This window comes from Cydia strobilella, chromosome 21 (genome assembly GCF_947568885.1).
Source record: "Cydia strobilella chromosome 21, ilCydStro3.1, whole genome shotgun sequence".
Classification (NCBI taxonomy): Eukaryota; Metazoa; Arthropoda; class Insecta; order Lepidoptera; family Tortricidae; genus Cydia; species Cydia strobilella.
This window is the reverse complement of record NC_086061.1, coordinates 12,448,847-12,737,204: the sequence shown is the minus strand read 5'-3', so window position 1 is coordinate 12,737,204 and position 288,358 is coordinate 12,448,847. Positions and strand designations below refer to the sequence as shown.

General features: G+C 39.8%; 11 protein-coding genes across 14 annotated transcripts; 5 read left to right on the top strand and 6 right to left on the bottom strand.

The window, feature by feature from the left end:
* Positions 1-5,991: 5,991 nt before the first annotated feature.
* Positions 5,992-64,328, bottom strand: LOC134751299 (uncharacterized). The gene is made up of 17 exons (XM_063686685.1): positions 64,288-64,328; positions 57,341-57,444; positions 57,120-57,267; positions 56,016-56,182; positions 48,597-48,723; positions 47,977-48,107; positions 30,489-30,577; positions 28,447-28,594; positions 27,433-27,954; positions 27,131-27,334; positions 26,679-27,032; positions 26,377-26,580; positions 25,925-26,278; positions 25,381-25,826; positions 8,517-8,669; positions 7,237-7,328; positions 5,992-6,322 (listed from the first exon to the last, which is right to left on the bottom strand). The coding sequence occupies exons 1-17, from the start codon at positions 64,314-64,316 to the stop codon at positions 5,992-5,994; spliced, it is 3,603 nt and encodes a 1,200-aa protein (XP_063542755.1). The 5' UTR covers positions 64,317-64,328.
* An 8,077-nt stretch (positions 64,329-72,405) lies between these two features.
* Positions 72,406-94,329, bottom strand: LOC134751165 (isoleucine--tRNA ligase, mitochondrial). The gene is made up of 14 exons (XM_063686538.1): positions 94,107-94,329; positions 93,845-93,967; positions 92,079-92,377; positions 90,959-91,069; positions 90,053-90,166; positions 86,982-87,181; positions 86,198-86,364; positions 85,384-85,504; positions 84,186-84,295; positions 83,162-83,328; positions 82,359-82,494; positions 81,668-81,927; positions 77,790-77,924; positions 72,406-73,674 (listed from the first exon to the last, which is right to left on the bottom strand). Exons 1-14 carry the CDS (start codon positions 94,299-94,301, stop codon positions 72,831-72,833), a joined length of 2,982 nt encoding a protein of 993 aa, XP_063542608.1. The 5' UTR covers positions 94,302-94,329; the 3' UTR covers positions 72,406-72,830.
* A 276-nt stretch (positions 94,330-94,605) lies between these two features.
* LOC134751162 (protein LTV1 homolog) lies at positions 94,606-110,740 on the top strand. Of its 4 annotated transcripts, none has more exons than XM_063686534.1 (11): positions 94,606-94,728; positions 94,811-94,966; positions 95,867-95,986; positions 98,102-98,255; positions 101,673-101,795; positions 102,308-102,402; positions 103,281-103,424; positions 104,532-104,689; positions 106,742-106,889; positions 109,195-109,376; positions 110,518-110,740. In XM_063686534.1, the coding sequence occupies exons 1-11, from the start codon at positions 94,726-94,728 to the stop codon at positions 110,693-110,695; spliced, it is 1,461 nt and encodes a 486-aa protein (XP_063542604.1). In that variant the 5' UTR covers positions 94,606-94,725; the 3' UTR covers positions 110,696-110,740. The 4 variants fall into 4 exon arrangements, with proteins under 4 accessions (XP_063542604.1, XP_063542603.1, XP_063542601.1 ...); XM_063686533.1 differs by having other exon boundaries at positions 103,278-103,424; XM_063686531.1 differs by having other exon boundaries at positions 102,302-102,402.
* A 10,303-nt stretch (positions 110,741-121,043) lies between these two features.
* On the top strand, positions 121,044-135,848 carry LOC134751298 (myrosinase 1-like). Its single transcript, XM_063686684.1, has 11 exons — positions 121,044-121,155; positions 122,604-122,751; positions 123,539-123,705; positions 125,640-125,766; positions 126,212-126,342; positions 128,284-128,372; positions 128,902-129,049; positions 131,437-131,600; positions 133,991-134,143; positions 134,790-134,881; positions 135,704-135,848. Exons 1-11 carry the CDS (start codon positions 121,044-121,046, stop codon positions 135,846-135,848), a joined length of 1,476 nt encoding a protein of 491 aa, XP_063542754.1.
* A 1,093-nt stretch (positions 135,849-136,941) lies between these two features.
* Positions 136,942-162,997, bottom strand: LOC134751161 (myrosinase 1-like). The gene is made up of 12 exons (XM_063686529.1): positions 162,921-162,997; positions 159,646-159,761; positions 157,219-157,366; positions 156,180-156,346; positions 151,368-151,525; positions 150,835-150,934; positions 148,589-148,677; positions 145,530-145,677; positions 144,318-144,481; positions 142,011-142,160; positions 139,995-140,083; positions 136,942-137,740 (listed from the first exon to the last, which is right to left on the bottom strand). The coding sequence occupies exons 1-12, from the start codon at positions 162,941-162,943 to the stop codon at positions 137,608-137,610; spliced, it is 1,485 nt and encodes a 494-aa protein (XP_063542599.1). The 5' UTR covers positions 162,944-162,997; the 3' UTR covers positions 136,942-137,607.
* A 1,396-nt stretch (positions 162,998-164,393) lies between these two features.
* Positions 164,394-185,815, bottom strand: LOC134751166 (vacuolar protein sorting-associated protein 35). Its single transcript, XM_063686539.1, has 18 exons — positions 185,633-185,815; positions 185,473-185,553; positions 184,450-184,570; positions 183,687-183,880; positions 182,847-182,975; positions 182,562-182,647; positions 182,158-182,350; positions 181,496-181,624; positions 179,788-179,889; positions 178,614-178,762; positions 177,358-177,577; positions 175,708-175,814; positions 173,608-173,776; positions 171,531-171,628; positions 170,598-170,776; positions 169,406-169,539; positions 168,390-168,563; positions 164,394-167,422 (listed from the first exon to the last, which is right to left on the bottom strand). Exons 1-18 carry the CDS (start codon positions 185,672-185,674, stop codon positions 167,276-167,278), a joined length of 2,454 nt encoding a protein of 817 aa, XP_063542609.1. The 5' UTR covers positions 185,675-185,815; the 3' UTR covers positions 164,394-167,275.
* Positions 185,816-186,288: 473 nt separating this feature from the next.
* LOC134751073 (trafficking protein particle complex subunit 12) lies at positions 186,289-206,907 on the top strand. Its single transcript, XM_063686414.1, has 12 exons — positions 186,289-186,455; positions 186,721-186,971; positions 188,073-188,153; positions 192,790-192,870; positions 193,941-194,118; positions 195,038-195,201; positions 195,837-195,980; positions 196,585-196,731; positions 197,690-197,856; positions 199,123-199,246; positions 200,117-205,802; positions 206,371-206,907. The coding sequence occupies exons 1-11, from the start codon at positions 186,326-186,328 to the stop codon at positions 200,363-200,365; spliced, it is 1,716 nt and encodes a 571-aa protein (XP_063542484.1). The 5' UTR covers positions 186,289-186,325; the 3' UTR covers positions 200,366-205,802; positions 206,371-206,907.
* Positions 206,908-215,893: 8,986 nt separating this feature from the next.
* Positions 215,894-219,825, bottom strand: LOC134751158 (histone-arginine methyltransferase CARMER). The gene has a single exon (XM_063686525.1). It carries the CDS (start codon positions 219,661-219,663, stop codon positions 218,080-218,082), a length of 1,584 nt encoding a protein of 527 aa, XP_063542595.1. The 5' UTR covers positions 219,664-219,825; the 3' UTR covers positions 215,894-218,079.
* Positions 219,826-220,139: 314 nt separating this feature from the next.
* On the top strand, positions 220,140-241,559 carry LOC134750828 (ATP-dependent RNA helicase DDX24). The gene is made up of 14 exons (XM_063686059.1): positions 220,140-220,356; positions 220,685-221,051; positions 223,162-223,692; positions 226,803-226,955; positions 229,992-230,145; positions 230,909-231,086; positions 231,614-231,743; positions 232,621-232,753; positions 233,566-233,655; positions 234,628-234,739; positions 235,808-235,925; positions 239,034-239,211; positions 239,694-239,859; positions 241,446-241,559. Exons 1-14 carry the CDS (start codon positions 220,210-220,212, stop codon positions 241,545-241,547), a joined length of 2,559 nt encoding a protein of 852 aa, XP_063542129.1. The 5' UTR covers positions 220,140-220,209; the 3' UTR covers positions 241,548-241,559.
* Positions 241,560-260,947: 19,388 nt separating this feature from the next.
* Positions 260,948-284,772, bottom strand: LOC134751297 (uncharacterized). Its single transcript, XM_063686682.1, has 10 exons — positions 284,674-284,772; positions 283,872-283,978; positions 282,996-283,115; positions 279,836-279,910; positions 278,802-278,912; positions 275,015-275,089; positions 273,623-273,733; positions 266,421-266,962; positions 265,746-265,900; positions 260,948-261,001 (listed from the first exon to the last, which is right to left on the bottom strand). The coding sequence occupies exons 1-10, from the start codon at positions 284,770-284,772 to the stop codon at positions 260,948-260,950; spliced, it is 1,449 nt and encodes a 482-aa protein (XP_063542752.1).
* On the top strand, positions 269,241-270,316 carry LOC134751222 (uncharacterized). Its single transcript, XM_063686606.1, has one exon. The coding sequence runs from the start codon at positions 269,261-269,263 to the stop codon at positions 270,314-270,316; it is 1,056 nt and encodes a 351-aa protein (XP_063542676.1). The 5' UTR covers positions 269,241-269,260.
* Positions 284,773-288,358: the final 3,586 nt, after the last annotated feature.

Below are 288,358 nucleotides of genomic sequence, written 5' to 3'. Positions count from 1 at the left end.
CTACGAAGTTAACAATTGTGTTCCAAGCATTTCCCTCTATAACTTTTTTTGACATTCATTCATTTCAACGACAGCTAAAGCAGTGGCTAATAGATCATGTTTTTTATGATTTGAATGAGTATTTTTCATTTAAAACTGTATAATTGTAGATGTACTTATTATAAATATAGGTATAAGTGATGATGTATATGTATGTAATTATGTAAAATATTGTATACCCGAAAAGGGTAGCCGTTGGTACTATGTACTATGTATCATTTTAACATCATGTTTGACACGGTAAACAATAAACTTATTCTTATTCTTATTCTTGAGCATTCATTTCCTGGCCTACATAGCAGAAAATACAGCAGTGTTTAACACTGTCAAACGCCTTACTGTAATCCATAAATGCAGGGTAGAGAGGTATTTTGATTTCATTGGAGTTCTCTATTATCTGATCGATGTTGTGCAGGCGGTCTATTGTCGAGAAGCTGGGTCGCTGGTCCATAGTATAAACAGGGCAAAGTATGTTATCTTCATACAACGCACCGCGCGCGACTTGTATGTGCGCGCCATAGTATCTATGCGTCGCCGCACGCACACTCAAACAAAATCTCGACCCGTTTCTCAGTGCGCCAGTAGAGATTTTGTTTGAGTGTGCGTGCGGCGAGGCATAGATATTTATGGCGCACACATACAAGTCGCGCGCGGTGCGTTTGTATGAAGATAGTTTGCCCTGTTTATACTATGGCTGGTCGCTGGGAAGCTAGGTGGGATATTTTTTATTGTTCGCTAAATTAAAAAAATAAATTTGTGTTTCAGTGTGTTCGTACGGCAGCGCCACGCGCGCTCGCGCCAGGGAACAGCTCGCGATGGCTTGTTCCGTGGTGCTCGAGCGCCTCCGCGACGACGCGACTGTTCACAGTAGAGGCAAACCATACGCCTGCGAACACTGTAGCAAATTTTTCAAAAACAAGTGTATTTTAAGGAAACACATTCAGCACACGCACTTGTCGACCGGGCCAAAACAATTTACTTGTGATTTTTGTAGTTTTACATTTGAAACAGAATCGCTTGTTTTAGAGCATGAAAAAATCGAACATGGTGTTACAAATTTCATTTGTGCTCATTGTGAGTATACAACGATATACAAGAGAAGTTTGCAAGCTCATTTGAAAACTCACAATGTAGACAACCTTTTTAATTGTACTCACTGCAGTTACAAAAGTCCGAAAAATGATTTACACGAACACCAAGCGATACACACTGGTGACAAGGAGACACACAAACGAGCACACCTAAGAATACACACCAGAGAAAAGCCTTATAAGTGTAGTCATTGCGACTACAAGTGCCGTGATAGGTCAGACTTACAAACACACCAAAGAATACACACCGGAGAAAAGCCTTACAAATGTAGTAATTGTGACTACAAATGTAGTGATAGGTCGTCCTTACAAAGACATCAAAGAATACACACCGGAGAAAAGCCTTACAAATGTAGTAATTGTGACTACAAATCTAGTGATAGGTCGTCCTTACAAAGACATCAAAGAATACACACCGGAGAAAAGCCTTACAAATGTAGTAATTGTGACTACAAATGTAGTGATAGGTCGTCCTTACAAAGACATCAAAGAATACACACTAAAGAAAAGCCTTACAAATGTAGTCAATGTGACTACAAGTGCAGTGATACTTCATCCTTACGAATACACCAAAGAATACACACCAGAGAAAAGCCTTACAAATGTAGTCATTGTGACTACAAATGTAGTGATAGGTCGACCTTACAAAGACATCAAAGAATACACACCGGACAAAAGCCTTACAAATGTAGTCATTGTGACTACAAGTGCAGTGATAGGTCAGGCTTACAAAAACACCAAAGAATACACACCAGAGAAAAGCCTTACAAATGTAGTAATTGTGGCTACAAATGTAGTGATAGGTGGTCCTTACAAAAACATCAAAGAATACACACCGGAGAAAAGCCTTACAAATGTAGTCATTGTGACTACAAGTGCAGTGATAGGTCAGGCTTACAAAAACACCAAAGAATACACACCGGAGAAAAGCCTTACAAATGTAGTCATTGTGACTACAAGTGCAGTGATAGGTCACGCTTACAAACACACCAAAGAATACACACCGGAGAAAAGCCTTACAAATGTAGTCATTGTGACTACAAGTGCAGTGATTCTTCATCCTTACGAATACACAAAAAAATACACACCGGAGAAAAGCCTTACAAATGTAGTCATTGTGACTACAAGTGCAGTAATAGGTCAGGCTTACAAAAACACCAAAGAATACACACCGGAGAAAAGCCTTACAAATGTAGTCATTGTGACTACAAATGCCGTGATAAATCCAACCTACGACGTCACCAGAAGACGCATACTGGGACGAAGCCTAAAGAGTAAAGACGTAGCAATAGCGACTACAAGTGCAGCCTGAAACAGTGCCTCCGGAGACACCAGATGATACACACTATTATTACAATCAAGTGTTCATTGAAAATATACATATCCATAAATAAAAAGTGCTATTTATTTTATAATACTCGCCCATCCTTCTCTGACCATTCCTATACACTCGCTGACGTATGGCACCCTCTCTATTGCAGGTACACTCACCTGCGAAATCGCATGGAGAAATTATGAATTAATTCATTGATAAATTGCCATGCAATCTCGCAAGTGACTATACTATAGTCCAACATGCATGACATTCCAAAACCTCCCAATACTCTACATCATTACTACCCACGGGTAGTTTAATTTATAGGGGTCCAGGCAGGAGGAGTGAGGCAAACAGCGGTCAGTCATGTAATGAATATTTATTGTAATAAATTGTCGCCTTATATAGTATTTCCATACTTTATTAAAAACAGAAAGATAGGTATCCTAGAACTGTAGAATTTAATCTACCCTTTTACGTAAATCGCGCCACTAACGATAGCGATGGCATGTCTTCTATCCCGCTCTCGATCGCCGGATACATGAAGTGGGTAGTGGAAAATACCTATACAGTAATTCAGGATTACCCTTCCGCGGAGCATCTCACTATGTTGCTGTTGAGAGTAGCATGCCCTCTATTTTGTTTACGTTAATACGATGTTATAACAGAAAACTGGAAGTTATGTATTTTTACGTGTCGGAGTCGGTGAGAAAATTTTTGTTGACAATGTTGACATTTCTGACGATGCGTTTTGAAATTGCATCGACTCAACTTGTGCGTTCAAAATTACATTCGACATCATTTAAAAAAACAAATGTTTCTTATGGAATTTAAGGTTTATGACTTAAAATAATTAAATAAAGCTAAATTTGGTATTTTTTATTAAATTCTCAAACCATTTATTTAATGATAATTAATATCGAACGAACCATTATTATGAGCGTTTTACGTTTTGTTATCTGTCAAAAGCTACTTAAACACGCTCTATCCAAGGTCAAATTACTTTCCCCACTAGTGGATAAAATGCGTTTTTCCCCGCTTGTTTTAAAGGATAAAAGACGGCTTTCCGAGCTAGTGAGGGGAAAAAAACTATACTCGTCATTTTCTTTTGGGTGCTGGTACTAGTGTAAGACAAATATAATATGATTCTCTCTGTCTATGTTTGAAATGAGACAGTCCTTTGACAAACTATAGTCTAGCCATACATTCTATTACTAAGATAATGATACATAAAAACTATCTATAAAATAAAAGATATTGATAAAAAATATACATAAACAACAGAGATACCGAAATTGAATACCGGTTAATTTGTATGAATAATATATCCCTGATTGTGAGATTATTAGGGTTCCGTACCTAAAAAGGAAATAACGGAACCCTTATAGGATCACTCATGCGTCTGTCCGTCTGTCACAGCCTATTTTCTCCGAAACCTGGACTAATTAAGTTGAAATTTGGTATATATATGTAAGTTTGTGACCCAAAGACGGACATGTAAGGTAAATAAGTGAATTTTTCACCATGGGGCCTCTTTTGGGGAGTAAATGAGAAAAAAAAAGTTTTTCAAACTATATCATGTTATTCGTGTTACATATCAAATAAAAGAGCTCATTCTGAGAATCTTAAATATATATTTTTTATAATTTTAGGATAGGCGGTTTAGAAGTTATTCAAGAAAATATGCAAAAACGACCATTCCCCCCCCCACACCCCCCTTATCTCCGAAACTACTGGGTCTAATTTTTTGAAAAAAAAATACACAAAATTGTTCTTTACCTATAGATTACAGGAAAACCTATTAGAAATGTGCAGTCAAGCGTAAGTCGGACTTAATTACTTAGTTTTTGATGTGACCCCTACGGGTCTTTTAAAGACATTTCACTCACGTTTCACATAAAAAATACAGAGTTTAAATTGTGTAATGTACAGAACCCTTAGAACGCGAGTCAGGCTCGCATTTGGCCGGTTTTTTTATTACATGAAATTAGAATTATTTTTAATTGCAAACATTAATAACTTAACTTAACGAATATACGATCAAAAATGAGTCCATTTTAGAACGATTCGTAACACTCTCTACGAGTGTACAGTATTCGTGTTAGGGCCACCAGGGGCGTAGCTAGAGGAAATGGCGCCCGGGGCAGGCACCAAATTTGCGCCCCCCCCCCCCCCCCCCTCCAAGCCTGTAGGCTACGAAACATAAAAATAGGGTCTACAGACCCCCGTTCGACGCGGCGGTAACAATCAATGTTTTTGAAAATAATTTTATAATTTTCGCCCGTTTTGGCGCCCCCCCCCCCCCCTTGGACGGCGCCCAAAGCACGTGCCCCCCCCCCCAAGCCCCCCCTAGTTACGCCACTGAGGGCCACCCCACACTAATAGCGTCTCCGGAATGTAGGCGCTAGGCGGCTAGTCAACTCTATGGCTGCTGCTTGACGCACTTGACGCCACGATGGCGCAACTGCGCAGCGACGCCGTTTTCCATAGCAGAATATCAGTGCTTCCCCCATAGAGTGAAGCGTAATACTGAGCCAGAAAGAACCCTTTTGTTTTGCTGCGACGCACACGGCATTTTTATATCAATACAATAATAATATGAAATAAAGCTATGAAAACGGATTATATCGCGTATGTTGAATTTATAATAAATCCCGACGTTTCGAACCCTTTACAGCGTTCGTGGTCAACGGGTGACGGGTGGATAGTTTTATTTCATGAGTAACTATCGCGGTAACCGAAGACAATATTACAATAATAATATGTTTATATTTTTCTATATCTTAATTATTTTTTCTGAGATGTTTCCCATAGGTCAATTGAATTTGAGTAATTGTATTTTAATTTTAATCTTAATTTTTAATTTTTATGTTTCACAGCTTTTATGAGCCATGTTGCTTGATAATTAAAATATATAATAAATTATCTATGGAACGGTTTTTCAACGTATTTTTTTTCTTACAATTTCAATTTTGTTAAAAAATTTGTTTCTCATTTTTTCACTTGTATTTTCTGTGTGTATTGTGGCAAATAAATAAACGGATTATCTATCTATCTTATCATAGCCCTGACTAGAGTAGACCCAAAACAAACGGACGACCGGAGTCGTAAAACTTCTCATTCACGCTCGTGTGGTCGAAGGTAGGGCTAGGGTGAGAGAGATAGAGATATGACCCCGGTCGTCCGTTTGCTTTGGGTCTACTATAGATGCCGACGCTCAAAAAATGCTAGCGTGGGGTGGCTCTTACAGTATCAGTTTTTAGGGTTCCGTACCCAAAGGATAAAAACGGGACCCTATTACTAAGACTCCGCTGTCCGTCTGTCACCAGGCTGTATCTCATGAACCGTGATAGCTAGACAGTTGAAATTTTCACAGATGATGTATTTCTGTTGCCGCTATAACAACAAATACTAAAAAGTACGGAACCCTCGGTGCGCGAGTCGGACTCTCACTTGGCCGGTTTTTTTTTGTAAATTAACCAGCGCCATCTTGTCTACAACTCGGCCATCTTGGCACTGGCAGTAGACAACGAATAGTTACTTACTTTAAATTAAATTATGTCTAGTAGGTAACAGTAACACCACAAAAAAAAAACTGGGGCGCCACTGAGGCACCCAAAACTGGGAGCCGGCGGAGGCTTGCGCCGCCCCCCGCAGCCCGCCGCCCCGCGCCGCGGCCCCCTCGGCCCCCGCGGCCCCCTCGGCCCCCTCGACCCCCTCGGCCCGCGGGTACACGCGCCCCTGCATCTTGTCGAACTGGTATTCCGCGTCGACGTCCTTGGTGCGCGCGACGGCCGCGTAGTACTTGGCCGAGCGCCGCGCTGTGCGCGTGCGCGCGGGCGACGTGAAGTCCACGTGGTGCAGCCCGAAGCGAGACCTGCCACGATGAGACCGTTAAGATGCCGATTAAAACTTACACCTGACACCAAAAATATATCTTTTTAGGGTTCCGGACCTCAAAAGGAAAAAACGGAACCCTTATAGGATTGTAGTGTGTACTATGTCTCACCCCCACATGTACGTAGCTGTAGTATATAATTCTGTTATATATATTTTGTATTAATTGAAATGTTTAATTTGTTAAATAGGTAATTGAAATTGATTTTATTAATAATTCTGTATTTTCTAAGTATGTAAATTGTAATGTATGATGTGATTTGTGATTATTTGGATGAATGTTTAATTTTAATTTTGTACAACTGTACTTTTTTGACTTTCATAGGTGCATTATGTTAATGACTAAATTGAAATAAAGAAAATTGAATTGAATTGAATTGAATTATATAAGAGCATGTACGCGTTATTTGAACCGAATGTATTCGTATTTAGACACCGACAGTTGTATGATTGACGCCACACCTTGCACACCTTGCACACCTTGCACACCTTGCACACCTTGCCTGCCGGTGCGGCCGGGCGCCGAACGGGAACACATTTAGAGTCAAGTAAGACGCGCGGCGCACGTTACGCTGGCGCGGGTCGAAATTTCCAAGTCGAGGGCGCGCCACAGGCCTTCGGGAAATTGTCATATACTTGGAAATTTCGACCCGTGCCAGCGGTGGCATTGACCGGTAACGGGACCGGATAGCCGAGCGGTTCAGGCACCTGTCCGGTAAACGGGGGACGCCGGTTCGATTCCAGCTCTGCACACTGTGGAGGCTTTGGTAATTTTTTCCTTCTTCCTTTGGTAATATATGTAACAATATTTTGCATAATGTCAATATTCAGAGAGGAAAATGGGGACTACGTTTGTATGGAGAGGCGGCGTCCCCTTTCCTCTTAAGTACTTACTGGTATCCGTCCATCCACTCGAAGTTGTCCATGAGCGACCACGCGGTGTAACCCACCACGCTCACTCCGTCCTCTTCCATGGCCAGCAGCACCTGCACGCGTTCCGAATTATAAGATAAGATAGGATGATCTTTGTTGGTACAATACAGGTACACAACAAACGTGTTATTTTTGCCGTTTTTTGCGTAATGGTACGGAACCCTTCGTCCGCGAATCCGACTCGCACTTGGCCGGTTTTTTCATACTATACTGAACTGTCAGACTAATCACCCTATACATGAGAATAACAGCGCCCTCTTGACAATGATCATATAAAAAGTTGGTCCCATAGTAAAAGTTGCTCAGTATAATCCCAAAACCTCCCTGGCAACGAGAATGCACATATTTTATGGCCACCCTGTATATATCATAAGTAAACATACAAATTACTTAAATAAACCTAAGAAATCAATATTAATAAATAAATAAATAACAAATACAATATTAGACATCTCTCGAGATATGGACCGTGATTACCTTTTGTATTATTTAATGAGCTCCCGATATTTCGACGCAGTTACATGCATCATGTTCACGGGTGACTGAGGATAGCGGGTGGGTGTCAAAGTTGTGTAGACAGCGCTCGGTCTACCCTCATTCTTGTGATTCTTGGAAATATCGGGAGCTCATAAATAATACAAAAGGTAATCACGGTCTATATCCCGGTCAATATAAGTCTAGTGAAACTAACCGTGAATCATTCAAAACTCTAAATACATTATTACCCCCACTTTGATAATGCCGGGCCAATAATACTGGCGGCATTACCTCGCTGAATGGCCAGTGAGATCTGTTGGACATGGAAAGAACCAGAGCGAGGGTATTTTGTACCTTTTTTTGCATTTACGCATCTCACCCCCGGGCCAGGGAAGCCCATAAGGGGGGTATGTGGGACTCGCTCCTGCAACTCCATCTGTTAGTCAGGGGGAGGGGAGGAGAATACCCACTAACATCCCCTGCGGCGATTCTCCGCACTGCCGCTTATGGGGGCGCCATGGGGTCGCAAGCGTTTTACCACCACGTCCCCCGGCTGCCTTGTTTCACCCAGAGGCTTCCGCGCCGAAGGAGGGAAGGATTGGAATGCGCTACAAACCCTCCTCCAGACGTGTGGAGTCTTCCATTGTGGGCCCCTTACCCACGGACTCCACTAGGGGTATTGACGGGCAGAAAAATGCGCCCGTCTCCTACCTCTACGTCTGCGCCGGATCGGGAGCGCATCAGCTGTTTAGGGTATTTTGTACCTGCTCCAAGTAGTCCCTATAGTAGTCAACCCGGGGCTGGTCGTCCAGCTCCGTCCCGGCGTCGGACAGCCCATTCTCCATGATGAAGATACCCACGTCTCCGTACTGCTGCTTCATGTAGGAGAGCAGGGCGCGGAAACCCGGGGGGTGCACCTGGATAAACAAATATGGCGATCAACAACTTATTGGTATTTTCTATGGGTTCATCCATATATTACGTCACAGCAACAGGGTAGTCACAGTGGAGGGGGGTCATTCCAAATGTGACAGTACTGTAATGAATGGATGACCCCTATGACCTATGACATTAAAAAAAAGGCGTGAGCATGACCCCCAGCTTTTTAACTCTCGAAGGAATACTTGCAGTTTGTGAAGAAAAGCCAAAAAAATTAAATAAATATATCTTTATTTCAGACCCATAAGTCCATATGTGACGTTGTCAACCAAAAGGTACCACATTGTCGCTTGTCGATAAGGTTGATTTCTAATTGAAGCTATATAGAAATAGCGCCTTACTGACAAGCGACAATAAGTACCCTTTTGGTTGAAAATGGCACATATGGTTAGTTATATTAACTTAAAAGCTATAACAAAATATTTTCAAAGCGTACTATATATCTCGGGTTTAATCCCCGGCTCGTAACGTAATGAGATTTTCGGAACTTACGAGTATGTACGATATATCATTAGAGTTAGATTAAGCTAAGTTGGCAGTGATTTTGATAGCCCAGACTTGCAAGTGTTATTTTAAACGTCAAACTTCTATGAAATTATGACGTATAAATAACACTTGCGTCACAGAAGTACTTGCGCAATCTGTGCTGTCAAAATTGCTGCCAACTTAGCTTGGTCTTACTTTAGATATTTTTTAATACAGTTGCTCAAAAAGTGCTACTTTACGTAGCTGTTTAGCGTGCGGAAAGTTGGTTTTCGCGAACTAGTGTTTTTTTTACTTTTCCAATTTTTTTAAATTTATTCTTGTTCCAATTCATGACTACTTATTGATGAGTGTTAATATTAGTTTCCTTTAAACGTCGTAATCAACATAAAAACCTACTATTCTATTATCAAAATTGCGGCGGACTTAGATCGAAACTTATAGAAGTACGCTTAAACATACTACAGTGTAACTATGATATCATTGTGTTGACTGAAACGTGGCTGAGGCCCGGAATCAATGACTCTGAATTGTTTGATAATTCATACAATGTTTTTCGGCGCGATAGGGATTTAGCGGGTACGGCGAAAAAGGACGGGGGAGGTGTGCTCATAGCTACCAAGAAATACCTAAGGGTAAACCGTAGACTAGATTTGGAATCAGTGTATGTGGAAGGTATTTTTCCCCTCACTAGCTCAGAAAGCCGTCTTTTATCCTTTAAAACAAGCGGGGAAAAACGCATTTTATCCACTAGTGGGGAAAGTAATTTGACCTTGGATGGAGCGTGTTTAAGTAGCTTGACAGATAACAAAACGTAAAACGCTCATAATAATGGTTCGTTCGATATTAATTATCATTAAATAAATTATTTGAGAATCTAATAAAAAATACCAGATTTAGCTTTATTTAATGATTTTAAGTCATAAACCTTAAAATTCCATAATAAACGTTTGTTTTTTAATAATTATGTTAAATATAATTCTGAACGTACAAGTTAAGTCGATGCAATTTCAAAACGCATCATTGACATTTCATACGTCAGAAATGTCAACATTGTCAACAAAATTTTTACTTAAAAACTTCTCACGTAAAAGTACAGAATTTCCAGTTTTTTGTTATAATATCGTAAAAAAATGAGTGATTCCATTTGATGAAGATGATCTAACGCCTGTGGATTTTGCACTTTCCTTGCTACAGTGAGGGGAAAAGTTTTGTGTTACACACGGGTGCAAATGTATTTTACTTCTCGTGTGTTAAAACACTCGCTACGCTCAGGATTCTATTTTATAACCACTCGCTTCGCTCGTGGTTCAACTATAGAATCCTTTCGCTTACTCGTGTTTTAATTCCACACTCGCGGGTAAAATACAACTTTGCACCCTTGTATAACAAATAACTATTTATATAAATATTGACAGCTACGCGAAAACTTGTAGTAAACTTGTAGTGTACATTCCTCCTAAATCTAAGAACTCTATTTATAATTCGTATGTTAGTAAAATTGAGGAGTCTAATTTTATGAACTATGATTGTGATATTTGCATAGTCGGTGACTTTAATCTGCCAGACATTTGCTGGACTCATTCTACGGGTGGGTCTGACATAATGTTAGCCAGCGACAACTTGGGCCAAAGCGAGAAAGCGGTATTAGATACCACTAAATTTCTAGGATTAAATCAATACAACATGCTCAAAAACGCGAATGAAAAAATTCTGGATCTGTTATTCTGTAATATTCATTGCAAGATTACTCAACCTGAGATTGAGCTTTCTAATGTCGACAGGCACCACCCTCCTATTCAATTTTCAATAGACTTTTCGACATCAAGTGCATTCCCAATTTTGCAAGTACCAAAATATAATTATCACAAGGCTAATTATACAAACATATCCGATGAACTCAACAAAATAGATTGGTGTTGGCGATGCGCTCTTTATATCTGTAGCTAGTTATGTTTTACTTATAAAAATCATTGTCGTGTTAAATTAGACTTTAATAGTTTAGACTTAAGGCTGAAAATTGTTTGTATCATATCTAATGCAACTCGTTGCTATGTGCCGCCAGGGAGTCCGCTGCTGGCCGCGAGCCTATGCACATACGCTCTCGTGACATTTTTTGTAATTGTGTGTTTTACATAATACATCTTCGTGTTAGAAATCGGCCTTTTCTTCATACGAACCCCATACAGTTAACAAAGTGGTCCTTCGAACCGGATCCATGCACCGCACTCCGACTACGATTGAAACGCGGCGGTCAAAAGCGCGTCGTGCAGAACAATTAAAGAGGCTTCTAGAAGAAGAACAAAGAATGTCTGAAAAGGGCGAGACGTGTGAAGCACCTTATGGTCAAAGTTCTACAGCCAGGTTGAAAGAAATTAAGCCACTTTCAAGTATTACGAAAGATTTGGTTATCATAAAACCAACGGAGGGTAGCGTGAAGTCTGAACCAACCGCGGTAGAATTAATAAAGAAAAAAATAATTCATACTTCTGCTTCGTATGTTAATGCCAGCAAAGCTAGCAGCAAGGGCTCAAGAACTTCATCGGCTTCTAGAACAGCAAAGAAGAAGCAACTTTTGTTAGAAGCCGCAAAACAAAAAGCTGTCATACAGATGGAGATCATCGATAAGACTCTGGATGCTCAATTAGCAGAGCTGGACGACGAGGAACAAGTGTACGGTTCACAAGTAAGTCGAAGGAGCTATTCTCGAAGTCGCGTTGAAAATTGGGTGGAAAATCAGAGCAACTTGGAATCGCAAGACGATTTGCAGCCAGCCCCCGATAATGGCATAATTAACATGGGCGAGTTGCATCAGCAAGTGTCACATGTACCGCCCGAGCCCGGTCCAGCGCCACGCGCCGCCACGCCCGCGCCAGCCCAGGCGCCCGTGCCGGCCGCTCCGCTGCCGCCGCCCGACGGCACCGTCATGGCACTCAACAATGCGATACAAGTTATGGCCGATGCTGTGAAGAATATCTCCACTGCCAGCGCACCGAATACCAGCCTACTCAGTCGACTCAGCACGCCAAAAGATCTCCCCGAGTTCTCTGGCGATTATTTAGAATGGTTGCAGTTTAAACAAGCATATAACGAGTCTACTGAGTTATGTAAATTCACCGATAAGGAGAACCTTTGGAGGCTTAGAAAATGTTTGCGCGGAGCCGCTAAGGATGCAGTCAACGCTTTGTTCATAAGTGCCACGTCACCTGAGAAAGTCATGTCGGCGTTGGAACTACGATATGGTAACTCCGAGTGCATCATTTCCCGCATATTGTACGACATTAAAAAGCTTCAACCATTGCACCAAGATTACCACAAAGATATTATAACGTTCTCGTTAAAAGTTCAGAACTACGTGGAAGCAGTACGAGCGGTCGGTCAAGAGGAGCACCTACAGGGGGTAAACATAGTTTCCATAATTTTATCTAAGCTGCCGACCGTACTAATATCGAAGTGGTCAGATTATAGCTTCAATTTAATCAAAGATGGTAAAAAACCTAGATTGGTCATCATGTCTGACTTTCTTAACGAGGAGGCAGTCAAGATTTCAACCACTGCAAGTACCTATATGGCCACTAAAAGTGAGAGTTACAAACATAAAACCTCAGACACTAACAACGCACGTAACCATACAATATTAGTGCACGGCGAAGGAAGCGATAAAAAATGCCTATTTTGCCGAACATCTGTTCACAAGATAACCGATTGTAAACAGTTTAAACGAGCGCTGCGCAAAGTCAGGTGGCAATTCGTTAGAAAAAACGGCTTATGTTATAAATGCCTATTATCGAAACACGAACGAGAATCGTGCCGTGCGCCTGCTTGCGATAAGGACGATTGTGGCGAAGCACATCATCGACTCCTACACTACACGGTAAATAAGATGGAGGTACCGCTTGCGTCATCATCATCATCGGGCCCTTCGAGTTCTACAACATGTCCTACTACGAGTGCGTCAACGCAGCAAGACCTCGAATCCAAATCTGTTCCTGAGACTTTGACGCATATTAACGTAAGTGATAAAACGGTGTTGCTGAAAGTAGTACGTATCAATGTTCACGGACCTACCGGTGTATTTTCAACTACGGCCTTATTGGACGATGGTTCTTCGATTAGTTTAATAAGTTCGAAATTAGCGCGGCGCGCGGGATTAAGTGGACGTACTAGCACGTTTTGCACACAAGGTGCATTTCTCGGCAGCGAATTAGTGCGCGATTCTACCATTGTGAATGTGAACATTACGGGTATAGACAATAAGGTGCATAATTTAAGAGTGCGTAGTGTCGACGATTTGAGTGTACCGTTGCAAAGTTTATCAGTTTTAAAATGTACTAACTGTACTCATTTAAAAGATATTAGAGATAAATTATGTACTTCCGATTCAAAACCTGAGATGTTAATAGGTCAAGATAATTATCATTTAATGTTGCCTTTACAAATTAGAGAAGGTAAAAATAACGAGGGGTATGCTAGCCTCACTCCCCTGGGTTGGTGCGCTCATGGGAAGATGTACGTGCCGCAGGGCGTCCGCCCGCCCACGCAGGTCGAGTCTAACCTTTTTATTTCAGATATGGAGGACACGACGGATACCTCAGAGGGTCTCGATCTGTTAAGGCAGATCCATGAGGAGGTCCGCCTGTCATTCAAAGTGGACACGATGGGCGTGACATGCGCGCCGCGGCAGAACGCGCAGGACGCGCGCGCGGTGGCGCAGCTGCAGCAGTCAGCGGAGCTGCGCGCCGGCCGCTGGCATGTCGGCCTGCCGTGGAAGGAGGACCACCCATCCATGCCTGACTCGTATCCTAGCGCTCTTAAAAGGATGAAAGGTATAGAAAATAAAATGATAAAAGACTCTGGTTTTGCTGAAAGGTATCGGGAGCGTGTGACGCATTTACTTCAAAATGATTACGCATCTCAGCTGTCAGATACTCAGGTGAGGCCCAAAACATGGTATCTCGCTCATTTCGGAGTAGATAACGTCAACAAAAAGCGTCTGCGTTTGGTCTTCGACTCAGCAAATAAGGTAAATGGCTTATGTTTAAACGATTTCTTATTAACAGGTCCCGATTTGCTGTCGTCACTATTTGGTATTATGTTACGCTTTAGGGAAAACAAGATTGGAGTAACTGGCGACATCAAGGATATGTTTTTAAGGATCAAGATTCGAGTCGAAGATCAACACGCTTTAAGGTTCCTATGGAGGGACAACCCTACTGACGCACTAAAACGTATGTTATGACATCACTTCCGTTTGGGGCTAATTGCAGTCCTTTTGTTAGTCAGTTTATCAAAAACTTGAACGCGCGACGGTTCGAGTCAACTATGCCGGACGCTGTCGATGCGATATGTAACTCGCATTACGTAGATGACTACATAGACAGTTTTGCAGACGAAACCGCGGCCATCAAAATGGTAAGAAATATAAATTTAATTCACAGTGCCGGCGGTTTCGAGATGAGAAACTGGACTAGCAACAGTGTCTCGGTTTTAAACAGTCTGCCAAATCAAACCTTAGGTACAGCGGCCGTAAGGTTTAAAGTCGATCAGCAGCAACAAGGTGAGCGTACTCTCGGCCTAATATGGTATCCGGCCGATGATAAGTTGACATTCGACTTATCATTAAAACGGATTCCCGAAAGTATTGTCAACGGTGATGAGCGTCCTACAAAGCGTCTTATGCTCAGGGTAATAATGTCGATTTTCGATATTTTAGGATTATTATCTCCTTTCACCATTCAGGGTCGTATTATGCTGCAGGATACCTGGCGGTTAAATATAGACTGGAATGATTACATTCCGGATGTTATTTACAACAAGTGGCGAAAATGGATTGACCTACTTAAGGTAATTAGCGACATACGTATACCAAGGTGCTATCAATCAGCTGTTCGCAATCACAACCACGGAGATGACGAGTCTCCACCTGTGCGAGTAAGCGAGACGGCAGATCACCTGAGCGGAGCATCTGCTGGTACCCCGAGCGCGACGTTGCCGCTATCGACGTTTGCGCCTGGCAACGTTGCGCCTACGTCATGCGCTACGAAGGTCTACGAATCCGTAGCAGAACCTACAAGCGCTACGCGTACGGCAAAGGTAGGTTATAATAACTTACAATTGCATGTGTTTTGTGATAGTAGTACTCGGGCTATGTGTACTGTTGCTTATTGGCGTTGGGAGATAAATGGTCGTATTAAAGTTGCCTTTATTGCCAGTAAATGTAAAGTTATGCCTGTAAAACCATTGACAGTACCTAAGGCCGAGTTACAAGCTGCACTATTAGCCGCAAGGCTGGCTAATACAATAGGTAAGGAGCACAAGATAGTTCCCGAGCGGCGTTACTTTTGGTGCGACAGTTCAACTGTGTTGCATTGGGTGCGTAACAATACGCGCTCATATAAAACGTTCGAAGCGAACCGGTTGGGCGAAATTGATGAGTTATCCCGCGTAGACGAGTGGAATTATATACCTACAAAGCTAAATGTAGCGGATTTAGCTACGCGGGAGACTTTCGATTGCGCTCAACTAGATAAATGGTTCGCGGGTCCGAATTTTTTATATGAAGACGTATCCTTGTGGCCAAAAGATGTTATTTTGTCACAGTCAGACGCCGCGTCGCCTGAATGTGTTGCTGTCGTACATGAGGGTTCAATTGGATTGGCTGTACCGGACCCATTGCGGTTTTCTTCTTGGTTACGCTTGAAGCGGGCCACGGCTACGGTACTAGCGTTTATCGACAGATGCAAAGGTCTTCAAGGACAAGTTGATTGCGGTACTATGGAACGAGCTGAAAGATTGCTTATACAGCACGCACAGGCGGAGTCCTTCGGCGAAGATATCGTCACTATTAAAAATGGTAAGCCGTTGCACCGCACCAGTAGATTGGTCTCTCTGTCACCGGTGTTTGACGAACATAGTCTGCTGCGAGTGAGCGGCCGCATAGATGCTGTAACAGACGTACCTATTGATGTTAAAAGGCCGGTAATACTCGATGGTCGGCATCAGGTGAGTAAGTTGATCGTCCGAGATTATCACGTGAAGCTGGCGCACGGGAACCAAGAAACCATAGTTAATGAGGTAAAACAACGGTTCTGGATCTTACGTCTAAGACCAACCGTTAAGTTCATAGCTTCATCCTGTATGCTGTGCAGAATCCGTAAGTGTCAACCGCGTATTCCGCGAATGGGGGACTTACCAAGTGCACGAATGGCACATCATCAGCGTGCATTCTCATACTGCGGTTTAGACCTGTTCGGACCGATGGAGGTCGTCGTGGGACGACGCCGTGAGAAAAGGTATGGAGTTTTGTATACTTGCCTGACGGTGCGCGCGATCCACATTGAGCTAGTCTCCTCTCTGACTTCGGACTCGCTGATAATGTCGCTGCATCGGATGGCGGCTAGGCGTGGCTGGCCATCACACCTGTTCTCCGATAATGGGACGAACCTGCGTGGCGCCTGTACTGAGTTGCAGCGATCGATGCAGGAACTGAACGCCGAAGAGCTGAAAAGCTACGGTGCCAACAAAGGTATGGAGTGGACTTTTATCCCTCCCGCTAGCCCCCATTGGGGTGGGGCGTGGGAGAGGCTAATTCGTAGCGTAAAAACGTCTCTCAAAGTAATTTTAAATGAGCGTGCACCACGGGACGAAGTTTTAAGCACGCTTATGGCGGAAGTCGAGAATATAGTGAACTGTCGTCCCCTGATTCACGTCTCTGTAGAAAATGGAGGTGTGGAATCACTCACACCGAACCATTTCCTTCTTGGCACGTCGTCAAATCTGCCTACTATCGGTTCTTTTGACGGCTCTGATCTGTACCTGCGGAAACACTGGCGTACAGCTCAGCGGCTAACCGATATGTTCTGGCAGAGATGGTTGAAGGAGATCCTACCCGACCTCATACCAAGAAGGAAATGGCACGAGGAAAGGAAGCCGCTGCAAGTCGGCGACCTCGTCCTTGTTGTGGACCCGAACTCTCCCCGCAACATGTGGCCAAAAGGTTTGGTCACTCAAGTGTTTGCCGGTAAGGACGGGCGCATAAGGCTGGTGGAGGTAAAGACTTGGCGTCGGTCTGCGGCACGCATCGCACCTATCTCTTTAGTTGATTAGTGCTGAGGCAGCACTAGGGTGGGGAGTGTTGGCGATGCGCTCTTTATATCTGTAGCTAGTTATGTTTTACTTATAAAAATCATTGTCGTGTTAAATTAGACTTTAATAGTTTAGACTTAAGGCTGAAAATTGTTTGTATCATATCTAATGCAACTCGTTGCTATGTGCCGCCAGGGAGTCCGCTGCTGGCCGCGAGCCTATGCACATACGCTCTCGTGACATTTTTTGTAATTGTGTGTTTTACATAATACATCTTCGTGTTAGAAATCGGCCTTTTCTTCATACGAACCCCATACAGTTAACAATTGGGAACTTGAACTTTCTCATCTAAGCCCGGATGACGCTGTTGATCGTTTTTACATTCTCTTATTCGACATAATTGACAACAACGTATCGTTAGTAAATAATAAGTCATCTAAATACCCTACATGGTTTTCTCCAGCATTAAAAAATACCCTTAAAAGAAAAATAAAAATATGGCACCGTTGAAAAGTTTATGGCTCCTTAGCTGTTTATTCTGAATATTCTCTTCTCAGAGCTCGGTGTAAAAAACTGATATCGAATTGCTTTAATATTTATGTTTCTAATACCGAGAAGTCTTTACGTAATAACATAAAACCGTTTTGGTCATACATAAAATCATTAAAAAGTCAGTCATCTGAGTACCCACCCCAGATGCTCCATAATGACAAGTTATCGGATTCTCCGGAAGAAATGGTGGAAATGTTTTCGGACTTCTTTAAATCGGTGTTCGAACCATGTCTCCCAATTGATTACAACGACCTTGAAAAAGTACCCTGCTCTGAATCGGCCGCAAAAGTAGCCGATTGTAGCGCCAGCTAGCTCGGGGTTCGATGACGAGGCTATATTTTAAAGTGAAAAGACACACATATCAGATTAAAAGTGTATTCTGCTAAGTATTGCACTGGTAGAGTACACAATTGGATAACTTAAGAGTTAAACACTGATTACTTTTATGAATTAACAAAATATTAGATAGAGGTGTATCAATTGTACCGCGTCGGTTGCCGGACTGCGCGGGAGCGGCGGGAACGTATCTGTATACGGTCGCTCACGCGCAGCGCGTTGCGATTCGGAGCCGTGATTGGCTCATCGGGTGCAGCAATGAAGTCGTCCAATACGCGAGCTTGGCTTGACGTTTGTGGTTGGCGCGTTATACACTCCCCCTCCAAGTTCCCAGAACGACCCGTTGGGGACTTGGTAACATTATCATCTCGCGCTAAGTTACGAGGGCGACCACGTAGTCGCCGTGGTTGGACAGGCACCGAAGGAATACCTTGACCTGGTGTGAATGGTGTCAAGTCAGAACTATGGTATTTACCCAGGTCGGTATTGGTTTGTATGTCAGCTACAACATAAGAAGTTGGACTAATTACTTTACTAATACGATAGGGACCATCCCGTTTTGGCATGAATTTCTTTGTTAAACCTTTAGAAGCGTTACTAAGCAAATGAGTGTCTACCAGAACTAGGTCATTAACGCAAAACAAAGGTGACTGCCGTCGGTGCTGGTCAGCGTCGCTTTTCTTGTTGCGTTGACATTCTTCACATTGTTTTAGATATTCCGTGATGTATTTGCGCATTCCTGTGAAGTAATACTTGTGACAAATGCGTGCGAGAGTCCTTTCTACGCCCTGATGACCAGCTGTTGGGGCGTCGTGGTACTCTTTTAAGACGGCCTCCTTCATAGAGTTGGGTACTACCAGCTGAGCTTCCTCCGACTCTAGAGTTGGGATTGTAATAGTAGAGGACCTCTTGGGCCATGACATATCCTCTCTCTAGCCATCTGGTTGCGTTAATGGGATCAGAGTCTTCCAGGTCTTGAACAATCTTGGCGACTTCTGGATCATTGAGCTGAGCAGTTCGTAGTTCCGTCGCGTTAACTTGTGGAATATCAATAATAATAGAGCAGACTCCACATTCTTCTTTGGAGTTTTCATCGCAGACCGGTCGACTCAATGTGTCTGCTATGACATTGGCCTTTCCAGGTGTATATTCATATTTGATGTCAAAACCTTGCAGTTTAAGTGCCCACCGGATAAGGCGACCACTTGGTGACTTGTGAGTCAACAGCCATTTCAACGGCTGATGATCCGTCTTCACTAAAACTGTATGACCATCAATATAGGGCCGGTACTTCTCAACAGCCCAGATCACAGCCAAACACTCTCTTTCAGTTGTACTGTAACGGCGTTCTGCCGGAGTGAGCAGCCTGCTGGCATACTCAATGGGACGCTCATCATGGCCTTCGCCTTGCATAAGGCAAGCTCCAAGAGCATAGTTGCTTGAGTCAGTCCGTAGAATAAAATGTTTGCTGTAATCCGCTTGCACCAGGATTGGAGCAGAAGTTAATCTGGTTTTGAGCTCCGCAAAGGCCTGTTGTTGCTCGTCATGCCATTTCCATGGTTCATTTTTCTTGGTAAGCTTGGTGAGCGGCTGAGCTACCGCTGAGAAATTTGGAACAAATTTTCTGAACCAAGCGCAGGTCTGGAGAAATGTCCGAAGATGCTTGAGGTTATTAGGCTCCTTCATGGCTAAGATAGCTTCAACTTTCCCATTATCTGGCTTTATACCGTCAGGGGTGATGAGGTGTCCAAGGTACTTGACCTCTTTGCAGGCAAAAACACATTTCTCTCGGTTTGCTCTTAAGCCAAACTGACGTAGTCGGTCGAACACAAGTTGCAGGTCTTGCAGGTGTTTCTCGAAACTGTTAGATATCACCAGGAGATCGTCCAGGTAAGCTAGAACTGTAGTATTTTGCAAGCTGGCACCGGATTTGAATTTATCCATCAACCGCTGAAAGGTTGCAGGTGCATTCTTTAAACCGAATGGCATCCGTACAAAACGGTAGGTACCGAATGGTGTGATCACCGAGGTCTTATCTCGATCAGCTGGATTCACACTTACTTGCCAGTATCCGGATCTCAGATCTATGGTACTTATGTAGCAATGTCTTCCGGTTGACTGCAGCAGCTCATCAATTAAGGGTAAGGGATAGTTATCTGTCTTTGTGATGCTATTCAGCTTTCTATAATCAGCACAGAATCTGACAGTATTATTCTTCTTAGGAACAAGAACTGCCGGTGAGGTCCAAGCAGATTCACATTCCTCTATTATCCCTTCCCGGAGCATCTTCTCAATCTCCGCTTTCATTATTTCCTTCTTTGCAGGTGTGAGCCGATATGGAGGTACAGATATAGGTGCATGGTCTCCAGTGTCAATATGATGTTCAACAATTGGAGTGGGCGCTCCCCCTAGACTGAAGACTGCACTATTTCTCTCTAACACTTCGGCTAATTTAATCTTTTTTTTTTTTTTTTTTTTTTTTTTTTTTTTTTACGTGCCCGTAACGTTTACAATACCCGCACTTCTTACTATACGACTTTTTCGCGGCGGACGCGTTATTGTTATTATCACTGTTATCATCTGAACGACGCGGCGGAGGCGCGCGGGGCTCGCGGGGCGGCGGCGCGGCGCTCGCGGTAGCGCGCGGCGGCTTTGACACGGCGACGGGACGACTCGGCGAGGCGTGGCTCACGTTCTTGGAAGCGGCGGCCTTTGTATCGTTCGTACTCTCGTTCAACGATTCTTCGACAGCGCGCGCCTTTTGTAACAATATCTTAAACGTTGCGCACTCTTCCCTCTTAACACGTTTACGTATTCGTTTGTGTAGAAGTCCGTACACCATGTCCAACTGTATTTTCTCAGTTAACTCGTTGCGCGGCAATTTTGAAAACAGCGCTCGACACTTCGCGACGTAAATATGAGTGTTTTCGTCGCCTTGAGGTGTAGCAAATAAGTCGCGGTAAATGCGCGGCGGAGCTCGATTGTCGCCGTAGGTATGGCGCAAGCTGTCAATTACTTCGGCCCATGAAGTTGTCTCAGGTTTTATGCCCTGCCACCAATCTGCGGCTGAATGCGTTAATAGCATAGATAACCCTCGAATGGCGTTATCGTCCGAGATATTTGCACAATCTTTGTAGGCTTCAATGGCGTCAATAAAACCTTCGATGGACTCCTCTGAATTTCCAGCGAATCGAGCTTTGCAGCGAGAGAAATTTCCTCCTTCTACTGAAAGTGGAAACGGTGTCGATGTAGTAGACGACGACGGGTGCCTAGAGGTTGTGATGACGCTTTCCAGCAGTTCCCTGAAGGCGTTGGTTTGCGACCGTTGTAACGACTCCACTAGCGTCGCGACGTCATCTCTGGTGAAAGAACCTTCTCGAGCGGGCTCGAGGTCATCTCGCGTCGGCGTCGACACACGTCGATTTCTCCTTGCTTTAGGCGGCATTTTATTACACTATATTGTTTATTTTAACGAATCACGGCACAAATGTCCACTTTTTCACTATAGCCTCACACTTGGGCAGCCATTTTGTAGCGCCAGCTAGCTCGGGGTTCGATGACGAGGCTATATTTTAAAGTGAAAAGACACACATATCAGATTAAAAGTGTATTCTGCTAAGTATTGCACTGGTAGAGTACACAATTGGATAACTTAAGAGTTAAACACTGATTACTTTTATGAATTAACAAAATATTAGATAGAGGTGTATCAATTGTACCGCGTCGGTTGCCGGACTGCGCGGGAGCGGCGGGAACGTATCTGTATACGGTCGCTCACGCGCAGCGCGTTGCGATTCGGAGCCGTGATTGGCTCATCGGGTGCAGCAATGAAGTCGTCCAATACGCGAGCTTGGCTTGACGTTTGTGGTTGGCGCGTTATACGATGTAATATTAACTAAATCTAATATCCTTAAAAAGATCAAAACTATTGACGCCAACAAGGGCGCTGGGCCAGACAGAATCCATCCTTATTTTATAAAAAATACGGCTCACGCTTTACTTAGCCCGTTACACATAGTTTTTAACAAATGTCTGTTGGCGGGCACGTTTCCGCAACGTTGGAAAGTTTCTTATGTGACTCCCATACATAAATCGGGTTCTAAAATACAGGTTTCAAATTATAGACCTATCTCGGTTCAATCTTGTATCCCTAAACTTTTCGAGGGTCTCGTACATGATATTGTTTACCCTTCCGTTGAAAGTACTCTTCTACCTGAGCAACATGGATTCATGAAAAAAAAGTCGACTGTCACAAATTTGCTGCTTTACAGTAATTACTTGTTCAAGTCCATGGATACGAGGGAGCAAGTGGATGTCATATATACCGATTTTCGCAAAGCTTTTGACAAAGTTGACCATCTGCTCCTACTCAAAAAACTTGCCTTCAATGGTATTCGTGGTAATCTCCTCCGTTGGTTCATATCCTACCTATCCAATAGAACTCAAATCATTGTCGTTAATGGCTTCAAGTCGAGGGAAACCGATGTCACATCCGGCGTAATTCAGGGATCGATATTAGGACCACTGTTATATGTTATTTTTATTAATGATATCTCGCTTTGCTTCCAGAATAGTAGCTTTGTTTTGTTTGCTGATGACCTCAAGATTTACAAAGCCATCAAAAATGAAAATGATTCCACAATGCTCCAAAGTGATTTAAATTCGTTTCTCAACTATTGTCAGCGTAACAAACTGCAACTTGCTGCAGACAAATGTATGCAAATTACCTTTACTAAGAACCGCAAAAACATTGTCAAGTCCGAGTATAGTATTGGGAACACAACAATAAAGAAGGTAAATCAGTGTCGTGACCTGGGCGTATTATATGATGATAAGCTGCATTTTAATGTTCATGTTGATAATATTGTCTCCAAAGCTATGCAAATGTTAGGATTTGTATTACGTTCAACAAAACCTTTTAAGACTGCTTCGTCTTATCTCAAGCTTTATAAGGCACTCGTAAGGCCATATCTCGAGTACGCTTCCGTAATTTGGAACCCCAAATATAATAAATATTCCAATGCTATTGAAATGGTGCAAAAGCGGTTCCTGAGGTCAATGCACCGTAGACTGACAGGTAAAAAAATGTCCTACATTGCTCTTCTTAAAAAATATAACCTTCCAACTCTTGAAGCTCGACGTAAACTGGCTGACGCGACAACGCTATTTAATATTTGTACGGGCTGTTATAAAAGCTCCGAACTTCTTGAGCAACTTCACTTTAGAGTCCCTACACGCAGTGCGCGCTCACTACGATCCCTCGCCTCTTTTGCCGTCCCGCTATCCTCAAGCCACGCTGGCGCTCGCGCACCTTTGCACCGTATTTGTGATGAGTACAATAAGTTCTGGGTTTCAGTCGATATCTTTTAATAACAGTAAACTGCAATTCAAGAAAAAAGTACTGAAATTGGCAATGTATAGTTAATAAGAGATCATAGGCATAATACCTACATAGTAGCTATTATTGTGAAATAGTATTGTTAGTCGTTACTGCTTTGTTTATTTTTGTTTTTGTTTTTTTTTTCTTTACTTTGGCTCTTTCTCCCTTAGTAGTCATAATTTTGTTTGATGAGCTTGCACCTAGTGTTAGTAAATTGGTAACTGTATTTAGTACCCTAAGAGTAGTTTAAGTGTAGTATATTTCCATTACATGTTTTAGTGAGTACTGTTAAGGGAATAAGTGAATGTCCTTAATGTGTATTTGTAAACTCATCTCCTGCTCACTTATTTCTGTTTGCTTTCCAAATAAATAAAATAAAATAAAAAATATTACATATTTTATTACTTACCTCTTCATCATTATAACACGTCTATTTTTTATATATATTGAATATTGAAAAACCGTTCTTAATAAATTGTCTGAACTGAATGGAACGGAACGCCTGTCAAAGAAGAGGCGTTTTTTCTTTCTGCTTTAAGTTTCCAAAGGCAACATTCGATATTGTTTTTATAAATGTATGATACACAAATAATCGTAATTAACGATATTTGGGTAATAATAGTACAATGTTTTATATTTACAATTGTTTCTGTCTTATAGAACATGCATTAAAAAAAAAACTTTCATTGAAGTGGGTTCAATAATAATAACACCCAGCTAAAAAACACCTCTTCATAATGTCAATGTCAATGATGCCACAGAATTAATAATATAAAAGTTTCGAATTCCTTACTTGTTGTTTTTCTTATTTTTTCGCAACTGTATTAAAAAACGTCGTTCGATACACGTGCGGAAATGTCATTCTTTCCGCACTAGCATCGAAATGTACTATACCAGTCGCTTTTCGGTAAAGATAAAGATCGCGTGAAACCGGTCTAATCCCAATAAGCTAGTTTCCCCTCTGGATGATAATCGTTTTCGTAAAAAAAACTAGTACTTTGGCCTTTGGGGGACTAGTTGCCAAGCGGACCTCAGGCTCCCATGAACCGTGTCAAATAGACATGGGGAAAAGCGTTACATTTTGATATCAGTGACTGACGATCCCGTCCAAAAAAAGTCACAGTGAAAAGTCACCGTGCTATGTCACGTCTGTTACCCGTGTCACTGCATGACATTTTGTGGTATCGCTTCAGGCGTCATCCGATGTTCGCCACTTCCGAACACAGCCGAGACAGTCACAGCGTCAGTAGCGTCACGCTCCGCGTTTGTCGTGATTTGAGTAACAGAAACTGCGGTAGGAACAGTAGAAACTTATGTGATTTTGTAGCGTTGTTCTTTTGTGAAAAGTCACAGTGACACATTTTGAAAGAAAGAAAGAAAAAGACATTTATTGTAAAAACCTTCTACAAACAGTGCCACATCAGTTACAAAAAAAGAACTTACTCACTAAACACTTAAAGCTAGGTACATGGTAGTTATAGAAAAAGGAGTAAGGTAAGGGTTAAGGAATTACAACATAAATTTTCGCGCCGCTATAGTGGCTACAAGAGGACGCCACTCAGCATATGCTCTGGTATAAATAAATACCACAGCGCTGGTTTTCTGTGGCACCCCGGGCCGGAGGGTAGCTTAGAACTATTTGATAAATATAAAAATACAGATAATATAAATACTTACTATAAAGATACAGATAGGTTATAGATTCATGTTGGGTAAAATGTTATGATGGTAAGGGTAGGTAGATAGAGAAATCCATTTTGACGGCGAGTCACGGTGACTTTATCACCGTGACGTTATTTATCCCCCGTCTAGTGTCAAAAGCCAGGACAACGAGAGGATAATGACGGGCTTACCATGAACCAGTGAGACATGGTGGGGGGCCACTCCGGCCTGGCGCCGAGCGCGACGCCGAGCTCCTCGAACCCCTCGAACAGATAAGTGCCGACCTCCTCGCCCGCGGCGGCGCGGCGCACCGTGCGCGTCGTGTAGTACAACGTGCTCACCATGAACCAGTGAGACATGGTGGGGGGCCACTCCGGCCTGGCGCCGAGCGCGACGCCGAGCTCCTCGAACCCCTCGAACAGATAAGTGCCGACCTCCTCGCCCGCGGCGGCGCGGCGCACCGTGCGCGTCGTGTAGTACAACGTGCTCACCATGAACCAGTGAGACATGGTGGGGGGCCACTCCGGCCTGGCGCCGAGCGCGACGCCGAGCTCCTCGAACCCCTCGAACAGATAAGTGCCGACCTCCTCGCCCGCGGCGGCGGCGGCGCACCGTGCGCGTCGTGTAGTACAACGTGCTCACCATAAACCAGTGAGACATGGTGGGGGGCCACTCCGGCCTGGCGCCGAGCGCGACGCCGAGCTCCTCGAACCCCTCGAATAGATAAGTGCCGACCTCCTCGCCCGCGGCGGCGGCGGCGCACCGTGCGCGTCGTGTAGTACAACGTGCTCACCATGAACCAGTGAGACATGGTGGGGGGCCACTCCGGCCTGGCGCCGAGCGCGACGCCGAGCTCCTCGAACCCCTCGAACAGATAAGTGCCGACCTCCTCGCCCGCGGCGGCGCGGCGCACCGTGCGCGTCGTGTAGTACAACGTGCTCACCATGAACCAGTGAAACATGGTGGGGGGCCACTCCGGCCTGGCGCCGAGCGCGACGCCGAGCTCCTCGAACCCCTCGAACAGATAAGTGCCGACCTCCTCGCCCGCGGCGGCGGCGGCGCACCGTGCGCGTCGTGTAGTACAACGTGCTCACCATGAACCAGTGAGACATGGTGGGGGGCCACTCCAGCCTGGCGCCGAGCGCGACGCCGAGCTCCTCGAACCCCTCGAACAGATAAGTGCCGACCTCCTCGCCCGCGGCGGCGGCGGCGCACCGTGCGCGTCGTGTAGTACAACGTGCTCACCATGAACCAGTGAGACATGGTGGGGGGCCACTCCGGCCTGGCGCCGAGCGCGACGCCGAGCTCCTCGAACCCCTCGAACAGATAAGTGCCGACCTCCTCGCCCGCGGCGGCGGCGGCGCACCGTGCGCGTCGTGTAGTACAACGTGCTCACCATGAACCAGTGAGACATGGTGGGGGGCCACTCCGGCCTGGCGCCGAGCGCGACGCCGAGCTCCTCGAACCCCTCGAATAGATAAGTGCCGACCTCCTCGCCCGCGGCGGCGGCGGCGCACCGTGCGCGTCGTGTAGTACAACGTGCTCACCATGAACCAGTGAGACATGGTGGGGGGCCACTCCGGCCTGGCGCCGAGCGCGACGCCGAGCTCCTCGAACCCCTCGAACAGATAAGTGCCGACCTCCTCGCCCGCGGCGGCGCGGCGCACCGTGCGCGTCGTGTAGTACAACGTGCTCACCATGAACCAGTGAAACATGGTGGGGGGCCACTCCGGCCTGGCGCCGAGCGCGACGCCGAGCTCCTCGAACCCCTCGAACAGATAAGTGCCGACCTCCTCGCCCGCGGCGGCGGCGGCGCACCGTGCGCGTCGTGTAGTACAACGTGCTCACCATGAACCAGTGAGACATGGTGGGGGGCCACTCCAGCCTGGCGCCGAGCGCGACGCCGAGCTCCTCGAACCCCTCGAACAGATAAGTGCCGACCTCCTCGCCCGCGGCGGCGGCGGCGCACCGTGCGCGTCGTGTAGTACAACGTGCTCACCATGAACCAGTGAGACATGGTGGGGGGCCACTCCGGCCTGGCGCCGAGCGCGACGCCGAGCTCCTCGAACCCCTCGAACAGATAAGTGCCGACCTCCTCGCCCGCGGCGGCGGCGGCGCACCGTGCGCGTCGTGTAGTACAACGTGCTCACCATGAACCAGTGAGACATGGTGGGGGGCCACTCCGGCCTGGCGCCGAGCGCGACGCCGAGCTCCTCGAACCCCTCGAATAGATAAGTGCCGACCTCCTCGCCCGCGGCGGCGGCGGCGCACCGTGCGCGTCGTGTAGTACAACGTGCTCACCATGAACCAGTGAGACATGGTGGGGGGCCACTCCGGCCTGGCGCCGAGCGCGACGCCGAGCTCCTCGAACCCCTCGAACAGATAAGTGCCGACCTCCTCGCCCGCGGCGGCGCGGCGCACCGTGCGCGTCGTGTAGTACAACGTGCTCACCATGAACCAGTGAGACATGGTGGGGGGCCACTCCGGCCTGGCGCCGAGCGCGACGCCGAGCTCCTCGAACCCCTCGAACAGATAAGTGCCGACCTCCTCGCCCGCGGCGGCGCGGCGCACCGTGCGCGTCGTGTAGTACAACGTGCTCACCATGAACCAGTGAGACATGGTGGGGGGCCACTCCGGCCTGGCGCCGAGCGCGACGCCGAGCTCCTCGAACCCCTCGAACAGATAAGTGCCGACCTCCTCGCCCGCGGCGGCGCGCCGCACCGTGCGCGTCGTGTAGTGATTCAGACCGAGGTAATCGTATGATCCTGTCACGTACGAAATTCGAATACTTTATTATTTATTACTATCATAGAGTAACTTATACTAGAGCGGTACTGTCATAGTAAATTTTGTAACCACAGTAAATTCACTGCCATCTATCGACACACTTTAAAACTAAAAATGAAGATTTATAAAAATACGATAAAATGTATTTAAAAATGGATAAATGATTTTTTTTATTTGCATTAATTATTTTTATGATTTTGACCCATGTTATTGTTGTTGATGTTATTTCACTGGTATGCGTAAAAATTGTTAAATAACAAACGAAACCGTCAACGCCATCTATACGACAGTAGGCCAAAGCTAGTGGCGCCCTCTGATCGAGAGTCAAATTTTCTTGATTTTCGAGGCACGTTTTTCCTTAGACTGTATCCATCTATTACGGAGTTATATCTATCTTTGGTAATATCTAGTTTCTGTGTTTTCATTGCATTGGCCTGGACGGCATCCGACATCTGGACGGCAATACTTACCCCTAACCAGCTGGATCTCCTCCTGCGTGAAGGCGGGCAGCCTGGAGCGCGGCTCGCCTTCTTGTGCGCTCTTCTGCGCCATGTAGCGCTCCAGCGCCGGCGGCCAGCCCCCCGACAACGAGAAGATGGGGTAACAGTACCGATCGATCTAAGATAAATGTGGTAATTTATATAAAAAGGGACCTTATTGTCGACGGCGCTTACGCCATTATAAACGATGCTCCGATATAAATACAATGCCGCGCGACGCTGTGCGGCGTAAGCGCCATCGACAATAAGGTTCCTTTTCAAAGAAAATGCCCCAAATACAAACGAACTAAAATAATTATTCCTAGTCTGATTAGAGCTCATAAATGTATTAATGCCATATGTATTAATTAAAGAATAATGGCCCGTGGGGTCCGAACGCGTCTTCATTATTTAAGGAATTGGCTAAAAGAATAATAGACGTCACCGGTGATAGTAGAGCTGGCAGCTTCCTCGCACAAAGAGTAAGCATTGCGATACAGCGAGGAAATGCTGCCAGCATCTACGGCACCATGCCGCAGGGGAATAGTTTTTAGTTAGTTTTAAGATTAGTTTTATTTATTTTTAGTTTTAGTTTTTAAGTTTTATAAGTTAGTTATTTCAGACCTAGATATACCTCATGCCATTTAAGTATTTATTAAGTTTAATAAATCACATTTAAAAGTTAATTAAATAATTATGTGATATACTAGCTTTTGCTTGCGACTTCGTCTGCGTGGAATTCGTTCCAGCAGTTAAAGTAAGTAAAGCGCCTGGATAAAATCTAATGGCAATACTGTAATAGATGTCATATATTAAAGAAAAAACCGGCCAAGTGCGAGTCGGACTCGCGCACGAAGGGTTCCGTACCATTACGGAAAAAAACAGCAAAAAAAATCACTTTTGTTGTATGGGAGCCCCATTTAAATATTTATATTATGCTGTTTTTAGTATTTGTTGTTATAGCGGCAACAGAAATACATCATCTGTGAAAATTTCAACTGTCTAGCTATCACGGTTCATGAGATACAGCCTGGTGACAGACAGACAGACAGACGGACGGACAGCGGAGTCTTAGTAATAGGGTCCCGTTTTTACCCTTTGGGTACGGAACCCTAAAAAGTGACGAAGCCCTCCAGCGGTGAAGGCCGGATTCGAACCGGCGTCTTTAGCTATCGCGGCTAACGCCATGAACCCCTAGGCCACCTCGCCACGGCGGTACCCGTTACAATTTCTCGACTATATGCCATCTTAGAAAGACTAGGCGTCTTTGACCAGCTCTAAGGGCAAGCAGGTCGCGCTTGCACCTCCTAAACGAATTCCTTAATTACGTTATAGCGAGATAGACTGGTGCTATGCGTTGATTAGCGAACTAGAGCGGTGGCGTCGTTGATCGGGTCGCCACTTTCCCGAATGAAGGTTGAGGGAAACGACGGCTGAGATACGCGTCATACTCGTGAACGGGTGCTGTTTGTGGAGACCGGTCTGTTTAAGTTTACACAGGCTTCATGTTACGTCCTATGTAACTTTACTTTTGAGTGGCATTAACGTGAGACACTTCATTCGGTTCTTGTCTGTCTGATTTAATTTCTTGTCTTATAATTACTTATATAACAATTCAAGTCTTGGAGACCCTTTACAGCTCTAAGGATAATTTGATGATCGTCTTTTTTTTAATTTTATTATACATATTTTATCTCTGACACCTAGAGACTTTTACATCTCTAAACAATTTTAGTAATTGTCTGTTGTTTGTATATTTTTTATTAGTTTTTTTTTGTGTAATTCGACATTTAGACTGGATACATCTCTGTCAAAGTATCTAATATTTTATTGATTCCATATTTGTAATTGTTTTTTGTAAATTTTGGTTTTGTATTGCGTGTAAAAATTGACATGTAAAAGTGCCCCTGTGGCCTATTTGCTGAATAAATGTTTGATGTTTGAGACCACACTCGCGTTCGCGGCTCCGCGCCGCGATTCGAGCACGAGTGTGGAGGGGGCTTTAGGTGCACTTCGAGCGTTCTTCCCCTTACCGAAATGGCTTTAACGAGTTCCGTGAGCTCGGTGTCCGCTTCCGTCTCAGGCTCGAACCACATCATGTGGTTGGTCAGCGACACCTGCCCTGTTAATAAATAGTAGATTGTTGTGATTTTTTATTCAAAATTTAAATACTTGAGAGATAAGTATGTCCCTCATAAGTTAATTACCGTAAGTTCATACCCAGCATGGTACTCATCCTCGCTTAAGAAGGCTATTAAAGAAAAATACAAATATCGTCGCAGATATAAACTATATGGTAATAAGTGCGATTTGCTTGCTTTTGAGTATCAGAGGGACAGAGTTAAACGTATGGAAAGGCAATGTTTCATAAATTACACTATAACGGTTGAAAATAATATTAGTAAAAATCCTAAGCAATTCTGGTCTTTTATAAAATCTCGATCTAAATCTTTTGGCATTCCTAGTAGTGTACGTTATGGTGATACTACTGTGAACTCAGGGGTTGACATTTGCAATGCGTTTTGTGATTACTTTAAAACAAGTTTTTTGGATCCTGAATCGCATAACTCTTCGAATAGTGGTACTCTCCATGTATGTGCTGATTCTATTGGTGATATAGCTAGTATTTCGGTTGATAATGATTTGGTTACTAAACTCTTACTGAGCCTCGATCCAAGTAAGTCAGCGGGTCCCGATCAAGTGCCAGCCTTGTATTATATTAACTGTGCTAAAACCCTAACCAAACCTGTTTCCTTATTGTTCCGCCGTTCGTTTGCCGAATGTACCGTTCCCGCGATCTGGAAATCGGCTTTTTATTACTCCTGTTATAAAGAAAGGTCCTAAAACGGATGTGACTAATTATAGGCCCATTTCCAAATTGTGTATTATAGCTAAATTATTAGAAAAAATAGTCCACATACAGGTTTCATCTGTACTCAAAAATTCCATAGATAACTCTCAACACGGGTTTGTCCAACGTAGGTCAACTGTGTCTAATCTTGCTTTACTTAATGACTTTGTCTCAGAGGCAATGGACAATGGCCGTCAAGTGGATGTAATCTATACTGATTATAGTAAAGCTTTTGATCGAATTGATCATGATATTCTAATATCTAAGCTTTACTTAATTGGTATAAGGGGTGATCTTTTAAGATGGTTCATATCTTATATAAAAAATCGATGCCAGTCGGTGGTGATCAATAATTATATGTCAAGCTGGGTAGCTATACCAAGCGGAGTGCCCCAAGGCTCTTTATTAGGTCCACTTCTATTTAACATATTTATAAATGACATTAGTACCTGTTTCCAGTTTTCAAAATTACTTAGTTTTGCTGATGATATGAAAATTTTTGCTAAAATTGATTTATAATGCGTAGTTCAGCTTGTTTTACTCGTCCTAAGACCCTTAAAATCCTGTATTGTGCTTATGTAAGGAGCAAGCTGGAATATGCATCTCAGATTTGGAATCCTCAATATCAAATTTATGTTGATAGGATTGAGCGATTACAAACTAAATTCATAAAATTCCTCTGCTTTAAAATGCATGTAAATTATAATTCTGCTAATTATTTTAGGCTGTGTAAAAAACATCACTTAATCCCACTTGTTAAACGCCGGGAAATTGCGGATATTTTGTATTTAATAAACATTATTAAAAGCCATGTTGATTGTCCTAGTTTACTTAGTAAAATCTCTTTCACTGTTCCATCGAGAAGGTTAAGGCACTTACGTCCCATTAGTACTAACGAGGCTTCCACTAAATATAGAAAAAACAGTTTTTTGTGCAGGGCAGGCAAGACTTTAAATAAAGTTTTGCTTAATTTAGACTTCGATATATTCAATGATAGCATATCTGTAATAAGAAAGAAATTAATTGCATTTTATATGGGTGATACTTCTAGCGCAGGTTCGGGCTCGGCTTACTAAAGTTGTCCTTTATAGGTGTATTTGCTTTTTGTTTTTTTTTATTTATTTTTTGTTTAATCTTTAAAGTTTTGTGCAGTCAGCGGTTGAAGTGCATGGTTACTTTCTGAATGAATTCCATTCCTGTTGTGTCTATGCGGTTTTGCAGCTGGCAGTACACACTAACCTTGGCTTGTGCTGTCGGTACTTGTGTGTTGAACTGAATTTTAGTTATATTTGATTTTTGTATATTTAATTTTTATAAGTGAGAACCTGTAATTGGCTCTGTAATTCTATTGTAGCTTTAAAAATGTTTATAGCTGTTGGTTTTCCATGTATGAAATAAAAAAAAGATTGTTAACTGAGGGATGAAAGGGAGGTAGTTTGGCGCTCGAACGCAGTGGGACCGTCAATAGTCCGAGGCTGAAATGATGCCCGAGTTAAACACATTTCGAATACGAGGAAAGTAAAATGCATATGACTAAGTATACATTTTTATAGTATTTCTTGAGGGTACGTTCAATTAACAATTCAGGCAAAAGTATCGTTTTTTATGAAATGAAGAGTCAAATATCAGAATGGAAATTGTATAACAAATCCATTTTAACTCAAACTTCAATTGCTTATCGTATAAAAATTTAAAAAATCGTACTTCGAACGTAAAATGCTCTAGTACAGATACGTATCATTTCCTGCACACCTTTTAGAACAACAATGACCCTCTTTCAGAGCATGAGAAATGAGTTTGGTTATATCCTCCTAGTACAGTCGCCATCAGATATATCGGAGCGCCCGAGGTGCTCACAAATATCTGAACACGCCTCTATTGTCAAGGCGTTTGAGTGCGTGTTCTGATATTGTGAACACCTCGGCCGCTCCGATGTATCTGATGGCGACTGTACAACTAATGAGTGATAAAGGGCTTTCCACCCTTTCCGCAACCACCCACGGGGACGCTACCCTTTCGCATTTGAAAACTTGTATTGTCCATTTTTAGGTTTCCGTACCCAAAGGGTAAAAACGGGACCCTATTACTAAGACTTCGCTGTCTGTCTGTCTGTCTGTCACCAGGCTGAAGTTAGGCTAGTTGAAATTTTCATCAGACGATGTATTTCTGTTGCCGCTATAACAACAAATACTAAAAACAGAATAAAATAAATATTTAAGTGGGGCTCCCATACAACAAACGTGACTTTTTTGCCGTTTTTTGTGTACGGAACCGTTCGTGCTCGAGTCCGGGTCGCACTTGGCTTTGAATATCCCGACATTCGATCAATATTTTTTCTTATTTATTATATCTGATCATGATATTATCTCAGATGATCAAGTGTTGTCAAAATATGTTACATAACATAACACATGTCAGATAAGAATGTGTAAACGAAATCGTTTGAGAAATCGATTCATAAAAGCATAGAGTAACTTATACTAGAGCGGTACTGTCATAGTAAATTTTGTAACCCCAGTAAATTCACTGCCATCTGTCGACACACTTTAAAACTAAAAATGAAGATTTATAAAAATACGATAAAATGTATTTAAATATGGATAAATGATTTTTTTTATTTGCATTAATTATTTTTATGATTTTGACCCATGTTATTTCACTGATATGCGTTAAAATTGTTAAATAACAAACGAAACCGTCAACGCCATCTATACGACAGTAGGCCAAAGCTAGTAGCGCCGTCTGATCGAGAATCAAATTTTCGTGATTTTCGAGGCACGTTTTTTCCTTAGACTGTATCCATCTATTACGGAGTTATATCTATCTTTGATAAAAGGATAAGTAATCAGCTTTCACAGGTTGACGTGGACGTGGACCACACACCACTACACAGTATCCAATAATCATAATCAATCATAATCGTAGCGAGCGACGACCACTTGACAAAATGAAAACTTTACTACATTTAATAATAATAATTAAAAAAAAAAAAAAAAAAATGACGCTGTCAACTTCAAACGTGTTTTTCTAATTTCTCTTAAATTATTTTCTATATTTTGTATTTACGTGTTGATTTTTAAGTTACTTTTATGGGAAATGGTACCCTAGACATGTCTACATACGATCAAGTATATATCGGGTATAAGCTACCATAAATATGTTCGACATGTACTACAAGATACATACGTCAAAGGAATGATAACGAGAAGCAAAACACGCAGTCAATCAGCGTCTCTACAATGCGCACGTTCACCACCCTCGCCCGCTTCGTCCGTCTCCTCGCAATCGTCGTCGGGCGATGAATTCGCCACTGCGCCCGACACCAGCGAGTCGAGCGACGAGTGCGGGCCGCCGCCGCCACGACCACCTGCGCGACGAGGGCGGCCACCGCTGCCGGCACGCTTGCGGCCTGCGGGACATCCTGCCCCGCCCACGGCTCCCGCTGCCGGTGGTGTAGTGCGTCGCATGCGATGGTCTCAATCCATGAATGAGAACGTCATGCGCGCCTACTATGGGGCTACAGAGGGGGGAACTAATCTATCCGCGTATCGTTTGTCCGGATGCATCCTCTGTTTCAGGCCCTTGAACCGACCATCGACGTCACTGCGCAACGACTATCGGATCAGGTGCGTGTCATTCAGCGGCTAAAGCGGTTGGATGACTCGACACTTGATCGGCTTCGCCTGGAGGCTCTCTCTGCTCGCGCGGCCTCCACCTCGGCGCGAGACCCGCCCGCCACGTTGCCGGATCCGGTGCCGGCACCCGACCAGGCACCGGGGGCGCCGCGGGTGGATCTCAGTGCCGACGAGGAGGAGTTCGCGCAGAGTGTGAGTAGCACAGCCAATGAGCAACTGAGGAGGACTCTGGAAGAGGCAATTACACAGTATCGCTCCGCACCCGACACTAGGCCACGATTACCACGTTTGCCTATGAATAGACGCAATCTAGCGATAATGGGAGCCCTAAACGCTTTGCTAGAGCCATATCTGCGGACTAGTAAAGATTTAGAAGATACGCACTCGATCATGTACTGCGGTGCCATCGCGGCGTGCCGTGTTGCTCGAGTCAAGTTTCCGGACGCTGAACGTGCACCTAGGACCGCCGGAGGTGTCCCTGCATGGCAAGCGCGGATCGAGCGACGTATCAGCTCGTTTAGGACTCTCATTGCAAAGCTGATCTGCTTTAGGGGGGGCAATAATCGCCCCCGAGTAATGCGCTTTGTGAACCAGGCGTTCGCGGGGACGGATATCAGGCCCCGCGACTACATGGCCAATGTTACAGAGCGCGTCGACTTTCTAAAGCAGAAAGTCTATGCATGGGCAAACCGTATTCGCCGCTACAGAGAGCGTGTGGATCGATTCCAACAGAATCGTCTTTTCCAGAGTGACCAAAGGAAGGTGTACCGAAGGTGGGAGGAAACCAACCTTCGCGCGTCCGACACGCAGACGCCGGATGCTACTGTCATGACTGACTTCTGGCGTAGCATCTGGTCGGTGCCTGTCGGACACACCGAGGGGAGTTGGATGAGTGTTGTTGAGCATGAGTGCGAGTCCATCGAACCTATGGGGGCAGTCACCATCAGCCCCGATGACATAAGTTGTGCCATCCGCACGGCCCAGAACTGGAAAAGTCCTGGGCCGGATGGATTGCACAACTTCTGGCTAAAATGGTTCCGATGCTCGCACTCCTGCTTGGCAGCATTTCAACAAGCCCTCGAGCTTGGTTCTCTCCCACCTTCCTTCACCAGCAGCTTGCTCTTCTATATGGCCTTGTGGACCGCGAAGTACCGTACTACAAGTATTTACCTGTGCCAGTTCTCGAGAATGGTCGTGCCACGCTCTATTGGGATCGGTCTATCATCACTGACAGGACTATTGTAGCCAATAAGCCTGACATCGTGCTCATAGATCGAACGCAGCGCCGGGCTGTGCTCGTCGACGTCACCATCCCCCATGATGAGAATCTCGTGAAAGCCGAGAAGGACAAGTCCAGCAAGTACCTAGACTTGGCTCACGAGATAACCGCCATGTGGAATGTTGACTCGACGATCATTGTTCCTATAGTCGTGTCAGCGAACGGTCTCATTGCGAAGAGTCTCGACCAACACCTAGAGAGACTCTCGCTGGGTGGTTGGATCAAGGGTCAGATGCAGAAGGCGGTGATCTTGGACACGGCGCGGATAGTCCGCCGGTTCCTCTCTCTGCGGCCCTGACCACCGGCAGCTTGGGCCCTGCCTCGCTGCTGGCGGCACCCTAGGTTAGGTTTTTTATAATGTGTTTATATGTATGTTATGTTAGTGTTTTATATTTTACTTTTATATACATATTATAAAAATCCTAACTTAAGAAAAAAGATTAATAAAGAGAAATAATAATAATAATAATAAGCCCCCAGGGCAGCTTGTGGCGAGCTGAATGGGAAGTGACGTCCCTTGGGTCCCATACCCCAGAGAGTCGGTCAGGCCCCTCCCTCCGGCTTGCCTTCATTGGCCGGCTGGAGTGAACACTGAGCAGGGGCCGCAGGACTCTCACCTCTGGCTTGCCTTTACCGGCCGTCCAGAGTGGGGTGTCAGAGCTATATGCTCGCAGGGTGGAAGTGAAATATGCATAAGACGCGAGTTGGCACAGTGGCTGTGAGTGTTTACAGCCACTGGGTAGAAAGCGGTGCACACCTCTCCACACCCTGAGCCACTCACGCGATGTTGTCCCCTTGTCGCTCCGTGAGAGCGGCCGTTTTCGGGGACCCCTATTGTGAGTTGGCGAGTCACCACCTGTCCATTTTTTTCGTGTTTTTAAACATAGATTGGGGCAGGTGCCATAGTATTTCCATAGACCCGGTAACCAGTACACTAACATCTCAACACAATAGTCTAGTTTATTTTGTTTCTTATCATTGCAATAGTCCTGCACTAACCGGGGCTTGTCCTTGGGTGCACTACTATAGTGCATACAGGGATAATCGTCGGTTGGTGTCACATCACCTTTTAGAGTAAATTGTCTTTTTACAAGGGGCCTCTGCGTGTTGGCTTCGGCCCCACGCACGCCTTCCAAATGTCCGGGACCCCATGGTCCCGAGATTATGTAAAGGACGAACATAATAATAATAATAATAATAATAGGCACTTGAACCTACCATCACCGTATCGGAGCAGCGACTATCGGACCAGGTGCGTGTCATTCAACGGTTAAAGCGGTTGGATGACGCGACACTTGATCAGCTTCGCCAGGAGGCTCTCTCTGCTCGCGCGGACTCCACCTCGGTACGAGATCTGCCCGCCACATCGCCGGATCCGGTGCCCGCACCCGACCTGGCACCGGGGGCGCCGCGGGTTGATTTTAATACCGACGATGGGGACTGTGCGAGTGTGAGTACTTCTGCTAATGAGCAAGTGAGGAGGACTTTGGAAGAGGCGATTACGCAGTATCGCGCCACAACCATCTCTAGGCCACGACTACCACGTCTGCCTATGAATAGACGCAATCTAGCGCAAGTGGGAGCCCTAAACGCTTTACTTGAGCCACATTTACGGACTAGTAAAGATTTAGAAGATACGCACTCGATCATGTACTGCGGAGCCATCGCGGCGTGCCGTGTTGCTCGAGTCAAGTTACCGGACGCTGAACGTGCACCTAGGACCGCCGGAGGTGTCCCTGCATGGCAAGCGCGGATCGAGCGACGTATCAGCTCGTTTAGGACTCTCATTGCAAAGTTGATCTGCTTTAGGGGGGGCAACAATCGCCCCCGAGTAATGCGCTTTGTGAACCAGGCGTTCGCGGGGACGGATGTCAGGCCCCGCGACTACATGGCCAATGTCACAGAGCGCATCGACTTTCTAAAGCAGAAAGTCTATGCATGGGCAAACCGTATTCGCCGCTACAGAGAGCGTGTGGATCGATTCCAGCAGAATCGTCTCTTTCAAAGTGACCAAAGGAAGGTATACCGAAGGTGGGAGGAAGCCGATCCTCGTGTGTCCGACATGCGGTTGCCGGATGCTACTGCCATGACTGATTTCTGGCGTAGCATCTGGTCAGTGCCTGTTGAACACACGGAGGGCCGTTGGATAGACGTTGTCGAACGTGAGTGCGAGAACATCGAACCTATGGGTGCTATTACCATCAGCCCCGACGATGTAAGTTGTGCCATCCGTACGGCCCAGAACTGGAAAAGTCCTGGACCGGACGGATTTCACAACTTCTGGCTAAAATGGTTTCGATGCTCGCACGAACGGTTGGCAACGCAGTTCCAACAAGCCCTAGAGCTCGGTTCCCTCCCACCTTCCCTAACAACTGGTGTGACCTTCCTGCTCTACAAGTCCGGTAGTACCACGGAAGCGAAGAACTACAGACCCATCACGTGCTTGCCTACACTCTACAAGCTCCTTACATCCATTTTGAGAGCAAAAATCAACGCGCACATTGTCGCTAACAACATTTTGGCGTCCGCTCAAAATGGATGTAGGGTTGGGTCCCGTGGTACTAAAGAGCTCCTCCTCATAGACATGACCATATGCCAGCAAGTTCGGCGGAACAGGGGGGGCCTCTCGGCCGCCTGGATTGACTATAAGAAGGCCTATGATTCGGTGCCTCACTCATGGCTGAGAAGGGTATTGGAGCTGTATAAACTTGATGCAGCTTTAATATCCTTCCTAAGTGCGTGTATGAGGCAGTGGATCACAGTCCTTCGTCAACCAGGAGGTGGAGATGACCGCCCTGGCCCGCAGGACTTTATAAGGATCGAGCGAGGAATATTTCAGGGTGACAGTCTGAGTCCCCTGTGGTTCTGCCTAGCTCTGAATCCCCTCAGCACCCTGCTGAAGGATTCAGGGTTAGGTTGCCAGCTTCGGAGAGAGGGTGAAGTCATTTCTCACCTTCTGTACATGGATGACCTCAAGCTATTTGCGCCAAATAACCAAGACTTGATGGTGCTATTGAAAACCACAGAAGTTTTCAGTACCGCCATCAGAATGGAGTTTGGTGTCGATAAGTGTGCGGTTATGCATGTACAGCTGGGGGAGGTTGTAAATTCAACAAATTTACAACTTTCTGAGACAATGTCTTTCAGATCTATCTCTGAATCAGAAACCTATAAATACCTTGGTATGTCACAGTCGTTGGGTATTGAGGGCGAGGGTATTAGACGGTCGGTGAAGGAGCGCTTTTTCAGTCGGCTCACAAAAGTCCTTAACAGTCTTTTGTCAGGAGGCAATAAAGTGCGCGCCTTCAACGCCTGGGTAATGCCCATACTCATATACTCCTTTGGCATACTAAGGTGGACTCAGACCGAGCTGGACGCCCTGGATCGGAGGGTCCGTCTACTACTCACCACACACCGTATGCTACACCCACGCTCGTCAGTTATGAGATTGTACATCTCACGGAAATGTGGAGGTCGAGGCTTCCTTAACGCCAAAGATCTCCACAACCGCGAGGTGTGCAATCTCAGGAATTATTTCCTTAACAACGAGTGTGGGATGCATCGTGATGTGGTGGCAGTGGACAGGCACTTCACGCCGCTCTCCTTGGCAAACGAGAACTGGCACAAACCTGTGGTACAAAGTGCTGCGGGCCGCAAGGCGGTATGGGAGAGTAAGGTGCTACACGGGCGGTTCTACAAGGCCCTCACGGGACCCGATGTAGACCTGCTCGCGTCGGTGAACTGGTTACGATTCGGGGACCTCTTCGGAGAAACCGAGGGTTTTGCCTGTGCAATTGCGGACGAAGTTATGATGACGAACAACTATCGGAAATATATCCTGAAGGACGGTACGGTCGACATTTGTCGGGCATGCCGCCGTCCCGGAGAGTCACTCAGGCATATCATTTCCGGTTGTTCTCATCTTGCTAACGGCGAGTACTTGCACAGACATAATCTCGTAGCCAGGATTATTCACCAGCAGCTTGCTCTTCTATACGGCCTTGTGGACTGCGAAGTACCGTACTACAAGTATTTACCTGTGCCAGTTCTCGAGAATGGTCGTGCCACGCTCTATTGGGATCGATCTATCATCACTGACAGGACTATTGTAGCCAATAAGCCTGACATTGTGATAATAGATCGATCGCAGCGCCGGGCCGTGCTCGTCGACATCACCATCCCCCATGATGAGAATCTCGTGAAAGCCGAGAAGGACAAGTCCAGTAAGTACCTAGACTTGGCTCACGAGATAACCGCCATGTGGGATGTTGATTCGACGATCATTGTCCCGATAGTCGTTTCAGCGAACGGTCTCATAGCGAAGAGTCTCGACCAACACCTTGAGAGACTCTCGCTAGGTGGTTGGATCAAGGGTCAGATGCAGAAGGCGGTTATCTTGGACACGGCGCGGATAGTCCGCCGGTTCCTCTCTCTGCGGCCCTGACCACCGGCAGCTTGGGCCTTGCCCCGCTGCCGGCGGTACCCTAGGTTAGGTTTTTTATAATGTGTTTATATATTTTTTGTAATGTTTTATAAGTGTTTTTGTATTTTACTTTTATATCCATATTATAAAAACCTAGCCTAAGATGAAAGATAAATAAAGAGAATAATAATAATAGCCTTTTATTTCATGCAATTTAACATAACAATACTTTTTTTTTTACATTTAACTGCATAGCAGGTACAGGTAACATAACATGCAAATAGTATCTACTTATGTATTTATAAAAAATTTTTTTTTTATAAGTAGTAAATTTACATTTACAGCTATCTATAGTAATAACTTTTAAATTTTAATTATTTATAATATTTTTCCATTTTAATTATGATTAAAATAATGAATTAGATATGAATTATATACATTAATTAATTGCATGGCGCTTTGCGCGCAAAGGCCTCCCCCAAACGTTCCCATTTTTTTCTGTCTTGAGCTGATCTCCACCAGTGTCTGTCATAACTCTTCAGATCGTCTCTCCATCTAAGTTTAGGTCTATGATTTTTCCTTTTTCTATATCTGGGCACCCACTCTGTTGTTATTTTTGCCCATCTATTACTTGGCATTCTACATACATGACCTGCCCATGACCATTTAGTTTTTTTGGCTGCGTGGATGACATCTTCTATGCCTGTTTTTTTCCTTATAGCTGTGTTTCTTATTCTATCTTGCCTGGTTATTTTTAGCATCGACCTCTCCATCGCCCTCTGGCATACTCTAAGCTTTTCCGTTTGTTCTTTCGTCAGGCTCCATGTTTGAGACCCATATGTCAGTGTAGGAAGAATAGCCGTATTGAAGGTTGCTCGCTTTATTTTTATGGATAGGTCGCTTTTCATAATAAATTTTAATGCCCAGTACTTTTTCCAGGCTTTACTTATTCTGTTTTCTATCTCTTTGTCTTGTTTGTTGTCGAATGAAACCAGTTGTCCAAGATAAGTAAAATTTTCGACGTACTGCATCTCTTTTTGTCCGAGTTTAATTGGCGTCTCTTGTCCATTAGTCATAACTTTGCATTTGTTTTGGTTCATCACTAGTCCTGCTTCTTTGCACACATAATTCAATTCTGTTAGCATCATTTCTAGTGACGCTGGGTCTTTAGCAAAAATAATAACGTCGTCGGCAAATCTCAGGTTGCTTAGGAATTTCCCGTTTATTTTTAAGCCTTCTGTATCCCAAGGTAGGTTTCTAAATATTGCCTCAAGACTAGCATTAAATAGTATTGGTGAGATTGGATCGCCTTGTTTTACACCTTTTTGTAGTGCGAAGGATTCTCCTTGTATGTCAGTTTTGATTAAGGCTTTGCTGGTTTGGTATATGTATTTTAATATATTTATATATTTTTGGTCTACATTTTGAGCTTCTAGGGTCTTGAAGAGAAAAGTGTGCTCAAGCGAATCAAAGGCCTTAGAAAAGTCAATAAATGCTATGTAAATTTTGTGATTGTATTCTATACATTTTTCTATAATTTGGTTCAAGCTGTGGAGGTGATCGATTGTGCTAAATGAAGATCTAAATCCAGCTTGTTCCACCGGCTGTTGTTCTTCTAAGGTTCTTTCTATTCTTCGTCTTAATATTGTCATAAACAGTTTGTACATACAAGATGATATACTGATGGGCCTGTAGTTGTCCAAATTATCTTTATTTCCCTTTTTATGCAGTATGGTAATTTTAGAGATGTTCCATTGTTCAGGTGTAATTTCTTCTTCTAATATTTTATTGAAAACTAAAGTAATAGCCTTGCGTAGTTCGTAACTCGAATATTTTAATATCTCGTTGTTTATTCCGTCTGGTCCCATTGCCTTTTCAGATTTCAATTTCGCGATAGCTGAGGAAATTTCATCAATAAGGAACGGTTTCGGTGTTTCACAGTCTTTTCTGTTGTATATGGTGGAATCAAAGTTTTTTGTAGAATAAAGGTGTTTAAAAAACTTGGTTGCTGTAGTAACTATGTCCTGTCTGCTCTCTATTTTGCCCGTCGTATTTGTTAAATTCGGTATCATTTCTTTTCCAATAGACATAATTCTCTCCGCCCTCCTTATTCCACAAACATTGGTAAGCACTTTCTCTATTTCTTCCATCTTTTGATGTTCTAGGTCTCTTTTGATTAGTTTTCTGATTCGTTTATTTATAGCCTTCAATCTGTTTTTTTCAGCTCTTGATTTATTTTGTTTTTGTCGTAATTGCAACTTTAGTTCTATAAATCTATTTGTCTCGTTCGAGTATTTATGTCTCCGTTCCTGTTTCGTTTCAGTACGTATTTCTTTTATAGCTTCTTGTATAGTTTTTTCTAAAATATTATATTTATTTTGAACTGTGTCCTGACCTTTGAATTGTAAGCCTTTTAGTAGTCTGTTAGTGACCTCGTTCACTTGGGTCGCAGAGTTCTTTGTAATTTTCGTCAATTTGCTTGCTGTATTAATTCTTCTTTGTACATTTCCTATTATCATTTCTACGGGTCGATGATCAGACGTAAAATGAAGTTTTCTTATTACTGATATGTTAAAGATGTTAGTTATGTTTTGTATAAGAATGAAGTCTATCTGAGCTTTATTTAACTGGTTCGGGTGTTCCCATGTCCATCTTCGGTTTATTCGGTTTTTGAAATAAGTATTGCCAATTTTTAGGTTAAGTGTCCGTGCCAGATTTATCAATCCATCTCCTCTGTAGTTTCTGTTACCGTAGTTGTATGGACCTACCGTGTCTTCCTCTCCGGGTATTCTTTTGCCAATATGACTGTTAAAGTCTCCCATAATAAATTTGTTATTAGACTTGCTTCTCCAGTAGGTTGATTCTATATCTAGTATGAAAGATTCTACCTCCAAGTCAGGTGCGTCACTAGTAGGAGCGTAGACTTGTATACAAGTATAAGTATTACGTTTTATTTTCATATCTAGACTTATAACTCTTGCTGAGGTGTAAGATATTTTGGTCACATAAGTTAAAAACTGTAATAGATGTCATATATTAAAGAAAAAGTGACGAAGCCCTCCAGTGGTGAAGGCCGGATTCGAACCGGCGTCTTTAGCTATCGCGGCTAACGCCATGAACCCCTAGGCCACCCCGCCACGGCGGTGCCCGTCCGAATTTCTCGACTATATGCCATCTTCGTAAGACTAGGCGTCTTTGACCAGCTCTAAGGGCAAGCAGTGCGCGCTTGCACCTCCTAAACGAACTCCTTACGGATTTACGTTGTAGCGAGAGAGACTGGTGCTGCCATCTATGAACAAGTTTGGGAACAAATCAAATTATTTTATTAAATATTTTGATTTGTGTTTTTTAAAGTAGTCACACTACTATATATAAATTAAAAACTGTAATAGATGTCATATATTAAAGAAAAAGAGCTGTTGTTGTTGTTGTTTGTGCTTAGAGCTGGTCAAAGACGCCTAGTCTTACTAAGATGGCATATAGTCGAGAAATTCGGACGGGCACCGCCGTGGCGGGGTGGCCTAGGGGTTCATGGCGTTAGCCGCGATAGCTAAAGACGCCGGTTCGAATCCGGCCTTCACCACTGGAGGGCTTCGTCACTTTTTCTTTAATATATGACATCTATTACAGTTTTTAATTTATATATAGTAGTGTGACTACTTTAAAAAACACAAATCAAAATATTTAATAAAATAATTTGATTTGTTCCCAAACTTGTTCATAGATGGCAGCACCAGTCTCTCTCGCTACAACGTAAATCCGTAAGGAGTTCGTTTAGGAGGTGCAAGCGCGCACTGCTTGCCCTTAGAGCTGGTCAAAGACGCCTAGTCTTACTAAGATGGCATATAGTCGAGAAATTCGGACGGGCACCGCCGTGGCGGGGTGGCCTAGGGGTTCATGGCGTTAGCCGCGATAGCTAAAGACGCCGGTTCGAATCCGGCCTTCACCACTGGAGGGCTTCGTCACTTTTTCTTTAATATATGACATCTATTACAGTTTTTAATTTATATATAGTAGTGTGACTACTTTAAAAAACACAAATCAAAATATTTAATAAAATAATTTGATTTGTTCCCAAACTTGTTCATAGATGGCAGCACCAGTCTCTCTCGCTACAACGTAAATCCGTAAGGAGTTCGTTTAGGAGGTGCAAGCGCGCACTGCTTGCCCTTAGAGCTGGTCAAAGACGCCTAGTCTTACTAAGATGGCATATAGTCGAGAAATTCGGACGGGCACCGCCGTGGCGGGGTGGCCTAGGGGTTCATGGCGTTAGCCGCGATAGCTAAAGACGCCGGTTCGAATCCGGCCTTCACCACTGGAGGGCTTCGTCACTTTTTCTTTAATATATGACATCTATTACAGTTTTTAATTTATATATAGTAGTGTGACTACTTTAAAAAACACAAATCAAAATATTTAATAAAATAATTTGATTTGTTCCCAAACTTGGTCACATAAGATTTAATTTCTTTGTTTATTAGGAATCCAACTCCATGTCTTCCTTTTTGTGTTCCATAGTAGTAAAACAGGTTTCCGGATTTAAGTTCAATTAGATTTTCTCCTTCTCTTCTTACCTCACTCAATCCAATGACGTGCCATTTATGGTTTTCTAAGCTGAGCTCTAGTTCTTGTAGTCTGTCGTTACTCATGAGGGTACAGACGTTGAACGTCCATATGTGTATTTTTTCTTTACCATCAGTTTTCTTCGTTGGGGGGTAGTGGTCTTTGTTAGTCCCCAGACTGACCAGGATACCTGAGGACTCTTTGTTGGTATGTGTTGATAATTCTTGTTTGCTTGATAGTGTTAGAACACTGTCATTAGCAACCTAGGAGGATATAACCAAACGTAGCCATTAAGGCCGTTCCATCGGTTTGTCACATTTCGCAAGAAAGAACGGGATAGATCATGTGCGCCAAGTGTCAATTTTGATCGAATTTTGTCGATTTTTATTTATTTTAAAAACGTTACCTTACAATATCGAAATTCGAAAGCTATGAAATTACTATTTAAGTTAAGATTGTTTTTTATTCTTTTTCTGTTTATAGTATCACATAATAAATAACCGAGTAAAGTTGGATTAAAAGTTCGAGTTAGAGGTTACTTTGGGAATTAATTGTATCGAGCGAAGTGTCATAATTCGTGTATCGGAAGCTATGATATTAAAGATAATATAGTCAAGAACTACATATATTTTTTCCATGTCTACGAATATCAACGCCTCTTAGAAAAACATGATCATATAAGGAGATTTTTCGCCTTCTGGCTCAGGGAACCGCCTTAACAGGCGTTCCCCTCTGTCGAAAATAGTCGGCCAATGGTCATACACAATGTACGGACTGACGTTTATCTGACATTACATTTTATTTTATTTTAAACTCATCTTGAGTATTTACGTTGGTGCCGTGGAAATTAGCGACGTCACGACGTGCGTTGACACCCTTGCACAGTCCCATGCACATCGGGGCGAACCGCATCCAGGCTGGCGCTGCGGCTGAACAGGCCGCGTAGCCAACACGCCAATAGCTAGCCATACACGCATGGATGAGCCCGTCGGATCTGCCTGAAAGATTTGTCTGGCGGACACATCCGTCAATGTGTGGCGAGAAATAGACACAGAGATGGGCAGCGGACGGGCATCCGGCGGACAAATCTGTGTCTATTTCTCGCCACACATTGACGGATGTGTCCGCCACACATCTTTCTGGCAGATCCGACGGGCAAATCCGCGCGTGTATGGCTAGCTAATCGCTAACGCTCGGTAGCGATCGAAACGCAACTGTCACTGTCGCACTAATATGGAAGAGTGATAGAGGGACACAAAGCGTTTCGTTGTCGACGCGATAGCGATTGTCACCTTGGCTAGGCCGGCAGGCCCAGATTCTCAAGCGCCGCTAATACTTGACCATACCACAGTTAACGACTATGAGTTTGCGGCGCTCGCAGTAGAGACTCTAGGTTTTTGGTCATCTGACATGAAGAAATTTATGAGAGCTTTGTCGGCGGCTGGTTGATCCCACAGGGGACCGTAGGGCCGGTGCGTGCCTCTCTTTTGGATAAAAGAATATCGTACCCCATTAAAATAAAGCGCATCAATCGGTTCTCCTGACGATTCTGAACAGTTTTTAGGTTTTCAGTGAGTCATGAAACACCGTGTATATGTAGTTTAAATTAAATTTCCTTATGAATTGATTTGCTTTTAGAACGCATAAGTAGAGTAGGTACGCCTTAAAGAATTGCGTTCTGGTTAGAACTATACATTTGGACTCCGTCACTATGCAGTTTGGGTACAAGATCCTTCTTCATTCGCCGGTACCCCATTACCGAGGCCACACTGGCAGGATCGCCATGTGGGGTGTGGCGTCAATTGAGACAACTAGTAGGTTGGAACTTTGGAAGTATAGTTTAATAATGAAATATGAGCCTTAACCTACGGAATATATAGAGATACAGTATGAAGGTGTGTGTAACGCACGTAGCGCACACTACAAAGACATCGTGACCACTTGGTTTGGCAGTTCGGTGATTTGTCTCCATGGGTCTCGATCTAGTAGCCATCACTGCTTTATAGTTTGCCTTAGGCCTTCTTGACTTGGTCAGAATATCTACTTGGTGTTCTGGAGCGGTATTTGACATGCGTTAAGTGACGTTTCGTGTTGAACTTCAGTTGAATGGAAGAAATCGTGTGTTGTCGAATAGGTAAATTTGACATTAGCAATACACAGTTAGGTGACAACGAAACCAAACCGAACCACGCCGAGTTCAGAGCCATTTTAAACCGTATAGTAGTAAGAAAACAAAGTTGATTTTTGTTGCATAATTTTTTCAATGAATGAGTTTTGGTTGTACCAAATGATACTTTCCACAGTTGATGAACAAATGATTCATTCCACTGTTGAACTGATGTTGAAGCCGAAACTGACAGTTGTGCATCTCGAATAGGGCCCCTGGGATCTTTCGCCTTCCACTTTTCCGAGCACGATCACTTTTTACAAGCTTTTTATTAACTTGCAATGTGCCTATGTAAGTATGTAATAATTGTATGTAACATATGTTTGTAAGGGTCAAAACTCAAAACTTGCAAGTTAAATTTGACCCACTTCCCGGTTTCCGAGCTGATCTGATGATGGAGACAGGAGGTGGCCATAGGAACTCTGTGATAAAACAACGCAACCTAATTTTGTTTGGGGTTTTTAGAATTGTCTCGATGAGTATTAGTTGTTCGTCGAAAGAAAAGTACAGTCAGCGATAAAAGCTTGTACCAAAAATGAAATTTTTGCCAAAAACTTATTCTACGCTTGATATATGTACAGTAAAGCTACTGTGGCTACATACCTTGATATTTAGGCTTGAACTCTTTCTCGTATAGCCTGTAGGCCTTCGCGTGCGCGAGCAGCACATGCTTCGTGCACAGATACGACCCGCGCCCCTCGGACTCCAGCCCTGGAGCAAGGTAGCCAGTGTACCTAGAAAATATATACAGTCAGCAGCAGAAGTTGCTAAGCGGGCGAGGTGTTCAAAATGACCTTGTCACGCTTTTATTCTCTTAACAATAAGAGCGTTTTCAAATTGTCCGATCCGATATCGGATGTCGGAAGATAATAAAATGTAAGATGTGTTTCTCTGTATTTATTTATGCATTAAATAAATCATTATTAGATAATAATTATAAATAATGCAAAAAAGGCGAACTTAATGTCAATGACAGCACTCTCCTGCAGCTGTTTTTGTCATAGGCGCCTTCCGACATCCGATATCGGAAAGGCGCTTCCGATTCGATCAGAAAAAATCTGGACATGAGAAAATTCTCATGCTAGTTTTCACTTAGAAAGTTCCCGTTCAGATTAAGGATTATTTTACTAGTTAATGTTCTTAAGAGGGTATCGTCCGTCCAGTGGCGCCCTAGTAGTAGCCAGTCGGTTCAGACTGGATATATTATACTGTTAAACCTGTACCCAATGTCGCAGATGACTGTGGGCTCGTTGATGGTGACCCAGGTCCTGACGCGGTCCCCGTACAGGTCGTAGATCACACGGGCGTAGTCCGCGAACCACTCCGAGATCAGCGGGTTGGTCCAGCCTCCTGGAAATTACATTTCATTAGTAGCTCTAGGCGATGGTTCCTTATTTCGTGTCTAATTTAAGTTTAGATATAATCCTGATAATTTAAAAATGGGCTCCCTTTGTTTGACATAATTATTAAAAGTCATAATGTAATCTTCTTCCTCTTCCTAGCCTTATCCCTTTATTTGGGGTCGGCTCTCCTCGTCCTTAGGTGCCAGGATCGCCTGTCCTAGGTTGTTTGCGTTTCAAGCTGAGCCCGTTCCAGGTCTTTGGATACGGTTTTCCACCACGTAGCTAGGGGCGCCCTCCGCCTTTTCTCTTTTCCGGGATTGCTAAAGCCTTTTTAACTGGGTACTCTTCATCCCTTCTCATCACGTGCCCGAACCAGCGCATTCGCCTCTCTACCATCTTAATGAAAGTCATAATGTAATGATTGTCATATTATCATTAGTCATAATTCTGACACCGTTAACTTTTCAGGATTTTTCTCGGGTTATCCTATAGATAGGTTAGATTAAGTTTGTTTTATGGCAATCCTGAAAAGTTACTAGTTAGTTTCTAAGAAAAACTTATGACTAATGATAATATGACAATCATTTCACTTTCAATAATTATGTCAAATAACCCTAACAACCATTTTCGGTCGCCGTTACGACACGGTGTAGACACATCTTGCGTCGACACCGTCTTTTCCGGTCACAAAACGGTCGCAGTGTGGTCGCCGTTACGTCGTCGTTACCGAAATGGGGAAGGCTCGACACAGACACATTTCAGTCACAAAGTGTCGTCGCCGTGTGCACACATTGTTACCAGTTTGCGACTAGTTATCCCAAAATCATTCGTTCATTTTGTTCGTTTCAAATGGGAACTGTCAGATGGAAATATACTTAAAAATAAACAAGTGACAAACGCCATCGCTAAGAAGGATTTACAAGACGTAAGTATTTATTGTTTGCATTTATATTACACTATGGCTTTAAATACTATGGGAAATTAAACTGCTCGAGTGATTTGATTAACTAGGTGTAATTTTATCAACGCGCCACCTCATTATTTTAGTTTAGCCAGAAATGAAATTATTTACTTCTCAGTGCATGTGTTCATAACTACATTATTTGATGCAATTTAAGTGCTCTGATGCATATACTATACCTAAATAATAAAAATAACGCTTTACATACTACTAAACTTGGTAATTATGATGTAAAAATATGGTTTAAGGCTGAGAAAAATTCCAGTCACAAAGTAGTCGCAATGTTACGACTCTGTGTAGACTCTGTGTAGACACTGTGTAGACATATGTCAAAAGTAGTAACAAAGTTACTGGATTTGCAAAATGGCTCCTTGTACTCATTTGTTTTCAGATCAGTGTTGCCAGATCGTACCTTTTAGTACGATTTTACGTACTTTTTGAATAGCAGACGTACTTAAAACGTACCCCGCCCAAAACCGTACTAAAATCTTACTTTTTGGCTAAACCGCACATTTTAGTACGATTTTACGTACTTTTCGTATGAGCGGTTCAAAAATATGCTATAATGGCGTAGAAATAATAGTGACAGACCAAAAAAGTACGATTTATTTGCGTAAAAAATTGTGACTTTTTTGTTTTGGTATTTCTGTGCCTTACTATTTTGCATATTAATACTGTTCCTTTTGCCCCGAGAAAAACAAACTAAACATAGTTTTTTGCCCAACGTGACCGCAAGTTATCTTTATTTTCAGATCTAACCAATTGCTACAGAATACAAATGACAAAGAAAAGAAGCAAGAAGGAAATAAAACAAACAAAAATACAAATGATTCCTCGACGCAATCGGGTGATTCTTAAATTGTATCCAGATTTTTTGTTTTTGTCATAAAAGTTTTTATAAGAGTTTTGAATGATTCACGGCTAGTTTCACTACCTATATAGACCGTGATTACCTTTTGTATTGTTTTCGAGCTCCCGATATTTCGACGCAGTTACATGCATCTTATTCACGGGTGACTGAAGATAGCGGGTGGGTGTCAAAGTTGTGTAGACTGCGCTCTGTCTACCCTCATTATATCATATCGGGAGCTCAAAAACAATACAAAAGGTAATCACGGTCTATATCCCGGTCTATATAAGTCTAGTGAAAAGTCATTTTAGATCATTTAAAGCTTTTTTTATTTTTATTTTTCCATACAAAACATGGTACTATATTGGTGATTTTTGAATTGTGTCCAGAAGTTTTTTTGGCATAATAGTTTATTTTTCACATATTGTTACATATAAAGTACATACAAAAAGTGAGCGTTCCGTGACATTTCTTGCATTTTTTAAATATGTATTCTTTATCTATGAGGATCTCACTAGAATACCTAATATAATTAAGTCGTTAATTTTTAATTACCCTGTATAATGATCTCGGCAAGTCGTTTTAGTAGTTTAAGTTTTAAATAAGTATTAAATAAGTACAAACGGATGGTTGTGATATACCTATAATATATAGACTGCGAGCCACGAACCGATTTTAATGACCAATAGCCTCCCGGGCGAAAACTCGTAAAGTGGAATACCTAATATAATTAAGTCGTCAATTTTCAATTATTATTTATAATGATCTCAGCAAGTCGTTTTAGTTTAGTAAGAGCCTGTTATCGATTTTAGTCGCAAAAATGTAAAATTGTTAGATTAAGTCGCAGAAATTGTACACCTTTTGATACGTACTTAATGGAAATAACAAGTACTGGTTTCTATTAGCACGTCTTCTCATCTTGCAGTTTTACAGTTAAATTTTTTGAAAACAGACTCTAGATTAGTAATGTTTTTTTTTCTGATGGACGTTTAGCGCGCGTAATGCACTGATTTTGTCGCTCATATTTATTTGTAAACTTCGTAAAGTTTGGACTGCTAATAGTAATTTTGTATTACACATATCCTGACCTTTTACAGACTAAATTTTTATTATTATGACTGAAGTAGTGTAAGTTAGACGAAATCAATTTCTAGTATATTGTTCTTGAAATCATTTTAGATCATTTAAAGCTTTTTTTTCATACAAAACATGGTGATTCTTAAATTGTGTCCAAAGTTTTTTTTTTCATAAGTTTTTATTTTTCACACATTGTTACATATAAAGTACATACAAAAAGTGAGCGTTCCGTGACATTTCTTGCATTTTTTTAAATATGTTTTCTTTATCTATGAGGATCTCACTAGAATACCTAATATAATTAAGTCGTTAATTTTTAATTATCCTGTATAATTATCTCAGCAATTCGTTTTAGTAGTTTAAGTTTTAAATAAGTATTAAGTAAGTACAAACGGATGGTTGTGATATAATATATAGACTGCGAGCCACGAACCGATTTTAATGACCAATAGCCTCCCGGGCGAAAACTCGTAAAGTGGAAAAACCCTGGTTTTTTTCTTGTTGTTTTTTAATAGTTTAGTATGGTCAACCACTGAACAAATATTAAAATTTAAAATATTTTGAGCCTTGCCAAGATAAGGGTTAAAAAAAGTATGCTTAGAGAATGTTAATAATTAATGTTTATTTATCGAAGCGTTGACAATATTGGAAAGAATACCATTTCGGTATTGCAATCCATAGCAAAAACTTTGCATTCAATGTCGTCTAAATTATATTATAATTAGATGTAAGATGTGTAGAAATAAGTAACAAAAAATTGTGACCTGTAATACCTTATTACCAATAAATTATGTCTATTCTCTCAATTGTTCAGTTTCATAAATGAGCGCTGTGGAATATATGTTTATGTTTGATGATTTAAATGGCAACTCAAAAAAATTATATTTGTTTTTTATATTCCCGCCGAAGACTTTTATTTTTCCTTCTACACAAGTAGCGTATTGCATTTCTGTTAAATTTTTGTCAGTAGTTAGAAACCACTTGTCCTTATTGTTTTTAGATATCGAGTATTTTTTACTAATTCTGACTGTCTTAAAAGCTTTTTCACCAGTTTCCAGTAAAATTTCGTTTTTAGGGCGGGATCTGATTTTTTGCAAGTAGTCTCTATATTCTATAATACTGTATTTGACATGTAAAACTATGTTTTATAAAGGAATAAATGAATGAATTCAATTTCGACAGTTCTTGTATGCGATTCGCTACTTGCGCCAATGGTTGGTCCCCTTTTCGTAACAGGTTTTTAATACTGTAAAGCATACCTCAAAAGGATAGGCGCTAAGAGAAGGTAGAGACCCGAACTTCATAACGTCAATCATTGACAACATGGCATAAAATCTTTTATACTGGACGCTCGATGCCCAAAAGGGACGGTAGTTCGGAAGGGACGACAAAGGGACGGTGTGGCATTAAAAAGGACGGAAAATCGTCCTATTTGGGACGATCTGGCAACACTGCTATTAATGGGCAGTTTGACAAACCTTGGTTTTCAAGAGGTATTTTATATTGTCATTTGCGGTCACAATGTTTCGAAACATTTCAGTAACCGTTACGACACATTGTGTAGAGATTTGGTCACAAACTGAACGCAAAGTGTACACAATGTGTCGACACCTTGTTACCGAAAAGTGTACATACGGCGACGACACTTAGTTACTGAAACAATTCTGGTGACATTGTGTGCACACGGCGACCACACTAAGTTACCAAAACTGAACACAGTCGCAAATTGTAGTAACGGTTACGACACCGTTTCGACACATCTGACATTTAGTTACTACTTTGATGATTCTGCGACCGGAATGGTTATATGTTCTAGAAAAGATCCAAAAGGCGTTCCTGAGATTTTTATTTAAAAAAATCTATGGGTACTATCCCTTCCTTTACCCAACAAAATATTTGATTGGAACTCTGGGTTTTAACTCCCTGGAAGTGAGGCGTAATTATGCACTCATGACCGGGGCGTGCAGAATATTGCGTGGGGACACAGACTGCCCTCAGCTGGTCTCGCAGCTGTTGCGCCTCCGCGTCCCTTCTCTGTCTCAGGCAAAGTTTAATTTTAGACCTCGTCATCGCGACTTACTTGCTGCACCTAAAGCGCGCACTGCGGCGTACAGGCAATCACCACGGCTTCGCGCTTTGCACTACATCAACGCACTTCTCAAGTCGGCTCCGGACTGTGACGTTTTTGCCGGTAGTTGGAGGCTAATTTGTGAGGAATGCAAAAACCTTTGTGAGGCAATGGATGACCGTCCGTCCTCAGTTAGTTATTAATATTTCTTTGTATATTGTTTTATTTTGTGTATATACCTCGTTTCTTTGAATTTGTGTAAAAAAAAAAAATGTCATACCTACCTAGTCCCAGATTGTATACTGTACCTTGTTTGTATGTATTACTTTCTGTCCTAAATTTCGCAGTGCATTAGTACCTACTGTAATGCTGTGTAATTTTTTTAATCAATAAAATAAATAAATAAATATGGGAATAGAGACCCTTTAAAAATATGTTTAGTATTAAGAAGGCCAAAGATTTGGTTGACCCAGCAACAGCCTGCTGACGAGTACCGCCTACTTGTGCCCCCCGAGCCGGTCGCGCCCGTTTCCGATCGTACAGCACCAGCAGAGCATGTGGACACCGCTAGCAGCATCATGTAGTTGGAGAATTGCTGGCACAAATTTTTGAAGAAAGAAGCCAACATGACCCTGGTCACCGGAGCTGTGCAGCCGCGAGAAGTCAAAAAGCCAGCACCGACCGAGCCCCATTTTAAACGTGATAAAAACGATGACAAAAGTCGTTATACGCACCACGTACTTGCTACCAGTACACACGAACAGATCATATTTCGTGCTCATTTTGTAAGAAAGGCGAACGTTCACTACCGTTCACTCGCGTGTTTAAACGTGCGATGCGCAGAGATAAATGGAAATTTGTTAAAACACAGAGATTGTGTTTCAAATGTTTAATCGCACCCCACGATCTGACTGCGACATAGAGGAATGCGGACTTAACCGCCGCTTACTTCATTGGAAACAAGCTACATCTTCTAGCAACGAGCAACTGAGCACGCCGCTCCCGCCGCTTGCTCAACCACGCCGCGCTGCCAGTGACGCCGTGGCTACGATCGCTCACGATCACGATAACTATAACGATCGTGACGTCACGTAACGATGAGACGGACGATTCGAACGGAAACACATTAATAGTATTAATTATGATCCAAATGTGCTAAGTTTACCATTATATATTTGGCGATACGCGTCGCGTATATAATGCAAGGTCACAGGCACACGTGGCCTGATTTATATAACTCGCTTTTAGGTATAATGTTGAGATTACGCGAGAAGTTTATCATTATTGGTGATATTAAGAGCATGTTTTTATACGCATTAAAATTAGTCCAGAAGATCAACATGTTTTTCTATTTCTATGGCAAGCGTCAGCCACTGAGCCGATTAAAACATGTGATGCAAAGCCTTATTTTCGGTGCAAATTGCGCGCCTTTTATCGCGCAACATATAAAAAATAAGAACGCACTTAAATACGAAGACCAGTCCAGTATCTCGAAGATGTTCAAGTGATTATAAATTCGCATTATATGGACGATTGTTATTATTCCGCAGATAGTGAGGAAAATGCTATTCACTGATTTAAACTTTCACGATTTTTACTCATTTAGATTTTTTTTTTATTTTTACTCATTCAGATCGTGGGTTTTATAGTAGAAAAATCCGTGAAGCCATTGAAATCAAGAAACATAGAAATTTCAATCGAGACGAAGGTTTTAAGATCTCATCCACATGGAACCCAGTCATTAGTAAGTGTAAGCGAAACCAAATATCGAAAGTTGAAAAATCGAATATTGTGAGTGTTGTGTGTCGACCCGGTGACATCCCTAGAGCGCAAAACGTTCAAGTTAATAAACAAGACCAAGTGCGGGTAGTTCGAAAAACTCACGCGCCTAGAAGATGTTGATGTCAACTTTAGCCAGTCTTCTCCGAGACCACGGGGACAACGCCGTCCTCGAAACGTCGGAGGTAAATTTAAAACTTATTTTACGCGATTAAGTCCCGTCGTTGTAAATGCTATTCAGTTAAAGATACCTATTACGTACATACATAGCATGGGCGGCTTCGAGATACGTAGTTGGTATAGCAACAGCAAAACGGTTTTGAACGCGTTACCGGCCACGGCGCTGGCTCAGTCAGCTGTTCAGTTCAAGGACGGAGCTACGAATATGGCTGAGCGCGCTCTGGTTTTAATGTGGCATCCTGCTGACGATAACTTTAGCGTAAAGGTTTGGATCGACCTCGACGAGTTGACACAGCTGGAGTCGCTGCGTATACCGCGCTGGCAAGGTCCCTATTGTCATGTTTTTGAGATCTTAAAAAAAGAAAAGCTTTTCTTTGCTCTTACCCAAGTCCTGGAGAGGTTGAGGCAGATCCCAGTGATATAAGGTCACCATGGGCTCAATGCCTTTCTCCAGCAGTCCGTCGATCAGGTCGCCGTAGTACCGCGCGCCGTCCTCGCTCACGCGGTTCGGGAAACCGGTCGGCAGCACCCGCGACCAGGATATCGAGAATCTGAGGATGTTCGACAAATAGGAGACAAAAACTTTGGTTATTTTTATAGGTTCTTCAAGGAAGAAGTGTTTTAAAGGGTCGGCGTATGCGCAATTGCACATACAACACCGTCATCACCGTTGGGAGTTTCAAGCGCTAACACTTAAAAAGCCTGATTGTATTCATGATGCCGTTTAATATCATGCCTTTATCATGTTTATATTTTTTATAGTACCTAAGTAATTAAGTATTTAAACGTTTACGTTTACTATCAACCGGATCATGATAATTTTCCGTTCTGTCGTGACAAACTCTCAAGACCCTCGGGATGAATGAGGGCTATCGTTTTTTTGCTCACCAGTTGGCGCCTCTGTTGATCTTCTTCTTCTTTTAAAATTATGGCTTCAGCCCAGTGGGACTATTTTGCCAGTATCAAGGTATTAAGAGGTTTAAAAACGACAAAAATTGTACGGTTGTACAAGACAGCGTACGGTGATTTGTTAGCTCTTGTAAATCGATAGCTAGACTTTACAAGAAGCACGTGGACTACCGGCCGTTGACTCTAAGATGGTGGTTAAACGCGCTTCAAAATTAATTCTCCATTCACTGCACACTACCACATTAGTTTACTGTATAATAAGCTATCGATATTACACTTTAAACAATATTAATGAGCAAAAAACAAAGTAATTAATCACGATGCTAACTATCAAGATGGCGCTCGAACCGGAAGTCCGCCTCTGTTGATGGTGGTCCAAAAGACTAAAGAACAGCTGTCAGTCATTGAAGTGACAAGTGACATTTGACATTTCGAAATATGGAAAGACCACCATCTACACTAGCGCCCCTAGCGGCGAATTCATACGCGTTAACCCTCATTGCACTTTTGTTCACATACACAATTTCTCAGTTCTCTGTCAAATTCATGACAAAAAATTCATAATAAAATTTTATTTACCTGTAGAAGTCTACATTAAGGTCCTCGAGCAGCTGAATATCATCCCTCCACTTGTGGTAGGAGTCGCAGGCCACGTCGCCGTTGCTCCGGTCGCCGATGGCCTCGGGCCTGGAGTGCACGAACCGGTCCCAGATGCTCTCGCCCTTGTCTGGAAGAACGCTTGCGATTATTGATCGAGCATTAAATATTTCTCATGAGGAAAAACCTCAAAATTCACTTACCGCTGGCGTTCCACCCGCCCTCAATCTGGTAGGAGGAGGTGGCGATGCCGAACTTGAAGCCGTCGGGAAAGCGCCGCTCCGCCGCCGCGACACACAGCACCGCACTGTACATAAGTTACTAATGTTACTATTGTCATCGTGAGGCCTTTGTCATGTTGTCAACTTGTCACACGAGTCCGGACGAGTGGCACAGCATACGATCTCCTTTAATCCAAACGAGACCTCGGGTTCTGTCTTTAGGAATTTCGTACTTAGGATATTTGATTTTAGAAATTAAGAGTTTTGAATTTAAGGTTAATTTCACTAGACTTATATTGACCGGGATATAGACCGTGATTACCTTTTGTGTACCGTGATCACGTGTTTGTTTTTTAGAAATTATGCTATGTATCCAAATTAGACATGTTTTCGCGATTTAAGCTAAGCGAGAGCGAGAGCGACAGACAACACATCTGTATACGTCCGTCCCGCGAATTAAATTATAAAGCGGTAGAAAAAGCTAACTAAAATCAAGAAAAAGTATAATCAGTGAAAGTGAAGTGTGTAATAGTTAAGAAAACACAAAAACCCTGCCTCAATATGTAATATCAGTGCGAAAATTACTGTCTAAAGTGTTTCAACGGTTGCGACAATCTTAGAAATTAACAAACGCATAAACCAATCACCTGCATCCGCCTCGCCATTGGTGAATGGCTATATCTAACCTGCTCCCACTACAAGGAAAAGTAGCTACTGACCTCTTCCCACCTTCGCGCGGATTGGCTGAGGGCTTGCACAAGTACACAGGTAAACTACCAAAAAAACAAACGGCAAAATGAAGTGTTTGGTTTGCGATCTCCGAATTAAATACGAAAGCGAGAAGCTAACATGCACAGCATGCGGAAAGCATTGTCACCAATCCTGCATAAATATGACCTCTGCATTCTATATGGCCAATCACTTTCATCTAGATAAACACTGGCTATGTGAATTATGCCGCAACGTCACCAGGCGGCCTAAGAATGACAACACACCAATTAGGAATACAGTTCAACTAAATCTAAATGAAACTACAATGTCGATCGATGACTTAACACATGATCGCACAGATAACAGCCCCCCGAGGCCCCAGGGCCCCCAGGACCCTACGCAAACTCCACCTAACGTTTATTCCAGCACAGCAAATACAACAAGTTCCGTAACCCTAGACAGCATTAGTCAATTACTAGACTATAAACTTAAGGAGAACAATGAATCGATACTTAACGACCTAAAAATCACAGTTCAATTGGAGATAAACAGAACGATAGCTAACTTAAGAAATGACATAACAGCCCATACAGACAAGATAACCACGGAGCAAATCACAATAAAGAGCAGCATTACAAGTCTAGAAAATAAAATAAAGGCCCTAGAAGGGGAAAACACTAAACTTCAACACGAATTAAACCGCCTAAATGAAAAAACCACCCAAAAACCGCAAGAGACCTATGAAGACAACACGAAAATACTAGTTATACACGGTCTGCCCGAGTACCGGAACGAACAAGAGAATGAACTTGAAAACCGGATAGTATATTTATTCCATGACATCCTAGGCGTTGAGCTTACTGGCTATATAGAAGATATTTCAAGAATAGGAAGAATTAGTAGGAACCCTAGACCGCTAAAGGTTGAATTAATAAGTAAGCGAATGGCCAAATATATCCTTAAAAACTCATGGCTCTTTAAAAATACCGGCATATCAATCTCCGAGTACCTAAACGAAAAGGCGCTTAAACAAAGGAAGCTATTACTATCAAATTTAAGACTAGCCCGACAAAGCGGCCATCACGCCGTTATCCGCGAGAATAACCTTATAGTGAACGGGAAGATTATCAATTTAGAACCACAACATAATGAACAGGACTACATACCGGAATCTGCATCAGCTCCTGAGCTTCCTGACACTAATACATCCACACTGCGATTCGACTCAACCACATCATCCACCAATACGTCCACCACTCCTAGTACCTCACACCTACAAGGCACTACGAGAGAGCACGAGCAAACTGGCAGCGGCGGCGGCGCCGGCGCATCAACTAATAACTCAACGAATAGCTTGACGACACCACAAAATAAGACTTTTTTTCTATAGCAACTATGTACAAAATACTACCACACATACCAAAAAACAGATCTTAAATACTGAATTTAAAATAATGTATCAAAACATGCAAAGTCTCTTTAACAAACGGACAATCTTAGACGCATTTTTGAGTGAGAACCCCAATAAATATAATGTACTATGTCTCACAGAGACGTGGTTGTCTAAAGAAAAGCAAGAATTAATTCACATTAACAATTACGTCATCGCGTCGTCGTTCAATAGGACTAACTACACGGGAGGTGGCTGTTGCATATTATTGCGTGATCAACTAGTGTTTACCGAACGTAAGGACATCGTGGACATGTCCATCGAATATGTTATTGAAATCTCAGCTATAGAATTAAGTAAACTAAACATTTTGATAATTGTTATTTACTGGAATAGTAGAGAGACCGAAATTTTCTTTAAACAGCTGTCACGAGTTTTAGATCTCGTATCAAAAAAAGACCGCGGCAAAAAAATTATAATTGGAGGCGACTTTAACTTAGATATAATGCAAAATAATAATCAATCTAGATGCTTTATCGATCAAATGCTAGAATACCATTTTACTCAGCATATTAAAGTCCCGACCCGAGTCACGAACACCACGTCCACGTGCCTAGACCTGATTTTTACTAACTTCACTGATATCACACTGAAAACTGATGTAAGCGACCTTGGATTTTCTGATCACAAAAGTACCGAAATTAGCATCGATGTACATAGACAACATAGGTATAATAGTTCTCTCAAACTTAGTAAAAGACTATTTACTGAGGAAAACATACAAACTTTCAAAATAAAACTACAAGATATAGACTGGAACAGACTTATTAATTCGGACTTTGACATCAACCAAAACTATAAAACATTCAACGACACCCTAATAAATATTCTTAACAACTGCATTCCTATTAAACAAATCAAGGTCAACACACATACTAAAAAACCCTGGCTCACGAGGGGTATAAAAATCTCATGCCGAGCAAAAAGACATTTAAAAATCATAGTTACTCAAACAAAAAACGAGATACTAACTCGACACTATAAACAATATGAAAAGCTACTTAAAAGAGCCATAACCTCATCTAAAAAAATACAATACACCAAAAAAATACGAAAGTCCGACAACGTAGTAAAAGCCATGTGGCAACTAATAAAAGAGCGCACGAACAAAAATCAAATACGCACTCGACAAAACATAGAACTAGCGATCCATAATAAACTTACGTCCGATCCTAAAACTGTATCGAATAACTTCAACACATTTTTTGCGACCGTGGGCTCGGCCAGCTGCGGCAATCCACCGCGCGGCCGGCCTGTAATTCTACCCACCGTAAACACATTTTATTTGACCCCGGTATACCCCGAAGAAATTAAATCAATAATAATGAAACTTAAAAATAAAGTAAGTCATGGAATAGACGAGTTGCCACCAATTCTTTTCAAAAAATGTGTAGAAGAACTAACTTTTCCCTTATACCTTTTAATAAACCAATCCTTTAGCACAGGAACCTTCCCGGACCTTCTAAAAAAATCTTTAATCAAGCCAATACACAAAAAAGGATCCAAAACAGACCCTAATAATTACCGCCCAGTGGCTCTCTTGCCAACGACTTCCAAGATATTCGAATCCGCAATGAATAAACGCTTATACTCCTTTTGCGAAAAATATAGCATTTTTGACGACGCGCAAAACGGGTTCCGTAAAAACCGATCTACGACCTTAGCAGTATTCAAATACGTTCAAGATATATTGACTGCAATAAACGATAAAAAATACGCTATCGGAATACTGTTAGATATGTCCAAGGCCTACGACATGGTTCAACATGATATACTCTTAAATAAACTTTGGGGAATAGGGGTGAGGGGAATCACACACAAATGGTTTGCATCTTATCTAAAAAATAGAGAACAATACGTAGAAATTGAAAATGTCGACTTGACAACACGAGAAATTAAACGCGTTCGATCTGACGTACACAACATGACCCATTCCATCCCCCAGGGTGGAGTACTCGCATGCTTGTTATTTTTAATATATATTAACGACATTCCAAAACTTATAAAAAACGACTATTCTTGCGTTCTCTTCGCAGATGACATATCTCTCCTTACGTCATGCAAAGACAGTATGAGCATCAATAATGAAATAAACCTAGCACTAACTCCATTGATAGAATGGATGGAAGACCACAACCTAAAATTAAACATATCCAAAACCAAAATCATTCAATTTAGGCCGCATCAAAAAAACCCTCTAGACTTAAAAGTAACGTTTAACGGCATGGACTTGGAATGCGTAGGGACAGCAACACTGTTAGGGTTTGATATTGACACTAATATGAATGGAGTTGAAACTCTAGGTCCATGGGGTCCCAGCGCGCATAAGTTGTTTGCAGAAATCGCGAAGCGTCTGGTTGACGTAACTGGTGACCGAAGAGCTGGCGGCTTTCTCGCACAACGTATCAGCATTGCGATACAGCGGGGAAATGCCGCCAGCATCCTTGGTACAATGCCTCAAGGGCCTATTTTAGATTTAAGCTAGTTATTAATTTCGTTTACGTAGTACCACTGTATATATCTTGTATGTAAATAAATGTATTTATATGAATTGGAAAAAGCATATTGCCAAATTAAAAACAAAACTGTCATCTTTTCATGAATCTAGTATAACTGGATCGGTCATGAGGAGTGGGGGAAAATGACCGAACGGGATAGTCTTATGTATCTTTCAGTAGGAGTAGCAGAGAAAGCGCTGTTATTGTTTGTCCTTGTCATAGTTTCACTTTTCCACCGCTGCCACAACCGAGGTTGTGGCAAACAAATAAGTACGTGACATGTCATGTTTGTTCGTTGCTTGTTTAATTATCGTTGTTTTGTATGAAATTGTGCTTTCTCTTATGAAATATAGTGATGGTTAGCGTTTTGAATGCTTGAACTTTGATAAAATACTGGTGAATTGTTCTGTAATCGGCGGTAATAGCCGCTCTGAGCAAAAATATGAGATCATAACCTTTCACACGTAAGTACGGTATTTTACACCTTCCTCTTAACGCAATATGTGAGAATAACATCGTAAAATTACGTTACACTCAAAGCAATGTAGAATCAAACGATTTCAATAAAAATATCACAATTATTTACGCAAATTAACAAAACATTATTGTAAAATTATCCGCCCAAATTACGTAGGTAGGTAGGAGTCTGAGGTCAGCCATTTTTAAACTTCTTCTTAATTTAGCTGCATAACAATCATGTTAGGGATACCAGATGAAAATATCATAATTTTATGGGTAATTTTGACCTCAGTTTTTTCGTACTTCTGATTCCAAAAAATAAATAAACAAATGTTGTGAAGATTAAATGTGGTGTACATTAATTGGTGTGATTGCGATTTGTGATTTCTTTAAATTAAAACCCATAATACATTTTATTTTACGTTTTATTTACTAAACATGTTTAGTTTTGTACCACCTGCGCGAATTATAGGAGGTATTTCATTGTTTATACGCCTAAAAAGAACGGCCCATTGACATTTTATTTAACAATTTTTTAATACCATCAAACAAGCTAACTTTGCCTCCAGGGTAATCGCCCCAACGTGATATCAAATATTGGGGTAATTTTTACCAATATGGTATCCCCACGTTTATGACGTCATCTATGTCTATCCCTTACGGGCGCACGCGTATAGCTGGTCTATGTAATGCTAGGTCTATGCATCTTTTATTTATGCATTGAAAGAGCTTAAGAGAACGACAGATTTCCAATCTGCGCTTACCGCATACTATGCCTATGCCTACTCATGGCTTAAGTATGGTATAATACTATGGGGAAATAGTACGGATGTGAAAGACCTATTTATACTTCAAAAAAAATGCATAAGAATTTTAGCTAATATTTACTGCCCAGAAAGCTGTTTACAATATTTTAGGGAATATAAACTTCTTACGCTGACCTCTTTATACATCTTGGAAATGGGTAAATTTGTTAGGGAAAACCCAAACCTGTTTACCTATATCCGAGATCAGCCGCGACGATATGAATCCCGATTTAAAAATAACCTGGCAACAATAACAGGCTCTAATTTAAAATTATACAGCTCAAGTCCGTACGCCATGGCAATAAAAGTATACAACAAAATAGATAACACTATAAAAGCAGAACAATGTAACAAAACGTTCTTGACTACACTTAAAACTTACTTGATTGACAAATGCTACTACACTCTAGAAGATTTTTTTACAGATCCGTCTGATTAGTAACACCACTATTTTTGTACACTAATTTTAAATTTTAAATTTGGATAATATTGTAGATAAGGTTAAATTGAATCAAATTATTGACATATTGCACTCTAATATTAATTCTATTTCTAAAACATTTACATTCTTATTATTTTAATACTTATATAATTTGACATCACTTAATAATAATTATTTGCCCGTTTATTTCTGTATTTAATACACTGACAATTATCTGATTCAATTCGGCTTATATGTATAGAAACTACTAAATTGACCTACTTTTATATTATACACATAGATTTAAGATTAGATCCTAAGTATGCATGTAATATTGCTATGCCCCCACGGGGTCCATGTGGAACTACCAAGAATTTGTAATACCTATAAAACCATGGTTGCAATAAATAAATATGAAATATATGAAATATGAAATATATATATATTTTTTCTATCGAGAAAACTTTTCTGCTTTGACTTACGGTCGACTGGTAGTGGTAGAGAATGCCTCATGACATTAAGTTAGCCTATTGTACATTAAGTTATTATTTAATGCAATAAAATTAAAATAAATAAATACTTACCCGATAATTACCGCCTTCATGCAATCCATGTCTTCGACTGATCACCGCGAACTATTACGTGTTATCTTATAACGAAAACTAGCGATCCGCCCTAGCTCCGCACGTTGGCACGGGTTACACAAAATCTTAACTTTAGTAAATTATTTTTTAACAAGCAGAAACGAGCTAAGCTAGAAAGCCTGAAATATGTGTCTGGCGGACACATCCGTCAATGAGTGGCGAGAAATAGACACGGATTTGTCCGCCGGATGCCCGTCCGCTGCCCATCTGTGTCTATTTCTCGCCACACATTGACGGATGTGTCCGCCAGACACATCTTTCAGGCAGATCCGATGGGCAAATCCGTGCGTGTATGGCTAGCTAATAACGCGTTCCGGGTGCTGATGGGGCTGCTGCGACACTGTAGCGCGTCTGGCGTGTTTGCCGAAGCAAGGACAGACGGCTTTGCGGCCGTCATGAGGAATAGGTGTGCCTCGCTCATGTCCCGTCTGCGCGGCAGTCCCAAATGTCCCAATCGCATCTTTAGCGTGTTTGCTAACCGGTTGGCCCGGTGGACGTCCATGCATGTTGTCAAACAATGCTGACTGTTAAGTTGTAATAGTTATAAATTAATAATTAGTTTTTTAAGATTTACTAACAAAATTGTATGGGCCCTGTCTGAAATAAATGTTTTATTATTATTATTCCAGAGGCCGTGAGTTCAAGTCTCACCCAAGGCAGTAATTTTTCCCCTTTTAAATTTATTCTAAGCTCAATCTGTTAGTAGTTTTTAGGGTTCCTTACCCAAAGGGTAAAAATGGGACCCTATTACTAAGACTCCTCTGTCCGTCTGTCTGTCACCAGGCTGTATCTCATCAACCGTGATAGTTAGAAAGTGGACATTTTCACAGATGATGTATTTCGCACTTAAACTATTGTGAGACATATTTCAATAGTATTTTATACAATCGTGATATAATAGAGAGCTTTTCAGTCGAGTACCGTGTTTAAGCAACGAAGCTTGCTGAGTTGCTTAACTAAGGTACGAGATTGAAAAGCTTGATTATATCACTATTGTATACAATACTTTTTCTACGAGACAAAAAAATAATACTTTCAACTAGTAGAATCATACCACCAAACCAAACCAAAACCAAAAGTACCTATACAGTTAAGATACGCGAGCTGCCGCAGCCCGCGATACCTTCATACCGCGGCCGCCGCGGGCCCGGCGCCCCCGGTGGCTTGGTCAACGACACCTCCTCGTAACTCATGAGGCCCTGGTACCTGCTCCGCGCTAAATTCAATTTTAAGACAGTTTTTTTCTCGATTTTGGCCACCGTAGCCTATGGAGACTAACAAGCAACGCTAAGCGGTTTTCGTAGGGTATGAATGTTGCTATATAAAGGGTGTCACATGCACGTTTCTGACTTATGAAGCAATTGTTTCTACTACAACATAAAATAAAATGTTTTTGTTGGCCAACCAATCACAAAGCAGTGCGACGCAGCAGCGTGTTTAAGTAGGCTAATTTGCTTTGAATCGAGTCTCCTTAACCAAGAAATATTTTATCAAAATGTATGAAGTTCCATTTTCAAAATTTTTATTATTTTATACACACACATATATTATTTTTTTATAATTGACTAAACCGTATCGATAAAATTCTTATGCTTGAGTCGGAAGTGCCATAGACTATACAACGTTGAAAAGAGTAAGGTTGTAGTGTTGCGTGTGAAGTTGTAATACACAGATTATACTCGACGAGTAGAAAAAATATTTATCAGTACGGTTTTTACTCACTATTATTTTTAGTCGCTTTTGGCGACATGTTTCGGATTCTTTGGGAATCCATCCTCAGTGCACGACGTACAACCGCCGCGGACACTCGTGCCTGAGGATGGATTCCCAAAGAATCCGAAACATGTCGCCAAAAGCGACTAAAATTAATAGTGAGTAAAAACCGTACTGATAAATATTTATGATGTATTTCTGTTGCCGCTATAACAGCAAATACTAAAAAGTACGGAACCCTCGGTGTGCGAGTCCGACTCGCACTTGGTCGGTTTCTTTTTGAGTATATCGTGAACATACATGTTACATACAGAATACAGACAGACGCGAAGAGGGACTTTGTTTTATAAGGTGTAGTGATACGGCGACACGTGCGGAGATAACGTTTCGCCGATAATATATTCATATGTTCCATGAATTGAATGTAAATAAGTAGATACTTAATAAGATAGGTCATCCATTAATTACATCACACGTTTAGGGGGGGGGAGGGGGTCAAGAAAATGTGACATGTTGTGACAAGGGGGAGGGGGGAGTCATAAACTTTGTGACGTCACATTAACTTATTTAAATGATTTAATTCGCTGTACAGTTAAATAACAAGTTTTTGGTACAATAATCGTTTTTAAGACGATTCTCGCTGATTTGGCCTTGAGCGTCTCAGCGTCTCTGTACCCGCACCCCGCTCACTGCGATCGTACGTGAATTTCGTCTCGGTGCGGCGACTGCGGCGGAACGAGGTTCAAAGAATAACCTACAGCCCAGAGGCGCGCGGCATTTGGCGCTATACCTCGTATTTGTGTATCTTTTGCAGATATTTTGTTGTTTGAGTATGAGTAGATCATGCGTGTAGTGGAGGTCGTAAATTATAATAAAAATATATTCCCTTATGCATTATACTTTACAAGCCTCAATTAGTTAATTTGTGTTTTATCTGTTTCTTACAAATAAATACCTAAGTCAATTCGACGGGAATAAGATTTATAGCTAAAGCTTGGTATGTACTAAATTGAGGCGTACAGTGCGTTTATTTTATACAGTTTTTTTTTATCCGTAATAAATAAATTTAAATAATGCCATTAATAGTTAACTTATAAAATTAAAGTACCTACTAGCTTCATATACTACTACTATTTTTCGAAGTTCGAAGTTTTCTCAATCATTACGTGGGAATATCATCATTATTAGGGTTTCGTACCTCAAAAGGAAAAAACGGAACCCTTATAGGATCACTCGTGCGTCTGTCTGTCTGTCTGTCCGTCTGTCACAGCCTATTTTCTCGGAAACGACTGAACCAATTAAGTTGAAATTTGGTGTATATATGTAAGTTTGTGACCCAAAGACGGACATGTAACGTAAACAAATTAATTTTAAACACGGGGGCCACTTTTGGGGGGTAAAAGAGAAAATTAAAAAAAAAAAAGTTACAAACTATATCGTGTTACATATCAAATGAAAGAGCTCATTGTGAGAATCACAAATGTATATCTTTTATAATTTTAGGATAAACAGTCAATTCAATTCAATATATTCTTTATTCAAATAGGCCTAGCAACAAGCACTTTTAAATTGTTTAGAAGTTATTCACGAAAATAGGCAAAAAATGAGCATTCCCCCTTTATCTCCGAAACTACTGGGTACATACTACAATTACACTATTTAACACTAATTACTACTTAACTAAACCTACAATAAACTTAATAGTAAATTTTTCCGTAAATAAAAATACGATAGGCCGTTTTGCTAGTTCTTAATCGATTAAAATTATTTTTAAACTACAAAAACAATGTTTTTTAACAGGTACTATTCATACATACAACGTAATAGGTAATAGGTAGCTTATGTTAAATCAATTATTTATTGTTTCGAGATGGAATGGAACATTATTCAAAACGTAAAACTTGAATGACATTATAATAATATGTCGGTTAGAAAACATTTCTTTATTTATTTCAAATGATGTTTTCTCAAACATACGTATATTATAGTATAATATATACGGATATTATCATTACATTCATTGTAATAGACCGCAAAATACCGTGTTGCGCTCGCTAATGCGCGTCGCAACCAAATCAGCGCTCTGCAGTTATTTATTCTTTGGCCACAATAACTCCGATATTATAGCACTTTGCTTGTGCATAAGCGAACATAGTGCAAGGAAGGCACGGAGCGACGAGCGACACAGCCTCCTCGTCTCAAAGCTGGCACACGACTGCTGGCCACGCCATTTTCAGGCTGCATACGCATGAAATGTGGAAAACCGTTCGATTTCTTAAGAAAATATTTTTTGATTAAGAAAAGCTATGTTGCATTTGTAGAACCTGTTAAAACATTTTTGTTAGTTTAAAAATAATTTTAATCGATTAAGCTGTTTAGAAGTTATAAGCAAAGTTCGCCGCAAAACGGCCTGTCGTGTTATTTTTTTTTCGGTGAAACTACAAATTTCAGGAAAAAAGTCAAATGTTGCGATTGTTGTCCATAGAGTGAAGATGCATATATATTTTTTTCATAATTTTTGGTTGACTCATTTAGAAGTTATAAGCTCTAAAAAGTAACAGTTTTTGGCCAAAAACTGCGCGAAGCGCCTTAATCGTTTAATTTTCTTACCTAATCTGTTTTGGGTTATAAAATTAAAATTACTAATATTTCTTTTGTCAAAAATATTTTGATAAAATATTACTTAATTCGATTTGCCGATGTATTGAAATGTGACGTTACACCAGAAGGGGAGGGGTTTGCCAAATGTGGCCAAGTGTGACAAGGAAGGGGAGGGGTCAAAAAATCTCGAAATTCGCGTGACGTAATTAATGGATGAACCCATATGACAAAATAAATAGTTATTTGTTACACAAGGGTGCAAAGTTGTATTTTACCCGCGAGTGTAGAATTGAAACATGAGCAAGCGAAAGGATTCTATAGTTGAAACACGAGCAAAGCGAGTGGTTCTAAAATAGAATCCTGAGCGTAGCGAGTGTTTCATCACACGAGAAGTAAAATACATTTGCACCCGTGTGTAACACAAAACTTTTCACCTCACTATAGCGAGGAAAGTGCAACATCCACAGGCGTTAGATCATCTTCATCACTGGAATCACTAATTTTTTTACGATATTATAACAGAAAACTCTGAAGTTGTGTATTTTTACGCGAGTCGGTGAGAAAAGTTTTTAAGTAAAAAATTTGTTGACAATGTTGGCATTTCTGACGTATGAAATGTCAACGATGCGTTTTAAAACTGCATCGACTAAACTTGTGCGTTCAGAATTATATTTAACATCATTATAAAAAAAAACACGTTTCTTATGGAATTTTAAGGTGTATGACTTAAAATCATTAAATAAAGCTAAATTTGGTATTTTTTATTAGATTCTCAAACCATTTATTTAATGATAATTAATATCGAACGAACCATTATCATGAGCGTTTTACGTTTTGTTATCTGTCAAGCTACTTAAACACGCTCCATCCAAGGTCAAATTACTTTCCCCACTAGTGGATAAAACGCGTTTTTCCCCGCTTGTTTTGAAGGATAAAAGACAACTTTCCGAGCTAGTGAGGGGAAATATAATAGGTAGTTAGGTTAGGTTAGGAAGTCTCTGGAGGAGGCCTTTACCCTCTGCTAAGAGGGGTTATCGTTTGACATTGCTATTTATACTTTATTATTATATTACTATTGAGTCTATTGACATTTAAATTACTATCTGCATTTTGTTGACTCTATTATTTTATTATTTCCTTGTACATTTTGATTGAATTATCTTTGAAATGAAAAACATGAAAATATTCAATTTAATTAAGCCTGCGTTGCTGATCATGAATTATGTATATTTGCTTTAATAATTTTCTTTAAATTAAAAAAATGAAATGTAATAAACTTAATTGAAATTGAAAATATTTATTTCAGGCACAGATCCCATAGTGTTAGTACAAAAATTATTATTTAGCTACCTATATTTATGTTAGTGTGTATAAAAAATACCTAAAACTAATTTTTTCTACTCGTCGAGTATAATCTGTGTATTACGACTTCACATGCAACACTACAACCTTACTCTTTTCAACGTTGGATAGTCTATGGCACTTCCGACTCAAGCATAAGAATTTTATCGATACGGTTTAGTCAATTATAAAAATTTTGAAAATAGAACTTCATACATTTTAGTAAAATATTTCTTGTTTAAGGAGACTCGATTCAATGCAAATTAGTCTACTTAAACACGCTGCAGCGTCGTATCTGCTTTGTGATTGGTAGGCCAACAATTGCTTCATAAGTCATAAAGGCGCATGTGACACCCTTCATATAGCAAGATCCATATCCTACGAAAACCGCTTAGCGTAGTCTCCATAGGCTACGGTGGCCAAAATCGAGAAAAAAACTGTCTTAAAATTGAATTTAGCGCGGAGCAGGTACCAGGGCCTCATGAGCTACGAGGAGATGTCGTTGACCAACCCGCCGGGGGCGCCGGGCCCGGCGGCCGGGGCGCGTACGAGTATGAAGGTATCGCGGGTCGCGGCAGCTCGCGTATCTTAGCTGTATACTTTTGGTTTGTTTACTTAAGTATATGATTCTACTAGTTGAAAGTATTTTTTTTTGTCTCGTAGAAAAAGTATTGTATACAATAGTGATATAATCAAGCTTTTCAATCTCGTACCTTAACTTAAGCAACTCAGCAAGCTTCGTTGCTTAAACACGGTACTCGACTGAAAAGCTCTCTATTATATCACGATTGTATAAAATACTAAATACTAATTATTTTTATAATGCGTTTGGGTTCATGCAATTTAGTGAGTAATAAATGCCTACTAAGGAATTTATCAAAAATTGCATGAGGGAATAGCGACATATAGAAATGTATGTGACTTTTTACGAAACATATCTTTTTCTGTGACTATTAATTTAATTTTATGTGATTGTATTTTATATTTGCGAGAAATAAAAGGCTTTTTTTGTATATGTATATACAAGAATTGCTCGTTTAAAGGTATATGATTAATTTAGCCCAGGTAGTAAAGTGACGTCAGCGACGTCATAATGACATCATTATGACGTCGCTGACGTCATAATGACGTATAAATGCTACCTGGGAGGATTTGTTACGAAATATCATTTGATATTTACCATTCGCTTAACGGTGAAAGGTGAGACGGCACTTGGCAGTCGCCTTCGTAAAAAGTAGTGCCTACGCCAATTCTTGGGACTAGTTGTCAAGCGGACCCCAGGCACCCAGGAGCCGTGAGGAACGCGAGGAAGATGATGAGTAATACTAGTGTCATACGCACAATACTTTAGTGAACATACCGGTATAACTTAAAATCAAAATATCACGTACCATTCGAATGTCAGCGGCATTAAAGCCTATCTAATGCGGCGTCAGTTGCGATGGTGCGGTCATGTCTCCCATATGTCCAATGGCAGAGTTGCTAAGCGCATCTTTTACTCAGAGTTGCAGAGTGGGAAGCGAAAACAGGGCGGCCAACTTTTGCGATACAAAGATGTACTGAAGCGCCACATGCGGAGATGTGAAATTGAACCATTGCACTTGCCACAAGATCGACCGAAGTGGAGGCATACAGTGAGTACAAAAGTGCAGGCCTTCGAAGAGCAGACGGGTGGAACTCGACGCGAAGCGTGACGAGTTAAAGGCTCGACCACCTGCGGTCATCAACTACAATTTTGTCGGAGGGGTGCTGACCTGCGGTGAGTGTGGCCGTACATTCACTGCAAAAATAGGCTATATCGCTAATATCGCTCTCACTAGCCAGTACAAACCCAGTCGCCGTGGCCGAAACCGGCCAGGATGGATGGATGGATGGAGGTAAGGACAATGAGCTATCAGATCACCTTAATGAAATGGAAAAATATACATAAACAACCGAGATACCGAAATTGAATACCGGTTAATATGTATGAAAAATATACCGGTATTCGATCCCTGGAACATACTCTTCAAGAATTAAAAGTGTATAATAAAAAGCAATTAACATTTTCAAAAACTTTCTTAATTAACACTGTCACAATATCTAAATTTTAACTACAACTAAAATAATCAGACGGTGAACTTTTCGTGGCAAACACGTGTGTTTGGGAAAATTAAACATCTATAAATCTACTGATTTAAACTAACACGATTTTCACTCATAATTTTAAAACTAACTCGGGACCTAATCGCGTACAAACTTACGTTTATTTATGGCCTGACGTAAGTTTGTATGCGATTGTGTCCCATGTTATGTTTTTTTTTATGTAATAGGAAGCAAATGAGCAGACGAGCCGCCTGATGGGAAGCAGTCATCGCTTATAAATAAACGTAAGTTTGTACGCGATTAAGTCTCGTATTAATTCTAAATTATGAGTGAAAATCGTGTTAGTTTAAATCAGTATATCTATAAATCAGTTATAAATAAGTCATTCATAGATAAATCAATAAAAGATGTGACTTCTACTTGCTGAAAATTACCGAAAAGTTAACAAGAATATAAATTCACGTATCGGTACATAATTTACTTTCATGTAAAAAAAGTTATTTATGCCATTTTCAACCAAAAGGGTACTTATTGTCGCTTGTCAGTAAGGCGCTATTTCCATATAGCTTCAATTAGAAATCAACCTTATCGACAAGCGACAATGTGGTACCTTTTGATTGAAAACGTCACATTTATTTATTTAATAATATTAAGAATATTATCTATCTATTACGTTATTTCATTGTCAATCACTTTTTTTGCCAGGAAAAAATGTCTGAAAATAATAAATTACTCTTAAGTTTCTACATCGACGCCATAGCAAGTTCACATCTCAAACACTTATCACTATTTACCTGCGCGTTATACTTGCGACACCTCAGACACTGCTCTCGGGCGCTCTCGCTGACACTCACCACCCATTTCTCGACACTCTCGACACTCAGACACACATTTGACACTTCTAAAATCTCATTTAACACACTTTCATTTGTTTCATCTAAATAATTTAAATCATTCAACATGGAATATAATGTAGGATTTAATTTAACATCAACAGATAATTTTTTCAAGTTTTCGTTTTTACCTAAAGCCGTTATATCTTTTTTTAGTTCTAAAATTAAATCCATTGTCGTCGTGTCTACGCTTTGATTATCTAAAACAGGTATATTTTGAGTGAAAAAGAACGGTCTTTCATATAATGGATGATATTTCCATACTTCTTCTATTAAATGCGGCATTATAGGTGCTATCGCCTTACACAGAGAGACTAGAATACTGTGAGCAACTAACTGAGCCCCTATCCTCCCTTCTGACTCCTTGGGAGCACAATATAATCTATCTTTAATACAATGACAATATAAACCTGATACCTTATTACTAATAAAATAGAGTATATTTTTGACTGCACTGTTGTACCTCAACTCTTTCATATTTTCGTGTACATCTTTTAAAAACTTGTACGTCTCTGCGACCATGTATTTGTCGAAGTAGTTCAACGGTGGGGGGTTGAGTGGGGGGAGGTCAATGACCCCTAGTAGATATTTCAAGATGGCGCGAATCCTGATGACCTCTGTTTGGCAGTCTTCTAGTAGTTTCCTACTGACGATGATTTGTGTGTGCTGTGTGCCGTGGCTGGCAACCCACCATCTGTATGAATATTAATATTAAGTAAATAAATGCGTGTGATAGTCAGCAAACGAGCAGTTAAGCAGTTATCGTCGCCCATGGACGTAAGCAACATCACAGGAGACCCTTGAGAACCCTAAATACCCAAAAATTTATTTAAAAGGCGATTTTTTTTGGATAGATAGACTACCATCAGGGCCGGATCTAGGGTAGAGCGAGTGGAGCGGCCGCTCTAGGCGCCGGATGGCAAGGGGGGGCGCCAAAATGGCAAATGAGAAAAAAAAAAACTTAAAAGACGCAAGTGTGTCGCGGGCCTAAAATACGGTTCGTTTTGCTTTTGGGTAAAAAGCTTCAACGAAGGGCGCCAAAACCCGATTTCACTCTACCCTGATCAAGGACTCGGGCCGGCACTGACTACCATCGCCTAGTGTTGGTTAATATTGAAAATGAAAAAAAAAATGAAAAAATGAAAAATATATTTATTTTGCACACAAAAATGGGAATTTGCAGATTTAGTATACATGAGGTCCAGGTTGCGCGCATACAGCGGTACATTTAAAACAGTATGAACAGGGGTCCCCAAACTAGGCATAGCCTGTATCTTGGGCGACCAGTTAGTGAATTAAAAACTAGATTGAAAAAAAAAAGAAAGTATGTCTAAAGATGAAGATAGGTGCTAGTGCTAATAACCTTAGCTACTAGGGATTTACGTTGGTCAGTCTGTCAGTCAAGTCTCTTACGGCTAAGTGTCTATACCTATAGGTATAGTACTTGAATCTTATATTAATATAAGATTCAAGTCCTCTGATTGCGAGCGGCACAGGATCGGTCGGAGTGGCGAGCCTTGGGGGAGGCCTATGTCCAGCAGTGGACGTCTATCGGCTGACATGATGATGATGATGAAGTCCTCTGAGTCCTCTGCTTTAGACTCAGTTTTTAAGACTAGTTATTACAAACTCTAGTAGAAACTTGAGTTCTTATTGTGACCTGAGTCTTTTGTAAAGACAAACGAAATGCACGGGCTCGGTACACTTCCTTCAATAACGCCTATTTTCCTAAGTGTTCATTTAGAAAAAAAAATTATGAAGTCTTTGTCCGAACGCACGAATCCTTTTAAGTTGCGTTTAAAAAACTCAATAAAGGACTCGACTCGGGACTAAAAAGACGCAGAGTCGCGTGAAAACGACTCAAGTTTTCAAATTTAGACTCAAAAAACTCAAGTTCCTACCAACACTACCTCGGTATCTCACCTCAAGGTGTCGATCCTGTAGGCGGGCTGCTTGCTCCCTCCGTTTATAATTTGCCCTGGCGCGATCACCAACATCATCTTCGACTTGGACATCTTCCGCTTCTGCCTCGTGTTGTGTCCATGTTACCTCAGTATCTTACCTCAATGTTACCGTCTCAACTTACCTCAACGTGTCGATGCCGTAGGCGGGCTGCTTGCTCCCTCCGTTTATGATCTGTTCTGGCGCGATCACGTTGCCGAGAGACTTGGACATCTTCCGCTTCTGCCTCACGTTGTGTCGATGTCACCTCAGTATCTTACCTCAATGTTACCGTCTCAACTTACCTCAACGTGTCGATGCCGTAGGCGGGCTGCTTGCTCCCTCCGTTTATGATCTGTTCTGGCGCGATCACGTTGCCGAGAGACTTGGACATCTTCCGCTTCTGCCTCACGTTGTGTCGATGTTGCTTCAGTATCTTACTTCAATGTTACTGTCTCAACTTACCTCAACGTGTCGATGCCGTAGGCGGGCTGCTTGCTCCTTCCGTTTATGATCTGTTCTGGCGCGATCACGTTGCCGAGAGACTTGGACATCTTCCGCTTCTGCCTCACGTTGTGTCGATGTTGCTTCAGTATCTTACTTCAATGTTACTGTCTCAACTTACCTCAACGTGTCGATGCCGTAGGCGGGCTGCTTGCTCCCTCCGTTTATGATCTGTTCTGGCGCGATCACCAACATCATCTTCGACTTGGACATCTTCCGCTTCTGCCTCGTGTTGTGTCCATGTTACCTCAGTATCTTACCTCAATGTTACCGTCTCAACTTACCTCAACGTGTCGATGCCGTAGGCGGGCTGCTTGCTCCCTCCGTTTATGATCTGTTCTGGCGCGATCACGTTGCCGAGAGACTTGGACATCTTCCGCTTCTGCCTCACGTTGTGTCGATGTCACCTCAGTATCTTACCTCAATGTTACCGTCTCAACTTACCTCAACGTGTCGATGCCGTAGGCGGGCTGCTTGCTCCCTCCGTTTATGATCTGTTCTGGCGCGATCACGTTGCCGAGAGACTTGGACATCTTCCGCTTCTGCCTCACGTTGTGTCGATGTTGCTTCAGTATCTTACTTCAATGTTACTGTCTCAACTTACCTCAACGTGTCGATGCCGTAGGCGGGCTGCTTGCTCCCTCCGTTTATGATCTGTTCTGGCGCGATCACGTTGCCGAGAGACTTGGACATCTTCCGCTTCTGCCTCACGTTGTGTCGATGTTGCTTCAGTATCTTACTTCAATGTTACTGTCTCAACTTACCTCAACGTGTCGATGCCGTAGGCGGGCTGCTTGCTCCTTCCGTTTATGATCTGTTCTGGCGCGATCACGTTGCCGAGAGACTTGGACATCTTCCGCTTCTGCCTCACGTTGTGTCGATGTTGCTTCAGTATCTTACTTCAATGTTACTGTCTCAACTTACCTCAACGTGTCGATGCCGTAGGCGGGCTGCTTGCTCCCTCCGTTTATGATCTGTTCTGGCGCGATCACGTTGCCGAGAGACTTGGACATCTTCCGCTTCTGCCTCACGTTGTGTCGATGTTGCTTCAGTATCTTACCTCAATGTTACTGTCTCAACTTACCTCAACGAGTCGATGCCGTAGGCGGGCTGCTTGCTCCCTCCGTTTATGATCTGTTCTGGCGCGATCACGTTGCCGAGAGACTTGGACATCTTCCGCTTCTGCCTCACGTTGTGTCGATGTCACCTCAGTATCTTACCTCAATGTTACCGTCTCAACTTACCTCAACGTGTCGATGCCGTAGGCGGGCTGCTTGCTCCCTCCGTTTATGATCTGTTCTGGCGCGATCACGTTGCCGAGAGACTTGGACATCTTCCGCTTCTGCCTCACGTTGTGTCGATGTCACCTCAGTATCTTACCTCAATGTTACCGTCTCAACTTACCTCAACGTGTCGATGCCGTAGGCGGGCTGCTTGCTCCCTCCGTTTATGATCTGTTCTGGCGCGATCACGTTGCCGAGAGACTTGGACATCTTCCGCTTCTGCCTCACGTTGTGTCGATGTCACCTCAGTATCTTACCTCAATGTTACCGTCTCAACTTACCTCAACGTGTCGATGCCGTAGGCGGGCTGCTTGCTCCCTCCGTTTATGATCTGTTCTGGCGCGATCACGTTGCCGAGAGACTTGGACATCTTCCGCTTCTGCCTCACGTTGTGTCGATGTCACCTCAGTATCTTACCTCAATGTTACCGTCTCAACTTACCTCAACGTGTCGATGCCGTAGGCGGGCTGCTTGCTCCCTCCGTTTATGATCTGTTCTGGCGCGATCACGTTGCCGAGAGACTTGGACATCTTCCGCTTCTGCCTCACGTTGTGTCGATGTCACCTCAGTATCTTACCTCAATGTTACCGTCTCAACTTACCTCAACGTGTCGATGCCGTAGGCGGGCTGCTTGCTCCCTCCGTTTATGATCTGTTCTGGCGCGATCACGTTGCCGAGAGACTTGGACATCTTCCGCTTCTGCCTTACGTTGTGTCGATGTCACCTCAGTATCTTACCTCAATGTTACCGTCTCAACTTACCTCAACGTGTCGATGCCGTAGGCGGGCTGCTTGCTCCCTCCGTTTATGATCTGTTCTGGCGCGATCACGTTGCCGAGAGACTTGGACATCTTCCGCTTCTGCCTCACGTTGTGTCGATGTCACCTCAGTATCTTACCTCAATGTTACCGTCTCAACTTACCTCAACGTGTCGATGCCGTAGGCGGGCTGCTTGCTCCCTCCGTTTATGATCTGTTCTGGCGCGATCACGTTGCCGAGAGACTTGGACATCTTCCGCTTCTGCCTCACGTTGTGTCGATGTCACCTCAGTATCTTACCTCAATGTTACCGTCTCAACTTACCTCAACGTGTCGATGCCGTAGGCGGGCTGCTTGCTCCCTCCGTTTATGATCTGTTCTGGCGCGATCACGTTGCCGAGAGACTTGGACATCTTCCGCTTCTCCGCGTCCACCACGAAACCGTGCACGAAAATGCATCTGCCAAAATATAGTATCTTTAAGAGGGGTATTATATGTTTGACGACAATATCTGTCTGTCTGTGGCACCGTAGCTCTCCAACGGATGGGCCGATTTCGATGCGGTTTTTTTTTACGTGAAAGTGGGTTTTCTTGCGGTGTTTTATCTATGTTTCATAGAAATCGATCCAGAGTTAACGAACTCGGTACTTGCGAAGATATACTTCATCATTAATGACAATAATGACAACGGAAGGTGAAAGAGACTGTGAAAGAGACTGCGAAACGGAGTATGAAACTGACTATGAAACGGAACAGGAAACGGAACATGATACCGAAGGTGAAACTCAATGTGAAACCGAAGAGTTTTTTCGTTCCCCAGCATAATATATTTCGTGTCTTCCACCAGAACATAGCTGGAATTCTCTCAAAAAAAGACGAAGTGGAAATCGCACTAGACGATTTCAAAAGCAAAAAAAATGCTATTTAGTGTTGTCTGTTTTAGTGAAACATTCTTATGTTCAGGGTCAGAAGACAATCTCTCTTTCAGAGACTTTGAAATGGGGTCGTATTTTTCTAGATCTAAAAAGCGAGGAGGGGTCTCAATATTGGTCAACAAAAGATTAAATTTTAATAACCTAAAGTCCATACAGAATCTTGCAATTGAGAAAGAATTCGAATGTTGTGGGGTCGAGATTGTCAACAGTAACATTATAGTAGTTTGTCTATATAGGACACCTGACGCGAATATAAACATATTATTCAATCAATTACACAAACTTCTTGGTTACTTGTACTCAAAAAGTAATAAGAAAATTATTGTCTGTGGCGATCTGAATATAAATACACTTGTTAATAATAAAATAACAATGGATTATATCAGCATCTTAGATAACTATGGCATGTTCAGACATATAAATAGCCCAACCCGTAAAAGTAACTGCATCGACCACATCTTTAGCAATGTCAGATCCGGTAAAGGTAAAACACAACAGCTAGGACTCTCAGACCACGATACCTGCCAGATAGCAACGTTTAAAATCAAAACAGACATTAAAAATAAGGAATGGTATATTGCAAGAAGGGATTATTGCAAAGAAAATATTACCAAATTTAAAGAATGTATTAATAATCTTTCATTTTCAGAAATATACGAAGAAAGTAGTTTGGATAGAGCATTTGGCTTATTCCATGATTCACTTATATTATTCCATAATTTATGTTCTCCGATTGTTAGAATAAAAGTTTCTAATAAGAAAAGCAGCACAAAATGGATAACTAAGTCCCTTAAACAATGCTGCAAGCAAAAAAGGAAATTGTACATTCAATACCTAAACTCGGGAAAATCTAGTGAAAATAAAATCAAACTAGTAAACTACTCCAGAACACTTAAAAAATGTATAGCAATCGCACAGAAAAAATATAATGCAAAATTTATCACTAATTCGCAAAATAAATGTCGTGCTGCATGGAATGTAGTTAAAAGTAATTTTAACCAAAGTAACAATAAAGAAATTGGCAGCATTAGAGACAAAAATAAAAATGAATTACATAGCTTGCCGAAGATAGCGGAAGTATTTAATGACTTTTTTAGTAATGCAGGCAATTCTCCCGAGGACACTTTTGAGAAATGTAAAATTACAAAATCAAGTAATTGTCAAGGTAGCATTTTCCTCTCACCAACGGACCCATACGAAATTAACAAAATAATAAAATCCCTCAAAAATACTCGCTCAACCGGGTATGATGAAATACCAGCTCTAATACTGAAAGAAATTTCATGCGTACTCTCTTACCACCTGTCTTACTTAATAAATATGTCCTTTGAACAAGGCATATTTCCAACGTCGCTAAAGAAATCAATAATGAAACCGATTTTTAAAAAGGGTGACAAATTAGACGTAAGTAATTACAGGCCTATAACACTTATTCCAGTTATATCAAAAATCTTTGAAAGGGCCATGTATAACCGGATAGAAAAATTCTTAAACAAAAACAATATTTTAAAACAAGAGCAGTATGGTTTCAGAAAAAATAAGTCTACAACTTTGGCAAATTTTCAATTAAACAATAAAATCACTGAATGCATTGACAGAGGTATTCCTGTGGGGGTACTGTTGCTTGATATGACAAAGGCCTTTGACACTGTGTGTCACCGAAAGTTGCTGCAAAAGCTGGAAAATACAGGAATCCGTGGTCTTTCCCACTCATGGCTCAAAAGCTATTTGACTGACAGAATACAATGCACACAGATAGGAAGAGTGGAAAACAATGAGCTTACAAATCAGAGTACAAACTAAATTCTTATGGCGTTCCTCAGGGGAGTATCCTGGGCCCTCTCCTATTTCTTGTTTACATTAACGATTTACCTGATACAACAAAGCATGAATGCATCCTTTTTGCTGATGATACGACTGTCATAATTAAGGGAACAAATATTAACAATTATGAACTAGATTTAAATCTTGCTTTAAAGGATATAGTTACATGGCTAAGTCAAAATAGTCTCAAAATAAATTTCAGTAAAACGAAACTTGTGCAATTCAAATCTTATAAAGCCATAAAACAAGATATAAAAGTTAGTCACGACAACACCGATATTGAAGAAGTTGATAGTACGCGATTTCTAGGAATAACTCTAGATACATATTGTAATTGGAAAGACCAGGTCGCCGTAGTATGTAAAAAAATTGACAAATTCTGTTTCGTGTTGTGGCGACTTAAACAAACAGTTTCCATGAAAACAGCTCTTATGGCTTACCATGGATACATTGCATCTGTACTAAGATACGGGATCATTATGTGGGGGAATTCCGTACATGCTGACCAAGCCTTTGTAGCACAAAAGAAATGTGTAAGGGCTATATGCAGTGCCCGCTACAGGGAATCCTGTCAACCCTTGTTTCCTAAGCTAAATATACTTACACTGCCCTGCCTTTACATATACGAGGTTTCACTATTTGTTAAGCAAAATCCAGACCTCTTTCCTACACCGGGGAACGTTTCCAACAGGTCCATAAGACAATACCAAATGCCAATACCGCCACACAGTCTAGCAGTCAGAAAAAAGAGTGCATACATTATGTGCATTAGAATCTTTAACAAAATTCCTGTGGCATTAAAAAAATTATCAACTCCGGAGTTCAAACGTAAACTCTATGAACTGTTATGTAAGTGTTGTTTTTATAATATTGATGACTTTCTTAATCATAAATTTTAATCTTATGTTAATTTCTAATGTTAATTCTTAAGCTTATGTATGTATGACATCCTTTCTAATTTTGTAATTACTTTGACTTTTATATTCGAAATGGCGTAACTTTATAACTGGACATTGTATAAACTGTATAAATTGAACTATGTTGTAAGATAATTATTATAATTAAGTAGTATTATTAATTTTCTGTGATTTGGCGAAATTCTACTACTGTTAGTAGCGAATCAAGCCAATATACAGTGCATGTACACCTGTATAGGTAGAATCTTGGTGAAACAAACTCAAAATATTGTACCCAACACCTACATATGTAACCCAATATTCATATGCAAATAAATCATTCATTCAAATCATTCATTCAATACCTACTCGGTGCCAACGACAGAAACGTTCTGACTACTGAACCTTCTTATAAAATTTCACGAGAATCAATAGAGAAATGCGATCTGTATAAAGAGCATCGGGACACACGAAAGTTTTTTAACCCAAGACGGTTAGTTGGGTGTATACCACTCGGGAGTGTTATTATGAGTGACATCATACATACTTGTACGGGGCGCGGCCGGTGATGGCTGCGCTCGTGAGCAGAGAGCTCTGGAACCATCCCGTCAGCTGATCCACGCCCTCGCTGTACAGGGAGGCCGGGGAGGCCGGGGAGGAGGCCGGGGAGGCCGGGGAGGCCGGGGAGGCCGGGGAGGCCGGGGAGGCCGGGGAGGCCGGGGAGGCCGGGGAGGCCGGGGAGGAGGCCGGGGAGGCCGGAAGAGTCCGCCACGATGACCCCGAGTCCAGCCAGATGTCCATTATGTCCTGAAACAGAGTTTTTAACGTCAACTTATCTACAAACAATACACAACAGACAAACAAATAACATAATACAAGTAAACGTATTGTCTTTCGATGGTTGCAATTTGATTTTACGTTAAAAAACCAGACAAGTGCAAGTTGGACTCGCCCACCGAGGGTTCCGTACTTTTTAGTATTTGTTGTTATAGTGGCAATAGAAATACATCATCTGTGAAAATTTCAACAGTCTAGCTATCACGGTTTATGAGATACAGCCTGGTAACAGACAGACGGACAGTGGAGTCTTAGTAATAGGGTCCCGTTTTTACCATTTGGATACGGAACCCTAAAAAAAGGACAAGTGAAACTTACTATGTCGATAAAATTGTGACGTAAGGTAGCAAAGATGGCACAGCCGGTCGATGACACTGTCCATATTATAATGAGACAAATACCTCTCCTTTGGAGACCTCTTCGACGTTAACCCCAAGTTCCTCGGCCAAGTCTGGTGGCAGCAAGTCAGACACCGGCGCTGTCCACCACACGTCGGGCTCGTGCTCCAGAAGATGGCAAAGCCGGTCGATGACACGTCTGTTAAATAAATATAATAGTACTAGCGACCCGCCCCGGCTTCGCACGGGTTACACGAAACTTTAACAAATTACACAACTAAACCTTCCTCGAGAATCACTATTGATAGGTGAAAACCGCATGAAAATCCGTTCAGAAATTGTTGAATTTATCGCGAACATACCTATACATACATACAGACATACGCCGCGGGGGATTTTGTTTTATAAGGTGTAGTGACATAATTATAATGGTCAGTATATTACATACCTAAGGCAGTAAAGTAAGAAATGTCTCAAATTACATATAATTGTCGGCCGAGACGACGCCGAGTTTGACAAACATGTGATCTGAGGCTTATTTACTCCCCGAGCTTAGTCTCGTTTTTCTCACTCATAATGCACCTAAATTGATGCCATTTACACATATTTCGCCAAAGCATTTGACAGAGTCGATCACAACATCCTTCACACAAAACCAAACATATTGAGAAAATATATAAATAAAATACTTAGAAGGCTAAAATATTACGTCCGAAATCGTTCAATACTTATTAACGTCCTCGGCTACTATTCCCTTCCGTTTCAAGTTAGTTCTGGTGTACCACAGGGAGGTAATCTAGACCCTCTTTTGTTTCTCATATTTATCAACGGTTTGCAGATAGCATTGAATGTAAAGTGAATGTAACCTGTGGAGTACCGGCTCCCCGCGGTGGTAGAGCGCGGGTATGGGCACCCCCCAGGCGCGCTGGCGCGACACGCACCAGTATGGGCGCGATTGTATGCGGGCGCTGAAGCCTTGTCTGGATTGCTGGGCGGTGGAGGAGGGAAGGATTTGGACAAGTTCCAATGCTTCCTGGTGAAAACAAAATTACAATTTTAGAACCATATTGACAATAATTTAGTCACCCGTTGACTACGACTGTGGGTTCAAAATGTCGGGATTATACCTAACGTTCATTAATTAATTTAATTTAATTAGTATTTTAAATATTAACAATAGATTTTAAGTCACCATGTACCTAACCCCAATGGATCCTAGTTATCTTAATAAAGAAATTATAAATTAAAATTAAATTATACGCGGTACGATCCGTTTCCACAGTTTTATTTCACGAGTAACTATCGCGGGGACCGAAGACGATATCGGCAATTTGAACTCTTTCAAAATATTAATATGAAAATGAAAAAATGATTTTTTTTTATTGGTTCTTTACAAGTAGTTTACAGCATGGGATGGGATCTTCTTTTAAGCATTAGATATGCTTGTGACAGAAAACCCCGCTCTTCCGAAATCGCTAGGGTGTAAAAAATTATGTTTATGTCTTTTTAATCTAGTTAACACTTAAATCTAAAACTAAATACTTATTTTATACTAAAAAGTAGTACTAGCAGGATGGTTACAATAATTACATTTATAACTATTTAGTACTTATTAATTACTTCACTAAGAATTCCTAATTATGTATTTACAGCCTGAATGGTGCGTGTGTGTGTGCGCGCGTGTGTGTGCGCGTGTGCGTGTGTGTGTGTGTGTGTAAAGATATGTGTGTAAGCAAAAGTTTGAATGCAATATGTTAATTAAATAGGTTAATTGTTAGTATGAGTATAAGTAATAATCTTGACGCGACTTTATAAGATAATAAGAGCGTGTCGAGATATCTTTGAACACCTCGTCCGTTTAGCAACTTCTGACTGTAGTGGAATACTTACTAAAGCTTTCTTCTTCAACTCCTCAGTGTTAATGAACCATTGGTGGCTGGCCCTCAATATGACCGGCTTCTTCGTCCGCCAGTCCAGCGGGTACGAGTGCGTGTGGACACCTAGAAAGATGACATGGGGTCCCTTTGTTTGACATAATTATTGAAAGTCATAATGTAATGATTCTCATATTATCATTAGTCATAATTCTGAAACCGTTAACTTTTCAGGATTTTCCTCAGGTTATCCTATAGATAGGTTAGGTTAGGTTTGTTTTATGGCAATCCTGAAAAGTTACGCGTTTCTGAGAAAAACCAAATTATGACTAATGATAATATGACAATCATTACATTATAACATTCAATAATTATGTCAAAAATAGATGACATAACTAAAATATGTGGTATTTTCTATAAAAAGGGACCTTATTGTCGATGGCGCTTACGCCATTATTAACGATGCTCCGATATAAATACAATGCCGCGCGACGCTGTGCGGCGTAAGCGACATCGACAATAAGGTCCCTTTTCATAGAAAATGCCCCATATATTGATAACCACTATAAAATATCTATACAGAACACCTTATAGCTATTATTATTGGAGATCCTTTACATCTCTAAGGATAATTTGATGATCGTTTTTTAGGGTTCCGTACCTCAAAAGGAAAAAACGGAACCCTTATAGGATCACTCGTGCGTCTGTCTGTCTGTCCGTCTGTCACAGCCCATTTTTTCCAAAACTACTTGACTAATTACGTTAAAATTTAATACAGTCAAAGGCATAAATATATATACATTCCCAAAGTTTCAAAAATATGTGTACGCTCTTACACTTTAGACAATAAAGTCGTGTTCACATATTTTTGAGCCATTTGTCTGGATCGATATTTTTGCCTTCGACTGTACTGTACACATAATAATTACCTAGGTATATATGTAAATCTGTGATCCGGTACCCTAAAAATGATCTCAGTTGGTCCTTAAATAAATGAAATTGAAATTGCAGTAGAAATCACTAAGTGTTTATTTCAAGGGTTAAAGTACTCTCAAGGGTTCATTTTTGGGTCACTTGAAGAGCCGCAATTATACTACCAGAGCTGCATGCGGCTCGCTCGCCGGGGTTTGCCGACCCCTGGACTAAGTGGCTCTCACTCAATACTCTGTACTGTACTGTACTGTACTGTACAGAGTATTGAGTGAGTACTGTACCTCGCCTCAACACCTGGTCGCCGAGGAGCGAGACGACGGCCTCCTGCCCGCGGCCGAGCACGAAGAGGCCGTTTAGAGAGCCGAGGTTGCAATACAGCCCTGATTCGTCCACGTTGCATTCCTGAAACGTTTATTTTCTACTGAAGCATTTTTTTTATTTATTTACGTTGGTGGCAAACTGGCACACGACCCGTCTAATGGTAAGCGGTCACCGTAGCCAATGGGCTCCTGCAACTCCACTACACAATCTAAGTGTAAAATCACTGACAATAGTAATAAATAAATTACAACCGTGAGTTATTCACGAATAATATTCGAATAATAGAGGCCTTTAGAGGCCGACACATGATGATGATGTATAATGTCTTACTATAGGTATATTGTGTTCAAGTCCCACTAAGAAGTCCTCAGGCCCACGTGCGGGGGCAGTATGCACTAGAGGCCTTTAGAGGCCGACACATGATGATGTATAATGTCTTACCACAGGTATATTGTGTTCCAGTCCCGCTAAGAAGTCCTCAGGGCCACGTGCGGGGGCAGTATGCACTAGAGGCCTTTAAAGGCCGACACATGATGATGTATAATGTCTTACCACAGGTATATTGTGTTCCAGTCCCGCTAAGAAGTCCTCAGGGCCACGTGCGGGGGCAGTATGCACTAGAGGCCTTTAAAGGCCGACACATGATGATGTATAATGTCTTACCACAGGTATATTGTGTTCCAGTCCCGCTAAGAAGTCCTCAGGGCCACGTGCGGGGGCAGTATGCACTAGAGGCCTTTAAAGGCCGACACATGATGATGTATAATGTCTTACCACAGGTATATTGTGTTCCAGTCCCACTAAGAAGTCCTCAGGGCCATGTGCGGGGGCAGTATGCACTAGACCGGTGCCTTTGGAGGCCGACACATGGTTTGCTGCGAGGAGTGGAAACGATTGATTTAGTATCTTGTGGTGGTAGCGGCCGCCTGTGAGCTGTGCACCTGAAGATAATAAGAAAAGTTTTTTAAGAAAATAAGAAATTTGTGACGTTTTCAACCAAACGGTACCACATTGTCGCTTGTCGATAAGGTTGATTTCGAATTGAAGCTATATGGAAATAGCGTCTTACTGACAACCGACAATAGGTACCCTTTTGGATGAGAATGGCACATATAGTTTTAAAAAGTGTATGTGATAGGCCTCTGTGTTTCATATTTGTCTATTGCAAAACTTATCTAGTGTCTTATTTTGATAAGACCTAACCCCATCTAGGGCCTTCGTTTTGTTATACTTTAATTAAATAAAATGGGGCATTTTCTATGAAAAGGGACCTTATTGTCGCGCGGCATTGTATTTATATTGCGCAACGTAATTGTAACTTTTAGGTAAAAAAATGGTCACTATGTGTTACGTAATGTTTAAGGGGGGGGGGTACAACTAAACGTTACGGTGCGTTAACGGGGGGAGGGGGGGGGGTCAAACATCTTCAAAAATTGTGTTACGTAATATTTGAACGCTCCCCAAGTACTCTAGCACATTGACAATAGAGGCGTGTTTAGATATTTGTGACCACCTTGTCCGCTCCGATATATCTGATGGCGACTCTACGAGTATCTACCTTCAACCTCTGCTATCTTCTGCACCCCTCGCTCTAGCGTCTTCTCCAACTGCTCGGCCAGCTGAGTGGCCACCAGGAACAGCCCCCCGTGCCCTTCTATCCTTATAATGCTGTACATGAGTTGTGCGCTGAAGCAGATGGCGCGGTTGGCCACTAGCGTCCAAGGGGTCGTGGTCCAGATTATCGCAGAGACGGTTTCACTGAAATGTGATAGTTATTTCTTGAAGGCAAATATTTAAAAAGATTAGAGAAAACAATTAATTAATATCAGTTATCAGTAAGATTTTAATAACAAAACTTCCTTGAGACACAGACATACTAAACATATTAACAACGGGTCACTCACGTATTTTAAGTCGAATAACGCTCGACATGTTCCAAGCAAGCTCCTGATGACGCTCCTCGGTACGGAGTGAAACATGTCGAGCGTTTTCGACTTAAAATACGTGAGTGACCCGTTATTAATATGTTTAATAAATCAGTAAGATTTAAAAAAAAAATTCAAACTAACTACTGCATAATGCCGTGAGAAGTGTTCGCGGTAGGAGTAAAACCGGCTGGAGTGAACATATCAAGGGGGCGCACTCGGAGGCTCGTCGAAGCTTTCTCAACTGGGTAAGTTATGGTAGGCCAAGCTCTGGTCCGCTATACGATGAAATGGTTAGAACCAAAAAATGTTTTAAGAGTAACTTAAAGTACCATCAGAATAACGAGGAACAAACAAGAATGGACAAACTCGTTAATTCTCATAAAGAAAAGAATTTCAAAACTTTTTGGAAAGAGACGAACAATTTGAAGCCTAAGGCGAGCCTCCCGGTGTGCGTGAGTGGCTGTGATAATCATAAAGACATAGCCAACATGTTTCAAAATCATTTTAGGATAAAGCCGAGACTGGCCAGTGATGTGCAGGGTCTTGGTGCTGCAGCCGACGTTGCGAGTAACCCCATTCTTATTACAGCTAAAGATGTTGCCTCTGTAATTAATAAAATGACTCGGGGAAAATCTCCAGGGCACGACGGGCTGAGCATCGAGCACCTGCAGCACGCTGGCCATCACATCCATAGGCTGTTGGCTATGCTTTTTACCCTTGGCTTGAGACACTCCTACTTACCAGACGAGTTTCTGAAAACGATTGTTGTACCGATAGTAAAAAATAGAACCGGCGATGTATCTGACATTGATAATTATAGGCCAATCTCTTTGGCAACAATTGCAGCGAAGGTTCTTGACGGTGTGCTTGAGCGTCACCTCAGTAGATACGCAGTGTTAGATGATAGACAATTCGGTTTTCGTGCTGGTCTGTCTACTGAGAGTGCTATTCTGGTTCTGAAGCACACCGTCAGGTACTACACTGACAGGAGAACCCCCGTGTGCGCTGCTTTTCTCGATCTTTCGAAGGCCTTCGACCTAGTGTCATATGAAAAACTATGGGAGAAGCTGCAGAAGGCGGGTCTTCCTCAAGAACTGATAAGACTGTTAAAATATTGGTACAACAATCAGTATAATTTTGTGAGGTGGGGGATGTCGGTATCGGATGGTTATAGAGCTCAGTGTGGAGTAAGGCAAGGGGGACTTACATCTCCACTACTGTTTAACATTTATGTTAACCAGCTGATTGTCGAGCTCAGCAGCACCATGGTTGGCTGTTCGATCGGTGGTAAAATGGTAAATAACATAAGTTACGCTGACGACATGGTGCTGTTGAGCCCGTCGATCAGTGCTATGAACAAATTGTTAAAGGTGTGTGACACGTATGCGGAGTCTCACGGGCTCATCTATAATATTAAAAAAAGTGAGATACTCATCTTCCGAGCTGGTAACAAGACCCTACCAATAGTTGAGCCGGTGACACTCGGCGGCGTGGCCTTGAACAGAGTATCCAGTTTTAAATACCTGGGACATGTAATCACTGAGGATCTAAAGGACGATGCGGATATTGAGAGGGAACGCAGGGCACTGGCAGTAAGAGCTAATATGTTGATTCGCAGGTTTGCGCGTTGTACAGTGGAGGTCAAGAAAACATTGTTCATGTCGTATTGCCAATCATTCTACACGTGCGGCCTGTGGATCAATTATACGAAGCGTGCTTACAGTGCTCTGCGTGTCCAGTTCAATAACGGCTTCAGGATGCTGTTGGGGCTACCACGCTTTTGCAGTGCAGCAGGCATGTTTGCACAAGCACGAATGGACGATTTTCATGCCATAATGAGAAAAAGAATCGCCTCTCAAATGTATCGCCTGCGGGGTAGCACCAACAGCTTGCTGGTAGATATAGCCGAGAGGTGGGATTGTCCGTTTTTTAGCCACTGGGCGTCGGCTCATCGTCCTGTTTACCGGGACCCCAAATAAATAAATAAATAAAACTGTAATACCTAGGTTAAGATGTACTAACTCTAATATTATAAGTCTGTATATAACTAACAATCTATGGGCAATCAGGCCTGAAATAAAGAATTTTATTATTATTATTATTATTATTATAATAAAAAAAATAAGCACAAATGGCGGACTTAATGCCGTAAGGCATTTTCTACCAGTCAACTATAAGGCAAAACAGAAATATTCTAACGCGGATGCAGTGCGATGTGAATAATATTTCGAAAAAATTAAGTCGCCCTAAGTTAGGACTTATAAGACTCAAAATTAGGATGCTTTCTTTCTAGGACGCTAACTTCCTAGATGCGGTTACACTTTTAGGATTTAAGGCCTGGAATTCTAAATAAATTTAATTAGAGAGCGCTGGTGGCCTAGCGGTAAGAGCGTGCGGCTTTCAATCAGGAGGTCGCGGGTTCAAACCCCGGCTCGTACCAAAAAAATTTTCGGAACTGATGTATGAAATATCATTTGATATTTACCAGTCGCTTTGGTGAAGGAAAACATCGCGAGGAAACCGGTCTAATCCCAATAAAGCCTAGTTTACCCTCTGGGTTGGACGGTCAGATGGCAGTCGCTTTCGTAAAAACTAGTGCCTACGCCAATTCTTGGGATTAGTTGCTAAGCGGACCCCAGGCTCGCATGAGCCGTGGCAAAATGCCGGGATAACGCGAGGAAGAAGAAAAAAATTGTTTTACCCTTTGACTGCATCTCTGATCTGGTCAGGCACGGCGTCCAGAGGGAAACTGACATACACTTCTGTACTCTTGAACTGATGATCATACTCCAGCTCGGCTTCTGCTAGTGCTGTTCTGAAAAGTTGACCGAGCGTGAGCGAAGGTCTCGATTTCCACTAATTTTTAACAAGCACGTCTGCAAATATTAAGGCTAGAATAAATTTCACCCAAGGCAGTAATTTCTCAGTAAGACAGGGGTTCATCCAGTAATTACGTCACACGAATTTCGAAGTTTTTTGACCTCTCCCCTGGTGTGAATATTTTTGATATTAGTAATTTTATAACCCAAAACTGATTAGGAACGAAAAATAATCGATTAAAAACGATTATCGTTCCAAAAACTTGTTATTCAGCAACAGCGAATAAAATAATTTAAATAAGTTAAAGTGACGTCACAAAGTTTGTGACTCCCCCCCTCCCCCTTGTCACAACATGTCCTATTTTCTTGACCCCCTCCGCCCCGTCCCCCTTAGTGTGCAAACTGTCAGAAGACTGATGACTTGTGTCACGTGTTGTTGGAATGCGTCCGGAATTCGCACTTGAGAAAAAGAATTTTTGGTAGTCTGGGCTCCTTGCACAATGGATAGATCAATTGTTGGTTGGCAGAGTATATATCGGACAAAGCAATCAGTGTTTACCACTTTATTGACATCTCCCTTGAGTAGGGAACTATGATAGCACCCATGAGGCTGACATGTTGACCTAGAGTGTCCAAAGCCTCCATAAAAACCAGATTAAAAAAAAAAAAGTTTAAAAAATACCGGTTCAAAACGTCGTGAAACGAAACGTTTAAATCATGGCCAGAAAACGCAAGCCAAATTGTATAATGTATGCCCTGACCTGAGACTTGTAGGCTATAAGACTCACTTGGAAGATGGCGACCAATAAACTGGTTTTAAGGCCCTAAAAATCAGCCCCTTCTCGTACATCTCGTAAAATAGTGCCAGCTGGTTCTTCACATAGCCGTTGTCCAGAGTCCTGTAACAAATACCAATACTCATTAAGGCCGTTCCATCGGTTTGCCGCTGTCTTTGTCACATTTCGCAAGAAATAACGGGAAAGAACATACGCGCCAAGTGTCAATTTTGATCGAATTTTGTCGGTTTTTATTTATTTTAAAAACGTTACCTTACAATTTCGAAATTTTAAAGCTATGAAATTACTATTTATGTTAAGATTGTTTTTTCTTCTTTTTTTGTTTATAAGTATTACATAATAAATAACCGAGTAAAGTAGGATTAAAAGTCCGAGTTAGAGGTTACTTTGGGAATTAATTGTATCGAGCGAAGTGTCATAATTCGTGTATCGGAAGCTATGTTGTTAAAGATAATATAGTCAAGAACTAAATATATTTTTTCTACGTCTACGAATATCAACGCCTCTTAGAAAAACATGATCATATAAGGAGATTTTTCGCCTTCTGGCTCAGGGAACCGCCTTAAGCCCGCCTTTTGTACTTTTTACTTGTTTTTGTGCAATAAAGTTTAAAATAAATAAATAACAGTCTCTATAACAGAATATATTTAAAATATTTGTAAGCAAGACACAGCTAATTGGCTTTCCTAAGGAAAGTGCGACTTTCCTCACTTCAGGGAGTGAAACAAAGTAGCTTTTTAATTTAGTGAAGGCCATGAACTGCCACTACATACTTTGATTACAATAAATTTTTTTAATTTCTTTTTTCTCTGAATTATTCTGTGTAATTCGAAATACATTTTAACCTTAAATATGTTCTCACTACTGAGGTGAAAATTTATGTGTGCAACACGAGAACAAAGTTATTTTACATCTCGCGTTTTTGAGTCCCTCGCTACGCTCAAGATTCTAACTTAGAATGACTCGCTTCGCTCGTGATTCAATTATAAAATCTTTCGCTTTCTCGGGACTCAAAATAAACACTCGCAAGAAAAACCAACTTTCCTGTCTTGTTGCACAAATAACTAAAGACTGTTTTACTGTACTGACGCCCCGCAACTGACATACATACCTGTAACACTGCTTATCCCAGTCAGCCATTACCCCCCAGCTTTCAAACTGCGCCTTCTGTCTCTCTATAGTTTCTAACGCAAACTTCCTCGCCACCTGACGTATTTCAACAGCACTAGATGGTGTTGCGTCTTTCTTTTGTGTTTCAACTTTCTTTGTAGATGGCGCTGATTTTTTTGTCTTTTTCGTTTGTTGGAGGGCTTTGAGCTCGATGGGGAGGCCGTGGCAGTCCCAGCCGGGGACGTAGTGGACTTTGTTTCCAAGGAGGACTTGGTGGCGGTTGTTTATGTCTTTGATTATCTGAAAAAAGGGGAAGTAATATTATGTAGTTGATTGTCTTTACTGTTTTCAAAGATAGATATAACTCTGTAATAGATGGATACGGTCTAAGGAAAAAAACGTGCCTCGAAAATCATGAAAATTTGATTATCAATCAGATGGCGCCACTACCTTTGGCCTACTCTCGTATAGATGGTGTTGACGGTTTCGTTTGTTATTTAACAATTTTTACGCATATCAGTGGAAGAACATGCGTCAAAATCATAAAAAATAATTAATATAATAAATGCAAATAAAAAAAAAACATTTATCCGTATACATTTTTTGATATTTTTGTTTTTAGTTTTCATCATGTGTCGATAGATGGCAGTGAATTTACTGTGGCACAAAATGTACTATGACAGTACCGCTCTACCCTATTATATCCTCTTTGCTGTTTTGAAATAAGGATTACGTTGATATTATTGGAAATACAGGTAAGTTAAGTTTGATTTGTAGAGCAGCAGAGGTATTTCAGAGTTGTGTTTGTGTTTGGTTGAGACAGTGAATTTTGCCATTTTACAAGCAACCTATATAACTAAGTATGTATGTACGGGTCAAATCTTGCAAGTTAAATTCGACCCACTTCCGGCTTCCAATGAAGCTAAAAATTTTCATACATATGTAATTTGGGCGACAATGCAATATTATGGTACCATCGAGCTGATCTGATGATGGAGACAGGAGGCCATAGGAACGCTGTGATAAAACAACGAAACCTAATTGTGTTTGGGGTTTGTAGAACTGTCCCAATGAGCATTAGTTGCCCGTGGATAGAAAAGTACATTCAGCAATAAAAGCTTGTATCAAAAAATGCAATTTTTGACAAACAACTTATTTAATTTCAAAAAATAACATCATTAGCAGATGTCTGCATGATACAATAGAAATTTTTGTTCCTTGTTTATAACAGCAGCAAACAAGCAAACAAACGTGTGGTCTGACTGACAGTAAGCGGACACAGCAGCCTATGAACGCTTGCAACATAACAGTGTCACAAGCATTTTGTGCATACAGGCACAATGATTCACTGTTTATGTTATTGTATGAATGATTAAAATACCTCGTCAAATTATTGAAAAGTTGCATTGGTACTAAATGCTTTCATAATCATAAGCTACTTTTCAGGGAATTCGACTTTTTCTTTCAAAAATAAGTACATACTTATAATGATATTTATAAACGCTTTACTGGCCTGAATTAACTATAAATCGTTTGTGTTTATCTGTCATTTTGACTTATGTATTTGTAAGACAGGGATAAAACAAAATTTAACTAAATCAGGTCTGTAAAGTTTTATGAATAAGGGGGTTAGTTGTCAGGAAACAAAAACTATGTAATAAAAAAATTAAGCTATGCATTTAAATAATGGGCAGGCAACCATCTTGATTATTTAAATGCATTTAATGTTTGTGATGTTTTGTGAAACTTAAAAAAGTATTTACATACTTTATTAACAGCATGTCCCATGTGCAAGTCTCCGTTAGCGTACGGCGGGCCGTCGTGCAGCACGAACTCTGGCCCTTTCAGATGTTCCCTCTGCCAGTTGTAGAGATCAGAAAACTTCGCAGCCTAAAAATATACAAGGACTTTCTTTAATATGTTTAAGCCTTTTTCGAACGTCAAATCGTTATAACTACTAACACTTAACTTAAATAAGTTGTTAAAAAGGAGAAAATAATTGAGCGTAATCAATTTTATAGTAATTTACCTTTTGGATCTCATCTTTTCTCGCACTATTAGATCGCGCAGGAAAGTCTGTTTTTGGGAAAAGAATTGTATGAGAGTATGTTTTTGTTTTTGGTTCTGCTGAGCTTTTCATTCGTACAAGTCCTATTGGAACCCATTTTGTTATGGTTTTCTTATAATTTGTGTGTAAAACATTTAAATTTCTACTGCATAACATAGTTTTTAGGTTATGTTATGCTCTTTCTTTACAGATGACATACATGACATTGACGTACATGGTTGTAATGTTGGTTAGCCTGTCAAAATGGCTCCGGTGGCGTTCGAAAACCTCTTAAATGTATTCAAAAGTTTAAACCTTATTTGTGACTTTATTAATGAAACCCATTATTAACTTTTATTTGACATCATTTTTATACGTTTGATAAAAAATACAAGTTTAATCCTTAAGAGTTCATTTTGTACAACAAAAAAATAACTAAATTTCTAAAATACTTTCTATTAATATACTCACCACTGAACGACCTCACGTCACTCTCCCTTTGTCACTGACGTTTCACGTTTGCCAAAACAACACATGTTTTGTGCATTTTCGTGTATTATTTTTAATTCCCTTGCCCTCTGACTAAAGCAGTGCATTCAAGATGGTACAAACGTGTATTATTTCTATTTTTGTTACTAAATTACGCATAAACTTTTAGTCTAACCATTAAATTCTAACCTTTTCAGCCTAAAACCAAGAAGTTTATAGATCGAAAGAAGGCTGTAACGTTCAATCTAGTGCACAGATCGCAGCGGGACCCCTTGGCCGCGGACGAGAGCGCCCCGCAGAGGGTCTTGGTGCCCGTCAATGCCGCAGTACCACCGAGGAAAGAAAAGGAACCTGTGAGTTATTTTGTAACCTACATATTACAATGTTAGTAAAATGAATTAATTGGCGGGATAGATCATTTCACTTATTGCTAATTTGCGTGTTTGAGTACGTATAATATGGCTTAAAACCTGTTTCAAGTTTTTGTAAGTGTCCAAAGCCTCCATAAAAACCAGATAAAAAAAATAAAAAAAAAAGTTTTTGTAAGGGTAAAATTAAGATTTTTTCAATTGTGTCACAGAATATATAGTACGCAGAGTAGTAGCAACCCAAGACGACACTTGCTGTCTAACCGTGTAGTGAAAGTGTAGAACAGTTTGCCCGAATCCGTAATCAGTGCGCCTTCAGTGAACTCCTTTAAAAACAGGCTCGACAAACATTTTACGAATGGACAAAACACAAGTGCAGGACATTGATATGCACGTATCAGCTATTTTAAGCTGCCTGTGCATTCGTATATAATAATAATATTAGGTACAAAAGATTCACTCCCTAACAAAACGCGACTTCCTCAAAACATCAGAAGTTCTATTTACTTTTATTTATAGTTCTGTAGGAAGCAACCAACTTTTATTTTTGTCAAAGTGTCACACCATAACTCAGTGAATTTGATCGCTTTCTTCATTACCGAAAAATGGAGTTGGTCATTTTCGGCATAACTACCATCATTTTATTTAACAGAATGCTGCTAGGGAAGATTCACCATTCAAGGTATTAAGATTATTAAAGTTTCAATATTTTGTTACAATTTATTTAAGGTGTATCGGGTAATTCCGACTACTTCGAAATGTTGGCTAATTCCGAAAATCACCCATAATTCCATCGCAATATAGGTGATTTTCGGAATTAGCCGACATTTCGAAGTAGTCGTAGTTACACAAATACACCTTACCTACATTATGTATGTGTTGTAGGAGCTAACACCCGAGCAGCGCATTGAGGAACAACGCAAGTATGGGGTCTACTTCGATGATGACTACAACTATCTGCAGCATCTCAAGGACACTAAGGAGGTCACCCTCGTCCTGCAACCTGTGAGTGCTACTACATTTTGTTTTTAGTACCCATGAGCAGCATAGATGTAGATGTAGTATAGGGACGCCCGGCCGGAAGCAGGCTGTCGATCGCGTGTCTCGTTCATTCAGCCCAGTTCCCTGAAGTTGGAGCTGCAAGTTACTGTCCCGGCGGCATTCCCACACTATTCTCCTCAAATCTTCTTGCTTTCCTGCAGAACAGAAGGACATCTTTAAGTTCGATATCCTTTAGTTAGTTATCTTTCAGTGTGTCTCTATCGAATGTATTATATCGCGTTGCCGCATACATAATACACTCTGCTAGTAAGTGAAAGCTAGTCTCCTCCTTGCCACAATGTGGACAGGAGGCGTCTCTACTGATATCCATTATCTTAAGATGTCTGTTGAGGGTGTTATGACCTGTCACTACAGGTATCACTATACCTGTCAGTAATTTCAGACCTCTTTCATACCTCTGATCATCATCTTCGACTGTCTGCATCCAGTTTCGTAGTCATCTGGAACAAAAAGCCAAACTGGCCTCCAAAAAGCTTGGGGTGCTTAACAGAGCCAAACAGTACTTCACACCGGGTCACCGACTTTTGTTATATAAAGCACAGGTTCGACCCCATATGGAGTACTGTTCTCATCTCTGGTCTGGTGCTCCACAATACCAGCTCCTTCCCCTTGACTCCATCCAACGTCGGGCAGTTCGTATTGTCGGCAATTCCGAACTTACTGACGGCTTAGAACCTCTTAGTCTTCGGAGAGACGTTGGCTCTCTTTGCATGTTCTACCGTCTGTACAATGGGGAATGTTCCGAAGAACTTTTTGATCTGGTGCCATCGTCTCGTTTCTATCACCGCACCTCCCGCCAAAGGAGCAAAGCTCATCCTCACTTCTTAGACACATGGCACACCATGAATAAGCGGGCATCCCGCTCGTTTCTTCCCAGAACGTGCAGAATGTGGAATGAGTTGCCTCCTGAGGTATTTCCTTTGTGCTACGACATGGGATTCTTCAAGAAGCGGGTATTTAGGGTTCTCAAGGGTCGGCAATGCTTAAGTGGCTCCTGTGATGTTGCTTACGTCCATGGGCGACGATGACTGCTTCCCATCAGGCGGCTCGTCTGCTCGTTTGCTGAATATCACATAAAAAAAATAAAAAAAAAGTTTCCCCTTCCCATTCTTTCTGTGCTTCCTTCTTTCTTTGCTTTACCTTTTCTATGACTCCCTTCGTGACATCCGCTGACATCGGGAGAGCCGGTTCCGGACCTATGTATCCAGTCTCCGCCCCTATCCTCGCCAGCTCGTCCGCTTTCTCATTTCCCGTTACTCCGTGGTGCCCAGGTACCCATGCCACCGTGACACTTCTTTGCTCGCCTATCAGGTTAAGCTCCTCTCAACATTCTCTCACAAGAGAGGTGACCGAAATTTTCAGTGAGCAGCATAATATTTGAGCAAGCATTTTTAAGTTGTTTTTTCTCACTTTAATATTCTGTCATTTTACTTCTTTCTCTTCCTTGTCGTATTCTCATGGCTGCGGGACGTGACGAGTGCGGACTCTCTTCACAAGTGCTGACCAAGCTGCTATTATTTTGGGCCCAGTGCATACTAGCCTGCAATGTGGCATTTGTCGCTGACATTATTATGTCCAGGGGCATAGCAAGAGGATATGGCGCCCGGGGCAGTCACCAAATTTGCGCCCCCTGACGACTGACAAAAGTTTCCCTGCTGCTTGCTGCCTTAGTTTTACATAGTAAAAGTTTTCTAATATTATTGTTTTTCATTTTACTATATTAAGGACCCCTGTCGGGTATAGGCCTCCTCCATATCTTTCCACCTTTCTCGGTCTTTTGCCTTGATTAGCCAATTTTCTCCAGCTGTGGCTATGATATCCTTGGACCACCTTGTTATGGGTTTTCCCACCTTCCTTTTGCCATGGGGTCCTGGCCACTTTGTGACTTTGTTGGTCCATCTGTCATCTGTCAATCTTCCTATGTGGCCGGCCCATCTCCATTTCTGTTTTAGCACAAACTCGAGTGCATCTATGATGTTTGTTTTGGATCGTATGTACTTGCTGTTAACCTTGTCCTTTAGTTTTATACTGAGAATGCTCCTTTCCCTTATATTTTAGAAAGCAACACATAAACGGAAAGAGAAATGTCAGCCGTCAGCCGACGAGGATGAGCCAGTGATCCCCGTGGCGGAGAAGCTGAACCTGCCGAGCTCTGTGTTCGCATCCGCTGTTGAAGAAGATGTTGGTTTGCTCAACAAGGCTGCTACACAAGGTATCATGATTGTTACAGAGAGTGAAATGCTAATAAAAACCGGCCAAGTGCGAGTAGGACTCGCGCACCGTGGGTTCCGTACTTTTCAGTATTTGTTGTTATAGTGGCAACAGAAATACATCATCTGTGTAAATTTTCAACTGTCTAGCTATCACGGTTCATGAGATACAGCCTGGTAACAGACAGACAGACGGACAGCGGAGTCTTAGTAATAGGGTCCCGTTTTTACCCGTTGGGTACGGAACCCTAAAAATGGGGTTGGCCTGTCGAAGTATTTTCCAGATGGCGCCAGCATAGCTTGTCCTGTCAATTTCTAGAATTTCTTTTCTGAAATTTTATGGCCTGGATTGTAGCCCTTTAAGCCAAATCTCATAGAACAAACCTAGGGAAAGGGTCAAGCTATGATGGAGCCATCTATACAAACCTTTGACAGTTGCCAATCCCATATCACCCTTTCAAAAATTGTATGCTTGCTGTTGTTGATAATTTTCTAAGGCCCACCGAAAAGAAGGTTGTTGATGTATCGGGATCTGTTTTTCATGTATGGACTTTGCCTATGATCGCCTCTTGTTAACCGACTTCAATTTCATAGAAGGAGGAGGTTCTGTATTCGGTTGTGGCTATGTTTTTTTTTTTTTTTTTTTTTTTTTTTATGTATGTTCACCGATTATTCCGAGACCCGTGGTCTGATTTGAGTAATTCTTTTTTTGTTCGAAAGGAGCTACTTCCAAGTTGGTCCCATATTAATCTGGTTCTGATCTGATGATGGGATCCCTGAGGAATTGAGGGAACTCCTCAATTTTTAAAGGCACATGTATGGTGATTTGGGTGTTTTCATAAGCAACTTTAGCATTTTCTCTCGAAAACGACCAATTTGATGAATTGCACCTGATGATGATGATTGTTTTGAAGATAGTGATGATGATTTTTTTATTGTAGGATGTTCAGCGAATACTCCGAGACCCGTGGTCCGACTTGAACAATTCTTTTTTTGTTTGAAAGGAACTACCTCCAAGGTGGTCCCACATTAATCTGGTGCTGTTCTGATGATGGGATCCATGAGGAACTGAGGGAACTCCTCAATTTTTAAAGGCACATGTATGGTGATTTGGTCGTTTTCTTAAGCAAATTGAGCATTTTTTCTCGAAAACCACCTGATGAAGTGGAGCTGATGATGATGATTGTTTTGATGATAATGATTTCAGCGATTACTCCGGCACCCATGATCCGATTTGAGTTATTCTTTTTCTGTTTGAAAGAAGTTACCTCTCCAAGGTGTTTTCGTAATATTTTTGGTTTTGATCTGATGATGGAATCCGTGAGGAATTGAGGGAACTCCTCAATTTTTAAAGGCACGTGTGTGGTAATTTCGGTGTTTTCTAAAGTAACTCAAGCATTTCCTCCCCAAAACCACCAATTTGATGTAGTGCAACTGTAGCCTAACCACGAGTTTGACACTAAATATTCTTCGTAACTTACTTTGTACACTAATATGCTAGTACGAGCGAGATGCATAAACAGTAAGTTACGCACACGATAGCGAATATATCAATGTCAAACTCGTGGTAAGGCTACTGATAACTGATTTTTGATGTAGGTAGTGTTGGAAACAACCAAAGAGACTGAGAGGTGAAGGTAGAGGGTATTAGTGTTTGGGGGGTTTGAGGTTGGGGGTTGAGGGGAGGTGAGTTGATGGGTCGGGGACTGTGGGGTTGGGAGTTAAGGGATCGGGGGTTAGGGCTAGAAGTTAAGGGGTCTGGGGTTAGGGGTCGGGGAATGGCGGTTGAAGGGTTGGTGGTTTAGGGTCGAGGGGTTCAGTGATCAGGGGTTGATGTGCTGTGAGGTTGAGTGATCACCGGGTTTGAGGGATTGGGTCAGTGGCGGGGCGGAGAATGGATTTAGTGACAGGAATGATTTCCCAGACGGACTCGAGGAAAATTCTGATTATTTAATAAAGTTTACGAATTTAAAGTTAAACATCATTATGTTTTTCATTCATGCGTCACGCTCTTAACAATGTTTTAAAACTAAAAATGGAAAAATAAAAACTTTTATAAAAAAAAAGATAAACCGACTTCAAAAAGGATGAAATAAAATATTATCCTTTTTAGGGTTCCGTGTTTAAGTATATGCGTTACCAACTGATATTTTTGAAGTCGGTGCCAAGCCAAGTACTCCAAGTAGTAACAATACCAGTCAAAAATAATCAGCTTTATGTCTATAAATCCCATTACAACTGTACAAATATTATAAACGTGAAAGCAATTATGTCTGCCTCTTTGTTACCTTTTCATGGCTAAACAACTGAACCGCTTTAGCTGAAATTTTGCATGAAGGTTCCTTGAATTGTTTTATATTTTGAAATGTAGTCCTCTGGATAAGCGACAGTCCCAATCCCACACTTGCGTGCTATGACTGTTCAAGAATTAGTAAGAAATGCTCTTTAAAAAAATACGACGACAAAACGTATTAGATTTACACTAACGTGCCGACAAGCATGGTACGAACTGCGCCAAGAAGGTTCAACCGTGTGTTCTGTTCTGAGGTGTACAGAAAGTACGTTTATTGTCGTCGTGTACGCTGCGTCTTACATAGGCGAACACTCGCGAACGCGAAGCGAAGCAACGCGGCACGGCGCGGCCGGCCCAAGGCGTTCGCGTTCGCAACGAGATCGCCTACGTAGGACACTTCTATATCTATGTATCTTTATCGAATTGCACCAAAATCATTATGAATATATGGTTTAAAATTTGGCTTGGCACCGACTTCAAAAATATCAGTTGGTAACGCATATACTTAAACACGGAACCCTAAAAAGGATAATATTTTATTTCATCCTTTTTGAAGTCGGTTTATCTTTTTTTTTATAAAAGTTTTTATCCCTTGTCTGTTCAGGGTCTGAATACAAAGGAGTAGTGCCAAGGAAAATCTTTAAATTCAGTCCTCAGTCCACACAGAGCGAACATACGCGCGAGGCAATTTCCTCGCGCACAAAACGGCCAGTGTAGACGTGCCGCGGCCGAGGCGGCGCGAGCGAGGCATAAGGATATTTTTAAGGTTCCGTACCCAAAGGGTAAAAACGGGACCCTATTACTAAGACTCCGCTGTCCGTCTGTCTGTCACCAGGCTGTCGTGAACCGTGATAGCTAGACAGTTGAAATTTTCACAGATGATGTATTTCTGTTGCCGCTATAACAATATATACTAAAAACAGAATAAAATAAATATTTAAGTGGGTCTCCCATACAACAAAGGTAATTTCGCCGTTTTTTGCCGGTTTTTTAATAGTATTAAATTTTATTTTTGAAAAGCAAGGTAAAAGCTGTTGAAGAATTTTAAATCGGTTGTCTTTTTGTTGTATTTTGTTTTATATTATGTTAATAACCTAACATGTTGAAATGAAATGTGTTGGTGTAGGGTTGTGCCTGGACCTGGACCCTGAAGTGGTGGCAGCCCTGGATGAGGACTTCGACTTTGAGGACCCGGAGAATGAGCTGGAAGACAACTTCATCGAGCTGGCCATGGCCGAAGGAGGAGATGGTAGGTGTTTTTTTATAATTACTTATGTGCAAGTTTCGGAACGTTACGTTTGATAAAAAAAACATGAAAATTTCACAAAAAAGAAACGAAATATGCAAAAGTTTCATATTACATATTACACAAAATGATGAAATTTACGAAATTCTGGAAATTTGCAATTTTTTTAATTAATTTTTTTTAAATATAAAGATAAAGATTAAAGATAAAAAAAGTTTATTGCCATAAGTAGAAATTTTACATTGCCAGTGCCAGTTTTTGCCAGTGTAAATTCTATTTCTTTCCTTTTATGCTGTTTAGATTTTTATTGTTTGATGATTATTATTATTGTTCTATATAAAGTATGCCTTCTTTCATCTCTTTGTGATATTTTAAGAAAAAAAAAATAACGTAATTTTCAATTAGGAATAAAATTAATCTATGTATGACAAAAAGACCCCTAAGGAATAATCCTTTTAACCACTGACAGATTTTGTCAGTTAAAGGTAAAAAACGTGTGTTTTCGTCAGGATCAGATGGCGAAGAATACGAAGATGATGACAGCATGGCCAACGACTCCGACCAGGCCTTCGCTTCAGATCTGGACTCAGATGACGACAGCAACCCACAGGTATGTCTGATGTAGACAAACTTATTATCGCCAGGCTCAGATGGAGAGAAGATGATGACAGCATGGCCAACGACTCCGACCAGGCCTTCGCTTCAGACCTGGACTCAGATGATGACAGCAACCCACAGGTACGTCTGATGTAGACAAACTTATTATCGCCAGGCTCAGATGAAGAGAAGATGATGACAGCATGGCCAACGACTCCGACCAGGCCTTCGCTTCAGACCTGGACTCAGATGATGACAGCAACCCACAGGTACGTCTGATGTAGACAAACTTATTATCGCCAGGCTCAGATGGAGAGAAGGTGATGACAGCATGGCCAACGACTCCGACCAGGCCTTCGCTTCAGATCTGGACTCAGATGACGACAGCAACCCACAGGTATGTCTGATGTAGACAAACTTATTATCGCCAGGCTCAGATGGAGAGAAGGTGATCACAGCATGGCCAACGACTCCGACCAGGCCTTCGCTTCAGACCTGGACTCAGACAACAGTAACCCACAGGTACGTGTGTCTGATCTATAGACAAACTTACTTATTTTATTATGGTTAGAGAGTGGTTTATGCGTAGTGGGAATCGGATCAGGGCCGGATTTAGAGGTCTGGAGGCCCCCCAGGCCCCAAATTATTTTTCTCAAGTCTCTATTGTGGGGGCCCCTCTTTTAGTAGCCCCGGTTGCCCTTTCCTAAATCCGGCCCTGAAGGATACAGTTACCATCAGATGTATCGGAGCGGCTAAGGCGCTCACAAATATCTGAACACGCCTCTATTGTCAAGGCGTCAGAGTGCGTGTTCAGATATTTTTAAGCACCTCGGCAGCTCCGATATGTCTGATGGCGACTGTACCAACGTAATCTGTGCTTTGTGTTAGCAGGAGACGCGCCGCATGCCGGTGTGGGAGCGGGAGAGGGAGCGCGAGCAGGACGACACCAGGTCGCGGTTCTCGCAGTACTCCATGTCCTCGAGCGTCATCAGACGGAACCAGGGACTCACACTCCTAGATGATCGCTTTGAAAAGGTAAGGGTTTTAATCAAAACTTTCTTATTAAGTATAGAATAATAAGTTTTTGCCAAAAATTCCATTTTTGGTACAAGCTTTTATCGTTGACTGTACTTTTTTCCACAGTCAACTAATACTCATCGAGACAATTCTAAAAACCCCAAACACAATTAGGTTGCGTTATTTTATCACAGAGTTCCTATGACCACCTCCTGTCTTCATCAGATCAGCTCGATGGTACCATAATATTGCATTGTCACCCGACTTACATGCGTATGCAAATTTTCAGCTTCATCGGAAACCGGGAAGATAGTTAACTTAGTTACCTTAGATGCCATTACGTAGTTACATACAGCTCGACCTAATAAAAGCGTGTTAAAAAGTGGAAAAAATACTGCCTTGAGACATGAACTCACGGCCTCTGGAACGATACTCTAGCACTCTAGCCAACTGAGCCACCGAGACCTCATCCATAGCCAGTGAACCTTTCCACCATATGGGTCTAGGCAAAGAGGATATAATAGGTTAGAGCGATACTGTCATAGTAAATTTTGTAGCTGCAGTAAATTCACTGCCATCTATCGACACACTTTAAAACTAAAAATGAAGATGTATAAAAATACCATTAAATGTATTTATTTATTTTAAACTTTATTGCACAAGAACAAGTACAAAAGGCGGACTTAATGCCTTGAGGCATTCTCTACCAGTCAATCACTGGGCCAAACAGAAATTAGTTAAGGTGGGTGCAGTGCGATGCGAAAAAAAAAATTCTAAATATAAATTCTAATACAATATACAAACTAGTAATATGAATATGAATAAATGATTTTTTTATTTGCATTAATTATTTTTATATGATTTTGACCCATTTTCTTTCACTGATATGCGTTAAAATTGTTAAATAACAAACGAAACCGTCAACGCCATCTATCCGAGAGTAGGCCAAAGGTAGTGGAGCCATCAGATCGAGAATCAAATTTTCTTGATTTTCGAGGCACTTTTTTTTCCTTAGATCGTTTTTTCCTGTATCCATCTATTACGGAGTTGTATCTATTTTTGGTCTAGGGGACCCTAGCGACATCTATCGTGGGAGCGTTACACTTAAACGGCTCCTTATTGTAGATGTTTGCCGAGTACGACGACACCGAGCTCGGCGCGCTGGAGTGCGAGGACATCGAGGGCTTCATGCCGGAGTCCCACGACATGCTGCTGAAGGCTGCCGAGGAGTTCGAGGAGTCCCGGAGGAGGCAGCAACTGGATAAGGAGAGGGAGATTGCCAGGTCAGTCTATATAATTAATAATGTAGAGAATGTTCAGATGAATATGACACAGAGCTCGGCGCGCTGCGGCCGTAGCACGGTCGCATTTTTATCACCTGTCACTAAGCCTGTCACGTTCTAACGAGTATGTAAGTGCGAAAGTGACAGGCATAGTGACAGGCGATAACAATGGAACCATGCTGCCCCCGCTGGACTGCTAGAAGGTCGAGGGCTTCATGCCGGAGTCCCATGTTGCTGAAGGCTGCTGAGGAGTTTGAGGAATCCCGGAGGAGGCAGCAACTGGATAAGGAGAGGGAGATTGCCAGGTCAGTCTATACAGGGTGGCTATCAAATAAGTGCATTCCCGTTGCCAGGGAGGTTTTGGGATTATACTGAGCAACTTTTACTATGGGACCAACCCCGAAATAGCGAAAAAAATTTGGCTGTTTCATACATTTTGGCTGGTCCATTTTCTATGGGAGGTAAAATTTTTTTTTTGTCACTCGTCGCCATGGTTACGTTCTCCTGGGCAACTCTTAAAATCCTGATTTGATTTAAAAAAAATACAAATTATTTAATTTAGACTTTAAAAATCCATATTTCACCTTTCTTGTAGGAGTTTTTTAGGGTTCCGTACCTTAAAAGGGAAAAACGGAACCCTTATAGGATCACTCGTGCGTCTGTCTGTCTGTCACAGCCAGCGGCGGCTGGTGATTCTATATTATGGGTGTTCACTATCACAGTAAAAAACTACACATTCAATTAACCGACACAAAATACGGTCATTGAACTCTCTTATAGAATTTCGCTATTACGAATATCTTGACGACCGATAGACGCTAACTGCAGTTCATTTTACAAATGGATTCTAGGTTGTGAATGTTGTTTTCAAATTTTATGGAAATATGTGCTAAATTGTTAACACATCGGTTTCGGTCCAAGCAAACTCACCGCACAGCCGTCGCCCGGCCCGCCCGCGCCCGCTCCAAACAAGACATATACTTAGGTACATACATGTACTTAGGTAGGTAACACGATAAACTAAAACACCTAGTTACTTTTATCACAGCGACATAACACAACCACGGTGTTTTTGCATATTGATCTTATTTAATGACATATAAGTTTTTGTTTTTGACGAACATTGTTACGAAAGTTCAAGGTTTTCCTTTTATATTGAACTCGAGTCGATTTTGTAAACTTTTTTCACATTCTCCCGTTAAATTCATTCATTTTAAATACCTCACAACAAACAAATTATGTGCACTTACTGCTTAAACTCTTGGTTAATTATTTATAATAAAAAAATGCCAAAATTCCATTCACGCGCGTACTTTAAAATTGACTACTAACTAAGGTCTGTTTACAAACAAGTGACAATATGGCGCGCACAATGCGCGCGCATTCGACGAGAGGGCGCAAGGTCAAACGGGCTACGGAGCGCCGCTCCAATTTTACCTCTTTCTTCATAGAAAATCTTCTGTTTCACGTGCGGAACTGTAGCGAAACTTCTCTTTCGCTCTCATTGAATTTCCTATTGATTTTATGTACTAAATCTTTTTCATAGGAGCGCAATCCAAAGCGCTCCGCTTCGCGCGTTACCTATGATTCCTATGAAATTATAGGAGTAGGCCGAGTAGTATAGGCCGTCTATAAACTTATAATGAATAAAGGTAATTATTTAATTGGTATTTTACTTTTGTACGATAGATCTTAAAGAGTAATATATTAATTAGGCACTATAATTTCATTATGATTATTTATGGGAGTGCACTGCACAAGCGCTCCTTAGAGGAAGCCGCGCCTGGTCACAGCCTATTTTCTCCGAAACTACTGGACCAATTAAGTTGAAATTTGGTATACATATGTAAGTTTGTGACCCAAAGACGGACATGTAACGTAAACAAATGAATTTTTAACACGGGGGAACCTTTTGGGGGGTAAATGAGAAAATTAAAAAATAAAGTTTTTCAAACTATATCGTGTTACATATCAAATGAAAGAGCTCATTGTGAGAATTTGAAATATATTTTTTTTATAATTTTATTTTATTGTTGAATGCGTCTCCGCCAGGATTCAACGTCTGCAGGAAATCGAGGAGGAGTCTGAAGAGGAACTGGAAACTATAGAGGTGCCCAGAGAGGAGAAGTGGGACTGCGAGACCATCCTCTCCACCTACTCGAACCTCTACAACCATCCCAAGATCATTGAGGAACCCAAGGTATAGTCACAGGGCGGACACGCTATACATCAAACATCACTTGCGTTTCTATGTGTGAACGGCACGTCTGTACACGCGTCATGCGTCATAGTGCATATGCGCCGGCAAACGGCCGTCAATCTGGTGTCGCGGGGCGAGGTTATTCGAGTCGGGGCGGGGCGGGGCGTGGCCGTTCTGTATGATAATACTGTTACTTATTCTGTGGTATAGTCGTATATGTTCTTCAAAACCTGCCATCATTTAGGGGTCATCCATTAATTACATCACACGTTTAGGGGGGGGGGGGGCTCAAAAAATTGACATGTGACAAGGGGGAGGGGGGAGTCACAAACTTTGTGACGACACATTAGCTAATTTAAATTATTTTATTCGCTGTTAAATAACAAGTTTTGTGGAACGATAATCGTTTTTAATCGTTTAATTTTCTTTCTTATCTTTTTTGGGTTATAAAATTACTAATATTTCTTTTGTCAAAAATATTTTGATAAAATAATAATAATACTTAATTCGATTTGCCGATTTCATTGAAAACATGTGACGTCACACCAGGGGGGAAGGGTTTGCCAAATGTGACCAACTGTGACAAGGAGGGAGGGGTCAAAAAACCACGAAATTCGTGTGACGTAATTAATGGATGAACCCTAAGTATTATTACTAACGTATAAAACCGGCACAGAGAACCAGTATTTTGCGCCGTTAGTTGATGTTGTTTTGATATCAAACCATAGAAGCGGAGCGTCAATCTCGCGACCTAAACGCGTAAGCGCCATGAATTTTACGGCGCTTACGACGTTTTGGTCGCATGGTACAGGTTGTGATTGCGACAATTTCATTGTTTGGTATGGCTTCTCTATAGTATTAATAACTCAATGCCTGCCAGAGACATAAGACTATCTTATGAACCGAATGGGCCCTACGGAAGACCAGCGCTGGCTGTATAGCTAGCATTATGCTGAGTTGGGTCCATTTCGTGATGCACACTTGATGATCTCTTCTTTTCATTTCATTTCATTTATTTGCACACATGGACAACTTTTCTTGCTTTTGTTGTCTGTACATGTTCGTACTTGTGTTGTGATCGTCACGAATAAATGTCTTTTATCTTTTATCTTTATCTTTTTTATGTACAGTCGAAGGCAAAAATATCGATCCAGACAAATGGCTCAAAAATATCAATCAATTTGTAGCTATTAGCTAAGTTGCTAATGTTTATTTTAAGACTGTTTGTTTCTCAATAAATTAAAAAAAAGGCTCAAAAATGTGTGATCACGACTTTATTGTCTAATCTAAGGTGTAAGAGCGTACACATATTTTTGAAACTTTGGGAATGTATATATATTTATGCCCTTTCTTCTTCTCTGGGTGTCAATACGAATAATTTATACAATATTTTCATTTTATACAAAATTTAAATCTATTTTTTAATAATTAGATTTAAAAACAAAGTAAATGTTTTCCCGCCAAACGTTGTCTATGGAAATATGTGACGTTTTCAATCAAAAGGTACCACATTGTCGCTTGTCGAAGGTTGATTTCTAATTGAAGCTATATGGAAATAGCCCCTTATTGACAACCGACAAAAAGTACCCTTTTGGATGAGAATGGCACATATAGGCTACGGTAACTGCTTACCATCAGGCGGGCCGTATGCTTGATTGCCACCGACGTGGTATAAAAAAAAAAATATAGTTTAAAAAAGTATATGTGATAGGCCTCAGCTGTGTTTCATATTTGTCTATTGCAAAACTTATCTAGTGTCTTATTTTGATAATATGTCCTTTGTTTTGTTATACTTTAATATAATAAAATGGGGCATTTTCTATGAAAAGGGACCTTATTGTCGATGGCGCTTACGCCGCACAGCGTCGCGCGGTATTGTATTTACATCGGAGCATTGTTTATAATGGCGTAAGCGCCATCGACAATAAGGTCCCTTTTTAGGATTCCGTACCCAAAGGGTAAAAACGGGACCCTATTACTAAGACTCCGCTGTCCGTCTGTTCGTCTGTCTGTCCGTCTGTCTGTCCGTCTGTCACCAGGCTGTATCTAATGTACCGTGATAGCTAGACAGTTGAAATTTTCACAGTGAATTTCTGTTGCCGCTATAACAACAAATACTAATAAAGAAACTCGCATACATACAAACATGAACCCTGAAAACAATACACTCCTTTTTGTGGGCAGTCGTGTAAAAAGTACGGAACACTCGGTGCGCGAGTCCGACTCGCACTTGTCCGGTTTTTTGCTTCGTTTTGGATTCATCCTTACTGCTTATGCTTTATTTGAATACAATATTATATTCCAGAAACCCGGCAAAATCCGCATCAACCCCAAGACGGGCATCCCCAAAGACGTGTTCGGTGACAATAAGTTGACGATGAAGTCCCTGGCCAAGTTCAACGCGCTGCAAGACACGGGAGATGATGATGATGATGCCGAAACCAACGCCGAGACGGTGCTCTCTACCCTCAGCGTGCTGTCCTTAAGGTGAGTAAATGTGACGTTTTCAATCAAAAGGTACCACATTGTCGCTTACCATAAGGACGAATATTGCTGGTATTGTTATACGAATAACCTGTCAGAGTTTCCTTATGGCAAGCCACAATGTGGTACCTTTTGATTGCAAACGACACAAATAATAGTACATTTCGATGCTAGTGCGGAAAGTATGTCATTACTACACGAGTACCGCAGATATCGGGACGAGTGAAGAATGACATTTCCGCACGTGTATCGAACGACGTTTTTTTTAATACAGTTGCGAAAAAATAAGAAAAGCAACAAGTAAGTAATGGAATTCGAAACTTTTATATTATTAATTCTGTGACATCATTGACATTATGAAGAGGTGTTTTTCTAGCTTTTATTCGACTAGAATAGATTTTTATTGAACCCACTTCAATGAAAGTTTTTTTTCAAATGCATGTTCTATAAGACAGAAACAATTGTAAATATTAAAACATTGTACTATTATTATCTAAATATCGTTATTTACGATTATTTGTGTATCGTATATTTATAAAAACAATATCGAATGTTGCCTTTGGAAACTTAAAACATTCTTGCAGTAAGAAAATACGCCTCTTCTTTGACAGGCGTTCCGTTCCATTCAGACAAATTATTAAGAACGGTTTTTCAACATTAAAAATAAACGTGTTATAATACTTATAATGATGAAGAGGTAAGTAATAAAATATGAAATATGCATATTTTTCGTATTCTTACATTAACAGTAAGTTTTTATGTTGATTACGACGTTTAAAGGAAACTAATATTAACACTCATCAATAAGTAGTCATGAATTGGAACAAGTAAAAATTTAAAAAAATAGGAAAAGTTCGCGAAAACCAAACTTTCCGCACGCTAAACAGCCACGAAAAGTAGCACTTTTTGAGCAACTGTATTAAAAAATATTATTATTATTCAGCCTATATAGTGTGGAAAGAATGAATGGGCCCTGGAGGGAAAGTACCTCAAAACCTTAAGTTAGCTCATATTGCGTAAACGAAACATTCTTTATATTTGAAAATAAACAACTGCATTCAGTTTTTTTTTTTTTTTTCAATTTTATCAAATTGAATACTAAATATAGGCCTAATGTTCCACATCACCCCGTGTGCCTTCACAGACCTAAAGACGAGGCCCCAGAAGAGAGAAAAGAACGCAAACGCCTCCTAAAAGAATACAGGAAAGAAAGAAGAGTAGAGAAGAAAGCCAACAAGGAGGCGTTTAAAGAAGAGAAGAAGAGGCAAGAGAAGGTCATGTTGAACAACAAGAATAACGTTCAGGGGAACCGGATACTGTAGGTTGTAGGAATATTTACTATTTAGCAATAAAGATATGTATTTAAATGTTGTTTTATTGACTTAGTCCCTACCAGAGATAGATATGTGGTATTTTCTATAAAAAGGGACCTTATTGTCGATGGCGCTTACGCCATTATAAACGATGCTCCGATATAAATACAATGCCGCGCGACGCCGTGCGGCGTAAGCGCCATCGACAATAAGGTCCCTTTTCATAGAAAATGCCCCATATAACTCCGTAATAGATGGATACAGTCTGAGGAAAAAACGTGCCACGAAAATCAAGAAAATTTGATTCTCGATCAGATGGCGCCACTACCTTCTTTCAGTGAAAGAACATGGGTCAAAATAATAAAAATAATTAATGCAAATAAAAAAAATCATTTATCCATATTTAAATACATTTTATCGTATTTTGTAAATCTTCATTTTTAGTTTTAAAGTGTGTCGATAGATGGCAGTGATTTTACTGTGGTTACAAAATTTACTATGACCAAAGATATATATAACTCCATAATAGATGGATACAGTCTAAGGAAAAAACGTGCCTCGAAAATCAAGAAAATTTGATTCTCGTTCAGAGGGCGCTACTAGTTTTGGCCTACAGTCGTATAGATGGCGTTGACGGTTTCGTTTGTTATTTAACAATTTTAACGCATATCAGTAAAAGAACATGGGTCAAAATAATAAAAATAATTATTGCAAATAAAAAAAAACATTTATCCATATTTAAATACATTTCATCGTATTTTTTAAATCTTCATTTTTAGTTTTAAAGTGTGTCGATAGATGGCAGTGATTTTACTGTGGTTACAAAATTTACTATGACAGTACCGCTCTATCCCATTATACCCTGTATGGTCCCTACTAATAGATGAGTAATAAGTATCTCTGTTTGTCTGTCTGTTACCTCTTCACGCTTAAACCGCTGAACCGATTTACATGAAATATGGTATAGAAATGGTAGCTAGCTTATCTGCATTTCGAGTATTGCGACCATGTACAGTCGCCATCAGATATATCGGAGCGGCCGAGGTGCTCGAAAATATCTGAACACGCACCTAGCGCCTTGACAATAGGTGCGTGTTCAGATATTTTCGAGCACCTCGGCCGCTCCGATATATCTGATGGCGACTGTACCATGCCATTTGTTTTAAACGTGTGAATATTTTCACGCATACACTGCTATTTGCATAATTATAATAGCAGGTATGGTAAGTATGCCTAACTCTTTAAACAGGTGTTTAGCTGGTGTATCAATTGGTACTCGTGCAAGGATTCTAAAGGCGAGTTTTTGTAGGCGAAAAACCCTTTCCCACTCTGCACAGCGACCCCAGAGTTCAGCCCCATATTGCAATAGAGAGTGAACGGTGGCGAAGTAGATTTAGATTTATTTATTTCATAATATTAAATTACATTATAAATTATTTTAACTTAATCTATACGAATTTTTATTATGATCGTCACTCATTACGGTGAAGATTAAAAAGCTAGGCCATTTTCATAGACTCGCTGTTGCTGGTATGATTGAGACTGCATGGTCTATATGCGTCTATATCTCCTTTGCTTATACCCTTTTCTTTAAAAATAGGGGCTACTTTGCTTATTTATGATTCTGGGTATGTGCCTTCATTTATACACCGCTTAAAAAGCTCCGCCATAGCAAATGACAAAGGAATCGGCAGTGACGTAACTAGGGGGGGGGGGGGGCAAAATGGGCAAAAGGCAGCAGCAGGGAAACTTTTGTCAGTCGTCAGGGCGCGCAAATTTTGGTGACTGCCCCGGGCGCCATATCCTCTAGCTACGCCCCTGGGAATCGGCGCTCAGTAGTATCACTTATGCCGTATACGTATACATCTAGATTCTAGAGGCTTTCGGTGGAATGTGGGAAGTTACCAAGCGATATAACTCATCCGCTGTCGTTGCCTCTGACACCATAGAATTCCAGTTTATCCAGTAGGATGTTATAGTCCACTAAGTCAAATGCCGAGCTCAGCTCCAGAAACGAGCCCGCAACTTTTTAGTATTTTAACTATGTCCCCGATCAGAGTACCAATCGCTTCCTTAGTACCCCTGCTTTTTTGATAAGCAAACTACCTAGCAGATAGTATTTTAGAGTTCTGAATGATTCACGGTTAGTTTCACTAGACTTATATTGACCGGGATATTCGGAGCTTATCCATAATCCATAATAATAATAATCCATACTATCCATACTAATATTATAAATGCGAAAGTCTGTCTGTCTTTCTGTCTGTGTGTTCCCTCTTCACGCTTAAACCGCTGAATCGATTTAGATGAAATTTGGCATAGAGATAGGTTGAGTCCCTGAGAAGGACATAGGATAGTTTTTATCCCGAAAATCATCCCTTAAGAAAGTAAAAAGCGGGGTGGAATTGAGATAATTAACGAAGTGCCTGCTAATTTGTGTGCATAATATGCTTAAATTGAATTATTGCTATGAGATTTTTTCCAGGCGTTACTTTAGCTGCTGTTACTAAGTCCACGCAGACGAAGTCGCGGGCAAAAGCTAGTAGTCATTTATTCAATATTGCATTGTCATGTACATAATAAGGTGTTACATTTTATATAGCCAGTTCATGACACCCTGTAAGGGCACACAATAGTACAGTTTTTCTAGTCTATTAATTCTAATCTACATATTGTAATTAAGGTAACATAATAAAAATAACATATTAGCGTATCAGTGGTTTAGTAACCTATAAGTTATTCTCATAGTAAATAATACAAAAGGTAATCACGGTCTATATCCTGGTCAATATAAGATAGTATTTTGTTAACCTATCCTTCATAATTCTTTCCAGTAATTTGGATAATGTTGGCAGTATAGAAATTGGCCTGTAATTTTTAGGATCCGATTTGGAACCATTTTTATGGACCGGTATTACCTTAGCTCTATTTGTGGAGTAACCCACAACTGTTTGTACTCGCATCTCAAGGACGCATGTTGATAAAGCAGCTCTGCAGAGTGATTGAAATGTATTTAAAATTACCACCTGTATATACCTATGTTATACAAATATAAGTCTGATTCTGACCAATTTTGGTGTCTATTTAGCCATAGTAGTTGCTGCTCCCGCCACAGAACGGACGCCTGCTCGTGCTTGCGCCACCTAGCGGTCATATCTGTCGTCGTGAATCTTCTGTAGGTACCTAGTAAATTTATTCTGCGGTCACGGTTCAATTTGGGAATCTTTCGCTTGCTCGGATTTCAATCCATACTAATCCATACTATACTATATACTTATACTATATATACTATATACTTATACTATCCATACTAATATTATAAATGCGAAAGTCTGTCTGTCTGTCTGTCTGTGTGTTCCCTCTTCACGCTTAAACCGCTGAACCGATTTAGATGAAATTTGGCATAGAGATAGGTTGAGTCCCTGAGAGGGACATAGGATAGTTCTTATCCCGTAAATCATCCCTTAAGAAAGTAAAAAGCGGGGTGGAATTGAGATAATTAACGAAGTGCCTGCTAATTTGTGTGCATAATATGCTGAAATTTAGATTGCTATGAGAATTTTCCAGGCGCTATTCTTACTCTAGCTGCGGTTACTAAGTCCACGCAGACGAAGTCGCGGGCAAAAGCTAGTATATTATAAACACAAGAGATAAACAATAATTGCTCAATTGTATAACGAATAACTCCCTATTTTATTTATTTTAACAGGTTTTTATTTAGTTTCACCTGTCCCATTACATTGGCTGTCTGTCTGTAATCAAATCTTGCAAGTTAAATTTTGACCCACTTCCCGGTTTCAGATGAAGCTGAAAATTTGCATACATATGTAAGACGGGTGACAATGCAATATTATGGTACCATCGAGCTGATCTGATGATGGAGACGGGAGGTGGAAATAGGAACTCCGTGATAAAACAACGCGCAAATTGTGTTTGGGGTTGTTAGAATTCTCTCGATGATTATAAGTTGTCTGTGGAAAGAAAAGTACAGTCAGCGACATAAGCTTGCACTTAAGAAACGGGCATTTTTTTTCTGTAGTGATGCACTGGACTTTTTTTCCAAAATAGGTAAATTTAATGTTTTGCTACTCAGAATCACGACCTCCTTCGTTCCTACTAGGAGGAAAAAAACGTCCCAGTTTTATTTTTCCATTCCGTTGCCATTTTTCAAACACTGCACGGCCGAGTACGGCGGTAATGAAATGGAAAGTACGTAAAATGTATGAAAGTTTTGGGACATTGTTTCTTTCTTAGGATGGACAGCTCATGATTCTGGGAACAAATAACATTAAATTTACATATCCTAAAAAAAGTCCAGTGCTTCACTACAGAAAAAAATGCCCAATTATGAAATTTTTGCCAAATACTTATGCCATATCTTAAGTAACTCCTTATTTACCTACATTCACTTCATTCAAGATCAGATAAAACTATTTTCGACCAAACGTGATTGATGTTATTTTTTCGTTAGATGATAACACGCAGTCCTGGGATCAGTCTTCGACATGGATTGCATGAGGGCGGTATTTATTGGGTACGTATCTTTTTTATTTCTGCCATTCTCAGTAGGTGTTAGTACATTACGATACAAGTGCGAAAAATCGGAAATGTGAAAATGGCGATGAATTAAAACACGACTAAAGGGAGTGTTTTAAATCGACACGAGTAATGACCTATTCGCACCTGTATCGTATACAACGTTTTACAGTACATATGGCCCTTTAAAGTTTCGACATAGTTGCGTAATGTGCTAATTATCGCACTAGTGCGGTAAAGTGCCCCATATGTACTGTAAAATAAATTATATACTTAGAACATTTTTACGAGTCGCGGGGGAAGCGGCCTTAAAATGAAAAAAAAAAATACAACCCCGAAAAAAATAACCGACTTAAATATTTGTAAAGGAGGAGGTTGTAACATGTCAGAGGCTCCCTTTCCATGTTAGCATTATATGTAAACATAATATTGTTCTATTTTAAGTCGGTTAAATTCCATTCTTGTGTCTCACGGTAATTCAAACAGCTATATTTCTTTTCATATCTTAAGTGGACCTTGCTATTTGAAATTCTAGATACACCACTTGGAGAGTTTAGCTGATATAGTAAACCAATATATTAAGAAACTTATTTTTAAAATAATTTGAACTTTATTTCAATGTCATAAAGCTTTTTGCGTTATAAATTTTTGTGCAAAGTTAGTTTGGTTATTAATTTCAAGTGTTTGTTTAAAATACCAACTCGGATTTCACGCTAACGATAAAAGTTAAGTTATGACTGTAAAATATTATATGCAAAATTGAACCATATTATTAAGAATTAAAAAAGGGCGTATCCCTACAATATGTGTCTATATAGAAAAACAAAGACGTTTAGAATAAAAAATTTAAAGACATCCCACCGACGAGAAGGAATAGTTTTGGCTACACCCATTAAGTAGGTCAATTTGGACCTTATGTTAATTAGGAAATAAAGAGTAATTTGTATAGGATAGTAACGAATCATGAAATTCAGGATTGGTTTAGGTGTTACCAATGGGGAGCAAGGAGTTTGCTAGAGCGGGGAAATCGGGATCTGGGAAGGGATTTCATAAAACCCCTTTGCGGGGAATTCTCGTGGCCATTCGCAGAGCATCGGAGGAAGTTCTCTAGTGTAGGTTAGGTCTATTTAGGTTACCTATATTGTGTCCTGGTCTAGATTTTGCTAGTATCTTATGATGCTGGTAGAGTTCGGATTGGAGCATAATATGGTGTAATCTATTGTGGGGTTTAACTTGAATATTTTTAGAGAAGTGCATTTTAGATTGTGTTTATTTAGTGGGTTTAATTGTTTTATTGGTTTGTGGTTTAAACAAGCGCTAGTGTTTGATATAATACTAGTGAGGTCTAAATTATAAATCAATAGACTTAATAAGATTGTAAAGTTTGTTTTGTTCATAGTGTCATTTATAAACTATTTAGTGAATTGTAATTATTAGTTGTTTGTTGATCTGTGCCCAGACAAGTGCTAATGTAAGTAAATATATTGGTGAAATTTTACTTACAAATCAATATATTTTTCATTTCTCATGCTCTGAAAGAGGGTCATTGTTGTTCTAAAAGGTGCGCAGAAAATGATACGTGTCTGCACTAGAGCATTTTACGTTCGAAGTACGATATTTTTAATTTTTTTACGATAAGCAATTGAAATTTGAGTTTAAATGGATTTGTTATACAATTTCCATTGTGATACTTGACTCTCCATTCCATAAATAACGATACTTTTGCCTGAATTTTTAATTGAAAGTTCCCTCAATAAATACTATAAAAATGTATTATTCGTCATGTTTTTGAAAAAACACATGCATTTTACTTTCCTCGTATTCGAAATGAAAAGTAGAGTGTTTAACTCGGGTGAAAGGCATCATTTCTGCCTCGGACTATTGGCGCTCTCACTGCGTTCGAGCGCCAAGACACCTCGGCAGAAATGAGTGCCTTTCATCCCTTGGTTAACAATCTACTAATTAAAGGTTGTAAAGTCATGTTTGGTTCATAGTGCAATTTATTAATTTATGTTTTAATTGTGCTTAATATATATAGTGTTTTGACCTGGATTATTTTAGTGATATTTAGCACTGGAATGATTTTGGTTGGAGTACTTTATATATTATTTTAAAGTTAGTTTTGCAATTATCTCTCAGCTTTCTTAAATAACTTATGGGGTAGAGAGAACTAATTCCGATCCAGTACAGTACTGGGCAGATGGAGAGATAGGGCGGGTACCTTACGGTGACAACGACAGTCTTAATTCTCCTACTGTGCATCTTGATAATATCAGGTGGGTCCCTGACAGTTCCTGGGTTTACAAGGACAGGTTCTAACCCCTGGGGTCTGGACAATTTGGGTTGTCACCTAGACTTCTTAAAAAAGCCAGATTCTAGACCAACTATTCCATTACCTTTTTCCCGACCTACATCGGCTGTCCCAAACCCTATCGCTGATGCTGGTCCACGTGGAGAAATAGGGGGTCAGTTCTAAATCGAGGTGTCTCCACTCGTCTTAGTTAGCTGTAGCCTAGGAATTTCTCATTGCACATCGAGAAATTACGCGAGTAAATTAAATGTACATCCCGGGATGTTAGTTTGCAATTATATCGATAGATTAGTTGGTTAGTTTAACTGTTAGGGCTAGGGTTTATATTTGTATGGTTTAGGGAATTGTAGGATTGATCAAGGTTTATATAACAAAGCCATTAGATCTTTACAGTAGTTAGCTAGGTTCGCTTCCGATATATTTATGGCTATTTAAACTACATAGTACGAGTATAATTATGGGTTTATGGGTTAAATTTAAATAGAGGTAGCTAGGTTGTAGTGTGGGTTTAGGGATTGTTAGAATTGTATTACATCCACTTATTTATGACTTATTGAAAAACTTGACATATTTATGACTTTGAATATAATTTGGTCCTTTGCAACACTACTGGTAGAAAAATATATTGTGGGAAAAACATAACAAATAACCACAATATAAATTAGTATTGTAGAATCAATTTGTTTGTAAAAGAAATATTTGTTTTGCCTGTCCCTTGGCAGTCTGTATGACGACTTCATTCTGTTTTCTAGAGATCTGTAATTTTCACATTCGACCTTAAAAATACTAATAAGGTCATATTATCATAAAACTTTAGTATTGGAAATATATATCAATGAGTGATTTACCCAAGCTAGATCGATGCAGAGCAAGATCGTGGTTTATTTTGGTCCGAAAGGTGATTCAAAATGACTACAACTATAGTTTGGTTAATATTATTTCATTGAATACCTACTAAAATATACTACAAAATTACAGTATTCTGGGAAATTGGAGTGGATCAAATACAGCTGCTCTAACTACCAGTATTTTGTTATGTTAAATTGTCCCTTTGATGTCCTCTCATTTATGACGAAAAATGTCATAAAATAATGTTCAGGGCAAATGACGAAGTAGCCCTGTCATTATGACCGCCTCCCGGAATGCGTCAGAAATGCATCTTCCACCGCCGGTTTTAAATCTAGGCTAAACAAGTGGCTCCTTACTAATATGTTCTATGACTACAATGAATTTTTTGACATGCCACTTACCTTATAATATAATGATAAATTATGAATTTGAAATATATAAATGAATACATGAAACGTATAAATAATTATAAATTCTAAATATAATATAGTTAGATGAATGTAACAAATAAACATATATGTAATGAATTGTAAATATAATTGTCATTAAGACTGTCTGCCTAAAAAACCTCAACTTTACCACGTGTATGTAGATTGTAGGTTTAATATGTATAAAACATAAACATACCTGTAACGATTGTTATCAATAAAATTTCATTTTCATTTTCATTTTTCATTTATGAAAAGATGTCCCTTCAGGACCACATGATAGTTCCTTCAGAACTGGGGCGGGGGTCTGCCCTGGCAACTGGATGATGACCACGGATAGTCGCGGCGGAGCGGGCGACATCTATACCCCAAAAACAAAATATTTGTAAAATGTGACATTTATTAGTAATCATACTTTGACTAACTGACTATTACATTCGACAGACTTTACTTATTTTGACATACATTACTAAAGACTTAACTATGACATTCTACAGACTTATAAAATTATGTTTTACATACTATTTATTGATTGCAATTTAAATAAGATTTTATTTGATTAAGATGTACTTTACATTTGTTTTACAAACTGTCTTTAAACTTACAATGACGTTTCTAAATACTCTGACATATTTTACACTGGCATAATTCACGTTTTATTAATTATTTATCATTATTAGGATTTTTTAGACGTATTATTCATAACTCTTTCCTATTATGCGAAAAGGATTTCGGTTACTATTAACGGTTATGACGAAGGGTTCCACATAAACATTAGACGATCATTTGGCCAATTTACTGATCCAATTCAAGATATTAACTTATATAATTAGATTTGCGTTAGGTTATTTACAGTATTTTATAATAATTAGTAAAGGTAATTACGGATTGCGGTATTTTTAAAGTTTTTTAGATTTTTAGATTTTCTTATTGGAATTTTTAGTATTTTAGACAAATCTAGGGTTAACTAGGTAGGGTAAATTAGGGTTAGTTAGGGAGAGTGGTGGGAGAGTGTTACAAGGTTCTCAATTCAGTTGGGTTATGAGATTGTGGTATAATAGTTATTTGTTATACAAGGGTGCAAAGTTGTATTTCAACACACGAGAAGTAAAATACATTTGCACCCGTGTGTAACACAAAACTTTTCACCTCACTATAGGTATAGCGAGGAAAGTGCAACATCCACAGGCGTTAGATCATCTTTATCACTGGACTCACTCATTTTTTTACGATATTATAACAAAAACTCTGGAAATTCTGTATTTTTACGTGAGAAGTTCTTCTTCTTCTTCTTTTAAAATTATGGCTTCAGCCCAGTGGGACTATTTCGCCAGTGTCAAGGTTTAAAAACGACAAAAATTGTACGGTTGTACAAGACAGTGTACGGTGATTTGTTAGCTCTTGTAAATCGATAGCTAGACTTTACAAGAAGCACGTGGACTACCGGCCGTTGACTCCAAGATGGTGGTTAAACACGCTTCAATAGTTATTTGTTATACAAGGGTGCAAAGTTGTATTTTACCCGCGAGTGTAGAATTGAAACACGAGCAAGCGACAGGATTCTATAGGTGAACCACGAGCGAAGCGAGTGGTTCTAAAATAGAATCCTGAGCGTAGCGAGTGTTTCAACACACGAGAAGTAAAATACATTTGCGCCCGTGTATAACACAAAACTTTTCACCTCACTATAGCGAGGAAAATGCAACATCCACAGGCGTTAGATCATCTTCATCACTGGAATCACTCATTTTTTTACGATATTATAACAGAAAACCCTGGAATTTGTGTATTTTTACGCGAGTCGGTGAGAAAAGTTTTTAGTAAAAAAATTGTTGACAATGTTGACATTTCTGACGTATGAAATGTCAACGATGCGTTTTGAAATTGCATCGACTCAACTTGTGCGTTCAGAATTATATTTAACACCATTATAAAAAACAAACGTTTCTTATGGAACTTTAAGGTTTATGACATAAAATCATTAAATAAAGCTAAATTTGGTATTTTTTTATTAGATTCTCAAACCATTTGTTTAATGATAATTAATATCAAACGAATCATTATTATGAGCGTTTTACGTTTTGTTATCTGTCAAGCTACTTAAACACGCTCCATCCAAGGTCAAATTACTTTCCCCACTAGTGGATAAAATGCGTTTTTCCCCGCTTGTTTTAAAGGATAAAAGACAACTTTCCGAGCTAGTGAGGGTAAAATATAGTTACAACTGTAACTTATGTACAGTGCGGTGCTGTGTGTCGCGGCGGCAGAGCGGCGCTTTCCCGACGGCTTCAAGTTCGGCATCGCCACCTCCTCCTACCAGATTGAGGGCGGGTGGAACGCCAGCGGTAAGTTTTTATTTATGTATTTATCTATAAATCCATACTTACCTAGGTATATACTTATATTATACTTATAAAATTATAAATGCGAAAGTCTGTCTGTCTGTCTGTGTGTTACCTCTTCAGGCTTAAACAGCTGAACTGACTTAGTTGAAATTTGGCGTAGAGATAGTTTGAGTCCCGGGGAAGGACATAGGATAGTTTTTATCCCTAAAATCATCCCTTAAGAGGGTGGAATTGAGATAATAAATGAGTTGCCTAATATTAGTGTGCATATTATGCTCATATTGAATGATTGCTATAAGACTTTCTCCAGACGCTATTCTTACTCTAGCTGGGGTTACTAAGTCCACGCAGACGAAGTCGCGGGCAAAAGCTAGTAAATAATATCTAGACACGCGGTAGCTTGTACAGCCAAGCTCAAACAAGGAACTGGCGACGCAGCAACATTACATTTATGTTTTTCATAGGATCTATTATGTTTCTCTATCTTATGAAACTCTTATTGATAGGTAAGCTTCAATCTTTATAACAATTGTAGGTAAATACAATTCTTTATAAAAAGATTATTACAAAATTAAATGAAGCTGTAAGTGAATTTACATTTGTAAGTATTATAGGATAAGCCTATCCCGAGACACGAGGCACCTTCTCCCCTTGTACAATCCTTACGGCAATGCAGTTAGGCTGAGAACGCACTGCGATTATTTTTTTGCGGTTTCTGCAGAACCGCAAAAAGTGTAAAATCCTTGCATCTTGACGTGACAAGTGTGATAGTATCACTACTTATAATGGCTCACTACACTATCGGCGATGATAAAAGATGACTGGCGGGCACGGTATCCATTCCATCATTGTATATACCCATGTTCTACAGACAATAAACGAATTACGAATTACGAAAAAAAAAAATTACGGTAGTGTATATAGAGGGCATACTTGGCAGTCCCCGCCAGTTATCGTCGCCAATTACCCGTCAGTTGTTGGTGTTTCGGGCACACATCAAAGACAATCGCCGGGTTGCGTTGTACGTGCGATCGTGGGGATGCTTACACGATGATCTTGCCGATGAGATGATGATACTATCAACGATCATCGCCGATAGTATTGTATTGTAGTTCGGGCCATTTTCCGCAACTCTACGACTGACGCCTATTATGCGTGACATGGGGGGATGGGCTAGTCCTGCCAGCCCAGCTCCTCGAGGAAACCTATCAAACCTTTGATGTTGAGTAGGACCTCGGGGAGGTCTCTCGGGGATCCGAGATGTTTTGCCCTGTATGGGGCCACTCCGCTGCATTCCAGCACCACGTGAGAGGCTGTTTCTTCTGTCTCCATGCATCCTCTGCATAGGGGACTGTCTGTGACACCTGTTATAAAAAGATGTTTGTCGCCAATAGTGTAGAGGAGGCATAATGTGTGTGTCAGTCAGTGAACGCTAGCTCGTTGTTCAGACAAGGGCGTGAGCATCTGGGACCACTTCGTGCACACCAAGCCCGAGGCCATCGGCGACCGGAGCAACGGCGACGTGGCCTGCGACTCCTACCACAAGTGGAGAGAAGATATTCAGCTGCTCGAGGACCTTAATGTGGACTTCTACAGGTAGGTACATGACGACACAGTCACCATCAAATATAACGGAGCTGGTAAGGTGGTCACAAATATCTGAACAAAGGGCGAAGGCATCTGGGACCGGTTCGTGCACTCCAGGCCCGAGACTGACTCCTGACTCCTACCATAAGTGGAGGGATGATATTCAGCTGCTCGAGGACCTTAATGTGGACTTCTACAGGTACATGACGACACAGTCACCATCAAATATAACGGAGCTGGTAAGGTGGTCACAAACATCTGAACAAAGGGCGAGAGCAGCATCTGGGACCGGTTCGTGCACTCTAGGCCCGAGGCCATCAGAAACCGGAGCAGCGGCGATGTGGCCTGCGACTCCTACAACAAGTGGAGGGATGATATTCAGCTGCTCTAGGACCTTAATGTGGACTCGTACAGGTAGCTCCTACAGTCACCATGAAATATTACGCGCTCAATGCTCCTGCCTCTAGCGAACTGACTGTTGCTAATTAAAATGCTAAAGTTCCTTTGTCCTAAATACAAAAATGCTAACACTAATCACGCGCGCCATGTCCAGTCAAGGGCATACATATATATACATTCCCAAAGTAAAAAAAAAAAAAAAACTAAAAAAAATGTGTACGCTCCTACACCTTAGACAATAAGGTCATGTTCACATTTTGAGCCATTTGTCTGGATCCATATTTTTGCCTTCGACTGTCCATACATCTTGTTACAAGCGTATTGCCGACGCTAATACTGAAGAACCTATAAAAATAACCGGTTTTCCTTTTTGCTCTTACTTTTGTGTAATCCTCAGATTCTCGATATCCTGGCCGCGGGTGCTGCCGACCGGCTTCCCGAACTATATCAGCGAGGACGGCGCGCGGTACTATAGCGACCTGATCGACGGGCTACTGGAGAAAGGCATCGAGCCCGTGGTCACTATGTACCATTGGGATCTACCGCAACCTCTTCAGGACTTGGGTATGACTTTAGCATAATCTAAAACATCTTAAGAACCTGTCCTGATAGATTGGCTTCTGGAGAAAGGCATCGAGCCCGTGGTCACTATGTACCATTGGGATCTGCCGCAGCCTCTTCAGGACTTGGGTATGACTTTAACATAATCTAAAACATCTTAAGAACCTGTCCTGATAGATTGGCTGCTGGAGAAAGGCATTGATCCCGTGGTCACTATGTACCATTGGGATCTGCCGCAGCCTCTTCAGGACTTGGGTATGACTTTAACATAATCTAAAACATCTTAAGAACCTGTCCTGATAGATTGGCTTCTGGAGAAAGGTAACGTGCACGTGGTCACTTTGTACCATTGAGAACTGCCGCAGCCTCTTCAGGACTTGTGTATGACTTTAAGTAACAGAATCTAAAACATCTTAAGAACCTGTCCTGATAGATTGGCTTCTGGAGAAAGGCATTGAGCCCGTGGTCACTATGTACCATTGGGATCTGCCGCAGCCTCTTCAGGACTTGGGTATGACTTTAACATAATCTAAAACATCTCAAGAACCTGTCCTGATAGAGTGGCTGCTGGAGAAAGGCATTGAGCCCGTGGTCACTATGTACCATTGGGATCTGCCGCAGCCTTTTCAGGACTTGGGTATGACTTTAACATAATCTAAAACATCTTAAGAACCTGTCCTGATAGATTGGCTTCTGGAGAAAGGTAACGTGCCCGTGATCACTTTGTACCATTGAGAACTGCCGCAGCCTCTTCAGGACTTGGGTATGACTTTAAGTAACAGAATCTAAAACATCTTAAGAACCTGTCCTGATAGATTGGCTTCTGGAGAAAGGCATTGAGCCCGTGGTCACTATGTACCATTGGGATCTGCCGCAGCCTCTTCAGGACTTGGGTATGACTTTAACATAATCTAAAACATCTCAAAAACCTGTCCTGATAGAGTGGCTGCTGGAGAAAGGCATTGAGCCCGTGGTCACTATGTACTATTGGGATCTGCCGCAGCCTTTTCAGGACTTGGGTATGACTTTAACATAATCTAAAACATCTTAACAACCTGTCCTGATAGATGGGCTTCTGGAGAAAGGTAACGTGCCCGTGGTCACTTTGTACCATTGAGAACTGCCGCAGCCTCTTCAGGACTTGGGTATGACTTTAAGTAAACAGAATCTAAAACATCTTAAGAACCTGTCCTGATAGATTGGCTTCTGGAGAAAGGCATTGAGCCCGTGGTCACTATGTACCATTGGGATCTGCCGCAGCCTCTTCAGGACTTGGGTATGACTTTAACATAATCTAAAACATCTTAAGAACCTGTCCTGATAGATTGGCTGCTGGAGAAAGGCATTGAGCCCGTGGGCACTATGTACCATTGGGATCTGCCGCAGCCTTTTCAGGACTTGGGTATGACTTTAACATAATCTGAAACATCTTAAGAACCTGTCCTGATAAATGGGCTGCTAGAAGGCATAGATCCCGTGGTCACTTTGTACCATTGCGATTATCCTCAACCTCCAGGACGTGGGTAAGACCAGACAAAGGCTACTTTCTTACTTACTCACTCCGTTGGCTCAGCGACCCAAAATGAGACTTGGCCTCCGACACAAGACAGCGCCACTTTTCTCGATCCTGTGCGACCTCTCGCCAATTGGTGACTCGAACCTCGCGCATTTCCGCCTCCACCCTGTCGCTCCAGCGATACCTGAGGCGTCCAATAGGACGTCTTCTTGCTGGGCGGCCCAGGTGTGCTCTTTTCACGTTCCGATCCTAATCCATTCTCTCAAGATGGCCCAACCAACGCAGTCTGTGAGCTTTAGTCTCTCCCATGATGTTAGGTTCAGCCACTAGGTCTTCAATCTCATGGTTCCTAAGGACTGTCCAGCTTCCATCCAAACAACAAAGCTTCAGACAAAGGTTACTAATAAACTGTAATTTCCAGGTGGCTGGACCAACCCGCTGATCTCGGAGTGGTTCGCGGACTACGCTCGTGTGATCTACGACCTGTACGGGGACCGTGTTAAGATCTGGGTCACCATCAACGAGGCCACAGCCGTCTGCGATATTGGGTACGCAAACATTGGCAAAAAAAAAACACAATACAATTAGCAAGCACAATGACAGACCCCTATTTCACCGGTGACAGGTGCGACAAAAAAAGGGAATCTACGTATTGGTTTTGGCTCCGCGCACGTCTCCTAAAGGTCCGGAATATGGTTCCGTGATGGGAAAGACAAATAAATATTATAGGACATCCTTACACAAATTGACAAAGCCCCACAGCAAGCTCAAGAAAGCTTACACAGACTATTATGTATTTTATACGTGTTGCCGACGGCCTGGGTTCGAATCCCGGTAAGGGCATTTATTTGTGTGATGAGTACAGATATCTGTTCCTGAGTCATGGGTGTTTTTTCTATGTATTTATCTATATTAGTATGTATATCGTCGCCTAGCAGCCATAGTACAAGCTTTCGGGCTGTAAGATGTCCATAATATTTATTTATTTTCCAGGTACGATGATCTCCATGCCCCGGGGCTGGAGTCCGAAGGGCGCGGGTCGTATCTGTGCACGAAGCATGTGTTGCTGGCGCACGCGAAGGCCTACAGGCTGTACGAGGCAGAGTATAAGCTTAAATATCAAGGTAAGTGGCCAAAGGCAAGTTCCGCTCTCATTTTAAAGCGACTAGCTTGATTGCTCTGAAACTTTGGCCTATTCTCGACTAGATGGCGTTGACGGTTTCGTTTGTTATTTAACAGTTTTAACGCATATCAGTGAAAGAACATAGTTCAAAATCATACTACGAGTATAGAGGGTCTAAGGCACAGATTATTAACTAGACCTTTCTCTGTCGCTCTAATTACGCCTTAATTTGAGTAAAAGAGAAAGATGCCCGCAATTAGTGAACTTCGGTGTTCGTGGTAAGCCCTCAGGTGTGCAAATTGCGGAAACTTTCGAAAAAGTTGGATTGTATTAGGAAATTTCAGGAAAGTTTCATAGGAAATTAAGGAAACTTTTATTTTGGAAACGGCATTTTTTTCCGAGAAGTTTCCGATGTTTTTCGATGTGGAAATTTCGCAAGTTTGGTAACTTTCCGCCGGCACATCAGTAGGTAGTCGGGCCGTATATGTATAGCAAAATAAAGTTCTCTAAAAAAATGCAAGAAGATGGCAAAAAATTCCGTCAAAATCCTTAGGCATCATCATAATCATAAGGTACCTTTATAAAGGTACATACATACAGTTGTAGTGAATAAATATTTTACATTCGTATTTTCACGGAAACGTACGAACGTGTGTTGCTTTTTAGGGTTCCGTACCCAAAGGGTAAAAACGGGACCCTATTACTAAGACTCCGCTGTCCGTCTGTCTGCCACCAGGCTGTATCTCATGAACCGTGATAGCTAGACAGTTGAAATTTTCACAGATGATGTATTTCTGTTGCCGCTATAACAACAAATACTAAAAAGTACGGAACCCTAGGTGCGCGAGTCCGACTCGCACTTCAATCAGCCTCCGTTTTTTCAATCAGCCTCGGCTCGGTACAAAAAGTACTGAGGTTGACTGAACTAGCATGATAAATACCAGATACCATCTGACAAGTTATTTATCATGACAGTTTTGTATCTGGTAGCTTATCTTATTATTTATACGAATACATGTTATGTCAACTCTGATTTGGAATCAATATTCGGTATTTGGAATTGATATTATATAATATTATCATTAGCGATAACAATCATCGAGGTAAATGATATTTCTTCGACTATACCTACCTACTTAAAGTGAGGTTTAGACTAGCAAGAACTTGCATGCAATTTTCATTACATTGCGGTATCTGATAATCATTTTGTAAGCAGTTTACCTTAGTAGTCAGCAATGTAACGTAAATTGCATGCAAGTTCCTGCTAGTCTAAACCTCGCTTAAGTTCAGTTATTTGTTAAATTTATCAATTAGTTTGGCTAAAGTTAAAAGCAAATTTAGATACACGTTATATTATATATATATTATACTAAATAAATATTAATAATAATGATGTAATTACAAATAAGACTTCATACTTCTTTACTAAAATAAAATGGAATTAAAGGCTTTTTTATTTTTATTTTTTATTTTTATTTATTTATTTATTTACTTCTTTACTAACAATAGTCCAATTGCACCAACCCGTTTGTCATCGTTAAAGTTCGCTAAATTTTATTATAAGGAAAGTTTCATAGTAAACCGCCGCGGCGCGTCGGGTGACTTTGATCAGTCTGTCAAGTGCTAATGGTGCAACTGGCACTAAGTCTGTCTGTGAAATTTATGATTTTTATTAAATTAAAAAAAAAACTGGTCAAGTGCGAGTCGGACTCGCGCACCGAGAGTTCCGTACTTTTTAGTATTTGTTGTTGTAGCGGCAACAGAAATACATCATCTGTGAAAATTTCAACTGTCTAGCTATCACGGTTCATGAGATACAGCCTGGTGATAGACAGACGGACAGCGGAGTCTTTGTAATAGGGTCCCTTTTTTTACCCTTTGGGTACGGAACCCTAAAATCACCGGTTTTTTTTTAGTGTATTAATTTTTATAAATTGTACAGGGCAGGTGTCACTGACCAACCAAATGATGTGGTTGGAGCCCGAGACGGTAGAGGACACGGAGCTCACGGAACTCGCTATAGCCTTGTCAGTAAGTGGACCAATCAAATTAGATTATTTCGGTAAATAGGGCAATCTAAATAGATTATTTCGGTAAGTAGGCCAATCAAATTAGATTATTTCGGTAAGTAGGCCAATCAAAATAGATTATTTCGGTAAGTAGGCCAATCAAATTAGATTTTTTTCGGTAAGTAGGCCAATCTAAAGATTATTTCGGTAAGTATGCCAATCTAAATAGATTATTTCGGTGAGTAGGCCAATATAAATAGATTATTTCGGTAAATAGGCCAATCTAAATAGATTATTTCGGTAAGTAGGCCAATCAAATTAGATTTTTTTCGGTAAGTAGGCCAATCTAAATAGATTATTTCGGTAAGTACTAAGTACGCCAATCAAATTAGATTATTTCGGTAAGTAGGCCAATCAAATTAGATTATTTCGGTAAATAGGCCAATCAAAATAGATTATTTCGGTAAGTATCTAGATATTTTCAAGACATATACTATTTAATTAAACAAGTGAAAAGATTTAGATTTAGGGGTGATCTGTATTTATTTTAGATCGATCGGTACTGTTATCCCATCTTCTCGTTGGCGGGGGGCTGGCCGCCGGCGCTGGAGCGCTACATGGCGCAGAAGAGCGCACAAGAAGGCGAGCCGCGCTCCAGGCTGCCCCCCTTCACGCAGGAGGAGATCCAGCTAGTTAGGGGTAAGTATTAGGCCTCTGAAGTGAGGAAATCAACCAGGGATGTTGCGGATGCCGATTTATTGACATCCGCGGATGCGGATTTTTAAAGGCTCACATCCGCGGATGCGGATGTCGAGATAAGCACATAAAAAACGTCAATTTAGTAATTTTTATTTGAAAAAAAAACTAAACTTTGTATTTGAACAAAAATATAGGTGCCCCACAAATTGCATTACTATGCTAAAGTCCAAATAAAACAAATTATTCACTTCTTGTCGCTGTCCGTCATAGGCTAAAGTGCTTGATCGACGAATCACAAAAACGAAACGAGATTCCTATTGGCTAATGTCGAAATTTACTAGTACTTACGCCGCCGCTAAGACGTTCCTGTACCTACCTGTTCCACATCCGCATCCGCATTAAACTCCGCATCGATTTTATGCGGATGCGGATGTTGAAAATAATGCGGAAGTTCCGCGGTTGCGCGCAATATTCGCAACATCCCTGGAATCAACCAATAACATTGGTAGTAATTCAGGAAGAGAACCAGGAAGGACGTCGCCAGTTGATGGGCTAGGCTGGGGGCAGTTCATATGCAATGCGCTACGTGTATGCGTTTCAGAAAACCATCCGGCCACAATACCGGAGATGAGCAGTGCCCAGCAAAAAAAAAGTGCCCAAATAAGACATTTAAATAACATAGACTATGAGAGCGCGTAAAACCCCTCACTACCTATCTCTAAAATAAACGACCTATTTTGTTATTTATACGTATTGTCAAAGTTGAAACGTTTTAATTCACTGTTATTTACCTACGTTCTTGTACTAATATAATCTTTATTGTTTTTGCTCAATAAGCACCTAAGTTACACTACATTGACCTACTAACACGAAATACCTAAGATACAATTATTAAGTTACTTAGTTTAGGTATTTATGTAAAATATGTTTTTCTCAAACATGCTATGTAATATTGATATTACGTTCTTTATATTAGGCTGGGAAGTATCACGTTTCAGGCGCGGCTAGACGAGAGGTCTGTAATGAAATTTCATACAAAGTTGCAGGCCTAGGCCGGGAAGTGGCTTTTTTTAAATTTCTATTTCACATATAATTGTGGCACAGCATCATGGCATTCAGCCATTAAAAAAAACTATAAGCAATATTTGCTTTTTGGTTCGTTTATGACATTCTGCCAATACGCCTATTAGAAAAAAACTCTTTTTTTTTTTACCTGACTTGGGCTCTATGGCATTAGAGCGGTAGGACTGTGTGGGGGGATGGTAGCCGGGTTTGAGAAAAGCACTATACATACATCGGCGTGAAAACGGGTTGTCGGCCTTATAACTATCCGGCCTCACTACGTTCGGCCGTATATTCTATTCGGCCGGCAACCCCTTCCTTCCCGGCCTCTGTAGTAATGTACTATTATTTTGCGTTCACTTTTCTAAACCATGATTGTACATTTATAGTATTTAAGTAACTATTTAAGCGACAAGAGTTATACTTAGAGTTTTGAATGATTCACGGTTAGTTTCACTAGACTTATATTGACCGGGATATAGACCGTGATTATGCACCGGGATATAGACCGTGATTGGGCAGACCAAACGCACTATTGCCTGCAGAATTAAAGAACACATTGCTGCGGTCAAGAACAATGACGTTCGCAAGTCAGCTATTGCTCAGCATCTCCTTGAGTCGGGTACAAATCACTGGATCGAGTTGCATAGTCCCAAGGTCATTTCGACAGAACGCCACTATATACCAAGATTGGTAAGAGAAGCCGTTGAAATTCACAAATACAAAAATTTTAATCGTGAAGATGGGTTTAAACTGTCAAATGTGTGGAATCCTGTGATTTGTTTGTGTAAAAAACCAGTGATATCCGAATCAAACACGCGTAGTGACACCGTGAGTGTAGTGTGTTTGGACAGACCAACGAGTGTGAACGCGACCGGACCAACAAGTGTGAATGCGACCGTTGGTAACGTTGAAAGTGAACGCAGCCGACGCGCAAGAATGAGGGTAGACAGAGCGCTGTCTACACAACTTTGACACCCACCCGCTATCTTCAGTCACCCGTGAACATGATGCATGTAACTGCGTCGAAATATCGGGAGCTCACAAATAATACAAAAGGTAATCACGGTCTATATCCCGGTCAATATAAGTCAAGAGTTATACTCTTACATATATGATGATGAAGGGGGGGGGGGTCTGTTACTAGATCTGATCTGAATCATAATATTTAAACATAAGTATGTGCATAGTGTAACATAGATAATGTTATTTAATTTTTAAGTAAATACAAATGTTTGACGTCATAAAGAGATTGTAAAATTCTATTATGAAAATAAACGATATGATATGATATGATATGATATGATATGATTTGTACGTCACAGGTTCATACGACTACCTTGGGCTGAACCACTACACGACGCACACGGCGCGGCCCGCGGCGTCGGGAGAGACCATCGGCACTTACCTCATCGACGGGTTCAAGGAGCTCGACGTCAAGCTCGGAACCAGGCCCGAGTGGTCCTCTACCGCGTCTGGTTGGTTGAAGGTAAGTCCACGCCCAGGTAGCATTTATACGTCATTATGACGTCAGCGACGTCATAACGCTGTCATAATTACGTCATTATGACGTCGCTGACGTCACTTTGCTACCTGGCCAAAACCTCCGATGACAAGTTTGCACACGAACTGAAAGAACTTTAATAGAAATGTCGCTATATTCAGTTAAAGAATATAGCCAGAAATCATTTATTATGTTATAATTTTATATTGATTTTATAACTATTATATTATTGTGACATTTAATTTAATTTGATATGAATTGACATTGCCATTAATATTCTAGCTATTAAGATCGTTGACTTTTAATATTTTTTTATTTTATTTTTGAAATAAACTCTAATGAAGTTATTTTATAACTTAGTATTTTTTTTTGTAAATATTTTTTTTGATGTTTTTATTATTAAAGGCTTTCGATACTGTGTCATATGATATACTGTGGTCAAAATTGAAGGAGACAGGCATAAATCCGGCGGTGACAGGAATTATGTCGCACTGGTATAGCAAGCAGATAAACGTGGTAAAATGGGCTAAAGAATATTCGGATCCGTATGTGCTAAAGTGTGGGGTGAGGCAAGGGGGGCTAACCTCGCCTAGATTGTTTAGTATGTACATAAATCAACTGATTGAGGGGCTCGGCAGCACACATGCCGGCTGTAGGATTGATAACGTTTGTGTAAATAATATCAGTTATGCGGACGACATGGTGCTGTTGAGCCCATCAGTATCAGGGCTAAAAAAGCTTATTAATGCATGCGAGATGTATGCGCGGCAGCACGGTTTGAAATACAACGCTGCCAAAAGCCAGTTCATGATTTCCAGGGGTAAAATAAAGTGTCCAGCCTACACGCCCAAAATAATGTTAAACGGAGTTCCTTTGAATCGTGTCACTCAATTCAAATACCTTGGGCAAATTGTGACCGAGGACCTGAAAGACGATCTCGATATCGAGCGGGAGCGCAGGGCGGGATGCTGGCGCACAGGTTCGCACGCTGCAGTGCCCAAGTGAAGCTGACTCTATTTCGAGCTTATTGTCAAAGTTTTTATACGTGTGGCCTGTGGGCCAGTTTCAGGCTGAAGACTTACAATACCCTGCGTATCCAATATAATAACATTTTCAGGATGCTGTTTGGGCTTCCTCGATTTTGCAGCGCCTCTGGGATGTTTGCCGATGCTAGCGTAGAGGACTTTTATGCCATAATAAGGAAGAAGACGGCATCTGTAGTGCTGCGGATGAGGGGGAGCTTAAATAGCATCCTGAGAATGATTGCCGAAAGGTGGGACTCGGATATCCTCCGCCGATATACCGACCTTCATGTCGTACGACCTAGGAAATAAGTATTTATATGTTTTTATGTAATAGGTAGTTTACTAATGTAGTTTTATAAGTGTCTTGTAACTAACAATTTATGGATCTCAGCTATCTGAAAATAAATAATTTTAATTTTAATTTTAAATTTTAATTTATTTCTTGTTCTTGACATTCGACAATACCTAGGTTGGCACTAGCTATGTAAACATTGACATCTCTTTTTTTGTGACATTTGTTTTATTTATTAATGTTATATTCTATTATTTGATTTCTGTTCTAATGTTATGTTGACGATCTTTTAGTGAAAGCCTTTGTTTTATCCCTTTTTGTAAAATACAGTGCCTTTTTCTTTAAGAAATAAATATATTTAATCTAATCTAATCATACTGCCTTCAAACATCTTCATCAGCTTCACCTGGACAGTTAAAAATCGTGAGTAACCTCAACAAAGCGACCTTGTAGATTGTTAGAAATCAGAAATGGTTTATTGCTAACCATGGTACGTAGTTGTTACAATTAAAATATAGTTACAAGAACTATTGCATAATAAAAAATAATGAATACTAAATAAATGCTTCACCTTACCGCAGGGCGGACACGCTATACATCAAAAATCACTTGCGTTTCTATGTGTGAACGGCACGTCTGTACACGCGTCATGCGTCATAGTGTGAGTAAGTTGCTTAAAAATAGTACTGAGCGGCCGGCAAACGGTCGTCAATGTGCTGTCGCGGGGCGAGGGCATTCGAGTCAGGGCGGGGCGGGGCGTGGCCGTTCTGTATGATAATACTATTATTTATTCTGTGACCCTACGCCCATGTGAAGTTAGGGCTTGTAGAGTTAGAAGCTTAAATTGGCTCTACAAGAGATCTGATAACAGTGATAACTGCTTGACAGTGCGAGCCTTAACGTTTCGTCTTGGCAACATTTTACATGTGGAAATGTTTTTGATGGGATCCCAGGTAGCATTTATACGTCATTATGACGTCAGAGACGTCTTTATGACGTCTTTATGACGCTGACGTCACAATGCTACCTGGGATATTTATTTATATTTGTCAATTAAGGTGTACCCCGAGGGTTTCCGCGCCCTGCTGTCGTATATCAAGCAACAATACGGAGACACGAGCATCTACATCATGGAGAACGGCTTCCCTGATGCCGGGACGGATCTGGACGACCAGCCCAGGGTCGACTACTATACGAGCTACTTGGAGCAGGTGAGTTGGATCCAGTGGCGTAACTAAGGGGGGGGGGGGCAGAGAGGGCAAGTGCAGAAGCAGGGAAACTTTTGTCAGTCGTCAGGGGGCGCAAATTTTGTGACTGCCCCGGGCGCCATATCCTCTAGCTACGCCCCTGGTTGGATCAAAGAGATTTAAGAGTCCCCGGCAAGCTCGGCCGAATTGCACCTTTTGTATAAAAAATCAAGTTTTGTATAAAAAACTTAAATTCGATGTATTTTTTTAACTATGGTATCTGAAGCTACATAAACTAATTACAGACATAGATATACCGTATCCTATTGTAAGTACAAAGTTTCAGAGCAATCTAGCTAGTCGTTTTAAAACCAAACATCAAACATTTATTCAGCAAATAGGCCACAGGGGCACTTTTACATGTCAATTTTTACAAGCAATAAAATTAACCAAAAATTACAAAAAACAATTACACATATGGAATCAATAAAATATTAGATACTTTGTCAGAGAGAATGAGAGCGGAACTACGTTTGTATGGAGAACCGAGCTTGCCGGAGACTTAAGTAGACATAGAGACATTAATTACGTCACACTTGCTATGACAGTACCACTCTATCTTATTATATCCTCTTTGCTTTGAAGTTATAGTGGTTGAATTATTGTATAGGTACTTCTGGCTATGGAGGAGGACGGAGTGAACGTAGTAGGCTACTCCGCCTGGTCGCTCATGGACAGTTTCGAGTGGAATGACGGATACCAGTGAGTAAATAATCTGCTGATTGAAAAACAGCTATGTATTATATATTGCTTACCTAAAAAAAACCAGCCAAGTGCGAGTCGGACTCGCGCACGAAGGGTTCCGTACCATCTATAAAAACGGCAAAAAAATCACGTTTGTTGTATGGGAGATGGGAGCCCCCCTTCAATATTTATTTTATTCTGTTTTTAGTATTTGTTGTTATAGCGGCAACAGAAATACATTATCTGTGAAGATTTCAACTGTCTAGCTATCACGGTTCATGAGATACAGCCTGGTGACAGACAGACAGACGGACAGCGGAGTCTTAGTAATAGGGTCCCGTTTTTACCCTTTGAGTACGGAACCCTAAAAATGAAATTTGTTACATTGAAAATTAAATTAATTATTTATTTAAGGTATCTAATATATGTATAGTAGAAAAAAACAGAAACGCGCACGTGACACCCATGTGACACACATCCATAGACTACTGTAGCCAAAATCGAGATATTTTTTTCTATAAATTTAACATAGCAAGGAGCTAAGTACCAGGGCCTCATGAATTACGAGAAGGTGTCCTTCACCGGCCGGCTGCAGCATATTGGCTGTATACTTTTGACTTTTTTTGCCTATATTATATATATGATTATATACTACTTTAAAGTATTATTTTAGTTGACTCATAGAAAAAATACTTATAGTATACTATAGTGATATAATCAAGCTTTTCAAACTTATACCCACTTAGGCCACTCAGCAAACTGCGTGGCCTAAACACGGTACTCGTCTGTAAAGATCCCAATTATATCACAATTGTATATAATACTATTTATTATTCTCAGGGTTCGCCTCGGGCTGCACCACGTGGACTTCACGTCGCCCGCGCGCACGCGCACGGCGCGGCGCTCGGCCAAGTACTACGCGGCCGTCGCGCGCACCAAGGACATCGACGCGGAATACCAGTTCGACAAGATAGCGGACGAGTAACGAAAATGGCGCACTTTAGCCACAAAAACACTAGACCCAAGGTAGCATTTATCGTCATTATGACGTCCATTATGAAGTAGAAATGACGTCGCTGACGTCACTTTGCTACCTGAGACGTCATGGGACACTTGTCCCCTAGTGTATCCCTGGCTTTAAAGAGGTAGATAAATTAGGTATAAGTAATCAAATTAACCAATGTGAAAATAATTTTAATAAATTTAATGACCTGGCGAACTATTTATTTGTCCATCTTACAGTAGAAACTATGAGGTGCTGGTGTGCTAAGGCCAAGGCCTTTTTCGGGGAAGTCGGGAGACGCATGCGGGAGATAGGTTTGGATGCAAAGGTTGTCCATCGCGGTTCAACGTGGCAACGCGGCGAGCTTGATGGGCACCTTTGCATCGGGGGGGTCGCGGGACGATTTATTCGGCTGAGATGTGACTTATTTTTAGGGTTCCGTACCCAAAGGGTAAAAACGGGACCCTATTACTAAGACGCCACTGTCCGTCTGTCTGTCACCAGGCTGTATCTCATGAACCGTGACAGCTAGACAGTTGAAATTTTCACAGATGATGTATTTCTGTTGCCGCTATAATAACAAATACTAAAAAGTACGGAACCCTCGGTGCGCGAGTCCGACTCGCACTTGGCCGGTTTTTATTATTACCTATAGTTTATATGGTGGCTGTAGCATAGTTTAGAGTAAGAGCAACTTAGACTGTATCCATCTATTACGGAGTTATATCTTAACCTTTGGTTTAACGTTGATCGAGATTTTGATCCCAGGTAGCATTTATACTATTTTATACGTCATTGTGACGTCCGTTACATCATTATGACCTACAAATGACGTCACTTGTACGTCGCTGACGTCACTTTGCTACCTGGGATCACTATCACGCACCCACCGTTAGTGCTGGACTAAGTTAAAAAAAAACATGGTGATATAGCACCATATGTACTGTAAATACATTTAATTTAAAAAAAAAATGCCCGCAATTTTTAAACTACGGTGTTCGCGGTAGGTCCTCTGAGGGTCTCTATTGTTTGACATAATTATTGAAAGTCATAATGTAATGATTGTCATATTGTCATTAGTCATAATTTGGTTTTTCTCAGAAACGCGTAACTTTTCAGGATTGCCATAAAACAAACCTAACCTAACCTAACCTATCTATAGGATAACCCGAGGAAAATCCTGAAAAGTTAATAGTTTCAGAATTATCACTAATGATAATATGACAATCTTTACATTATGACTTTCAATAATTATGTCAAACAAAGGGACCCCGTGCTCTGAACCCACTAGGCCTTGAGAGTCCCTGGCGAGCTCGGCCGAATTGTACCTTCCCATACAAACGTAGTTCCGCTCTCATTTTAAAACTACGTGTTGGATTGTAATAAAACTTTGCACATACAATCACATGAGGTATATCTAGGTCTGAAATTAGTTTTTATAGCTCCAGTTTATAAAACAAACGAAATAGAGCAAAAACAAGTTTTGTATGAAAAACTTAAATTCGCTTTATTTTTTTTAACTATGGTATCTGAATTCTGAAGCTACATAAACTAATTACAGACATAGATATACCTTATGCTATTGTAAGTACAAAGTTTCAGAGCAATCTAGCTAGTCGTTTTAAAATGAGAGCGGAACTACGTTTGTATGGAAAATAAAATAAAAAAAACCGAGCTTGCCGGGGTCTTTTTTTTTCAGTTTATTTAGAACACAAACAGTCACATATACACACACTTAAGCTTATAGTTCGATCTTATGATCTACGTGTAACGAGCGGGAACGCATGACGTTTCTGTAGTACTTGGCTGACGCTTTAGCGGTGCGCGTGCGCCGCGGGTCGGTGAAGTCCACGGCGTGCAGACCGAAACGAGTCCTGTAAGCAAATATGGACTCCCAGGTAGGAAAGTGGCGTCATTATGACGTCAATTATACATAATAATGACGTAACGGACGTCATAATGACGTATAAATGCTACCAGGGATGTACGGTGTTGGTAATAAGGAAACGGGATGGTCATAACAAGAATGCAAAGGGATGGAGATAACAACTTATTTTTCACCACAGCAGCTCGAACAAGCCTACTTTCGTCACTCCCTGGAGTGAGAAAAGTGCGACTTTCCTCACTCCAGGGAGTGAAACAAAGTAGCTTTTTAATTTAGTGAAGGCCATAAACTGCCACTTCATACGTTTATTACAAATTCTTTTTTTTTTATTCTGTGTAATTCGAAATACATTATAACCTTTAATATGTTTCTTACTACTGAGGTGAAAAATTATATGTGTCACACGAGAGCAAAGTTATTTTACATCTCGTGTTTTTGAGTCCCTCGCTACGCTCAAGATTCTAACTTAGAATCACTCGCACCGCTCGTGATTCAATTATAGAATCTCTAGCTTTCTCGGGACTCAAAATAAACACTCGCAAGAAAAACCACCTTTCCTCTCTTGTTGCACAAATAACTATTTACTATAGGCATTGTATTTATATCGGAGCATTGTTTATTATGGCGTAAGCGCCATCGACAATAAGGTCCCTTTTTATAGAAAATACCACAAATTAAGATTTCATATACCAAACTGTAATTCCGTAGTTTTCATATAACTAAGTAAATATAGTGAACTTGACCAATCACGTGGCGCCGCGGTCCAGTAGAAAAGACACCAACGCGCGACTATTTCATGGGTAATAAGTAGGTATTCACATACATATGTGCCATTCTCAATCAAAAGGGTACTTATTGTCGGTTGTCAATAAAGCGTTATTTCCATATAGCATTAATTTGAAATCAACCTTATCGGCAAGCGACAATGTGGTACCTTTTGGTTGAAAACGTCACATATTATGCACGCGTTGATGTATTTTGTACTACTCTGAGATAAATAATAAGTATTTACTCAATTATTTTGGTTTTATAGTTGAAAAAGTAGTATTTTAGATGACTCGTAGAAATAGTTATTTGTTATACAAGGGTGCAAAGTTGTATTTTACCCGCGAGTGTGGAATTGAAACACGAGCAAGCGAAAGGATTCTATAGTTGAACCACGAGCGAAGCGAGTAGTTCTAAAATAGAATCCTGAGCGTAGCAAGTGTTTCAACACACGAGAAGTAAAATACATTTGCACCCGTGTGTAACACAAAACTTTTCCCCTCACTATAGCGAGGAAAGTGCAACATCCACAGGCGTTAGATCATCTTCATCAACTGGAATCACGCATTTTTTTACGATTATACGATATTATAACAGAAAACTCTGGAAGTTGTGTATTTTTACGTGTCGGAGTCGGTGAGAAAATTTTTGTTGACAATGTTGACATTTCTGACGAATTGACGATGCGTTTTGAAATTGCATCGACTCAACTTATGCGTTCAGAATTACATTCAACATCATTTAAAAAAACAAATGTTTCTTATGGAATTTAAGGTTTATGCCTTAAAATAATTAAATAAAGCTAAATTTGGTATTTTTTATTAAATTCTCAAACCATTTATTTAATCATGATTAATATCGAACGCACCATTATTATGAGCGTTTTACGTTTTGTTTTCTGTCAAAAGCTACCTAAACACGCTCCATCCAAGGTCAAATTACTTTCCCCGCTAGTGGATAAAATGCGTTTTTCTCCGCTTGTTTTATAAGACGGCTTTCCGAGCTAGTGAGAGGAAATAGTAGATTGTTAACCAAGGGATGAAAGGCACTCATTTCTGCCGAGGTATTTTGGTGCTCGAACGCAGTGAGAGCGCCAATAGTCCGAGGCAGAAATGATGCCTTTCACCCGAGTTAAACACTCTACTTTTCATTTCGAATACAAGGAAAGTAAAATGCATGTGTTTTTTTTAAAACATGACAAGTATACATTTTTATAGTATTTCTTGAGGGTACTTTCAATTAACAATTCAGGCAAAAGTATCGTTATTTATGGAATGGAGAGTCAAATATTAGAATGGAAATTGTATAACAAATCCATTTAAACTCAAATTTCAATTGCGTATCGTAAAAAAAATAAAAATATCGTACTTCGAACGTAAAATGCTCTAGTGCAGACACGTATCATTTTCTGCACACCTTTTAGAACAACAATGACCCTCTTTCAGAGCATGAGAAATGAAAAAGTATTGTTTACTTACTGGTATCCATCTCGCCATTCGAAATTATCCATGAGTGACCAAGCCGTGTAGCCAATCACTTTTATTCCATCCTCTATGGATAGAAGTACCTGAAATAATACAGATTCAGCTATAGTCACATAGTCACCCATGTATTTTCAGGGTATAATATAAAATTTCATTTCATTTCATTTATTTCGTTGTAAAGTCATGTCATAGTAAATTAAGCAGTTATTCAATAAAATACAAGTCAGACCATGACACCCTGTAAGGGCAAACAACATTAACTTAAAAACTAAACTATACAAGTCTTTCCATTTATAAATAACAATTAATAATATATTACAAAAAAAAATTTATAAACTATCGTCATTAAGAAAATCCTTGACCGAATAATAACATTTTCGCCTCACTAGCTCAGAAAGCCGTCTTTTATCCTTAAAAACAAGCGGGGAAAAACGCATTTTATCCACTAGTGGGGAAAGTATTTTAACCTTGGTTGGAGCGTGTTTAAGTAGCTTGACAGATAACAAAACGTAAAACGCTCATAATAATGATTCGTTTGATATTAATTATCATTAAACAAATGGTTTGTGAATCTAATAAAAAATACCAAATTTAGCTTTATTTAATGATTTTATGTCATAAACCTTAAAGTTCCATAAGAAACGTTTGTTTTTTAATAATGATGTTAAATATAATTCTGAACGCACAAGTTGAGTCGATGCAATTTCAAAACGCATCATTGACATTTCATACGTCAGAAATGTCAACATTGTCAACAAAATTTTTACTTAAAAACTTCTCACGTAAAAATACAGAATTTCCAGTTTTTTGTTATAATATCGTAAAAAAATTAGTGATTTCAGTGATGAAGATGATCTAACGCCTGTGGATGTTGCACTTTCCTCGCTATAGTGAGGTGAAAAGTTTTGTGTTACACACGGGTGCAAATGTATTTTACTTCTCGTGTGTTGAAACACTTGCTACGCTCAGGATTCTATTTTAGAACCACTCGCTTCGCTCGTGGTTCGACTATAGAATCCTTTCGCTTGCTCGTGTTTCAATTCCACACTCGCGGGTAAAATACAACTTTGCACCCTTGTATAACAAATAACTATTGTGATTAAAATACATTTATATTGGGGACTGTTTTTACACATCTCTAGGTTAGTCTTTGGTAATTGCAGTTTATTTCTATATTGTGTTCTAGTGTTTTCCTTGTCTTGTTTTAATGTGAATAGATTTGAATTTTCCCGAACAAACAGAGCAGCTTGTATACCATAGGTCATATGTTATGAAAGTGAAGGAAGCGAAAGAGGTATGTCAGGATCGTAGCAAGTGGAAATCCGTGGTCTCTGCCTACCCCTCCGGGAAATAGGCGTGATTATATGTATGTATGCATGTATGTACTATAGGTTTACTGTCATTAGGTACAAATGGAAAATCGTCCACTTGAAATGACCATTCTGAAGTTGGATCAAAAGTAAGGGTATGTGCGCACGAGCAATTTAATAGTCGCCAGGCGATTTATTTCTCTTTACGACGAGTAAATCGGCTGGGGACTATGGTTGTGATGCGCGCACGAGAGCGACTTTTGTGTCCGCAACTATTTTGTCTTTCACATTAAGCTTATGGGCATATTAGTTAGTGTTTCCTTCTCGATACCCTTTTGGGAGCGTGTGGGGGGCTCTTCCGCATCCCTGCTGTGGAGCCTGTGTAGTGTCGCACCCCACCTTGTGGGGTGGTCGTTCACTTGTGGGGACGGCTGTGCAATCTGGTGTAAGCCAGCTTTATCACTACCAGCCGTTATCCAACCCCACGACCCTTACCGCCTGGGGATACCGTTTGAGCGGGGCCAGGTTTCGGGGCCGCAGTGAAGGCGACCGGCAGCTTAGGCTGCCTATAGGCCTATGTGTTGGCATCATCCGATGTGTGTTGTGTTGTCGTCTTCTTCTTCGCTGTCTTCGTTGTCGTTGTGATGTAAGAGGGCTCGGGGGAGATGCCGAGCCCCGTATATGTTATCTTATCTTTTACCTGTTCCAAATAATCGCGGATGTAGCTGACCCGCCCCGTATCATTGAGGGTGTCCGCGCTGGAGCACCCGTTTTCGGTGATAAGAATCCTCACGTCGCCGTACAGCTGACGCGTCAAGTTCAGGTTGTGCCGGAGCCCTTCTGGATTCACCTATAAGATAATAATAAATAAATAAAATAAAAAAGCCTTTTATTTCGAGTCCAAGTTAATTACATTAAATAAGTCAGTTTCGTTACAGTAAAGCATTTATATAATTTTATGTATTTTTAGTATGTCAATTTAAATAAGTAAATTTTTCACATATATTATTAAGTAATTTGATATTATAATCTTATAACAAAAATTTAGTTTGCGGACAAGAACCCCTCATCGGAAGAAGGTAAGATAATAATACAAAATATAAATAAATTGACTTGTATTTTTAGTCGCTTTTGGCGACATGTTTCGGATTCTTTGGGAATCCTTCCTCAGGCACGACTGTCCGCGGCGGTTGTACGTCGTGCACATGTCGCCAAAAGCGACTAAAAATACAAGTGAGTGAAACCGTTCTCATCTAAATATTTTGGAATATGTCTCGGTGATTTATGAAAAAATTTAGAGTTTTATTAGGTAAATTCTTTCACTTAAAATTTAAAGTTCCTATTAGCACACTTAGATGTTTATACATGTCACTTGTAGATTCAATACTGAGCTATGCTCTTGACAGCTATGGACTCACAACTAAGACCAATATCGATAAATTAGAAAATATGCAGATCAGATTTTTAAAACTACTTGTTAACCATAAAACTAAACTCAAATGTAAAGGTAACTACAGACTTCTATTCAAAATTTGCAACATCTTACCTGTCAGTTTAAAACATAAATACCTACTTGCGATCAATAACCATGGCCGGCAGGAGCTTAGCTCAGAGGATGCATTAACACCAGTTAATCACACTTACATCACAAAGGCTGTGACTTCAGGCAAACGATGCGTTCCTAGAATTAATAACTACTACGGGGATAGAACCCTTAGGAAAAGAATACCATATTTGCTTAATAGTTTGCCCGAAGTCATAAGATGTGAAAATAAGAAGTCTAAATTTAAATCTATGTTAAAAATACACTACCTCAATATTTTGTAGTAATTGCACTACTATAAAATTAAGTTAAGTACATATGTAACTAGAGACTGATGACCCCACAGTCAAACTCATTATTGAGTTTTGCCGGGCTATGATTATTGTATGAATACTCTGTATTTTATTAAATAAATAAAATAAATAATAAATGTCTCACGATAGTTTGTTCGATAAATAAATTGGTGACCGAAGAGCTGGCGGCGTGGCGGCTTCCTCGCACAACGTATCCGTTCACAAGAAAGCACACCTCCGCGGATGCTGGCAGTTTATATATAAAAGTTAATGTAGCTTCTTTTGTGCTTTTGCATGTCAAACGTCACTTACTCATTTTCCACAAGAAAGATTAAACATATACTTTTACATTTGGAGTTATTTTTAATATAAACCCGTTAGACCCGTTAACAGTATCAGCATTGCGATACAGCGAGGAAATGCCGCCAGCATCCTTGGTATAGTCGAGTTCATAAATATGTATACATTTTTTCACCTCATTGCATTGAATTAAGGTGAAGAAATGTATACATATTTATGAACTCGACTGTACAATGCCTCTAGGGCCTATTTTAGATTTAAGCTTAGTTATTAATTTCGTTTACGTGTACCACTGTTATGTCTGCCTGTCACCAGGCTGTATCTCATGAACCGTGATAGCTAGACAGTTGAAATTTTCACAGTTGCCGCTATAACAACAAATACTAAAAAGTACGGAACCCTCGGTGCACGAGTCCGACTCGCACTTGGCCGGTTTTTTTTTGGGGTTGGTCTCATAAAAGTTGCTCAGTATGACCAATACACGGTGGCTATAGTTATTTGTGCAACAAGAGAGGAAAGTTGTTTTTTCTTGCGTGTGTTTATTTTGAGTACCGAGAAAGCGAAAGATTCTAAGTTAGAATCTTGAGCGTAGCGAGAGACTCAAGAACACGAGATGTAAAATAACTTTGCTCTCGTGTTGCACACATAATTTTTTACCTCAGTAATGAGAACATATTAAAGGCTAAAATGTATTTCGAACTACACAGAATAATACAAAGAAACAAAAAAAAATTGTAATAAAAGTATGAAGTGGCAGCTCATGGCCTTCACTAAATTAAAAAGCTACTTTGTTTCACTCCTTGGAGTGAGGAAAGTCGCACTTTCCTTTTCGCAATACAATGAACGGCTTGAACAAAAGCACTACACTAACCTTAAGCCACTCTGACCCGTCGCTGGCCCACTGTTCCTTGCTCTCCAGCACAGCGCCGACCTCTTCAACACTCTCGAACATGTAGTGTCCGGGCTGCTCGCCGGGCTTTAGTGCGCGCACTGTGCGTGACGTGTAGTGGTTGAGCGCGAAGAAATCGAACGAACCTGCGATCAAACTTACTATCATCAATCGAATCAATCTTTGAAAATAGAATGTGTCGTTTTCAAGCAAAAGGTACCACATTGTGAATCGCCATAAGGACGCTCTGACAGGTTGTACGTATAGATACAAGCAATTTTCGTCCTTATGGTAAGCGACAATGTGGTACCTATTTATTGAAAACGTCACAAATACCCTCCTGCTTCCTAAGTTATGAATGTTTTCTATGTAGGTAAGTATTTAAGTTATTATTTAAATAATTATTTATATATATAGTTCACAATAAAAATTACAAAATAAAAATTGTTACAAAAGTTATTATTTTACAGTAAAATGGTACTACTTTACCGCACTAGTGCGATAATTAGCACATTACGTAACTATTACGAAAATTTTAAGGTTCATTATGTACTGTAAAACGGGGGTCCCTTTGTTTGACATAATTATTGAAAGTCATAACGTAATGATTGTCATATTATCATTAGTCATAATTCTGAAACCGTTAACTTTTCAGAATTTCCCTCAGGTTATCCTATAGATAGGTTAGGTTAGGTTTGTTTTATGGCAATCCTGAAAAGTTACGCGTTTCTGAGAAAAACCAAATTATGACTAATGATAATATGACAATCATTACATTATGAATAATTATGTCAAATAATAGAGACCCGTAAAACGTTGTAGGATACATTGTGCGAATAGCTCGAAATACATATAAAAACACAAAAATTCGCGTTTTCCCAAAGATAAGAACTAGCTAGATCGATTTTTCGCCCCGAAAACCCCCATATAGCAAATTATATAGTAAGTGAGTAAATCTTTAAGTACATTTACCTGCAATAATATGTTACACAACGAAGGCCGCAATAATATCTGACAAAACTTATTTGTACAGCCATAAGAGAATGTCACATATTTTTGCGGCCGTCAAAGGGTAACATTTTACCTGGACTGTACTTAAGTAAAACATCGAAATCGTTAGAGCCGTTTCCGAGATCCCCATCATGAGGATGGGGATCTCGGAAAAAGGTAGTTTTTTTTAAGGTAAAAGATTACCTTTTATCATCTGGATCTCCTCAGGTGTAAGAGCAGGTAGCCTGGAGCGTGGGTATCCCTCCTGCTCACTCTTCCGTGCCATGTACGCTTTCAGAGTGGGCGGCCAGCCCCCCTCCGCGGAAAAAATGGGGTAAGTGTAGCGGCTGAACTGAATTTAAACAAGATTTTTTTTTAGATTAGAAACCTACGTTGTAAATAGGTAATAGTTATTTGTGCAACAAGAGAGGAAAGTTGGTTTTTCTTGCGAGTGTTGATTTTGAGTTCCGAGAAAGCGAAAGATTCTATAATTGAATCGCGTGCGAAGCGAGTGATTCTAAGTTAGAATCTTGAGCGTAGCGAGGGACTTAAAAACACGAGATGTAAAATAACTTTGCTCACGTGTGACAAATATAATTTTTCACCTCAGTAGTGAGAACATATTAAAGGTTAAAATGTATTTCGAATTATACAAAATAATACAGGAAAAAAAAACGAATTTGTAATAGAAGTATGAAGTGGCAGTTCATTACCCTTCACTAAATTAAAAAGCTACTTCTTTTCACTCCCTGGAGTGAGGAAAGTCGCACTTTCCTTATACTCCAGGGAGTGACGAAAGTAGCCTTATTCGAGCTGCTGAGGTGATAATATTATTTTCCCCTCACTAGCTCGGAAAGCCGTCCATTATCCTTTAAAACAAGCGGGGAAAAACGCATTTTATCCACTAGTGGGGAAAGTAATTTGACCTTGGATGGAGCGTGTTTAAGTAGCTTGACAGATAACAAAACGTAAAACTATGGATGGTATAGAAAGGATCGCAATCTCTTATGGCAGAATTGTTGTAAAACTGACCGCGTTAAGCTTTAAATAATAGTTCCTAATCTCTCCGGTGGCGCTAGTTAGGCTCTGGGACATGAGTATAACATGAACCATATAAGGCAACAAATAACCCGACCAAATTACGTAGGTTGTTTTTGGTAGTATTTCGGTGCATGGTGGCGCCGCCTAATTACTGTTTTTTGATGGTCACTTTTCATACATAGAGATTTGGCTCCTTTATACAGTCTCCATGCGTAAAACGCTCATGATAATGGTTCGTTCGATATAAATTATCATTAAATAAATGGTTTGAGAATCTAATAAAAAATACCAAATTTAGCTTTATTTAATAATTTTAAGTCATAAACCTTAAAATTCCATAAGAAACGTTAGATTTTTTGTAATGATGTTAAATATAATTCTGAACGCACAAGTTGAGTCGATGCAATTTCAAAACGCATCGTTGACATTTCATACGTCAGAACAGAAATGTCAACATTGTCAACAAATTTTTTATTGTTCTTCTCACAGACTCACGTAAAAATCAGAATTTCTAGTGTTTTCTGTTATAATATCGTAAAAAAATGAGTGATTCCAGTGATGAAGATGATCTAACGCCTGTGGATGTTGCACTTTCCTCGCTATAGTGAGGGGAAAAGTTTTGTGTTACACACGGGTGCAAATGTATTTTACTTCTCGTATGTTGAAACACTTGCTACGCTCAGGATTCTATTTTAGAACCACTCGCTTCGCTCGTGGTTCAACTATAGAATCCTTTCGCTTGCTCGTGTTTCAATTCCACACTCGCGGGTAAAATACAACTTTGCACCCTTGTATAACAAATAACTATTTGACCACACCAGTTCGTAAAAGCTCTATTTATTCTTCGACTAGCTTTTGTCCGCGACTTCGTCTGCGTGAAGCTATAGTAATTTGGGTAGCTTATTTTTTATCCAATCTGCTTTTTATCGATTCCCCATATAAACTTCCATCCCCCTTTTCACCCCCTTAAAGGATGACTTCTGGGATAAAAACTACCGTATGTCCTTCCCCGGGACTCATTTCTCTACCAAATTTCAACTAAATCGGTTCACCGGCTTAAGCGATAATAGGTAACAGACAGACAGACACACTTTTGCATATATAATATTAGTATGGAAGTATGATGAGAAAGTTGTATTTTATGCGGTGGAATGGACTTTTGGCGTTTGGTACTTATTGTACTTATTTCCGTTAGTAAAGAAATTACTCGGTGATTTTCTAGCAGCAGAGGCCCGTTTCTCAAAAGCTCGTAGCTTGTTATACAAGTGGAAGTCCCTTTCTAACAAAAGCTGTCAAAAAGTGAGTTCCGCTTGCATTACAAGCTACAAGCTTTTGATAAACAGGGCTATAACCGCGAAAAATCGAAGTTCGCAAATTGCGGGCATCTGTCTGTCTTTCTAATTGCGCTTTCATTGGAGTAAAAGAGAAAGATCCCCGCAATTTGCAAATTTCGGTTTCGGCCCCTCAGGGCACAGCCGGCCTAGCCAAGGTGACAATCGCTATCGCTTCGACAACGAAACGCTTTGTGTCTCTCTATCACTCTTCCATAATAGTGCGACAGTGACAGTTGCGTTTCGATCGCTACGGAGCGTTAGCGATTAGCGTGTTGGCTACGCGGCCAGAGCCCTGTTTATCAAAAGCTTGTAGCTTGTAATGCAAGCGGAACTCACTTTTTGACAGCTTTTGTTAGAAAGAGACTTCACTTATTACAAGTTACAAGCTTTTGATAAACGGGCGCCTGGTCTTAAGGCCGTTCCATCGGTTTGCCGCTGTCTTTGTCACATTTCCCAAGAAAGAACGGGAAAGAACATACGCGCCAAGTGTCAATCTTGATCGAATTTTATCGGTTTTTATTTATTTTAAAAACGTTACCTTACAATATCGAAATTCTAAAGCTATGAAATTACTATTTATGTTAAGATTGTTTTTTCTTCTTTTTTTGTTTATAGTATCACATAATAAATAACCGAGTAAAGTAGGATTAAAAGTCCGAGTTAGAGGTTACTTTGGGAATTAATTGTATCGAGCGAAGTGTCATAATTCGTGTATCGGAAGCTATTTTGTTAAAGATAATATAGTCAAGAACTACATATATTTTTTCTACGTCTACGAATATCAACGCCTCTTAGAAAAACATGATCATATAAGGAGATTTTTCGCCTTAAACGTATAAGTTCGCTGTATGTAAAATTGTATGATATTTGTCCTATAGGTAGACTTACAGCATATTCTCTGGCCAATAGAGTCAACTCCAAGTCAGCTTCTGTTTTCGGCTCCAACCAAAACTCCTGATTCGTGATAGATACTTCGCCTGCCAAAAAAAAACATTTATTTCGGACGATACAATCCATGTTTTGTACAAAATAATAAACACACTAAAGGGGCCCACTAACTATCAGTCCGCCGGACGATATCGGCCTGTCAGTTAGAACCATAGTTACTTATACTAGAGCGGTACTGTCATAGTAAATTTTGTAACCCCAGTTAATTCACTGCCATCTGTCGACACACTTTAAAACTAAAAATGAAGATTTATAAAAATACGATAAAATGTATTTAAATATGGATAAATGTGTTTTTTTTATTTGCATTAATTATTTTTATGATTTTGACCCATGTTCTTTCACTGATATGCGTTAAAATTGTTAAATAACCAACGAAACCGTCAACGCCATCTATACGACAGTTGGCCAAAACTAGTAGCGCCCTCTGAACGAGAATCAAATTTTCGTGATTTTCGAGGCACGTTTTTTCCTTAGACTGTATCCATCTATTACGGAGTTATATCTATCTTTGGTTAGAACAAAAATTTGACAGTTCCGAACAACTGACAGGCCGATATCGTCCGGCGGACTGATAGTCAGTGGGCCCCTTAAAGAAATTTAATAATACATAAATAGATCGTACTTATATATATATATAAATATATATTTAATTAATATTTTATATTCAGTAATCAATATTTATGAAAGCGAGGACTTTCAACATAGATTAAAAAAAACATGTTTTGTTAGTTACAAATATACTTAAATTACTATATTAGTACCTAAACTAATATGTTGGGAGGTCCAGTGCCTAATTATTGCACTGTCCCATCTCCCAGCCACGACGGCCAGGAGACTGTGGCGGCTGTCGCGCACCCTTCGGAAAATATATGGGGCATTTTGTATGTATGTATGTATGTATGTAAACACTTTATTGTACATAAGACAGATTACAAACACAATAAAAGAACATAAATATATACAATGTACAAAGGCGGACTTATCCCTATAAGGGATATCTTCCAGTCAACCTTTGAGCAATTGAGAATGAAACAATAAACAGATCAAGATAGACAAACGAACACTATGAACAGAAAGTAAATTATGGTTCAATTATTACAAACGTAAATAATTAAAACCTGTAATCTAGAATATAAAATAAACTTATATATATACATTTTCTATGAAAAGGGACCTTATTGTCGATGGCGCTTACGCCGCACAGCGTCGCGCGGCATTGTATTTATATCGGAGCATCGTTTATAATGGCGTAAGCGCCATCGACAATAAGGTCCCTTTTTATGGAAAATACCACATATGTTAAAGTCACACAAAGCTTGCCGCCGCCATATAATTTAAAATTTGAAATTACGCACTCATTTAAAAACCGGCCAAGTGCGAGGGCCTCGCGCACGAAGGGTTCCGTACCATTACGCAAAAAACCGGCAATAAAATAACGTTTGTTGTACGGCCCACTTAAATCTCTATTTTATTCTGTTTTTAGTATTTGTTGTTATAGCGGCAACAGAAATACATCATCTGTGAAAATTTCAACTGTCTATTCGTGAAATACAGCCTGGTGACAGACGGACAGACAGTTTAAGTGGGGCTCCCATACAACAAACGTGATTTTTTTGTCGTTTTTTGCATAATGGTACGGAACCCTTAGTACGCGAGTCCGACTCGCACTTGGCCGGTTTTTTTTTTCATCAGGATTGAATATGCTAGTGATTCTGAGTTGAAAGAACCCAAAAACACCAGGATCTGTGAGAATCAGGTTTTCAATATTATTTTAGAAAACGCCCTATAGCGCTGAAGCGCTGATGGCCTAGCGGTAAGAGCGTGCGACTTTCAATCCGGAGGTCGCGTTTTCAAACCCCGGCTCGTACCAATGAGTTCTTCGGAACTTATGTACGAAATATCATTTGATATTTACCAGTCGCTTTTCGGTGAAGGAAAACATCGTGAGGAAACCGGACTAATACTAAGGCGTAGTTTCCTCTCTGGGTTGGAAGGTCTGATGGCAGTCGCTTTCGTAAAAACTAGTGCCTACGCCAATTCTTGGGATTAGTTGCCAAGCGGACCCCAGGCTCCCATCAGCCGTGGCAAAAATGCCGGGACAACGCGAGGAAGATGATGATTTTAGAAAACGCCAAGCGTCTTCGCCCGTGGTACTTCACGTTATGCCACTCGCTGCAACTTACCGCCATATATAGGTTTATATTCCTCATCATATATCCTGTATGCCACAGCATGCGCGAGCAGGACGTGTTTCGTACACAACAGCGCTCCTATCTCGTGGTCCTGAAAACGAAGCTTCAATAAACACAAGCTAAACTCAACTAGGGAACAATAAAATAAAACTATGAAAACGGATTATATCGCGTATATTGAATTTATAATACATCCCGACGTTTCGAACCCTTTACAGCGTTCGTGGTCAACGGGTGACTGACTGATGTATTATAAATTCAATATACGCGATATAATCCGTTTTCATAGTTTTATTGCATGAGTAACTATCGCGTTAACCGAAGACAATATGAATGATTTTATTTGCATATGAATATTGGGTTACATATGTAGGTGTTGGGTATTATTGGGTATTGGGTATTGGGTAATATTATGTATTTTGTATTGTTTTGTAAGTGTTTTTGTATTTTACTTTTATATCCATATTATAAAAACACTAACATAAGAAAAATAATAAATAAAGAGTATAATAATAGTGGTTCACCTTCAACCCCGGAGCGATAATGTCCCTGTAGGCGCCGTCACAGACGAAACATGGCTCGTTGATGGTAATCCAGGTGTTGACGCGGTCAGCGAAGAGGAAGAAGGCCACACGAGCGTAGTCAGCAAACCATTCTACTACGAGGGGGTTCGTCCAGCCTCCTGGATACACATATTTTTCATAAATCATAAAAGTTTATTGCAAACCATGGTACAGTCGCCATCAGATATATCGGAGCGGCCGAGGTGCTCAAAAATATCTGAACACGCACCTAGCGCCTTGATAATAGAGTCGTGTTCAGATATTTGTGTTCTGATGGCGACTGTACATTATGTTGTTACAGATGATTAAAGTTTCACAAGGACCCTGACAGGGCACGTATATTCTTAATAGTTATTTGTTATACAAGGGTGCAAAGTTGTATTTTACCCGCGAGTGTAGAATTGAAACACGAGCAAGCGAAAGGATTCTATAGGTGAACCACGAGCGAAGCGAGTGGTTCTAAAATAGAATCCTGAGCGTAGCGAGTGTTTCAACACACGAGAAGTAAAATACATTTGCGCCCGTGTATAACACAAAACTTTTCACCTCACTATAGCGAGGAAAATGCAACATCCACAGGCGTTAGATCATCTTCATCACTGGATTCACTCATTTCTTTACGATATTATAACAGAAAACTCTGGAAGTTGTGTATTTTTACGCGAGTCGGTGAGAAAAGTTTTTTAGTAAAAAATTTGTTGACAATGTTGACATTTCTGACGTATGAAATGTCAACGATGCGTTTTGAAATCGCATCGACTCAACTTGTGCGTTCAGAATTATATTTAACATCATTATAAAAAAACAAACGTTTCTTATGGAATTTTAAGGTTTATGACTTAAAATCATTAAATAAAGCTAAATTTGGTATTTTTCATTAGATTCTCAAACCATTTATTTAATGATAATTAATATCGAATGAATCATTATCATAAACGATTTACGTTTTGTTATCTGTCAAGCTACTTAAACACGCTCCATCCAAGGTCAAATTACTTTCCCCACTAGTGGATAAAACGCGTTTTTCCCCGCTTGTATTGAAGGATAAAAGACAACTTTCCGAGCTAGTGAGGGGAAAAAATACTTCTTAAAACCAATGCAATGGGGTGGATAACAATTTTTCACCTCAGCAGCTCGAACAAGCCTACTTTCGTCACTCCTGGAGTGAGGAAAGTGCGACTTTCTTCACTCCAGGAAGTGACCAAAGTGCGACTTTCCTCACTCCAGGGAGTGAAACAAAGTAGCTTTTTTATTTAGGGAAGGCCATGAACTGCCACTTCATCCTTTTTTTTCTGTATTATTCTGTGTAACTAGAAATACATTTCAACCTTTTTAATATGTTCTCACTACTGAGGTGAAAAATTATATGTGCAACACGAGAGCAGTTATTTTACATCTCGTGTTTTTGAGTCCCTCGCTACGCTCAAGATTCTAACTTAGAATCAAACTCTTCGCTCGTGTTTCAATTATAGAATCTTTCGCTTTCTCGGGACTCAAAATAAACACTCGCAAGAAAAAACAACTTTCCTCTCTTGTTGCACAAATAACTATTGCCATTATAGATGCTGGTCTTTCAGGAATTCTAAAACAGAGTAGTAGCACGGATTATATGTGGTATTTTCTATGAAAAGGGACCTTATTGTCGATGGCGCTTACGCCATTATAAACGATGCTCCGATAGAATAGAATAGAATAGAATTTGTTTATTCATTATAAAAACACAATACAAATTTGTATCACAAACTTATACGTATTTTAAATAATTATCGTCAAACATCATAATATTCATAATTATATAAGTACATGTACTTTACAATTTATTTGAACTTAAACTAAGGACAAATTATATTTACCTACTTACACTATTTTTTCTTTAAATCGACGTCAAATTTAGAGTAGTCATTTGTGAGGTATTCTTTAACGCTATACAGTGTGCGAGATAATAGCAGCGTTTTCAGGCGTATACGAAAAGAACTCTCACTTTCGATATTCTTTACATGGTAAGGTAGTTTATTGTAAAGTTCACAGCCCATTGCATTTGGCAAGCGTTTTGAAAGTTTCAGCCTGTACACATTCGGTACTATATCAAGGGATCTTTTGGTATGGCGAGGGTTGCATTGAGACCGTGTCTTGAATTCGTATATGTTCTTATAAATACACTGCCGCGCGACGCAGTGCGGCGTAAGCGCCATCGACAATAAGGTCCCTTTTCATAGAAAATACCACATATAATAGTTCTTACGTAGAAGGCTTTCTGAATTAAAAGCATTTTTAATTTTGTAGTAAATATGTTATTAGTTGTGATATTTCGTATATTTCCGATATAAGTATTTGAAGGGTACACGGAAAGAACATGTCTAGTCACTTTTACTGGAAAATGAGATTTTCATTTAAAAATGTAGAGCTCTTAATGAACTATTAGTTATATCTTTTGCTACCACTGTATAATAGGTATATGTAACACAACTTTATTTTTTAGTTAAAAAAGACCTCACGGAATTACCATACATTTTGACATGGTTCCAAATTTTAAAACCGCGATTACTCAAAATGTTACTTAAGCGACTAGACATGTTCTTTCCGTGTACCCTTCATTTATTATATGAAGTGCACAACATGCAATAAATGTATATTATAACAGGTAAGTACCTACATTGTAAAACTAATCAAGGCTCTCAGTCAATTAATGGATAAACAAATTAACTACCATTATTTTTATTACTTTATCATGATTGTAAAACGTACCGTTCCATAATAAATTCTAAAACTGAGTAATTACAATGCTAATTTAGTAACCATAGTTAATACCTATACAAGGCAACCATACAACTGCGATAAGTGCACCTATGACTAAACCAAAGATAGATATAACTCCGTAATAGATGGATACAGTCTAAGGAAAAAACGTGGCTCGAAAATCAAGAAATTTTGATTCTCGTTCAGAGCCTAGTTTTGGCCTACAGTCGTATAGATGGCGTTGACGGTTTCGTTTGTTATTTAACAATTTTAACGCATATCAGTGAAAGAACATGGGTCAATATCATAAAAATAATTAATGCAAATAAAAAAAATCATTTATCGATATTTAAATACATTTTATCGTATTTTTATAAATCTTCATTTTTAGTTTTAAAGTGTGTCGACAGATGGCAGTGAATTTACTGGGGTTACAAAATTTACTATGACAGTACCGCTCTAGTATAAGTTACTCTATGACTAAACTAATGTAATAAAATAACGGCACTCCAGAGTAATCAAAAGTAATCACTTTGTTTATAAATCCTGCATAAAGTGACCGTGTATTATTGCTTTTGTGGCCACTTTGTTACATTCTAAGGCTGATTTTAGTGGCACGCGGACCGTCCGCGCGGATTGCTCCGCACCACCAAATTGTATGAGAAAGCGGACGTCCATAATATTGGTCCGGCGCGGAATATTTTGACTCTTGACTCTAGTACTGCAATGTTCTGCCCCCAGAGTGCAGCACTAGCCTTTTTAGTAAACCATAGAGTAACTTATACATACTGTACCTTTTTTGTATTATTTTTAAGTATTTTTTCGTACTAACAAACTATGGACATTTATTCGTCTGAAATAAATGCATTTCTTTTTTTTACAGAGGACCTACCGGGAAACGCGAATCCAAAATGTCGAATCGAACGCCACCAATGATGCCATATGGCATCAAGATATGGATAAATAGATACAGAAAAAAACAAATATTTTATACATTTTACCCCTATCTAATATCCGATATCGGATAAAACCGCTCCGCTGTCCGTCTGTCCGTCTGTCTATCACCAGGCTGTATCTCATAAACCGTGATAGCTAGAAAGTTGAAATTTTCACAGATGATGTATTTCTGTTGCCGCTATAACAACAAATACTAAAAAGTACGGAACCCTCGGTGGGCGAGTCCGAATCGCTCTTGTCCGTTTTTAGGGTTCCGTACCCAAAGGGTAAAAACGGGACCCTATTACTAAGACTCCGCTGTCCGTCTGGCTGTCTCCAGGCTGTATCTCATGAACCGTGATAGCTAGACAGTTGAAATTTTCACAGATAAGTAAAAAAAGTACGGAACCCTCGGTGCGCGAGTCCGACTCGCACTTGGCCTGTTTTTTTTTTTTTTTTAGAAACAAACAGTCTCTTATATTAATAAGTTGTTACAATATAGGGTAATAGACTTATAGACCTACAGTATCCTAAAAAATAGTATGAAAACCATGTGACTTATATAAATACTAAATTAGACTAGAAATAGAAATTCCAAGTCGTCAAAACAATGTTACAACAATACTCTTTCATTTTAACAAAAATAAAAACAAGAATGGAAAATAAAACAAAAATGGATAAATTGTAAACAAAACAAAAGTGCAATTAAAGTAAATTTTCTAATTAAAGCCTGTTAAAGCCTATTAATACACTTCAAGGTCAGGCGTTTGAAGGTACAAAACTTGTTATTGAAAATATCTAAATTTTGAAATGTATTATCATACATCCTGCAAGCTCTTCTAATGAAACCGTTTCTCGCGTATGAAGTTCGACTACGAGGAATATAAAAGAGGTTCTTCTTTCTACATGCTCGCTCACAACGACGGGGTACTCTAAAGGAAATAGATTTTAATAACTCAGGGGCGTCGATAATGTTGTTAATGACCTTATACAGAATAATAACATCAGTGTCAGTTTTTTTACGTATTTTGACACAAAATTAAACGGTCTTGCTGTCTTTATGACTAGTAATTATTATTGAGAAAAGAAATAAGAACGTACCAAGGTTCTGAAGGTTCTGCGGCAAATCCCAATGGTAGAGGGTCACTACAGGGGCTATGCCCCGGGCAAGTAGGCCATCGATGAGGGCGCTATAGTAGCGGCAGCCATCTTCGCTAATGTGGTTAGAAAAACCGTTCGGGAGGAGACGGGGCCAGCTAATGGAGAACCTATAGATTTATTTTAACATGGTACTTGATATGTATATGTGGTTTTTTCTATGAAAAGGGACCTTATTGTCGATGGCGCTTACGCCATTATAAACGATGCTCCGATATAAATACAATGCCGCGCGACGCTGTGCGGCGTAAGCGCCATCGACAATAAGGTCCCTTTTCATAGAAAATGCCTCATATAATCGGTTATATGTCATAGTTCGAGGTTAGCTATTTCGCTAACCTATCAAGCATTGGTATACCGTGAATTGTGAAATGGGGTGAGTAGGAGCAAAACTGACATTCAAACCACGATAACATTTTATTTTTACATATGCAAACTGAATGGTGTATATAATAAGTGTTCCGGACGTTTGTATTTTAGTTTTTATTTTATTTTGGGTAGTTCCATTTCATAACTTTGACGATAAACAGGAAATCCCACCTCACCCCGTAGTCCCTCGTAATTGGGGTGAGATGGGTTTTCATACAAAGGTGATTTTGAAAGATTGTTGGATCGTTTTTTTATTATTATGAGTATTACTATAGCTCCATTTTAAATTAGATTTACATTATTTTTGTAGCAGTAGCCCTAAAATCCCATCTCACCCCCCTTTCATCCCATCACTCCCCATTCATAACCCAATTCTGCATATCTTCTACAGGTAAGATTAGAACGGCTACCATGAGTTGACCCTTGTGAATTCGATCGCAGTCCATCTCGCTCGCACCGATATATTGATGCGATCGAGTTCACGCATTCGCAAGCGTAATCGTCAAAGTGTCAACTCATGGTAGCCGTTCTAATCTTGTAACATGTATTTTAAAGCTATTTTATTAGCTATTATTATTTTGTATTGCGTGTGTGGGTGTGGGTGTTTGTGTACCTGTAGAAGTCCACCCCTAACTCCTCTAGGATCTTTAGGTCTTCCTCCCAAAGGTGGTATGAGTCGCAGGCCTCGTCGCCCGTGCTGAGGTCGGCAACGAAGCCTGGTCGGGTGTGGACGATGTGGTCCCAGATGCTTTCTCCTTTATCTAGCAAACAGACGAAACGGTAAAGAGGTTAAAAAGCTACCATCAAATAGTATTTCCACAAGCTTTTATTTAACTTGCAATGTACAGTCAGCTGCAGAGAAAAGGTACCCCACGTCCATACTACAACCCGGTCACAATATCTGTGCACCTGACCTCGTGACGTCATATCGGCGGTCTGGGTACGGTGTGAAAAAAAGTTTTTTCGAGAAATGTGGAGGTGTAGCGGCAACGAAGATGCTAACCGTACTGTCGCACCGGGGAGTGCGCGGAGAGGTGACAGGGGAAGCGGGAGAGGCGCCACATTCCAGCGAGGTGCACAGATATTGTGACCGGGTTGTAATTTACAAAACTTTGTATGCAGGGGGGGTGCCCTTTCTCTGCAGCTGACTGTACCTATGTAAGTATGTATGTAATATGTATGTAACATGTTTGTAAGGGTCAAATCTTGCAAGTTAAATTTGACCCACTTCCCGGTTTCCGATGAAGCTGACAAAATTTGCATACATAATATGTAGGTCGGGTGACAATGCAATATTATGGTACCATCGAGCTGATCTGATGATGGAGACAGGAAGTGGTCATAGGAACTCTGTGATAAAACAACGCAACCTAATTGTGTTTGGGGTTTTTAGAATTGTCTCGATGAGTATTAGTTGTCTGTGGAAAGAAAAGTACAGTCAGCCATAAAAGCTTGTACGAAAAATGATTTTTTTTGCCAAAAACATTTCTACCCGTCGAGTATAATCTGTGTATTACAACTTCATATGCAACACTACAACCTTACTCTTTTCAACGTTTGATAGTCTATATGGCACTTCTGACTCGAGCATAAGAGTTTTATTTGGTAGTAAAGTTGGTTAAGACATGGATACATTAAATTAATGTGATCTATAGGCGTGGAGTCACGTATGAACTGACGGAAGGTACCTAAATCAAATAGTACATTTCGATGCTAGTGCGGAAAGTATGTCATTACTACACGAGTACCGAGATATCTTGCCACGAGCCGTAGGCGAGTGGCAAGACTCGGGACGAGTGAAGAATGACATATCCGCACGTGTATCGAACGACGTTTTTTAATACAGTTGCGAAAAAATAAGAAAAGCAACAAGTAAGGAATGGAATTCGAAACTTTTATATTATTAATTCTGTGACACTGACATCATTGACATTGACATTATGAAGAGGTGTTTTTCTAGCTTTTATTCGACTAGAATAGATATTGTTATTATTATTGAACCAACTTCAATGATTTTTTTTTTCAAATGCATGTTCTATAAGATAGAAACAATTGTAAATATTAAAACATTGTACTATTATTACCTAAATATCGTTATTTACGATTGTTTGTGTATCATATATTTATAAAAACAATATCGAGTGTTGCCTTTGGAAACTTAAAACATTCTTGCAGTAAGAAAATACGCCTCTTCTTTGACAGGCGTTCTGTTCCATTCAGACAACATATTAAGAACGGTTTTTCAACATTAAAAAATAAACGTGTTATAATACTTATAATGATGAAGAGGTAAGTAATAAAATATGAAATATGCATATTTTTCGTATTCTTACATTAACAGTAGGTTTTTATGTTGATTAGGACGTTTAAAAGAAACTAATATTAACACTCATCAATAAGTAGTCATGATTTGGAACAAGTAAAAATTTAAAAAAATTGGAAAAGTAAAAAGCACTAGTTCGCGAAAACCAATTTTCCGCACGCTAAACAGCCACGAAAAGAAGCACTTTTTGAGCAACTGTATTCAAAAAAAAAATTGATACCTATACACACTTACTTAGACGGACTCATAGCCTATTAAATAAATAAATAAACTAAATATAAGTATTTATTTATACATTTTTAAATTTTACAGATTATTAATTGTTATTGTAATGGTGGGTTTTCTATATGCATAAAATCCAAGTGCGTCATTTTGCCATGACATAATTAAAAATACATTTTATTAGCATTTGCGCTTTAAATTTACTACCAAAGAGGTTACTACTTAGTAATACATTAAATTAATGTGATTTATAGGCGTGAAGTCTTGTATGAACAGACGGAAGGTACCTAAATCAATTAAATAGACTTGAAAATCTAATAAAATCTACTTATTATATATATAAATAATATGCGAAGACAAAGGTATCATTGAGTTAAATTGCCAGCCTTTGAGATGGAAGTAAGCTCTATTCTTAAAGATATGGAGGTCGTATCGGTCCGGAAATACCGCGGAAATAACGCTTTCCTCATTGGTATTAAATTAAATAACACTTACCACTGACATTCCAGCCTCCTTCTATCTGGTAGGCGGCTGACGCGGCCCCAAAACGGAATCCTGGAGGAAAGTTCTTCAGGCACGCCACCTCCAGCGCGCGAGTCAACGCTAGAACACTAATAGCATAGAAGAGTCATACACGGCGAATACCCAACTAGCAAATTTAATTCCGCACGTGAAAGTAAGACCTACGACTTAGTGTCGTCAAAGTTACCTAATATCATTATGGCTGGCGTAAAATGAAACAAAGGTATGTTGTGTGATTTTACTTTTATTTTCTGTCACTCCAATTAAATTTGACAACCCGGCCGTCACGCGGTAGCTATTTTACGATAAATAAGTCGAATGAAAGAGATTCTGATGACTATCTTACGATAAATAAGTCGAGTGATTGCAACCGAGCTGCTATCTTACGATAAATAAGTCGAATGAAAGCGATTCTGATGACTATCTTTCAACTATTTGGCTATTCAATGACACTCTTACGATATTCTTTCAACTAAAAAGCTGAAAGAAGTGCGCCCAAATCGCGTCGAGAGAACGTCGTCGGATCCTTCTTTCGACCATTTACACAGCTATCTCTCGACCAAATAGCTGAAAGAGAAACGTAATGGTGCCTTTCTAACGACATAATTTGCCAGTTGGGTAGTTCACATCTCTACTGCTTAATTAAGAGTCTACGGCAAGCTCGGTTCTCCATACAAACGTAGTTCCGCTCTCATTTAAAAACGACTAGCCAGTTTGCTTTGAAACTTTGTACTTACAATAGGATAAGGTATATCTATACTTATATTGACCGGGATATAGACCGTGATTATCTGTTATATTATTTATGAGCTCCCGATATTTCGACGCAGTTACATGCATCATGTTCACGGGTGACTGCGTCGAAATATCGGGAGCTAATAAATAATACAAAAGGTAATCACGGTCTATATCCCGGTCAATATAAGTCTAGTGATGAGGTATAGCTATGTCTGTAATTAGTTTATGTAGCTTCACATACCAAAGTTTAAAAATACAGCGAATTTAAGGTTTTCATACAAAACTTGCTTTTGCTCTATTTCGTTTGTTTTATAAACTGGAGGTATATAAACTAATTACGTCTAGATATACCGCCGTACAAGCAATCTGTCTCTGGAATTCGCTCCCTCTGACAATCCAAGCTCCGCGCAAGCTCCAATTTATGTAGAAATATTACTTCCCTCAAAAGTTATGTTTTGAGGGTTGCGTACCCAAAGGGTAAAAACGGGACCCTATTACTAAGACTCCACTGTCCGTCTGTCTGTCACCAGGTTGTATCTCATGAACCGTGATAGCTAGCGTTGAAATTTTCACAGATGATGTATTTCTGTTGCTGTTATAACAACAAATATTAAAAACAGAACAATATAAATATTTAAGTGGGGCTCCCATACAATAGACGTGATTTCTTTGCTGGTTTTTTCCGTAATGGTACGGAACCCTTCGTGCGCGAGTCCGACTCGCACTTGGCCGGTTTTTTTGTTTATTTCTCTGCACCCATCTTGACGCTTTTCTGTTTTGCTCTAGGGTTGACTGGTAGAGACTGCCTATAATGGCATTAAGTCCGCCTGTTGTACTCTTTTTAATGTGCAATAAAGTTTAAAAATAAATAAAATACGTGCAAAATTTCATTACAATCCAACACGTAGTTTTAAAATGACAACGAAACTCCGTTTGTATTGTGAGAAGGTGAAATTCGGCCGAGCTTGCCGGGGACTTAATATTATGCACTATTTACACAGATGTATATTTTATGACTGAAATTGCTAATTAAACATTTTTAATACCTAGTTACCAACTAATAATATTTACTAGTGACTCTGTGAGCTGTAGAGCTCGCGATAAGCTTAGAAAAACCGGCAAGTGCGAGTCGAACTCGCGCACGAAGGGTTCCGTACCATTACGCAAAAAACGGCAAAAAAGTTTTTTTATCGCGTATATATATATATATCTTTACTTGAAAATAATTGTAGTGTATAACTAGCCTTATGAACCGATTTTGCATGTACAACCAGCCTTAAAGTTTATAGTCTATGATTGTTCATTATTTTAGTATGTGGGTATTTTTGCACTTTGTAATTTTTCCTCAGTCACCCGTTGACCACGAACGCTGTAAAGGGTTCGAAACGTCGGGATGTATTATAAATTCAATATACGCGATATAATCCGTTTTTCATAGTTTTATTTCATGGGCAAAAAAGTCTTTACTAAAATAAATATTTACTTTACTTTAGGGTTCCGTTATTACCCTTTAGGTGCCCTAAAAAATTAAAAATACTTAGTTCTGTGAGTCATTATCACAGTGAGCTTTACACACTTTTTTAAAATTTCCAAAAAAACTGGATCGACAAAAAAAACATAGAATCTGGTTACAAAATATCACGAGAATCGGTTGAGAATCGCCAAAGCAGGGCTCGGAACCGGTATTTTTCAAAAACCCCGAAATAGCCCAATATTTTGAATTTTATTATGCTTATTACGTAGGACTGAATCGTGTATTTAGTAAACAATTTTGCATTATTAAAACGTCCCATTAAAAATGAAATTATAAACAAAAGAACGAAAAAGAACGTAATAATACCGGTATTTTTGTATGGAGCAAATACCGGTTTCCGACCCCTGCGCCAAAGCATTTTGCCCGGAGACCTTTATTGGAACGCTTCGGGTGGCTTCGATAAATGCGAAAGTAACTGTTTTATTTTTACTCTAAAAGTCATGGTCAAAAGGGCTGCGTGGTAACGCCTATACTACAAATCATTTCAAAATATGTGCAGCTAATATAATTAGAATCGAACTTCACTTACAGGCAAAGAGGATATAATAGGATAGCGCGGTACTGTCATAGCAAATATTTTGTTTGCAGAAATCGCGAAGCGTCTGGTTGACGTAACTGTTGCCCGAAGAGCTGGCGGCTTCCTCGCACGTATCAGCATTGCGATACAGCGAGGAAATGCCGCCAGCATCCTTGGTACAACGCCTCAAGGGCCTATTTGGGGCATTTTCTATGAAAAGGGGCCTTATTGTCGATAGCGCTTACGCCGCACAGCGTCGCGCGGCATTGTATTTATATCGGAGCATCGTTTATAATGGCGTAAGCGCCATCGACAATAAGGTCTTTTTTTATAGAAAATACCACATTTTAGATTTAAGCTAGTTATTAATTTCGTTTACGTAGTACCACTGTATATATCTTGTATGTAAATAAATGGTTCTTTATTTTTTTACGATAAAATATATTATGGGAAACTCACATGACAACTGCTCGGGAACACATTTTGCAACTGACTGCAAGTTGCTGCAAGTAAAATAAACATTCACCTGCAACTGCATTATGTTATTAATCCACGGTAAATCTGAACAATTACACGTAGATTAGTTATAAGTTTATATCTTCGCGGATATTAGTTCTGATACTTCTGATCTCATACTCAAGTCATTTTAGATTTTAATGACCGCTTATACTAGCTAAATGGAATTAATTCATAATAGCGAAAACCGGCCAAGTGCGAGTCGGACTCGCGCACGGAGCGTTCCGTACTATTACGCAAAAAATCACGTTTGTTGTATGGGAGCCCTACTTAAATATTTATTTTATACTGTTTTAGTATTTGTTGTTATAGCGGCAACAGAAATACATCATCTGTGAAAATTTCAACTGTCTAGTGTCTAGCTATCACGGTTCATAAGATACAGCCTGGTGATAGATAGACAGATAGATGGACAGCGGAGTCTTAGTAGTAATATGGTTCCATTTTTAGTTCCGTAACCAAAGGGTTAAAAACGGGACCCTATTACTAAGACTCCGCTGTCCGTCCGTCTGTCTGTCACCAGGCTGTATCTCATGAACCGTGATAGCTAGACAGTTGAAATTTTCACAGATGATTTATTTCTGTTGCCGCTATAACAACAAATACTAAAAAGTACGGAACCCTGGGTGCGCGAGTCCGACTCGCACTTGGCCGGTTTTTTATTATCCTTTGGGTACGGAACCCTAAAAATTGGTCTTGATTACCTTTAGGCATTCTCTGCCAGCCGCTCACTGGGCCAAAAACAGATTTGTTTAGAAAAAATCTAGTACTACTAACGCCATCCAGTGGCGAGCGTTAGAACTAAAGTAGATACCCCAAAAAGAATACGAATCGCTATGGAAAAGATAGTACTACTAGAGGTATCCGACGGCGAGCAGCGGAACTACGGTTAGTAAAGTGATCAAAAGATGTCGCTCTTCTGGTTAATCAAAGATATATGTAACTCCGTATAGTCTGAAGAAAAAAACGTGCCTCAGAAATCAAGAAAGTCATTCTCGAATAGAGGGCGTACAACCTTTGGCCTATACTCGGCTAGATGGCGTTGACGACACTGTTTGATATTTAATAATTTTAACACATATTAGTAAAAGAACAGGGGTCAGTCATATGGTGTGGCGTAAAAAAAAATTGATATTTTTATACATATTCATTTTTAGTTTTAATCGTGTGTCGATAGATGGCAGTAAATTTACTATGACAATAACTCTCTATACACTCCAAATACACTCTGAATCGCTATGGAAAGCACAGTACTACTAACGCCATCCGACGGCGAGCAGCGGAACTACGGTTAGTTAAGCGGTCAAAAGATGTCACTGTTGTGGTAACTAAGATCTATGAAGTTATAATTGGTTATAAGGATGGTATTCCACTATCCAATATCCAATTTAAGCAAAATGTGATCGTTTAAAAAACTTTTTAAAACAAATTGCGTTTATTCCATTAACATTACAATATTGCTTTTACAAAACCACTTACATATATTTATAACGTAATAATATTCACCAAGACCAAGCTAACTCTGCAACGATTTTGAAAGCACAGAATGCGTAAGCGTCATGTTTTCATACAAGCTTGACGTATAAAATAACACATGCACAATATGTGCTATTCAAATCGCTGCAGAGTTAGCTTAGCCTGCCTCTAAAGGTATGTTTCTTATTATAATAAATTATTATTCGATGTTATCGGTGCCAAAGACAACTAAATAATATAGACCAATATTTTCTCTGAAATCAGCTACAGATCTAAGGCATTCACATACTGAGAACGCAATATGATAAGAGTGGTAACTCCATACATTAATTTTCTTATTAAAAACGCGAGTTATTTCGTAGCCATCAAAGATAGATATAACTCCGTAATAGATGGATACAGTCTAAGGAAAAAACGTGCCTCGAAAATCAAGAAATTTTGATTCTCGTTCAGAGGGCGCTACTAGCTTTGGCCTACTGTCGTATAGATGGCGTTGACGGTTTCGTTTGTTATTTAACAATTTTAACGCATATCAGTGAAAGAACAGCATGGGTCAAAATCATAAAAATAATTAATGATAAAAAATCATTTATCCATATTTAAATACATTTTATCGTATTTTTATAAATATTTATTTTTAGTTTTAAAGTGTCGACAGATGGCAGTGAATTTACTGGGGTTACAAAATTTACTATGACAGTACCGCTCTATCTTATTATATCCTCTTTGCTTAGAACCTATATAGGGACCGTGCGCGTTAGAGGGTCTGCCATCTTGTGGCCTGAATCGGAACCATAAACATGTACATTGACACTTCACGCCAAAGCAAGTGCTGCCATCTTGTGGGCTACTTTGGAAGCATAAACCACACATTTACGCCTTGCGCCAAAAATCTGACGTCTCCTGTGCTGCCACCTACAGTTTATGCACGCTCCCTATAAGACGATGTCATATTACGGAATAAATTATTGGTAATTTAGCATTAGCAATTTCTATCTTATATAAACAAAGTGGTCCTTCGAGCCGGATTATACCTTCGAGTCATCATAAAATCAGGCCGATCGTATAGTTCCTGTGTAACATTTGACGGTATGTTAGGACGGTTGACTAAGGGAATGACAATGATTTTCACGATATGCCTAGGAATTTCATGATCTGCCTGGGTTTACGATCGGCCGCCAACACATACATTTTTAAATCTCAGTGTGTGAACACCCTAAACTTTACCAATAATATCTATTTAGCTAAAGCTATGCCCAGTAGGCCGAGCACATGATTGATGCGACAGTATCTCGCCGCGAGATAGACTACCTGTCTTCTACTATCTGTATGAATTAAAGGGGGACGGGTAGTCTATGTCGCGGCGAGATACTCTCGCGCCAATCATGTGCTAGCCCGGCTGACTTGTTTGTGGCATTTCGTATTAGATTTTCTAGAATAGAAAATATAATCGAACCTTATTTAATAATTATACAAAATACTGTTTAAGAATAATAACTTGATTGTCAACAATCAATTAATTTTATAAACTGTATAGTTTATTAAATTAATTATAATTGAGATAATTTTATATACATAATTAGATATTTTTTTTTGTAACCAGTTACGTAAATAAAGACCTAAAATAAATTTGTTGCTTTTAGAGCGAGAAACATAATTATGTTAAGCACAGGACAACTTCTGAAGTCGTATTGTTTAAGGGCCTCGTTTTGCTCGGCCGCTAGTTCGCCACGCTGTCTGTCTATCGGGTGCGGATCTAAGGAGATGTCACAGTCTATTGTGAAAGTGCCTCATTATCTGTCTACCGTAGTCGCGTCGTTTAATATCGGCAGATTAGGTATGGCGTATTGTTTAAGGGCCTCGCTCTGCTCGGCCGCTAGCTCGCCTCGCTGTCTGTCTACTGCCATAACGTGTCGTCTAAAGCCGGCAGATTGGGCATATCGCAGCGTATTGTTTAAGCGCCTCGCTCTGCTCGGCCGCTAGCTCGCCTCACTGTCTGTCTACTGCAATAACGCGTCGTCTAAAGCGGGCAGATTGGGTATATCGCAGCGTATTGTTTAAGCGCCTCGCTCTGCTCGGCCGCTAGCTCGCCTCGCTGTCTGTCTACTGCCGTAACGTGTCGTCTAAGCGGGCAGATTGGGTTTATCGCAGCGTATTGTTCAAGGCCCTCGCTCTGCTCGGCTGTTAGCTCGCCTCGCTGTCTGTCTACTGCAATAACGTGTCGTTTAAAGCGGGCAGATTGGGTATATCGCAGCGTATTGTTTAAGCGCCTCGCTCTGCTCGGCCGCTAGCTCGCCTCGCTGTCTGTCTACTGTAAGAGCGCGTCGTCTAAAGCGGGCAGATTGGGTATATCGCAGCGTATTGTTTAAGCGCCTCGCTCTGCTCGGCCGCTAGCTCGCCTCGCTGTCTGTCTACTGCCGTAACGTGTCGTCTAAGCGGGCAGATTGGGTTTATCGCAGCGTATTGTTCAAGGCCCTCGCTCTGCTCGGCTGTTAGCTCGCCTCGCTGTCTGTCTACTGCAATAACGTGTCGTTTAAAGCGGGCAGATTGGGTATATCGCAGCGTATTGTTTAAGCGCCTCGCTCTGTTCGGCCGCTAGCTCGCCTCGCTGTCTGTCTACTGTAAGAGCGCGTCGTCTAAAGCGGGCAGATTGGGTATATCGCAGCGTATTGTTTAAGGGCCTCGCTCTGCTCGGCCGCTAGCTCGCCTTGCTGTCTGCCTACTGCAATAACGTGTCGTTTAAAGCGGGCAGATTGGGTATATCGCAGCGTATTGTTTAAGAGCCTCGCTTTGCTAGGCCGCTAGCTCGCCTCGCTGTCTGTCTACTGTAAGAGCGCGTCGTCTAAAGCCGGCAGATCGGGTGCGGATCTCCGGAGGTGTCGCAGCGTGTTGTGGAAGTGCCTCGCTATCTGTTCGGCCTCCTCACTCGCCTCCACGTTGCCAAGTTCTTCACGAATTTTCGCGATCACCTGTTAATATAAATGTAGGTCAAAAACATAGAAAAGGTTATTTAAAATGTGAATTAGACATTAGACATATTGGAGTGATTACAATTTACAAAAATGTGCGAAATTTTGGTAATAGAGGCTTTTTTAAATACTTGTGTACATTTTAGGCACTTGAATATAAAAGCAGGGAAAGAAGGAATTCAATGTGTAAGTTTTTTTTTTTTTTCAGACGTTTTGTTATTTATTTTCTACTCGTCGAGTATAATCTGTGTATTACAACTTCATACGCAACACTACAACCTTACTGTTTTCAACGTTGGACAGTCTATGGCATTTCCGACTCAAGCATAAGAATTATATCGATACGGTTTAGACAATTATAAAAAATTTGAAAATAGAACTTCATACAATTCGATAAAATATTTCTTGTTTAAGGAGACTCGATTTGCAAATTAGCCTACTTAAACACGCTGCTGCGTCGCATCTGCTTTGTGATTGGTTGGCCAACAAAAACACTTTATTTTATGTTGTAGTAGAAACAATTGCTTCATAAGTCAGAAACGCGCATGTGACACCCTTCATATAGCAACATCCATACCCTACAAAAATCGCTTAGCGTTGCTTGTTAGTCTCCATAGGCTACAGTGGCCAAAATCGAGAAAAAAACTGTCTTAAAATGTAATTTAACTTGAGCAGGTACCAGGGCCTCATGAGTTACGAGGAGGTGTCGTTGATCAACCTGCCAGGGGCGCCGGGCGGCCGTATATACGAGTGTGTATACAATCGTGATTTAATAGAGCTTTTCAGTCGAGTACCGTGTTTAAGCAACGAAGCTTGCTGAGTTGCTTAAGTAAGGTACAAGATTGAAAAGCTCTCTATTATGTCACGATTGTATAAAACACTATTAGTGTTACGTCAAAAGCTTTAAAAAATGTAAAGGATTTCGTAACAACAGTGATATGTTACAGTAATGTGAATGAGAACTTACGGTGTGTATGAGCTGTGGAGTGAGTCCGGGATGTCTCCTGGTCCTGAGTAGAGCGTATCTCCCCAGTAGTTCGGCGAGTAGCTGTGCCTGAACGGCGCCGTCCATACATTGCGCGGCCACTCGGGCGGCCTTGCGCAGGCACTCCAGGGCACGCCCTGCGTCACTCAGTGGCCACTGGGAATTATATCAATAAATTAAATTAAATTATCATTTGTGTCATTTTCAATCAAAAGGGTACTTATTATCGGTTGTCAATAAGGCGCTATTTCCATACAGCTTCAATTTAAAATCAACCTTATTGACAAGCGACAATGTGGTACCTTTTGGTTGAAAATGTCACATTTATTTCAGGCATAATACACCCATATGTGTTAGTAAATTACGTAGCTAATAAAAATAATGTTAGTACAATTACAAAACAAATTAACATGCAAATTAACTAATGACTAGGATCTAACTTAGGGCTAGGACACAACCGGATAAGCCTTTTAATTTAACACAACACAAAAAAATTAAGACTATTATTCTTGACTAGGAAATGCGATATAAATGGTGAAATTAATTAAAACTTAAGGCAATGAAAACTAAACAATTAAAAACACATTAAAAATTCAATCATTTTTGACTAGATAATGCAACAAATAATTAAAACTCAATACAATTCAAATTAAATAATTAAATTAAAAATTCAATAATAATTATAATTATAACATATACAGGGTGGCCGAAAAATAAGTGGCCACATTTTCTAGATATATTTTAATTTTATTTCATTAAAAAGACAGATATTTATTAATTTACAATACAATACAATAAAAAAATACCATCATTAAAATACCCACAATAAACTTAACCATAAATACAACTAAACCTAAACTAACCCATAAAAACTAAATTATTACTTAAATTATTAGTTTTTAGTTTTATTTCATAGATAGTTCGTTTTTATACCACAAATGTATTGTTATTCCTTTCCAGAGTATTTCCTTATTTCTTAAAATGTATGAAATACATACCGGGTTGCCGTCTTTATCTCTCTTCCAATACAGATGAGCGCACAACGCAGCGGCCCTGGCCTGGTCGGGTTTCTTGAGCAGCTTGCCGGCCGCGAGGGCGCACGATGTACGCAATGGTTCCATGTTTTCAGAACCTGTGAAGAATAACACTATGTTTGCACCAACTTTGATATCACAAAGGGTATTTCACTACTAATCAAATCAGTTTCTTTTTAGGGTTCCGTACCCAAAGGGTAAAAACGGGACCCTATTACTAAGACTCCGCTGTCCGTCACCAGGCTGTGTCTCATGAACCGTGATAGCTAGGCAGTTGAAATTTTCACAAATGATGTATTTCTGTTGCCGCTATAACAACAAATACTAAAAAGTACGGAACCCTCGGTGCACGAGTCCGACTCGCACCTGGCCGGTTTTTTTTTTCGAACTGTCAAAACTATTTTGGTACTATGGAATTTATATGAAACACTAGCATGTGGCATCACAATCAAATTACCTACTCTTCATAGTTTTATACGGGTTTTAAAATAGAAATTGTGTGTACAATCTTCAATTTTTAAAATAATCAAAAAACCTAAAAAAGTCAAATCAATAAACCTACATCAAATTATGTAAATATATTTACCATAATGTCAATATCCAGAGAGGAAAATGGGGACTACGTTTGTATATAGAAGCGGCCGTACCCTTTCCTCTTAAATATCGTTATCGTCACAATGTGGTGCCGTGACCAGGATTTTTCTTTAAACTTTCAAATGACAGCGCTCGTGTTCAGCCATGGCGATGAGCAGTGTTAGAGGTTGTAGTCAATTAATACATTCACTGTTGGACATAGCTCAGAGGATCCCCACAACGACCGGTCACTGTTGTCATCCTACATTGCTCTCTTAACCAGACGGTCGCATGGAGGCAGAAGAGACAGCCGCCCACGTCATCCTCGAATGTCCAGGGGTGGCAGAATACCGGGCACAATATCTCGGCTCGCCGGGGTCTCTCCCAGAACTCGTCGGCAACGTCAAGGGTCTGCTAGGCTTCTTGGAAGAGTTGGGTTGACAGAGTAGTGCCGGCAACCCATCACGCAAAATAGGCGCAATATATGACGTCGAGTTGCGGAAACCGAGCCCGCGAAAACCTAGTTATAACCAGACGGTCCATATTTGTTCGCAAATACATCAGATGATTGATAATATCTTACCCAAACAGCGGGCCTGTTCAGCCGTGGCGATGAGTAACGTTAGAGCCTGTAGCTGCGCTCGGGAGTCCGGGATCTCGTCCTCGTAGAGCGAGAAGGCTTGCGCGATGAACTCGTAGGCGAGCGTTTCGTGATTCGCAAATCCTATTTCGCTGATGGCCAGCGCGCCCTGTAGGTACAACCTGGCAGGAGAGAACACGATATTCTTGTACAATCGCCATCAGATATATCGGAACGGCCGAGGTCAAAAATATCTGAACGCCCCGACAATGAGAGCTATCGTTTTTTTGCTCACCAGTTGGCGCCTCTGTTGATGGTGGTCCAAAAGACTAAAGAACAGCTGTCAGTCATTTTCAAGTGACAAGTGACATTTGACATTTCGAACTTTGCGAAGACCACCATCCACACTAGCGCCCCTAGCGGCGAATTCATACGCGTTAGCCATCATAGAGACTTGTTCAGATATTTGTGAGCGCCCTGGCTGATGGCGCCTGGATACCTCAATAAAAAAACCAATACAAATCAATTTTAAACTAGCAATAACAGAACCAAGAAATGTAATAAAGAAAAGAAAAGAACAGATGTTAGTTGCATGATTTTAATTTTAATTTTGTCGTATGTATTATGTATATCTACATTTATTCTTTGATGTTACCGGTCTTGACTTCCGCCGACGTTCCTTATGCTTGTAATGTACAGTCGCCATCAGATATATCTGAGCGGCCGAGGTGCTCACAAATATCTGAACACGCCTCTATTGTCAAGGCGTTAGAGTGCGTGTTCAGATATTGTGAACACCTCGGGCGCACCGATATATATGATGGCGACTGTACATCATACTTTACTTACTAATCCCTGAATTTGATATTTGACTCGTATCGTTACAGTGGCTAAATAAATGTGTTAAGTACTATTAGAGCAAGAATAGGTACTCACCGTAGAGGCAGTTCAGCTAGCTCGGCCTTCACTAGCATGCTGATGCTCTGGTGGCAGAACTGGAAGATCTTCTGACATTTCTTCTCCCACATCTCATCCTAAAACAAGGTGTGTAATAAGACTTTGTGCTTTGAATTTAACATTGAATGTCGATGGCGCTGTCCGATTCCGTACATTACAGGGTGATACAGATCATCAGAATTATATTAATATACAAACTTTGCAACATGGCCACCTATAGCCAAATTTCTATAAAAAACTTTAGTGTGGCTGCCACACTTTGTCACATCAAAGTTGATGTTAATTTTGCAAAATTTGTATTGGCGTGGTGCCGTGACCAGGATTCCTCACGATAAATTTTATTTACAAAAGACATTTTTTATTTTTTTATGTGATAGCAAACGAGCAGACGAGCCGCCTGATGGGAAGCAGTCATCGTCGCCCATGGACATAAGCAACATCACAGGAGCCACTTAAGCATTGCCGACCCTTGAGAATCCTAAATACCCGCTTCTTGAAGAATCCCATGTCGTAGCGCAAAGGAAATACCTCAGGAGGCAACTCATTCCACATTCTGCACGTTCTGGGAAGAAACGAGCGAGATGCCCGCTTATTCTTGGTGTGCCATGTTCATGTTCTTTTTTTCTTTTTTTATTTATTTTTTATTAATTACTAACCTGATCCTTCTCATCCTTATACTGCTCAGCTAATCTGTAGGCATGGAACAAGAGCGGTGGGAAGGTGTGCTGGATCCTGACCGCTCCTCCGCCTTGCAGGGCCTTGCGACACGCGCTCAGTATCAGGTACTGCTACTAACCTGATCCTTCTCATCCTTATACTGCTCAGCTAATCTGTAGGCATGGAACAAGAGCGGTGGGAAGGTGTGCTGGATCCTGACCGCTCCTCCGCCTTGCAGGGCCTTGCGACACGCGCTCAGTATCAGGTACTGCTACTAACCTGATCCTTCTCATCCTTATACTGCTCAGCTAATCTGTAGGCATGGAACAAGAGCGGTGGGAAGGTGTGCTGGATCCTGACCGCTCCTCCGCCTTGCAGGGCCTTGCGACACGCGCTCAGTATCAGGTACTGCTACTAACCTGATCCTTCTCATCCTTATACTGCTCAGCTAATCTGTAGGCATGGAACAAGAGCGGTGGGAAGGTGTGCTGGATCCTGACCGCTCCTCCGCCTTGCAGGGCCTTGCGACACGCGCTCAGTATCAGGTACTGCTACTAACCTGATCCTTCTCATCCTTATACTGCTCAGCTAATCTGTAGGCATGGAACAAGAGCGGTGGGAAGGTGTGCTGGATCCTGACCGCTCCTCCGCCTTGCAGGGCCTTGCGACACGCGCTCAGTATCAGGTACTGCTACTAACCTGATCCTTCTCATCCTTATACTGCTCAGCTAATCTGTAGGCATGGAACAAGAGCGGTGGGAAGGTGTGCTGGATCCTGACCGCTCCTCCGCCTTGCAGGGCCTTGCGACACGCGCTCAGTATCAGGTACTGCTACTAACCTGATCCTTCTCATCCTTATACTGCTCAGCTAATCTGTAGGCATGGAACAAGAGCGGTGGGAAGGTGTGCTGGATCCTGACCGCTCCTCCGCCTTGCAGGGCCTTGCGACACGCGCTCAGTATCAGGTACTGCTACTAACCTGATCCTTCTCATCCTTATACTGCTCAGCTAATCTGTAGGCATGGAACAAGAGCGGTGGGAAGGTGTGCTGGATCCTGACCGCTCCTCCGCCTTGCAGGGCCTTGCGACACGCGCTCAGTATCAGGTACTGCTACTAACCTGATCCTTCTCATCCTTATACTGCTCAGCTAATCTGTAGGCATGGAACAAGAGCGGTGGGAAGGTGTGCTGGATCCTGACCGCTCCTCCGCCTTGCAGGGCCTTGCGACACGCGCTCAGTATCAGGTACTGCTACTAACCTGATCCTTCTCATCCTTATACTGCTCAGCTAATCTGTAGGCATGGAACAAGAGCGGTGGGAAGGTGTGCTGGATCCTGACCGCTCCTCCGCCTTGCAGGGCCTTGCGACACGCGCTCAGTATCAGGTACTGCTACTAACCTGATCCTTCTCATCCTTATACTGCTCAGCTAATCTGTAGGCATGGAACAAGAGCGGTGGGAAGGTGTGCTGGATCCTGACCGCTCCTCCGCCTTGCAGGGCCTTGCGACACGCGCTCAGTATCAGGTACTGCTGGTCCGCGGATGGCGACTTGAACTGATGGATCAATCTAAATAGGAGATAATGATGACTCAATGTCATTTAAAACACATTGGTTTTGTTATTTCCATCCTAGCGGTTCTCAATTTTTCTTGGTGATGGAACTCTTTTGGAAAGCGATATATTAGACGGAGCCCCAAATTAAAAAAATTCGTTCGTCACTGTGAACTGAGCTGAGAGCTGTTTTTTTCTTATGGTACAGAACAATCCAAGATAGACCCTTGTGGATACCCTGGTTTGATTCTGCCAACCTCTATAGAAAAGTGTTAGTCTCAGCTTTCCGAGTCCGGTCCGGGCACATCCCTACAAACAAGTTTCTGTGCATGATGGGTGTTAAATCGTCACCACTGTGTGCAAACTGTCAGAAGACTGATGACTTGTCTCACGTGTTGTTGGAATGCGTCCGGAATTCGGACTTGAGAAAAAGAATTTTTGGTAGTCTAGGCTCTATGCACAATGGACAGATCAATTGTTGGTTGGCAGAGCCTATATCGGACAAAGCAATTAGTGTTTACCACTTTATTGACCTCTCCCTTGAGTAGGGAACTATGATAGCACCCATGAGGCTGACATGTTCACCTAGAGTGTCCAAAGCCTCCATAAAAACCAGATTATAAAAAAAAAAATTACAAGTATTCTCGCGGAGCCCTAATAGACTTTGCGGAGCCCTACGGGTTCGCGGAGCACATTTTGAGAAACGGCTGTAATCTAACCCATTCTCTGAGAGGTGACTGTGTGCTGAGGGTGTACGTCAACATTAATAGGGAATATTACGCGAAACTTTGCGCAGGGGGCGCCACTACCCACTACCACAATCTGAGGGTCTATCGCGAAACAAGAAAATCGAAGTTTCGTTATCTAACATCTCTGTCACTTGCATATTCGAGCGACAAAGAGGCAGATAGCGAAATTTCGGATTAGCGTTTCCCGGTAGGTCCTCTGTAAACAAACCGCCTTGATGCATCAATGTCATATTTTATTATCCCTGAAAACTTGTCAAAAACCTGTTTAAGGTACAGTATGTATAAGTTACTCCATGGTTAACTAAAAAGGCTAGTGCTGCACTCTGGTGGCAGAACATTGCAGTAATAACTAATATCCCCTATTTCTTTGATTACTTATTTATTTATGTAACCTTTATTGCACAATACAAGAGAGTACAAATGGCGAACTTAATGCCATAAGGTATTCTCCACCAGTCAATTATGTAGCCAACCCTAAAAACGCGAAAAATAAATCAGCTGTTTCATACATAGTTTCTAACTCATTTCTAAGTAACCGGTTTAAGCGTGAAGGTGTAACAGACAGACAGATAGTTATTTTCGCATTTATAGTTTTATTTGTAGTGATTTATCGGGACGATTATTGATGGAGATCAATATGCTAATTATTATAATAAAATATATATATTATAAGACATTCTTACACACATTGACTAAGTCTCACGGTAAGCCCAAGGAGGCTTGTATTATGGGTACTCAGACAACGATATATAATATATAAATACTTAAATACATAAAAATCACCCATGACTCAGGAACAAATATCTGTGTCCATCACACAAATAAATGCCCTTACCGGGATTCGAACCCGGGACCATCGGCTTCACAGGCAGGGTCACTACCCACTAGGCCAGACCGGTCGTTAATGATCTAAACATAGTTTTAGGTCCTTTTTTTGTTTTCGGAGTGGGAAATGCATTTTGCACCGTCCCCCCGGCCGCGGGAAGGCCATTGATGGGGGGGGGAGGGGGGGACTCGCCGCCCCTGTCCCCTCTCATCTGGCGAGAGGGGAGGGAGAACTTGGCCCTACCCACTAAACCCACTCCAGCGTTTCACCCTCTTTGCCGTTTGCGAGAGCGCCATGGGATCGAGTACACTTCACTCCACCATGGCGCCCCCTGGTGGAGTGAAGTATACTCGATCTAGTTTAAGGTGGTACCTGGCTAAGAGCCACTGTTCCTCGGCAAAATCGTCCGGGTCCGGATTGGCGGGCTGGTCGGGCTGGTCGCGGACCAGCACGTCCAGCATCGACAACACTGACTCCACCTGAAAATAAATTATAACTTCCAATTTGATACATATATGCAAGTTAGTGGCCTAAATACGGAAAACGTAAATAACTGAATCTCTAAAAATATTTTTATAATTTTCAAGTATAGATAGATTACATACATAGATATTGTCACTAACATAGGTTAAGAGTTAATAGAATAAGTAACTAATATATTATGGAAATTGAATTTCTGAAATAAATAATTATTTAATTTAATTTAATTTAATTTAAAATAAATAGCTTTAAACTTAATATTGTCTTCTGTTACCGCGATAGTTACTCATGAAATAAAACTATAAAAAAGGATTATATCGCCTATATCGAATTTATAATACGTCCCGACGTTTCGAACCCTGTACACTTGTACAGCGTTCGTGGTCAACGGGCAAAGATTGATATAACTCCGTAATAGATGGATACAGTCTAAGGAAAAAACGTGCCTCGAAAATCCACGAAAATTTGATTCTCGATCAAATGGCGCCACTAGTTTTGGCCTACACTCGTATAGAGGGCGTTGACTGTTTCGTTTGTTATTTATAATTTTAACGCATACCAGTGAAAGAACATGGGTCAAAATCATATAAAAATAATTAATGCAAATAAAAAAATCATTTATCCATATTTAAATACATTTTATCGTATTTTTATAAATATTTATTTTTAGTTTTAAAGTGTGTCGACAGATGGCAGTGAATTTACTGGGGTTACAAAATTTACTATGACAGTACCGCTCTAGTATAAGTTACTCTATGTCAACGGGTGACTGAGGAAAAACTACAAAGTGCAAAAATACCCACATACTAAAAATAATGAACCATCATAGACTATAAACTTTAAGGCTGGTTGTACATGCAAAATCGGTTCATAAGGCTAGTTATACAATAAAACTATTTTCAAGTAAAAATATTTATTTATTTATTTATTTAATCTTTATTGCACAAAAGAAAATACAATCGTACAAAAGGCGGACTTAATGCTATGAGGCTTTCTCTACCAGTCAACCTTCGGGCAAAGCAGATAATTTGTAGGCGGTGCAACATAGTGATTACATATATACAAGTATAGTTAAATAATGGATAGGCATAGACATACATACATATATCTGTATATATAATATTCATATAAATACATACAATATACATACCTATACATACAAATACATAAGATATCAGATGAAACTTTCAAAACAGAAACATTAAGAATTCATCGTTCTGCCAGCAAAGTACTCACGTAAGGATTTATTAACTGCAAATCTATTCGGACACTGTCTAATTTTAACAGGGAGACTATTCCAAAGGCGAGCTGCCTGAATAGAGAAAGAATAGGACATGAAACCTGTTCGGTGAGATGGTATATGTATATACGCGATACGCGATAGCGAGTGAGTAGTTTTTATCGCGTATATACATATATTTACTTGAATATAGGTGTATTGTATAACTAGCCTTATGAACCGATTTTTAAAATAGGCGCAAATTAACCACAAATTAAGTATTTAATTTTTTTGACACAATTACCAGCATTTGAAATACTTACGTCCTCCGGTGTGGACACAACGGTCCCCGCGTCTATAAGCAGCGACGCCAGGTGCGCCGCCAAAGTGGTCCGGCCTGAGTGAGGTAAATGCGCGATAAGCGGCCTGTAGTGCTGCAGCTTCGTTAGGGTAAGGACGTCCTTGTACTGTTCGCCGGGGAGCTTCAAAATCTTCATTAGTTCTTTGAACACTGGGGTGTTCTGTTCCATGTGCGTTTTGCCGCTGGAAAAATAATTTTCCTTCATAATTTATGCAATTACAAAATTGTACGCCTTTTTAATACTTACTGAAATGAAATTACTATGTATTGTGTGTCACTGAATTGTCAAACGTCAAGTTTCAACTGAATTACCTCGTAATGGAGACGTACAGTCGCCATCAGATATATCGGTGCGGCCGAGGTGCTTAAAAATATCCAAACACGTCTCTAGCGCCTTGACAATAGAGGCGTGTCCAGATATTTGTGAACGCCTTAGCCGCTCCGATATATCTGTCCCAGTAGCATTTATACGTCATTATGACGTCAGCGACGTCATTATGACGTAATAATACCGTCATTATGACGTCCCTGACGTCATTTTGCTACCTGGGTGATGGCGACTGTACAACGCTAAATACATCAACTGTCATTTTCGGTGTATAAATCTGTCTAGACTTTATTCATCTTACACATTGAATTTCTACAGTGAAATTAGAATAAAAAGTTTGTTGCCTTGTTACAATGTGGTTCCGTGACCAGGATAATTATTAACAAAATCAAATCAACCCTTATTTCTTTTCCCTTTAAATTCAAATTTCAATGACAACTATTGTCTTTGGTTGCCGTGATAGTTATTCAACGAAATAATTAAAAACTATCATGAATTTAAAATGCCCGACGTTTCGAGCCTTTTATACAGTCTCTCTTTTTACTTTTTTTATACTACGTCGGTGGCAAACAAGCATACGGTCGGCCTTATGGTAAGCAGTCTCCGTAGCCTATGGACGCCTTCAACTCCAGAGGTGAATTTCACTGTCAAGTGGTACATTTGGAGATATTATACATTTGTACATTTAATCACGTTAGACCCGGTAATGACATTAATTATGTGATAAATTGTGCCATTTTCAACCAAAAGGGTACTTATTGTCGCTTGTCAATAAGGCGCTATTTCCTTATAGGTTCAACCAGAAATCAACCTTATCGACAAGCGACAATGTGGTACCTTTTGGTTGAAAACGTCACAATTATGGGATAAATTTAGTAACAAATAATTACCTGTTTTGTAGAATATCTTTGCAGATGGTATCTGTATGTGCCAGGACTTTGTCGACATAGTTGAGCCGGTCAGGGTGGCAGCGCTGAGCTAGCTTCAGTAGTGCGAGTTGGAGACTTAATGTGTCTTCTGGAGGCATGTCGGTGCGGCTCTGTTGGCAAACATATTGTTTTAAATACATTGCCGACTTTATAAAAAACACACCGGCCAAGTGCGAGTCAGACTCGCGCACCGAGGGTTCCGTACTTTTTTAGTATTTGTTGTTATAGCGGCAACAAAAATACATAACCTGTGAAAAGTTCAACTGTCTAGCTATCACGTTTCATGAGATACAGCCTGGTGACAGACAGACAGACGGACAGACGGATAGCGGAGTCTTAGTAATAGGGTCCCGTTTTTAACCTTTGCGTACGGAACCCTAAAAAATATTTTGTTTGAATAGTGAGTGACCGCATGCCATAGATAACATATTTTCTGTTGAAGTGAACGACTTCGTCACCGATGACGGTAGGTTCAAAGCCTGTAGCTTATTTCTATTTGTGTCCACTTGACGAAGCCTGCGTTGCTGATCACAAACTGTATAGATACAGAAATAGAATAAATAATCTATTTTGTACAAAAATGACAAATCGATTGGACAAATTGTGACAATTGTCGAGTCATTTAGTATATGGAATAAAACCGGCCAAGTGCGAGTCGGACTCGCGCACGAAGAGTTCCGTATCGTAAAAATGGCCAAAAAATCACGTTTGTTGATGCCCCACTTAAATATTTATTTTATTCTGTTTTTAGTATTTGCTGTTATAACGGCAACAGATCAAGATTCATGAGATACAGCCTGGTGACAGACGGACAGTAGAGTCTTAGTAATAGGGTCCCGTTTTTAACCTTTGGATACGGAAACGGAACTTTAATAAGAAGTTAAGAGAGCTTAAATGTAAATTTTAAACTCAAAATTATTTTTCTGTGTAAAATAGGTTATGTCACAAAGTACAATTTACACAACAATAACTAAATAACTAAATCGTGTGAGTGCACGACGTACAACCGCCGCGGACACTCGTGCCTGAGGAAGGATTCCCGAAGAATCCGAAACATCTCGCCAAAAGCGACTAAAAATAACAGTGAGTGAAACCGTACTGATCTTTAACAATTACAGCAATAATAAGGTTGTACCTGTGTAATGGCGGCCACCTGGTCGGAGAACACTTCGAAGAGCTGAACTTGCTGCTCCTGCCCGTCTTCAGTCACCACGAAATTCACTCCGTTCTCGCTTCGCTGCAAAATCATTAGTAACATGGATTAACAATGTCTGACAATTAGGGATGAAAATTCAGGAAAAAATCAAATGTTTTTTTCGGGAATTTTACAAAATCTCGTTCTTTTCGGTTTTTTTTTCAGTTCTATTCAGAAAATTAAATACGTCACACACAATATCACTGATGAGTGATGACAGTGTCAATGCATGACATTAGACATGCAACCTTACCTGTTTAAATTCCTAATTATAGTTTGTCAAAGGACTGTCTCATTTCAAACATAGACAGAGAGAATCATACTATCTTTGTCTTACACTACTAGCACCCAAAAGAAAAGGATGAGTATAGTTTTTTTGTTCTTATTTACTGACAAGATTTGCTTGACCAACTATAATTATATTGAAAAATACAGAAGTTTTGAAAAAAAACTTGCGTTTTTTTTTCAGCTTTATTCTTTTTCTCGGAAGTATTTTAACTGAAATTTGCATTGTTTATTTCGAAAGAAACTTGAAAAAAAGAGCCGTTTTGAAATTTTCCCGGTTTTTTCAAAGCTACATGACAACCTGCAGTTGATAAGAATATTTATGGTCTGCCGTTATTATTATAACTATTAAATTTGCTGGCAGAGATCCCTCAAAGGGATAAGTTCGACTTTGTGTAATTTTTAATATGTATTTTTGTACAATGAAGAGTTTACTACTACTACTACTAATTTTAAAATTTAAAAAACCCTACGCTATATGCCAACAAAATCCATTTTATGCCATAAAATATAATTTTGAAAAAGAGCTGATACTCTTCAAAATGCCAAATCGATTTATATGAAACATAGCTAAGAAATACCGCAAGATAGTTCGATTTCACGTAAAAAAAACCGCATCAGAATCGGCCCATCTGTTGGAGAGCCACGATGCCACCGACAGACAGACAGACATTGGCAACATATAACACCCCTCTTTTTGCGTCAGGGGTTAACAATTGATTAATTAACAAGACGTTTAGGTAACGGGTCATCCATTAATTACATCACACGTTTAGGGGGGGTCAAGAAAATGTGACATTGTGACAAGGGGGAGGGGGGTAGTCACAAACTTTGTGACGTCACTTTAATTTATTTTAATTATTTTATTCGCTGTACAGTTAAATATTAAAGTTTTTGGAACGATAATCGTTTTTATTCGTTTAATTTACTTTCCTAATCAGTTTTGAGTTATAAAATTACTAATATTTCTTTTTTTTTTTAATATTTTGATTAAATATTAATAATACTTAATTTTCGATTTGCCGATTTCGTTGAAAAAATGTATCGTCACACCAGGGGGGTTTGCCAAATGTGACCAAGTGTGACAAGGAGGGGGGAGGGGTCAAAAAACCTAGAAATTCGTGTGACGTAATTAATGGATAAACCCTAAGGGATAAAACACAATTTAACTTAATGTGCAATTCTCAATCAAAAGGGTACTTATTGTCGCTTGTCAGTAAGGCGCTATTTCCATATAGCTTCAATTAGAAATCAACCTTATCGACATGCGACAATGTGGTACCTTTTGGTTGAAAACGTCACAAATCAGGCCCGTAAAGTTGTATGAATAAAGGGGTAAATAAATAAATAAATTCAATCCTACCTGGCTATAATGCTGCAATCGCTCAATAAGCGCCGTAATGATGTTTTTAATGTTGACTCCTGGCTGTAATTCAGCGCAGGATTTCAGGAACGGCTGCAGTGTCGCCAGGTGGAACTCGTCGGGAAACACCTGCATAAACAAGTAAGCAATTAATAATATGTGCTGAATAAACTTCATAGCAGTTCAGCAGGAATGATGGAGGCATTGTGGGGACTATTGTTGAGATGTCGCGCGACACGTGACGCCAGTGTGTGACATAAGGCGCGCGATATCTCAAGCGAAATCGCTCGACTTCACTTGACTTGCCGCCGACACAAGTAGCGGGACATTTGTCCCCTATCTCTGTATCTTTAGGTACTTATTTCAATAAAAATAAACAAAATCTACCCTCAAATGGCTCCTTAAGCCAGTTGAAGGTAGTTGAAAACATTACATGATCAAATAATGTAGGTTAAAGTCAGGTCGTTCAGTGACAGATCCAGGGGGTTTTGTATTTGGTTGGTTAACAAATAAATGTTATAACTACCCGAAAATTTACAAATTGTTCGTTTACTTTTATTTAAATACCTAAAGATACAGTTTTATAGTGTATCCCTGGCTTCAATATGACTGTATTTTGTGTGAATTGAAAAACGTAGCATGTCTATATTGAATATAAATACCTGTATACAACATTCTTGTAGATATTCCTGCGCTATAGCGTCCCTACAAGACACGACTTGTTCCAAGATGGCGGGTAGCACGCAGCGCTTATATTCGGCAACAGTGACGCACTCCAGTTGGCTGAGACGCACTAAATTAGTTCCGACGAGGATTCGTAACTCCGAGCGCTCGCGTTCCCGTCGCTCCTTGTCCCTGGATAAATAACATTGAAAAAGGGAGTGTACAGGTTTTCAAAGGGCCGGCAACGCGCATGCAACGTGGTATTAAAAAACATACATTTATTTTGAGATTGTGCAAAATTTCAAAAAAACTTATTTAACTTATTTTTTTATCAAAGAAAACTCTTAATCAAAAGTCTTTCAGGGAGTAAAGTGTTTTTATAGCTAATTTATTGTAGTATTACCTCGAGTGCCCTTGGTGTTGCATTCGGACCCACAGTTTGTTCATCTCCGCAAAGTTCATCAGAATGAAGTCGATGGCATCACGAACCTGGAAAGATTAGTAAAATCTTCAGAATTTTGTTTTTTAAGATTCAGGATTGCAACGCATTGAATAGCTGGAAGTATAATCCTGCCAGCCAAAAGAAGGTAACTAAGGATCTCCATAACGCCCAGAGGTTTGCTATGCCTTATCCAATGCGTGGATTACAGCCTCCTACCATAAAATACCTGAACGTATTTAGACTTACGGTGCCCTCATTCTCGTTCTCGGGCTCGTGTGAGTCCGGGAGCACGTTGCGGGTGCACTGCAGCAGGTAGTTGCGGAGGAACAACCCGCGCAGCGGGTGTTGGACGCCTCGACACATCTCTACCAGATCCTAGAACAGATATTGTTGAATAAGATGAATAGTGTCGGTCTCAGAATACTCCCTTGAGGAACACCTTATTTTGGAGTTACCAATGTCATACTCATACTCATTTAATCATTGCTTTGTGTGTACAAAAAGATCTTATGATTATTAATATGTTTCAACACAACCTTGTAAGGGCACTGCAATAAAATTATAAACTAATCAACTACTTAACTTAACTTAATAACACTATTAAATATGTCATGGTCCAGTTTCGTACAAAGGGATCGATTTGTGAACTAGTTCTTAAACCAAAACAAACCTAATAATGACTTTACTTTGACTTGATTCCAACTATTCCATAGTGTAATTTTTTTTTTTGTGGTAACAGTGTCAAAAGCTTTTGCTAGGTCATAACAGCCCACATAGGCTTTATTGTTATTTATTGTTGAAAAACGTGGAAAGAAAGATAACACCCCCATAAGATAAATAGACAGACTAAGTAGGTCACCTTCGCGCACCTCTAACTCATCTATTTTTTTATTACTGAGACTCCGCTGTGTCTGTCTGTCACCAGGCTGTATCCTATGAACCGTGATAGTCAGAATGTTGAAATTTTCACAGATGATGTACCGCTGCCGCTATAACAGCAAATACTAAAAAGTACGGAACCCACGTTGGGCAAGTCCGGCTCGCACTTCTGGTTTTTAACACTGAGAGGAAAATAAATAGACTTACCTTAAGCAGATCTCGACGCAGGCTAGTATTAGTGTTAATATACACGAGGCCCACAGTGATAAGGAGGTAGAGCCGCGGCACGATGTTGCCGGCGTACTGCACGAGCTCGTACAAGTCCGGCACCTTGCGGCCGCGGCGGAACTCTTCCAGCAGGTACAGCTCGAGGTGCCGGAGCTCGTCGGTTATAGCCATGTCTGGGGTGGGCTAAGGGTTTTCATCGGAGAAAATTGAAATATTTTAATGAAATCAGAAGCTACTTAATTTAAATCCAACTACCTACTCCACTCAGCCTCACAACTACAGTGTGTAATTTATAGTAAACCAAGACAATTTAGTATTAAATACACTGTTATTTTACAAGCTTTATATTAACTTGCGAAGTACCCATGTATGTATGTATGTACGGGTCAAATCGAAGCTGAAAATTTGCATACATATGTAAGTCGGGCGACAATGGCAATATTATGGTACCGTCGAGCTGATCTGATGATGGGAGACAGGAGGTGGCCATAGTTTTTTATATTTGATATTTGATTTGATAGTAACTGTGATAAAACAACGAATCCTAATTGTGTTTGGGGTTTTTTAAATAGTCTTGATGAGTATTAGTTACCTGTGGAAAGAAAGGACAGTCAGTGATAAAAGCTTGTATCAAAAATGAGATTTTTGCCAAAAACTTATTACACTTACACCCCTAGTACTGTATTGCTCACCGAACAAAGAACAAATTCAGTGTGATATTCGGATTACATAAAAAGGATACAGAGCTCGTAGTAGCTCTTCGGCGAGAGCAGGGAGGTCCGCAGCTCCCCGAGCATGGTGGAGGCGTGCTTCAGCGCGTCCATCAGCTTCGACTTGTCCAGGCATCTTTTCATCTGAAACGCCTGCGATAAAACCCTAATTTAATGACAACTGTAATCACAATTATCAGAGTTCGAATTTAAATTATGGTGATTTTTATGCCTGATAATTACAGAATTGATAATAACCTAAAAATTTACGAAATATAATTAGATTTTACATGATGATTAGCTTATATTTCAATAGTTAATAAAAAAAACTAGGTCAGTTTATATTTGTACATAGCAAAAAACGTCTGAATCATTATTTTTTACTATCAAAGAAAAGAAGAAAAAAATATACCACCATCCATACCTGGGATAATTTATCGCGATAATTATCAAAGACTATAATTATCTGGATAATTTCGAACCCTGACAATTATTACCCGGAAAGATGGATTTAATGCATTTAAGGTACCTATTGCATTTAAGGTGATTTTGGAGCTGTCTGCGATATTTTAGCAGAAAATAAATAATAATAAATAAATATTATTTATAGGACATTCTTACACAGATTGACTAAGTCCCACGGTAAGCCCAAGGAGGTTTATGTTATGGGTACTCAGACAACGATATATAACATATAAATACTTAAATACATAGAAAACACCCATGACTCAGGAACAAATATCTGTGCTCATCACACAAATAAATGCCCTTACCGGGATTCGAACCCAGGACCATCGGCTTCACAGGCAGGATCACTACCCACTACAATAAGTGGAAAACTACAGATGTAAAACATGGATTTGCGGTAAGCAACAATGTCTGCTGATATAGGTACCTACCTCAACATTTTTGAGAATGTTTTGCAGACAAACATAATAAAGTGCTATGATAACATTGAAAGGTATATTTTATAGTTATAAAAGCAATATTGATGAATGAACGCCCCTCAATTGCTTCCGTCAACCGTTTCCACTTATTTCAATAGAAACAATTACCTGAACTTTGACGACGTTCAGCGCCTCATCCAGCAGCTTTTCCTGCTCCTCCACGGGAGACGCCTGGTTCGTCATCTGCGCCTGCACACAAACATACAAAAAAACCCCTTATTAAACGGCAAACAACAGAAAATAACCAGTGTAACAGTGCAAAACTAACATTTGACCAAATGTACAGAAACGGGTTGTTAACAGTCATCATGCTGACTAGACTCGCACGGAATGCGGTCTAGAGGCATTACGAACGCACCTGCAACGTGTATCAACAATAAAGTCGCGAATTAAATATGCTGATAAGAGATTATTGATGGGAATTCTTGTGGGTGTTGTTGACTTTTTAATTCAACTGACAGCTGCGTTTATTAGGGTTACCGGGGTAATATTTTTGCATGTACCAAAATTCAATTATAGTTGGTCAAACCAATTTGTCAGTCAGTAACAACCAGGAAAATTATATTCATCCCTTTCTTTTGGGCGCTAGTACTAGTGTAAGACAAAGATAGTATGATTCTATCTGTCTATGTTTGAAATAAGACAGTCCTTTGACAAACTATAAATTAAATTAAATTGAGCAATGTATCCGTAGTAATGCATTTTATTTTAATATATTTTAACCTTTGTTAAACAAAAAATAACATCAATTTCCATGGAAATAAACAAAAAAACAGTTATTAGTTATATTTTTATGCTAGTAACACTGAAAGAGACGTTCGTAGTTTTATAACCATGTATGTGTTTTTTTAATAATGTAGGAACCATGTTTGAGGTTAATCTGTGCGAAACACGCTCCAAAACTGTCAGATAAGGATAATTTTTTGAGATAAGGGCAGGCAGATAAGTAAATAATCAAAAAATGGACAATAAGCCGTCATTAAGCCAGTATTTTGGCGAGACAGAAGTACCGCCCGCCTCTCAGTTCTTTGACGAAATCGGGACGTCGCCCTCTGATATGATACAGAGCGTTTACCTGGGCGAAAGTGAAGGTATCATTTCGCCTGTTTTTACTGTTATTTGAAGCGTAATTACCATATTTTATATACGCTATTTCATTTCATGCCAGCACCACACTTCGCTGTATTTGGCAAATATTCGTGCTGCAACTGTTTCCTCCGGCGGACAAATCTGTGTCTATTTCTCGCCACACATTGACGGATGTGTCCATCAGACTCATCTTTCAGGCAGATCAGACGGGCAAATTCGTGCGTGTATGGCTAGCTAAAGCGTTAACAACCGCCTTGTTGATTTCAGCGAGTCAACCAGCATCATCTAATCTTTTCCCGACAAATATGACGGCCTCTTTCTCCCAGTTGAAAGTTGGCGATGAAATGAAGTTTGGGAGCGTAGTGCCCACAGTAAGTGGTACTACGGCGTTGCCGGCGACTAGTCTCCCGGACCCATCGACGTTTTTCGACACGATTGGGCCAGAGCCGCAAATGGCGATGAGTGGGATTGCTGCTCCAAATATTTTGACTGAGGCTATGGATGGTCTTGCTGTTAAGGTACATATTACAGATATATCTATGATTGCTCTAATTATAAAATGGAGGTACCTCTTTAATGTTGCTCACCCGTTACCATCAAGATGTTGACTCTTTGGCTTTCCCAATCCAAGTGCACGAGACTGAACAACCGTCTCTCTAACTCCCGCTTATCCCTACCACTTGCCAACTCAAGTGTGGCCGGGTAAGTCATTAAACATTACCCATCACCCTGATATTATATTCAGGTATTTTAAGAATGTTGCCGACTAAAATACACATTTGCTTACACTTTTTAATAAATAAAATACAATTACTAATAAATCATGACAAACAGTTTATTTTTTAGTGTTTCAACACTTTCAACATATATTTATTTGGTAATTTTTGTCAAAACAAAAGTACCCAATGCTCCATGTGCAATAAGGGACAGGATTTTTGTTGGTTTGGAAAAGGGTTACCCGAATCGCGGTCTATCACGAAACAAGAAAATCTACATTTCGTTATCTAACATCTCTGTTCATTCTTGCATATTCAAGCGATAAAGAGGCAGATAGCGAAATTTCGGATTCGCGTTTCCCGGTAGGTCCTCTGTAAACAAACCGCCCTGATGCATCAATGTCATATTTTATTATCTCTGAAAACTTGTCAATAAACTGTAAAAGGCACATTTACTCTATGGTTTACTAAACGGGCTAGTGGTGCACTCTGGTGGCAGAATATTGCAGTAATACCCCCTATTTCAGATAAAAAGGGCATAAATCACTTGAAGCATAAGGTCCCATTCTGTGATGAAAATCCACATATTTCCATTTCTTTGATAGAGCTGAAATTTTACCAAACTAAAAAAAATATTGGCTTAAACTTAAAATATCATGGTTGTAACACTGATATAAATTTAGATTACAAGCTAACAAAACTTCCGTGAGACACAGACATATTAATAACGGGTCACTCACGTATTTTAAGTCGAAAACGCTCGACATGTTTCACTCCGTACCGACTGATGACGCTCCTCGGTACGGCAGAAACATGTCGAGCGTTTTCGACTTCGACTTAAAATACGTGAGTGACCCGTTATTAATATGTTTAATAGATTACAAGCTGTTGCCTTTTTCACAGGACCAGCCTGTAGACAAGGAAGCTGACAGACGCCGAGACGCTTGGATACCAAATGATGAAGCGAAAAAGGTCTTACTTAAGGTGGGTGAAAATTACTAATAAAATAATTATAAAGAGAGAGAGAGATATTTTCTAGGATTCCGTACCCAAAGGGTAAAAACGGGATCCTATTACTAAGACTCCGCTGTCTGTCTGTCACCAGGCTTGTATCTCATGAACCGTGATAGCTAGATGGTTGAAATCTTCACAGATGATGTATTTCTGTTGCCGCTATAACAACAAATACTGAAAACAGAATAAAATAGAGATTTAAGTGGGGCTCCCATACAACAAACGTGATTTTTGACCGAAGTTAAGCAACGTCGGGCGGGGTCAGTACTTGGATGAGTGACCGTTTTTATTGTTAATGGTACGGAACCCTTCGTGTGTGAGTCCGACTCGCACTTGGCTGGTTTTTTTAGGGTTTCGTACCCAAAGGGTAAAAACGGGACCCTATTACTAAGACTCCACTGTCTGTCTGTCACCAGGCTTGTATCTCATGAACCGTGACAGCTAGACAGTTGAAATTTTCACAGATGATGTATTTCTGTTGCCGCTATAACAACAAATACTAAAAATAGGATAAAATAAATATTTAACTCCCGTACAACAAACGTGATTCTATTGCCGTTTTTTTGCATAATGGTACGGATTTTTTTTTAAACAATGAAAACTATGTTTAAAAATAGTTATTTGTTATACAAGGGTGCAAAGTACCCGCGAGTGTTTCAACACACGAGAAGTAAAATACATTTGCACCCGTGTGTAACACAAAACTTTTCACCTCACTATAGCGAGGAAAGTGCAACATCCACAGGCGTTAGATCATCTTCATCACTGGAATCACTCATTTTTTTACGATATTATAACAATAAACTCGGGAAATTCTGTATTTTTTTTTTCTTTTCCTATCTGGCTTTTACTCCCCGCAATTTTGCACGGGGTGAATTTGCCAATGTCGGTTTTTGACTTTCACACGAGAGGAGAATGTTCGGTAGTCTGGGAGGTGTGGTTGGGAAAACCTAAAAACGAATAATTGTTATGAACATCACAGACAAACACATGACGAATACAAAAATTAGTAGAAAAGCGGGAAGTGGGTGACAGAACGTTAATAGTGCCAACATGAAGGAAGTGGAAGAGAAGAAAACTATATATAAAATAAATATGAAGTATAGAATAAAACATAAATAATTAGACGCATTAGATTATAAAAGATAAGACGCTATTTAGAGTTTAATGTTGTTCGTTTGTAAATATTTAATGAGTATAGAAGTAAGCCTAGTATCCATGTGACAAAGCAGTGAGCTAAAGCATATAGGTCGTGGAACATTTTCGGGTAATACATCGTACAGTGAATAGCTACACCATGAACAAGCAAAGAAGATGTGGTCCAAGTTACCCTCATCCAACCCGCATTCACACAATGAGTTCGCACGGACACCAATCATAGCCAGAAATAACGGAGTACATACTTTACCTAAGCGTAAACGACAAATGGTCGATATTACCCATTTCGGAGAAGTACGAAAACGATAGAACCACGGTTTACGAGTAATTCGAGGTTGTACACAGCCATAATGTTTACCTGTCTGTATTCTAGAGGTATCCCATTGCTTCTGCCATGTATTAAACATATTGGATAGCGCACAACTCAATAGGTCAGTACCGTAAATTTCCTGCTTTATTGATCCGATGTCAATCGCTCGTTTTGCCCACATATCAGCCATCTCATTCTGTATTTTTACGTGAGAAGTTTTAAAATAAAAGTTTTGTTGACAATGTTGACATTTCTGACGTATGAAATGTCAATGATGCGTTTTGAAATTGCATCGACTCAACTTATATTTAACATCATTATTAAAAAACAAACGTTTCTTATGGAACTTTAAGGTTTATGACATAAAATCATTAAATAAAGCTAAATTTGGTATTTTTTATTAGATTCTCAAACCATTTGTTTAATGATAATTAATATCAAACGAATCATTATTATGAGCGTTTTACGTTTTGTTATCTGTCAAGCTACTTAAACACGCTCCATCCAAGGTCAAATTACTTTCCCCACTAGTGGATAAAATGCGTTTTTCCCCGCTTGTTTTAAAGGATAAAAGACAACTTTCCGAGCTACTGTGGGGAAATAGTAGATTGTGTCACAAGGGAGCAAAATGACATATTTACGGCGAGGGCGTACTATTGAATCCTAAACGAAGCGAAGGATAATAGAATCCCGAGAGTAGCGAGGGATTCTAAAGTAGAATCCTGAGCGTAGTGAGGGATTCAAGTATGTTACGCCCAAGATGGAAATAATTTTGCTACCATGTGACACATACTGCTTTTTACATCACCTATATATGCTATGAGGTAATTATGAGGTATAAAAATATTATTAAAGCTTTAAAAATAATGTGCAAAAAATGTAAAAATAGTGTCCTAGAACAGAAAAGTGTTATTGTGATCCCTCCTAGCAGGGAAGAAAAGTGCCACTTTGATCCCTCCTAGCAGGGAAGAAAAACCCCTTTTTCGAATTGGTGATGTGAAAATAACATTAAACATTTGTATTACACATATTGGCTACCAAATCTACTGAAACAGAAGTTAACCCCTTTGCTGCACTCCGCGATTTCGTCGCGTCGCTACAAGTACATGCGGCCCACACCAATTTTGGTGTCTAGCCATAGTGGTTGCCGCGCACCGCTACGGAACGGACGCCGCTCGCGCTTGCGCCACCTAGCGGTCATATCTGTCGTAATAGACGCGTTTTGCTAGAGAGTGAACCTTCTGTACCTAGTACTTTTATTTATTCTGTGATTTAACTTAATCACCACATAGTATAAAACAAAATCGCTTTCCGCTGTCTGTCCCTATGTATGCTTAGATATTTAAAACTACGCAACGGATTTTGATGCGGTTTTCACCTATCAATAGTTCTTAACTCTTGAGGAAGTTTTTAGTGTATAATTGGAAAGGTTTTGTGTAACCCGTGCGAAGCCGGGGCGGGTCGCTAGTACAATATAAATCAACTCCTACAAAGCTGCTAGCTGTTCATAATAATCATAATCATTTATTTCTTGAATGCGGTACAATAAAGATGTATTAATAAAACAATTTCTGATCAGCACATCCTGCCTGAATAGGCATAGAAATATCAAGTATTACCTAAAACTATGACTAGATTCTTATGACCTATCATGCAGCATGCAAAAATAATAAAGTTCCGACCTTATACTACATAACATTAATAACTTATTATTATTCACAACGACGGCACTTAATCGCGTAAAATAAGGTTTAAATTTACCTCCGACGTTATTATTATGTGTATCTCCGTTTTAAAACTCTCGGGTGTTTCGAGCCCGGTCATTTATAAGGCGTGCGTGGGGATATAGATCCAACACGTAGAGGCCGTTTGGAGAGATTTGATGTCATGTAGAACGCCTGCTGGAACCCATTTACGGGTACATCAATAGATACCCGTGAACCGGTTTCAGCAGGCATTGGAAGCTATTGTAGAGAATATGGACAGAGTACTGGTCTATGGTTTAAGTTTGGGTGGAAAAAAGACTGGGCTATTACAAAGAAGTCCGGACACCTGCCATAACATTGCTTGCACAAGTTATCGAGGCAGGCGGTGACTCGCCACTCGTTAGATGGGTACCTGATACGCCATCGTAAAGACGGCCAGGCGCAACACCGGAGTGAGCGGCTCAGGGGTGTCGAGAGGTGTGCTGCGCTTTCTCCGAAGTTACTCGCGGCGTTATGCCCTTTAACACTTCCACCCCTGGAGCATATAGCTCTTACGACTCCCCTCTGGACGGCCAATTAAGGCAAGCCAGAGTTGAGAGTCCTGCGGGTCCCCTTGGGGTCCACTCCGACCGACGAAGACACGCCGGAGACGGAGACCCTGACCGACTCTCTGGAGCACTCGGGTCCGTGGGGTCGTCACTCCCCAACAGCTCGCCACAAGCTGCCCTGCGGGCTTATTATTATTATTATTATTGTTGGGGTGTTGTGGGCCTGTGAGTGTCACGTCGACCAAGCGGTGATCTATTGTGACGGCCCTTTAAAGTTCATTACTAATGCCCGTTGAGTCCAGAAAATTCCAGATTTTTTGGGCCGTAATGATCTGTACCTCATAGGGTTGCAGTATGTGCCGCCCTAAGTGGATACTTCTTTTTGACATTAGTGGTCCACAGGAACAGAGAATGTGCATTGCAGTCTCCTCTGACTCCTGGCAGAACCTGCATGTCGCATCCTGTTTCTTCCCAATTCGGAACATGTGTTTGTTCAACTTACAGTGTCCAGTCAATATTCTAGTCACTGCGCAGGTTTTATATCTTTTGAGCCTTAGAAGCTCCTTAGCAGTTTTGCCGTTGAACCCTTTGATTAGAGCTTTCGAGTGTTCTTGTCCTTTGACGACTCCGACGTTTCGAGGACGGCGTTGTCCCCGTGGTCTCGGAGAAGACTGGTTCAAGTCGACATCAACATCTTCTAGGTGCGCGAGTTTTTCGAACAACCCGCACTTGGTCTTGTTTAGTAACTTGAACGATAAATGATGATTCATTGTTTGGTTGATGAGTAAAAATCGTGAAAGTTTAAATCAACATTAATAATTTGTTATAAACCGCCTCACTTAAAAAGGAGAACTGTATATCAAATGTTATTTCTTATTTATTAGGCTCAGTCGGTGCCGAAAGGAGCATTCTTCCCAGAGAGAGAAGCCCTCACGCTGCCCGGAGTCATATTTGACGAGGAATTGGTTTGTAACATATTTATAGTATTTTCTATAAAAAGGGACCTTATTGTCGATGGCGCTTACGCCATTATAAACGATGCTCCGATGTAAATACAATGCCGCGCGACGCTGTGCGGCGTAAGCGCCATCGACAATAAGGTCCCTTTTCATAGAAAATGACCCATTTAATTAAAGTCATTTTAAGTTTCCAATTTATTGTGATAAATTGCTCATTTTCTATCTATTTAACTAGATTGAGTTATAAAATTCAACATGTGACAACTACCCTATTATAGGAAGTCACAGGTGGTGATTTGTGACGTTTTTCAAGCAATAGGTACCACGTTGTCACTTACCACAAAGAGGATATAATAGGATAGAGCGGTACTGTTATAGTAAATTTTGTAACCACAGTAATTTCACTGCCTTCTATCGACACACTTTAAAACTAAAAATGAAGATGTATAAGAATATTAAGAATACGATAAAATGTATTAAAATATGGATAAATGATTTTTTTATTTGCATTAATTATTTTTATGATTTTGACCCATGTTCTTTCACTCATATGCGTTAAAATTGTTAAATAACAAACGAAACCGTCAACGCCCTCTATACGAGAGTAGGCCAAAGGCGCCATCTGATCGAGAATCAAATTCTTGTGATTTTCGAGGCACGTTTTTTCCTTAGACTGTATCCATCTATTACGGAGTTATATCTATCTTTGCTTACCATAAGGACGAAATTGGATTGTATCTTTATACGAATTACCTGTCAGAGCGTCTTTATGGCAAGCGACAATGTGGTACATTTTGATTGAAAACGACACATTTATTAGGGTTCCGTACCCAAAGGGTAAAAACGGGACCCTATTACTAAGACTCTGCTGTCCGTTTGTCCGTCTGTCCGTCTGTCATCAGGCTGTATCTCATGAAAGTCATGAACCGTGATAGACACCTAGACAGTTGAAATTTTCACAGATATTTCTGTTGCTACTATAACAACAAATACTAAAAAGTACGGAACCCTCGGTGGGCGAGTCCGACTCGCACTTGGCCGGTTTATTATTATTATTATTTTAATTGTCATTCCAGCCTGACTCGCTCCACGCCGTAGCGGTGAAGTACCTCGGCGTGAGCGCGGCCGGTCGCGGCGGCGTGACGCGCGCCGACGCGTGCCGCGGGGAGGCGGGGCTGCGCGAGCTGCTGCGGACCGGGTGTCTCAGAGCCGCCATTAATCTGTCCGCCACGCTGCTGGCTCAGCATAAACAAGGTCAATAATTAAATGTTCAAACAGGTCACTCACTCTCCCGGGTCACTCACCCTCCCGGGTCACTCACCCTCCCGGGTCACTCACGCAACTATTGCTCTCGTCGGTCACACACCCACTGGTCACTATCGTGCAGTGGCGTAACTAGAGGGGGGGGGGGCAGAGGGGGCAAGTGCCCCGGGCGCTATCCAAGGGGGGGCGCTAAAATGGGCAACAGGTAACAGCAGGGGAACTTTTGTCAGTCGTCAGGGGGCGCAAATTTGGTGACTGCCCCGGGCGCCATATCCTCTAGCTACGCCCCTGCTCTCGTGGGTCACATGCATGTCACTAACTCTCGCGGGTTACTCGCTTCAGTGTGAGCGCGGCGTCAACTCGTGTCGCGGGGAGTCGGGGCTCCGGGCATCCATAAATCTGTTCGCTACGCTACTCGCCCAGTATAAACAAGGTAAACACATTAGCTAGTAATTTGGTATGTATTAAAACGGATTACTGACGTTCACGGGTCACTCACGCTCACGGGCCTGTCACATGTCACTACTACCCCGACCTGATCCTTCGAGCTCTCATCGGCTGCTCACTTTTATTGGCCACTTTTACGAGTCACTCACACCCGGGTCACTCACCTCTGTGTAAGCGCGGCGGACCGAAGAGTCTACCCGGGTTTAGGTGTCGGGATGTATTTTTCACCGTACACGATGGTATAAGTTTAAATTAAATTTTAAACGAAGACGACATTAAACAAACGAACAATGGATTTGGCAACTGTCAAAGGTTTGCATAGACGCCATCATGGCTAGCTCCTATCTTTAGTCGCGTTACATGAGATTTGGCTTAAAGGGGATCCGGGATTGACATGGCAAGCTATGATGGCGCCATCTAGAAAATATTTGGACCGGCCGACCCCCTGAGCTCCCGTTTCCAGGCTCGGGGCGCTGCGGCCGCGTCCCCGGCGCGCGGCACTCGGCGCGCTCGCTGCAGCTGTGGCTGGCGCGGTGCTGCGCGATGCTGCGCGTGCGCCTCGCCGCGCACGCCGCGCAGGAGGCCGAGGCCTTCGGGGACTGCGGCCAACCCGACATGTACTACCAAGTAAGTTAAGTACAATCAAAGATAGATATAACTCCGTAATAGATGGATACAGTCTAAGGAAAAAACGTGCCTCGAAAATCAAGAAACATTTATTCTCGTTCAGAGGGCGCTACTAGTTTTGGCCTACAGTCGTATAGATGGCGTTGACGGTTTCGTTTGTGATTTAACAATTTTAACGCATATCAGTGAAAGAACATGGGTCAAAATCATAAAAATAATTAATGCAAATAATATTGTCTTCGGTTACCGCGATAGTTACTCATGAAATAAAACTATGAAAACGGATTATATCGCGTATATTGAAAAGAAAGAGTTCGAAACGTCGGGATGTATTATAAATTCAATATACGCGATATAATCCGTTTTCATAGTTTTATTTCATAATGCAAATAAAATAAAAAAATTATCTATATTTAAATACCTATACATTCTATCGTATTTTTATAAATCTTCATTTTTAGTTTTAAAGTGTGTCGACAGATGGCAGTGAATTTACTGGGGTTACAAAATTTACTATGACAGTACCGCTCTAGTATCAATTACTCTATGGTACAATGGAAGCCGGGGCGCTAGTACAAGTTATAAAACGTGAGTGACCCGTTTTGAATTTTGATGTTCAATATCTCTGTTTACAGTTCTACCCAGATCAGTACGAAAACCGAACGGGTTCCTTAGTACCTTTCGCACTGCGACTGCTGATAGCGGAGATGCCGTCGCACGCAGGACAACCGGAAAAGGCTTTACCGAGCCTGTATGCGGTGTTGGCTGTAGTACAACAGGTAATTGACAGTAGGGGAGACCGAGGTGAGTTGTGACAGAGGAGAGTTGTGACGACGTCGATTTTTAGGAAGTTATTAAGTGTTATCAAGCTCGCACCAGCGCGCGTTTTTTAGTTCAAGTCTCAAGCTAGCCAACGCGCGCTGTTGCGAACTTGCTAATAGTTAATAAGTTCCCAAAAATCGATGTTGTCACAACTCATCTCGGTCTCCCCTAGTGTTTGGTAGCCCGGTAGACGGGCTCTCTGTTGGCGCTTTTCGCTGACAAGCAGAAAACACATGTTACCGGCTACGAACGTACCGCATAACGTTAAAATGAGGTGGTACAGTAACCTTTTAATGAGGTGAGGTACTAACTTATTTTCAGCATTGAATCAACCGAGCTCCTATAGGGATGCATTTTCATTTTGTGTTCCAAATGTTTGGTAGGGTGGGATTTCATCTGTCCAATATTTTAGTCCAATGTGCATTGCATCTCACTCTGCCATTATGCAAAATGTGAGACGCAAATAAACATTGGACAGATGAAATATTATAGAGCAGAACATGTCGAGTAATTTGTGACTTAAAATCGTGATTGATTCTATATATTTAATTTAATTTTTAGATGTTGGTTAACCTGAACGCCGGTAAAACGGAAGACGGCACGGCCATCCTGACATGCGAGCAGGACCGCGCCGAGTCCGTACGGTTGTGGAGCGGGAGGGAAACGCGCGTGCAACATTCTATAGTCAACTGCGCTATTGCCTTAAAGGTTTGTATTAACTAATCTAAAATTCATTAGCACCTAGTTTTGTAGGAATATCATTACATTATTAGTAACCGCTTCAAACCATTGATGGCAGCGTAAAAGGTTTCATAATCCTGGTCACGGCACCAAATTGTAATGATCGTGTCTAATCTTTAACCTTCTCGACGCCGTGTCAAAAACAAACGCTGTCACTCGGACGCCACGCCACCGAAGTGTCAAAACTGAAAGTGAACTTTATGCGAATGCACGTAGGTCTATGTTGCTCTGTGGTCTGTGACGGATTAATCGGTCTTTGGCGTTGGACCTACGCTGCCGATATATCCGTCATTGGCGTCCAAAAGGTTAAATTGGCAAAAAAGCTCAATAGTGCTAAAGTTTTTGGGGAATAAAATGCAAAAAGACAGTCAAAGGTAGTGTGCTTCCTGTTTCCCGTTAAAATAGCCCGAGAAACGGTTCGCACCGGTTTTTATACCCTATGCAGGGTAGGGTAGACTTGGTGTTGCCAACATTATATATTATACTAGCTTTTGCCCGCGACTTCGTCTGCGTGGACTTAGTAACAGCAGCTAAAGTAAGTATAGCGCCTGGAAAAATTCTCAGTAATCATTCAATTTGAGCATATTACGCACACAAATTAGCAGGCACTTCATTAATTATCTCAATTCCACCCCGCTTTTTACTTTCTTTCGGGATAAAAACTATCCTATATCCTTCTCAGGGACTCAACCTATCTCTATGCCAAATTTCATCTAAATCGATTCAGCGGTTTAAGCGTGGAGAGGGAACACACAGATAGACAGACAGACTTTCGCATTTATAATATTAGTATGGATTTGTCGTCGTCTAGTACCCACAAGTCCCACAACCACACCACAACCCACAACATGAGCCCTATTAAGCTTACTATAGGACTAGGTCGATTTGTGTGATATTGTCCAACCAATATTTATTAATATTTCAGGACTACCGTCTCGCCAGTAAGATCATCTCCGGTCTCCAACAGCGAGCGTCGACTCCGGCGCAGAAACGAGCGCTAGCGAGCGCTCTGTGTCGCCTGTGGCTGCTGGGGGGACACTGTAGAGCCGCCGCCATACATTTACAGGAGGCTAGAGACCTGAGACAGCATCTGTAAGTACTATTGACATAGCAATTGACAGTGAAGTCGGCTAATAGTTAGATAATTTGTGCCATTTTCAATCAAAAGGGTACTTTAATAACAAAACTTCCGTGAGACACAGACATATTAAACATATTAATGACGGGTCACTCACGTATTTACGGGTACGGAGTGAAACACGTCGAGCGTTTTCGACTTAAAAAACGTGAGTGACCCGTTATTAATATGTTTAAAAGGGTACTTATTGTCGGTTGTCAATAAGGCGCTATTTCCTTATAGCTTCAATTTGAAATCAACCTTATGACAAGCGACAATGTGGTACCTTTTGGTTGTAAATGGCACATTTTGTTAAAACGAGCGCTGGCGAGCGCTTTATGTCGTTCGTGGCTATTGGGAGGACATTGTAAAGCCGCCATACATACACAACAACAACAGACAACAACAACATACATACATTATACGCCGTTAGATATATCGGAGCGGCTGAGGTGCTCACAAATATCTGAACATGCCTCTATTGTCAAGGCGTTAAGTGCGTGTTCATATATTTTTGAGCACCTCGGCCGCTCCGATATATCTGATAGCGAATGTACCGTCAGCCGAGGGAAATGGGGATGGCGGGGCTGTTAAGAGGATAGGGGACGGCCGCTTCTCCATACAAACGTAGTCCCCATTTTCCTCTCTGGATATCGACATTATGGAATTTTTACATATTTTGATGTATGATGATGAACCATAGCTATGCCTCTACGTTTGACTTTTTTCGATTTTTTGATTATTGTAAAAAATTGGAGCGAAAAACAAATTTTTAAATGCTCCTAACTCTAATTTTAACTAAAATTTCGAAAAAAAATCAAACGTAGGGGCATAGCTGTGGTTGATATATAACATATAACACATTGTGTCAAAATATTTTCAATAATGTTAATATCCAGAGAGGAAAATGAGAACTACGTTTGTATGAAAAGGCGACTTAGCGCGGGTCCTCCACTTTCGTCTTAATAATGAAACCAAACACGCCCAATCCCTTTCACCGTCAATATTTGTGCCATTTTCAACCAAAAGGGTACTTATTGTCGCTTGTCAGTAAGGCGCTTCAATTAGAACTCAACCTTATCGATAAGCGACAATGTGGTACCTTTAGGTTGAAAACGTCACATTTTATGCATTTTGCTTGTAGGTATATAGCTTTTTAGACATTCGTTTTAAACATTTTGCTACTTAGGCGTTTTGCTTTTTAGAAGACCTACTCACGATGTCATATTGAAAACTTTCAGATGTCCAACCCCCGACGTGCGAGAGTACGTGGACTTAGGCCTCCTCGAGGTCGCTCAGGGACGGTACAAGGAGGCCTACGAGAACTTTATCAAGGCGAACGACCAGGAACCCACTAATATCATGGTAAGGTTATATAAGACTTAGGCCTCTCGAGGCCTAGGGTCGATACAAGGAGGCCTACGAGAACTTTATCAAGGCGAACGACCAGGAACCCACTAATATCATGGTAAGGTTATATAAGACTTAGGCCTCTCGAGGCCTAGGGTCGATACAAGGAGGCCTACGAGAACTTCATCAAATAACATCACGGTACGTCTATCTAAGACAGGCCTCTCGAGGCCTAGGGTCGATATAAGGAGGCCTATGTGGACTTCATCAAGGCGAATGCATTCGCTAAGTAGATTTTTAATCGGGATCGAAGTTCCTTGCAATGCTCAAGATCTCACTTCACCTTCACTTACTCACTCACTTTTCCCTCACTTCGCCACTCACTCACCCACTTTTCCTTTTGAACGCTTTATGTTTGTGTAGAGTAACTTATACATCATACTGTACATGTATAAGTTACTCTACGGTTTACTAAAAAGGCTATAGTGCTGCACTCTGGTGGCAGAACATTGCAGTAATATCCCCTATTGTATGGTGAAAATTGCGGGTGTCTAAATACTTTTGAGCGGTAGTGTATAGTGGTCCTTGGCGCTGTGGGCACGACTGGTAACGACCACTTTAGTGGTTCTTTGCGTTCAGAGGGTTATCATATCTATATCAGTTTATAAATTTCCACTTTTAATGTAGGGTAAACTCTCATTATTTGGTGACACGCCTAATTCGGTGATACAAGTTGGCTTCACGGCTTCGGCGGCTTTGCCGTGAGGTCCCATTTAAAGGGCCCTAATTCACTAGCTTTCCTGGGTGTCATGCTTCAAAACTTGTATCACCGAATTAGGCGTGTCACCAAATAGTGCGAGTTTACCCTATCCTGTATTATTCCAGGTGGCCAACAACCTCTCTGTGTGTCTCCTCTACCTGGGTCGCCTGAAGGAAGCCATCTCCGTGCTCCAGGGCGCCATCAACTCGGCCCCGGAGCGAGGCCTCAGCGAGCACCTCCTCCTCAACCTGTGCACCCTGTATGAGTTGGAATCTTCCAAAAACATGGACAAAAAACTCAATTTACTCAGAATGCTGTGCAAATATAAGAGTGATACTATTCCTAATGTCATGGAGTGTTTAAAACTTAGTTAAAGATAGTAATGATTTTTAAGCGTCCATAAACCAGGGTTCGAAAGGATCCATGATAATTATCGTGAATTTTATGCCAGATAAGGGTTCATCCATTAATTAAGTCACACGAATTTCGAGGTTTTTTGACCCCCCTTGTCACATTTAGAAAACTCCTCCCCCCCTGGTTTCACGTCAGTTTTTCAATGAAATCGGCAAATATAATTAAGTATTATTAATATTTCATCAAAATATTTTTGACAGCACCTCCTCCTCAACCTCTGCACCCTACCTTCCAAAAACATGGACAAAAAACTCAATTTACTCAGAATGCTGTGCAAATATAAGAGTGATACAATTCCTAATGTCATGGAGTGTTTAAAATTTAGTTAAATGTGACGTTTTCAACCAAAAGGTACTACATTGTCGGTTGTCGATAAGGTTGATTTCTAATTGAAACTAAATGGAAATAGCGCCTTACTGACAAGCGACAATAAGTACCCTTTTGGTTGAAAATGGCACATATCCATGAACATAAGGTATGCCAGAGCAAAAGCAAACTTTTTCTTTAAAACAGGTTATTACGTTATTAGCCTAAATTATAAATCAGTGTTCACGCACCTTCTAGCGACACCTAGCGGCGCTGCAACGAGAACTGCTGCTGCGCCCCTCCGCGCTCATCTTGTCTCGTTCATTCGCCTCGATATACGGCACGATAAACACGTTACTCGTTACATTTCAAATCTAAGCTTATATAAAGCCACTTTTCGTAATAAACGAATTTTCTACATGTTACAATAAACGTCTTCATTGAATGGACCCTGGAAAACCACCGAATCCTGCACATAATTTGATCCTCGAGCCGGATACTGCGAGAGAAGTCAGCTCGTCGGGAAGACGAAATACCCTTGCGAGACGACACCAGCACCTCAACAGCGTCTGCAGCAGTGAACGGTCAGGTCTACCAATCCCGTCTATTCCTTTCCTAATCGAACTGTGTTAAAACCGAGTTTTTTTTTGTGCATTCCAGTGCCGCTCGTTACGCAAGTCACGCAGCAGCAGTTTGTGATCTACCGCACCAGTTTGGAATTTGTGCTCGTAAGTAGTTCCAAATTCTCTTAATCTTTCGAAATGGGTGAAGGGGATGAAGCTGGTGCTAAATTGACTATTACAGACCTTCGCAAACATAGGGGTAACTTGAAAGGCCGAATTACGCAATTCAAAAAATTCGTTGATTCTCTTTTATCGGTGACTCCTTCAAAGGTACAAATTGCTGAATTAAAATTACGTATGCAAGCAGCTACAGAGACCTTTAAAATTTTTAATGACATTGAAAGCCAAATTGAACTTTGCTCTCCAGAAACAGAAATGTCTGCCAACTCCGAATACGTAGAAACTCTCGAGGAGTTATATTTTGGTACTATGGCTAGCGCTAATTGTTTAGTCGATAGTGTGGAGACAAATAACGTTACTATTTCAAGTTGTGACCATGCCGTGAACAAACCGTTTTCAAAATTTAAATTACCCGAAATTAAATTGCCCTCATTCGATGGTTCGTATGATCGTTGGCTCGAATTTAAACATTCTTATGAAACAATGATCCATAAACATTCCGATCTCGACGCGATTCAAAAGTTTCATTACCTTCGATCATCACTAAGCGGTAGTGCATTACAAGTAATTAGTGCGTTAGAATTCACGGCTGCCAACTACATTCAAGCATGGGAATTGCTTGAAATTCGCTTTCATAACCCTAGGCTTTTAGTGCATAATCATATAAAATCGTTATTCAATATTTTAGCTTTGAAACAAGAATCTTCGACTCAAATACGTAGACTGATAGACACCGTGTTACGTAATTTACGCGCTTTAAAAACGTTAGATGAACCTACCGACTCGTGGGATACGTTAGTTATTCATTTAATTGTGTCAAAACTCGATACGACCACGGAGCGTAAGTGGGAATCTCACATAGGGTCTATCTCGGATAAGTCAATCAATAATGAGTCTAAGAAACTTAAGCTAGAAGATCTCTTATCGTTTCTCAGAAACCGGGCGGATACGTTAGAAATGATAAACTCTAATCATTCCAAGGCACCGATCACGGTTAGTACTAAGCCTAATTACACGTCCAATAAACCTACGCAAGTAGTTAGTTGTGTCTCTGCTAGTGTCAATGCTAATAAATCAAAGCCTTTAACTAATAAACGTTTTCGAAACTGCGCGATGTGTAACGAGAATCATGCGCTTTATACGTGTTCCAAGTTTTTAAATTTATCTGTCCAAGATAGGTTAAACTTAATTCGTGATAAAAACTTATGTAATAACTGTTTACGCGAAGGACATTCCTTAAATGAATGCCTATTCGGTCCGTGTAAGCAGTGTCAACAAAAACATAATAGTTTACTGCATACGGATAGTACTCGCGATGATAATGTGTGCGTGAGGCCGTCGAGTGCGCCTGCACACAGCGCGCCGTTATCAGTGCCGAGTACATCTAGCTACTGTGTAGCAGCTGACCGCGCGCCTATGGCTCAGTGCGAAGGTGGCGCGGAAGGTAATCGGTTCGTTCCCAGGCGAGGCTTACTTACTACTGCGTTAATACAAGTAGCCGACGCGAACAATCAGTTCCATACGTGTCGTGCGTTTTTAGACAATGGGAGTGAACATTGTTTTATAACGGAAGAGTTACGTAATCGATTAAACGTTAAAAACATACAGTCCACTATTCAGATTTCGGGTGTTGCAGAAATAGTTACACAATCAAATCAAGTGTGCGATGTAACTATAAGATCAAAAAATTCGGATTATTCTATGTCGTTAACGTGTTTTGTCTTGCAGCGCATAACGTCCAGTTTGCCCTCGACTTACATAGACTTAGATAGTATACGTATTCCTGATAACATTCAGTTAGCGGATCCCGATTTTAACGTGCCTTCAGAAATCGATATACTGATAGGTTCGGAAATATTTTGGGACCTTTTAGACGGTGAAAAAATTCGATTACCAACAGGGCCGTACTTAGTAAATTCGAAATTCGGCTGGTTGGTAGCTGGTCCAAATAATACACGGAACTTGCGCATTAATAATCAAGTCCATTGTTATTTTACTCAAACGATTGACACTCAACTTAGAAAGTTTTGGGAGATCGAGGATATCCCTCAGGTAGATAGTATTCTTACAGCTGACGAGCAGAAATGTGAGGATCTTTTTATCAATACGACTAAACGCGAAGAAGACGGGCGATTCTCCGTCCGAATGCCGCTAAGAGAATCAGCTGATACGTTGGGCGATTCTTATACGTTAGCGAAAAATCGATTTTTATCCTTAGAACGTAAATTAGAGCGTTTGCCGGAATATAAACGTTTATATTGTGATTTCATGCGAGAATACGAAAAAATGGGTCACATGACTCGTGTTACCGAGTATGGTACACCCAATTACTTTCATCCTCATCATGGTGTATTTAGGGACAGTGTCACCACTAAATTGCGCGTAGTGTATAGTGGTGCTGCCCCCACCACCACGAATAAATCGTTGAATAGCATTCAGCTGCCGGGACCAGCACTTCAAAACGATATATTTGCTATTTTGTTGCGTTTCTGTCAATACAAGTACGTTGCTTGTGCTGACGTGGAGAAAATGTTTCGGCAGGTTTTGATCCAACCAGATCAGAGATCCTTGCAAATGATCCTCTGGCGTGAAAAACCTACCGATCCATTACACGTTTATGAACTCAATACGGTTACATATGGGCAAACTAGTGCGCCATATTTAAGTCAACGTTGTATACGACAGTTAGCGTCGGAATGTGGTGATGACGTCATCGCGCGCGTTATCAACCAAGATATATTCGTAGACGATTTAATTACGGGAGATGATGATTTCCAAAATTTACTTGACATATGTCAAAAAACGTATAACGTTCTGCAATCAGGATGCTTTCCTTTACGTAAATGGACTTTTAATTGTAACGTTACGCAGGACAAGTCCAAGGAGCATTTTGTTGGTGAGCACACCCAGAACAAAACTCTCGGAGTAGGTTGGGATAATACGCGCGATGAATTGTATTATACTACAAAAATCAATCCCTTGCCTAACTCGTCGTACTTAAATAAACGAATAATGTTATCGATCATTTCACAGATTTACGATCCGTTAGGTCTACTTTCTCCTGCAGTAATAATTTCCAAAATTTTGCTGCAAAAATTATGGTTGAGTCGTATCGATTGGGACACCCCTGTCCCAGAAGACATTACATCAATGTGGAATAATTTCATAAATACATTGAGCCGTTTAAACGATTTACGGATTCCGCGTCATGTAAGGGGTGTACACACTGGTCATACGGAATTGCATATTTTCTCGGATGCATCGTTGCATGCTTACGGCGCGTGCGCTTATATTCGGACATATGATGAAGGGTCAGATGTAACTGTCAGATTACTTTGTGCTAAGAGTAAAGTCTCACCCCTGAAATCTCTAACTACCCCGAAACTTGAACTTTCAGGTGCGCTCGTTGCTGCTAAACTTTACAAGAAAATAATCGATTCCTTAAGGTTAGCGTTCACAAAAGTTTACTTCTGGTGTGACTCGACTATAGTAATTTCGTGGTTAGGTATGTCTCCGCATTTGTTGAAGCCTTTCGTTCAAAATCGCGTCACGCAAATTAACGATCTCACCGGTAATGCGACATGGTTGCATGTGAGAAGCGAAGACAACTCTAGTGATTTATTGTCTAGAGGCGTTACTTTAGATAATTTAATAGATTGTAACTTATGGTGGTTCGGACCATCATTTTTGCATGACTCAAAATCGGATTTTATTCATGACAATACGAGTAAAAATACGGCAATCGAAGATTTACCCGAGTTACGATCGACCGCGGTAAGTTTAGTTTGCAATCAGCAAGATGAACTATTTAATTTCGATAGATGTTCATCTTACAGTAAATTGATTAGAATCGGCGCATATGTACTCCGCTTTATATTGAACTCACGTCTTAACTCTGAGCGTAAACAACTCCGCCAAACCGGTTCGTTATCGGTGGACGAGTTGAGTGCATCACGTCTTATGCTAGTTAAATTCGCACAGATGCAATCGTTTCCGGACGTCTACGATTGTTTACTTAAAAATAAACCGATTAAGACGAATAGTAAACAATATAATCGTATATCTGGTCTTAACGTGTTTTTAGACGATCAAAATAAGTTAAAAGTGATTAGAGTCGGTGGCAGATTGTGTAATTCTACAAGTTTCGATTACAACAAAAAACATCCCATGTTATTGTGCAGTAAACATAAGTTAACGGTGTTGTTATTCAAATACGAACACAAGCGGCTGTTACATGCCGGACCGCAGCTACTCTTATCTACTTTGCGTGAATGTTGGTGGCCTTTAGGTGCTCGAAATTTGGCAAGAAAAATAGTTCGAGAATGCGTTACCTGTATTCGAATGAAAGGTAAAGTACTTAGTCCTATCATGGGTAATGTTATTTTGGATCGTTTAGAGCCTGGTTTCCCGTTCATTCGTAGGTACAGCCGTTGATTATGGCGGGCCAATATTCATACTTAATCGAAAGGGGAGAGGAGCTCAGCTTATTAAATCGTATATTTGTTTGTTCATATGTATGGTCACACGAGCCGTTCATTTGGAACTTGTTACGAGTCTCTCCACTGATGATTATATATTAGCGCTTAAACGTTTTATTAGTAGACGAGGTAAGCCTCATATAATTTATTCGGATAACGGAAAATGCTTTGTTGGAGCCGAAAAAGAATTATCCACATTTTTAAAAAATAATTCGAAGGATATAGTCGATTTCGCTGCCAATGATGGCATCAAATTCAGTTTCATTCCTCCTTATTCTCCCCATTTTGGCGGATTATGGGAAGCTGGAATAAAAGCGTGCAATTTTCATTTAAAACGGGTAGTAGGTAATGCTAGGTTAACTTACCAGGAATTCAGCTCGGTTTTGACACAGGCCGAGGCCATCCTGAATTCCAGGCCCATGTCACCCTTGTCCACAGATCCTACTGATCTATCCCCGCTCACGCCTGCCCATTTCCTAATTGGTCGGCCGTTGACCTGCCCTGCTAGCGAGGACCTGACGGATGTGCAGCCTTCCCGCCTGTCTCGCTACGCCAGGATCGAAGCCCTACGTCAACACTTCTGGCGGCGTTGGTCCACGGAGTACGTTGCGGAGCTCCAGCGGCGAACCAAATGGAAGACGCAGAAAGACGACATAGCGTTAAACAGTCTCGTTCTAATCAAAGACGATAACCTGCCTCCTCTCAAATGGCGGTTAGGCCGAGTTACGCGTCTATACCCTGGGAGCGATGGCGTGAACCGTGTCGCCGACATTCTCACGGCGACAGGAACGATTCGACGCAGCTTTTCAAAGATCTGCCCGCTACTACCAGAGCCGGCAGACCTAGACGGATGAAGACTACTTTGGGAGATGGTGCTCCCAAGGCCGGGGGCATGTTCACGCACCTTCTAGCGACACCTAGCGGCGCTGCAACGAGAACTGCTGCTGCGCCCCTCCGCGCTCATCTTGTCTCGTTCATTCGCCTCGATATACGGCACGATAAACACGTTACTCGTTACATTTCAAATCTAAGCTTATATAAAGCCACTTTTCGTAATAAACGAATTTTCTACATGTTACAATAAACGTCTTCATTGAATGGACCCTGGAAAACCACCGAATCCTGCACAATCAGTAATTGTAGTATTGTGCTACTCATATTTTATTTTTCGTAGCTATAATTAGATGTGTAAATAGCTTACGTATTAATTCAAGTTATATTCCAAAATATTCTGTAAATAATATTATATAAAATGATCTGTAGATAGAGGAATTAGCAATAAAATATAACGAATTCAGTCAATAAAGGATAAAATTAAAAATGCCTTTGCTTACATAGATTAGAATTGATTTAATTATCCAAAATCACGTTCGCATAATTGTCATTTATTTTAACTAAATTATACAGTACATAATTAAATGATAAACTTCCGTAAGACTCAGACATTCATTATATTAAAACGAGTCACTCACGCTTTTAGTAGAGCAATTTTGGACAAAAACGTGAGTGACCCAATTCATTATACACATGCTGTACAGAAAGTGCACTGGTAAGAAAAAAAAATACAAATAGAATATAATTAATTTGATTCGAATCAACCGTTTTTTTAATTAAAACTACAGAAGTAAGCATGAGTTTCTAAATCAGACATATGGGGTAAAATGTTGAAGTAAATAATAATAATTGTGTTTACATTTTTTTTACAACAAAGAGCCTGGCGTAAATATTCGTGCTTACTTCTTTGTAGTTCTTTTCAATTCTATAAACCACGAAGAACCGAGAGAAAGGAGAATGGATAAAGAATTTTAGACGCAGCAAGGTATAGTTGCCAATGAGTACAGTGTCCGGTGGACTTGGGTCACTTTTTCTTTATATGATATCTATTTCAGAGTACAGTAAAAGTATATTAAATCACATTTAGAAACGGGTCTATCGCGAATTTATTTTGTTACCTTTATTTACCGACGTTTCGACACAGGTTTCACTGGTCGTGGTCGCGGCTAACTCAACAACAAAATAAATTCGCGATAGAACCGTTTCTAAATGTGATTTAATATGTGTTTAAACCGCGAAAGTTTTAAATGTTATACAGTAAAAGTAATCTGCTTTAAAATAAGGTTTATTTCGGATTTTTACAAATCACGCCATTTTATCAAAGATTTATAGGACCATTATTTACTTTTAAAACAGTAATAATGCTTTTAAAGAATTTTATGTTGCTTTATCCATTCTCTTTTACTGTGGAATTGAAATTTAAGTTTGAGATTGTGACAAATTATTTACATTATGGCAACTCCTTGAATTCTAGAATCACGGTATGGTACGGAAAGTGCCTAGCCTAAAATTATAAGGCTCATTTCACACGATCGTTAATTAAAAATCTAAATATCCATAGTTACTGAATAAAAACTGAGACCATAGTCAATATTCAGTGACCATAGATTGATTTTTATTTTATAACCCGATGATACAGTCATATTAATCAAGATATAAATTTGAATTTGAAATCAAAATCACTTTAAATTTGAATGAATACCATTTCTAATACAACCATAGTGCCTTAGTCATACTGAAAAAACTGGCATATCAAAACCTAGCCACTCTCGAAATAATAACGCATTTGTCTCTTTCTTTCATAGTTGCTAGAAAGATACATGTATGGTATTAAATCCGAATATCATAGAAGTGTACAAGATGAAATCAGTTTTGTGACTAGATTTTGATATAGTGTCTATTACATTAAGCAATTTACAAATATTGTCTATGAATTCGATGCTAATCTAGCCCTAGGTATTATATATAAGTTCATAATCTATGGAGACATTGGAGACCCTACAATCACGTTATTACCAAAAAAACTAAAAAAAATCTTACGTTACCTTGGCCTAAAGATTCTAGTAAGGCATAGACTAAACAATACTAAGCGCGTAAAGGAGTACAACATGTTATAGGTACAAAAACATCTGAAGTATATGTGGTATTTTCTATAAAAAGGGACCTTATTGTCGATGGCACTTACGTCATTATTAACGATGCTCAGATATAAATACAATGCCGCGCGACACTGTGCGGCGTAAGCGCCATCGACAATAAGGTCCCTTTTCATAGAAAATTCCCCATATGGTGCTATACTGTCTTAAGTAACTCAATCTTGACAAGTGCTAATGTTTGACACCTTTAATTTCAGCTATTTGCGGCTACAATATTGTACACTACTGTACTCTAGGACTCCTAGTACTGCTTTGTCTATGCTATAGATATTGGATAATGTAATAGTCACTTACATTTGGACATTGTTTAAAAAATATCCAAACAAAAATGATAATTCGAATTCTAAACACTGTTTACATACCTCAAATATTAAACTGACAGTTCTATTGGTTCAATTTACCCAAAAATTTAGCTTTTTTAATAAAATTACAGATCTATTGGACAAAATAGGGCCCTTGGAACTATCATTTTAGTATCTGTCATACAAAAACAATGTTTAATTACACGATTTTAGTTTTATTTGGATCATTTTGATTTAACTACATCCAATGGAACCGTTTCTATTAGGCTTGATTGCAGTACAATAATGAACCTTAACGCTTCGACTTAAGGTCTAATCGTTACACGACGGTAACTGAATCAGTATTCTATACACAACCATATTGCTCTTGATACTTTATTAACTTAAAAAAAAACTAGTAAACTACCCAATGATTGACACTGAGTACCAGTTATTGGCACCTAATTTTGCAAGTTTTTATGCCTTAAGGTGCCAAGTATTGGTGGGATGCCGACAACTGGGCATTTTACCCTAAGATAGTCTTATAATAATATGGGTGTACAACTGTACGTGTTGCCTGAAATAAAACTTTATTTTATTTTATAATTATGTTGACAGAACTAATGCAGTAATATGTAAAGCTGTCATTTTCACTTCAATTACTTTATGATATTAACTGCATCATAATTCATAATCTCAAAACAGTACATACAAGTGAAGTCAGTGTTTGGAAAAAACATACAAAATGCAAAATACATTTCGACATGATCAATGTAACTATATATAAATCTCTCGCGAGGCTCAAACATATTAAGATATTCAAATCGAGTCACTCACGTTCACTGGTATTCGCTGGGCTATCGTCGCGAGTCACTCACAATATTTGTATCGAGCTATTCAGATCTGAAAATCGTGAGTGACCCGACTTTGCAGTATGGATCGTTTTTGCACATAAAATCAGAAGTCAACTAAACAGCATGATGAGAAAATGGGCGTTGTTTTTAAAGCCAACAAAATGATAGCAAATTATAAGTTAGTCTACCAAAAAAAGGGCATTTTCTAGCCACCATATTTCAGTCAATTTATTATTTGGAGCGCTAAGTGCAAAACAAAATATATACCAAGTTCTACATGGAATTTGCAATGACAAAGTGTGGCAATTTCATCAATTTTATACCTATACCTGAGCACACATCCTATTGGTAAGTTTGCTAAAACCTATATAATCTGTCTAGGCTTTTTGTCAGTCAATGATAAAAAATAATCAGCGAATTGGCAAGCTTATTCGGAGTTTAATGTGGCTTGTCATGTAAAAAGTTGCAAGTATTTGTGGTTGTTGGCTAAAAAAGGTGTCATTAGCATTTTTATGAAAACTTTTTAAAATTCTTTTCTTGAAAGTGTTCGGTTATTTCTGCTCAGAATCAATACTAGATTCAGACTCAGGTCACACAAATTAATTAAAAAAAAATTATGTGTACGCTCTTACACTTTAGACAATAAAGTCGTGTTCACATATTTTTGAGCCATTTGTCTGGATCGATATTTTTGCCTTCGACTGTACAAAATGAGATCAGATTTCCACGGGGACAACGCAGTCCTCGAAACATCGGAGGTAAATTTAAAACTTATTTTACGCGATTAAGTCCCGTTGTTGTGAATAATAATGACAATTTCACATGCAAAATTGAACAAACAGGTAATACGATTTTAGAGGGTTGAGGTTTCGCCTAAGCTTACTCTGCACAGTATTTAAAGTGACAAACTCCCTTATCCATAAAACTTTACAAGCCTCATTTTTATCCCTTTCTTGCAAATACACAAGTCAAAATGGGGCATTTTCTATGAAATGTTAAAAACCTTATTGTCGATGGCGCTTACGCCGCACGGCATTGTATTTATATCTGAGCATCGTCTTTAATGGCGTAAGCGCCATCGACAATAAGGTCCCTTTTTTATAGGAAATACCACATATTTTCATAGAATTTCATAACTTTATGCAGCGTTAGCTTGGTACGAGACTATGAGTCTCTAACTTTGATTCAAAATTAAATGTTTATTGTTATCTTTTTTGTGAATTTGTTAATTTCTAGCCAGCAACCAAAATGAGGTAGTCATGTTATTGTATCCTAGTTGTGCGCGGAGACAGCACCAAATCAATATATTACAAAGATTGTCAGCGATTTTAATAATAATCGGCACAGTGACATCTGTCGGTTGGTGCTTAAAACCTTTTGAGAGCTTCCAGAAAACGGTAACTTAATTTTTTTTATCTGTAAATTAATTGGACTTAAACCGACTTTTTTCGAAAAAAGTATAAGCAGTTTGTCTAAATATATATATATATATATATATCGCAAGAGGGAGATTTTAGCGCCTATTTTGCTCGAATCTAAAATATACCAGACAGTAAAGAGAATTAAGAAGACATGAGTGCTCACTCCATACATCGGTTTTGTTACCAAAACTATTATTTTCTATTAATTAAAGACTATTATTTTCGTAGTCTACATCTAGCGTCAAGTAGCGGAACTATCAGTTCTGCAACTCGACACTAGATGTCACATGTGTCGCGACTGACGAAAAGTGTATTTCTCAACAATTTATAACTAAATACTATAAGCAGGAGTTGAAAATAGAATTCCGGTTACTCTGGTTATAATATTAGCTCAAAAGACGTTGAGCATTAGACTTTCCGTTTGCCGCGACATCTATTGCCGAGCAGCAGTACTGATAGTTCCGCTACTTGACGCTAGATGTAGACTACGAAAATAATAGTAATTTTGGTAACAAAACTGATGTATGGAGTGAGCACAGTGTGTCTTCTTAATTCTGTTTGCCAGACAGCCAAAACATATGCCAATATTCTATATGTGAATATTCAAATGATATTAGTTGCAAAACTACACGTGATCTGACTTGACCTCTAGTAAGGTTGTATAGTCAAGGTGAATCCATAAACATTTGGGGCTTTTTCTATGAAAAGGGACCTTATTGTCGATGGCGCTTACGCCGCACGGCATTGTATTTATATCCGAGCATCGTCAATAATGGCGTTAGCGCCATCGACAATAAGGTCCCTTTTTATAGAAATTATCACATTTAATCTTAAACTTTATTATATCAAGCTTATCATTATTTTATCCCGAAGTGGTATGAGTTGAGTTATAGCACATTTTCTTAAGTGACAATTTGCATATGTTCCTGAGTTAAAACCTAAGGCATTATAGAAAATAAACCAAAATTTGCCAGTGAAATATGAACCTATGGCGTAGGCAATAGAGTATTATTAAATATAGCAAATCGGGTCACTCGTTTTTAGGGAACAAAACATGTCGAACAATATTCGACTTACAGACGTGAGTGACCCGATTTATTGTATCTAATTCTTGGAAATTGTGTTTTCAGAGTATGGGAAACACATAATTTGTGCCATTTTCAACCAAAAGGGTACTTATTGTCGCTTGTCAGTAAGGCGCTATTTCCATATAGCTTCAATTAGAAATCAACCTTATCAACAAGCGACAATGTGGTATCAAAAAACGTCACATTTATTTCCATAAAGAGTCTAAAATAGATGACAGTTTCTGCCGATAAACCTATTAGGAAACAAATCAAATTATTTTATGAAAATATTTAGCGGGCGATTTATGAGCACTAAATACCTAAGAAAACTCGGCCCATGCTGCCGTCGCCCGGGTGGCCGAACGGTCTAGGCAACTGTCGCGAATGCAGAGGGCGCTGCACGCTGGTTCGATTCCAGCCTTGGTCACTTTTTCTTCCGTATATAACATCTTTTTACCCGACTGCCAAAGGAGGAGGGTAATGTTTTTCAGTTGGTAAATCTTTTCTTACAAAGGTACTTAAGAAAATGTGCCACAACCTCGGTGGGTATACATACATGCTATTTATACTATATTTACACGCGGTACCGATTACGGACATGGACAGATCCCTAATTCTACGTTATTGCTTGTAGTGGCAGACAGAACTGGGAACATACCTTAACCCTGATTTTTTCATACATTTTTGTTTTTATATTAAACATATTAATAACGGGTCAATCACGTATTTTAAGTCGGAAAACGCTCCGGGGCGGCGGTACGGAGTGAAACATGTCGAGCGTTTTTTGACTTAAAATACGTGAGTGACCCGTTATTAATATCTGTGTCTCACGGAAGTTTTGTTATTAAAACTTTTTGTTTTTACAATTGTAACTTGAGACTTCATGCCTAGGTGCCAAATTACTGATTGACAAGTTACTACCCGTTCGCTTCGAGTTGGCCAATATATAATGACGTCACAGTCATGTTACAGACAAGCGGGCCTCGGTTGCGGCGTGGTGCGGGGGGAGGTAACCGCCAACTTGAAGCGAACGGCTAAGGCGCGTAAAGTAAGTAGTCCAAAATATTGTACCAGATGGCGCGACATCATAAAGGCGCTTGGATACCTAGATACCGCATAGCGGACGTGACGTACAGCGCCACCTACTTTAGCTGTCAAAGCGGGTATATTTTGGACTTCACGCGCTCTATAATCAGAAATAGAGAATTTAAATTGACAGCACTTCAAAAAACTGCCATTTATTGTTAAAATTTTGTCATGTTGAGAAAGTATTTCAGAATTATGGTAGGTTTCCAGCAGAACTGCTGTCATTGTGAAAGGAACAAGTCATGTAGGCGTTTTCAGAAAAACGTATCTTATATTTATTAAAAAAAAATTGCCAAAAATATATTGTATTTGGTCAGTTTTGTGACATTTCTCATATACATTTTATATGGATCATCATAAAACTGATTCCAATTTTATATGAAAAAATGTAGACATTTATTTTTATTAAAGGTACGCGTGATGCCACAAATATATCAGTTCCTTTTCGAAAAAAAATAGATAAATTTTTCTGGAAACGTCCATCATCATCATAAGCTATGTCCGCGTTTAGGACGGCAGGCTGTTGTACAGTGTACACATTCTACCTAATGATAACTTGATACCATAGGATTAATTGGAGAAAATTGATATCTTGAGATTCGTTGAAAAAAAATCTTAATAATAAAAATAATAGGTATACTAGTAATTATTGCAGTAACCTTGAATTAATAAATTACTTTATCGCCCATTCGATTTATTATACTGCAAAATATAATTTATGTGACGACAGACAAGTAGCTAATTAACAAAGTAAGTTTAAATAACATTCCGTTACATACGGGTCACTCACGTTTTTTAAGTCAAAAATTACTCCACATGTTTCTTCATAACTAAGAGCTTGAACAGTTTTCGACTTAAAAAACGTGAGTGACCCCATATTAATAAGAATGAAAGTTTTGTTTAAAAAAGATATCTCTATCTTCAATCAACTATTAATAATATGCATCTCTTATTTAACGCCTAACTATAGGCTACATACTTTTCCATCTAAATCCATTTAAATAGGCAGAAATTTATTTTTATGAGTCTCTTGTGCGAGTAAATAGATCACTATTACTACTCACTTCGCCGGTCTGACAGCCGCCTAAGGAAATAAAATGAAATATTATGTTGTTTCATAATTTTTAATGAATCATACAAAAATTAAGTAGAATCTGTCACATAATTGAATTCCGGGCTGAATCATCTGATCACAGTTTTTTTTATAATATTAGTACATAATGGCAGTGATTTAGTAAATGATTATTGTTTATTATAATTTATTAATTGCACATTAGTTTCATGCTATTCTAAGTTAGCAATTACAAACTATGGGGCAAATATACAGTCGCCATCAGATATATAGGAACAAATACAAATCACAAATATCTGAACAAAACCTTATCAAGAAGTTGCATGTTCCGATCAGGGATGTAACGGATGTGGTTTTATCGGAGAAAGCGCAATCAGATGTTTTAAATTTATAGTTTGTCAAAGGTCTTATAGTTGTTTTTGTTCTTATTTACTGCCAATTTGGTTTGACCAACTATAGTTTATCGGAACCAGAAACGGAATCGGAGCCCGAGTGAGATGTGGATGAGATGTTAAGGGTAAGGTCTATTAAAAATAACAATTTGGTGCGATGAGAGAAGACGTATAAACTTGTTTGTTTTTGATGCCGCGCTAAGCTTTAGCTGGGTCCACACAGAGCGAGTATATTTCGGCCGAGATGCCGCGCGCGAGGCACGTCTAAAAATGACGATACAACACGCGCGCCTCGGCCGAGGCACGTCTACACTGGCCGTTTTGTGCGCGAGGAAATTGCCTCGCGCGTATCTCGCTCTGTGCGGACCCGGCTTTTGACATCCGATATAACTTCCGATTCAAAAAACGGAATTGGAACCGAAGCGGATGTGGAATACCAATCGGAAGTTCCGACTAAACGGAACCGGAGCTCCGTAACATCCCTGGTTCAGATATGTTTGAGCGCTTTGGCCACTTGTGATATATTTGATGGCAAGTGTACACCCAATAGTTGCAATTACCAACTAAGTTTCATTTCTATCAGAATATATTACAGAACAGAACTTCATCTGCCTGTTTCAACTGAAAATATTGTATATTAAATATATTAATAACGGGTCACTCACGTGTTTTAAGTTGTAAAATACGTGAGTGACCCGTTATTAATATTTAATGTCTGTCTCACGGAAGCTTTGTTATGAAAATATTGTAAAAAAAAATTGTTCTTCCTCGTAAAATAATTGTTACAAAATATCAATATTCTCCAAAAACTCCCACCAATGAGCTATGAGTATTGACAATGAAGCCTTACACTTAAGCTTACTACACTAACTTTAGTGTTGCGAGTCAAGCCTCCAAGTCTTCAAGGCTTGAGTCTCACTGTATTGCTAGCTTTCGTTATTAGGGCATTTTTAGAATAAAATGTACCATTTATTTGTAAATAAAGAAGTTTTGGGTTATTTCAACTCAGAATAACATTTTTTTGTAACGTCATTTCACGTACCGTCAAGGAATTAAAAGTTCAGTACCATTTTGTACCTTGTCACAGTGACAATAGCATGAGGTCGCTACCGTCATTTTTTAAATCAATTATCCGCATATATCTGTGTTAAAATAACCCAATATTTGTCAATTATTAAAAATAAATGGTACACTGAAAAACTAAAAACTTTTCTAGCCTTCAAGGCTTAGGCGTAACTCGTAACACTAATAAATGTACTTGCACTATCTTATCTACGTCGGAGCTGCCTTTTGAAGTGAAAAGGGCCCCCAAAGGCCCCCGCAGTCCCCCAAGGGCCCCACTTTAACAGTGTCTAAAGCATACTTGTTATAATGAAAGACTAAGTTGCATTTCGCCTATGGGCAGTTTCAATCTTTAGCCAAATTTTGCTAGGTGAATATATGTGACATTTTCAACCAAAAGGTACCACATTGTCGCTTGTCGATAAGGTTGATTTCTAATTGAAGCTATATGGAAATAGCGCCTTACTGACAAGCGACAATAAGTACCCTTTTGGTTGAAAATGTCACATATAGATCATACTGAGACACTATTACTATGGAAACAAAACCAAAAAAATTAATGATTTCCTATAGAAATTTGCTATGAAACTGGCAATTCTTTTCGCGATGGCAGGGTAAATCTCATAGTAAAAATTGCTGAGTATGAGCTACATAATTCACCTCGCAAAATATGGCTAAGTGATGAAAAAACACCCTGTTTAAAGTTAATAACATGCTTATGATGATAATATGTGACTTTCCACACAGAAACCCTTCTGTGTCTCTGAAATTTCAACAGAAATTCTCGGATGGAAAGCCATATATTACAATTCTTTGTCAAAGTAACATTTTGTTTATTAATTGTGAATTTAATTTATTCTAAGATTTACTCCGATACATTTTTGTGTACCATATGTCAATGGTCAGTTAAGAATGTTACTGTTGGTACAATCAGCAGCAGAAGTTGCTAAGTTGGAGAGGTAATCAAAATATCTCCACTCGAATTTATTGTTAAGAGAATAAGAGCATGTCAAGATCATTTTGAGCACCTCGCCCGCTTAGCAACTTCTGCTGCTGACTATATGTGCCATTTTCAATCAAAAGGGTACTTAGTCGCTTGTCAGTAAGGCGCTATTTCCATATAGCTTCAATTAGAAATCAACCTTATCGACAAGCGACAATGTGGTACCTTTTGGTTGAAAACGTCACATTTACTTTAAAATGGGCATTTCACAGGCAAGTATTGGAATCTACATGGCTTAAAAAATCTCAGCACAAGTCATTTTACTGATTTCCTCGAATAAGACTACAACTAACCTCCTAAGTTCTGCGGTACCAAATTTTGTACATAATAAGTCCTTCAGTCCCAGCATTAAGTAAACTTTGCTAAGCATGTTCGTATGTTTATTTTTACATGTAATGAATGCTCGTGAATGACATGTTCTAGTTTTTATTTGTTATAATAACTTGTTAATTACCTGCATGCTCACTCATATTTTATGTTTTGAGAAAATAAATTTCTTTAACCACAAATTACTATAGTAATAATCATCTATAGTACATATTTCGGTAAACAATTTTTAGATGCCCCCGCTTTCGAATTTGAATGCTCGCGCAGAGTATTCTGACAGTCCATAGAGTTGTAAATAGTCTGTTCAGGACTGACAGCAAATACTTATTATGTGCAAAAAAATGAACAAGAGGCCTCTAGGACTATGACGTTTAAAAAAAGCTGGGACTTAGGAGGCTAAGGAAATTTATATTACAAAAAGGCGAATAACAACATGGTCTTCCAGAACTAAACCCACAAAGACCAGCTCCAGATCAAATCGGCCGCACTGTGATGTCTTCGAAATAAATAAGTCCGCTTACACACTAGAGCGTCCGGATCACAACCGACGCCGCCTCAGGGCCCGCAGGCGCGCCCGGCGCGTCCGCGCGGATTATATGTCCCCGTTTTGACTGATCCCGATCCTCTTGATGAACTCCTCCTGAAGCATCACTGTCTTAATCATGTTTGGATGCTGAGGGTAGGACAAGTCGGGCGTTGCGCCGAACGCGGGCGTTTCTAGCAGGACTTGCTGGCCATTGCTGAGCGCTCCAGTGTCTACAGAGCTCCAATATGCTTCACTTGGTGATGTCGTGTTCACGCCTGGCGGAGGTGCCGCTGGCGCACCCGTATACCTGAAGTATGGGTTCTTCAAGTCTAATGTGTTGCAGGATGTGATATTTGTGCCTTCTAGGTTTATTTCCATTGTCACGTCGTAACTCTGTCGCTTATTCGCTAGTAACAGCACTCGTCCAGTTAAAGCTTGGCCTTGTTTCGCGAAAATCGGAGTTTCAAGTAGACAGCGCACTTGGTACCAATGTGTGAGAGGCTCTGTCGGTGCTGTAGAAAGCCAGATTGGCTGTGTGCTGCCGGCAAATAACACATCAAACCAGAAGGCAAGTCCGTGGCATGTTCCCGATTGTGTCAATTCAAATCTGAATGGTACTTCAATGCGATGCAGATCTGTCTCATTAGCATTAAGAAAGTCAACTACGTGTCTCACCGATCTCGCCATGCAGATACGGACGTCAAATGTATCAACAATTGGCTGTCTAAAGTACTCCTTCATTGCTGCAGTCCGGAGAGCACTTAAATCTACTCCGTGGAAGCATGTCTGGTACCAGAAGTTAGCCTTATTGTATTGTTCCATGAAGAGAGCATCGTCGGTGAACGGAGCTATGTGTAAGTCGCCTCTAGTGGGGTACATGTTTCCATTCGGTTTGAGCCATTTCTTTGCATGCAAGTAGGTTTCTAACATTCGTTCATTGTACAGCATATAGCCCATAGGCTCGGAGATTATCACATCTACAGTCTCAGGGAGCTCTATCTCTTCAATTTTTCCGGCTACGACCGTGATCCGGTCGTGGAGCGCGTTTGCGCGAACTAAAGCTTGCGCGTGGTGTGCCATGTTACTAGCTTCTACCGCGTAAACTTTACGAGCACCAGCCTGAGCGGCAAAGAACGACAAAATACCTGAACCGGCTCCAACGTCCAACACCACTTTATTCTTAAAGTCGTTGATATTCGATAAAATGGCGCGCTGATATGTACTCGTCCGTACGTAATCCTGCATCATGTTTTGCTGCTGGCTCAAGTAACCATAAAACTGGAAATACTGGAGCGCCGAGGAGTCTTCCGTCCGCACCGTGAACACTGAGGACGAGCGGCCAGCTTTGATTTTGCTGACCAGCAAGTGGAAATTCTGGCAATCGACATCGGATGCGAATTTGAAGAACAGCGTTTCATTGTCTATCGTGAAGATGTAACTCTGGCCCGCCACGCGCGAACACTCGCTCTGGCTGTGCACCGGGAACTCCAAGACCTCCTGCGCCAGTACCGGGTCCGCACGGATCACTTTAACACTCAACCCTTGAGGATCGTAATCCACGTTTACGTTTGTCGGATAATTGAAACGAGGCGTCAGGGCGCCGTCATTGTTGACGGCTGAGACCGTCACGGCGCGAAACGTGTTCGCCATTTTATCACAACTACCGCGGCTACTGTTTAGATTATTGTGCACAACACAAGCGTCCGGGCAAACAAAGAAAATGCCCGTCGTGAGTTTCGGGAGGCCGGTGCAAAATCGATCACTCACAAACTTCCTCCCTCCTTCGATTTGTCTATGGACACAGCGGCGGCAGCGTGCACTTGCTTTTTTTTTGTCTGCAATAGGGCAATGAAAATGTTGATAACAGCCATAAAAACCTGTTTATTTCAAAATAAAGTAATTATAATAAATTAAAATTAGCTGTAATGAAGGACGTAAATTAACAAACTAAAATTATTTAAAATTATTTGTAATAAATTTGTTTCGTTAAAACAAATTTCCATAGACAATAAAGCTTCGTTCACACTAACAAGATGTTTTTACTATTGAAAACCGGCACCGACTACCGGTTTTCAACAGTTTTGGTTCGACTCTAGGCTACGTCAATCAAATGTCAATTTGTCAAATTCACATTGTTGTTTGAGGTTATAAAATCAGTTCCAGTTCAGGTGCATAATATATTAATTTATTGAAACCATGAGTAAAAAGTTAAAAGATTTGAAATGGCAGTCCGTAACTTTAGATGGCTTTCCAGCGTCTATGGGAGACAAATTACAGGGATTTATTGGCTTGGAAGAGTGTACAAGTTACAGTCTTGATAAAGAAAGACCACGCAATAAAAAGGTATGTTTTGAAGTTATTCAATAGACATTGATGAATGAAATCCTACTGAAGATTATTATATCCTCTATCAAAATTATATGTACTATGCTTTGAAGCCCCACATGCTGCAGTTTTGTGGTAAAAAAACAAAAACAAACTGCCGATAACGTCTTCAGTCATAACCTCCTAAAACCCAAAATTTGCCACTGAATTTTGAACCTATAGTTCAATTGAATATGGTTTAAATTTCATCGAACTGAAGAAGTACTATAGGTAGGACCTTGGGTCTTAGGAGGCTATGAAAAACCTATTATAAATCAACATTTAAACACTTGTCTAACGTTTCCAGAAAAAGGAGCAAAAGAAGCGCAAAAACACTAAATCTGTCGACGAAACTATAACAAAACAGATTCCGAATAAAAAAACGAAACTAAGCAACGGCTTCACCGTGGAGTCCTGCGATACTGTCACGCCTTCTCTTAACAACGAAGATAATACAGCCATTAACAAGAATAATAATACTCTACCTAGAAAAAAGGCTAAAACTATAAAGAAACTTGGTGAGAATGTAGCGGAGGAATCACAGTTGACACCTGAAGATATGCTGTCGTGGGCAGAGTTTAAGTTGCCGGAGGAGATCACGCGGGCCCTCATGGAGCTCGGCTTCAAGCAGCCTACTAAGATACAGCAGCTATCATTGCCTGCTGCTATTCATGGTATGTTATTGAGGGTTTTACCAAAAATGTTGAAATTTTATAATGTGACTTGTTTTTAAATTAATCCTTGTCTATGCATGATAAAGATCCTGGCCGAATTGTCAGTATCTCAACATCAACATTAAACATTTATTCAGCAAATAGGCCACAGGAGCACTTTTACATATCTAATTTGAACAACGAGATGGAGCGACGACCTGGTGAAGGTCGCGGGAATTCGGTGGTTGCGAGCGGCACAGGATAGGTCGGAGTGGCGAGCGTTGGGGGAGGCCTATGTCCAACAGTGGACGTCTATCGGCTGACATGATGATGATGATGATGAATTTGAACAAACAAACAAACAACAACAAACTCCCAGAAGACGTAGTTTCAGCACAAAATGTGAACTAGTTTAAAAATAAATTAGACAAGCATAACACTACATCTAATACTCGTTCATGATAACTACGAGTATATATCTTAATGATTACTGGATACAGGCCATATCAGTTGCCATAACTGCCTGCCTATTAAATAAATAATAATTTAGATTATAGTGTCTTAAAGGGCCTCTGTGCTGTTGGCTTTGGCCCCACGTACGCCTCCCAAAGGTCCGGGACCCCATGGTCCCGTGATATGGTAAAGACATACAAATAATAATAATATTTTTTACAAGCAATAAAAAATTACAAAAAAAAACAATTACAAATATGGAATCAATGAAATATTAGATACTTTGTTAGAGATGTATCCAGTCTCTAAATGTCGAATTATACAAAAAAATATACAAACAACAGAGAAAGTAAATAAATAAATATCAGGGGACATCTTACACATTAGCATTATAACTACTGAGACCATTTTGATAAATTCAATTCTCTTCTTCTTTTCCTGTTACCCCCTGCTGGGGTGTAGGGCTCGAATCTTGTTTTTCCATTGACTACGGTCTTGGGCAGCTTGGGTAACCTCCTCCCACCGCATCCCCAATACACCCAGCTCTTGCTCCACAGAACGACGCCAAGTGGATTTAGGGCGACCATGTTTCCGCTTGCCGGGCATCTTCCGCCAGGGCCACTTTGGATAGGTGGGTGTCAGGTTTCCTGAGGATATGTCCAATCCAATGCCATTTCCGCGTCTGTATCTCCTTGTGTACGGGGTGTTTGTCCGGTTATTCTCCATAAGTGAGCGTTTGTGATCCAGTTCCAGTTGATAAATTCAATTGATTCATTATAATAGCCAGGGTGATATAGCCTACATTTTTGACTAAGTTCCAAAATAATTTTGTTTGTCAAAAGGTCAAGAGAAATTATTTTAAAAGACTTACTTACATTACCTGGGAGATCGAGCTTTGCTCGGAAAACATATAAAAACTCAAAAATGCGCGTTGTCTCAGAGATAAGACCTAGCTAGATCGATTTTTCGCACCTAAAATCCCCATATAGCAAGATTCATCGAAATTGTTAGAGCTGCTTCCGAGATATAAATAAATAAAATAAAAAAGCCTTTATTTCCAAATTTCCAATTTTACATTAAAAGTTTTTGCGTGTTGTTAGTAATTTTCTTACGCCTAGTAGTTAGTGTTAAGTTTGTGTATGTTATTTACTAATTTAATTTAATTTGGACCCCTCTTTGAGTGGTTTTGTAGTGTTTTTCTGCGTACAGGTTCTTCATTTGTTTTGAAATATTTTTTTTGTTCAAGTTTCTGTTGTGTAGTTTTTTGTTGTTTAGTTTCGCTGGGATTACTGGTTAGAGTTTTGTTGCGCATGATTTGTTTGTGGTTCTTTCGTTGGAGGGTTGCGGTCATAATTCCCCACGATGACCGCTATTCGTCTTGGGGAATGATAGTTTATGTTGGTTGCTTGATCTACTGTGGTGTGTTTCCGGGGGTCTGTCGTTCGTTGCTATTCTTCGCTTCGTTCGCTCGTGGACTGATATGAATTTGCCCTTGGGCGGTTCATGAGATCGAAAGCATTTGTCTTATATATTTTATACTTCCGAGATATAAATATTGTATATATACAAGTTTCCAAGATTCCCGAAATATATACATATATATACAAGAATAGCTCATTTGAAGGTATAAGATATGTTTCATATACCGTTTAATCATGAAAATATCTTAATTCTCCAGGTCGTAGAGATATCCTCGGCGCAGCTGAGACCGGTAGCGGTAAAACCCTAGCCTTCGGCCTTCCCATTCTCACCGGCATATTAAAACTCAAAGAGAAAGCACTAGCGAAAGGCCTAGACGTGTATGAGATCCCATACAAAAAGAGCAGCAAGAAGAAATCAGAACCTGAACCTCCAAAGAAGCAATTTAAAAAGAGAAAGAATAAGAAAATTAAAGAGACTTCATCAGAAGATAGCTATAGTAGCGGAGAAGAGGAATTTAAAGATAAGAATGATAAAGTTAAAGATGAAAATGATGATTTTATAGAAGAAATAGAAGTTCCAATCAGAAAGAAGGAGTTATCGACAGATGAAGGGAATGATAGTGACGATAGTGCAGATTATGTGCATCTTTCTGACGTGGTGGTATTTGATGGTGATGATTCTGATGATGACGAGAAAGATGAAAAATCAGAGGACAATGATGAAATTGAGAAGGATGGAAGTGGTGAAGATACAGAGAGTCAAGATGAAGTTGATGGCAATGAAGAAGGTAAATGTTTTATCTTATTTACTTTTGTTTTTTTGCCTAGGGGTCTAAAACTTATTGACACTAGGGCCATGGCCAGGCCCTCCTCCTAAAAGGGAACTCCTGCGGGCGCAGCATGGTTCCATTTTTAGGGTTCCGTACCCAAAGGGTAAAAACGGGACCCTATTACTAAGACTCCGCTGTCTGACATGTAAAATTGACATGTAAAAGTGCCCCTGTGGCCTATTTGCTGAATAAATGTTTGATGTCTGTCTGTCTGTCAGTCCATCTGTCACCAGGCTGTATCTCATGAACCGTGATAGCTAGACAGTTGAAATTTTCACAGATGATGTATTTCTGTTGCCGCTATAACAACAAATACTATAAACAGAATAAAATAAATATTCAAGTGGGGCTCCCATACAACAAACGTGATTTTTTTCCCCGTTTTTTGCGTAATGGTACGGAACCCTTCGTGCGCGAGTCCGACTCGTACTTGGCCGGTTTTTATCGCCTGTCACTATGCCCGACACATTCTCACTTACATACTTGTTAAAACGTGACAGGCATGGTGACAGGCGATAAAAATGCGACCGTGCTACGGCCGCTGGTCTAATAATGGGCCAGTCGAAGTGTTTTACAGATGGCGCCAAAGTAGGTTTTACCTGTCAATCCTACAAATAGTGTCAAATTCTTGTTATTAGGGTTCGTCCGTCCGTCTGTCTGTCACCAGGCTGTATCTCATGAACCATGATAGCTAAGTTGAAATTTTCACAGATGATGTATATCTGTTGCACCTATAATAAACACTAGAAATTAAATTTGTACGGAACCCTCAGTGGGCGAATCTGAGTCGCATTTGTCCGGTTTTTAGAATTTTTTTACTTACATCAAAGATAGATGTAACTCCGTAATAACAAGTAGAGCACTCAGAGACGATTACGAGGTCTACAGAAAAACAGTAGTCGAAAAAAATATGACAAAATTCCGTAGCACCAAGAGAGCATATAAAGACCTCTCAACACATAAGAACTGGATACAGGGTTTAAATGATAAAAAAGGTGAATCAAGAGATAGAAATTATATAATAAAACATGCAACAGCTTTCTACTCCGACCTATATAAACAGCCTACAGATACAATACAATATGAACAAAATAACCCTGCTCTACAAGTAATGGCACGAACATCAACAGTAAACCCAATAGACTCAAAGGAAGTAATGGTGCATATCAAAAGATTAAAACCTGAAAAGTGCCCAGGCCCGGACCAAATCACAAATGATGCCTTAAAAATCGGTGCGCCTATATTAGCCGAACACCTTGTCAACATTTTCAACAGAGTATTGGTAGAGGAATTAGTTCCGACACAATGGTGCCAATCCAACATCATATTGCTTTACAAAAAAGGAGACCCGCTGGACATCAGCAATTACAGGCCAATCAGCCTACTTTCCTCAATCTACAAGCTCTTCTCATCAATATTACTAAGCAGAATAGCACCAGAAATTGACAAAAACCAGCCGATCGAACAAGCCGGCTTCCGGCCACAATACTCAACAATCGACCACATACATGCCATCGAACAAGTTGTAGAAAAATTCAAAGAATTCCGAAGACCACTGTATGTGGCATTTGTGGACTACTCAAAAGCATTTGACAGCTTAATACACGCATCAATATGGAACACATTAAATAAGAACAAAATTAATGAAAAATACATCAACATCATAAAGAACATCTACTCCAACAGCGTCAGCAGGGTGAGACTGGAAAGGCTAGGAGAGAAATTCAAAGTCGGAAAAGGTGTGAGACAAGGAGACCCCCTCTCTCCAAAACTTTTTATAGCGGTGTTGGAAGAAATCTTTCAAAAACTTCAATGGGAAAAGGAAGGCATATGGATATCAAATAAAAAACTAACACATTTGAGGTTTGCGGATGATATAGTTTTATTCAGTGACACTGCCAAAGGTCTGGAGACAATGTTAAAGAGGCTAAATTCAGAGAGCCAAAAAGTGGGCCTACACATGAACGCGTCTAAAACCAAAGTTATGACGAACAGTCACAAAAAAAGTATAACTGTAGAAGGAAAACAAATAGAATACGTGGATAACTATGTATACCTAGGTAAAATGATTTCCTTTGACCCCAATAGCAACATAAACGAGGTGGAAAGAAGGATAAACATAGCTTGGAGAAAATACTGGTCACATAAAGAAATCCTAAAAGGAAACTATAGTTTAAAAATAAAGAAAATAGTTATGGATTCCTGCATTCTCCCCAGTTTAACCTACGGATGCCAGACATGGGTCTTCACCGAGAAAGTTAAAGAAAAAATTTTATCATGCCAACATGCAATGGAAAGAAGCCTATTGAAACTAAGAAGAATAAACAAAGTAAAAAACATAGATATCCGGATGAGAACAAAACTGACAGACGCACTACAGTTTAGTTTAAGACAAAAATGGAGATGGGCTGGACATTTGGCTAGATACAAGGACAAGAGATGGACCATACAAACAACCAAATGGAAAGGCCCACTGGGCAAACGTAACTCAGGAAAACAAAGAAAAAGATGGGTCGATGACATCATAGCAATTGCAGGAAATACTTGGGAGAACAATGCTACAGACAAAGAGAAATGGAAAAAGATGGAGGAGGCTTTTACCCTCAAGGGATCACACATCATAAAAACATAACAAAAAAAAAGTCAATTTTATAATAGATGTGCGAGAAACAAAGCTTAAATAATAATAATAATAAATAAACTCCGTAATAGATGGACACAGTCTAAGGAAGAAACGTGCCTCGAAAGTCAAGAAAATTTGATTCTCGATCAGATGGCGCCACTACCTTTGGCCTACTCTCGTATAGAGGGCGTTGACGGTTTCGTTTGTGATTTAACAATTTTAACGCATATCAGTGAAAGAACATGGGTCAAAATAATATAAAAATAATTCATGCAAAAAAAATATATCCATATGTAAATAAATTTTTTGATGTATTTATTTTTAATTTTAATTGTGTGTCAATAGATGGCAGTGAATTTACGGTGGCTACAAAATTTACCATGACAGTACCGCTCTATCCTATTATATCCTCTTTGCTTATATGTATAAATATGTTTTTTTCCAGGCATAGGCTGTGTGAAAGTGATAGACAACATAGAGTTGCCCGGGACAGAGATGGTTCGCACCGGCAGTCCGCTCTACGCTCTCGTTCTAACACCCACGAGGGAGCTGGCGATGCAGATATCCCAGCATTTGAAGGCTGTTGCCAAGTATACAGGTATTTTATTTATTTATTTAAACTTTATTGCACAAATTTACACAAAAAGAGTACAAATGGCGGACTTAACGCCTTGAGGCATTCTCTACTAGTCAACCATTGGGACAAACAGAGACAGTTAGTTTGGTGCAGGATTGTAAAGTGAATATGAAAAAGGTCCAAGTCAGGCTACTATGATACTATATGTACACAAATATCCATAAAGAAAATAATAATATACCTACATATATACAAATTGAATATATATAAATAAACATACATATATTTAATAATTACCTATTATTATCACGTTTTGGTATTTTATAGCACGGGGTCCCTTTGTTTGACATAATTATTGAAAGTCATAATGTAATGATTGTCATATTATCATTAGTCATAATTTTAAAACCGTTAACTTTTCAGGATTTTCCTCGGGTTATCCTATAGGTTAGGTTAGGTTAGGTTTGTTTTATGGCAATCCTGAAAAGTTACGCGTTTCTGAGAAAAACCAAATTATGACTAATGATAATATGACAATCATTACATTATGACTTTCAATAATTATGTCAAACAATAGAGACCCTATAGCACCTATAATACCATTGTTTCGCCTTTTAATAATACAGTTGCCATCAGATATATCGGAGCGGCGGAGGTGCTCAAAAATATCTAAACACGCACTCTATATAACAATAGAGTAGAGAATGCAAATCCGAATATTAACTGTATGAAAAAATCGGTTAATAACCGAATATTAACTGAATTTTTCATACAAATAGAACCGGTTTTGCATTCCCTACAATGACGGCTACCGTTTTTGTGCTCACCACTGTTGGCGCCACTGTAGATGTAGGTCAAGAAAAACAGATCTCAAAATTCTTCTATGCTTATTTTTATAAAATCAATACGTTCTAGTATACACAAAGGTATTTTAACGTTTAAATGTGCCATTTTTTCAATCTGTTTAATTTTGCATATATTTTAGTTGGCACTTTTTAAACCACTAACAATTTATTGAGCTATATCTATTGTTTACCATGATTAATCAAAGATGGACAAAGATTTATCACAAATTATGAATAAGGAGTGAAAATTCCTAATAAAAAAGCTTGAAACCCCCAAAACTTCTATACATTTGACATTTTGAAAGACCTATATCTACACTAGCGCCCCTAGCGGCGAAATAAAACGCGGTAGCGCTCATTGAGTCGTGTTCAGATATTTGTGAGCACCTCGGCTGCTCCGATATATCTGATGGCGACTGCACAATGATAGTATGATAAAATTATGTGAAAGAACATGGGTCAAAATCATATAAAAATAATTAATGCAAATAAAAAAATCATTTATCCATATTTAAATACATTTTAACGTATTTTTATTAATCTTCATTTTTAGTTTCAAAGTATGTCGATAGATGGCAGTGAATTTACAGTGGTTACAAAATTTACTATGACAGTACCGCTCCAAAGATAGATATAACTCTCCTCATTGATAGCAGGCAAGAAACGCTATAGAAAACCTAGTACTACTAGCGCCATCCGACGGCGAGGAGCGGAATTACGGTTACTGAAGCTGTCAGAAGATGGCGCTGTTCTGCTTTATCAAGCTTTACTGACTTTTTAACAAGACTGTTATTTTTTAGGGTTCCGTACCCAAGGGGTAAAAACGGGACCCTATTACTAAGACTCCGCTGTCCGTCTGTCTGTCTGTCACCAGGCTGTATCTCATGAACCGTGATAGCTGGACAGTTGAAATTTTCACAGATGATGTATTTCTGTTGCCGCTATAACAACAAATACTAAAAAGTACGGAACCCTCGGTGCGCGAGTTCGACTCGCACTTGGCCGGTTTTTTAAATGAAATAAACTTCAGATAAAGTCCACAGTACCTTTCCAATTTATTTTTCCAATGTGCATTGCGTCTCACTCTCTCATTAAGCAAAATGTAAGACGCAAATACACATTGCACCGAGATATTGTTAGATATGAATTATGAAATATTTTGGTTGTAGAAAACATAGAACTACTAGCGCCATCCAACGGTGTAGAGCGGAACTACATATGTTTACTGAAACGGCCAAAAGATGTCGCTTTTCTACATACTTTGTTAAATACAAATCATATACAAATATATTATTTAAATTTAAATCTAATCCACAATATGAAAAAAAGAGGAACAACTCTTGTATAGGTATATATATTTCGGGGATCTCGGAAACGGCTCTAACGATTTAGATGAAATTTGCTATATGGGGGTTTTCGGGGGCGAAAATTCGATCTAGCTAGGTCTTATCTCTAGGAAAACGCGCATTTTTGAGTTTTTTATATGTTTTATGTGTCTCCATGGGGCGTTTTCTATGGACCTTATTGTCGATGGCGCTTACGCCGCACAGCGTCGCGCGGCATTGTATTTATATCGGAGCATCGTTTATACTATAACTAATACTAGAGCGGTACTGTCATAGTAAATTTTTTAACCACAGTAAATTCACTGCCATCTATCGACATGCTTAATACTTAAATACATAGAAAACACCCATGACTCAGGAACAAATATCTGTGCTCATCACACAAATAAACGCCATTACCAAGATTCGAACCCAGGAGCATCGGCTTCACAGGCAGGGTCACTACCCACTAGGCCAGACCGGTCGTCAAATAATAAACCAAAGATAGATATAACTCCGTAATAGATGGATACAGTCTAAGGAAAAAACGTGCCTCGAAAATCCACGAAAATTTGATTCTCGATCAGATGGCACCACTAGTTTTGGCCTACTCTCGTATAGAGGGCGTTGATAGTTTCGTTTGTTATTTATAATTTGAACGCATATCAGTGAAAGAACATGGGTCAAAATCATATAAAAATAATTAATGCAAATAAAAAAATCATTTATCCATATTTAAATACATTTTAACGTATTTTTATAAATCTTCATATTTAGTTTCAAAGTATGTCGATAGATGGCAGTGAATTTACTGTGGTTACAAAATCTACTATGACAGTACCGCTGCATCTTATTATATCCTCATTGTAATAAACTTATTTCAACAGGTATTCGCATAGCGACGGTGGTAGGCGGTATGGCGGCGGTTAAGCAGGAAAGAGAACTCAAACGGAACCCTGAAATAGTAGTTGCGACTCCAGGGAGACTTTGGGAGTTGATATCTAGAGGAGAACCACATCTACAGCAACTGCCGAGTGTCAAGTGAGTATTAATAGTATTATATTAATAGTATTAGAGTTTCATATTTTCATATTCATATTCATATATTTATTGATAAAGTAAATTACATGTCCAGAGTACATAAAATAAAATTACAAAAGTAAACATAGTTTAAACTTAAAAACAAATCAGCATACATATATCCATAGAGTAACTTATACTAGAGCGGTACTGTCATAGCAAAGATATATAACTCCGTAATAGATAGATACAGTCTAAGGAAAAAAACGTGCCTCGAAAATCAAGAAAATTTGATTCTCGTTGAGAGGGCGCTACTAGTTTTGGCCTACAGTCGAATAGATGGCGTTGACGGTTTTGTTTGTTATTTAACAATTTTAACGCATATCAGTGAAAGAACATGGGTCAAAATCATAAAAATAATTAATGCAAATAAAAAAAATCATTTATCCATATTTAAATACATTCTATCGTATTTTTATACATCTTCATTTTTAGTTTTAAAGTGTGTCGACAGAAAGCAGTGAATTTACTGGGGTTACAAAATTTACTATGACAGTACCGCTCTAGTATAAGTTACTCTATGATACATACATACTTGAATTTTTAGTCGGTTTGATTCCCGGAGGTGGGAAGCGAATTAAAAAAAAATTGAATGCAGTTTTGTTCTAAAAAAAAAAAAGAATGTTCCCTTAATGTAAAATGAGCTGACTTAAGGTTTCAAGGCAATTTCTCTCCAGAGCCCATTATTTTTTCCACACTGTATATTCCATCACTTTCTTTACAGATTCCTTGCCATAGACGAGACAGATCGTATGATCGAACGGAACCATTTCGAGGAACTTCATCCCTTGCTCGAAAGACTCAACTACGACGAAGCACAGAGAAATTCACGACAGAACTTCGTCTTCTCAGCTACATTGACTTTGGTTCACGATCTGCCGACGCATATGAAGGGAAAGAAGGTTTGTACACAGAAAACTATTATTTACTACAGAGACTCAACTTATAGACACAGAGAAATTCATGACAGAACTTCGTCTTAGCTACATTGACTTTTGTTTACAATCTGCCGGCGCATATGAAAGGAAAGAAGGTATGTACACAGAAAACTATTATATGTTAGCAAAGAGGATAACAGGATAGAGTGGTACTGTCATAGTAAATTTTGTAGCCACAGTAAATTCACTGCCATCTGTCGACACACGACTAAATCTAAAAATATCAAAAAATGTATTTATATATGGATAAATGTTTTTTTTATTTGCATTAATCATTTTAAATGATTTTGACCTGTGTTCTTTCACTGATATGCGTTAAAATTGTTAAATAACAAACGAAACTGTCAACGCCGTCTATACAAGAGTAGGCCAAACTTAGTGGCGCTATCTGATCAAGAATCAAATTTTCTTGATTTTCGATTCACGTTTTTTCCTTAGACTGTGTCCATTTATTACGGAGTTATATCTATCTTTGATTGTATTTTTTACAGGTAACGAAACGAGGCAAGATTATTAACAGAAAGATCGAGAAAATGACTTCGAAACAGAAGATCGCTCGGCTGGTCTCACTCATCGGTATGACTGAACTAAAAGTCGTTGACATCACATCCGACAACTTAGGTAACTTACTATCTAATTGTGACGTTTTCACCCAAAAGGTACCACATTGTCGCTTGTTGATAAGGTTGATTTCTAAGCTGTATGGAAATAGCGCCTTACTGACAAGCGACAATAAGTACCCTTTAAAAAAAAAAATTACCCTCCCATAGAAAATGGATTAGCCAATTTTTTTCTGTTTTTAGGGTTCCGTACCCAAAGGGTAAGATAGGGGCCCTATTACTAAGACTCCGCTGTCCGTCTGTCTGTCACCAGGCCGTATCTCATGAACCGTGATAGATATACAGTTGAAATTTTCACAAATGTATTTCTGTTGCCGCTATAACAACAAATATTAAAATCAGAACAAAAAATTTGGCCGGTCCATTTTCTATGACGGTAATTTTTTTTTGCGCGATTTCGTGATTGGTCCCATAGTAAAAGCATAGAGTAACTTATACTAGAGCGGTACTGTCATAGTAAATTTTGTAACCCCAGTAGATTCACTGCCATCTGTCGACACACTTTGAAACTAAAAATGTAGATTTATAAAAATACGATAGAATGTATTTAAACATAGATAAATGATTTTTTTTATTTGCATTATTTTTATGATTTTGACCCATGTTCTTTCACTGATATGCGTTAAAATTGTTAAATAACAAACTGAACCGTCAACGCCATCTATACGACTGTAGGCCAAAACTAGTAGCGCCCTCTGAACGAGAATCAAATTTTCTTGATTTTCGAGGCACGTTTTTTCCTTAGACTGTATCCATCTATTACGGAGTTATATCTATCTTTGGTAAAAGTTGCTCAGTATAATCCCAAAACCTCACTGGCAACGGGAATTCACTTATTTTTTAGCCACCCTGTATAATTGTTTGATTTTATTTGACAGGAACGGCCGAGACCCTGACAGAATGTAAGATAGCTTGCGCCTTTGAGCACAAGGACGCGTATCTCTACTATATTCTGAAACGACACCCCGGAAGAACCATAGTATTCTGCAACGCCATTGGATGCGTCCAACGGTAAGCTTATTTAACAGTATTTGACAGGCACAGCGGAGACGCTGACAGGATGATAGATGATAGCTAGACAGTCGAAATTTTCCAGGGACCGGACAACCCTTTCCGCGATAAAACCCTTTCAATGGGCGACACTTAAACACGGCTAACACATTGAAGGACTTTCCCTTTTGAACTGCAAGCCCATTCATACCCTTACCTTTGACTAACCCTTACCGAAAAGCTAACCAAAAATAAGGCTAGCCCTTAATAAGGGTTACCCTTATCTTTAAGCGCTTTTTATAAAGGTTTCCCTTTGCGTGAAAGAGGCAGGATTAGTATATATCTACGGTAGTGTATGAAAAGGAAAGAAAATACGTGCCTAGTCAAAGAACGTCGCCGTCGCCGCCGACGATCGCTCGTATTCGAAGTAATGTGTGCTTTATGAACAAGGTAGACGACTTAAATTAGCACGCTTATATGCTAAAAGGGAAGCCCTTTATAAGGCTAACCCTTATAAGCAATATGCAAGGTGTTGGTGAGCGGATGATAAGGGTTTTGTAAGGGTATTTGGGCTACCGATTACTCAAATGTGGTAGCTTTATATAAGGGTTTTTAAAACCAAAATAAAGGGTTTCGTCTGGCAAAGGGTATGGTGAGTTAAGCCTCATGCAATACCCTTATAAAACCCCGATAAGGGATAGCGGGCCGGTCCCTGAAATTTTCACCGATGTATTTTTGCCGCTACAACAAAAAATACTAAAAAGTACGGAACCCTCGGTGAGCGAGTCCGACTCGCACTTGTCCGGTTTTTTATCGTTTTTTTTCTCTTTCAGTTTAGCTACGCTGTTGTCTCTACTGAAGTGCCGACCACTACAGCTTCATGCCAGTTTGCAACAACGACAGAGACTCAAAAATCTAGAGAGGTATTTTTTCCGTGTGCCCTCAGTATCAAATACATGTATGCGATAGACAAATATCAAAGATAGATATAACTCCGTAATAGATGGATACAATCTAAGAAAAAAACGTGCCTCGAAAATCAAGAAAATTTGATTCTCGATTAAATGGCGCCACTACCTTTGGCCTACTCTCGTATAGAGGGCGTTCACGGTTTCGTTTGTTATTTAACAATTTCAACGCATATCAGTGAAAGAACATGGGTCAAAATCATAAAAACAATTAATGCAAATATAAAAAATCATTTATCCATATTTTAATACATTTTATCGTATTTTTATAAATCTTCATTTTTAGTTTTAAAGTGTGTTGATAGATGGCAGTGAATTTACTGTGGTTACAAAATTTACTATGATATTACCGCTCTATCCTATTATATCCTCTTTGCAAATATGAACCAAAAAAGTAGCCCTCTATCCTATATTCTCTTTGATACAAAGTTTCAAATCTATTTTTTAATAAGTAGATTTAAAAAGAACGTGATTTTCCCGCCAAGCATTCATTTATTACGTACGAAGATTTAGGGGGAGGGAGGAGGTTTTTATAGTTCTTAATACGTAAGATCACAAAGATGCGAATTCCTTTAAATTTCTATGAAATTGTGACGTTTCAATTTAAACAATTAATTTTATATGATATGACGACCGGTCTAGCCTAGTGGGTAGTGACCCTGCCTGTGAAGACGATGGTCCTGGGTTCGAATCCCGGTAAGGGCATTTATTTGTGTGATGAGCACAGATATTTGTTCTTGAGCCATGGGTGTTTTCTATGTATTTAAGTATTTATATATTATATAAATCGTTGTCTGAGTACCCATAACACAAGCCTCCTTGGGCTTACCGTGGGACTTAGTCAATCTGTGTAAGAATGTCCTATAAAATTTATTTATTATTTATTTATATGATATGCAGTGAAGGGTTAATCTTATTTGTTGTTAGGTTCAGAGACGACCCACACGGGGTCCTAATAGCGACCGATGTAGCAGCGAGGGGGTTAGACATACCGAATGTCGACCATGTCATACACTATCAAGTGCCCAGAACCGCTGAGGTAAGTTCACTTTGACACCAGCTCTAAATCTTAATATTAAAAAAAAACCTTATGTACACCTTTGTATGAGCCCCACTTAAATATTTATATTATTCTGTTTTAGTATTTGTTGTTATAGCGGCAACAGAAATACATCATCTGTGATAATTTCGACTGCCTAGCTATCACGGTTCATGAGATACAGCCTGGTGACAGACAGACAGACGGACAGTCTTAATAATAGGGTCCCGTTTTTACCCTTTGGCTACGGAACCCTAACAAATATATTATTAGAACAAAAGCACTAGGTACTAAATTAAATTTGCCACGACATTCCGCAAAGAATGAAAATGTTTTAAACATGTTTGAGTTGCATACTAGTCTCGAATTATTGAAGGACTCGCTTCAGCTCGGCCGTATAAATAAATAAATAATAAATAAATTTTATAGGACATTCTTACACAGATTGACTAAGTCCCACGGTAAGCTCAAGGAGGCTTGTGTTATGTGTACTCAGACAACGATATATATAATATATAAATACTTAAATACATAGAAAACACCCATGACTCAGGAACAAATATCTGTGCTCATCAGCATCACACAAAATAAATGCCCTTACCGGGATTCGAACCCAGGACCATCGGCTTTACAGGCAGGGTCACTACCCACTAGGCCAGACCGGTCGGCCGTATAACTCCGTATCTAGCTCTAATATTTCTACAGATGCTTATCTATTTACAAAAATGCGTGCCAAATATTTCCAGCTATACTCCGTTTTTTTAAGATTAGACTTTTCTAATCTCAAAAGTAGTGATAACTTTTTCTCCAGAAAAGCTAGGGTTCCTATGATATCTAATATCGCGATACAATAATATGTAAACGACACTATAATTCAGTGCATAGTTAGTATAGTTACTCAGATTTAATTTTGGAGAAAAAAATTACTTCTACTTAAAAAAATTATAACCTAAAAAAATAACGGGGTATTTATATTGAAGACAGACTGGCTTCCTATCCGGTCATCTAACTTATCCTATTAGCAACACCGTTTGCTACATATGTAAATGTTTGTCTGTCTGTCTTCAGAACTACGTCCACCGAAGCGGCCGTACGGCTCGAGCCAACAAGGAAGGCCTGACCATTCTCATGATGGAGCCCCAGGAGGCCTTCAGATACGCCAAGTTATGTATCACGCTTAATAAGAGTAAGTATTCAATCAATTAATCAATCAATCAGACAATAAGGAAGGCCTGACTATTCTCATGATGGAGCCCCAGGAGGCCTTCAGATACGCCAAGTTATGTATCACGCTTAATAAGAGTAAGTATTCAATCAATTAATCAATCAATCAGACAATAAGGAAGGCCTGACTATTCTCATGATGGAGAAAGAAGCCTTCAGATATGCCAAGTTGCGTATCACGCTTAATAAGAGTGAGTATTCCATTATTCAATCAATTAATCAATCAATCGGACAATAAGGAAGGCCTGACTATTCTCATGATGGAGAAAGAAACCTTCAGATATGCCAAGTTGTGTGTTACACTTAATAAGAGTATTCTATTATTCAATCAATTAATCAATCAATCAGACAATAAGCAAGGCGTGACTATTCTCATGATGGAGAAAGAAGCTTTCAGATATGCCAAGTTGTGTGTTACACTTAATAAGAGTAAGTATTCAATCAATCAATCAGACAATAAGCAAGGCGTGACTATTCTCATGATGGAGAAAGAAGCCTTCAGATATGCCAAGTTGTGTGTTACACTTAATAAGAGTAAGTATTCAATCATTCAATCAATCAATCAGACAATAAGCAAGGCGTGACTATTCTCATGATGGAGAAAGAAGCCTTCAGATATGCCAAGTTGTGTGTTACACTTAATAAGAGTAAGTATTCAATCATTCAATCAATCAGACAATAAGGAAGGCCTGACTATTCTTATGATGGAGAAAGAAGCCTTCAGATATGCCAAGTTGTGTGTTACACTTAATAATAGTAAGTATTCAATCATTCAATCAATCAATCAGACAATAAGCAAGGGGTGACTATTCTCATGATGGAGAAAGAAGCCTTCAGATATACCAAGTTGTGTGTTACACTTAATAAGAGTAAGTATTCAATCATTCAATCAATCAGACAATAAGGAAGGCCTGACTATTCTTATGATGGAGAAAGAAGCCTTCAGATATGCCAAGTTGTGTATCACGCTTAATAAGAGTAAGTATTCAATCATTCAATCAGGAAGGCTTGACCACACTGGAACCGCAGGAGCCGCTTCAGATACGCTAAGTTATGTGTAACACTTAATAAAAATAAGTAATTAAGTATTTAGTCAATTTATCAATCAATAGACCCATAAGGAAAGCCGCAAGAGGCCTTTAGAATGTGTCACACTTAATAAGAGCATAGAGTAACTTATACTAGAGCGGTACTGTCATAGTAAATTTTGTAACCCCAGTAAATTCACTGCCATCTGTCGACACACTTTAAAACTAAAAATAATAAGAGTAATTTATAAAAATACGATAAAATGTATTTAAATATGGATAAATGATTTTTTTATTTGCATTAATTATTTTTATATGATTTTGACCCATGATCTTTCACTGGTATGCGTTAAAATTATACATAACGAAACAGTCAACGCCCTCTATACGAGAATAGGCCAAAACTAGTGGCGCCATCTGATCGAGAATCAAATTTTCGTGATTTTCGAGGCACGTTTTTTCCTTAGACTGTATCCATCTATTACTGAGTTATATCTATCTTTGATAAGAGTGAATAATCAATCATTCAATCAGACTATTAGGAAGCTCTGACTATTCTGATGATGGAGCGAGAGGCTTGCAGATAGATATGGGCATAAGAGTAAGTAATCAATAGTTTAATCATTTAATCATCCAATAAGGAACGATTAATCATACTTATGATGGAATAAGAGGCCGTCAGAAATGCCAAGTTATATGTCACACTTAGATAATAAGAGTTTAATGCAAATAAAGAATTTACTTCGACTTTTTATGTAATTTAATAAATTAAATATATCAAGAGCACCCTAAACCTAACCTAACCTAAAAAAAAAAAAAAAAACATTTAATTCAAAAAACACAGGTTCCATAATATGGTTAGTAACTCTTTACTCAAGAACTATGTTAGAATATTATTAAAAGGAAAGGAAAACTCAACTAAAATTAAATTAAATTAAAATTACAAAACAAAAAAACAAAAACATATAAGATGCGGCCGCCCCCTCCGCCGCTTCACGCATCCCGTGAACTCCTTCTCATAACATGCAGATCCATGAAGCGGCCGAGGACGGGCGAGTCCAGCCTGTCTGCTATCATCTGCAGGATGCTGTTGCCGCTCCCTCGCACACGTCGTATAACGGACGCCGACTTTTTGCGTATTATAAATATTTTATAATTTATTTATAATTTTATAATATATTTTGCGTGTTATGAAAGTGAAGGAAGCGAAAGAGGTATGTCAGGATCGCAGCAAGTGGAAATCTGTGGTCTCTGCCTACCCCTCCGGGAAATAGGCGTGATTATATGTATGTATGTATGTAAATATATCAATTACGGGTCACTCATGTAACCCCGTGCGTGAGTGACCCGTTATTAATATATTTACTATGTCTGTGTCTCACGGAAGTTTTGTTATTAAAATTTAATCAATTAATCAGGCAATAAGTAACGATTAAGTCGTCAGATATGCCAAGTTGTGCGTCACACTTAATAAGAGTGAATATTTACTTTCTCGTAATCATTTCATAAGAAAGGATGTATGTATGTATGTTTGAAATAGTAGATTGTGTTACAAGGGAGCAAAATGACATATTTACGGCGAGGGCGTACATTGAATCCTAAACGAAGCGAAGGATTCTATAATAGAATCCCGAGAGTAACGAGGGATTCTAAAGTAGAATGCTGAGCGTAGTGAGGGATTCAAGTGTGTGACGCCCAAGATGGAAATAATTTTGCTACCATGTGACACATACTGCTTTTCAAATCACCTATGAGGTAATTATGATGTTTAAAAATATTATTTAACCTAAAAAAATAATGTGCAATTTTTTTTAATAGTGTCCTAGAACAGAAAAGTGTTACTTTGATCCCTTCTAGCAGGGAAGAAAAGTGCCACTTTGATCCCTCCTAGCAGGGAAGAAAAACCCCTTTTTCGAATTGGTGATGTGAAAAATTATTTGCCAGTCCATGAAATACCTACGATTAAATACTAATTAATTTTTCCTGTATTAAATTTTGACCGTGTGTTTAAAAGTATTAAAAATAATATACTTTTTTTACAGAATCGGAGCTTCCCACGTTCCCCGTGCCCCCTCTAGGCCTGGATTCCCTCAAGACACTCGTGAATACAGCGCGCGAACTCGACGCACTCCTACTGAAGAGACGAAGAACTGCCCAAGCTTTGGGGTGGAGAGAGAAAGCTGCCAGGGAGATGGACATGATCGTAGATGATGATGATGCGTTAGTATATATCTATATATGTGGTATTATATATCTCCCCCTTTTAGGCCACTCAGCTCGTGAGCTCGACGCACTCTTACTTAAGAGACGAAGATCTGCCCAAGCTTTGGGGTGGAGAGAGAAAGCTGCCAGGGAGATGGACATGATCGTAGATGATGATGATGCCTTAGTATATATCTATATATGTGTTAGTATATATCTCCCCCTTTAGGCCACTCAGCACGCGAGCTCGACGCACTCTTACTGAAGAGACGGAGGACTGCCAAAGCTTTGGGGTGGAGGGAGAAAGCTGCCAGGGAGATGGACATGATCGTAGATGAGATGATGGGTTAGTATATAATTAGTATATATCTCCCCCCTTTAGGCCACTCAGCACGCGAGCTCGACGCACTCTTACTGAAGAGACGAAGAACTGCCCAAGCTTTGGGGTGGAGAGAGAAATATTTATACGCAATACTCTCAAAGATTCCATATCGTTTCAGACCCGTGAAAGACCTGGACCCGGGCATCGAGAAGGCAGTCAAGATCAAACAGAAGCAATTGAACACTATGCTAGCCCGGCCCGTGTTCCCTAAGGGGTTCTCCTTCAAGTACCCCACTTTAAACGAGCCTTCTGCACTTTTGGGCACACAGGACAACGCCTTACAGGTATATAACTTATGTTTTAGATGAATATTGCTGTTTAAATGTCGGTAAGCATTACCCCAAATTAGAAGGCCATAGCGAAATACTAAAGAGACATATCCACGGTAGGTCAAGATCCAAACAAGCAGCCCGTGTTCCCTAAGGGGTTCTCCTTTAAGTCAGGGACCGGACAACCCTTTCCGCGATAAAACCCTTTCAATGGGCGACACTTAAACACGGCTAACACATTGAAAGACTTTCCCTTTTGAACTGCAAGCCCATTCATACCCTTACCTTTGACTAACCCTTACCGAAAAGCTAACCAAAAATAAGGCTAGCACTTAATAAGGGTTACCCTTATCTTTAAGCGCTTTTTATAAAGGTTTCCCATTGCGTGAAAGAGACAGGATTAGTATATATCTACGGTAGTGTATGAAAAGGAAAGAAAATACGTGCCTAGTCAAAGAACGCCGCCGTCGCCGCCGACGATCGCTCGAATTCGAAGTAATGTGTGCTTTATGAACAAGGTAGATGACTTAAATTAGCACGCTTATATGCTAAAAGGGAAGCCCTTTATAAGGCTAACCCTTATAAGCAATATGCAAGGTGTTGGTGAGCGGATGATAAGGGTTTTGTAAGGGTATTTGGGCTACCGATTACTCAAATGTGGTAGCTTTATATAAGGGTTTTTAAAAGCAAAACAAAGGGTTTCGTCTGGCAAAGGGTATGGTGAGTTAAGCCTTATGCAATACCCTTATAAAACCCCGATAAGGGATAGCGGGCCGGTCCCTGCTTTAAGTACCCCACTTTGAACGAGCCTACTACGCTTTTAGGAACGCAGGACAATGCCTTACAGGTATATAACTCATTTTTTGGGTAAATATTGCTGTTTAAATGTCGGCCCTTTTTATTATCTGAAATTTCAACAGAAATTCTGATAGAAAGCCACATATATTTTTTTAAATATTGAATTTTTAACTATTATTACAAGCTTTTATTTAACTTGCAATGTATGTAAGCAATGTACCTATGTAAGTAAGTATGTATGTACCTATAGTTATGTACCTATGTATGTGGTCTGTGGTCAAATCTTGCAAGTTACATTTGACCCACTTCCCGACTCCCAATGAAGCTGAAAATTTGCATACACATGTAAGTCGGATGACAATGCAATATTATGGTACCATCGAGCTGATCTGATGATGGAGACAGGAGGTGGCCATAGGAACTCTGTGATAAAACAACGCAACCTAATTGTGTTAGGGGTTTTTAGAATTTTCTCGATGAGTATAAGTTACCTGTAGAAAAAAACCGGACAAGTGCGAGTCGGACTCGCCCACCGAGGGTTTCGTACTGTTTAGTATTTGTTGTTATAGCGGCTACAGAAATACATCTGTGAAAATTTCAACTGTCTAGCTATCACGATTGATGAGATACAGCCTGGTGACAGAGACAGACAGACGGACAGAGGAGTCTTAGTAATAGGGTCCCGTAACGTCCGTTCCGTTTTTACCCTTTGGGTACGGAACCCTAAAAAGTACAGTCAGCGATAAAAGCTTGTACCAAAAACGAAATGTTTTCTAAAAACTTATCTTATTCTTGTTCCACAGGTTATGAAGAAAGCACTAGAATCAGGGGAGTTGAAACGAGAGAAGAGGAAAAGCAAGAACGCTTCGGTACTGAAATTGCAGAAAACTTTTAAGAGGAAATAAAATGCTGCTAACATACTTAGTTGTATTATTGACCGAGCACAGCGGTCTCCGTTACAGCAGAAACCTATGTAACTTCTTATAAGATGAATATAGTCATAGAGTAACTTATACTAGAGCGGTACTGTCATAGTAAATTTTCTTGATTTTCGAGGCACGTTTTTTCCTTAGACTGTATCCATCTATTACGGAGTTATCTTTGATATAGTCTAAGGAAAAAATGTGCCTCGGAAATCGAGAAAATTTGATTCTCGCACAGATGGCGCTACCAATACTAACCTTTGGCCTATTCTCGGTTAGATGGCGTTGACGGTTTCGTTTGTTATTTAACAATTTTAACACAGGGGTCATCCATTAATTACATCACACGTTTAGGGGGGGGGGAAAAAATGTGGAATGTTGTGACAAGGGGGAGTCACACTTTGTGACGTCACTTTAACTTATTTTATTCGCTGTACAGTTAAATAACAAGTTTTTGGAACGATAATCGTTTTATTTTCTTCCCTAATCTGTTTTGGGTCATAAAATAATGGCATGGAACCCTTCGCGCGCGAGTCACTCACTCTCAGTTACAATCAAAAATCTACACCTCCGGTTGATTCTTTGAAAGATGATTATAGTATGAGACCTGATAACCTCTTTATAATTGTACGTTTACGCACCGTTAACCAGTTTGCGAGTGTGACAGCGCCATCTATCGGAGACATTACTTGGGGTTTGCAGAGATGGCGCCATCATAGCATGCCCCTTTTTCTATGAGATTTGTCTTAAAAGGCTGGCATCCAGGGCATTAAAAAAACAAAAATTTAACACAATTCTAGGGATTGACAGGGCAAGCTATACTGGCGCCATCTGCGAAACACTTCGAGCATAATACCTATGTGTAAAGCATAATGTGACATTTTCAACCAAAAGGTACAACATTGTCGCTTGTCAATAAGGTTGATTTCAAATTGAAGCTATATGGAAATAACGCCTTATTGACAACCGACAATAAGTACCCTTTTGATTGGAAATGTCACATATGTGTGTGTATTGTACTTTATACCAATACTATTATTAGAATTAGAACCAGTGTCGGTATACGTTACGGACACTAAATTGCAAAAATAGGGAGTACTAATACTCTTTTCTTGAATGAACTTGCAATATTATTTGTAATGACTTAAAGAAGCTACGTCGACATATCGTTCGCTAGTTTGCGGACGGTACAGCGCCATCTATCGGTGAGTAGTTGTAAACACTTTTAAAATAAGTGAATATTTTATTATAAACACAATATTTGTGGCTTTCCATAGAGAAAGGTCCTTATTCTTCATGTCAGTCGCGTAACTTCTTACCCTTTCATATTAAGAGCCCCCGGCAAGCTCAGTTCTCCATACAAACGTAGTTACGCTCTCATTTTAAAACGACTAGCTAGATTGCTCTGAAACTGTGTACTTACAATAGGATAATGTATATCTAGGTCTGTAATTAGTTTATGTAGCTTCAGATACCATCGTTAAAAAAATACAGCGAATTTTTTTCATACACAACTTGTTTTGAAATAGAGCATATTTCGTTTGTTTTATAAACTATATAAACAAATTACAGACCTAGATATACCTCATGTCATTGTATATGCGAAGTTTCGTTACAATCCAACACGTAGTTTTAAAATGAGAACGAAACTCCGTTTGTATGGGAAGGTGAAATTCGACCGAGCTTGGGAACTCAACTAGTAATTTAAACCAAAATTTTAGCTAAAACTGTCTGTTTCAACCAGAATAAAAGTTAGAAGTATCCTATCCTGTTTGGCTCTAATCCGACACGCACAGGATTAAATTATTCGGCTGAATCCTGTCTGACTTCAGAACGAATCTAGCACTTTTGTGTTGATCACAGATCACTTCAACAAGGCGGAGCATAATATGACTAGATGGATACAGTCTAAGGAAAAAACGTGCCTCGAAAATCACGAAAATTTGATTCTCGATCAGATGGCGCCACTAGTTTTGGCCTACACTCGTATAGAGGGCGTTGACTATTTCGTTTGTTATTTATAATTTTAACGCATACCAGTGAAAGAACATGGGTCAAAATCATATACAAATAATTAATGCAAATAAAAAAATCATTTATCCATATTTAAATACATTTTATCGTATTTTTATAAATATTTAATTTTAGTTTTAAAGTGTGTCGACAGATGGCAGTGAATTTACTGGGGTTACAAAATTTACTATGACAGTACCGCTCTAGTATAAGTTACTCTATGATATGACTCCTCTACAGAATAAATAATAGAATAGAATATAATAGAATAAAATTTTATTTTATGGAGTACCTAGCTAAGATGACAATCGCACATCGACAAATGATTTTTTTTATCGGGATCAAAAATATCGGGGACGAAACGAAATATCACGTCACGTGATCATTTCCATACATTATGCCACTGTCGATTGGCGTTGTCTATCAACGATTAGAATAGAATAGAAAAGAATAAAATTTCATTTGAAAGCACAAACAAACAAGACATTAGTATTACTGCAATGTTCTGCCACCAGAGTGCAGCACTAACCTCTTTAGTAAACCATATAAAGGACAACAGAACAAATGTAAGAAAGAAAAACTAATACAAAACAGATGATTCACGCTTATCCATCGCCTCACAGTACTTCATACATTCTTTACACAGATCAATCCAACTACTTGCAAATAAATCACATTCCGGTGCTGATGCGAGGAGCGCGTTGATATACTGTAGAGCGCGGACAAGTGGTGATTTGCCATGAGACATAGTGCGCGTTTTAGGCACAGCTAACGACTCCAAACGACCGAGGCAGCTTCAAGTTTACTCCGAACTAACGCAGTGTACACTAATTTAATAGCCCTGACGTCATCAAAATCTCGCACATTCCGAACTACAAACCCTAAACATGCCCTATGACATTGATGCATCAAGGCTGTTTACAGACCTACCGGGAAACGCGAATCCGAAATTTCGCTATCTGCCTCTTTATCGCTCGAATATGCAAGTGACAGAGATAACGAAATTTCGATTTTCTTATTTTCCGATAAACCCTCAGTTTGTGGTAGTGGCTACGCAGTTTCGCGTAATATTCCCTATTATACATACCGTCGCCCACACTGTTAACTGACAGTTGGTAAACCTTCTTACAAAAGGCTTAAGGTCCAGCGATGGACAGTTAATAGTGTTGCTGTTTCTACTACAAACATTGTACGTTCATCGAATATCGAACTCGTAAACCGTTCTACCAACTGAGCTACTGAGACCCGTTGACAACGCATATTGTAGTAGTAATATTAGTAAACTCTTTATTGTACAAAAATACATTTAAAAAGAAATTAAGTTACTTTTTATTAAATAAAATAAAGGGTCAAATACATTACAATACATAAACCTTATAATACATTACATTTGTAAACTGTACGCTCAGATTGGAAAGTTAAACTATACTTTCTATCTCTGCCTTAAGTTGCCATTTTATATATTGTATATATGCTTGTATAAATATATATTATATATATATATATATATATTGTATTGTATATTTATTTGTGTGTTAGGTTTCGTTTTAATACTTATATGTATAAGTAGTAATTGTAGTATGTGTGTTTGTGTTTAATAGTCTCCATATTTAAGCTCTTTGCACTACCTGTTGACTTTTGTATGAGTTCTACATTTCCTGCTACCCAAAGGTTGTCTGGAAGAGATCGCTTTTTAGCGATAAGACCGCCTGTTGTTACCTGGTTCTATTTTTTCTTTAAATATTTCTTTGTAGTTTTACATGTATGTAAAATGTATAATTTTGGTGCAATAAAGAATATTTACTTACTTACTTACTTACTTACTTAACCCCTTACTTCATGTCAAAAAGAAAATAAGTATTTGGTTAAAAGTAAACTTTAATAGCTAAAAACATAACAACCATATAAGGCTGCGCATGCAGTAAAGGGTTAAGTAGGTAAGTTTAGGTTTAAGATAAAGTTAAGTCACATATCAACAGCTAACACAAACGCAAAGGAGCCTCGTCTGCCAACAAACCACTGTGTGGTTTGGCAGAAGAAAATATGTATTTAGTTGTAAGTAAGATCTTTGAATAATCGTTTTTATTTTTTTATTTTTTTTTACATATTAAAAATTACATGGTACAAATAATAAGATGTACAAAGGCGAACTAATGCCTTTGAGGGATCTCTTCCAGTTAACCTTTCATGAGTAGATGAGAGGAGAACGTGAAAAGAGGGTGACAAATGTAGCAAAATGTAGACAGAAAGGCAAAATTAATATTCCGTATATTTTCACAATGAAACACTGGCAGCAATGAATACGGCGTCTATTTTACAAGTTTGATAGATCTATAAAGGTACGTTTTTGGGAGTACGGGCGTAATTCTAGCTGTCAAAACTCTTGCCGCCGCTAAAATTTTGCCTGTCAAATTGTTCTGAATGCATAATGTGCTGGTCAACAGTATATGAAGGGTACACGGAAAGAATATGTCTAGTCACTTTTTTGGGAAAATGAGATTTTCGTTTCAAAATGTAGAACTTAATGAACTATTAGTTATATCTTACCACCACTATAATATATGTAACAAAACTTTTTTTTTAGTTAAAAAAGACCTGGTCACGGAATTACCAGACATTTTGACATGGTTCTGAATTTTAAAACCGCGATTACTCAAAATGTTACTAAAGTCAAAAAGTTGTATACAGAGAGAATTTTAAAAAGACCCCGAGAGATGGCGCTGTACCGTCCGCAAACTAGCGAACGACATGTCGACGTAGACTCTAATATATTTGTAAGGTATATTGCGAAAGTTTAAGCAACAATATAATTAAAATTGAACTAAGATTGTTCTTAATTTTTGATACCCAGTGTCCGATTTGAGACGCTGGTTGATCAGGTTAGGAGTAGTCATGCGCAAAATGTGTCACTAAAAAGAAAAGATTGATATGCATCTTTCATACGCTGTGAAGTATATACTTCACTCTTTTAGTTCACTAGTTCAGTTTAGTTCAGTAACTCAAAAGATTCATCTATATCAACAGTACTGGTAGTGGTTTTCTATCTCTCATTCGCGGATATATTGAGTTGAATGAAGGATTCGATTGATAATTTCATTCAATATGAATCACTCAAATAAATGAATTTATGAATTAAGGTTTAAACGTGGCGTCCTTGTCACTCTCGAAGCGAATGAGCAAGTAAATGAAAAGACAACTAAACTGAACTGCTGAAGTAAAGAACTAAACAAATCCGAACTGAACTAGTGAATGAAAGAGTGTCATCAAGTGAAGTACTTCATTTGAATCTCATTCGCGAACTACTCATGTCTAGTCTAGTTAGGAGATCACCAAAGAATATATCATACTATCATAGTAAATTTACTGCCATCTATCGACACACGAATAAAACTAAAAATAAAAATATCACAAAATGTGTATACATATATGGATAAATGTTTATTTTTATTTATTATTTTTATATGATTTTAACCCATGTTCTTTCACTGATATGTGTAAAAATTGTTAAATAACAAACGAAACCCTCAACGCCATCTAAACGAGAATAGGCCAAAGGTTGGTATTGGTGGTAGCGCCATCTGTGCGAGAATCAAGTTTTCTTGATTTCCGAGGCACGTTTTTACCTTAGACTTGATTGATGAATAAATTTGACAAATTACGAAATTTACAAACTAAATACTGATGAGGCAGATGAACAATATGATGCGTCGCAATTTATAGTTCGGTTTAAAGAAATTTATTGTCTAAGAAATTACAGAAATTTCACTTATAAGACAACTTATAAATAGTTAACTTAAAGTTGATCAAGCAAATCTTGTCAGAAGAAAAAGGCGCGAAATTAAATGTGCCATTTTCAACTAAAAGGGTACTTATTGTCGCTTGTCAGTAAGGCGCTATTTCCATATAGCTTCAATTAGAAATCAACCTTCGACAAGCGACAATGTGGTACTTGGTACCACCTTTTGATTGAAAACGTCACATATCCTCTTTGCCACAGTAAATTCACTGCCATCTATCGACAATATACGATAAAATGAATTTACATACATACATACATACATATAATCACGCCTATTTCCCGGAGGGGTAGGCAGAGACCACGGATTTCCACTTGATACGATCCTGACATTCCTCTTTCGCTTCCTTCACTTTCATAACATTCCTCATACACGCTCGCCGGTTTAGGGTGCTCTTGACCTGGCCTTTCTTCAGGATTTCCCCGATCTGATCAGAGAAAGTCCGCCGAGGTCTGCCCCTTCCAACTCCCGTTTCTACCTCTCTCTTATACACTCTCTTTGTTAGCCTTCTTTCACTCATTCTTTCCACGTGTCCAAACCATCTCAACATACCTTTCTCAATTTTTGTCACTACATCTTCGCTCAGTCCACACTTTTCCCTTATCACACTGTTCACTGTTCTGTGTTAATGAATTTATATGGATAAATGTTTTTTATTAATTTGCATTAATTATTTTTATGTGAATTTGACCCATGTCCTTTCACTGATATGCGTTAAAATTGTTAAATAACAAACGAAACCGTCAACGCCATCTATACGAGAGTAGGCCAAAGGTTGTGGCGCCATCTCTCAGAATAAAATTTTCTTGATTTTCGATTCACGTTTTTTCCTTAGACTGTATCCATCCATTACGGAGTTATATCTATCTTTGCTAAAACTAAATACTAATTATTTTGATGATGCGTTGAGCTCATGCAATTGGTTCCAACGCCTACTGGCAATGGTAAGGAACCCTTCGCGCGCGAGTCCGACTCGCACTTGGTCGTTTTTTTTAAGTTAATGTAGGAAATTAAGCATGTTAAGGGTTAATTTATTTATCTCTTTTATTTAATGCATACTCATTAGCCTCACACTCGTTAGGATGATGGGATCAGTCGTATTACTTAATTATGGCGCTAATCTTTTTAATGAAGCTGTAAAATGTAGGGTTGCCTCTAATGATAATGTTACTTTCTCACGTGTATTGTATGCATTCATCGGCGTCCATCGGCTCGTTGGGTGGATGACATCCGGAAGATTGCGGGTCACTTCTGGATGAGATTAGCTCAGGACCGGGACAAGTGGCGTACTGGAAGAGAGGCCTATGCTCAGCAGTGGGCGATAAAGGGCTGATATGATGATGATGATTGTATGCATTCATTTCATTATGAAAATAAAACAGAATATTCTCTCTGAAATATGAATGAAAGGAGAAAAACCCGGCCAAGTGCGAGTCGGACTCGCGCACGAAGGGTTCCATACCATTACGAAAAAAAAACAGTCAAAAAATCACGTTTGTTGTTTGGGAGCCCCATTTAAATATTTATATTATTCTGTTTTTAGTATGTTGTTATAGTGGCAACAGAAATACATCATCTGTGAAAATTTCAACTGTCTAGCTATCACGGTTCATAAGATACAGCCTGGTGACAGACGGACAGACGGACAGACAGACGGACAGCGGAGTCTTAGTAATAGGGTCCCGTTTTTTTCCTTTGGGTACGGAACCCTAAAAACACAGTCCATTTATAGGGTTCCGTACCCAAAGGGTTAAAACGGGATCCTATTACTAAGATTCCACTGTCCGCTTGTCTGTCTGTCACTAGGCTGTATCTCATGAACCGTGATATCTAGACAGTTGAAATTTTCACAGACCTGATGATATATTTCTGTTGCCGCTATAACAACAAATACTAGTGCGAGTCGGACTCGCCCACCGAGGGTTACGTACTTTTAAGTATTTGCTGTTATAGCAGCAACTGAAATACATCATTTGTGAAAATTATCAACTGTCTAGATATCATTATTCATGAGATACAGCCTGGTGACAGACAGACCGACGGGCACACAGATGGACAGACAGACGGACAGTCAGACGGACAGACAGACGGACAGTCAGACGGACAGTCAGACAGACAGACAGATGGACAAAGACGGACAGACAGTGGAGTCTTAGTAACAGGGTGTTACCCTCTGGGTACGGAACAATAAAAAGAGTAAAAAGTAACAATAGTTCTCGGTCCTAATTTGTGATGTTTTCAACTAAAAGGTACCACATTGTCTCTTGCTGATAACGTTGATTTCTAATTGAAGCTATATGGAAATAGCGCCTTACTGACAAGCGACAATAATCGTGGATAAGATGGTGGAAAGTCGTATGCGATGGTACGGCCATGTAATGCGACGGGACGAGAACAACGCTGTAAAGAAGGCCCTAGCTATTCCGGATAAAAGAAGAGGTAGAGGACGACCGTGCGCCACGTGGTGGACACAGGGACCGGCCCGCTATCCCTTATCGGGGTTTTATAAGGGTATTGCATAAGGCTTAACTCACCATACCCTTTGCCAGACGAAACCCTTTGTTTTGGTTTTAAAAACCCTTATATAAAGCTACCACATTTGAGTAATCGGTAGCCCAAATACCCTTACAAAACCCTTATCATCCGCTCACCAACACCTTGCATATTGCTTATAAGGGTTAGCCTTATAAAGGGCTTCCCTTTTAGCATATAAGCGTGCTAATTTAAGTCGTCTACCTTGTTCATAAAGCACACATTACTTCGAATCCGAGCGATCGTCGGCGGCGACGGCGGCGTTCTTTGACTAGGCACGTATTTTCTTTCCTTTTCATACACTACCGTAGATATATACTAATCCTGTCTCTTTCACGCAAAGGGAAACCTTTATAAAAAGCGCTTAAAGATAAGGGTAACCCTTATTAAGAGCTAGCCTTATTTTTGGTTAGCTCTTCGGTAAGGGTTAGTCAAAGGTAAGGGTATGAATGGGCTTGCAGTTCAATAGGGAAAGTCTTTCAATGTGTTAGCCGTGTTTAAGTGTCGCCCATTGAAAGGGTTGTCCGGTCCCTGGGTGGACAACCGTTGCTAACGATCTAGAACGAGCTCAACTAGACAAGCAGAAAACCCAAGACCGACTGTCTTGGCGCCGTAAAACGAGGAGGGCCGATCCCAAATAAAGGGATAAGGCACGGCAGAAGAAGACTGACAAGCGACAATAAGTACCCTTTTGAAAATGGCACATTTGATTAGTCGGCAATAAGGCGCAAGTGAGTTATTGCTCGTATTTTAAAGACAGGCGTCCGAACTTAAACAGTTGACAACCTTAAGCTAAATCCCCCTTATCCAGACACATTTGTAAGTGAAAATTACGCACAGAACCCGCAGAGTATGCGCAGATATACATACATACATTAATGAGTTTGCTTACTGAATGACTAATGGATTCATAGCTACACTTTGTTGAGCAACTTATGTTTGAAAATTTTTTTATTTTTATTTTTATTTTTTTTATTTTTTTATGTACGATTTTTGTGGTTATTTTTTGAAGTGCATATAGTAGATTGTGTCACAAGCAAAGACCTATATAACTCAGTATAAGATAAATAAAGTCTAAGGTGTGATTCTCGCACAGATGGCGCTACCACCTATACCAACTTTTGTCCTATTCTCGGCTAGATGACGTTGACAGTTTAGTATGTTATTTAACAATTTTAACATATCAGTGAAAGAACATGGGTCAAAATCATATAAAAATAATTAATACAAATAAAAAAATCACATCCATATATATTTATTTTATACCACGTCAGTGGCAATCAAGCATACGGCCCGCCTGATGGTAAGCAGTCACCGTAGCCTATGGACGCCTGCAACACCAGAGGTATTACATGCGCGTACAAGATTACGAAAGTTTCCGAGAAAATACGATGGAAAACAGTTATGCACTATATCTGTATTCGAATTTCGAGTCTAATAACCGTCAGTCCCGTCCAAAACGAATTGCGGCCAATTATACCGAACACTGTTCCAATTACAAAATTCGTTCCTTTTGAAATTCAATCCGCGAGTTTGAATGTTTGATTAGACTGCATTCATTAATTTGCATAGACATAATATATACATTTTTTTTTATCTGGTTTTTATTGAGACTTTGGACACTAGGTGAACATGTCAGCCTCATGGGTGCTATCATAGTTCCCTACTCAAGGGAGATGTCAATAAAGTGGTAAACACTGATTGCTTTGTCTGATATAGGCTCTGCCAACCAACAATTGATCTGTCCATTGTGCATGGAGTAGACTACCAAAAATAATTTTTCTCAAGTCCGAATTCCGGACGCATTCCAACAACACATGAGACAAGTCATCAGTCTTCTGACAGTTTACACACAGTGGTGACGATTTAACACCCATCATGCACAGAAATTTGTTTGTAGGGATGTGTCCAGACCGGACTCGGAAAGCAGACATAATATATACAAGTAGTTATAGACGCGCCACCGAGCGCCCGATAAGAGAAAGAATATTCATATAAAATTAGGGCAGTATAGGATTTTTTCTCTTTCACTCTTATAAATTTCGGTATTTCGCTATCGCCTCCTACCTATGATGCCACCCGGTCGGTGATAAGGACAAAGCATGGCACTATTTTCTCTTTCCTCTTATAGGAATTGCAATAAGACTATCTTTCTCTATCAAAGAGTGTCAGGCCCTTGTTAATTTGAGGTCTTAGACCACCACACCCAGAGTCCATCACCGAGCTCACTAGCGCCACTGCGAAATAATTGTGATTCTTTTAAATTTAACCACAGATAATTTAAGAACGCTGTAAAGGGTTCGAAACGTCGGGATGTATTATAAATTCAATATACGCGATATAATCCGTTTTCATAGTTTTATTTCATGAGTAACTATCGCGGTAACCGAAGACAATATTACCTATAGATAGATAATTTAAAAAACCGGCCAAGTGCGAATGGGACTCGCGTTCCAAGAGTTTCGTACATTACACAATATAAACAATGTATTTTTTATGTGAAACGTGAGTGAAATGTCTTTAAAAACCCGTAGGGGTCGGATCAAAAACTAAGTAATTAAGTCCGACTCACGCTTGACTGCACATTTCTAATAGGTTTTCCTGTAATCTATAGGTAAAGAACTATTTAATGTATTTTTTCCAAAATTTTAGACGCAGTAGTTTCGGAGATAAAGGGGGGGGGGGGGGGAGAAAGGTCATTTTTTCCCTATTTTCTTAAATAACATCCCACCAAAAACATTTCATGTAAAATGTTGCCAAGACCAAACCATAAGGCTCGCACTGTCAAAAAATTATCAGATTTTTTGTAGAGCCAAGCTTCTAACTCTACAGGCCCTAACTTCACAGCTACTGTCAGATGGGCGCAAGGTAAAAAATGTATTTACTATAAATTATTTTGTATGCAACAAAACGTCCAAGCCAGATATTTTAACTAAGGTGTAGAGTTTGTGAACCTAGGGCCTGTAGAGTTAGAAGCTTGGCTTTACAAAAGAACTTCAGATTACAAAAAAAACGCTTTCGATAGCACTAAGAGCTGTTTTCAACAATATATTTAAATTGTACAACTTGCACACTTTGTGTACAACTTACACACTTTCGTACAACTTACACACTTTGTGTACAACTTACACAAATAATTCTTCAAAAAAGTCTTGAGTGACACTGCAAAATCACCGCTTATGTGTGTGTGTGTAAGGAAAATAAAAGAACTGAAACAAAAATACAAAATATTAATACATGTAACTTTTAGCATAATTAAATACAGGATGGCAAAAAAATAAGTGCATTCCCGTTGCCAGGGAGGTCTTGGAATTATACTGAGCAACTTTTACTATGGGACCAACCCTGAAATCGCGAAAAAAATTGGCTGTATCGTACATTTTGGCTGGTCCATTTTCTATGGGAGGGTAATTTTTTCAATTTTGATCGAATTTTGTCGATTTTTATTTATTTTACAAACGTTACCTTACAATATTGAAATTTGTAAGGTATAAAATTACTATTTAAGTTAAGATTGTTTTTTCTTCTTTTTTTGTTTATAGTCTCACAATATAATAAATAACCGAGTAAAGTAGGATTAAAAGTCCGAGTTAGAGGTTACTTTGGGAATTAATTGTATCGAGCGAAGTGTCATAATTCGTGTATCGGAAGCTATGTTATTAAAGATAATATAGTCAAGAACTACATATATTTTTACAAGTCTACGAATATCAACGCCTCTTAGAAAAACATGATCATATGAGGAGATTTTTCGCCTTCTGGCTCAGGGAACCGCCTTAAGTATAAAAAAAGTTCTGCGCTGAACAATGACGGATGCAGTCGGTAAACAGGCCGATCCTATTTCTACAATTGGATGATTTCAAATTGTTTTGATGCGATCTTGAGTCGTGTGTAAATGAACTACCTACCCCTGGCGGTCTAGCATAAGTTATGATTATGAAAGCAACTTATGCTAGACCGCCTGATTGCCCTTCACGAGTATCAATAGGGAATATTACGCGAAACTCTGCGTAGGGGGCGCCACTACAATCTGAGGGTCTATCGCGAAACAAGAAAATCGAAATTTCGTTATAATAACATCTCTGTTACTCTTATATATTCGAGCAATAAAGAGGCAGATAGCGAAATTTCGGATTCGCGTTTCCCGGTAGGTCCTCTGTAAACAAACCGCCTTGATGCATCAATGTCATATTTTATTATCTCTGAAAACTTGCCAAAAACCTGTTAAAGGTACAGTATGTATAAGATACTCTATGGTTTACTAATAAGGCTAGTGCTGCACTCTGGTGGCAGAACATTGCAGTAATATTCCCTATTAACATTAAGGAAATATTTTCAAAAATGTTCATAGTTGGCGCCAGCATAGATTTCCCCTGTTTCTATACATATAGTGCGTTCCCATGGGATTTGGCTTAATACTATAATTACACAAAAAACCGGCTAAGTGCGAGTCGGACTCGCCCACCGAGGGTTCCGTACTTTTTAATATTTGTTGTTATAGCGGCAACAGAAATTCATCGTCTGTGAAAATTTCAACTGTCTAGCTATCACGGTTCATGAGGTACAGCCTGGTGACAACAGACTGACGGACAGACGGTCAGCGAAGTCTTAGTAATAGGGTCCCGTTTTACCCTTTGGGTACGGAACCATAGAACATCAAGATTTGACACTTGTGGGAGGATGGATAGTTGCAGCTACATACTGGCGCCATCTGTAAAAAGCATCGTCTGGCCAACCCTAATGTTAAAGGCCAGGCTCCTATTTCACCACTACAATTGTCAGTGACATATGTCGAACGACAATTGTCAATTCTACATATGCATTCAACCGATAATTCTACATATGTCACCGATGTGAAATTGAGGCCTGAGCACACCGGCTGTGTGGAGGGGACTAACTTATGCTGCACTCACCAAGTGTTTGTGAAGCATCCGTTTGAAAACAAACTAGCTTGGGGCTTGTCTTATTGTCAGGGGAAGCGCATTCCAGAGACGGATAGCGTGAACAGTAAAAGAAGAGAGAAAACCACTATGGTGACGTCTACGCACCAAACACGAAACCCTTGTGCACAGAATAATAAGGGTGTAAATCATAGACATAGTATAGTAGTTATAGACATGAAACCGAGCGACCAGGGGTAAGAGAAAGACATATTCATGTATTGACAGGTTAATGTATGGCAGCATAATCCTTTTTCTCTTTCACTCTTATATATTTCGGTATTACGCCATCGCCTGACCCGACCATGAAAAAAACCCGGTCGGTGATAAGGACAAAGCATGGCTCTATTTTCTCTTTCCCCTTATAGGAATCGCAATAAGACTCTCTATCAAAGAGTGTCAGGCCCATGGAGACTGAGCCAAAGAAGACTGAGAAGGAGCCAAATCTCTATGTCTGAAAAGTGTCCATCAAAAAACAGTAATTAGGCGGCGCCACCATACACCGAAATACTACCAAAAATAACCTACGTAATATGGTCGGGTTATTTGTTGCCTTATGTGGTTCATGTTATACTCATGTCCCAGAGCCTAACTAGCGCCACCGGAGAGATTAGGAACTATTATTTAAAGCTTAACGCGGTCACTTTTACAACAATTCTGCCATAAGAGATTGCGATCCTTTTTATACCATCCATAGTCAGGCCCTTGGTGTACATAGAATCGGCCGCCATTTTGTTTTCGATTGAGCTGTCAAAATCAAGCGTCCATCAACACGCGCGGCGAAAAACATTCATATTTCATGTCATATTGAGTTAGCTAGCGGAAACAATGAAAAACATAGAAAACGTTATTTTTGAACGCTGACATTCTGTGAATTGGATTTTTTCGTTTGACTTGACTTGGAATTGGAAAAAGCGAGGTTTACTTGACTAGTAAGAACTTGCATGCAATTTTCATTACATTGCGGTATAAATAAATACATGTACAGGTGTCTCATTTAAATCGGTCAGTATGGGAAAGTCTGAAACTATAAGTGTAAGCAAAGATAGATATAACTCCGTAATAGATGGATACAGTCTAAGGAAAAAACGTGCCTCGAAAATCATGAAAATTTGATTCTCGTTCAGAGGGCGCTACTAGTTTTGGCCTACAGTCGTATAGATGGCGTTGACGGTTTCGTTTGTTATTTAACAATTTTAACGCATATCAGTGAAAGAACATGGGTCAAAATCATCAAAATAATTAATGCAAATAAAAAAAATCATTTATCTATATTTAAATACATTTTATCGTATTTTTATAAATCTTCATTTTTAGTTTTAGTGTGTCGATAGATGGCAGTGAATTTATTGTGGTTACAAAATTTACTATGACAGTACCGCTCTAGTATAAGTTACTCTATGGTGTAAGGCCTGAGTGGACGCTCGAGTTGGGCGTGCAGCGGGGCGGGGCGTGCGGCGTGCATGTTAAACAAATGCAAACGTACAGGAGCGGCCTTAGTGCACGCTGCTCAAAATCACTTGTGAGCCCGACGCCACGCTGCACGCCCCGCCAAACGCTCCGTTTCGAGCGTCCACTCAGGCCTTACACTTAGACATACGAAGATCTGTTCGTAGACCATGTCATCGATTTTATAAAACAATGCATTTTATTCATTTTAGACATCATGTGTCATGGAGCCATTTACTGCTTAAGACCTACACAATCGATATCTAAATAGTATTGTATGTTATTATTTTCAAAACAACTGGGTTCGATTCCCGAGCTGAGTACAGGTTTTCTTAAATGTATTAATGCAGTTTTTCTTCATATTAAAATCGATGACATGGTTCCTACGAACAGATCTTCGTATATCTCATAGTTTCAGACTTTCCCATACTGACCGATTTAAATGAGACACCCTGTATATTTGGAGACAATCTTACACACAGATCGACGTAGCCCCGAACTAAGCAAAACTGGTACTAGACAACGATATATAATCATAATCATAATCATTTTATTCATAAAATCAATTTACATGTCAAAACACTTAAAATTACAATACAACATATATAAATTATATAATGCACACAGTGTACCTTCTGCAAGTTATTCCATTACTCATGTTGTCTCTCATCATTCGCTTGCCCTTGTCCCATTCACTTGGGGTCGGCGCAGCATGTCTTTTTCTTCCATACATCTCTGTCACCCGTCATCTCATCATTCACTTGCGTTAGTTTCATATCATCTTTCACACAGTCCATCCACCTTTTCCTCGGTTTTCCTCTCCTCGTACTTCCCTCCACATTCATTCTTAATACCTTTCTCGTCACATGACTTTCATCCCTCCGCATCACATGCCCGTACCATGCTAGGCGATTTGCCCTTACTTTTTCTGTTCTGTTGTCTCTATTATGTATACCTATAATTTGTTATCTTTTTATGTGTGTATTTCTTCTGTTTGTCAATTATTGATTTTTAAATTGAAATTGATTTTGAACGTAAATTGCATGCAAGTTCTTGCTATACTTCGTTTTTAGGGTTCCGTACCCAAAGGGTGAAAACGGGACCCTATTACTAAGACTCCGCTGTCCGTCTGTCTGTCTGTCACCAGGCTGTATCTCATGAACCGTGATAGCTAGACAATTGAAATTTTCACAGATGATGTATTTCTGTTGCCGCTACAACAACAAATACTAAAAAGTACGGAACCCTCGGTGCGCGAGTGCGACTCGCACTTGGCCGGTGTTTTTTAAGCATAAGAAAGAACTCCACAAAAGTAAACGTGCAGTTTTTGTCAGGCTCTTTAATTGTTAATAATAATGGAATTATCTGTGACGTATTCAACCAAAAGGTACCACATTTTCCCTTGTCGATAAGGTTGATTTCAAATTGAAACTATATGGTAATAGCGCCTTATTGACAACCGAGAATAAGTACCCTTTTGGTTGAGAATGGCACATCTAATGTAGCATAGTCAATACTTATAATTTACTTCAAAATTTTACCGCAAAAAGCGCCAGATTTGGAACCACAAGCATACTTCTGCGAAGTTCTTTCTAATGCTTAAAAAACTAACCGGTCAATTCGAACAACGTGATAATTACTAGATACGAGAACAATACGAGATCTAATAGATGTTATAGTTTAGTTCTCAACTAGTTATCTAATGCAGTTGGATTCGAAAAACCAATTGTCATTTCACGCTACAATTATTGTGACGTTTTGGGATATCCATTAGATTGCCTAAGTAATATCTTGAAGAGATCGTTCAAGAGGACGTTCGGAATAGCGGATATGTCAAATTTGACATGACTTTCTTAAATATCTCGTTATCGTTTCTGTTTCATATCTAGTTGATATCTAGATGATTGATGGCAGCACCAGTCTCTCTCGCTACAACGTAAGTCCGTAAGGAGTTCGTTTAGGAGGTGCAAGCGCGCACTGCTTGCCCTTAGAGCTGGTCAAAGACGCCTAGTCTTACTAAGATGGCATATAGTCGAGAAATTCGGACGGGCACCGCCGTGGCGGGGTGGCCTAGGGGTTCATGGCGTTAGCCGCGATAGCTAAAGACGCCGGTTCGAATCCGGCCTTTACCACTGGAGGGCTTCGTCACTTTTTCTTTAATATATGACATCTATTACAGTTTTTAATCTAGATCATTGTTCGAATTGGCCCGTACGTATAGTCTACCCCTCGCTTGTCAGTTTTAAAGTTATAACCTAACCTCTGCATGTTGTACGCGTATAAATGGATTAACTAGATCCCTATTAACCCTTAAATGCATAATGATGTATATATGCATCGTATATTTGATGGTCCGTGGCTCAATATGCAGCTATCCAAAATATTATTCCCTCAATCTATACAACATGACACATCTATTTCAATTTATTAAAAAGTTATACAAAAAATCATGCAGGTAGGTATATGTGGTATTTTCTATAAAAGGGACCTTATTGGCGATTTATTTGTATTGCAATTTTTGACATGTGTTTTTGACATTAAAGATTGATTGATTGATTGATGACGCCATTATTAACGATGCTCCGATATAAATACAATGCCGCGCGACGCTGTGCGGGGTAAGCGCCATCGTCAATAAGGTCCCTTTTCATAGAAAATGCCCCATGTAACTTACCATGTTTTTGAAATACAGCCGTTCTTTAGGAACCCTGCACGGAGGCTTCTTAGGAGCATCTTGGGAGGACTCCGCGCGTACACTCAGTTGAGGAAACTGTGAAATGCATACTAATATTATAAATGGGAAATTCTCTGTCTGTATGTCTGTGTGTTAACTTCACGCTTAAACCGCTGAACCGATTTAGATGAAATTTGGCATAGAGATAGGTTGAGTCCCTGAGAAGGACATAGGATAGTTTTTATCTCGAAAATCATCCCTTAAGAAAGTAAAAAGCGGGGTGGAATTGAGATAATTAACGGAGTGCCTGCTAATTTGTGCGCATAATATGCTCAAATTTAGATTGCTATGAGATTTTTTCCAGGCGCTATTCTTACTCTAGCTGCGGTTACTAAGTCCACGCAGACGAAGTCGCGGGCAAAAGCTAGTATTATAAATGCGAAAGTCTCTGTCTGTATGTCTGTGTGTTAACTTCACGCTTAAACCGCTGAACGGATTCAGTTGAAATTTGACATAGAGATAGTTTGAGTCCCGGGGAAGGACATAGGATAGTTTTTATACTTTTTATCCCGGAAATCATGAAAATTATCTCACTTCCACCCCGAAAGTGAGATAATTGATGCCTGACAATGATGTAAGTATTATGCTCAAATTGAATCATTGCCTTTACATTTTATCAAGGCGTTAGAAGATAGAATTGTCTCTCAAATAAGGATACAAGGAAGTTGGTATGAGAATCAATAAAAAGCAGATTAGATACTAATTCTACGCAGACGAAGTCGCGGGCAAAAGCTAGTTGTAAATACATTTAATAACAATAAAATAACAAGTGCGAGGCGGACTCTGCCACCGAGGGTTCCGCACAAATTGAATTTTTAGTATTTGTATAGCGGCAACAGAATACATTATCTGTGAAAATTTCAACTGTCTAGCTATCACGGTTCATGTGATACATCCTGGTGACAGACAGACAGACGGACTTTAAAGGTTATACCTGGCGTTGAAGCGGACGTCTTGAGAGCTTGTCGGAGCCGCACAGCTGCGGAGCCTGAAAAAGAAAATAAATAAGACTCAACTTTGGGAACAAATCAAATTATTTTATTAAATATTTTGATTTGTTTTCATAAGTAGTCGCACTACTACATATAAATTATAAACTGTAATAGAAGTGGTGAAGACCGGAGACGCCGCCGGTTCGAATCCGGCCTTCACCACTGGAGGGCTTCGTCACTTTTTCTGTAATATATGACATCTATTACAGTTTAAAATAAATAAGAGTTATTTGTTTAACAACAAGAGAGCAAAGTTGTTGTTTACCCCTCGTGCTAATATTGAGACGTGACTGGGTAGCATTTTTTTTTTTCATTTATTAGAAACTGTAATAGATGTCATATATTAAAGAAAAAAAAAACTTGTTCATTTATTAGAGACAAATCACAAATTTTATATGATATTTGATAAAAAGCATCGTGCCAGAATGGTTTGTCTCGATACTCCATTCCGCAGTACTTACATAATCAAATATACAATACTTATGTACACATCCAATTCGTAAACAACATAATAATTGCAAAGAATCACAAATGAGCGCATCTCTTATCACACCGGCCGGCCGCATGACGCGTTCTCGCGTGTGACTCCATACTTAAAGTCGAGCTATATACCTACGATATGGATTACATATGTCAGTGAAAAAAGTGAATTTTTTGTTTGATGAAACGTCACTTTTGAGACTGGCATCATCATCATCATAACTTAAGAGCTTTGCTCTTGTCGGTGGAGTAATTTCCAATCCTTTCTTTCCTGAGTCAGTCTTTTGCTTTGCTTGTACGATGCATTCTCTTTTACTTGGCTTAGATGTGTGATTCTAGGCTTTCCACTGCCTCTCGTCTTTTCAATTTTTCACTGACATATGTAATCCATATCCATATCGTATCTAGACGAAATATTTGAAGTATCTAAGTTCAAATCGGGCCGTTAATCGATACAGGAACTGACTATTGCTAAATGCTGCCCCCTAAAATCCGATGCCTGCACGTAAACAGACATTTTATAAGTCTACAGTTGCACTGTAGAATAGAATAGAATAGATTAGAATAGATTTTTATTCGTAAACATACAGACAATAGACATATATTAATAGAACATAGTGAAAATAAAGTGTAACGAAATGGCCCCATCTCAGCATGCTGCTGGCGACTTCCAGCGCTGATCTTCCGATGAGACCATCAAGTGAGAATCACGGAAGTTAACAGACAAAAAGAAAGCAACATAAAGAAAAGAGACATATAATATGGCGAAAAAAAAATTACACATAGTTTACACAAACTAATACAAAAAGAGATACAATATGACGACATAAGAAATAAGAACATAACATAAGTACATAAAATATAGGGTCGGTTAGACCAAACCGTCTGTCAGCGTTTTACCGTTCGCAAAATTTTATTGTATGGAACGTTTCATAGTTCTCTGCTGCTTGACGTTAATCAGTCTGTTAATTGTGGATGGTCCCAGGATGGCTCTCAGGCCCCGCCGACGCGACTCATTGGCAGTGCCGGCGGCACGCACTGTGTCGCGTAACAACTCGCCACTTCTTCGTGCTCTCACACTATTGAATGCGCTCCTGACATCAGCTACTGACTGCGATATGTTTGCGTGGCGATGGACGGCTGTGTGCAGTGAATGTCTGAGGTTTTGTGAGAGGATGGATGATAGGTGCTCAACTGTAATAATTTAGTGTTGTAAATATACCATAGTACTAGTTGTAATTTAAATGTAATTAACTTTCATGGCGCATTCGTTTTATACTGTAATGTCATGTACTGTTTTCAATAAATAAATAAATAAATAAATTGTGGTTGATGCAACTGGCCCTAAGTAGACAAGTAACAGTAAATAGCGATTAGCCTCCGTATTCTTTCAACACTCGTATAGTCCTTGGGGACCCCTAAAAAGTGACTCCCTGCAATAACCTCTAATACTTGTCTGGATAGTTCTGATTTTATTCCACTTACGAGAATAGGTTATTGTCTTCGGTTACCGCGATAGTTACTCATGAAATAAAACTATGAAAACGGATTATATCGCGTATATTGAATTTATAATACATCCCGACGTTTCGAACCCTTTACAGCGTTCGTGGTCAACGGGTCAACTTCCTGCCTCGCACAGCTAAACTGTGGAATGAACTGTCGCCTGCGGTATTTCCGGACCGATATGACTTTCTAACCTTCAAGAAAAGAGCGTATTCCCATCTTACGCACTTATAACCCCTCTGGTGTTGCGGGTGTCCATGGGCGGCGGTAATCGCTTACCATTAGGTGATCCGTCTGCTCGTTTGCCTCCTATTTAATAATAATAATAAAAAAAAAAACGGGTGACGGGTGGGTGACGAGGTGTGTAAAGGGTTCGAAACGTCGGTGTTCATAAGCGCATTGTAATATGCCTTTTTTATACTAAGTGGCAAACAAGCACGGCCCACCTGTTAAGCAGTCTCCGTAGCCTATTTACGGCTGCAACTCCAGAGTTACATGCGCGTTGGCGACCCTAACACTCCGCGCCCTCGTTGAGCTCTGCCTATTTGGAAAATAAACTATTACACTGATCTTTATTTAGGGAAGAAATCAAATTATTTTATTAATATTTTGAATCGTGTTTTATTTTAAGGAAACGTTGGTAAGCCTGCAAGTTTCATTCCAAAAATTACGTAAATTTTTTCCTTTAAAATTAAATCTAAGTAACTTTGCACCGAATTATAGTGTCGTTTACATATTATTAAAAAAAAAAAAAAAGAAAAAAAAAAATTATTGTACCACAATAACATATCATAGGAACCCTAGCTTTTCGATAGAAAAAGTAAATTACCACTTTTTTTTGTATAAACTGAAATAAATGTCATATACGAACGAAAAATGACCAAAGCCTCCAGTGTCCAGAGCTGGAATCGAACCAGCGTCCCCCGTTTACCGGACAGGTGCCTGAACCGCTCGGCATTCGGTCACGTAGGTATGGGTCGAATTTTCCAAGTATATGACAATTTCCCGAAGGCTTGTGGCGCCCCCTGGCCATCTCTAAGGTACAAGAACAGTATGGTTCGACCTTCTAACTGAATCAACTCGGGTGATTAATTTGTTCTTAGACTTTTTTTGAGGTTTGAAAAATTCTAACCCTTAGAAAATCGGGGTATAATTCTCACAAACTCACTCGTACTCGTGTAACCTATCGTAATCCATGGTCAGATCTTGGACATAGGTCCCCGGGGAGGACCCGGGACGTGGGTTCGATTCTCGGCCTATAATTTGGGCTTACCGACGCGAAGGGATTACGGAACATGTCTGTGTATTAACAAAGATAGATATAACTCCGTAATAGATGGATACAGTCTAAGGAAAAAACGTGCCTCGAACATCCACGAAAATTTGATTCTCGATCAGATGGCGCCACTAGTTTTGGCCTACTCTCGTATAGAGGGCGTTGACAGTTTCGTTTGTTATTTATAATTTGAACGCATATCAGTGAAAGAACATGGGTCAAAATCATATAAAAATAATTAATGCAAATAAAAAAAATCATTTATCCATATTTAAATACATTTTAACGTATTTTTATAAATCTTCATTTTTAGTTTTAAAGTATGTCGATAGATGGCAGTGAATTTACTGTGGTTACAAAATCTACTATGACAGTACCGCTCTATCTTATTATGTCCTCATTGGTATTAATATTGTTCTTTTAAAAATAACTTAGAAAAAACCGGCCAAGTGCGAGTCGGACTCGCGCACCGAGGGTTCCGTACTTTTTAGTATTTGTTGTTATAGCGGCAACAGAAATACATCATCTGTGAAAATTTCAACTGTCTAGCTATCACGGTTCATGAGATACAGCCTGGTGACAGACAGACGAACAGACGGGCAGACGGACAAACGGACGGACAGACGGACAGCGGAGTCTTAGTAATAAGGTCTCGTTTTTACCCTTTGGGTACGGAACCCTAAAAAGCAACAGCTATTTGGTTACATGGTTATAGGTCTACCGTTCAACCGAGCCGGTTGGTAAGAAGTTATTATATTAAACATATTAATAACGGGTCCCTCACGTATTTTAAGTCGAAAACGCTCGACATGTTTCACTCCGTACCGAGGAGCGTCATCAGGAGCTTGCGTCGACGGTGACGGACCGGCGCAGACAGCGGGCGGGATATGTTTAATATGTCTGTCTCACGGAAGTTTTGTTATTAAAGTAAGTAAATATTAAGCTTAGAATAAATTTAAAAGTGGGAAAATTACTGCCTTGGGTGAGACTTGAACTCACGGCCTCTGGATCGATACTCCAGCGCTCTGCCAACTGAGCCACGAAGACCTCATCCATAGTCAGCAAATCTTCCCACTATATGGGTCTAGGGGACCCTAGCGACATCTACCGCAAGAGTGTTACACTTAAACGGCTACCGGAGTTCCAAGTCATATTGGAAATTCACCAGTTACGATGTGCTACCCATTCTAAATTAATTTAAGTAAATATTCTTTATTGTACCATAATTATACATTTTACATACATGTAAAACTACAAAGAAATATTTAAAGAAAAAATAGAACCAGGAAAGAAGTTATTAGAGTTTTGAATGATTCACGGTTAGTTTCAACGAGTGTGAACGCGACCGGACCAACAAGTGTGAATGCGACCGTTGGTAACGTTGAAAGTGAACGCAGCCGACGCGCAAGAATGAGGGTAGACAGAGCGCTGTCTACACAACTTTGACACCCACCCGCTATCTTCAGTCACCCGTGAACATGATGCATGTAACTGCGTCGAAATATCGGGAGCTCACAAATAATACAAAGGGTAGTCACGGTCTATATCCCGGTCAATATAAGTCTAAGAAGTTATTATACAGCTAATAAGCTATGGACTGGTTAAATGCCTCGCTGCAGATGTTTAGTAAGTAACAATGTGCAACCACATTGCACACACTGAAGAGATAGATCTGCGAATCTAAAACGCCCTAAGATTAACATTAAAACAACGCATTTAGGGTGCCTACGGCTACGATACTGCAGCGCATCGACTATGTTTGCTAATAACCTGGATCTAGTTCTCCTTTTCGCCGAAAATTGTATTGCCGAATTTCACTTTTTTTTTATGATGAATAGGCAGGCGTTTGACCACGATCCCACCTGATGGTAAGTGATGTGGTCTACGGTGGAGCACGCTTACCTATGAGATACCTATTAACTCTTGCCTTGAAGAGCTCCAAATTGTACTCATGCGGAAACACAGACTCGGGCAGGGCGTTCCACTCCTTGGCAGTTCGCATAAGAAATGTGGAAGCAAAACGCTTCGTGCGTATTTTTGGAATTCCTACCATGAAGCGATGCCGGAGTGCCATTTGTCGTGTGGTCCGATGGTAAAAATGGGACGGAGGAATAAGGTTGTGCAGTTCCTCGGCAAGTCGGCACACTCTCCGAAATTACCAACCCACTTTTCGCAGAAGTCTCATTTGGCCGAATTTCATTTCCCATGACTGATGATAATATCAGGAGCGTAGCTAGAGGATATGGCGCCCGGGGCAGTCACCAAATTTGCGCCCCGTGACGTTGACAAAAGTTTCCCTGCTGCTGCCTTTTGCCCATTTTGGCGCCCCCCTTTGGATGGCGCCCGGGGCACTTGCCCCCCTGTCCCCCTAGTTACGCCACTGGATAATATGACAATCATTACATTATCACTTTTAATAATTATGTCAAACAATAGATACCTTGATGATCAAAATACTTACGCTAGACATATTAGAGACGCCGGAGAGTCTGGAGCCATCGTCCGACGTGTCGGACGCGTCAGATTCGTACGGTACGGACGGTCCGCCGGACGACGCACGCAGTACTAGTCGGGCAGGTTTACGTTCGAGGCTGGCGTCGTCTTCTGAATGATCTGCTGAAATATAATAAATGAATTATAATAGTTTGACTAAGGGGCATGGTCCGATTCGCACGTCTCTCCGAAGTTTGAGCGAGACAACGCTATTATACGCGCATATAGCGTTGTCTCACTCAAACTAGATGAGATGGGCAGATACCATAGCAAAAGACATGGCCTGCGACGTTTCAGTAGACGACACGTCCGATCGTGCGAAGTGGAGAGAAAGGACAAGGAAAGCAGACCCCACAATCAGATAGGAATAATAATGAGAGAAAGAGAGACAGAGAGAGAGTTTGACTAAGGGGCATGGTACACTGCGTCCGACTCGCACGTCTCTCCGAAGTTTGAGCGAGACAACGCAATGCGCGTATAATAGCGATTACCCGCTCGCACGTCGGAGCGAGTGTGCCATGCCCCTAAGGGAAGAGTCCTATGCCAGTAAGCTAATAGATAACGATGACTAGACAGTAGTTAGCGTAAGCGCTGATCTAGTTAAGATAGTGCCTGTATCCCCATGTTAGGAATATAGTATTACGTGGTATTACGATATCACCACTGTTTATAACCCAAGCACTTAGGGGCACGCAGTGTGCGTCCGTTTCGCACTTCGCTGCGCTATAATACGCGAATAGCGTTGTCTCGCTCAAACTTCGGAAGATTGGCCACATAACTGGCCTCTCGTTTTCTGAGGCCTCGTTTAATGACTGTACGGAGTCCTTTTCTCTCTTGGTGAAGAAGAGGGCCAGTTTCTCCTCTATATACTCACAGTTGTCATTATCATCAGAAGCTGGAAGGCCTACTCGCTTAGGCCTCTCGCTTTCTAAGGCCTCGTTGAATGACTGTACGGAATCCTCGTCTCTCTTGGTGAAGAAGAAGGCCAGTTTCTCCTCTATATACTCACAGTTATCCTTGTCATCAGAAGCTGGGAGGCCTACTCGCTTAGGCCTCTCACTTTCTGAGGCCTCGTTTAATGACTGTACGGAATCCTCGTCTCTCTTGGTGAAGAAGAAGGCTGGTTTCTTGTCCATGCGCACGCGTTTCTTTTTTGTTTTGCAACTTTTTGAGTATTTGAGGAAGCTGAAAATAAATTTATTAAATTGTCCACGAATTAATAAATTGTCAGTTTTGTGACGCATTTTCTCACTACATTTTTAATGAACCGTCACAAACTGACTACTACATTTTGTATTAAAAACAGGGGACACTATTTTTCTTTTTTTGAATTAATAATTATCGTGATTCTGAGTCAAAATAACCAAAGTTGTTAGTAAAAAAAAAGTAAATGTTTTTTTTTACTAGCCCATTATGGTGTCCCACTGCTGGGCAAAGGCCTCTCCCCTTGTCTTCCACGACTCCCGATATAGTGCCTCCTCCGGCCAGTTGTTGAGAAAGGTGTCTAGGTCGTCCCGCCATCTCCCAAATGTTAGTTTAAAAAAAAAAGTAAATGTTGTGTACAGTTTTATTCTGAAAACCCACGTCTGTCTGTATGTTCGCGATAAATTAAAAAACTACTGAACGGATTTTCATGCGGTTTTCACCTATGAAAAGAGTGATTCTTGAGGAAGGTAGTAACGTTACGTAACCTAGGTTACATTTATAAAAATTAAATTAAAGTATAAAATAACTAATTTCCTAATAAACAATAATACCTTAATAATAAAACACTTACCTATATACACTAAAATGAAATACATTAATATCATATATATATATATATATATATATATTATGAAGTCCCAACTTGTTTCCTCTTTTCTGCAACGCACTGTACTTGCGCGACATTCCTTTGTCCTTCGAAGTAACCGGCTGTTGGCGTTCCCCGCCCCGCGCCCTGCTCCCCGCGTCAGCCCACTCGCCAGAGCGCTGCGAGCCAGAGAGATCTAGCTTTCGACGCCGGCGCACGTTCGCTTTGCCTCCGTGCAACGCGACCCTAAACGTAGCCGGCGAAATTAATTTCTTACGGAAAATAAGTTCCGTAGTTCAGTACTAATTATTCGTTTTAGTGTTAAAAATCCCCATTGGGTAAGTGTTGAACATTTCTTATACTAATCCTAAGCAGGTAGATTTAAATAATGTTTCTAACGGCTTATTTCACTATGCAATTCCTTTGTGTGATTTTTCTTGCCACGTAATTCTAAACTTAACTACTCATAGCATTACTTTTACTTCTTGTTAAAATGCTTAATTGTGTTTCCTTTTTTTTATTAGTTCTTAAGATTATTTAGTTTCCAGTAATTTTTAAATTCAAAATTTGACCGTTAGATTTTAAAATCAGTTTTTGTCTTATAACTTGTTTTCTTGGAAATTAGCTTCAGTGCAAAGTGTAAACTCCGTCTGACTGTACCATTCCGCACATCACCAACCTTTCACCATCATCATCACGCAGTACTTGTTTCCTGCTTATGCTTTATGCCTTGTCGGGTACAGTCAGCGGAGATTTATTAAGAACCTTTGTGCACACGATGGAAATAAATTCCAGGGAACGTAGTTACGGCTGAAAGGTAGCCAGCAGACCAGTTCCGGTTCTTGAGCGGCCGATGCTGACGTCCCTCAGCGCGCCCGTCTCCCTCCCGCAGTGACTCCAGCAGCATCAGGGGAGTACTTGCGTGGTGGACCATAGCTCGGAGCGAAATCAGTGCCGGCAAAGAACTTACCCAACCCTACGACGTGTAATCGTATGCTTGCGGCGGAAGAATAAATTTAAGTTCAGTAATTAACTCGTTAATTTATTTCTCTCCGCCTACCCGTAGCATTGGCGCCTTACCGTGGTTTTTTTAATAGGGCCTGATTTCGCTCTGAGTTATCTCCTACGGTTTGTGTGTTTGTGTGGTGTTTTGGTATTTTTTTTAATTTTTGTAAACGTTTTTTCTTTTCTTATTTTTGGTTGCCAGCAACTACAGTGTAGGGAGTTAGTTATAGAGTAAAGCTTAAATTGCAATCTCATTGTTATTTAACGCATTGTACAGTTGGTTGCATTTTGTTAAATTTATTGTATTTTTTTTTTGTTTTTCCTTAGTTCTTCAATTGTAAGCATTATTATTTGTGTTTTATTTAGTACAGTCAGCCATATAAAATTGTGTTATTTTTAGTTAAATTAAATTTGTAATTTTGGTTTCTTTTGCACATTTACGCTCCGTACGCTTTAGTTGCATTTAAACGCTTTTCTTTTTCTTATTTCTGTGTTGTTTTTTTTTTCCTTTTTTCTTCTTTCACACTCTTTTTGTAAAGTGCTTTTTAAGAGAAACAACCAAAAACGTACGTAAATCTTAACTACTATTGTAACAGACGGAGTGTTTTGTTGTTTTTTGGAATTTGTTCAACATTTACCCAAAAAAAAAAAAAAAAAGCATTTTTTTTCTCACATATAAAAAAAAAATGGCTTTCCCTATTAAATTCATGTCGCTTCAAAAAACTGAACTAGAGTACGAAGTAGCAATTCGGGGTGAGACCCCCGGAGACACAGTACAGGAATTGCGTAAACAAATTGCGAAGTGTGGACCTCTTTTTCCTTCCGAGGACATTCTTGTCAGTCCTTTTGATGTTCAGGACGACTTAGATGGCATTACAGAGGTGGTGGAAAAAGTAAATTCTCTCTTGGATTCCAAACCATTAATCAAAAGTACTTTGCTTCGCGCTCACAATTTGGTGCACCATTTGTACCACCGGTTAAACCGCATTGCGTGCGAGGATAAGGAACAAAAGGAGGCTTATGACCGATGCGTGGCTTTATTCAGGGTTTGCACAGACCGGGTTAACTCTCTTAACGTTGTCACCGTTACGGATCCGTTATTTTCTAATAGCAGCAATGTTCCTGTTGTTGCGGCTACTTCGTCAACGCCGGTTAACGTCACGGTCACGTGCGAAGCCAACGAAGCGAACAAGCTATCCAAACTTAAATACGACGGCTCGTCTTGTGTACGGGCGTTCATCGAACGCGTGTCAGAATTTTGTCTCGCTAAGAATATCTCGAGTAGTAAAGTTCTCCATAACGGTACTGAAATATTTACGGGCGGTGCGCTTCATTGGTTCCGCAGCGTCAAGGAGCAGGTCACAAGTTGGGACGACCTTGTAGTGCTTTTGAAGCAGGATTTCGGCCAGGCCGACTATGACTACAGATTAGTTAATGAAATCAAGTCCCGTACGCAAGGAGAAACCGAGAATATTATAATTTACTTGTCGGTTATGTCCGGTCTCTTTTCTCGCCTAACAAGACCCTTGCCAGAAGAGGAGAAACTTGAGATTTTACTCCATAACATCCGGCCATGTTATACAAGTACCTTATCTTCAGTGTCGGAAATTAAATCTATCGAGCAACTAAAAATGTTATGCCGTAACTACGAGAGTATACAGTCGCGTCTTTCTCACTTTAAAGAACCTCCAAGGGCGACTGCAGATACATTAGCGCCTGAGTTTGCGTATTCGGGAACTTAAGGAGTGTCTCGTGTCTTCTCCGGTTCTCTGTTGTCCCGATTATTCTAAGCCGTTCGAAGTACACACTGATGCTAGCAATTACGGGATTGGCGGTATGCTTACACAAACCATTAATGGAAAGGAGCACCCGATCGCGTATATGTCAAAGAGTTTGTCACCAGCAGAAAAAAACTACAGTATCACCGAACGCGAGACATTGGCTGTCGTGACAGCATTAGAATATTGGCGTTGCTACATAGAAAACGGTCAAACCTTCACGGTATACACGGATCATAGCGCTCTTAAGTGGTTCTTGTCCATAAGCAACCCGACTGGTAGATTGGCTCGATGGGGTATACGCTTATCTGGATTTAACTTCATTCTTAAACACCGTAAGGGGGTTGATAATGTTATTCCAGATGCCTTGTCTCGAATTCCGGTTGGTGCTATTAACACTACAAACGTTCATTTAGGGTCACAAGATAATTGGTACACTAATATTTATAACGGCTGTTTGCATAACCCTGTAGATTTTCCCAATTTTCTCATTAAAAATGATTCCTTGTACCGTTTGACTAAAAACAAGCATGAACTCACTTCTGAGTTTTCTTGGAAGTTGGTTGTCCCTGCAGAGTTACGCGAAAAGGCAATTCATGAAAACCACTCTGAACCTACTGCAGGACATATGGGCATATTTAAAACATACCATAGACTTGCTTTACGCTACTTCTGGCCGGGCATGTATCAGGATGTCGTCAAATTCATCGGGACGTGCGATAAGTGTTTGTCGTATAAGGCTCAGAACCATCAAACCTTAGGGGAAATGGGGAGGCCAAAACAATGCTCACGTCCGTTTCAGATGATTTCGATCGATTTGATGGGTCCATTGCCAACAACTAGGGGAAGGAACAACTATATATTAGTCATTACATGTTGCTTCTCCAAGTATTGCTTAATTTTTCCTATTAAACAGGCTACTGCGGATGTCATAGTTAAAATTTTAGAGGAGTCAGTATTTCTTGTGCATGGTGTCCCACAGACGGTGTTAATGGACAATGGCACGCAATTTACTGGGAAGGTAATGGACAATTTCTTTAAGTCTTTTAATGTCCCTAACGTGTTTTATAGTCCTAGATACACACCGCAAGTAAATCTGGTCGAACGTTACAATCGCACAATTATTACGTGTATTTCCACCTTTGTTGAGGATGACCATAGGTCCTGGGACGTGTTTATTCCACGGATTCAGTTTGCCATAAATAGCTCAGTAAATGAGGTAACTAATAAAACCCCTGCGTTTTTAGTGTTTGGTCGCGAGTTAGTACCATGTGGAACACACTATACAGATAACGACCTCGGAAATGAAGTGTTGTTCCTACCGCGTGACTTATACGCAGAGAATCTAGGTGTTATGTCTTCCTTATTTGACGATGTACAACGTAGGCTGTGGCACGCTCATGTCAAGAACACGTCTCATTATAATACCAGACGTAAACCTGCTGAATTTAACGTTGGCGACATCGTAATGAAGCGCGCGTACTTCCTGAGTGATAAAGGTAAACAATTTACGAAGAAATTGGCCCCAAAATTTATCAAGGCTAAAATTGTTACCAAGAAGTCACCATTAGTTTATGTCTTGCAAGATTTGTCAGGTAAAGATTTAGGAACCTGGCATATAAAGGACCTCAAATTAGTTGGTCTCAATAAGTAGTTCGTTTTCTTCTCCGTTAGTCACATCTAGTCACATCATTAGTTATTTGGGAGGTTATTGATTTAATTTAGGTAAAAGCGTGCTACCAACTTTAAGCAAAAGCACTTGTAAGGTTTCAAGTTCGTGTAACGGGTTACCTCATTATTATTTTGTAATTATGCGCTAGTAATTTTATTCTTGAACATATGTGTCAAATAGTTACTAATGTGTTTTATGAAAGCGTGAAGTATGAATGGAGATTAATGGAAGCGTATCTATAAGTGCTTAACTCTGCGGATTTTATTTCATTTAGATGACCTAAAATCCTTGACCACGCGCCGGGGTATTGTAACGTAGTAACGTTACGTAACCTAGGTTACATTTATAAAAATTAAATTAAAGTATAAAATAACTAATTTCCTAATAAACAATAATACCTTAATAATAAAACACTTACCTATATACACTAAAATGAAATACATTAATATCATATATATATATATATATATATATTATGAAGTCCCAACTTGTTTCCTCTTTTCTGCAACGCACTGTACTTGCGCGACATTCCTTTGTCCTTCGAAGTAACCGGCTGTTGGCGTTCCCCGCCCCGCGCCCTGCTCCCCGCGTCAGCCCACTCGCCAGAGCGCTGCGAGCCAGAGAGATCTAGCTTTCGACGCCGGCGCACGTTCGCTTTGCCTCCGTGCAACGCGACCCTAAACGTAGCCGGCGAAATTAATTTCTTACGGAAAATAAGTTCCGTAGTTCAGTACTAATTATTCGTTTTAGTGTTAAAAATCCCCATTGGGTAAGTGTTGAACATTTCTTATGCTAATCCTAAGCAGGTAGATTTAAATAATGTTTCTAACGGCTTATTTCACTATGCAATTCCTTTGTGTGATTTTTCTTGCCACGTAATTCTAAACTTAACTACTCATAGCATTACTTTTACTTCTTGTTAAAATGCTTAATTGTGTTTCCTTTTTTTTATTAGTTCTTAAGATTATTTAGTTTCCAGTAATTTTTAAATTCAAAATTTGACCGTTAGATTTTAAAATCAGTTTTTGTCTTATAACTTGTTTTCTTGGAAATTAGCTTCAGTGCAAAGTGTAAACTCCGTCTGACTGTACCATTCCGCACATCACCAACCTTTCACCATCATCATCACGCAGTACTTGTTTCCTGCTTATGCTTTATGCCTTGTCGGGTACAGTCAGCGGAGATTTATTAAGAACCTTTGTGCACACGATGGAAATAAATTCCAGGGAACGTAGTTACGGCTGAAAGGTAGCCAGCAGACCAGTTCCGGTTCTTGAGCGGCCGATGCTGACGTCCCTCAGCGCGCCCGTCTCCCTCCCGCAGTGACTCCAGCAGCATCAGGGGAGTACTTGCGTGGTGGACCATAGCTCGGAGCGAAATCAGTGCCGGCAAAGAACTTACCCAACCCTACGACGTGTAATCGTATGCTTGCGGCGGAAGAATAAATTTAAGTTCAGTAATTAACTCGTTAATTTATTTCTCTCCGCCTACCCGTAGCAAGATGTCTAATTTGTTAACCTGTGCGAAGCCGGGGCGGGTCGCTAGTTAAAAACAAAATCAACATTTATAGTTGGGAAAACGTGCAAAGGTAAACTCACATGTGACTTTCCTTGAGTATCCTGTCAAGAGTTGGTTGTTTCTTATGTGTGGTGGTGCCAGTCGAGCACATGCCGTCTAGTGTCACATCTTCTAGAACCTTCTTTAGGATGCTGGAAATAAAAAGGATTAAAGGATCTGCCACACTGGATGCGTTCTGCGGGCAGCGGTCATCAGGTCAAACCCGCATTATGTATGAACAACATTGACAGCCAGTGGCGTAACTAGGGGGGCAGAGGGGGCAAGTGCCCCGGGCGCCATCCAAGGGGGGCGCCAAAATGAGCAAAAGGCAGTAGCAGGGAAACTTTGGTCAGTCGTCAGGGGGCGCAAATTTGGTGACTGCCCCGGGCGCCATATCCCCTAGCTGCGCCCCTGTTGACAGCAACTTTTGAAGTTGAAGTTTCACCTGACCGCTGCCCGCAGAACGCATCCAGTGTGGCAAATCCTTAAATCCGTGGGCCAAAATGGTTAATGAGTGGGACCCACGGAACACCATATACGGTGCAGGCCGGGGTTCAGGCAGACCAAAAAGGAGATGGCGGGACGACTTGGACGCATTCTACTCCAAATGGTAGGAAAATGCCGATGACAGGGTCGAGTGGAGAAAACGAGGCCTTTGCCCAGCAGTGGGACACCATAGTAGGCTAAGAAAAAAAAAATAGTTTCCTAATCAACAAAAAAATCCTTATAATGGGGTTGGCCGGTCAAAGTATTTTACAGATGGCGCCAGCATAGGTTTCATCTGTCAATCCTGTTGATGCCTGGATATGGTGCTGAGTAGGCAAGATGGTGAGAATCTAGTGCCATTGGTTTTTGACGACCAGTCTGGTCTAGTGGGTAGTGACCCTGCCTGTGAAGCCGATGGTCCTGGGTTCTAATCCCGGTAAGGGCATTTATTTGTGTGATGAGCACAGATATTTGTTCCTGAGTCATGGTTGTTTTCTATGTATTTATATTATATATATAGTTGTCTGAGTACCCACAACACAAGCCTTCTTGAGCTTACCGTGGGACTTAGTCAATTTGTGTAAAAATGTCCTATAATTTTTTATTTTATTTTTTATTTATAGCAAGCAATGTTAATAGAAATTTATAACACGAAGCCGATTAGGAATAAAAATACATCCATAAAAACGATTAACATTCTAAATCTCAAAACTTCCGTGAGACACAGACATATTATATATATTAATAACGGGTCACTCATGTATTTTAAGTCGAAAAACGCTCGACATGTTTTACTCCGTACCGAGGAGTGTCATCAGGAGCTTGCGTTGACGGTGACGGACCGGCGTTTTTCGACTTAAAATACGTGAGTGACCCGTATATATTTAATATTCTAAATTTCATAGAACAAAACTAGACACGGGCAAAAATAATGATTCTTTTCCTACCCGCGACGTCGCTTGACTTCAGGTATCTGTTTCATAGAATCCTTGATGAGAGCTGTCTTTTTCTGCTTGTCGTTTCTGTAAGCAATACAATAATATAAGTACAGTCGCCATCATATATATCTGAGCGGACAACGTGTTCACAATATCTGAACAAGAAGGCAGCCATACAAGCGTACCATGGCTATGTTTGCTCCCTACTTAGATATGCCATCATCCTATGGGGAAACTCGTTCTGAACACGCACTCTAACGCCCTGACAATAGAGGCGTGTTCAGATATTGTCAGCGCCTCGGCCGTTCCGATATATCTGATGGCGACTGTACAAAAAAATGTCTATACTAAGTGATCCGTTTTTATTGCAGCTGGGTCTAATTATTAAATAAAATTATTTAAAAACGTTGACGATCCTCGAAATAGGTCGAAACATGTCGAAGGTTAATCGAGTGAAATTAATTTACTTACGTCTTACGCAAAAGGCCATGCCAGGATAAGCTAAGTGAGTCTGCCCCCAGCGAGTTTTGGCTTGTAATTTTTTTTATTGATTTGGTTTTCTATTAGTATCGAGCATAGAGTAACTTATACTAGAGCGGTACTGTCATAGTAAATTTTGTAACCCCAGTAAATTCACTGCCATCTGTCGACACACTTTAAAACTAAAAATAAAGATTTATAAAAATACGATAAAATGTATTTAGCAGAGCCTTAAAGAAGAGCCTTAGCAATCAGAGGCAACATGCTCATCCGTAGATTTGCAAAATGTTCAAGGGAAGTTAAGCTCACACTCTTTAAAGCATATTGTACATCTTTTTATACATGCAGTCTATGGGTGAAGCATACGAAGCGTGTTTATAACGCGCTTCGTGTTCAGTTTAATAATATCTTCAGGATGTTGCTAAAGCTGCCTCGCCGCTGTAGTGCGTCAGGCATGTTTGCAGAGGCGCACACGGATGGCTTCCATGCCATCAGACGCAAGAGGGTAGCCTCTTTGCTGAGACGAGTGAGAGGCAGCAGTAACAGCATCCTGAGGATGGTAGCTGGACGCCTCGACTGCCCTATATTAAAGCACTGGGCTAATATCGTAATAGGCAGTACAAATTAATAAAGTAAGTAAGTAGGTATTTGTTTGTTTTTGTTTTTATGGCTAGCTCTTAATTATGTAAATGTTGTAAATGTTATAATTAGACTAACACTTAGTTTATAGGTTCCCTAGTTTAAGTATCAGTAACAAAATATGGATTTTTTGAAAGTCTGAATTAAATAATTTTTTATTTTATTTTTTTATTTTATTTATTTATAGGTAAATATAGATAAATGATTTTTTTTATTTGCATTAATTATTTTTATGATTTTGACCCATGTTCTTTCACTGATATGCGTTAAATTGTTAAATAACAAACGAGACCGTCAACGCCATCTATTCGACTGTAGGCCAAAACTAGTAGCGCCCTCTGAACGAAAATCAAATTTTCTTGATTTTCGAGGCACGTTTTTTCCTTAGACTGTATCCATCTATTACGGAGTTATATCTCTTTGGTATCGTGTATGCCAAATTTCAGCTCCCCAAACATTTTATTTTATTTTATTTTATTCATTTTCGGGATAACAAACAACTATACAATATAATGTTACATTTAGTAGTAGCAAAGATAGATATAACTCCGTAATAGATGGATACAGTCCAAGAAAAAAACGTGCCTCGAAAATCACGAAAATTTGATTCTCGATCAGATGGCGCCACTAGTTTTGGCCTACACTCGTATAGAGGGCGTTGACTGTTTCGTTTGTTATTTATAATTTTAACGCATACCAGTGAAAGAACATGGGTCAAAATCATATAAAAATAATTAATGCAAATAAAAAAATCATTTATCCATATTTAAATACATTTTATCGTATTTTTATAAATATTAATTTTTAGTTTTATAGTGTGTCGACAGATGGCAGTGAATTTACTGGGGTTACAAAATTTACTATGACAGTACCGCTCTAGTATAAGTTACTCTATGGTAGTAGTTTTTTTTTTTTTTTAATCTTTATTAAAGGGCTTTTTCGAGTGAACGAATATGTCGCCCCATAAAACATCACTTAATTAACAAATTTAAAAAAAAAATAGCCAAATCTATGTATCACACATTTCTGTCCCTCAGACCGCACTTAACAACATTTAATACCTTTCCAACTACATCGGACATGGGATTTGATAGGTAGGTATTACATAACCCAATGGAACTGTCATTGTCATTAGTAGTACAGTTAAAATTGACATATGCATAGCCAACGACATTATCCACAAATTACAATAAAATTATGTAATGGTTGGCACAAAGAAGGGAGTTAATTATTCGAATTAGGTTAATTAAGGAATTAGGTAGGTTAATTATTCGATTTTTTTCTAGCCAGTCGATTTTGACGTGCGTCACGTATATTGTGCATGTAGTAAGGACAATTACATGATATTAATTTTGTGACATATTGCCATACAAAAACTTAAAAAAAAATATATAAATATTTTTTATTTTTTTAAGTATTATCACGACAGCGAAACCTCCAGATTGTTTAACAAAGTAGGCCTCTTTAATAAGCTATCAAATGAATATAATTACTTTATTTTATCTGTGGTATAACAAGGTGTTTTTTTTAATTGAATTCATCACTATACATTTACTCGCATACCCGCTCGTTAAAACTAATCGCTTACAAACTCTTTAGAGAAACGTGCACGTTCGTCATGAACGCTGGCCACTGATAAAATAAAAATAAAAAATAAAAAATGTAAGTATGTTTTTTCTGTGCCGGTTTTTCAAATAAACTTTCGATATCGCAAGTCTTAATTAATAACAACAAAATTATTTTCAAAATAACATAAGGTCTATTTTCAAAAATTTTGACAGTTTATTAGTCACTATTCAGGAACATAATTATACAATATTATAAAAACTTAAATAACATAATAATTATAAACTAATAATATATATCAAACTAAAACTACCATTAAAATAAACTAACTAAAACTAAAAAACTAAATAATTTTAATTTAAACTAATTTCAAAATGTTTTTTTCGGCACAAAAAAATCATATTCACATTTTTAATTTTTTTCCCCACCTCATGTATGGTGGAGCTTAAGTGGGGCGGGGACAAATGGGAATACATCCAACTCACATGTCCTTTTTTTTTAAATTCAAAATTTGACCGTTAGATTTTAAAATCAGTTTTTGTCTTATAACTTGTTTTCTTGGAAATTAGCTTCAGTGCAAAGTGTAAACTCCGTCTGACTGTACCATTCCGCACATCACCAACCTTTCACCATCATCATCACGCAGTACTTGTTTCCTGCTTATGCTTTATGCCTTGTCGGGTACAGTCAGCGGAGATTTATTAAGAACCTTTGTGCACACGATGGAAATAAATTCCAGGGAACGTAGTTACGGCTGAAAGGTAGCCAGCAGACCAGTTCCGGTTCTTGAGCGGCCGATGCTGACGTCCCTCAGCGCGCCCGTCTCCCTCCCGCAGTGACTCCAGCAGCATCAGGGGAGTACTTGCGTGGTGGACCATAGCTCGGAGCGAAATCAGTGCCGGCAAAGAACTTACCCAACCCTACGACGTGTAATCGTATGCTTGCGGCGGAAGAATAAATTTAAGTTCAGTAATTAACTCGTTAATTTATTTCTCTCCGCCTACCCGTAGCAAGATGTCTAATTTGTTAACCTGTGCGAAGCCGGGGCGGGTCGCTAGTTAAAAACAAAATCAACATTTATAGTTGGGAAAACGTGCAAAGGTAAACTCACATGTGACTTTCCTTGAGTATCCTGTCAAGAGTTGGTTGTTTCTTATGTGTGGTGGTGCCAGTCGAGCACATGCCGTCTAGTGTCACATCTTCTAGAACCTTCTTTAGGATGCTGGAAATAAAAAGGATTAAAGGATCTGCCACACTGGATGCGTTCTGCGGGCAGCGGTCATCAGGTCAAACCCGCATTATGTATGAACAACATTGACAGCCAGTGGCGTAACTAGGGGGGCAGAGGGGGCAAGTGCCCCGGGCGCCATCCAAGGGGGGCGCCAAAATGAGCAAAAGGCAGTAGCAGGGAAACTTTGGTCAGTCGTCAGGGGGCGCAAATTTGGTGTTGTTGGGTCAAAGTATTTTACAGATGGCGCCAGCATAGGTTTCATCTGTCAATCCTGTTGATGCCTGGATATGGTGCTGAGTAGGCAAGATGGTGAGAATCTAGTGCCATTGGTTTTTGACGACCAGTCTGGTCTAGTGGGTAGTGACCCTGCCTGTGAAGCCGATGGTCCTGGGTTCTAATCCCGGTAAGGGCATTTATTTGTGTGATGAGCACAGATATTTGTTCCTGAGTCATGGTTGTTTTCTATGTATTTATATTATATATATAGTTGTCTGAGTACCCACAACACAAGCCTTCTTGAGCTTACCGTGGGACTTAGTCAATTTGTGTAAAAATGTCCTATAATTTTTTATTTTATTTTTTATTTATAGCAAGCAATGTTAATAGAAATTTATAACACGAAGCCGATTAGGAATAAAAATACATCCATAAAAACGATTAACATTCTAAATCTCAAAACTTCCGTGAGACACAGACATATTATATATATTAATAACGGGTCACTCATGTATTTTAAGTCGAAAAACGCTCGACATGTTTTACTCCGTACCGAGGAGTGTCATCAGGAGCTTGCGTTGACGGTGACGGACCGGCGTTTTTCGACTTAAAATACGTGAGTGACCCGTATATATTTAATATTCTAAATTTCATAGAACAAAACTAGACACGGGCAAAAATAATGATTCTTTTCCTACCCGCGACGTCGCTTGACTTCAGGTATCTGTTTCATAGAATCCTTGATGAGAGCTGTCTTTTTCTGCTTGTCGTTTCTGTAAGCAATACAATAATATAAGTACAGTCGCCATCATATATATCTGAGCGGACAACGTGTTCACAATATCTGAACAAGAAGGCAGCCATACAAGCGTACCATGGCTATGTTTGCTCCCTACTTAGATATGCCATCATCCTATGGGGAAACTCGTTCTGAACACGCACTCTAACGCCCTGACAATAGAGGCGTGTTCAGATATTGTCAGCGCCTCGGCCGTTCCGATATATCTGATGGCGACTGTACAAAAAAATGTCTATACTAAGTGATCCGTTTTTATTGCAGCTGGGTCTAATTATTAAATAAAATTATTTAAAAACGTTGACGATCCTCGAAATAGGTCGAAACATGTCGAAGGTTAATCGAGTGAAATTAATTTACTTACGTCTTACGCAAAAGGCCATGCCAGGATAAGCTAAGTGAGTCTGCCCCCAGCGAGTTTTGGCTTGTAATTTTTTTTATTGATTTGGTTTTCTATTAGTATCGAGCATAGAGTAACTTATACTAGAGCGGTACTGTCATAGTAAATTTTGTAACCCCAGTAAATTCACTGCCATCTGTCGACACACTTTAAAACTAAAAATAAAGATTTATAAAAATACGATAAAATGTATTTAGCAGAGCCTTAAAGAAGAGCCTTAGCAATCAGAGGCAACATGCTCATCCGTAGATTTGCAAAATGTTCAAGGGAAGTTAAGCTCACACTCTTTAAAGCATATTGTACATCTTTTTATACATGCAGTCTATGGGTGAAGCATACGAAGCGTGTTTATAACGCGCTTCGTGTTCAGTTTAATAATATCTTCAGGATGTTGCTAAAGCTGCCTCGCCGCTGTAGTGCGTCAGGCATGTTTGCAGAGGCGCACACGGATGGCTTCCATGCCATCAGACGCAAGAGGGTAGCCTCTTTGCTGAGACGAGTGAGAGGCAGCAGTAACAGCATCCTGAGGATGGTAGCTGGACGCCTCGACTGCCCTATATTAAAGCACTGGGCTAATATCGTAATAGGCAGTACAAATTAATAAAGTAAGTAAGTAGGTATTTGTTTGTTTTTGTTTTTATGGCTAGCTCTTAATTATGTAAATGTTGTAAATGTTATAATTAGACTAACACTTAGTTTATAGGTTCCCTAGTTTAAGTATCAGTAACAAAATATGGATTTTTTGAAAGTCTGAATTAAATAATTTTTTATTTTATTTTTTTATTTTATTTATTTATAGGTAAATATAGATAAATGATTTTTTTTATTTGCATTAATTATTTTTATGATTTTGACCCATGTTCTTTCACTGATATGCGTTAAATTGTTAAATAACAAACGAGACCGTCAACGCCATCTATTCGACTGTAGGCCAAAACTAGTAGCGCCCTCTGAACGAAAATCAAATTTTCTTGATTTTCGAGGCACGTTTTTTCCTTAGACTGTATCCATCTATTACGGAGTTATATCTCTTTGGTATCGTGTATGCCAAATTTCAGCTCCCCAAACATTTTATTTTATTTTATTTTATTCATTTTCGGGATAACAAACAACTATACAATATAATGTTACATTTAGTAGTAGCAAAGATAGATATAACTCCGTAATAGATGGATACAGTCCAAGAAAAAAACGTGCCTCGAAAATCACGAAAATTTGATTCTCGATCAGATGGCGCCACTAGTTTTGGCCTACACTCGTATAGAGGGCGTTGACTGTTTCGTTTGTTATTTATAATTTTAACGCATACCAGTGAAAGAACATGGGTCAAAATCATATAAAAATAATTAATGCAAATAAAAAAATCATTTATCCATATTTAAATACATTTTATCGTATTTTTATAAATATTAATTTTTAGTTTTATAGTGTGTCGACAGATGGCAGTGAATTTACTGGGGTTACAAAATTTACTATGACAGTACCGCTCTAGTATAAGTTACTCTATGGTAGTAGTTTTTTTTTTTTTTAATCTTTATTAAAGGGCTTTTTCGAGTGAACGAATATGTCGCCCCATAAAACATCACTTAATTAACAAATTTAAAAAAAAAATAGCCAAATCTATGTATCACACATTTCTGTCCCTCAGACCGCACTTAACAACATTTAATACCTTTCCAACTACATCGGACATGGGATTTGATAGGTAGGTATTACATAACCCAATGGAACTGTCATTGTCATTAGTAGTACAGTTAAAATTGACATATGCATAGCCAACGACATTATCCACAAATTACAATAAAATTATGTAATGGTTGGCACAAAGAAGGGAGTTAATTATTCGAATTAGGTTAATTAAGGAATTAGGTAGGTTAATTATTCGATTTTTTTCTAGCCAGTCGATTTTGACGTGCGTCACGTATATTGTGCATGTAGTAAGGACAATTACATGATATTAATTTTGTGACATATTGCCATACAAAAACTTAAAAAAAAATATATAAATATTTTTTATTTTTTTAAGTATTATCACGACAGCGAAACCTCCAGATTGTTTAACAAAGTAGGCCTCTTTAATAAGCTATCAAATGAATATAATTACTTTATTTTATCTGTGGTATAACAAGGTGTTTTTTTTAATTGAATTCATCACTATACATTTACTCGCATACCCGCTCGTTAAAACTAATCGCTTACAAACTCTTTAGAGAAACGTGCACGTTCGTCATGAACGCTGGCCACTGATAAAATAAAAATAAAAAATAAAAAATGTAAGTATGTTTTTTCTGTGCCGGTATTTCAAATAAACTTTCGATATCGCAAGTCTTAATTAATAACAACAAAATTATTTTCAAAATAACATAAGGTCTATTTTCAAAAATTTTGACAGTTTATTAGTCACTATTCAGGAACATAATTATACAATATTATAAAAACTTAAATAACATAATAATTATAAACTAATAATATATATCAAACTAAAACTACCATTAAAATAAACTAACTAAAACTAAAAAACTAAATAATTTTAATTTAAACTAATTTCAAAATGTTTTTTTCGGCACAAAAAAATCATATTCACATTTTTAATTTTTTTCCCCACCTCATGTATGGTGGAGCTTAAGTGGGGCGGGGACAAATGGGAATACATCCAACTCACATGTCCTGTCTCAGGCGCCTGGCTATCTCCACATAGGGGCTGCAAGACACCAGGATAGCCCCCTTTGCTAACGCCGTCGTACATTTGCTCTTCAACTTGCTTTTCTGGCTCTCCACCATTCTGAACAGAACGAATTAGTTAGATCGAATTTAAGAGTAATTTCACCTTTTTTTTATACTACGTCGGTGGCAAACAAGCATACGGCCCGCCTGATGTTAAGCAGTCTCCGTTTTCTATGTACGCCTGCAACTCCAGAGGAGTTACACGCGCGTTGCCGACCCTAACACTCCTCTCCCTCGTTGAGCTCTGGCAACCTTACTCACCGGCAGGAACACAACACTATGAGTAGGGTTTAGTGTTATTTGGCTGCGGTTTTCTGTAAGGTGGAGGTACTGCCCCAGTTGGGCTCTGCTCTAGATCTGGAATGACATCCGCTGTCCTGTGCCCTACCACACAAAGCGAGAGGTCATTCACACTGCCCATGCCTCTAATAATTTGCGGCGCTATGCGACGTAAGCGCCATCCAATATTAATTGGAGCGGCGTTAATAATAGCGTAAGCGCCAACCGCCATAAGGTACCTTTACCCGTGGAACGTTACATTTCTTTACTATTTCATATCTAGTCAATCTCTAATTGATTTCCCGAATCACGCCGTTAATCATCGTGTCGCGCACCATTCAAAATTATAGCTAAGGAAATTTCAATCTAATTATATTTTAATTAGGGTTGAATTTTATTTGTTTATCCTTTCCCGGATCTCAAACTATCTCTATACCTTTCATCTGAATCGGTTCAGGGGTTCAAGCAGGAAAAGGTAACATACAGACATGTTATTTTTGTATTATTTGTATTAGTAGAGATTTTAAATACTCACGAAAATCGCGCCGTCTTCGTATTGGTCTCTGCATCCAGAACATCTTTAGTCTGCGTTCTCTCACTGACCACAATAAGCTTTGGCAATTGCCTCTCTTCTATAACCACCTGCAACGATTTAAGAAGCTTAATACAACAACAATTAAATATCGGTTGCGTCGCTCAAGGAGAGGTTAAAAAAGCTTTGGTTATCTGATTGATTAATGTACAGTCGCCATCAGATATATCAGAGCGCCCGAGGTGCTTAAAATATCTGAACACGCACTCTAACGCCTTGACAATAGAGGCGTGTTCAGATATTTGTGAGCACCTCGGGCGTTCCGATATATCTGATGGCGACTGTATATTTGTATTGTATGTTGCTTTATATTTTTTTACTTTCCAATTTTTAGTGTACTTTCCCCATTCCTTTGTGTGTAATATATTATATGTTTATCCTATATATATATATATTTTTTTTTTTTTTTTTTTTTAATTAATAATTTTATTTATAAAGAAAATCTTAAAAAATAATAATATTTAGTTACATGTAAAAAATCCGCAACGCAGGCTTCGTCAGGTGGCTACAAATGCAAATCAGCAACATGCTTCGTCCCAAAAATACCAATGATGATATCCGCAACAGGCTTCGTCACTTTTTTTTTTTAAATAAAATAACCGTCACGAATCGCACCTGGTTCAAATGTCCCCATTACGCTGGCAGCGTTACCGCGCTGAATGGCCAACGAGATCTGTTGGACCAGGTACGATCCGGACCGAGGGTCGCACCCCCTGTCCCTCAGCCGCCGACCCAAATCCCTCACAAAGTCCCTAGCCTCCACAGCCCAAGGTCCCGCAGTCTCGACTGCAACCGGCACAAAGTCGTACGTTGGTTCCAGGGCAGAGTACTTGGCATGCTTCATTTTGGCGGCATACTCCGCGGCAGTACCAGCAGACCTGACGGTGAGACTCAAGTGGGACGGCGCAAATGTACTCACGCACGTTGCATCCCACAAGAGGCATCGTCCCCTCTGCCATGGAACTCCTATTAATTTGTATGTATTTATATCCTTTGTCTTTCTGGTACCTTGTTGTACATTTTGCTAGATTTGTCACCCTCTTTTCACTTTCTCCTCTCATCTACTCAAAGGTTAACTGGAAGAGATCCCTCAAAGGGTTTTCGCCTTTGTACATCTTATTATATGTACCATGTAATTTTTAATATGTATTTTTGTACAATAAAGAGTTTACTACTACTAATATTACTACTACAATATGCGTTGTCAACGGGTCTCAGTAGCTCAGTTGGTAATAGAGCGGTTTACGAGTTCGATATTAGATGAACTTGCAATGTTTGTAGTAGAAACAGCAACACTATTAACTGTCCATCGCTGGACCTTAAGCCTTTTGTAAGAAGGTTTACCAACTGTCAGTTAACAATGTGGGCGACGGTATGTATAATAGGGAAAGCGCATAGCGCATCTATTTTTCTGAACTAGAGGAGGGTAAGCGGTAACCTGGCGGACAACTCCTCCGATACAAAGATGTTCAGAAACGAAACATGAAAAGATGCAACATCGAGCCCTCTCAGTGGGAAGCTTTGGCAGCACAGCGTCTTGAGTGGCGCAGGCTGGTGCAGGACAAAGTCCGCGATTTCGCAAAGCTAAACGCGACGAGCGGAAAGCACGCCAGCCTGCTTCCATTCATTACCACTATGTGGCTGGTGTCCTCACGTGCTCTCAATATGTGCGCGAGGGTTCGCATCGAAGATCGGCTACGTCAGCCATATTCGGGCGCACGAGCGCCGTGCTAACTGTAACAGTTAGCTTAGTTACTAGAAGTCGAAGTGGTCGCCATGGTCGAAATCGGCCGGAAGGATCATCAATAGGGAATATTACGCGAAACTCTGCGTAGGGGGCGACACTACCACAATCTGAGGGTCTATCACGAAACAAGAAAATCTACATTTCGTTATCTAACATCTCTGTCACTTGCATATTCGAGCTATAAAGAGGCAGATAGCGTTTCGGATTCGCGTTTCCCGGTAGGTTCTCTGCAAACAAACCGCCTTGGTGCATCAATGTCATATTTTATTATCTCTGAAAACTTGTCAAAAAGGGCCCTTCGCTCACGGAGCTACTCAAAAATAACTAGTTACAAACGTAAATTACTAACGAGTTGCTTGAGCGTCACCGCCCATACATTCTCATTGAGGTTCGCACACGACGCGACCAGTCACAAACCGGTTAGTAACGCGTCAGCGACTGATCGTGCGTGACGCGTCGTGCCGGTCTCCGCGCTACTGGTCACCAGTTTTCTGTGATTTTGGAAAAAATGAGCGAGCAAACCTTTTTGTGCAGCAAACGCGAGCAAACCGTGTCTGTCTGTCCGTCTGTCTGTCTGTCTGTCCGTCTGGCTGTCTGTCTGTCTGTCTCTCCGTCCGTCTGTCTGTCTGTCTCTCCGTCCGTCTGTCTGTCTGTCTGTCCGTCTGTCTGTCTGTCCGTCTGTCCGTCTCGTGTGCTTTTGTAAGCAGAAATAAACAGAACTGACTGAAACCTTGGAACTTGAGTAGCGTCGTGTGCGAGGTACGGTTTCTAAATGGTTTGTAATTGTAATTACTAATTAGTTCCGTTATTTTTGAGTAGCTCCGTGAGCGAAGGGCCAAACTGTTAAAGGCACAGTATGTATAAGTTACTCTATCGTTTACTAAACGGGCTACTGCTGCACTCTAGTGGCAGAACATTGCAGTAATATCCCCTATTATATTAAGTTCGGGTCAAATCTTGCAAGTTAAATTAGACTCCTACGTTGGGTGACAATGAAATAATATGGATACCAAGCAGCTGATCTGACGATGGACACAGGAGGTGGCCATTGGAACTCTGTGATAAACCTCCTAAGACCCACCATAGACAGTTTTTCAATTTTTAATTTGAACCTTGTGCTATAAGATAAGATAAGATAAGATAAGATAAGATAAGATAAGATAAGATAAAATAAGATAAGATAAGATAAGATACATTTATTGATAAAATTGTACAAATTTTACACGTCAATTCAGCCATACTATAATATACAATGTCAACCATATAATTATAATAAATTTATACTACGTTACAATATACAATTTGTGTTCGTAGTTCTATTGATAAAGTTCATTATTACAATTATTATATTTATTATTCGTTATTACAATTATTATATCTATATCTCAGTTTTTTATCTAATGTCGGGGCTTATTACACTTCCTTAAAATAAATTCATTCACACTGTAGCAACACAGGTCAAGCAACATTTTTTTAATCTTATTGTAAAATATTTTATCGCTCGCCGAGGTAATTACGTCACTAGGTAAGTAAATATGAACGTATTTCGTTTGTTTTACAACGCAGTGAAACAAAAGAAATGCTACTTTATTTGTTCCATGAAAGGTTCAAATTAGATTGCAATGAATATGTACATTTTAATGTACATTTAGACTCACGAGGATAAAACAACACAAGTAATTGTGTTTAGGCTTGTTGGAATTGTCTCGATGAGTAACAGTTGCTTGTTAATAGAAACCACCATAAATTTTATGTCTGTGATAGAAACGTACAGGCAGTGATAAAAGCTTGTATCTTAAAAAAAATTGTCACATTTGGTTAAAATTTGGGCTGTGAAAAAAAGGAAATAGTATAATTTTTCGTAACTCAGTAAGATTTTGTATGTATGCTGCGGTGAAATGAGGGCTACCACGTTTAATTTCGCCGCTAGGAGCGCTAGTGTAGATGAAGGTCTTTCAAAGTGTCAAATGCATAGAAGTTCGGGGGGTTTCAAGCTTTTTTATCGGGAATTTTCACTCCTTATTCATAATTGTGGTAAATCTTTGTCCATCTTTGATTAATCATGGTAAACAATATAGCTCAATAAATGTTAGTGGTTAAAAAAAGTGCCAACTAAATATATGCAAAATTAAACAGGTTAAAAAATGACACTTTATTTTATATGTTAAAAACACCTTTGTGTATTGAACGTATTGATTTTATAAAAATAACTATAGAAGAATTTTGACATCTGTTTTTCTGGACCTACATCTACAGTGGCGCCAACTGGTGAGCACAAAAGTAGCCCTCATTGCGCTTACATTATGCAGAATAGGGAACTATTTGTTTTACCGAAATCTGACGAAAAAAATTCGACAAAATAAAAATTTACCCACCTCTTCTTTATGTTGTGGACGTTCACAATAGTTTATATTCTTTATATATTGTTGGGGGTTCAGTAAAGTTTGGAGGGTTAAACGTTGCCGAATAAAGGGTGGTAGTGGCTTTATATTATCGTTTAATAGTTTTGCCATGGTTTTGAAAATCTAAAGATAATGAAAAGATCTACGCGCCCTGCAAGCTGAAATGGGAGATCGCACAAAACAGGACGTGTTGGCGCCAACTCGTATCGGAGGCCAAGACTCACTTCGCTGAGCCAGCGGAGTTAGTTAGTTTTTTGAAAATGGGTGATATTTCAACCTTT

Coding starts and splice junctions, on each gene's coding strand:
- LOC134751299 (XM_063686685.1), bottom strand. CDS start 64,316: ATGGATTGCATGAAGGCGGTAATTATCGG. Junction 27,955..28,446: donor GGAGATCCAGCTGGTTAGGG/GTAAGTATTGCC, acceptor CGTACGTGACAG/GATCATACGATTACCTCGGT. Junction 27,033..27,130: donor CCGCCGCCGCGGGCGAGGAG/GTCGGCACTTAT, acceptor GTTCATGGTGAG/CACGTTGTACTACACGACGC.
- LOC134751165 (XM_063686538.1), bottom strand. CDS start 94,301: ATGTTATGCAGTAGAAATTTAAATGTTTTACACACAAATTATAAGAAA. Junction 91,070..92,078: donor TGGGATAAGCAGTGTTACAG/GTATGTATGTCA, acceptor TATTTGTTACAG/GACTCTGGACAACGGCTATG. Junction 83,329..84,185: donor AGTTGAAGAAGAAAGCTTTA/GTAAGTATTCCA, acceptor TGTTTTCACCAG/GAAGCATTGGAACTTGTCCA.
- LOC134751162 (XM_063686530.1), top strand. Junction 94,967..95,866: donor CGAGGAAAGAAAAGGAACCT/GTGAGTTATTTT, acceptor TATGTGTTGTAG/GAGCTAACACCCGAGCAGCG. Junction 102,403..103,277: donor ATGACGACAGCAACCCACAG/GTATGTCTGATG, acceptor GCTTTGTGTTAG/CAGGAGACGCGCCGCATGCC.
- LOC134751298 (XM_063686684.1), top strand. CDS start 121,044: ATGTACAGTGCGGTGCTGTGTGTCGCGGCGGCAGAGCGGCGCTTTCCC. Junction 122,752..123,538: donor CTTAATGTGGACTTCTACAG/GTAGGTACATGA, acceptor TGTAATCCTCAG/ATTCTCGATATCCTGGCCGC. Junction 129,050..131,436: donor GGAGATCCAGCTAGTTAGGG/GTAAGTATTAGG, acceptor TGTACGTCACAG/GTTCATACGACTACCTTGGG.
- LOC134751161 (XM_063686529.1), bottom strand. CDS start 162,943: ATGTGTTCCCGAGCAGTTGTCAT. Junction 159,762..162,920: donor TGTTCCCGAGCAGTTGTCAT/GTGAGTTTCCCA, acceptor CTATGCTATTAG/TGTTCTAGCGTTGACTCGCG. Junction 144,482..145,529: donor GGAGATCCAGATGATAAAAG/GTAATCTTTTAC, acceptor GTTTGATCGCAG/GTTCGTTCGATTTCTTCGCG.
- LOC134751166 (XM_063686539.1), bottom strand. CDS start 185,674: ATGATGACTGTTAACAACCCGTTTCTGTACATTTGGTCAAAT. Junction 185,554..185,632: donor TTCTGTACATTTGGTCAAAT/GTTAGTTTTGCA, acceptor GTTTGTGTGCAG/GCGCAGATGACGAACCAGGC. Junction 173,777..175,707: donor GAACAGTGGCTCTTAGCCAG/GTACCACCTTAA, acceptor TCTCCTATTTAG/ATTGATCCATCAGTTCAAGT.
- LOC134751073 (XM_063686414.1), top strand. CDS start 186,326: ATGGACAATAAGCCGTCATTAAGCCAGTATTTTGGCGAGACAGAAGTA. Junction 195,981..196,584: donor TGTTGGCTGTAGTACAACAG/GTAATTGACAGT, acceptor TTTAATTTTTAG/ATGTTGGTTAACCTGAACGC. Junction 199,247..200,116: donor AGGAACCCACTAATATCATG/GTAAGGTTATAT, acceptor GTATTATTCCAG/GTGGCCAACAACCTCTCTGT.
- LOC134751158 (XM_063686525.1), bottom strand. CDS start 219,663: ATGGCGAACACGTTTCGCGCCGTGACGGTCTCAGCCGTCAACAATGAC.
- LOC134750828 (XM_063686059.1), top strand. CDS start 220,210: ATGAGTAAAAAGTTAAAAGATTTGAAATGGCAGTCCGTAACTTTAGAT. Junction 226,956..229,991: donor GGCTGTTGCCAAGTATACAG/GTATTTTATTTA, acceptor TTATTTCAACAG/GTATTCGCATAGCGACGGTG. Junction 232,754..233,565: donor GCCATTGGATGCGTCCAACG/GTAAGCTTATTT, acceptor TTTCTCTTTCAG/TTTAGCTACGCTGTTGTCTC.
- LOC134751222 (XM_063686606.1), top strand. CDS start 269,261: ATGGCTTTCCCTATTAAATTCATGTCGCTTCAAAAAACTGAACTAGAG.
- LOC134751297 (XM_063686682.1), bottom strand. CDS start 284,772: ATGAAGCATGCCAAGTACTCTGCCCTGGAACCAACGTACGACTTTGTG. Junction 278,913..279,835: donor GAAGTCAAGCGACGTCGCGG/GTAGGAAAAGAA, acceptor TTTTATTTCCAG/CATCCTAAAGAAGGTTCTAG. Junction 266,963..273,622: donor ATACTCAAGGAAAGTCACAT/GTGAGTTTACCT, acceptor ATTTATTTTCAG/CTTCCTCAAATACTCAAAAA.